At 39.2% G+C, this 282,196-nt stretch overlaps 1 protein-coding gene across 4 annotated transcripts; it reads right to left on the bottom strand.

Annotated features, from left to right (window-relative positions):
* Positions 1–67,747: 67,747 nt before the first annotated feature.
* Positions 67,748–258,456, bottom strand: THSD4 (thrombospondin type 1 domain containing 4). 4 transcript variants are annotated; one of them, XM_030955315.1, is made up of 14 exons: positions 257,874–258,456; positions 238,379–238,481; positions 196,608–196,744; positions 124,607–124,811; positions 97,538–97,713; positions 93,674–93,770; positions 92,563–92,805; positions 90,206–90,335; positions 89,255–89,459; positions 88,798–88,971; positions 78,828–79,001; positions 76,470–76,649; positions 74,452–74,596; positions 67,748–73,634 (listed from the first exon to the last, which is right to left on the bottom strand). In XM_030955315.1, the coding sequence occupies exons 1-14, from the start codon at positions 258,327–258,329 to the stop codon at positions 73,492–73,494; spliced, it is 2,568 nt and encodes an 855-aa protein (XP_030811175.1). In that variant the 5' UTR covers positions 258,330–258,456; the 3' UTR covers positions 67,748–73,491. The 4 variants fall into 4 exon arrangements, with proteins under 4 accessions (XP_030811175.1, XP_030811177.1, XP_030811176.1 ...); XM_030955317.1 differs by lacking the exons at positions 196,608–196,744; positions 238,379–238,481; positions 257,874–258,456 and adding exons at positions 160,576–160,601; positions 160,703–161,915; XM_030955316.1 differs by lacking the exons at positions 196,608–196,744; positions 238,379–238,481; positions 257,874–258,456 and adding an exon at positions 160,576–161,919.
* Between the last annotated feature and the right edge of the window lie 23,740 nt (positions 258,457–282,196).

Genomic DNA, 282,196 nt, shown 5'->3' with positions numbered 1-282,196 from the left:
TCTCACCAGGAAAGGATGCAGGCTGGGGATATTTTGAAATACCTCAGTGTAAAAATACACATTTTCCTTAAAAAGAGAAATGGGATTTTACCATTTCCGTGTGGAATACCACATTGCATGTGAAAGAAACCTCATGAGGGTGGAACAATATGGCACAAGTGCACTGTTATTAACCTGAAAATGTCTGTGACTTGTGCATGTGAAATATTAGCATCAAGAAGACAGATAAGAGTTTTTTATCAAAATAGGAATTATTTATAGCATAGAATAAGTTGGTGTTATAGACATACAAATATAATTTGGACAGTAACAACTACTATTTTACTCCGTGTAAAATTCTGCCTGTACCTACAGCTGCATTCTTCATTTTTATGCTTCCCAGCTGCCAGCAGCCCTTGCTGTAGTGCCACATCTGTGCAGCACTCCCAGTGCTGACTCACTGGAAATGGCCCAGTCAGCTCCCAGCTCTCACAAAAGGATTGCACAACCAAACAGGCAGCACATAACAGGACATGCCTGGAGCTGCAGTTACCAAGGTGTGCCGAACTTATCAAGGAAGTTGGAAGAAAGACTGGGGAAGTACATAAATTTCAAATTAAATGACAGACTAAACACTACAGTACAACCAATCTGCTTTTGGAATTATCTTTTTCTTTATTTTATCACTGCAGGAATTTTCTTGTAACTTATCTGAGTTACACCTAGCCTTGTGCCTTCCAAGAAAGCATCAGGACCCCCTGCTGAAAAGAACAGTGAAAATTCAACTACAAAAGAGCTGTGGAGCAGGATTAAGATGCTATTATAGATCTTTAATAACCACAGGATGCCAAACATTAACACTGAGAGATACCAGCAGGTAAGAGACACAGTCTTCCTGCAGGAGTTGCCAAGCTTATTATGAAACCTTGACCCCAATCAACCGCTGCTCCCTCTCCTCCCACTCCAATAATTATCTCAAATCAACAAGACAGTGAACTTAATTTGTGAAGTTAACAGGTCTTCAAAAAAGCCACCCTTACTGTGCCTAACAGCCCTTCAGTTTGCTTCATTTCTGTCTTACTAAGTTTCCTGTTTTGGCAGTTACAGAGTTGGTTAAATGGTACCTATGTGACCTGGCAAATGAAAATCTATCATTGTTATGTTTTCCTCATGTAAGAGAAATAAAATTAACATTTATCAGACAGAAATTTCTATTCTATGAATAGAAATGTATCAATATAATTCTTCAGTTTAAAAAAGCAGTTTACATGATCCTGAACAAGCTTTATACGTTCTACAAACTTCTAACATACTCCTCATGTATCCATGCCTGTAGTATTTACTGCACAGCAGTGTCTGGATTATATAACCAGTGAAATGTGAAATTCTTCAGATGTTAAACTCTTTCCCTTCCAAAATTTGTATTTTCAAGTTCAAATGTATCCATTTGTAAGCCCCTGATACTTGAATTTTATCACAAATTTCCATCCTCAGGGTCCTTTAAATAATTTAGAGTTTATTCCAAAACTCAGTGAAAACATAGTATCTATCTATGGACTTAACTCCTTTAGATTTTCTGAAAAGTTCTGGTTCTGGAGCTTTCCAGGCAATTGGAAAAGAAGGGAAATATATCAAAAATGTCAGTTTAAAGCTGCCTTGACAGGAAAAGCCTGGAGGTAGTCTGCCCTGAGGAAAAGAAAAAGGAAGGTAGGGATTCAGGTTTTTAGTTTCTTTAAAACCGTTATTATTTTGGGCAAGAGGAAACAAGTTAGAAAATGTGTTCACTTCTTTGAAGAACCAATATTACACACTATTCTGTAAATTTGTAAATACAATTGTAAAAATGCATCCCATTTACTTTATAGCTTATATATTGACTGGCTATAGATCTATACATGTGCATTTTTCCATTAAAAAGTGTAATTTTATAATATTTTGAGTCTCACAGTATAACCACAGGAACTTTCAAGACAAAATAATTACCTTCTTTCAACCCCATGATTAGTACTGCAAGAAGTATAAAAGTAGTATTATCTTGAGACTTTTTTTGAAATTTATTTTTTAGCAAATGTTCTCTAAATCCACTCTGAAGCTTCTACTGCTAACCTCATTCTGTCTTCCAAAAGGGTATTTCCCTGGAAAATTGCATAATCCTAAATAACAGATGAAAAAAGCAAGGCAAGGAAAAATCTTTGGAGGGATTCAGTTCTTAAACTATTCTAATTAAAAATTTTGCAAGCAGCTTAAACAAAATGTACAGTGACTTTCAACTGACAGCCTCACTTTGGAGAAGCAAGTTAATTCCAAGATGAGGAATGGTAAAAGGATTAAAGGGCACAAGGCAGAATTTAAACTGCAGTAGGTTTATTAAATTGACTATGTGCTTGAGATTATACTTTCTAAAGCCATTAATGCTGACAACTCCCACTGAGTCTAATGGAGGTTGGATCCATCTCTTCCTGAAAAAAGGCAACTTCCTCAACAACTTCATTCTGAGGAAGTGCAAAGGTTCCAACCACTGGAGCCATCTGAAAAAAGGCAGAAGTTGGCCCATAATGTCTGTCCCTGCAGCAGGCTGTGGAGAACATGTAAGCACATGGTGACCTGATCAGTTTTTTAAGTTTGGTGGGCAGGAAAAAATATTAATTTGCTGGCACATGTACTGTGGAGATCCTGTAAACAGCCAAACACAGGCCTAGAGCCTTGTGGTGCCACCCTCCTGTTGGGCATGTGGCAGATCCCGGGTGATCTCTTTCCTTTCCCCAGTATTTCTCCTTCTGCCATTCTTTCAAGCAGAATTCATACTCCTAAAACATTCCTGGAAGGCCCTACCAAGGAGTACCATATTTAGAGCTGATTTCTACAGAAGGAAACATGAGCAAGAGCGAGAATAGCAAAAAGTACACAGGAGAGTGACATCCTACTGAAACTGTGGGATTTGAATTCTGCAGACCTACAGAAATCTTAATCAGGCTGAACATATCCTACTGAATGAATGAAAGGGTGGATCCAAGTAGTAACTTCACTAACCTATCTGTACCTATCATGCCTTCAGGAAAATAACCTTTAAATACATGTTCAGGATGACATTTAATAGAATATTAAAAACAGACAAAACCACCACAGCTATAGCTAATCATGAGAAAAATTAAAGATATTGGTCTCCTAATCTATATGGTTTTACATTATTCTCAACTCATCTAAAGCTCATATAGTGTTTATCAGATATAATAAACTAATCATCATCTGCAGATACAGATTTTTTTCATTAGGGAAATACAGATTAGTGATGATGTAACACCACCTTAATTTTATAGTTATTCCATGACCCCTGGAAGCTTTGGAAGGTTAACTACTTATGAAATTATTATACTTATCCATAATATGTGGGGGTTTTTGTTTTTGTCAGACAGCTTCACATGAGGACATTTCCTTGGGCAGAACTAGATAAGGAGCCTATCTGTGCCTGCTGTTTCCTCCTGGTGTATTTATTGGCTTGCAGATCTAAACACATAAATGGAGCGTGGAAAGCAGCCAGCTGGAGACTTGGCACCACACTGTTTGCTATTGGGTTTTCTGGTGTTCTCCTTCATATACCAGCAATGTGGACAGGTCATGAAGAGCCAGACTCCACACTCCAAATGAAGGAAAGACTTCTTTAGATCCTAAATGTAGACTATATTACAGACACTCATATTTTAGTACATGTATTAAAGATATTCAAAAGACTGAGAAAAAATACCAAGAATAATTACATGCTTTAAATGACAACATCCTTTTGTTTGAATTAACAAAGCAAGATCAGGGATAATCAAAAAGACACCACACTAACAGGCTCTGCTCCCATCTTTGTATGCCTGTTGACCATGGAAAACATCTGACAGCTCCCAAGTTTCAGATCCAGCTGTCTATATCTAGACAGGAAGCATGATAAGCCAATGCTTTCAAGTTCCTACTCATCCATGAATGATGGAATACTATCATTAAGTCTGTTTTGAGACCACTGAGGGCAGGGTGAAGGCCAGCTGTATTATGGAGATACACTGAGGTGCAAACTCCTAAGTGTGCATGTGCTGTAAACCACACACCTTTTTTCCACTGCTTCTTTCCTGAAGGACTGATCCTTGTATCAGCACTACAAAAGCAAGGAAGCATCACAAGTGGTTCAAGAGTTAACTGGGTATTAAACTCTGCATCTTAGTGCCTCATTCCAACAGCACATTCCATACTCAGGACTTTCTTTTTCACAGACCACTGCTACAGAGCTGTTACTGATACTTTTTATTGTACTATGCTACCTTTTTTGAAGTGCCTGCAGTAATAAAATCAGAGCAATCTCTTGCATGACTACTTCTTACTACGGAAAGGAAAACTTGCATTTTATAGCTATGGAATAATTTTCAGGAAAGGGCTCTTCTCAGTTACTTAAATATTTAACAGACTCTAGCTCCTCTTTCCAGCAGTTGTTCAGTAAGCTGTAATTTTCTCATAATTAAGATAAAGCTATGGCTGAAATGTATGGATTTGCAAACAAGTTTGCTGGCACGTCCCTTTTCAAGATAGGTAAGAGAATGATATTTAGGAAGACTTAGCTTTTCTTTTTTTAAATTTTTTAAAATACACATTATTCATATCAAGTATGCTAAAAACACGACTCAATACTATACCAGCAGTACCAGAGTGAAAGGCTCCAAGTCACAGTGTTTAAGGCCATAAATGTCACCCAAGCACACAGCCTTACCCTCTGTATGTCACAGCCCATTAACACTTTTGTTACTGCCTTTTTTTTTGCTTCTTTCTCTTTTCCCCTGAAGGAGATTTGTCACTGATATTCTAAGGCTGAAATTTTGGTTTTAGCTGCTCAGGTTAGAAATGCATTTCATTTTTGCAGTGTTGTAAACCAATTTTTCTATCAACTTAAAAGAATTAGGTGTTTCTCTGCTACTGAAGGTCGATGAACTTTTGATGTCTTGCTTACTTAAATACACTATTCACAGTGCAGAATAATAAAGACTCTGCTCTTGTTCGGATCATCGTCTTCAAGTCTGAGTGCAAGTTTCCTTGAAGGAAGGAAGCTCTGCCAGGACACAGCACTGCAGACTGGGTTAATTCAAGCACTAGGAGTGAGTTTGCATCCATCACAAGTGCCAGCTGGATTATCCACCTGTTTATTCAATGGCTATCAACACTCACTGTAGTAACCACTCCTCCCTCAGCCCCACTGCTGTGTGCACAAGAACACCAGAGAATCTCCTTCAAGAACAGATTGAGCTCATTAGAAAATACTGATGACTCCAATTAATTTCTGATTTCCTGCGCTGCACTTGCTTTTCCAGATAAAGATCCCTATACACTAACCAGAAATATTTCTATAGGTAAAACAGTTACATTGACCTTCAGGATTAGTTTTTGGGAAACTCATCAAGGAATGAGAAATGGATTTAAATCAAGTCTAATTAATTGCAACAGAAGGCAAATACCAAACTATTGGTATTCCTGCCTCCCTAATATCCCTTACGAGAGACGGGGGGAAAAATACCCTGCCAGACCTGTCTTCCCTGTAATGAACCACCTGTTTTAGATCAGCAGAGTAAGGTCTCATCTACTGTAGGGGTAATTATGATAACACAGGAAAAATGAAATGTGACAAATTAGATCTCATGGTTCAGAAGGTAAAAATCACTGAAGAAATCAATAAAAGAATGCCCCTACAATGCTACTCCCACCCACAGCATCGGGCTGCATTTATTTCTTTTGGGTAATACTGAAATTGATTGTAACTGAGTGTAGGATGCACTCATGAGAATAAAATATTTGTAAACAGAAGATTTTTATTTTATTATAGAGCTGTTAGACCTGGAACACTGGACAGATTCCAATCTACATAATTACATTCAGTCTTTCTAAATTCTCTCTGCAGCCTTAATTGGAAATGATGTTTCTCTTCATTTCCTCTCCTGCATTATGGTTCCACCACAGAAGTGTCTGCACTTGAACAAAATTAATTTTTATGGTCAGCAAAAAGGACAGCTTGCACAGCAAGGATAGAAAAGACTTGCTACAAATGTAGAAGTGACAGAAGACACTTGAACAGGTCCTTAAAGACTCCTCTCTGATGAAGAAAACCAGGAAGAAGTGCACTTCTCTCACTGTGTCTGAAGGTAGATAAGATTCTCCTCATTTTCTAAATCAATCATGGAGTACCTCCAAAAATCTTACTCCTTCTCTTGTTGAGTGCTAAAGCAACTACAGCTGCCTCCCACACTAATAATGGAGAATTCAAATTTACTTCATTCTTAATGATCTCTGTATTGTGTGTGATGATTAATTATATCAAAGTCAAAAACTGCATGCAAACCCGAACTAATCTCATTCTTAACAAGTAATGTACAACTTCCTAAAGATTTATATTTATGTAAAACTAGCAATAAAATACTGTTACACTGAATTAGCTAAGTATCTTTCCCTTCTCAGGCCCTTCAATCTGAAGCAGATATCCAAGCACATGTTTAATTTTCAGAAGTCATGCAAGGAGACTGCAGAGTGTTCCCACTCACCAGTAATACAGATTTTCAATAACTTTTTTTTCTCCATTTTAAAAGAAAATACAGAAAAGAAAAGTTGAGGTGTTCTTCATTTCCTGTTGAGAGGTCGCAGGAATATATTCACATATGCAATCCCTGATACGCCAGACTCCTTCTAAGTCAGAAGTTCAGAAAGAAAAATTGCTCAACAAGTTCCTGTAACAACATGTATCTCTTTACAGCACTTGATAGTGTCACTTATAAACAATTCACTCATTTAATACAAAGCTGCCAACAGAAAAGCAACAGATCTTCCACAAATCATGAGGCTGAATGTTCTAAATGTCTTATGCTATTGATATATTTGTGTATGTGCACATAAATATAATGAAATATGAATATATAAAAACTTGTAATTGTTTAGTAGCCATATAAACCAGGATATATGTAACTAAAGTGTTAAGCTTAAACATAGGAGTCTTGTAATTCATCTGATTTAACCTTTGTGCTACAATGTAATTAAAAAGAAAAAAGATTGAAGCTTTCCACACTTAGCATTCAAATATCTTCATAATACAGTATGATACATTTTCATCCTTTAATTATGCTACAGATCTGATGCATGAGCAAGGTCTGGCATTTCATCTTCCAAGGTCATTTAAATGTTATGTGATTCTCACTGAGACTATACAGACAACATGAGTACAAGGACTTTTTTGTTTACAGACAGAAAGAACTTGATCTGACTACAAGCAACTGCAAAATCTTCCCCTGGTTACTTTCCCAATGGAGGAAAATCCCACATCTTTCCCAATGGAGGATAGAAGAAAATATAAAAGAAAACTAAGAAAAAGCAATATAGGATGAAAGAGGAAAAGTAAAACACTTTAAACTTCAGCTTCACACTGATTTGTTGCCTTTAAAAAAAATCAAATGCAAAAAGTTCAGCAAGTGCAGAACTTCAAGAACAACTTGACCACACATCAAATACAAAATCTCAACATTTTCTTGTCTGATTCATGACCATATGTATTCCGATATATCCCCAATCTCTGAAAACGTCAGAAAAAAAAACCTAAAAATGAAACTGTAAATATCAATGTTTAACATTTTTGGTTTTCACTACCACAGGATGGTAATGCCCCACAAACAATGAATGGATTCATCCTCAAAACATCCCCTAAATGCTCTCACATCTCATAAGCACATCACTAAACTCCTGGGAATTTCACTGTAGCATCAAAGAACCAGTGACTCACAATGCCTGCTATCAGCCATTACAGCTACAGGATCGGAGGCACGGTGGATGATCCTTCTTTTTTGCCAGAATTTATGAGGATGAAGCTGGCCTTAATCAAGATGATTAACAGCTCTCTCTAGATTGGTGGGAAAAGGCAGCAGACATGGCATGAGGTTCTCTTCAGTCTATTTGGCTAGAAAGAATATGATTAGGACACAGGGACCCAAGGAAGAAATTTGCAGTAAGTTAATACAGGGGAGAAAGAAAAGCCTAAGGAGATCCAGGATCCAGTGAAGACAGCAGGAGACAGCAGGGTGCAGACAGCAGCTCCTCGTCCTAATCTGACAAGACTGATGAGACAGATGGCAACTGTAAATAAAGTATTAAAGAACTCTAAGAGAGAAAGAAATTCCATTGCAGCTGGAATCATGTTTACAAAAAAGCAGCATGGGGACCAAAGGGACAGTGGAAGCTACTGTACTCATGAGGAAAAACAATGACCTTTCTTGCAGTGAGCTCTTCAGCACCTCAACCCAGCTTGTTCTATTTTCAGCCTCCTTCAAAAATTTTGACTCTTTGGCATTAATTCTGTAGGGGGAGTGGCCTCCTATTTACCCTACTAAATTTAAAATACTCAAAGAATAAATAACAGAAAGCACCAGAAAATATGCTATGTTTAAAATTGACAGTGAAGGATATAAACACCAGACTTAAATTATGCAGCACAGTGAACAAATTCAGATCAGTGCTGCCTTCAGTAGTGCAATACTAATGTAGTGCTGCTTTAGACAGAGCCACTGCAGGTGCTTTAAGAGTCCCACAACTGCTGGAAGTACCTGCTCAGAACAACTACATTTCACAAAATACAAAGCCAGTATATCCAAAGAGGAGAGTACTTGCTCCTAGGATGGATTCCCATAAGAGAAGAGAAAGCACTGATAGAAGGGAGTTCCTTTGCTTTCAAATACCAAGTGGGTGTTACAGTCTTTACAGGATTCCAGAAGTCTGTGTTTTTATGGAGACCTCCAAATCTGAATTACATTAAAAGGCTCATAACTATCATCAATCATAACATCAGTCCTTTTACTCAAAGCCCCTCACAGCTAGCTGAAGATTCAGCTCTCCATAATTTTCATGTTTTCCTACTTAATCTTTAATCTGTCAATATCAGAAGTACAGGATTAAAATGAATCCAAACCTACATTTACAATACAGCTTCATCAGAATAAGCAGCTGAAGTTCAAGTACAAATTACAATTATGTAATCTGTAATTACTATTTCTGCCCTTAATCAGAAATATTCTGAGACCAAGGTCAGTATAACTACACTGACAATTAATAAGACTAGGAGTTAGAACATCCAAGAGAGTTAATTCTGATTCCAGATGTCCTGGCTCTCAGCTGTGTAGCCGGGCAGCCCTGCAGCACCAGCTCACAGGGAGTGATGGGCTCACTGTGGGTGTAGAGCTGCTCATGCTGAAACAGTGCAAACTCCCCACCTTCCTCTATCAATGAGAGACCAGTTCCACCCTACCCACCCCAAAAGAAGTTCAACATAATCACTAGCTATGATTTAAAAAATCCATATGGGCACTCCAGCAGAAACCGCCTCTAAAACATTCTCCAGTGCTGCCAGCGGCTTGCTAAGGGGTTTTCAATGCATTACTGCAGGCCCCAGGTGTTCCCAGCCTTGGTCTTCCATGGTTCCACCCTACATGCTGCACCCCAGGTGTTGTGCTTTAATATGAGCTTTCTCAGACACCAATTTCACTAGCACCAGCATCACTAGGTGCTGTCATCACACAATTAAATCAGGGAGAATACAATGCACTGAAAGTTGTGTGCTTTTACCAGGGCTGTGAAGGTCTTAATATTCCACAAAGCCACCTGAGTGAGCTGACATTTAATTCAGTCTGGTTCAGTAGCTCTTACAGACGCAAAGATTACTTTAAGGAATACTTGGAAATAGATGGGTTAATGCACAGTATCAATACTTGGAACATTTGAGTCATAGAGCTCTCTTTGATCTTACATTCTGTTTGCTATTGAAAAAGCAACCATCTCACCCTATGCAAGATAAAAAATGAAACAGAATTTGACATCATGTTAGAAAGATTCTATTCATTAGTATGATTTGGCATCAGAACTGCAAGCCATGATCTACAAAGTTGCAAATGGGGAAACTCATTTTAAAGTTTCTTCATTTGCAACAGATTTCAAGCTGTCAGGCCCTCCAAGACAGCGTCCTGCTTATTAGAAATTAAACTGGAGATGTGGATCCAGGGTTATGATGCTCTTTTAATGACCCAAACTCACCAAATATTAAAGATTACAGAGAGCAACACAAGCCACTGCAGTAATAAACGACCAGACCATTCCATTTTGCTCAGCATGGGGTCCCATGTAATTATCAAGGAGCTTAGCCTTGTTTACTGTATTACCTTAATATAAAATACAACTTTTCAGCTGCATTGTCCCTGAAACACTGCAGTGCCACATTTCCCCCCCTGCCCACAAAATTAATTTATCAATTCCCAAATTCTGTATCTAAAAATAGAAGGATAATTAACATTGCTGCTTACAGTGCCTGTTACATCTCTGCATCACCTTTTCCCTGTGCACTGAGGATCAGCAGCCCCTCTCCCCTTGTTAGATCGGGCTACAGAAGGGCCCATTCCATCCTGAGCAGCAGAGCACGGGGTCAGAAGGACAGCAGGAACATCTTACCCATGGGACTGCTGGCTGCCTTCTGGCTGCAGGGTCACTGCTGCCTGGGAGGGTGGGCAAGGCAGACAGAACTCTGTATTTACCTCTAACAGCTACTCTAAATAATTTTATTTCAAACACTGAAAATTGTTCTGGTGTTTAATGAGGTGCAAAGGAATTTTGATATCTCATTTTAATAAATAAAAAACTTTCAAAGCATACCTGTGTTTAGAGATTTGATAGAAAACATTTTGGGTCTGAATTTACTGATTGTTGAATATGTGTCATTAATAAGACAATAAACCCCTTTGATCCTGATTTGATTTAAATTATGTAAATTGAAGTTCCTCTCCAGTGATGAGCATTTATATACCATCAATTTCTGAGTAACACAGAAGCATTCAGCAATTGCTACAATATAAAAAATATTTTAGGTCTTTTTATATCTATACAATTTTACTCTGTATCTATAATGTTCTCATACAAAGTGCACTTATTAACGAATTCATAGAACTAATTCAGATTATTATTTCTGAATTAAAGTTCAGATCCATTTTCACCATTCTAGAATGCATATACTTATCTACCATTTAATATAAAGTTTGATCCTCTCCCAGAGGAAGCCTGGACAATCTTGCATGATATTTCAAAATGCCAACAGAGAAGACCTATTCCTCACTATTACTTTGAAAACCAAGTACCTAATCTGCATTTCTGCCAGATAATTCTAAAATTGGCTGTTTGTGAACAGCAGATAATTCTTAATTAACTCCCAATACTGCATAAAGATGAATTCTTCACTGTTTGTGCATTTCTAAATCGGTCTGCATTATGGCCTCAAAACCAAGAAGTGTGAACAGAAATCTGGTATCGGTTCCTTAAAGAGAACAAACTACTTAATATTCTGGTGCTCCTGCAGTTTGATCTAATACTCAGTGAATTGTAGGAATGACATAATATTAATTATGGACATATTTTGCTTCATTATTTATGCTTCATCCAAAAGTTAATGTTTAAGAAACAAACCCCTTATCCTTAATTCTCTTTCAACTTTTTGCTAATTATCGCACCAGGAGGAATGCACATTTAAACCAAGCCAGATGACTCCTACTGTTTGCAGCCTCTCAAGCATGTGTTCTGTTTGTAAGCTGTACTTAAAGCAGGCTAAAAGGTCATGTTTGTATTAATTCAGGCTTCTAACCCCAAATTATTTTATTAATTTTCATTTTGAATGGCATTCTCTCATCTGGATTTAACTTCATTATAAATGAAGAATGCACCTCCTCTCCATAGAGAACTCTTCTAACATCCTTCCCTGTGGAAGTACCTAACCAGAGTATCCTGCTCTGGATGGAATTGATGAGTCCATAGGCACATACTCACTCCCCAGCCAGTGCAGCTCCTCACATTGAGCTTTCCCTTTCTTCTCCAGGGAAAGGTCAATACTGAGGGCAGACTCATCAAGCTCCTTGGAAACGCCCTGTGGAGGAGTCTCTCTCTCCAGTTTCTTTGGGAGGCTCTGGGATCAGCTTCACAACTCCAGTGAGTGAAGTACCCTCAATCTATTCCTGGTTTTACACATTGCTCTGTCTGTAAATTGCTTATACCTGAGCACAAGGGCTCTGTGCCCTGCTGGAACCATCCATCAGGTGAATGTAGTTATTGATTTAGACTTGAAGGTTATAAATCTGACTGGAAACAGAGGCAAGAATTCATACAGACACCAGGGACATGGATATAATCCTTTTCCTAGCAATCATTAAGCTACTTACATCAAACCTTCCCCCTCTATTTTAAGAGCCAAATTAATAGGCCATGATTTTAGAGATGAACAAGGGCACACTATGGCATAATTCATCCCATATTAACTCCTTTCTTTAGGGAACAAGAATGCATCAAAGCAGTGACCTAGTGATAGACCAGAAACATGAGCAGCACCACATCATTTTCGCACAACTGCAGTACCTCTTAATTGGTCACTGGCTCATGGCTGAAACATCAATGGTTTTGTTTCCCCACTAGTGTAAAATGTAATAAACCAGGATTTTGTTACTTTTCTTCCCTCTTATAAATATTATCTCTGCTTTTGGAATCAAACAATTGATCTAATGATATCTCTTCAGAGACATTATGCGAAAAAGTCTGTTTCATTCACAGCTATCTGAAAAGACAAATAAGGACCAAACATTTACATTTTTCCCCCCTTTGGTCAAGTTAAAACAATTTTTCCTACAATTTTGAACAGTTACCTTTTTATGCTAAACTGCTTTCAAATAGTTGGCAGAGACGTCTCCAAATAATGCACTTGGTTACTAAAGTGTAATGGTTGATTGCAATGGCTGCATCTAACACAAGGACAATCAGTTGCAGAAGCGGCTGTGCTGACTCTGCATCCTTTCCAAAGAAGTGTCAGAAAGAATTCTTGGCTAATGTTTTCAAGAAACTTCCCAACTAAGCTGGGCTACACCTCAGAGCTCAAGACAGAGTTTGTGAAGTCTTTTCCCAAAGTTCAGCAAGTAGCAGCGTTAAACAGAAACCCCACACTACTTTTTGCTGAGAGCATCTAGCTGTGAAGACAGAGATGAAGACTAAAACAAATCCCTTCTAAACAATTAAGCACAAAGAAACCCCATGACATAGTCAGCCCAGCTGAGTGACAGTTCTGCAATACCACCAAAGTGTTTTGCAACTATTCCCATTGAAGTCTGTGTACTAAATCTTTGGCTGATAGTGACGCATGAGCATCATTTATAAATTTCTTCTGAAAATATAGGAGAATTCCTATATAGGAGAATTCCATCAGCTGTTTAAGAAACATATTCTGGGGCTTTAATTTAACACTTTGACAGCAAAGAACAAATTTGTACATCCACATTTATATGCGAGTATATATATTTATGCATGCATATACATAGATATATACACTATATAAACACACATATAAAAAATAATATATTCAAAAACACGCACTGGACCTTAAATGGTCCTTGTCTCTCTGTCTGCATCTAAATATATTTCTCTTGAAGCTTGTATCCAAGCCTCTTACTGTAAGTGTTCATTTTATGAAAGAAACTACAGACTTGCAGAGGTATATTAATATTGATAAGCCCCTCAAGCTGCTGTTCTTTGTAAGCAACCAGCACAAACAGGCACACACAGAACATCTCATCATTATGCTACAGATGTGCATTAGGGGAACACAAGAAAAGTCAAAAGCAGTATTTTCTTCTCCCACATAAATTATCAGTGTATCCCAATATTCTGGAAATTTATGCTAACCCCAGGATGCACCAAATAATCTTCATCTGTCCTAGTTAATAATTTGCAACTCTGAACACATCAGCACCAAGAATAGCAGCATTATTATTAACTATGCAGGGAGAAAAAATTGCCATGTATTTATTTTAATTCAATCCTTTTGCTTATATTCAAATCTTTCCATTTGAGCACAAGAAAGCCACTTTCTAAACTCTGTGCCTTCATAGGTAGTAGAATGGACCTGGGCAAAGACCAGTGTCTCTCCTAATGTACAGACAGGAAAAATGTAATATTTTTGCCCTATTCTTCCTAATAGAACATTCCTAGTACTATGTCTCATGCACACAGAATCTGGCAGATTTCCTTTTGGAGTTACAGCTACTCAGTGCTGCCTTGCACATCTCTTGTGTTTGGTTTGGAAACAAACCGAACTTTAGCCTGCCTGGCTTGGAAAAACCAATGGAAGCTACTGGGTTTTGTTCTGGATGGTCACCACAGAGACAAGATTCCCATCAAAAGACAGCATTCAGTGGCTGTAAAAATGCCTGTTGCTGCTGAAGCGTAGCACAAGATCCACATCTCCACAGATTTTGTTGTCAATAGCCAATATCCAAAGATGATGCTACAGGTGGTATGGCTTGGCTCCACTCCCCTAGTTCAGTCACAGGGATTTCACAGTGGTTTAAAATTACCTGGTCTTCAAGCATGGAATTTATGGAAACAAGGGTTTTAGTCCCAACAATCTCCCCATCAGTAGAACATGAACTATGACACAAGATCTTTCTTAATCTGTCCTAGTGAGGTGTTGGGAACTGTGCTGATGGCTCAGGATTATGGAGCACAATGGCTCCCTTTGGAGGGCAGGGCTGCAGGCACTGAGCTTTGAAAAGGGGAAAACCAGATGCAATTGCTACATCACATGTATGTATCAAACAGCAGCTCTCAGTCCAGGGCTACCCTCATTAAATTGGGTCACCCTACTCATGTCATCTGTGCCCACCCCATCCTGATTCTTACAGCAAGTCTGTCACTGCTTTCTTTCCTTCTTAGCCCAAGCAGAAGCAGGAAGAAAAGCTCTGGAGACAATTCCCTTCACGTGTAAGACATGAACACTCTACATGATTTGGGAACACTTTCGCTTGTGGTATCATTCACTTTTTCTAGGGAGTTCCACTAAGTGAAATCAGCTTCAAACACTCCATAGATATTTGCTGTAAAAAGCTCCCAGTCACTCACATTTATGCTTATTCTCTGTTGTTACTCTGAATGCATAATCACAAAGCACATACCCCCCAATATATGTTCCATTTCATCCTCTGCAGAACATGGTTATAAAGGTTACACAAACATGGTTATATGTGCTTAAATATGGTTATAGAAATAGGTTATAATTATCCATTATAAATCAGCAGACAGTACTGCACAGTGGAAAAAACACTAAACTATCACAGGGGATGCATACTTATTTTACACTTGAGTAATTACTACCATTTAAGCCATGAATAACATAAGCAGAAGTTGTTTAGTGAAACATGGAAACTGGTTTTACAGCTCAGTGGCAAACAGAACACCATTTGAGGCAAACAAAAGAGGATCATTGTGGTTTGCAGACAATAAAAAAAATAGGGAAAAATGACATCGGTAATAAAATCCATGTAATTGCCACAGTCTGATGCAGCTAAAAGTGACACCACACCCAAGCAGGTTTAAAATAAATAAAAAAGTAGTAGAAGTCATTCATTGCCTATTCCATCAGCATCATCACTCAAAGCCTCACTTATTAGGAGTTAGGAACAAAGCCAAAGAAAGCAATAAGCTATGAGATATTAATTGAGGCTTCATTATAAAAGTGACAGAAGCTATAAACTAAAGCAAGCTTTAATTTCTTTTTTTTAGCTATATTAATAATTGTTTCAAGCTATTTCTTTTTTTGAATGAATAGTCTAAAAAAGAAATGTCAGACATTGGCAAAATGAGACTGGGAAATAGAGTCTTGTTTGTTTACCAAGACAAAATATAAATCACCTTTAATTACTATCAAAATAGAATTAGCAATAAAAAATGCATAGTTGCAAGAGCATGGTCATGTTAATTATTAATCCAATAAACACTAAGTGATCATCGCTACTTTGGAAAGCTGGTGCATTGCTAAAGCTCCCTCAGATCCACTTTTAGCTGGAGCAGGTCAGGGCTCATTTGAGCAGCTGAGCTGACAGATCTGACAAGCAGCAAATATCTGGGAGAGGGAGAAGTGGGGACAAACACTGCAGTCAGAAGTGAATTTATGAGCAAGTTGTGAATGAAATGAAACAGAGAAAATAGAGCATGTTACCATTTTAAGTTAAAATTTTACCATGACAAAAAAGGACACTGGTTTTCAATGCTGCTTACTGCTGCACTGACACCCAAAAATGGAGTGGTCACTCTAAAGAAATTTTAACTGTTTAGGATCTGGGAATCAGATAACCCTGATATGGGGAACCAGAGCTCTCTGCCAGGATGGCAGTGCCTGTCTGGGAGGGGGGGAGCCTCTGTGGCCAGGCTCTTTTCAGCATCATTTACATCTGGAATGTGAGTGACTACCCAGACAATACTTCTGCTCAAATGTCACAATCCAGCTGGCCCATGACCCCACATAACCACTTCAGCACATCGATTGCCTTTATCTTAACTATATTTGACCATTTCACACCTACAGTTTCTATAGACTATATACAAATATCTTCCCTATATTTAATTTGCCCTCTTCTGCAGCAGAAACACTCTAGGACACTCCATCAGGGCAATAATTTAAGCTTATAAATTAGACTAGACACAGCAGGAGCTGGCAGGAGAATCTTGAGAGCCCACTAAAATTCCCACCTGGAAAGATTCTGAAGTCACCAGTGAAACAACTCCCTGCAAAGGTGACTGGGAGGGCTGTCCATCACCCAGGTGCAAACTACTCCATTCTCTTCTCTCTGCAGCTCCTGCATCCCCCCTGGGTAAGCATTGAGTGACTCCCAAGCACTGAGCACAGGCACAGGCTGTTAGCAGCTGCAACACTGTTAGAATTATGAACAAACCCTATTTTCCCACACCTCTTGCCACACTTGCTGCCTCCAGCTCCTACTGAGTCCAGTCAGTGGAATGTAATTGTCTGAAAGCCTCAGAGAGAGATCATTCAATACATTCTTGTTTGAAAAACAACTGTAAGCAGCAACCAATCTCTCAAGCGACATGGTAACATAAGATGCATATGCTTGCCACACTGTCAAAGAGCCTGAATCTTTACTAGAAACCAAAGTAAAGCACTTTAGAGAAGTAATTGGTGTTCCCTCAGCCATAGAATAAAAGTGGCTAATGCTAAGGAGATTATTTTGCTGGTACTCAGACCAAATTTGCATTTTAAAACCCAAAGTTTAGCAGAGAGAAGTTAACAATAGTGGTAATGAAATGCGGGTGGATCTGTGAGTAAAGATCACCTTCCTCTCTTCCTCCCAAATAGAATAATATAGGAAGAGTAATGCTCTCAAGAAAAAAAAGATTCAGCTTCTCAAAGAAGTCCATATATAAAATCCAAAGAGCACAAAATGGTTCTTTCCAAAACTTTAAATTTAAAAAAAAAGAGAGGTGTTTAATGGCATAGCTATGCATTAACACACCTCTCAAACTCACTGGACCATTGAAGATAAAATCATCTCATAAAACTGATTTTTTTTAGCTCTCTAGGTAAAGCAAACATGTGGTTGGAATATATTTCAATTCCTGAGGAAAAAAACTGCAGCTATCCTCAAGGGTTACAGGGTAACACACACGATATTTAATAGGAATGTTTGCAACCACACTCAGATTCAAAACACAAAATGTTTCTTCTGACTCTCAGATATTGTTAGAAGGCAAAAATACAAATGAGGGCCCTGATATTGATCTTCTTTATTTATCAAAACTACAAACCTCTTGACAGGAAAAGAATTAGTATGATTTATTTCAATATACAGAATAAAGAACATGGCCCCTAGAAGTTACTGAGCATTCACAGAGCACAAAGAATATCCAGAGTAGCTGGATGCAAAGAGCAGTACCCTCAAGGAGTCCTGATAACATTTAGATACAGACTAAGCCTTACATTTGCATTTTTTTGGTGTGTATTAGATTATATTACCAGCAGAATACAGCCTAATTACATTATACTGCATTTTTAATTAAAGATATACAAATGCAAATTTTAAATGAAATTAATAATTATATAATAATTGCTATTCATCAGGAAAATTTGCTACTCTATTTTGTTATCTCAAAAGTATTAAAAACGAAAAGCTATGAAGCCTTGCAGGGTAGAAATACCACAACTGCATTTTTAACTAATTCAGAGTTCTTATTCCTTAGCTCATGCAAAGAAAATCAAACACTGTTTTTTATAGTTAATAAACGATGTATATTCCTAATTTAGAGGGTTTAATACCAATTTATTATTCAGATCCCAAGACCCTTTGCAACATATTCATCTTAAATGAAGGCTCTCCAGAGTACAGGACCATCATGGAAATACTTCCATGGCATCATCAACAAAGGACAGTCACCAGTGACCAAAGGCCACATGCTAAACTCCAATATGTTCAGTTCTCTGCAATTTTATCACTAAGTGGAATTCAGACCAGCTGTATATTCAAAGGGATATTTCTTGAAAAAAGAAATCAGAAAACGACTATTTTTAAATACAATCAGCATGTAGTCTGTAATAACTCTGTAAATAGATCCCTTTCTGAGTGAGAAAGCACATCATGTGTATATTTGAGTATTTTCAAGAGGATGTAGCACACTAAATTAAATAGGAAGATGCCATGTAATCAGTAAATGAACATGTAAGACTAATTTTTACAGAGGATATACACGAAGAGGATAATTAGCAATGTCAGTGATTCCCAGTGCAGCTAAGACACCTGTTTATTCAAAAATTTTTAAATTGTATGCTGAGTAATGAATATTTATAATGAAACCACTTCCTTATTTACATTGTCCCTGGATTCCAGTGAGATATTGTGTGTGAAGGCAAAATGTGGCCCTTAACACGCATCCTGACAGCAAGGAAATTCCCTGAGGATGAAATAGCTGGCTCTCCACTGCACCTCTGGACTTTCTCAATAGTAGTGAACAGTTAATGAATTTTTTCATACTTCAGAAAGCAAATACATGACAAAATACAAAAGAGAAAAAATCAGCATGCAGTTTTCAGCTTTCTAATCTTTCCTGTAACTCCCTTAAAAGACAGGAGCACACCTTTGGTGCATGTTACAGAACAGAGTGGAGGAGACAGTGGCCCATCAGCTCCTGACACAGCTCCTGACTCTGCTGTGGTAGTTACAGCAACAGCTTTATGATTAGGAAGTCTCTTTTTCACTTGCATAAATCCTCTTCTATGCTTGATTTAATGCTTCAGCGATACTTATAATTTGTCCCTTCCCTGCTTGTGTGAGGCTGCAGCTGGATCTACAGCCCATTCTCAGTGATGCAGAGTTTAGCATGAGCCAAAGACTAGAACTGGTCTTTCCTTTGCTTCCCTCCCTGCTCCAGTCACACAAGGGAAGCCACTTGCATCAGGTTCTGTTCTGCTTTCTGATGTTTAAAGCAGCCCACACCTACTCTCTACAGAAAACTGCTTAAAGGCTTTTCAAAAATGAACTTACTGAAGATATAAGCCTAATTTGCATACAATTTGTACTACACTGAATTTCTCTCCCATTACCTTGGATAACTCAGAGATGACTAAGTAGTTCTACTGACAAGTGTATTAAATGTTTTGAACTTTTGCTATAAATAGGGTTCCTTTGCACTGTGAAAACAAAAAGGCTAAAATGCCTTTTGTAATGCTTTGGTTTGATGGGTAGCACTTTCCTTGAACAATCCTCCCCATCTACAATCTCCAACAAATAGATAAGTCACAAGAGAAAGCTGGTATTTAGATTTAACACCTTTCCTAATAATCCACTATATATTATGGGCATAGTTTACAAAGAAGCACATAACTATTCAGCTGGAAAATGTGTTGTACTATGGATATATGGAAAATTCCAAATAGCAAGGATTAACCTGATGGTGTGAGCAAAGTCGTGACACCTCAAATATTATACTCCATGTTTTACATACAGTGTGTCTTGTCAGGGAAAAGACATAACCTATGCTTCTTTTACAATTTATACCAAGTTATCACCATTAAAGAATGAAAGAAAAATAGTTAGATTCTCATACAGCCCTAAAAGTTTCAAAATACTTGAGGACACAGGGTTGCATAAGGGCCATAGCTGCCATCTATTCAGAAGGCTAAAGCCCTCTGGATAGAAATGCAAGAAAGAGTGGGAAGTGAAACTCAAAATCAGTGGGGTAACTCATAGTAAGTTAGTAGCCCATGCTGTTTGTTCCTTTTGCTACTACTTCCAGGAACACTGTAGAGCACTTGAGGCTATCACAATGAAATATAAAGTTACTATTGAACAAAGATTGATGAACAGATTTTTAGAAAGTTAAATCATAACACCTAGTCTTGAGTAAAGTGTACTTGAGAGACCAAATGGATAAAGTATCTGTCTGTGCTGGTTATTTTGAGCAAGAATAGCATGAAGATGTAAAAAAGAAGCAAGTTAGACATCGAAAATACTTTAATTGAAGATTAAGTTGCTTGGAGTACTTGGTCCATTTAGGAGTGCAAACAAATCTACTTCTGAAATATTACTTACCTCACAGCATAATGAGCAACACAATATTATGGGACAGATGTAATGACCAAACCTTTTCTTACCGTTTATGCACAGTCAATATCACCATATTTCTACTGTTCAGATGAATCAGGCATTTATAATTTTATCAAAAAATAAGGCTTGCCCTTACACTTTTAAATCTGCATAACACATTCTGTATTATACTCTAGTGAAAGTTCAGATCCTTGTTTTGGAAATCAAACCCATGCAAATTAAAGTGCAAGCAAATTCTTCATGTTCATTTGCAATCCATTACCCCTAGTGGGTAAACACTGATGTCCTTGGTCACACTGACCCAGTCCATACAACACCCAGCTCCCAACCTGATAATCAGGGATCAGGCTACCAACCAGAATTAATTTGTCAGACTCATTTCAACTTACAGAATACTGTGGCAGTAAATGAACAATACTTCTACAGCAGCAATAACCAATGTAACAGCAATAGTTATACACAGGAGAACATGCATAAGAACACACCAGGACACTTGCAGCTACAGGATATTAAATAAACCTTCCCAAATTACTGAGAGTGTGGTGGTGGCAGAAATAAAAAAGAAGGAAAAGCCTTACACCTACCTCCATGTTTGCTGGGACACAGATTCTTATGCTCCCAAAGAACTGGCCAATGTTACAATATTCTGGGATGAGGTGGTGTTCTCATGAGCTCAGGTGAACTGGAACATTAATAAAACAGTTCAAGGTTAGATTTTTATGTGCCAAATTTCAAACTGCTGAATTATTCTTTGCATGAAACATCCAACTTTGAAGATATTGGTATTTTAGATAGTGCCTCTTCAAATTTCCATGGCTTTGAAGTAAAAAAATGTTTTTTTAAAAAACACTACACCTACACAAAAAATGTTGGGGCTTTTTTTGTTTTTTTTAATCTGTGTAATTCTTCTGAAATAACTGTTGGCCTGAGGAGTATTCAAACAGCTTTTTCTGCATTTTAATTACATTAACATTTTCAAAGAAAACCTAATTGTAAAGGCTGGATGTTTTTCAGTATTAAAAGGAATCGATTCTGTGTTTTAAAGCAAATTACTGGTATGCCTGTTTACCATTTACACAGCTATAAGCTAACAAGTATTATACATACAGTGTGACATTGGTTAGATATGGACAGTAACTGTACCCAGGAAAGCAAAAGCTTCAACATTCAATCAACCCAAGCCAATAAAACTTATAATCATAGATTCTAGGAAAAGCAGCTCAGTGTGTTTTATTACAGAAAGAATATACCAAGCCCTTGGAACTCTATTTCCTTTTTTTAAATAAGGAAACATAACAGAGTCCTGGTGGGCTGAGTAGTGGAAACCACTGAACATTTAAAGGAAACCAGAAAATCTGTAAACAAACAAGCAGATGCTCTTAGCATAGCTTGGCAAGACTGCCCAACTTGCATGAACTAGAAAGCCACTGTTGAAATACAATTAATTTTTTCCACTACAAATAAGACACAAGGAAACTTCCTTGCACAAAAAAATTAATGAAAACATCAGCATAATTGACATAATTTCTGTCGAAGGGGAGACCTTTGATTGATTTAAACAACAGATCACAACTTTTGTGAGGAAACCTATGTAAAGATCTGGAAAAGATTTCAAATCTGATTTACAAAATCCTTCGAACAATTTCGTTAATGTCTTACTTCACCGCCTCAGCAATATTAACAATGTCATGAATTGAAAAAAGTAACTGAAGTTTATATTTATATTCCAAGGTGAATGGCACTTAGGCAGACTTTGTGTAAACATGTGGCAGTTTAAGCAAGCCCCAAATCCGTGTTAAGGAGACAGCGCCATTAGATGCTGTGCCCACACAGCCTGCTGCCAGTACAGTGGGAGCGACCTTGAAGACCATCAGCACTCACCAGAACAGCAGAGACAGCCCCTGCTGCAGAACTACACTGGAGCTATAAACAAATGGGTATAAAAAGACTCTGCTTTTAGAGAAGGAAAGGAGTCTGGGGGTTGAGGCTCTGGGTTACCTCTGCACTGAAAGCAGTCTGCATGTGAGTAGAGATGTGCTGCACAAAGAAGCTTTACTTATGCTTTCACTTAGCTGGTAGGAGCTGTAATTTGCAACTGTTCTTAACTAGGGGGAAGAATATGGGGAAGAGAGATGATCTCTTATCAGAAGGCAATTCTGATCCTGTAACCAGCTTACATAATACTACAGCAAGTACCTGGGAAGCTCTGGAGAACAGCTGATTAATGATATAATGAAAATCCTAAAAGAACAAATACTGACATGATTCATACTGAAAGACATATTGATTGCACAGAATGCAAATCAATAAATTTGAGCCAAAGGTGAAGGGAATAAAATTAGATTCTAACAATCTAGAATAGAATTGTATGAAATTAGGAGCAGCTGGAGGTTGCTGTAATTGATTCTCAAGTTGACACAACTGCTAGGGAGGTGTCTTTACTTTTCAAAGAATAACTTGAAGGGTGTGTAAACCCTCTTTCTGTAGCATCACAGTCCATGTAGTGCTACTCTTACTATTAGCAGCTCCGTAAACTGTAGTAAAGATTTTTCTGTAGGGAAGACCACGCGAGACTGTAGCCCACTAAAAGGCTCAGCTTAAACTTATAAGTACTATAATCAAGAATCAGGGAGCTGAAATTTAGGTTCTCTTGACATATCAATTACTCTGGTTTCACTTTTAAAACTTTTATCAGACACTTATATCCAATAAGAACTTTTGCTAGAATAAGGCCATGTATTCTTTGTCAAATACCAATATTATGAATGCCCTCATTATATTTTCTTCAAAGAATTTTACAAAGCAGTGCATTATCTAAACAGCTAATTGACAGAGAGAAGGTAGAGAACATTAAAGGATCTAAAGAGCAAAGCCAACATAAATTTGTACAGTAATAAAAAACCAATGGTGAAACAGTGACTTAATGTGACACAGAGATGAAAAGAAATCTTGTAATCTCAAACATCTCTCTGAAAAATGCAAAACATTCTGCCATTTTCCAGAACACAAAGAAGTATGTATCAGTTTCTAGAGCAGTTTATGAATCATGGCAAAAATTGCATGTGAAGTGCAAGATGGTTACAGGAATCACAGGAGTAAAGTGCTAATAGAAAATGTAACTCATTTGTATCACTAACTATGCAAGTATATGACAAATTATCATATTTACTAGGTCTCCTAGCATAAGCACATAGAATACTGATTGATGTGCTTGGTTTGTAGAGATTTATTAAGAGACTTCTGAGTGGTTGGACAGGGTATGTGAATTAGTTTGCAGTTTATACTTTCTTCACCTTCTCATGACTTTTTTGTTGCCCAGATTAATTTTGTTTCATTTGTGAATCCATCTCATGCATACTTTATACTGAACTGATACACCAGAATTGCTTTACTGACTTATGGTGCCATTTCATTAACAGCTACATTCTGTTGATGATCTCACAGCTCACATTCATTCTGCCTTAAGACAGACTATATTTTACCAATTGTTAAAATAAACATACTTTCTATAGATCATTTGAAAAGATACTTCAGGAACATAAAGCATCTCTCTTTCAAAAGACTGTTAGCCTGTTCTTAATTAAATATAATTGTTCCATTATATCAATTTCCAGATTAACTGTTGAAAAAAAATTGGAAAAAATGTTCTAATGACAAGCTTTTGGACAACAATAACTGAAACTAGAACTCCAGCTGAGTCAAAGACATAGGGAAAGCCATTATGAGGTGTGTGCATATGGTGATACAACACTGCAAATCCAGCTGGTCACAGAACTGACCCCTTTCACACTGCACAGCTTTAGAAGGGAGCACCTCATGCTGTCTCTGAGCCCCTGAACCTTAGCCCAAACACTTCAGCAAAATCTGGACAAGGTATCATGCCTTATCACAACTGAATGCAACTTCCTTGTGCTATACTCTCAGAGCTCTCCACATTCAGACATACAACAGAGCAAATTCTGTCAAGTGCAGCTGTGGCAAGACTCACCCTTTTATTTTTGAATTCAAAGATGGGACAGAATAATAATCTTACTTTGCATATTGAAATCTCCGCATTATCAGGTAAAGTAATGACTGAAAATTAAAATTTAAAGTCACAATAAGGTTGACTTTAAGAAAAAACATGGTTTTCAAAATTAGAGAAGTAGTTCTCTATTTTTAAAGACAGATGAGGAGCTATATCAAAGAGACAGCTGGAAATCCTTGAGTCCAGTGTGCTTATGCTTGTGCCAATAAATAGATCCAAGGCTAGGAGATACAGCCCTGTGTGCTCAGAGCCTTCAGGATGCTGTGCTGAGATTTATTGAACAATTTAAGGACAGGACTGCCCTGGGTGATGAATTGGAAAGAACAAGAGAAGATAATGAGCTGCTTTTGCTTGTTTCAGCAAAGCCATATTGATGTGTCCAAGCAAAATCAATGAAGGAGTGACTGAGTGTTCTTGTCAGCAAAAGACAAATGCATACCTGTGGGGGTAAAATGATTTCAATTAAATAATATGTAAAACCCACTTAATTCAACAATTTACTTTTATCCTTCATCAGTGCCAATCAAAAGGGATTTTCAGAAAAACTACGGTCTTCCCTCCACTGTTGCCACACAACAACATAACCCATGTTTCACTTATTAGCATATATTAATTTGTTTTCTGTAAGCTTAAGGATTCATTAATAGAATTCACTGGTAGAAACACATTATTTAGTGCAAGGGAAGTGTACTTGTCTAAAAAAGTAACAGTCATTGATTTCAACACTTCTCCAAAATACATTTGATAAAATATATTTTAAAACATTATTAACAGCTTACAAAAGGGTACTTCACTGCATATCAAAGGGCAAGATTAGAATATTTTTAACTGTTTTCTTTATAGCACAAGGAAAGTTAATAAAAAAGAAACTAACACCACATTTGTAGCACACAGCTATGATTGAGAACATTGTTTTGCTGACAAGGGTCCTGTATCTCAAGGAAAATAGGAGTGCTAACCACAGAAATGTTGATTATGTAAGAAATACCTTGCCAAAATGTGCAGACAATTTATTTGATTTTAGTAATTCACATGGCTGCTAACTCCTTCTCCTTTTTTTCATCTGATTTCAGTCACTAGCATGAAACAGCAACTCAGCAGTGCTGCCTTCCTTCTCTTGAGAAAAGTGTGCTCTTGATAAGTAGTGCAGTCAGCTCCAGAGATAAGGGATGGGGGTCAACACTGGACATGAAGAGTTCAGCACTCAGTGTGAGAAAGTGCAGTTAGAAACCCAATAGCCCATAAAAGAGTGGAGATAACTGAACAAATGCCCTACCATTTGTTCTGGATCCAGAAGAGAGATTCATTTAGGGTCAAGACTTCCACTCCTATCTCAGGGGAGGTGTGCCCTACTGTGAGAAATCATGTCAGGGTTGACTAATGGACTAAATCAGGGACATCTCCTGTAGTAATATAATACTGTTACTCTCAAATAAGCACTCACAGCTGTAACAGATTTTTTTTCTTTTTAAAATGAAATCCTAGTTTTTGCATTATAGTCAACCAGGTGTGTTACTAAGAAAGATGTCTCTGGAGGGGCAGCTGTATGACTACAGTGCTGATGCACACTTCAAGAGGCAGCAAAACAAACAAAAAAGGAAAAAACCCAAGCCTGCGGAAAAGCAGAAGTCACTCATTGTTAAGAGCACAACTTCTATTCATTAAGGTGGGATCCTGCATTTCTTATAGATGCAATATTTCCAATGTGCTCTTACTAATGAGCCATTCCTAATGATTCTTAATCAATCTGAATTTTTCTTGTGGAAAGCTGAGAAAATAGACTAAGCACAAGAAAAACTGCTCACTCTTCAATCAAAATGCATGCACCAATTTCATAAGAATTTCTTCCTCATTCAGAATTCCATCAGACCCTTCAAACTTTATTCTGAATGAGTCACTGCTCATTCTGTTACACAGAGGTGCCCCGAAGCCTCTTCATGCCTTCCAGACTACGTAGGCATCTTCTGCTGCTCTTAGCAAATGCTCTGTGACTGCATTTCTATTCTTTTGAAAACCTCCAGCTCTATCCTTGACTGACTGGTAGCTGTTTCTTTTGCACAGCTCCATAACCCAGTACAGCAGAAACTTTGCTGGTCTTGCATTTCTTTATTCCCACTGGCAAGTCTGCAGATCAGGACAAAGTGCAGGGATCCCATTCATTCCTCACTTATGCATGAGTGCTAACTTGACAAACACTGGCACAAACACATCTGGTAATGATGGAGGAAGACAGGCAGTATTTAATCCATCATTCATATCCTTCTTCAATGAGGTGACACATAAAACTCATTAATTAGGCAGAAGTGTTCCAATTCATTCAGCCACATTTTTGCTCTAAGACACGAAAGGGCAAAATCGCATTTTGAATGATGAATTTAAACATTCTAAATCCAGTTAGTGTTCAACAGTGCATGCAGATTGCATATACATGAAATATGAAACTAATCCCTGGCAGGACACCGTGCTGGACGTGTGGAACACAAGTCCCAACACTGTGCCAGTTTTACCACAGAGCCTGTTCAGGGTCATGGAATGCCACAGACCACCCTGCTGAAGTTCCTTTGCTCCCAGCCAGGAGGAGTGCACAGAGCAGTGGGAAAACAACAGGGCACAGCAGCACAGAACACACTAAGTCTTTCTATTTCTGTTTTATCACCCAATGATCATATTATATAACAAGAGATTGTATCAACAAAAGATTTGATAGATGTAAAATGCTACTGTAATTACTGATGCTTTAAACCTTACAGATGATTGTTTCATCCTTAAATTTCAAAGCAGTGAAAGTAAAGCCAGATAAGAGGAAAGACTTCTTTCCTTCTATCAGCTTTTTAAAAGATGAGTCAAATCTTAGATTGAATTTGAAGGTTCTTGTTTTTTCACAGCATATAAATCCTATTAAATTTTGATAGTGCAACTTTGTAGGACGGAAGGACTGTAAGACAGCAATTTATAGCTGCATATTAGAAACCTCTGCTTCACAACAGAAGCCTATTTTGGTACAAAACTGCAAAGTAATTTATTAATGCTTTCCACGCATACCAAAATTACACATTTGAATTCTAAATCCTTTAGTACCCAAATCTTTCAGAAATGGCAGTTATAGGACTGTGTTGCTTGAGGTACAACAGCCTATTTCTTCTGCAGAGTTTTGAGTCTGAAAAGACTTTTCCACAAAAAGAAAGTAACAACATAAAAGGTATCACTACAAAAGGGAATTGCTGCCCATAAATTTCTTCTCCCTCCTTCTCCTCCCCCAGCCTTAGTAAGACTCTTTAGGCAGGAAATTTTTACCTCACGATAGCAACTCAGTTAAAATAATTTCCTATGGAGAGCTGCATTATTTTTTACCTAAAACACTGAGTAAGGAAGAATCCTTTCTTTGCTTACTTGAAGCTGCAGTAAATACATAGGGACAACCCCGCTGAGTGCTCATTTTTGGGCAGTGTTTTGCATGCTATGGATCAATCTCCTGGTGCATTCCTGGCTTTTGAATATTGCTGCTATGCACCCAGCAATGCAGGGCACATTCCCATGGAAGCAGGATGGATATGCATGGGAAAGAACATATCAAAAGGAGCACCCTCTGATAAGGATGTTAAAGGTTTGTGATTTGGCTGTATGAAGCCAAGTCCATTTTAATTTAGCAATGACATGATTGCTGCACATCAGAAAAACAAACATGCCAGGCCACTACATTCCATAACGTGAATTGCTCACAAATAATGAAAATTGATGCAGCTTAAATCTCAAGAATGTCTGTTTAGGGACGTCACTATTATGACTTTATTCTACTTACTATTCAGGTTGCAAAGCACATAAATCCAGCCAGCAAAAATCCTGTTCGGTCATATTATTTGTGAATTACACTGAGCCAGATCACCAACTCTACGTTTCTCTTAAGCATTAAATGTTTCTTAAGTTTACAAGTATGTTTCTATATATTGCTATTAGTACAGGTTTGCAAAGGCAAGTTGACATCTTGAGATTAAATCAGAACATGCAAACGCACTGATAGAGAACATTCCAAGCAGCATCAGAAGTGAATAATGAAAAGGATGTAGAAATAAATCATCTCAAAGAGCAAGATATCATCTGAAACAAGATGTCTAAAATACAGAGGAATTCTTTCTCTGTCAGCTTCTTACATCATGGATGAATTTTGGGGGGGGGCGGGGGGGGCGGGGGGCGGGGGGGGGGGGGGGGGGGGGGGCGGGGTGGTGCGGGGGGGGGGGGGGGGGGGGGGCCGGGGGGGGGGGGGGGGGGGGGTGCCGGCGGGGGGGGGGGGGGGGGGCGGGGGCCGTCGGGCGGGCGGGGCGGGGGGGGGTGGGGGCCGGGCCGTGGGGGGGGGGGGGGGGGGGGGGGGGGGGCCCCGGCGCGGGCGGGGGGGGGGGGGGTTCGCCGGCCGGGGCCGGGGGTGGGGTTGTTTTTGTTTTTGTTTTTTGAGGGGAGGGGGGGGGGGTGCGCGGTTTTTTTCGGTTGTTTTTTTTTTTTTTTTTTTCCCGGGGGGGGGGTCGGCCCCCTTAAAAGAATGCAATTTCACATCAGAGGGAAACAAAATATCATAGCAGAGTTCTCTCCTAAACAGTGACACCAAGGTCAATATTGTGTGTTTGACAAATTAGCCTTCTTAGGGAAAATAACAAATTAATACCTTAAGCTCATTAGGTGCACAGGGTGCCTGTATTTCTGATGAACGAGACATAAAATCCTCAAACAAGGCAGAAATCAATGACAACTTGGTAGAGATTTACACCCATACAGATCCCATAAGGACACATGGGCTGAATCTGGATGATTCTTCTAAAGATTTGCTAAGGCTATTATATAATATTCTAAGGAGCTTCTACTATTCCAGTGATTAGAAACTCATGCATCTATTAAAAAGCCACTGAACATGTCATACCCTTAAGTATGTTTAGTCTCACACTGTATTCTGTTCCCCCCCTTTTACAAATGGAAAGCTGCAGTACACAGTAACTCTGCAGTGGAGATTTGGTCCTCAGCCTAAGAAGTTTATTGTAAGCCTTGCCATACATATTCTCTGCTAAGATACTTTGGATATGTAAAATATGCAGGAAACTTGAATTGATTTGAACATGGGCAACCCAAAATACACAGTTTTTTCAGTCTGAATACCAGATGTATTCAGACACATTTTTGTTGCATTTGAGTCTTATACACTTAATAGTGATGAAGCACTGAATCCCAAAGTAGGCTCTAACTACTGAACTAGGCTTTTATTTGATTGTATCAAACCCATTTATTTATTCACTTTCTCTTCATGCACTTGAAAGAAGCATATGTGAGTACACAAATTTTTGAAATGTTTTGATGGCAGCCATGTAAATGTTCAATGAAGTTTCTGTTCTTCCTTTTGTCAATTCTCACCCTTGCTGCCCCAAAGGAGCACCAGGCCCATTGGATTTGGTTGATAAAGGAAGTTATACCCTGAAGAAGAACTACCTAAAATTCTCTTGGCCAGGCTTTCTCCACGAGACACCTCTAATAAGGGCAATCTCCTGGAGTGCATCAGTTCTACAAGATTACAGAACTGTGAGCTGGGCAGAAAGGTGGGAGTGCCCCTGGCCATGACATTTGTCATTAGCTGCTGCAGGAGATTGTGATGTGGGCACAATTCATCAGATGCTCAGCTCTACTTCAACTGTGAAAACGGCAAACAAAATCAGTAACAGCAGAACATACTGTTATAGCAAAACTCCACTGCTAAATTAGGGACGACTGATTAGTCAGATTGTACTCGGCCTGGTGAGGCATGTGTTACAGAACTATACAGAAAGCTTTTATACAACTCTCATAACAGCTCTTACCCTGAAATGCAACAAGCTACAATTAAAAAAAAATTTGCTCGTTTATTCTTGTCACAGCAACACTGCAGCCTGTCTTTGCTGAAGACAGACTGCCAGTAATTATTTTACAAAACTTCCATACATGCCATCTGTCAATAACTCTCCAGAGACTCTCATTTATTTCCAAGATTTCCAGCTATATCTGAGTCATTAATTAAAACGAGGTATTAGAGAAAACCATTGAAGGAACACTTGCCTTTAATATTGCCTGCCTGGGAACAGATGAACTTCAATATTTCCAAGTTTTATTACATTTTCCCACATGAAAGCTCCAGATGTAGTCTTAAGCCCTAAGTATGAAAATATGCAAGGTCTAACTTCTTGTTTATTTCAGCCTTCCAAAGGATGAATGACAGAAGTTGTATGGGTAGTACTTCAACAGCCTCTAAGTGAAACAACCTAACAATGGCGCATGTAATTAAACAAGCTGACTATGAAGGCTACAAATGGACTGAGTGCCAGATTGATCTGCTACCCCACAGATGTGCCACTGGTTGTGCCAAGGGTCAGCTACCAATGCCTTCACTGCTGCAGCATTTGTTTCCACCTGCATTATTGAAAATCTGTGTAAAAGAGACCCAAACTCACCATGCCAGCCTCTGCATGAACAGCAAGGCAGACATCCATTGCATTGCAGAAACCACAGAGCTTTACAAGTTATATAAACAGCTATGAAGGCAAAGATAACAAACTGAAATCTCAGTCTCTGCAGATAGACATTTTCAGCAGCTTCACTGTAGCACTCATAAAAAATCAAGAGAGAGTCACACAGCAGCTCACCTGCAGAGCTCCAGGAAGGGCCCAGGGCTGTTCAGTCTCTGCCCAGTGCATTGCCACAAGACCATGTCCCTTATGTAGGACACCCAGCTCATTATCAGCAGAAAGGCTCTAACACCAACAGCTACAGTACAGCACAAACACCACAGGTGTGCTGGACTGAGGGATCAGGCTCTTAGAATACATTATTCTGAGATGTAAAAATATTTTATCCATAACTTTGCATATACATTTTCCTTGAGATGTTTAACCAACTTGAGTCTGTGAGCAGTAATAACCATTTTAAACAATTTCCTGAATTTGGATATTTTATTTCTAATAGTTTAAGACTCACTAACTGGTAGGTTAACACCTGAAAATACCTAATAATTTCTTACTGCAGAAAACAGATGACAGACCCAGGAAGGGACACAGACAGCAAATTATACCACTAATAATTGACATAATTAAATTTTTGTTTGCCTGCAATTTCAATGTTAATTTAAAAGGACTGAGGGATCTTATCAGACCACATCAAAAGACAAAAAGTCATTATGTTATGGAAGAAGAGTACCTAATTCAAGATAATTGCACTGTAGCAGCCTTTTGGCAGTTTTTATTCTCTGGGAAAATTGTCTTCCTTTCAAGATGTTGTAGGGCCCATCTGCTAATATTGCTCATTTGCATTTTAATTTTTTGAGGAATGCCTTCCTAAACCAAGCACCAAAATTCCTCTTCTTGCAACAGGAATGAAAGGCCTTAATGTCAGAAGACATAAATGATACTGATGCCTCATTTATGTAAACTACAGGAATTCAGCAGAAGTGTTGAGCAGCACTGCATGTGGGGATATGGAGGAATGACACAAGCAGAACAGATTCTCGGGTATATTTTTACTGCATGGTGCAATATTGAAGCAAGAACATCATGGTTTACATGTGTGTAGGAGAAATTCTGCCCATCAGTTTCCTCTCCTGCTGAAAATGAGGACACACACTACACTTCCCCAGAGATTAATCTGTAAGGATTAGGACTGGTTATCTATCCTACTGCATGCTTCCCATGTCTAACCATTTTGTTCTCTGGAACTATTCTAAACTCATACTCTATTTACAAACACACACACACTACCCTGTTCCCTGCTGACTGGCACAGGCCCCCAGAGTCTCTCATTCTGGACTCTCCAAGACTTGCTGCCACGTTTTTGTGAAACAGCAGCAGCTACCCATATTTTTCTCTGCACATAACACTTGCATAAAACAGAGGATAATTTCATGTTTCCTTATTCATATTTAACATATGACTGATATTCTTCTTGGCATCTTTATGATGCTGCTGAAGCAGGTTTTATACCCAGCTTTTATCAAATATTCTCATCTAACTGTAAATGCCTGCATGAGTCATGTAGCTGGCTATAGATGTTGTCAGTGAGTCCCAGTCCCTGCCAAGTCCCTTTGTGCCAGGGTTGGACAGCACACATTTGCAGCCACAGCCACATTCACAGTGGCACCTGTGTGACTTGTGGAGCTGAGCTGCAGCTTCTGCATTCTCTGGTCATTTCAGATGCTATGCTGCATGTTCTCTAGCACTGAGCTCTTTTTTCAGACTCTACCAGTGTGGGTTTCTTTTGTGGCCAGCACTGCACCATGCTACTTGTTGTATATTCTGAACAACTGACTTTTAAATTATAAATACATTAGGAAATTTCTACTTTAGAAATAGAAAGGTCTATGGTAAGTTACAGAAGCTTGGCATGTCTGCCTCCATTCATGAGGTCTGAGTTGGTATTATTTTACCCCTAATAAAACAGTTCTGAAGAAACAACTTCAAATCATCTTCTCCTCTCCCTCCTCTTCTAAACTGCTCTCCCAGGTCACAGATTATATTTTCATTTCAATGTGCTACCAGAATGACTGAATTTTTCCAGCAATAAAAGTAGGAAAGCTGTTTCAAAAGTTTACATAACTGTGCAGATTCTAATCTAGTAATAACTCCTTCAAGGCAAAATAAACTCCCTCTGTTCTACAAACAAGTGCTTTTTAACCTCTTCCAAACACATGAACAACAAGGACAAAGCATTTATCTCTTCAATAATTGGAGTTCATCATCTGTATCTCAAGGAACTGTTTGCAAAAGATAATTTATGTGCAAGTGTTTAACCCAGATTGATTACATTGCCGAGTAGTATGTCAACTATTTGAGAAATGTAATTTACAGTCTCGCAATAGATACTTTACTAAATTTTTCATTCATCTGTCACAGCTGTGTTCAATGATTTGACCCTGATTAAAATTCAGGCAGTTTCTTTCTGTGGCAATTCTTTTTGATATTTCATTCATCTCCACAATTTCAATAAAATTGGGAATAAAATAGGAACATTCTGGCCTCTATTTACTGTATATATTAGCAGCTGTCTGCAGATCCTTACAGTAACAGTACAGCACAAGGGGCTGACTTTGTTAGATCCTACTCCTGAGTCTTTCAGGTATGTGACAAAGAAATCAGCAATATCTCCCTCTTCCCCTTGCAAGACCACATGGAGTGTTACAGACAAAAGAAATCAAAAGCTTTAAGATCCCATCACATGGAAAGTAATCTTCTAACCACACTGTGAGCCAAGACTGAGGAATGACTCATAAAGTAGTCTAGAATAACTAGAAAGTTGTTTCCACAACCCATGTAAGCAGTGATGTTCTGACTGAATCACAAGGAAAATAGGAATGTAAGGATGTTCCCATGTAACCAGGCATGCTGGAGTTGCTGACTGGATCCTGCACCAGCTGCCTTTGGTTTGTTTGCTCAGGAAAACCATGACCCTTCTGATCACAACCACCTGGGAAACTGAAGTAGGAAGAAGGTTGAACGAACCTTTCCCCTCTGACATGAGAGCTCACAGCATATGCTGAATTGCTACACGAGTTTATTTCAGTGACTGAATGGTGTAAGGGAGAAACACAGAGGAATAGGAGGAAAACCTTTGGCAATTGTCAGACTGCATAGAAAAATTAAGAAATTATTCTTTAAATCAATGGTTGAGTATGGGAAAATTAATAAACAAACCAACCAACTCTGAGTAAAGAACTGAGAGCAACTGGAAACTGGCCTTGAGAGAGGGTATTAGATTGAGTTCTGCTGCCAAAGGCCAACCTTGTTAGGCACAGAGGCTTCCTCATGTAAGAAACAAATCCAGCATGGGTTCTTTAGTAAAAAGAAAAGATAGCAAAGACATCTGCCCTCGATGATGAGACAAGCTTTATGTTGAAAAAAAAGGGAAATTTATGCAGAAACGTGTATTTGACTAAAATTCCTCCACAATCAAGCTGTAAATATGCCTCTATTTGCTGTCAGTATAACAAACTGAAAGCATGAGAAAACCATTCAAACGGTGGCAAACACAAGCAATAAGGCCCCAGGCCAGAAGGCCTCAGATATTTTTCAAGTGCAATGTGATAAATGAATGCCAGTTTAAGAATTTCCATGTCTGTAAATGCCCTTCCAGACTCTTAGGCAAAGGATATGACAGACACCCTCACAGAGAAATTTTATTGTCATTTAACAAGATTCTCAGTTGCTGCATTTTGCCATCACAGCAGAAATATTAGTGGAGCCCAACTAAGGTACAAATAACAGTGGTACCAAGGAAACACATGGCATATGCTGATGTTTGGATGAAAAATCCAGCTAGATTTATATTGGAGTATTGTCAGCTTAAACACTTCCATGTCATGACAAATTATTATAGTAACTGTAGAAAATGTTTAGATCAGAAGCTATGGCCTCAAAATGATTCTTCTTCTTACAAAGTAACATTTGAATCTTTAAAAACATAACATTATTCTATAACATTATTCTATTATAGTTTCACTTAGGGAAAATTGGTTTTAAAAATACCAAAAACATTTCAGTAACTCAGGGAGTCTTTTTTCAATTTTTATATTCTCTTTGAATGCAGAGAAACAGGGATACTGATTTTGGGTACAGCCAGCCATATGGCATCCATACATACTTTAACTTGAGATTGGTCTTCCTTTTTTGCAAGTGCACCATACAGCACTGAATGTTATACAAACTGTGTGGCAACCAACCCTAAATGTTATAGAAACTGTGTGGCAACCAAAATGTTCAGCACAGCTCACAGTCAATAATCACCCACCAGCTGCTAGCTGAAGTAAAAGGCATTCATGTGAATCTAGAGACAGCTCACTGAGGAAAAGTTAGCCATCATTCCCTGGGAGCTTTGTTGTTTTTTTAAGATTAAAAACAACACAATGTTTTATAATGAAATTGAAAGAAAATGAAAAATTTTTCAGTGAAAGAAAATGAAAAATTTTTCAGTGAAAGAAAATGAAAAATTTTTCAGTGAAAGAAAATGAAAAATTTTTCAGTGAAAGAAAATGAAAAATTTTTCAGTGAAGTGGTTTCCTTTTGTAATTCTGCTCAATGCCTGACAAAGACTAGTGACAGTAATGCAAATAAAACTCTGATCCCTGGAACAAATTAAGCGCATACTGATGGGATGTCAAGGAAAAAAGGGTTTCAGACCTACAGCACTGGCCTCTGTCTTCCTCCTTGAAAAAGCATTTAGGCCACTAACAGCTCCCAGATAACTCCTGTCTGTAGCTCTATTTTTGGGCTAGAACAGACAAATCTAGAGAGATTAGCCTAGAAAGACATGCAGAGGAGTGAAGGAGAATTCTTGCCAAATGCAAGAACAGAATCTAAGATCAGAACAATTCCCTCTAGGTATTGGCAGGTGCATTCTCCCAAAGCTTACTTCTCATTTTCAGTGTTTTTTCCAGTTACAGCCAAGAAAAAATGTCTCCACATGAAAACCGAAGGAATCAGGACTGCCCACTTCTGGAGATAACCCTTGAGATTTCCTTCAATGTGCCTCCTTGAAGAGCAGAGTGACTCAGCAATAATGAGATGGCATTTAACAGGATATATTAAGAATTATGAATTCTGTACAATTCCTTTTTCCTTTCTCACCCGAAACACGAGAAATAGTTCAGTACTACCTTTCAACATTTCTCAGGTTTCCTGTATGTTAGTCTGGGGTATACAACACCTGAAGATCAGGCTGTACTTTGCAGATCCAAGCCACTTTTCCATTACAGCCAAACAACAGCTTTATGAAAAGTAATTGCTCATCTTGGGTTCAAATGCATGTGTATGAGTCAGAAACAAGATGACAACAGATTTAGGACACTAGTCTACTTACCTAGAGTACAAAATGTCGCAGTCAAAACAGAAAAGTGGTTTTGTTTTCCTACAACTGAGTTTCTTTTCAGTAAAATAATGATACTGAAACAATCCTTAATATAAATGAAGCATAAAATCTGAAGAGTTTCATTCTCATTTGAGTAAACTGTATATAGTCATCATTTATCAATATTCATTTTTTTTTCCAGTTTATCACTCTGCATAACAAGCTTTTACTCCATTATTTCAGGACTCATTTTCAATAAATAAAACAGTAACAAAATACTCAAATAACTCAAAGTCAAAGAAATGAAAAGACAATCTGAGCAAATTAGTTTTCCTTTTCCTTTCATGTAATTACTTAGGATCAGATGCTGATATTTCACCTCCTTGAGAATGAATATGAATTTCCTAGCAATGTCAACTGCACTGTAAACAGCAAATTCATGCATTTCAAAGCCTTTGTTAAAGACAGAGAGCAATGGCCAAGAACGCAGCTGTAACATTGCCCTGACAAAATGACTATCAAAAGGAAACAGAATTGCAGTGAAGACCATGAGCTCACTTTTCTCTTCTGAATTTGTTCCAGTACTTGAATTCAGATCAATTAGCTTCAATCAGTTACTGAAGATCAGAGCAAGTTACAGAAGGCAACTAGAATGACAAAAAGATAAATAACAAAATTCTCCACCTGAACAGATGTTAAAAAAACAGGGTAAGTAAAAAAAAGGTAGGTTGCTTTAGTCTAATAGTAACCCCAGATAAATATACCAAATTAACCTGCCCATGCACCTCCTGGACAAACTTGTGGCTATATTCTACAGCAACTCATCTAGGGAAAGCTCAACACTATACATAATTTCCAAATCCATTAGAGCTGAGGATCAAAACATTTCCAGCTCCTGTTGTTTTCCTTTTACTAAGGTGGTATTCCAAATCACAAAGTGCTGATTTTGGCAGCAGTTCCAGAACACAGAAGATATTTGCAGTGAAGATTTACCAGCTGTAGATCTGTTATAGCACCAGAAGAAGGATTTGGTCACTTGGGTATTTCAAGTCTTTTGAGCTTGCACAGCTTCCACTTTTGAGCCCTTACATCCTACCTCATTGGAAATAAAGTATACAACATTCAACACACAGTTTACTCATGGGATTCAAATATACAAAATGCAGGATGCATTCTCAGAAAAACTAAAATAATTGCACCAAGCGTGCAGTTAACAGTCCTAACAACAGATTTCAGATTATATGTTACTGACCACTGCAGAGAAGTGGAGAGCTCCAAGGTAAGGACAGAAAGTGAACCTGCACCAGCAATCACCAGAGGCATGACAAGCAGTGAAGGCTGAGTATTGCATGCAGGAATTCTCTGCTTTGTGTCTCCCCACCACTCACCCATGACACAGCTCCATTCCAGAACCCAGGTCAGGCTGCCTTGTGACTTGGTGTTCTCTAAAATCATCACCATGAATCCACTGACACCCCACTGATGTAAGCTTGATTTGCCCTGATCAATAAGCTAGTAAGTTACCACTGCCCATTTTTGCCTTCTGCACTTCCCCAGTGAGAACACAGCATTGTCATAACCTGTTCAGTGGGGATTCAGCAAAATTCATCTCAAAGGCACCCAACTACCCCTGCTGCCAAAAGCATCCGTCAAGTGTGACTTTGACACATCCTGCCATCTTCCCTTCTTATTACTAACTGCAGTGCTTGACAGGCAAAGGAAGGCTGGGATAATCTAAAAGATAAGCATCTTTACTGAAAGGTTTGACAAAGTTTAGTGATCTTGATATCATAATCAGTGCTCCCAAAATTCTTTTATGGATAAAACATTCATCAGCATATGAACTGGTTTCAGAATTTATTAGACAGGAGGAAAACTTCCATTACAAAGCTGCCAGAAGATTCAAATCTTGCACAATATGTATAGGAACATCAAAAAAAAAAAGACAAAAAAGAAAAGGACAGAAAGAGTTCAACAAAAAAATCAAGCCTTCATCTTCTGAATAAACTAGGGAAATAAAGTAGGGGAAAACTGCATCTAATTAAACTGCAAAACTGAAACACACTCTTATTTTTTAAAAAAGATATAAACTTGAAAATAATCTGAAGAAAAAAGTGAATTTTTGGCTGCATCCCTTAGTTATTTATAGTTCTTGCTGACAGTTGCAAATTTAATTCTGCAGCTACTTTTAAACAAAAATGTAGGTAGAGGTAACTCATGGAATAATTTGTAGAAAAGGACAGCTCTGGTACCTGCCACTCCTTTTGTGCTCCTACTTCTAAACAGGTAAAAGTCAGGTAAAAAACTGCACTGCCACCTTCAAAAGCTGTTTCTGAAGGAAAGCTCTTCATCACTCCAGGAAGCTCAGCTCAGAATCTCTGCAGTGTAACCTAGTTTCCACCAGAATTTCAGCTAGGAAAATACCCTTCTCTTTCATATTCCAATTAAAGCTTTTCTCTGAACCAGCTGAGTAGAACCACAGCTTAAAGCAGTTGAAAAGTTTTCTCACTGGAACATAATGGAAAGATAAACCATCTCAAAAAACCCACCTCCCATATATTACCTTGGCCCAGAACAAAGGCATTCTTGAATAAAAAACTGAGCAGAGAATGCAAGTTATAGCAAATAAAACAAGGATAGGCTCCCTACTACAAATACTTACAAACAACTCTCTTCTTGTGACAATACTTGCAAATACTTTAGGGAAGCAAAATTTTAAAGACAGAAATATCATCTCAACATGTAATTCACTCTGATAAAGTCCAGATATTAAAGTAGACATAAAATCCCTGAGTCAGATGGCTAAATAGCACTTGAATACTCAGATACTCTTCATGGAGCAGGCTCCAGCTTTCCACTTGCTCCTAATGAAAATTAAGAGTCAAGAGACCCCTCAGCTTTCAAACATCTCTCCCGTATATTCATTCTGCCATTTGTGGGCTGGAGCAAGGCAGATAGCCTCATAAACATTTATCTTCAAAGGATAAGTGATCCACAACAGGGTCTCAAATGGCCTTATAAGACTATATGGTCTTTTCTGAAATGATAGGACACACTCAGAACTAGAAGATTTGTAGATGAGAATAAAGCACATTTATCCTTTCCTTCTTATATCAGAGGCAGTCCTGACATACCATTTGCTTTTGCTATTTATGAACTACTTATATGAACCACAGAGGAATAAATGAGATTACACCATTTGTTAATTCTGTTGACTCATCCAGAAGGGGAAGGTTATTACATTAATTTGGATTTACATCAACTAATACCAGTTTGCCCCAGCCCACTTTCATCAGTATACCAAATGATAATAACTGGTTTTAAGGCACACAAATACACTCTATTTTCAGTTTAATTCTATTATACTGAAACTAATGGCAGTAGCAGGTCTAAACTCACTCTTGTTGCAGATTTTCTATGGTTTGTCAAACTCTGATTACATTTTGGAGAAAGACAAAGCATCAGCATCCTCCCTCACACATCATACTTGTGCTTATTTGCTTACCTACTCCCACTATCAAAAAAACCACCAAAACCCAATTGCCCTCAGAATTGCATTCACAAAGAGAAAAAAAATTACTTTGACAGCAACAGTTCTATTAGGCACCCTTGGACAAACAGGACAAGCAGCAGTGAAGTCCCAGGGTTCTGTTCTTAAGGAAGGCAGCATTCCCAGAGAGTGACTCTCCAGGGGCACGGCCTGTGCTACACAAGCCTGGCCCAGCTTAGTGCAGTGTGCACAGCACACGCAGCTTGCAAAGCTTCTGCAGCAGGACTTCAAACAGCAGCCTGTAAGTGCCAGTTTCTTCCTGCCTAAGGAAAACCCCCACAATATTTCAGCTAACTGCTTTACAAACCTAATCATCTACATTTATGGAATCAGTAGAAGTCTAATAAAAAATGCATGTGCATGTGCACACACATAGATGCAAAGCCCCACCCACACCAAATTCATACATATTCCTGGACAGACACCATGCTGGAAGCAGCTTTGAGGCCAACAGCTTCTTTATTGATCAGTGTCTCTGACATAATCTGACATACAGCCAAAAGGCATTTTACTGAAGAGGAGTATGTACAAGTAGATACTTAATATGCACATCAAAGGTTTTGCCACCTCTCTGGACTTGTTGATTTTTAAATAATTTTCCCCCCTTTTTGCATAGTAGCCTTCAGTTGCAGAGATGAAGGAATTAACCATCCTTTAAAAAGAAGGGAGTAGTTTTAAGAACTGTGTTTATCACTCAGATAATTTCTCTGAACATGCAGTTGTGAGGTTTCATAACAACCACTTCTCAGTATTTGTAGCGACGTTTGTTCAATTTACAGTAACACCTATTTTCTTCAGCTGTCATGAAGACTCCTAAAGTCAAGCCACACTGCTCCCTTCTCGCGCACTATCAAATGCAATAAAGAGTTACAGATCAAATTATGATCTCTGTAACATCGCTGCAGTTCATTATCAATGACGAACTTGCACCAGTGTAACAGAGTAGGAGTGTAAAAACTCCCTCACTGATAAAGCCATATTTAAACTCAGCTGTACTGGCTTTTTTTGACCAAAAAGAGTATGAAGATATATTAGGAAAAAATTAAACAAAATCTTGGAACTCACCAAGAAATATTCCTTGTGCTCAGCATGATAAAAAGGGTCATGGAGGGATTACACAGAACTGGACACAAAGGAGTCAGTGCAGAGACAGTTCAAGCAAAGAGCAGCATGGCAAACCAAAAGAGGAAAATAGGGGAAGCCCCAACAGGAGTCAGTAACTACTTCTGCACAGTGGTGTATCACCCCTTTGTGTTCCAGTCCTTCATCCAGTCATAGGTGACTCTGTAACCTCAGTCTAGGATCCAGATTTTATGTTGACTCCTTGCATGGTGTTCACTGACACCTTGGGATGCATCTGGAGGAGGTATTAAGTCGTCTCTGCATGTGACAGATGTGCATCTTTATATTTCCAAATATTTGTAGAAAAAGTACCTTAATGCAATTCTAGATCAACTTTACAAAGTCAATCACATTTCATAATTTCCATATCTGCAAAGTGGTAGAGTTGATTTGGAAGTTTCTGAGGACCACTGGGATTAGTTACCTTAATTTAAAGGCTGTTTATCTCTTTATTCTTAATTATGTTTTATTTACACACAATTAAGCACAACATCTATGCTTGGAAATTGAATTTTGTTTACAACAAAACACTCTGTAGATGTTAGGAACTGGGACTGATTTTAAGATGCAAATGCTGAAGCCAACTCATTGATCCCAGCACCACATAGATATTTTAATAACATCTGTAAAGGAAGCCAATTAATCTGTTCAACTGCTTAGCAATGTTAAACGACAGCAATTGACTTGTAGGAAAAGATAATTTACAAAGATACCAATAGAAACAAATTTTTCTTCATGAAGATAAACTCAAATTAAAAAAATTCCTGAAAGCAGCTCAGAGATTACTTGGGGATATCTAGTCAGAATCCAGAATCTGTCTCCTAGATTCTATTTATGCCATAGTACTTCTACTGATATGATGTTTTGCTTTTACTTATTCCAATAATGAACAGAAAAGCAAATCTATTGTAACAGCAATGTATTATAAAATGTGTCAAGACACTGCTCAGAAAAAAGAATTTTACTATAATTATTCCTATAGAATTTATGCAAAGTAAGCAGAAAGGGCATTCTCTAGTAAAATGAAAGGGTATTATCTAGTAAAATATCAGTTCACATGAAGGAAGTGTAACAGGATTACATCTCGCCAAATTTCCAGCTTCAGAGAATAGAAGGCTTATATTCATTGCTTCCCTTGGGATTAACTGATGTTGCAACATTCATGTGCCTAATATTAAAATGATGACATTGTTAAAATACTATACATTATTTTTGCAAAATTCACTGTGTTATTTGAAAATCAGGTCTACTTTAGTACAAAATGAATGTAAACTATTCTTATTTATCCATGGTATGATACAGGTGCAAAATCATCATGTACATATATAGGTGTGCCTGACAGATCCTTATAATAACCCTCTTTCCTGGTTGTACAAAAGTAGACCTGATTTTCAAATAACACAGTGAATTTTGCAAAAATACCCACCATGAAACCTGCATAAATGTACAGTTCAATCCTTTCATAGTGTTAAATAGTCCTCACCATTGGTGATGTTACACAAAATTTTCTATGCTTAATTCTTGTCTCTTAAATCATCACAGCTTACGCTAACTTCATTGTGCGCCTCATGCATCATCTGGGCACAGCAGAATTAATGAGGAAATGCCTTCCTAGGAAACCAGGCTCTGAGTTACAGCACCATCTAGGGGCATCAGCTCCTGAAGTGACATTTAGCCATAAACGTACATGGCTATTTTTACAGCTCTATCTTCATGACATTATCAGGATGCAGTCTGGGGAACTTGGATTTCTTTCTCAAAGCTTGTCTTGCTATCCTGTTCAGAGTGTTGACAGGCTGGAGTTTAAGTTTTCATTACTCTGTTGTAAACCCCACAAGATAATGTCTCACTGAATCAAACTGACAGAAGGAATTTAAACCCACAACTAAACAATCACAACTATATCTGAGATTGTATTGCAATATGACAAAATTGTGCAAATAATTTGGAAATTACTTATTTCTGAAATTTAAATGATGCAATAAAGAGAACCAGACTACATGTTTGAGCTGTTTCTGGTGAAATTACTGTACCTCTTCACTTATGGCAACAGAATGTTCCACAGCAAAGGCACTATTTCAATGTACAAAATCAGCTTAATCTGCTTTTTCAGATTTTCAAGCTTGGAAATATCAAGCAAAGCACATGTCTACAATAGGAAGGAAGCTGGATAACTTGCCTCAAGAAATTAAAGGAACGTGCAGAGCCAAACAACAAAACCCCATCTCTATCGTGGAATGACAAGGCATTTAGAAAAACAGCTTTGGGAAAGAAAACCTTAGCACTTAGCACACAACCTTTAGTGACTTTCCCCTCAGGGTCTCATGACATCTGAGCACTGAGGTATCCTAAATCCAAGGAAGGGCTTCACTGAGGTAATTTTGTTTAATGTTCAGCTCCTGTTCCCCATGCAGTCACAGGAGCACTTCTTCCCGGCTTTGAGAAGGGAGCTGCAAAACAGAGAGCACTGAAACCCCTTCGGCCCCAGCCCACACAGAGCTCAGGCTAACCAGCAAACTGCACCTTACTGTTTTTGTGACACTTTCCAAAACCTGTGTGATAATCTCCACGATGATAACAAGAGAAGCAGGAAAGAGCAATTTGGTTAGTTTATCCCTTATCTTCCAAATACTATCAAATAATTTTCAAGTTGATTGGAAAAGGACATAGTGCATTTCAAAGTTTTAAAGTTTTAAACTTGCCAAGTTCATTGTAGAACTAACAGAAAATGGTAGGTAACAAAATCTAAAGGGGGAGAAGAGGACAAAACAGCAATTACTTTCTCAATTCCTAACTTTATAATTAAAAAAAATCCCCCAACACCACCCAGGCTTACAAAACTGCTCACCACTAGAGACAGCAATTGGGTAATTTGTGACTCCACATTTGGCAGGCCATAGGTGAAGCTTCCAACCTGCCACATTGAAGCTTTGTTCCAGTAGTTTGAGCGCAGAGCAGCTGATCTGTGATTAGAAGCTCCAGTGCACACCAACCCATACACAACTCTGCTAAAACCAGTAACCAGTGTTATTTTTGAACACAGGCCAGGCCTACAGAGCAGAAACCTCAGGCCACAGTTGGAGGGGTCCTCTCTAGCCAGTTGTCAATGTGCAGTAGTCTCACACATCAGGACACAGTGCATGGATATAAGACTAGATTGAAGTCCCTTGCAGTTATTTTTACAGTCTTTGACATTTACAGGCACATTTGCACAATGATTTCTTGTCTTGCTGATGGTATGTGACCTTTTCTAATGGTATGCTTGAGGTAGAGGGGCAATACACAATGAAAGACTATTAACAAAAGACTTTGTCATTTAGTAGCATTTGCTTTTTAAAAGGTCTAGTCTACTCTAATTCCATTCAACAATTTAATTGCTGTTCCAGAAAGAGAGCAACATCTTAAATGGTGTAGAACCCGCAGCAAAAATCCAAAGTATTTGCAATCTAAAGCTTCTGCAAAAACAAACACAAGTCTCTCAACTTTTGACTCACCAGACCACAACTGTGCAAATCCAGAAAATGTAGCAGTGACAAGTACAGAAATAGCTAGAAAATATTTTACATTGCTATCATCACAAGTCAGAGTGCCCACACTATAAATTGTGATTCTAAGTCTAACAGGTTGTTAGATTTAATCGCTATGAGCAGCAAAAATTGGTTGCTCCAAGTCATAGGTATATTAGGCATTCTAAAATTACTTAATTTTCTAGGAGCATTCCTTTTTACTACAGGAGGAGATCCATTATTACTGCAGTGACTGCTCTTAGCTATACTGATTTTTAGAAGATTGCTAACAGCTGTTTGTAATTGCAAAAGAAAAGGAAACAATCCCCCACTCATTTATATTTTTAGTTAATGAGAATTCTTTTATGCCTGAGGATTTTTCTTGCTTTCAACATCTCCTGCAGTCTTCATCTATTTTACACTTTCCTTGGACTAATCTCATCTTTTGGAAATCAAACCACCTCCTGTGTAACTCAAAGACAAACCTTACACAAGTTTTTCAGAGTATAATGTCAACATATATAGATTTGTACTGGTCATTAAACTACTACTAAACTATCAAATGCCCCACAGGTAGATTTGTACTGAGTGTTAAAGTGGGCTTTTTTCTCTTTGTTTACATTATAAAATTGTCTAACTTTGGTCAATCCACAGTATAGCCTCTTTTAATCCCCCTTTTTTTTAATTAATAATTTGCAGTAACTTTCCAATGCCAGCTGTGCCAAAAGTATCCTGAAATACTTGCAAGACAAACTTGTAAATAAGCACACATAGGTAATGAACCTGAGATGTCAAGAAATTTTTCTTCTATGATCCCAAACCATCAGCTACTGTACTTTACTATGAATATCTTAAACATTCAGCACTGATGATACCAGAAAACTGAAAATGATAAAATGCTCTGAACCTTGTAAACACTTCTAGGCATTTGGAATACTAGCATTTTTTTTGAAAGAACATTACTGTTTCTTAATAAAATTTTACTTTTTATTCTGATTATAGTCATTAAAATCTAGTATAGTGATAAAGTTCTGTACTGTCAAGGTATTACCATTTTGATAAAGAAAATCTCAGATCTACTAAGGTACATAAAAACAAATTATGAGAAAGCTCATGTGACAGGTCACACAGGGGTAGACAGTGTCACCTGCTTTTTCTCTTACCAGAATAAAAAAATATTTCATCAAGCACTTAACACTAGAATTACAGGACCTCTGGCTTATGGTCCAAAAAGTATTCAGGGGAAGAAAACTCCCTATTGTCTAAGTTGATCCTTCACCAAGCACTGCTGTAGCTATTGCCAGCGTCCAGCACAATTTTTGAGGACTGCTATTCCCAGGTGGTAAAACAATTATTTTGCAATTCTGTACTGTTTGGAGAGCTCCTTCTTACCCCGGATGTTCCCTTCACTAGGGGCAGAAATTCACTTGATCCATACAAAGCCCATGTTATTGCAATCTAGACAGACAAACTGGAAAGGTATTACACAAAGATAAAGCCATTTAGGTAAGTGGAAAGACTGAGGACAATGAACACTTCCACATTGTGGCAAATACTGCTGAGGTCCAAGGCAGACCAGATGGCATTGACTTTGCAAGGTCTCAGCCAACACATCTGTCACAAGAGACTGCAAAAAAAACCCCTTAATTTAGCAGCCAAGAGATGGAGGTTTGAATCGTCCTTTCTGTGGCTTCAATCTAAAGCTCCAGAAAGACTTTATATTTCAAAGTCGGTGTTCAGATAGCAAAGGCATCAGTTCTTACTATTGCTGTCATTGAAACCAATAATTTTGTGAGAGTCACAACATTTTTATGGCAGCAAAATAATTCTGTAGTAACGAAAGGAGCTCTGTAAAACCAAAACTTACACAACATTTATGCTCTTTTATAGTATTTGAAAAATTCCCTAAAATGAGCTTTGCTCCTAAAAAGTAAATGAAAACTGAACCCCCATATAAGGATGTATATATTTATATGAGAAAGGAACTGTTGTCATCTTATGGCAGGGGTTCCATACTGTTGTCTCCTTATTGCAAAAGTTTCATACCTTCTTGGTGTTTTCTCATGGGCAGCTCCGCAGAGCACTGACTCTTCTTCTTCACAAAGCAGCCAGCTGACCCCAGTTCCCTTCTCACCCAGCCACCCCACTCTTTTATAGCACTCTGCTTCTCATTGGTTACAGCTGTGGCCTGGTAATTCAGGTCTATTCCCAATCTTTGATAATTGGCCCAGCTGCAACTCCTTAGGGGTAAGATTACTTTCTACACTGTCTTTATTTTCTTATATTCTATCCCCCTACAAAGAACTGCCTTCTCTAGTACTGCTGCATCATAAATGCCCATCACTCTTTATCCTGAAACATTAAAAGCTCCTGTTGGTGACTACTAACACAAGTGGAAAGTGAAGACATACAGTCACACATATCTCATTGCACTATCTCAAAATGGTAAAAGCATTATAAATTGCAGTACCTTCCCTTACTGAAGTGCTGTACTTCTGATAAACTTGAAAATATTGCTAACATACCACGTTCCTCATTAAATTTGCAGTTTATTGACTGAAGCAAAAAACTGAAAGCTGTTTTTCTCCCAGAAGGGAGTAGACGCTGAAACCCAGCATTGGGTAGGTAAACAAAATAATGCCCTATTGTCTTCTGATGTAGCTTAATCTCACTTTGCTAGAGGAAAAAATGGCATGCTTTTATTGACAAAAAAAAAAAAAAAAAAAAGGGTTAAATTATCTAATCAGAGTTAACAGTAAGAAGAGGAATGCAGGAAAAATTAATGCAAAAAGCTGCAGGGTAACAAGTTCAGTTAAGCAACTCAGTAGCTAAACAGTAAGTATTCCAAATTATGGAGCATAAACCCTGATTCATCAGTGCCTACAAGATATCTTTGCAGCTTCATTATCATGTTAATTCAGGAAAGCTGCAGGAAGTAAGCTCCCTGAACATAAAAAGTTATCACCAGAGGCCCATCATATATCATATCTTATCTATCAGTGGAATATATTTAATAACTGGAAAATTATGCCCTCATCTTTTTATATTATTCTATTCAACTATTCTGTGGAACTAATTAATTACAAAATACCTTAAGCTGGGAAAGGGAACAGCATTTGTAAACTGTCATAATCACCACTGAGAAAGAAAAGCATAATCTTCTAAGGTTGCCTTGTACTGACAGATGTGATGGAGTCAAACAGCACTGAGAAGTGACAAGGAGGGGGCTGGTTTGCCATTGGAAAACATGCAGTTTGCATCAAAAATTGGACTGTTTGCTTGCAATTTTGTTTTGTGCATTTTAATCACTTTGGTTTTCATTGAAACTTCAAGTTAATAAATCTCTAATATAATAATAGTTTATCCAAAAATAGAAAAAATTCAAATGATTCTGTGGAAAAATGGGCCTGTCTTGTTTCAGTACATGGTCTGGACTCCTACTGACAAAAGCTTTTTGTTGCATATAGGTAAAGCCTTAAAAAATAAGGGCCTTGTTCCCCTTGTAAAATAATGGCTCAGGCCTGTTACTTTGACTAAGTAGAAAAGGGAAAGTGACTCAGCTGAAGTAGAGGTAGAGAAACAAGTTATATAAACAGTACAGGTTCACATCATGGTTTATGGTGCTTGGTTGAATTACACTTGTGCTTAAATGGAATGTAACTGATAAAGGCCTAACTGCTCAAAAAGGCCTGGTTTGTGCAATAAAGGGCTCTCTCTGGAACCTGCCTGGGGACTCTGTGTCACTCTGCTTCATAACAGCATTTCCCTATCCTGTTACCTCAGCACTGAAACCTTCATAAGCCCCCACCCTCTGCTCACTGCCCTCCCCGTCATGTTTGAACTTATATTTCTGTAAAAACCACCAAATAGAACAAAAGGGCACAGTTTTTATACAAGGTTTTCCTCAACATGAGGACCAAGATAGCGACAACAGAACATCAAAGGCTGATTTGTTTGCAACTTTTCTTCCCCATTAGAATCCATCAGAAAAATAAGCAGGCCCTGCAGCTAGAATCCTTTCTCTGCTTCATCAGGAAACAGACTTGAATTTTTACACTGATCACATTTATGGCCACTAGTCAGGGGATAAGAAAAATCTTCTCTAATAGCATCTGTAATCTACTGAGGCTCTCCAGTAATCTGTGGCAAACTTGTGGCCACAAAGGCCACAGTAATTTACTTGGTGCCATCCAGTGCCTTTCCCTGCTGGCAGCTGCTGCTTGTATTGAAGAACTCTTGCCTGTGACCACTACTCTTAATTATTGCCTTTGACACATTTTAATTACATAAAGGTCTCATAACATTGCCAATTTCTCTCTGTTCCTCAGATATTATTTTCCTCCTGCAAAAGCATCTTATCTTCAAAACCATGCATAGATCTGAGCCAATACCAGGGCTGTGAGTGTGCTAACAGCCTTAGGAGCACCGCCCAGCCTCACAGGGACACTCCCCAGACAGCCCTTGCAGAGAGAGCAGGGGGCTCCATTCCAGCTTGAGCCTTTAGCCCTGCCTGAGCTCCCACTGTTATCCCTACTAAAGTGTTTTTCATGAAATTGTAAATGGACATAATCTCTGTTTCACATTATAAATAAAACAGAGACAGGTGAAGATATTTCTCAAGGCTCTGTATTGTCTGCCACCATCAAAGCTGACTCAGTGTGGCATTCCTCCTAAAAACCAGGGCTATTATAACTGTGTGTGAGGCAGCTTGGGCAAAGACGCAGAAAAAAGTCCAAAACCCTACAGCACTGTGAAAGATTAGGAAGGTCATAGATAAAATGCTTCCAAGGTCTAGGTACGAAAAATGAGAACCACATGCTTGCTAATAGTTGTAAATGCTTTGATGGAAGTCAAAGTTATCTAATATCACAGTTCTAAAGAAGTGTGAAATGCACAACTTGACTTCATAATAATAGCAACGTGAAGTCATTATTTTATCATTTCTTTGATCATCTGATTTTCTGTTTCATTGGATCATGTTCCACAAGTATTTATAATAATAGTAAGAATTAATAAGTGCTTTCAACAGAAACGAATTCATTTCAATTTCAAGCCATGTAACTGCTACTCAGGTTCTTAATGAGACAAAAAATCCTACATTGCAGCCAATATGAAATATTTGTCTTTTTATGCTCAAAGTTGATTCAACATGGGCAAAAGATTATTGTGCTGAAGCAATTTCTTTTTGGAAGTTTCCAATACATGTAGATAAATCAACAGAAAACAGAGTGCCAAAGGAGAGTTGATGATTCTGCCTGATGCTGAGTTGAGAGACTCTGATGCTGAGTATCTGCCTTCAGAATTATAAAGGATTTCTTTCCTCTGTGGCACTGAAGATGCTGAATAAGGTACAAACCAGTTTAGAAAGATGCATCACAGACAGAAAAACAATGTTCACTGAAGGAAGCTCATGCATATTTTTACATTACAATTTATGCTTGCTAGCAAGAAGGGCATATATTACTTCTGAAACACATGAAATATCCATCTTGTATAATTTGTATTTATTTTCTGAATGTGAAAGATCTTTCTATTTTAGTCACATTCTGCATAGCTATTAAGTGGCATCCATCATTACTTGCTCACCAAGGAATTATGCACAGGAGACAAGAACATTTAAAATTCTTTAAACCAAACTTGCCAAGACCCTTAATGGCTTCCCAGTGTAACTTCCAATAGATCTCCTGCTTGTTAAAAAAAAAAAAAAATAAAAGAAGCCACTATGGCTAAAGCAGTCTTGCACATTATTGATTTAGATAACTGGCTTCAAGACAACAATTTTTAAGCTACAGCGGAGAGCAGAAATAAGGGAAAAGTCTCCCTTGAATCTCTGTTCATGCTTTTACCACAGTTGTAGCACTTATCTTGCTGAGAAGAAACTGCACAATTCCAATCATGTCATAACTATAACAGAACTTCTACCAGCTGTTAAATTTCTGTTACGTTAAGTTGTGCACCTTTAGAATTTTCACTAAAACTAAAGAAATCTTTGTGACTGACCTAGTACCATTCACATGAATAGCACTTGATAAATTATTTGGATTTGCATTTACTATTAGTATACATGTGCCTTGCAAGGAACTTCAGACACATGCCAAGATCATGAAGTGCGAGGAATCAAAAAAAAATGGAAAAAGTATCTCTCTACAACTGATTCTATGAACTACAAGAAAAGCAAGTAGCAAAAGAGGGCAAACCAGAAGGGCATTGCTCCAGTTTTCATACACTGAAATAACACTGTCGGTTGATCACAGAAAAGCTCATCATTCAAAAACCTCAAAGAAATTAAAGGTTTACTTAATTTAAAAAAGGACCATTTTACACACTCCATATAAATACAGTGATGTAGATGAGAGGAGTCACTTTGATCTAATTTTTACACATCACTGAGAAGTAATACCATGTATTTTAACTACTACCACATCATTTAAAGAGTAACTAGAACTTCATGTCAATTCTGAAAGGATTCTTAGGCCTGAGGGCCTAGAAGGTTGATAATCTTCAGCTATCTTGAACGCTGCTTCTGAAAACAGAATCACAGCTCACCCACAGTTTAGGTCTTGTGCCATTTCCTACTAGAACTTGTTTTATTTCAAAACACTTCTGTCACTGTCTGGGACTTCACCTACACTTAAGGAAGGACTCTTCAAACACCATGTGGACAGCAAAAGACTACAAAAAGCAGAGGGAAGATCTGATATTTCCCCTCCATTTCCACCACTGCAGTTTCTAGAACAAGAATAGAAATAGTACTAAGAAATTAGGTAATAGAAGAAGACTGAAGACAAACCTCCCTAGTTTCACTGTAGTACCTCATTCAGACAGAAATCTTTCATCTTCTTACCCACATAGAAATACTGGCTCAAACAGGTCCTCAGCCATTGTCTTCTGCAAACTTGAAGGCTATACCAGATAAAGGACTGTCCAGCCATTTGCTTTCTTCTATTGTAAGAACACATTACTCCAAACAGGCAAATTTGACTCTCTATACAGCAAAAATCCTACACTGAGTCAACAGCTGCTACATTAAATAAGGGCTACATTGAATCATCAGAATTGGTTTGCTTTATTCTAGTTCAAAAATCTGCTCTTGCTGACAAAATTCTGATATTATTTTCTGTTCAAGGATTAAGCTTGAAGCTAATTACTGGTATAGGCCTGCTCACAAGTCTGAAAAGAATTAAAAAACCAACAGCATATTTTTCTTTTGGACTAATATAGAAGAGTTACCCCAATTTGCACCATTAATCTCTACAAATGAAAGGACAGGATTTTTCAGCATGGGTAGACTCCTGACAATGGAAATCACCTACAGCACCTTCTCAAATGCTCTCCTCCAGAGGTTTGAGAAGCTTTTGTGCTCTATCTGAACAAACATGGCTTAAAGGCAACACGTGATCCAGGATTTATGTAAATTTTCATTAAATTTAGGGCTGAATATTCAATGTAATGCTTTCCAATCACCACCTATTACAAAAGACAGTACAGTCACCTAATTTACCCTTCCAGCCCTGGAGATTGAGTGCTTAGTATTCTAGTCTTATGCTTCCCAAATGCAAGACTGCTACTCACTTTGGTATGCAAATTTTAGGAGCCAGGAGACAAAATTTCCCAAATTAACAAAAATGAAGTGACTATGTTTCCTATTTATAGACTTCAGAAAAAAATAAATTCAAATGTGTGTTTCTGTAATTGCTAAAGCAACAAAGTTTATTTTCCAACTTCTGTTTGCTTGCAAAGCTGACTACTGCCTCCTTATATACCTTCAGAGATGCCACTTCAAATTGTAAAGTCTGGTTGTGTCTTATAATTTAAAAGAAAAACACTGTCACGTGAAGTGACTCTCAGATTGGCTCCTTTCAGGTAGGTTAAGCCCTGCAGTATGCAGATTAACACATGGCTGTTTTTTGAAGATTGACTTATATTGATGTGACCAACAAAACAGGTCATCCTTTGACACCCAAGCTCTTCACTCTTAGGACTCCATTTTCATTGCTTGGGCTTGAATTATGAGGACTCCTGCAACAGACTTCCAGGCAAAAGGGAGAAAGAAAACCCCACAAAATCAGATGGCAAAGACATGCACTAGACAGGAAACAAGAAGTCCAGCTGCAGTTAGGCTGTGTTATCAGACTGCAGCTGGAGGCGTGTAACTAACCCGAGCATAGGCACTGTTCGTACAGGATATCTGATGCTTTCCCTTAATTTCTGATAGAGAAACTATAACACTTATTTTGATACTTTTTTTTGTATGTCACAAGGACCTTTAGGTAAATGAGTTTGTCACTATAAATGCATTTTTCAGCCTCTCAAGCTTTTGTTTATTTTCTTAAATCACAACAGATTTTCTTCAAACAGGATTTTATGGCAAAATATGAGGAAATAAAGTATAGCAAATAAGATAGAACTGAAAGAACAATTCCTGTCATCTATAATGCATTAAAAATACAATACATGCCAAGATAAATATATTTAATCTCTGCACATTGCAGACAATCTAACTGAACACAAAAAAAGGGAAAAATTATCCAAGGAATATACAGAATTCCAGCCTGTTTAGATCCCTGCAATATGGGCTAATACCTTCCCCAAAATCCATATGGCACCTAAGTCTTTATTTTACTCATAGAAGTTCAGATGATTGGATGGACACACATCACCCTCCAGAGAAGTGAAACCCACACCTGGAATGTATGGTAGGACAAGGCAGCAGCTGCTACCATCAGCAAACTTCACCTTTTCTCAGTTATTAAAAGTGATTGAAGATTATCATTGGCACATCATCTTTAGTGAATCCCCCCTCTCCTTTCCCCTGCCACACACAGCTTACAGCCATGAGGCAGTTTCCAAAACTATCTAGGCTCAGCAGTTCTGAACACAAACGTGTTCTGCATCTCAGATTACATTCTTAAGTGCCTGAACACAAGTATAGCAGCTTTCATCAACTGTTGATAGCTTCATTACACAGCTAAGATTAAATGATTTCAAACTGTAAAATTTCCCAAGCAGCACTTGCAATATGCTCTGAACTGAAGTGTGTATGTGCTGTTGGAATCTGCTGTCAAACCAGTCTGTATCAAATTTTGATTTTTTTTTTAGTATTTCTAATGTAGTTGTCTCCTAACCCAATCAAAACAAAAATAATATATTTCCCATCAGATTATTTTGCAGACACAGAAGGACACAGTATGTTTCTCTCCTTAAAAATCTTCCTACTGTATGTGGAGTTAGCCATGCAGAGACTAGGGAAGTGCAAGAATCTTATCTAATCACAGCTCCATATTGAATTATTTCAGACAACACAGAGAAGCACAGTACAAGGGTAAAGCACAAAACAGCCACAGCTTTTACGTACACATAGGCTGAGCATCAGCAGAACTAATGCAGGGTAGAAATCACCTCCCTAGACTGCAATAACAATTCAATCTTCAAGTTACTAAAAGGAAACACACAAAGGCTGCAAACACCAGGAACTCTATTAGATCTGATACAATTACTTGGTACAATTATCTGATAGTGTATCATCCAGAACAGGTGCACCAAACTATTCAATTCAGCATCACGGCCCCTAAAAACTGATTGACTTTCTTCAATTTCCTTTCTAAAGATAGGAACATGAACAGTAACTACTGTATCCTATAAGAGGAGAACAGTTAAATTCCCAAGTGAAGATGAGTAAGATTCAATTTAAAATCACATTATAGTACAATAATCAGCTGAAAGAGATTATGGATTATTTTATGGTACAGTATCTATCAGTCATTCAGCACTTTCAATATTACAACAACAGAAAGTAAAACTGACTTATTCTGCATGAAAGCAACTCCCAAAGTACTGTCAGTAGGAAGCCTCAGTAAGATTTGAATCTTTTTTTAATGATTCTGCTCAATGCATTCTGAACAGGATGTTTCATTGTCTACATGTAAAATTAGTCAAAAGTAATAGACAAAGCCCAAAAGGATACTATTAATTGCAATTCCATCTCTGAAAAAAGATGGTTTGCTTTGCCCTCCAAAAGCTTTCCAAGATGACCTCGGAAGGGCTCTTGCTGTGGAACCAATGACAATGGTAATCAAATTGAGACAAAGTCAAGTCCAGCAGTTGAAGAGATACTGGCACTGGTTTTTGACAGAAACCCATTTTATTATAATCTAGGTTCAGGTTCAAAAAATAAAGGCCACATTCTTACTTGCACCCCTGCAAATGACAGATTTAATGGTACCAGAAGAGACCTAACATTTTGCTAAAAAAAGGTTAAAAAATCGCCAGTTGCAATTCTTTCTAGAGAGAAATTGACATATAACTTGATGTCATCTGAAAAAACTGCACAGGATTTCTAATAGGTTCCCATTAAAAATAAGGGGGGGGGAGAAAATGAAAAAAGCTGCAAATTTTTAAGACTTTTTTTTTTGTCATTTACCCAGGAATGGCATTTGGAATTGATTATATTCTCAGTAGGGATTTGTCTGTCAGGCAAGGCCACTGACTCATCTAAAAATGAATAAAAATTGTTCATCTGAAAAACAATAAAAAATACAGGAACCTATAAATATAAACTTTCCAAAGAATGGGATGAATTTTTACAAAACCACATTTTTTTAAACTAATAAATGTTCAGTGAGAAAAACCAGGTCAATTAAGAACTCCCCAAACAGTGACCTCAAAGCCTGCAGCAGACTGCTGCACAGCCCAGCTCTGTCACCAACAAACTGAAGCTATGGCCTCTCCATAATCAAATAATGTCCAGTCTTTTGAACCAGAAGTCATAACAAACACCTAAATCTTGGCCAAGTGTCAAAGGAAAAACAAGTTATACTTTAAATACCTGGCTTCTGTTAAAATAGAATCACGCTGCTGATAAAATAAAAAGGGTACAACACAATGCAGGTGGTAATTCTTTCTGCAAAATGTTTTGTTTACCCTAGAAAAAGTTATTATTTGAGCTCTTTGGTAAATACTAAGACAGGACGTTGTTCCTTCAGTAACGACAGTTAGAGCTGTGATCACACAGATAAAACTGACAGTAGTCAGAACACATTTATACTTGAAAAAGAGAGAAACTAGTCTTCAAAACTAACATAAAACCACACGAAATCTTCCTTTTGTAATAAGTTCTTGGGTTCACTGATCAGTCAGCACACACATTTTATACTTACTCTTTCTTCCCCATCATTTTCTGGACCACTTCAGCAGCTGCCTGCAGGGGAACAGAGCCTTTGCAATAGCTACTGTAATAATGGTAAAAAGGATTCTTGTGGCTGCTTCTGAGTGCTGAGGAGAAAGGCTATGAAGAGCAGCTCTTCCTCCAGCATCTGTACTGCACCAGGCTCTAGAGCTAGGAAACATCCCATAAACATCCTAGAACCCTTCACAAATGGAAGCTCATGTCCTGACCAACTCACAAACCACTTTCTTGACTCTGCAAGTCACCTTCACCCACATGAAGCGCAAAATTGTATCACTCCTAATGACTTTCCTGTGGCTATAAAAGACATTTCTTTATGCAGCAGTTTGGATTTTGTTATATGTGCACTGCACTGTGCTTCTGCCTAGCTGAACACAAGACACTCCTATACACATGTGAAATTAATTAGTTAATACTACTCCACAGTTCCCACTGCAAGAGAAAAAGCAGAAGAAAAAGATAGCATACACAGTACTCAGCTTGAACATAATGCTTTTCAACTTTGCTTTCTGGGGAAATTGCCACAAAGCTCACTAATCCCACAGCCATTCCCTGTTTCCCTTCTTTCACGGTGCTCCAGCATAATCAGATAATTAGATTTCCTAGCACAGACATTACAAAGTTGATTGATGCTGTTCCCTGACTCCTCTCATCAATTCCCCTTTTGCTGCTGGCAAGTTTGAGCAGAATCTGGACATAGATAAGCAACTGCATTTCAGATCCTCTCAAACAAAATAAGATAGCTGTGGAAGGTTTTTTTAAAAATTTTTTTGCTCTTACTAGAAAAATAAAACATTAACTCTTGAAGAGTTAGTGGTCAGCTCATGGATCATTGCTTCATATGCAACACTAGGATTTCCCCATCCATGTGGATGACTTAAAACTCAATGCAGCTCAAAATAATCTCATATTTTAGTATCCAGTTTCTGGGACTCTTCAGCCTTTAAAAGTGTAAGCTATTTAGGATTGACAGCACTTCTGGTTAAACTTGCACTCCTTTTCTTAGCCTCTTACAAAAATAGTGTGTTCCCCAACTACAGGCTTTGAGTTAATTTATTAACGTATTTTCTGAATTCTACAAGACAAACTGTACTTCCCTATGAGCCTATGTCAATATTCACAGAACTGCTCAGTCCCAAGGGCTCATCTGAGCTTAATGCTGTAGCTGATTCAAGGATTAGAGCAAACTCACTAAAGACAAAATAAAGCAATTAAAGGATGAGATATTGGATTTAACTCCTATGAGTCCCATAGAAATTAAGAATGCTGGTAGATAAGTCACATTTGGCACAGTGTACTGGGATATTTTTTCACAAAAATTAAACTCACAAAGAAAAAAAATCTAAGCTAAGAAATACTCAAGTATGACTGATGAAATACAGTGGTCTGGTTTTTTTACCCCGTTAAGGTTTCTGTCTGGTACACCAAGTTCTACTCTGTTTGACACAATCTTATGCTGCACAGTTTGGATGGCTGAAAATATTTGTGTCATGAAAAACAACACTATATCAACAGTAGGCAATTACATTTCAGTTTGTGAAGTTTCATGGGTTTTTACGCCTTTTTTATACCACTTTGCCAAGTATCAAACATAATGCTTACAAAGAATTGATTTAATATCTAATAATCTAACATCACACAGTGTACTGAGATGAAAGCCAAGCTTTTTATGGAAGTACAGAACTCTAGGATGCCATTTATAGCCTCAACCTCCAACTGAGGTATCCACAGAGCTTCTGGAGAAGAACCTAGACTAAAGGTTTGGGGACAAAATGCTGATTTGAAGGATTTCTCATTTTTCCAAATAGTCCATAAAGCAGTAGCATTTTTGACAAAATATTAATGCTGTTTAGATGAAGTAATCACAAGTCTGAATGGTTAACATACACATAAAAGCTAAAGGAGAAGGCAAAAAGGAGCAAAGAACCTTCTCATTCTTCCTCCTCCCAGACAGATAACAGCACATTCCATTTTCTTTTGCCCTTCTCTCACAACACACTTTCCTTTTCCCTTGTTTTCTCACAGTACTATAATGGTTCCCATAGTCATTGTGACATTTAGCTACTGAACCAAGCCCACGTCAGATGCTTTTCAGTGTTGTAAAAAAATTGTGTCTTTAGCCTCAGTCATACCTTCTTCTCTTGAAGCAAGGCACTTGAATATGATAATTTTGCTGAGAACTTTCTGCCCTAGTTCTACCCAGCTAAAACTCCAAAGGAGTGTTTAAAATGGCTGTAGATTGATGCAAGAAAACACACAGAAGTGATTTACAGTTAAAAATTCAGAAGGAATAATGACTACCAATTTCAGCTGGGTTCAGTTGGGTTAGGCTGCAGTGTAAACCAGGGGGTTCCAGAATGAAACCTGAGTCCTCTCCAGCAGCTGGCACTCAATGTTTAGTTAATGAAGCGTAATTGCAACTATCAATCTATCAGTTGTTTAACTGCAACTGTCATTTCTTTCTGCTTTCCATGGCACATAAGGGATTAGATTTTATTACAAATGCTAAACCCCTTGCATCAAACCTGCAAGCCTTTACTGGCAAGCTACACAATGAACAATAGGTATTTTACTCATTTAAAGTCCTAAAGGTATTACGTTGGCTTTTTTTTTTTCAAATTACCATCAGTGTCAAGGTTTATTATAATGATTGTTCTTCATTTACAAAGAAAGACCACAACGATACACTTTTGACTCTCCAGACAGTAACACAGCTGCAACTTATAGCAGTTTGTAAACTCATCACCAGTAGGTAGCATGTTGGAATGAATAAGTAATTAGTTTGAGATAGTACTTCAGGAATATCATTGTGAGTTCATTCAGATACTTGCCAGCAAGTGCAGCTGCCTTTTAAAATCTAATAAAAACATCGGGGAAAAAAATCTTGTTTTTAAAAAATAAAAAATTAAAATTTCTTGACTAGGACTTCTCCAGAACAACCTAGAGAAAAAAACATGTTAATTCATTAAAACACTGGCATGCATCCATCTGCTGTACCTGACATGCCATGAATTGCATTTCCAAACTGTGTAGTTGCCTCAAATGAAGTCAGCATACACACTGTAAACATAAAGAAGGAAATATTTTTTTTCCTGGACAACGTTCAGGGCCCACTAGTTTCTCTTGCCATTTTACCACAGCCACCTGCAATGGAAACAGGTCTTGCACTAACAAGCTCCAAGCTCCCTCAAGAGTAGTCTCAGCAAAGTTCTCCATGAAATTACAAAAATGCTATGGATCCCAAAGCATGAACTTGTAACTGTAATTTTAAGATGTCTTTGTAGAAGCTTTCTGAATTTAGCAGTATGATCACAATATTAAGAGTTTTTGGAATATTGCAGTACCACAGTTAAGAAATAACCAGAAATTACCTATGAGAAGAAGGGAACACTGAAACTTGCACTAATATTCCCCAGAAGCACAAAGATGCCGTGGCAACACAGACACAATATCTGCCAGGATCAAGTACTTGATGAAACTTGATTCTGGATAAAGCAGCTGTATCTTAGCATCCCTTATTTATAAATATATATTTCAGCTACTTAATACTTGAAAGTTGTCACAGCACAGTTATTCTGTTACATACGATCCCTTAAATAGAGCTTTTCTCAGTTCTGATTTATGACCATTAACTATATTTCACTTTCAAAATCATCCAATAGACAAATTAGCATTTTCCCAATACAGTTTCTTCAGACAAGAAGTGCTAAAACTTGCATTGGGAAATCTGCAAATAAATCTATATCTCCTTTGTTCAAAAAGTTTTGTTGAGCCACAGTCCTTTGTACTCTAAGGTAAAGAAGACACTGGTCAGAAAAGTGCTGCATGGCAATGCAATACCCTTGGTATAAATGTTAGAGGTATCGGCCACAGCCTGCTTTTAATACATTGTTATGACAATGGAAAAGAACAAGCAACACCAAGAGGCAACGCTTTCCTACAGATGCTGCTAAAATAATCTGACAGCTTAAAAGTTCAAACAAAAGCCAACAAAAATCAAATACAGCTCTCCAAGGGCTACTTAAATGCACACTGGCTACAGAACCATCTCTACTTCAGAACTGAGAAAATGTTTGGCAAGGAATCCACAGAAAAGGACAGAAACCTCTGCAGTTGGAAATTACACTATTTATAGAAGCTGCTCTTTGGATCATTTGCTGTGTGGAAAGACACTTGCATGCAAAGACCCAGCCCTCAAGTCTTCAGCAGCTTTCCCTGGGCTCTGTGTGTGTAGGGCTAATGGCAAGAGTTTTCCTTTGTACAGTCTGGAAACCAAGTTAAGCTCCCACAAAGCATTTATACTGTGCAGCACACTGAGCCACAAAAGTGGGTATGTGACTGAAATACAGGTGTTTAAATAAAAGGTCCCATGATACTAAATTTATCTAGATGAAAATACTGACAATACTTACCAAGATCCTTCAAGTCACTTTCAAATGAGTGACAGATTTTAGTTTCCAATAAATATTAATAAGCTTAAACTGAAAAGTAAAACTGTTCTATTTTGGTAAAAAGTGACTTTACATCTCCTGCAGAATACTATGAGGCTGTAGAGCCAGACTGAAAGAAGTAAACTAAGTGATAACTACTTTCAAATATATGATTGCGATCTTACTCTGAGTGATAAAAAGGAAGATGAAAGTGCTGTATCATGTGCAGCTATGCTGGCATTATTATCAATAAATCCAAGAGGCCTCATACTGGATTACACAGTGTCTTTCCAGCACAGCACTGAAGAGATGCTAAATGTGCTGACATTGTTTTAGTGTGGAGAAACTACAACTTTACAGCTGGAAGCAGAGGGTGGGAAGACAGTCATTCTCTCTGCACTTCTAAAAGAAAAATTACCAGTTTTCAGCAGCAGAAAAGGAATGGCAGAAGGGGCAACTGAGCTTTGTAGCACTCTTGGTCTGATCAGTCATTGCTCATGTGGACAGTCAAGTGCTTCAACCTTCTTGCTAAAAACATTCATCATCACAGTGGAAAAGTGACAAATCAGAAACCAACAAGACTATGCAAAAGTGTTCTGATAGTGCAGAAAACTCACAATAAAAGAAATCTGTATCTTTGCATAAACACTGCAGAAATTCCCACCCAAAGAATGGCATATCCTAGCAGTTTGTAAAGGACAGTTAATTAGGTGAAACAGCTTTGATATAAATTTATCTTGCTCTTTAAGACCTAAGGACTGCAAACAGCCTGAAAAAGATAGAAAATGCATGCAAGGAATTCGGAATCAGGTATGCAAGCAAGATCCTAGAACAAATGAGTGGAGAAGAGTAGTTTAAAGCAATACAGATTTTGGGTGAAAAACTCAACACATCCAAAGGAAATTTCAGCCTGTGGTTTCCCAGGCCAGACATCCAAGTTCAACTCCAGCATAACAAGATCTTGTTCCTAACAAGGAACAGAGTTCTCTAGAAGAGAGAGAGCCAGAGGATTGACCTTTCATAACTAGAATGCACTTCCTATGCAGGCACATTTAAAAATACATATTAATAGGGGAAAAAAAAGAGAACCACCAGAAAAAATAATATTCCTGATGTGGAATACAAGTCTAGCTAAATGACAATTAAACTACTTGGCTCTTTAGCAAGACACAAGTTTTCCATTCAGAGCTCATTAAAATCAGAAGAAATTGGATGCTCTTAGCAAAAGGAGGTTGTAAATAAATTTTATCTACTTGCCCATTCCTGCCAGGTCTGCAATCAAAACAAGAGTCTTTTCTGAGAGCATCCCCCCACTCTGAATATGCCTATTTCCCAAAATTAAGCGCAGCTTATTCCCTATTTCATGGGACACAAACACCCAAGAAAAACAGAATCACTTGATTGTGCTTATCATTGTTGCTGTACTGTACATTAAAGAAGAAGTTTTAAAAGACTGATTAGTCCATCTCCCTGTCCTGAAGCAAGATTCAAAAATAGATGCCCATCTAAAGTATCTTTATACTGCATCAATTGCATCATATTCCTCTAGTCAGAAAATAATTCTGTTATTTACACATAGTAAGTGCCATCTTTTTTCTTGGAACTTCAGGTGCTTTTTCCCCCCCTTATCAATCAGTAGCCTCCTAATGACCAAAATAATTAAATCCAAAAACTTAACACACTGTGGACTGTTAAATCTATAGCCAGTCTGTACCTTCTAGAGTAAACAAACATAATTAGTTTAAACATCACTCATGATGGAAAGAGAAAAATATATTTATTTTAATTTCCCTTTTTCAGTCTCCTTTCAGATCTCCCACAATATTTTCCATATGACATGCAATTTCAGCATAGATATTGTCAATACTATTGAGAGGGAAATCACTATCCTTGCATGAACTCATGTTGGTAAGAAAAAAACACTGCTGGAAGTGTTACCTGTAATTAGTTATTCAGTTTTATTTTTTTTGCAATTCTGCAGTTTACATTTAATAATTAGATTTTGCATTCCAAGTGCAGTATTTCATAATGCAACCTTTCTTTCTCTATTTAACTGTTGCAGCACACGTCACATCCCAGGCAGCCATGATACAAAGAGCACCCCCATGCAATTTCAGCAGGCTTTAAGCACTCACCTATGCACAGGAACACCTCACCTCATCAGAAGGCTTCAGGAGTCTGCCCATACAGAAGAACACCACTTCAGAAGGCCAGAAGTACCTGCTCTTTCTTGTTCTTTAGCCCAACCTTTTACACCCCTCATGTTGATGCACTGCATCTGTGTGCCCTCTGCTCCCTTTGGTGTTGGTCAGTGCCCCTGGGCACTCCATGGCTCACTGCTGGCAATGCTGCTCACCTGCTGCTCACAGCTGTAGCTCATTTCCAATCACCACAAACTGTACCTACATTTAATTTCATTTTATTGATTTCAGATTACATTTGCAGTTCACACTTGGGCTTTCTAATCTTGTCCTTAAAAGTGCTTGCATAAAACATAGAGATGAAATTTGTATTCATATAATTACACATTAGCAAGAATGAGGAAGTTAAGAATATGATCCATTGTCCACATGTCTTCCACACACATATGATCTGTTGCACTCATGCTTATTAAATAAAGAAATATATTGTGCTTGGCATTAAAGACACATAGGTTGAAATTACCAATGGGATACAACAGCATAACTTACCATTTTACATCAAGAAAAGATTGGGATTTTTAGGATTTTTTTTTTGAATGCAAAGGAAGATTATGCACAATAAAAAACCAAAACATGGAGGTGGGAGGGAACCCATTTATTACAGTTTAGTGTAAAAAACAACTGTTTTCAAGAAAAACAGTAGCTCCTACATGGGACACATTTTAAATTAAAAGAACGATGTGTAAAATTGCTACAGCAAGAACATGATTTAAAATGGACAGTGTTTTTTACTGTTAATTTATCTTTCCTTTTTTTGGAAGCAATTGTTCAAATAAACACCTTTTCTCAAGGTTATCTGCTAACAACCATAAAAAAGTTGGTAGAACATTTGCACATTTTCCCTTGTTCTCTCCTTCACTACTTTGTTGTTAAAACAGCATAAAGATTTAGTGCTGCTACAGGCTCCCAATGCTTCACATTTTTGAGTTAAAATATATCAAAAATCTCACTGCCTCACACATTTTAATAGCCAAGAGTATCCCTTGCCAATCTCTAGGTTGAAACCAGAAAAAATTCCTACATTTTATTCTCCACTGTCAGCCAAAGTTCAGTGCTGAGCAAGTTGCTTTGGTTACAAGCAAAAATAATTTTCAGTCAGGTGCTGCTTTATAATTAAGCTGGACTGGATTTCACAAATTCTCATTTTCCTTTATTCTGTGGCAGCCAAAGAGCACCCACTCATCTTTAAAAGCCCACCTGACCTAGTGCATTAATGTTAATCTTTTTGAGCAGGCCACATTCTGGCTATTTCTTAATTCTACATCCATACCCTACTCTCACATTCTAGGGCAATAGCAATCATTTCCAAGAAAAGTTAGCCCTGAACAGTAAAAAACCAGGAAGCATTCACTCCACAGAACAAATTAAAGAGTGGCTTTTCCAAACAGCAGGAAATCTTTTCCAAAGAGAACATACTACTGCTGGAAATAGAGCTTCTGAACAGCTTGAAAAACCCAATTAGCCCATACGAGGAGTAGCATGCTAAATGCTTCTTGGAGAAACAGTAAGATGCTACTTTTTCTGTTACCTGTTATTTTATTTTAACTAAGTAGGCCTTCTGAAATAGCTTCTGCAGTCTGACACCACCTGGCTGAATTAGAACTAGCAGCAGCAGCTTTTCCAATGCTGAGACCAGCAGCAGTAGCTGAGAGCAGTGAAGGATGGAACTTAAAAAACTTTAAAGTCCTGAAGATATAATAAAGGGACCAATCCTTAAGAAAAAAACAATAGAGGATACCTTTGACTTATTCCAAAGTAGTACCTTCAGCTCCAGTGACATTTTCTTCCACTGGCATGTCTCTTCTATTTTGCTCTAAGTCAGAATGTCCATCCCTTCTGATGCCTAGGCAAATCTGAAGCAACAGCTAGCTTTGTTCTAAGGGAGAGAAAACAAGTTTACTGAATTTCCCAGGACAACACACTTTTAATTCAGTTTTGATATTCTCTTGCAGGTAAAAATAGATCCATTCAAAATATGGAAATGCTTTATTTCTTTTTTTTTATTTAGCACAGACTGCCTGTATACACCAGGTATAGCAGCCTGCAGTAGATCTCTTCATTTCAGTGGAATTTTATGATTTACTCTCCAACCATCAGATTCATGGTTCTGTTTTCCAGAGTAAGGAAGGGTTTCTTCCCAAAGTTCAGCAACAACACAATTCCAAATCAGTTGTTACTCCTTGGCAAACCTTGGGCTTTCTTTCAGCCTCACACCTCAGGGACGGGTGATGATGCAAAAGCCAGCTGGCAATTGAATTGGGAAGTAGGAACTGCCTGCATGTGCTCACTGTTGCAAAGTCAGGGCAACACAGACAACAGCAGCTACCTCTTCTTAATGAGGGCTGACTCTTGTTCATGTGCCTTAATATAAAACAAAAATAATTAAAAATGGAGACAGTTCTCTATCCCAAAAGGTTAATATACCACTGCTATCTGCTGCTATTTCGGTCATTTGACTTAAGATTCTGGAGCTGGAACCAGAGATACTAAGACTGAAGTAGTTATAATCCACACAATTGCACAGGATACCTTCACTAATGACCAGAGTGACTTTTAAAATATATTTGGGGTTTTTTCCTTGTTTAATATATTTGGTTTTAAGAAAACTAAATTGCAATGCTGGAAAATATATTATTTACATTTATTTATCACAAGAATCCACAAAGCTACAGCTCCTTGATAAAATGTTCAGATTGCAGCTTATCTGCCACTCTGGAGAAAGATGGCCTGTGTTGTAAATAGCTGTTTGTGCTGGCTGTGGCTGGGATAGTGCTAATTCCCTCCACAGAAGCTAGTATGGTAATATGTCTGGGATTTGTGCTGGAAACAGCATGGATGACACAGGGATGTTTCCATCGCTGCTAAGCAGTGCTTAAGCAGAGCCAAGGCCTTTTCTGCTCCTCACACGACCCTACCAGAGAGAGGCACAAGAAGCTGGCAGAGGACACAGCCCTGGGATGGCTGAACACTTCTCTGCCCGTAGGAAGGGGTGAATGAATTGCTTGCTTTGTTTGTGCGTGTGGTTTTTGCTTTATTGAGCGGTCTCTATCACAGCCCGGGAGGTTTCCGACTTTCACTCCGCCGGCTCCGCCCCCGTGGCAGCGGCAGGGACTGAGCCAGCGGCTGGGCAGGGCTCCGTTGGCGCCTGGGGTCAAACCGCACACAGGCGGTCGGGTACAAACTGAACTCACGGTTTTACAGTGGGACACCAATTGCTTTGATAGCACACAATGTGATTTTCTTCACAATTACTGGTAGGCTTCTTTGATTCATTTGTGTGCATATGTCCTAATAATTCCAATTTCAGTACAGGTGCATTACATTAAGTTCAGATTATGTGCACTTTAAATATGTACCTTCCTATGCCTTGCTCAAAATTATACAATGAATAAGTAGGAATGAAGTATGAAAGTTATTTTAATATTAGAGCAAATTTACTTTTGGTTCCTGATCTACCCTATTGGATTTTTCCTCCTTTGAAAGATGGAGTCTTCTTCAAATATTCACTTTTCCTTCAAAACACCCCAACCAAAAATGAGTAACAGAGAATAAACAAAACAAAACAGCCCAGAGTAACAAAGGAAATGCAACAGAAATTATTTACTGTGCCCAAGCTGTACCAGACATTTATATGCACTCATTTCCTTTCATCCACTCAATAATTGCTCCAACTCAATACTAAAATCTATGCTTTGGATTCCAAGACTGGACCTAAAATCTTCTCAGGCATTTCAACTGTAGAAGTCACCTGGCAGAAGACAACACAATGACAACACAACGACAACACAACATTCCAGCATTAACAGTCTTCATAGTTCAGAGAGGGAAACTACCAGGAATGGAGGCAATGGAGCCAGGTGCTTCTCAGGGGTGTGCAGTGACAGGACTACAAAGAGGCAAAGGGCACAAACTGAACAACAAACAGGAAATTCCATCCTTGGGATGACATTGAAAGCTTGACTGCACACAGATCTGGGCAATTTGCTGTAGGTGACACTGCTATGAGTAGAGAGGTTGAAGTAGTTGGTCTCTCTGGATGCCTTCCAAGCTTACCTAGTCTGTCAGGAGCTTCACACTTTTCTGTGGACTTGTGTTATACTACATTCACTCTGTTTATGTACCTCAAAAAATCCCCACCAAAGCCAACCAGATTGAAGGCAGCAGCTAATTCTTAATCAGCAATCAGGTCAGCCTAGCTACACCAGAAAATAGGACAGGAGATCAGTGCTGCCTTTTCTATATTTGTTCCTTATTGGAACTTGCATCAGCGGAGAACCAAAATCAAGTTTTTGGGTTCATTTAAGAGCAATTATTTGAATTTTACCTCACCAATAAAATCTCTGTAATAGTTTCCATTTCCTTTTAAGACTGTGGCTAGCAATAACTATGTAAAATGGTTTGTGTAAGAACCATTTCTGAACCAACAAATTAAAACTTAACATGGAAATAGGGTATGGAGACAGGCATTAAAGACGAGCATTTGCACTGACCTACAACTGCTTAGTGCAGGGTTGCACACAACTCTTTCAACTTTGCCTACAGCCTCTGTACTTACCTTAGAGGTCAACTCTGCAGGTATCAGAGAAAGCAAGGACCCTGAAAGCAGCATCACCTGGTGATGTGGAATCCTCAGGACCGTCAGGCTTGAGGGCTCGGACAAATCACCACAGGGAAGTACTGCAGCTGCTACAGGGCTCCTAATTTTACACTGAAGCTTTATTTTAAATGTAAAGAACAGCTGGAGGAAGAGCAAGGCATTTATTATTGTATAATTTTGTAATTGTATAGCTTAATACCTCAAGTTCTACTTTAAAAACCAAAACACCAACAATACCCAAGCAACACCGCTCTTCCCCCCCCCCCCCCGGCCTCTGTGTCCCCACAGAGGGACACGGGCTCTGCTTCCCCACACACGGTGCCCTTGAGGAGCAGAATGCGGCTCGGGCCAGGCCCGCGTTCGCTGATCTGCTCCCGAACGAGGGGACATCGTGAGGATACAGCGAGGACACCGCGGGGACACCGTGAGACACAGCGAGGATAGCACGCTGCCAGCCCGGCCCGGGTCGGCCCAGGTGCGGTCAGTCCCGTCCCCTCAGAGCCCGGCGGGAAGGCGCCCCCCTCACGGCTCTCCCCTCGTGGCTCCCCCTCACGGCTCTCTCCTCACGGCTCTCCCCTCGTGGCTCCCCCTCACGGCGCCCCCCTCACGGCTCTCCCCTCACGGCTCTCTCCTCACGGCTCTCCCCTCGTGGCTCCCCCTCACGGCGCCCCCCTCACGGCGCCCCCCTCACGGCTCCTCCTCACGGCGCCCCCTGGCGGCCGTGCGCGCACTGCTGCCCCTGCCGCTCCTCGGGAACAGCGCAGGCGCTGGAAGCTGCCGAGATCAAAGAAGTCATTCTCACCAAACTCAAGTTCAAATCAACCAAAAAACCCAAACATGTCACGTAAATTCATCTTGAGTTATTTTATTTTCCACAATAATAAAAAATAAATTAGTCATAAACAAAAATAGTTAACATTTTTTCATCAAAGAGAAAATGTATACAATATGAAAAGGATGCTGTACAGTTCTGGTTCAGGTACATTGCCACGGATATATATTCCTGAACGAGTCAGAAAGCAATTTGCTTATGCTCTCCCCCTTTAATTCACTCAAGGAACTGGCTAATCAGAAAGTTTAGAAATTTGTATTATGGATTTACAGTATGACATATATACAAAAATATATATGTAATACCTGTGCTATAAAATTCCCTAAAAAGATGGGTTAGTATAATGAAAAATATGGACAAAATTTGAATGGTATATGTAAATAAATACATATTAGGTCCCTTTTAATAAAAAAATCTGCCTATTCTAAATATTTGAAACATTTTGGTGCAGTGGCTTGTTCCATAGACACAGCTCAGAATTACATATTTCCCATAGACATCTTGTATTTACAAATAACAACAAAATAAGTTATAATAAAGTATATCCTTCTGCCAATATCAATTATGAGGGTCAAATAGACAATTTTATACATATTAAAAAAAAGTTAGGGTTTCTTTTGTCTCCTGTCCTTCCTGATCCTCTCTGTAGATCCTGAGTGACTATGATGGGACTTCACAAGCTCGTATGTACCCAACCCTGCCAAGGCCGCTGGTCTCAAGAGACCCAAACACAGTGTGGAAAAACAGGTCAGCAGCAATGATGTGCTGAAAGGTCAATGATCCATCAGAATTAAGCTCCCCTCCTCTCCAGGTATGATGGTACTTACTGTATCCAACTACAGTACATGGGATATAGAAAACTGGGGACTCTTGCTCCTCAGAACTCCTGGTTATTAAAAGGTGAGAAGTAAAGAACCAAATTCAGGTCTGCTATGAATTGTCTGAAATGAAATTTTCTCGCTTTACCCAGTCTAAATTTTGCCCACAGTGAAACATCATAGTGATTACAAGTTTGCTTTAAAATATATTGAAAATGTCGAGTGGATGATTTTTCATTTCTGATATAGAAGTAATTATTTTACTCTGTTTTCTAAACAATGCCCAACTTAATCTCCCACAAACATTCTGTAAGTTTAGAAATAAATGAAGTTTACTTTCATGTTCAAAATTTCATGGTTTTTGTTCCAATTCCAGGCATGCACATGAATTATCTGCCCAATACACAGAACAGCTCTGAGGAAGTCAGAGACACTAAGTCTCAAGAAAACCAGGTAAACACATGGCTTTTCCTTGGTGAGGACTCTAACTATTTCTGTGCAATAGATATTACCTATGAGAATAAAGGGCCACCACAGACTTCAACAGCTGTGCAACCACAGGTTCGCTGCACAGGAATTAATTCAGAATGTCCTTTACTACTATGCATTTTAAACTAGCCAACATGGCTATGCACAGACACAAAAATCCAGGGGCTGGCAAAAATCCAGCTCTCTTAACAGCTGGGCTTATTTCTAACACAGATTCTTATAAACCAAAGGCCAGTCCTGGATATTCAGTAATTTAATATTGTCATCCAAAGGACAAAGGGATGAAAGTGAGATAAGAAGGAGAGGAGAAGCATTGGTGTTGGTGTAAAATGGAGATAGGTCAGGACGAGGATGGGAAAAAACAAAGCCCTAAAAGGCACATTTTACTACTTACACTGGTACATGTTATAAAGAGAGGAGGCCAAGCCTCCTGTACAAGCCCTATGAGCCATAGGCTGTTTGAGCACCTCCCTCCTTCCTCCCTCAGTGATGACCACTGGCACTGGCCAGGACTACAGACTGTATGACTGACACAAGACTGCACCACATTGCCATAACACTGGGATCCAAGCAACAACACTAAACACTGCTTGACTCATACACAAAGTTCTCCATTTGCTGAAGTACTGGGAAAAAGTAGGATGTTTATGTGTGTAATGAGGAAGACAGTAGTTCCCCTGTGCAGGGACTCTGAGGTGGTCCTGCAGTGAGCCTGTGGCCATCCAGCAGGGGTGGGCTGCAAGGCTGGCACGCCTGCAGCACAGCCAGGGGCACTTCCCAGCCCTGCTCTGCCTCCTGACCAGCCCAGCCCTGCCTCCTGACCAGCCCTGCCTCCTAACCAGCCCTGCCCTGCTCAGAGCCCTGGGCCTGAAGGTCACAGACACCAAAGCAAACACTGACTGTCTCACAGCTGGCCACAGGTCATATCCACAGGGTCATTCCCACAGAAGCAACCCTCACACTTTTACACCACCCTCTGGGAGAGGAAGGGAGGACTCCATGAATTCAGTCTCTCACATTTGGTGGGCTTTTGGTGTACACAAGGAATTCCACCTCCATATGCTTGAAGATGACATTGCACAGGAACTAGCAAACCCTGACAAGCCCTTGGTAAGTTGATAAACAACTGCACCAGGAATCCTCCATTCCAAATGGAAAGTGCTTTGAGACACAGGGCCTGCTCTGGATGAAGGTGATTTTGGCCAGCTGCATGTGTGTAAGACATGGAAGTTCAATGCAGATTTTACCCCATAAGCAGCTGGACTCTTTCAATGAAGTATCTAACTTACTCTGGTCTTCCTGGATTGCATAAAGCATCTTGAAGGCAAGGAAGCATTTTTTTCCACCATTCTGCATTTTTTTGACTGTTAAATTGTCAGAAAAAGAAATTGAAACATTAAAAATCAGAAGTGTGCATAAATGATATTTGCAATTGATAACATGCATAATTTCTTACTTGTTTCACATCTACTCTGTGTCTACTACATTCATTAAGGCCACCTTTGACTTAGAGAAAATAAAGTCAAATCCTCTGCAGGCATCATCCTAAGTTGGGGCACTGCTCTATTAGAACAAACACTTGCTATAGGCACAATTTCAAAATCATGCTTTGTGAGATGGGGAAATCTTAGCATGGCACTTGTACAGACAATGTTAGTATATCAAAGTGCTGATGAGAAGGGCTCATTAGTTCATTTTGCAGGAACAACTATTTTAATAATGCTGACACATGAGAAGAGAGATAAATGATTAGGTTCAGCAGCATTCTGGTACTTTTCTTCCCATTAATATTTACTTACCATTAGATATTTAATTAAGTAAAACTGTTTTTTCTTTTTAATCTGATACATCTGAAAAATGTCTCTTTACTTAAAAATAAAGTACAGTTTGCATAATCATAGCTCACTGCATTCAATTCACAAAGCTGCATACTTTAGATGTAATACAGGGCTATACTGCTATGTGTATGTATATATTCCTTGACAGCTCTCACAAACACTGTTTCCATTAGTGGCAGCTTAACAGAGCCTACAAGATGATCATCTTTGTAAAATAATCTAATGGCCATATGTTCCAGAGCAAAAGAACAGATTTTATAAAATAGGGGAGTCTATCTATGTGCTGAGTCACTGATGGTCTCACAGCCAAAGCATGTGTAAGAAGAATTTGTTCTGTGACTGCAAACCAGATTCCCTCTGCATCTCATTTGCCTTGGGGTTTCCAGGAAGCCTTTTTATGGAACAGGTATTTCCCTCAAGCTGACAGGAAACAGTTCCTTGGGATGAAAGAGATAATAGCAAAAATTATATAATGTATGTCAAGATTTGCTGCAATGAGATACAGAGATGAAAATCTGTATTCAGAAGTAATGGATTCCAGAGCTGTTTACACTGCACTTCATCCACATCATTCTTTGGTCAAGAATCTAAGGAACATAATATGATAACAAATCTTTAAGTTATCTTTGTGGATAAATCTTTGTAATACAAGGAAACAGGAGGGCTGTGAAAGATTCATGAACTTGAAGTTTCCTAATTAGAATTTCTAACAACTTTATGTCTATTATTTACAGTGAAAAAGCCCAAGTCAAAGTGTACAGAAACAGCCAATGACATTTTTGGCTGACATACAACAATTTATAGTCACAAAGAGTACCTCCAAATTTTAGGGGAAACACTTCTTCATTTCATGTAGCCAAACAGTAGTAGTTCATCATGTCAAAAATATATTTTTCAAGAGTGACCAAATCAAAACATTCAGAAGTCAATCTCAATGCAAGGCAGCTTTTAGACTACAGGAATTCCACCTTCCTGTGGCTCCCAGCACATAAACTGATGTGCCTGCTTTCACACCCACCAACCTTTGCCTCCCAGAGTTCCTCTCCACCAAAGCAGCAAGAACAAAAGGATACACAATGAGGCTCAAACATGGCTCTGCATCAGTGGCAGGATACCTTAACCACACCTCTGGGATTGACTGAACATAGATTATTACAGCTGCTTTGCAACTCAGACATCAGGCACTTCAGGAACAGATGCATAGATGGGCATCACTAATTTACAAGCAATATGCTGTAATAAACAGCTGAATAAGCAGAGGTGTTTATTTTTTCCCCATAGCCTTATTTACACATTTGAAAGACCTCTCAAATAAAGGCTAGAGAACAAGCAGATAATGCAAAACCTCATCTGCACTGCATAGTATACTATTTGCCTTTAGCAAGTCTCAAGGCTTAGGACAGTAATTGCAGAAATGAAAAATCACCACTTAAAATCAGCTCTAAGTCTGCAGCCATTCTTAAGTAACAGAAAATGAGTGGTATGAATAGATCTGCACAATGAAGCACTGAGCAAAGAAAGACAAGTATGTTGTAATAACTGATCAAAACCTGAAAATGCCAATAGCTAAGATCCCCTCTGTACAGATACTCAGCTATCAGACCCATACTGCTGCCTGATACCAGGAGTAACAGACTGCTCTAAGGCACACAGGCCTCTCTCCTTTGGTGGCTGTTTCAGAAACTGGTGACATCTCCAGACTAGGTCTGAACAAAGTACTTTGGTTTGGCAGTTGTTAAACAATAGTGCAGAGACAAGAATTAGGCAAGATCCCAGTTCTGAAATAAGTCCCCTACAGAAAAGAGACCTCACCAATGGAAACAATAACTTTTTATACCAGCAAAGGCTCTTCACCTTTCTGGTTAACCTGACTCACTGACAGCTGCAGCTGTTAAAGAGTTAGACACTAGTGTCACTCTGGTAGGGAATGGATTTTAAAATCCATACAAAATTATAAAAAGTGTGTCTTCACGAGTTTATGAATTAAATATAAAGGCACCTTCTGGCAGTCAAGTGTGTATATATTTGCTGCCTAAGGACAGGACATCACTTAAAAGGACAACTGAGAGACCTTAACAGTGACTCTGATTTATTATGAATGGACTGAAGTAGTTAAAAATAAATGTTAGAGTGCTAGGAAACTGATGATAAATGCTTTTCAAGAGTCTGGTTCTTTGGGAAGTCATTTTTTCTCATGCATGTTTCATTGATTTAGTCCTCTAACTTAAGGCAGTCCAAAATACCAAGTAAGCACTCAGGAAATAATGGAGCAGCTGCATGCATACTGGTCAATTATCTCCAGTAATTGCCTGCAATTGATTTTAGTTCTCATTAATTTCACAATCTTAAGGCCAGTATGTTCCTTAAATAAGTATCTGATGAGCAGGTGCAAATAATAGTATCATTAAAAATGAATGCTTTAAAAAAAATCATGATTTTACAACAAACATCCTAAAAAAGATAACTGCACAATAACTGAAAGGGTGTGAGATTTAACCAAAGTCTCGATGCACTCAGCAATATAAACCCCATCTCTAAGAAGCTCCAAGTGCTGCAGTCTAAGCAGCAGCACTGCCCAGGCTCCATGTGCAGAGTGCCAGAGGCGCAGTGAGCAGGGCAGGGTGTGTTATCTGCGGCCCAGGAAGCCTGGCTGTCTGTTTGCCACGCGGCTGCAGGAGGCACAGCAGGCTGATTTGTAGTAGGTGTACACACAGAGCCGGGCCTGAACCACCACGTTGCAGTTGTAGTATTTATCCTTGCAGTTCTCATCTGTGCAGAGAAAGGAAGAGAGAAACTAAAGAAAACTGTACTAGAGCAACAAATAATCAGTTCTCTTCCTTTTACCATGTAAAACCTGTATTTAAACGTTCATTGTCAGGTTAAAACAGGTTATCTAAGCAAATAAATCAGATTATTTAGGATTTCATATAAAGATACATAAAGCATAGAAGAAATATAGCTATCCCCATTTTCCCGGGTTTTTAATGTTGTTACCTTAAAGTATGTTGAATAATTCTCAACTGAAAGTTGTTGGAGAACATTCAGAGCTAAAACTGTCTCTAAATTCTTGCATCTTTCTCTTCCTAGCCGTTCTCATTACTATAAAATTCAAATCTGTATGAGATGAATTACTAATTCCAATGCAAATTAAGTGCATCCCTGTATTTACTATATACAAAAGGAAATTGCTTCATTGCATTTAATACCTAAGTTCAATTTTGTTGGTTCATATAGAACCTGTTTCCAAAAGCAGTATATAATGATCCTTTTCTTTGTTTGTTTTAAATACTCTTCCAAGAGAAACCTTGGAGAATGCAAGGAGGCTGCAGAAAAATACCCTGTATGTACCATTTTCACAGAAGCAGATCTCTCACATTCTCAGCAACTTCAAGAATAAGCCAGTTTCTTACACATTACAAGGAAAACATTTTCATTGGAAATCTACTTTTAAATCACAGAAAAGAGCTGTATTTTGTGTAAAAATAAAACCCTGAACTCAATAAAGAAAATATACTATTAAACTCTATAAAATAACTTCTCCACTAGATGGAGTTCCACAGTTATACAGAAGTTTCCTCTGCCTTACCTATTTCAGGGACACAATCCTGTGTGTTACAGGGTTCCTTCTCTTCAGGTTTGAGCTGTGGGTCACACTGAGAACTGGCTGCCATGTCATCCGACAGGCACCGCACCTCGCGCAGCCGAAACCCTCCTTCGCAGGACTTGGAACACTGAAACAATTAAACTGAAGCTCATGAAGGCCATAGGAGATGTGTCACTACAGAAAGTAAACAAGGGAACCCTGATGCCAGAGCCAGGTATCACTGCAGCCTTTTATCAACTTCACCCTACTGGTTTTTATTTTCTACCTAGGAAGCCCTTAATATGCAGGTAAAGTGTCTTTCAAGATTCCCCAACATTTTTGACCACAGGAGCAACAAGCAGACAAATAAACATAATGGATGCTGTGCCACTGAAATCAAGCTAGAACAGTTCCCTTTCTGAATTTATTACTTAGCATCTGCTTCTTTAATTAGCCTGGTTGCTCTCTGCTAATTTATATGTATCTCCCAAATCTCCTCTTTCCATAGTGCTCACATTTCCTGCTTTAAGAACTTAACTGTACTGAACTTTTTTACTTGACTGCCCTGCCCTCCACCTCTCCCTTTTGCCATTTACATACAAGCAAGAATAATTTTAATTACCTTTTTTTCCTAGCACTCAATTATTTTTCACTTCTGCAGCACAATGATTTTACTAACCATTGTAAGTTTCTTTGAATTTCTAAAGGAAATATTTCTGTGCTCCTTCAGGGTCTGTTATGAAGCCAGAGACTTTTGTACTTGCTTGTTATGGTACTTTTAAAGCCAATTATTACACATTTCTGCCCATACTGAAGTAAATCCCCACTGGCCAAGGATTTTGCCTGAGTGAGGTCTTTGAGATTTGGCTCACTGTCCAGTTTGACCTAATGCTCAAAAACTTAATTAAACTTGGGTCATTTATGATTAAAACCTTAATAGCCCAAAACTAGTAAGAATGTTTACTTTCTGACTTTTTTGGCATAATTATTTCTTTTCCTAACACTGCATAAACAACTTATCATGATCATAAAGTCATATATTGTAAAAAACTAACCAAAGTAGTCTCAATATTATATTTTTAAGTGTTTTTTCATCTTTAAGTACAATCTTTACCCACATTTGAAAGGGCAGCCATGTGCAATAGTAACAGAACATGGATTTTTCTAGAGTTACTCCTGTTACATGCCTGTATAGAACACTGAAATTATTCCACATCCAGCCATAAGGACTTCAGGTCTGCAGAGATCTTAAGCACTTAGAATGGAACGAAGACTCACTTCACACTTCACACAAACCATTCTGAGCTGCATCCACATTGCAGAGCTGCCAGTGGCAATCTGAGCTATGGCTCAACAAAGGTCCAAGTTACTGCATTCAATATGGTGTCATCTCATTCTAAGATGACAATGGACTCCCTGATTTTCATTTAGGACAAAAATGTTGGGTTTTTTTGGGGGTAGAAAGCCAATAAACTATGTCAGATATAGGAAATTACAGATGAAATTGAAGTGTTTTGTGGCAAGTGGTGAATGTAGCTGGTCCACTTCCAGGGGAAACTGAAGATACAACACATTTTCTCCCAGTGAAGTTCTAAGTATTACAGTGAAGAGTTTACAGTAAAATATTACGGTAAAACTGACTCTAAGAAATGAATACATCCCTCATTCTTTTTTAAATACTCCTTAATTTTAATGAAACTAGAGATCTAAAAGGAACTTCTAAGGATACCACACTGTCTCACTGTAAGGGCCAAACCAACTTTATAACACAGGAAGATTCTATGAAGAAGACATCAATGATAGAAAGACAACTGTGCAGTGTCTCTTTCTGGTCAAGATACTTCCTGAATTTTCTATGTTCCACCAGGCAAAGAGTATGCTTTCTTTTTATTTACCATTCCTGTGCAAAGTTAAATCAATTTCATGATGGGTGGTTGTATGCAAATAGTGTTCTCTTTCAATATAAACAGAAAAAGATGTGTCAAACAAAGTACAGATACAGGAAAACATGACAGACTTACTGTGCTCCATTCTGTATGAAACCACTTAGATCCACATGGTTTGAGGTAGCAGGACTGCTGGCTGGGAGGTTTTTCCAAATATGAACATTCATAGGGGTTCAAAACTTCAAAATTACCTTCAGTTTTCCTAACACAAATTACTTCTCTCTGCTGAGTTCCACTACCACATTCAGTAGAGCACTGTATCAGGGAACAAAAACAAGTGGGACAATCTGTTATGCTCCTCATGTCCTTCAACTTATCTATAGAGTAACATTTCTCTACATCACATGCTACCATGGACTCAAAACATTTCTAATTATCTTCATGAAGAAGACATATGACTCTAAGTGTAGTTCTGGAAAAATCTCAAAGTGTAGTTTTACCTGTAGCTATTGAAGAAACTGGTATTTATTTTCCCAATCAACAGAGAAGCATAACTCACTTTCTCCATAAGCAGAGTTACTGTTTCTTGCTGAAGCAGGATCCTATGTGCTGCATTGAACTTTGGAGGGTTATAAGGTTAAAGCACAGTTTTGCAGCTTTACAAAGCCTCACATTCTGTGCTGTTTTTAGAAAATGCCTTGATCTGCCAGGGTGTTATTTTCATGTTTGCAAGTATCTATGTGATGTAGTGTTGGTTCCAGTTCTGAAAAGTGAATTTGACTCACTTGGATTCCTACTGCCCATTTAAAGGTTAAGTACACACACAATACTGTTTCTGGCACTTGTAAAAAGGTTTTTAGAAGATTATTACAGCAACATACTGGTTTCTAGGTTGCATAAAGGACTACGATTTTCAGAAGGCTTTTTCCAGCCTAAATCAATTAAACATTCCTAACATTGGGGATTTTCTTTATATTTTAGGTAGAATTTACAATCCCTTTACCAGATTTCCACAAAACTCTTGAGCTGAATGAATAACCTTAAGATAAATGCATCTGAATAAATTCTACAGGAAGTAGAGTAACTGCACGTTCTTTAACACAAAACATCTCATTCCATGGTTCCTCCTAAAGGCACCACCTGAACACCCCACCTTAGCTCTGGCAGGGGAAGGCCAGCCCTCAGTGCTCCTCACTGCTCTGCCCTACTGACTGCTCTCATGTTGCTATTAAAAACCAGATAGACCAGCCAGGACTTGGCCACTAGAATTGATGTTGTCAGACACAGTCTTCAGATCAGTAAAGACTTTGATTGTGTGCATCAAATAATTCAATTCCATGCAAAGAAAAAAGGTGAATTAAAAGAATAGTCAGGATGCTCTGAACTGAACACCTTTCCAGCACAGCAAAAATGGGTACAGAGTTCCTGTTCACTGTCTGGAGCAGTCTGAGTAACAAGTCCTGGATTTCATCTGTTATTAGAACTGCAGATAAAGATTTTTTAAATCTGAATTTGTTATTATTGTTATACATATTCTTATACACGATAATTATTACTTGCACTTGAAAGCATTAGCATAGCAGTAGCCCTGTAATCTCCCCCTCAGCTGTACCAATTTAACTTCCAGCTCTTTATCTCCTGGAAGGACTGTGGGATGTACAGTGCAATGAGTTAACCAAGCAGTCCCAAAGGCTCTCCAGGCAATGCCAGAGCCCACACAAAGGGACACAAATGCCTGGGCATGAGTTAACAGCTTCTGAAATGCCTTTGTACCTGGCAGAAGAAATGTTCATTTGGAACAAGGGCTGCTACATGTGGATGAAGGGAAGAATTTACTTTGAGGACAGAGTATCATCAGTATAGAGGCCACTAACCAAAATTTGTTCTTTTGGCCATTGTAATGACTTTCAGTACAACAATACCAAAGCTAACTTTTGGATTTAGCCATTGCTTTCTGCCTTCTTTATCTTTTGGAAATGTCATATGCATCCATATGTATAGGTATGTATCTCCCTGCATTTATGCATGATCACAAAGGCTGTACTGTAAGAACTTCAAATCCATTGCTTTAGTGTTTACCTGAACATGCTGTGCAGAATTCTGTCACCATTCTTTTCATAAATACACTGGGTCAGTAGGTGAAAAACAAAAAATGAAGATAGAGAGGAGAAGAAAAACAATTTTTTTTCTTTTCATCGAAGTAAAAAAACTCAGCAGATGCCGAAAAGTATTGAACATCAACTCAGTAAAATACAGGGAAAAATACCAAATAATACTGTAGAGAAAAACACTCTAGATACCAAATAGATATATTTGATATATATAGACATATTTGGTATCTAGAGTATTTAGATACTGTAAAATACAAAAAAATACTCTGGAGAGATGAAGAAATACCTTATGGCACATATCTTTATTGCATTGAAATACAAGTTTAGAAGTGAAATACCAGCAGAAAAGCAACAGAAATGTTAGATTTGGTGCCTGGCTTACCTGTGTCCAGCCCCCAGCAAACCACTCCACCTTGCCAGCGCAGGGCCCGTTGTTACAGGGCGTTGTTTCCGCGGGTCTGTTGTTGCCGCAGCCCTCCAGGGGCAGGCTGCTGACGTGGTTGGTCATGCAGAGCACGGAGCGTGTGCGGATCCCGTCCCCGCACTCTGCCGAGCACTGCGAGAGACACAACAGGGGCACTGTGAGCCCTCAGACTGCAGTGTTGGGAAGGATGGAAGTTTGACAAGAAAGTCTCACAGATATGTGTGCTTAGCAAAAAGATTCTTAACTGTAGAATCTGAAGAGGGAATAGAGATGGAAGCAAATTTTGATGTAGAAGAAAATAATTGCTGAGCCAGTCTTACTGGCTAACCAAGGAGGCAAAGGGTAGAAGGGTTAGTTAGAAGGGTTTTTATGGCTTAGAGCAAAGGATAAACCCACCTCAAACAAGGAGATGTTTTTACCAAGCAGAAAGATAGCACAGGCAAACAAGTCAGCAAATGTTGCAAGTAGAAAAAAGGTCTCAGAATTTTCCACTGCAAGAAAACTGAAAAACCTCTTCTAGCTTAAATTGTGATGTACTAACTTTTAGTGATTGGAGAACAGTAACATGAATATGGTAATTATAGTTGTTATGATGGGCTATAGATAAAAGTTAAGGTATAGATTGGTTCTACTGTATTAAGATGCTCAGTGAAGAAAAGTATAAAATGCATTGTAACCAAAACCAAAGGGTCTCCAGGCCTGCCTGCAGCTGGAGTTGACAGCTGTAGACACAGGCTCTGTCACCCACCACCCTGGACTGCTGTAATGTCTTGGATGTAATAAACTGCATTTTGAAGAGCTGCCTGGAGTTCCACATCCCTCATTTAGGCTCTTACAGCACAGGAAATGACAATGACAGTCATGGAAGTTCATTCATTCATTTATTCAAAGTCAATTATTTTTACTTGTAATCCAGCTGTAGCAAATTGTCTTAGTTTCATACTTCTGAAAACACTACAAGTAGTACCTGTCTTTACAGTCAAAAATGAAAGGATTAGCTAAGAAAGAAATCTCTTGGTTTACAGCTTTTTGTTAGCTTTCTCACTTTCCTTTCTTCTTCCTGTCCATAAATTCTTCCAGTTTTCATTTTATTCATCTTTTTTCACACTAATTAGTAGCTCTGAGAATGGGTGATTTCAATAAAAATAGGACAGCAGTCCTATTTCAGCCTTTGTTTTGCTCTCCGGGTTTCTCCTCCAAGCAGTCAAGCTGTCAGCCAGGTGGATCTTACACTGGCTGAAAGGACAAGGCCAGGAAAACTCTGAGGGCTGTGGCACTGGGAATAAAGTGACTGCACAGCACATCCTGGAACTCTTCCATATAACAAACTGACAGAGTGTGACAGCACAGTGAAGTAGAAGAATAGAAATTACTTTGACAGGTCATTTCAAAAGATTCAGGTAAGTCCTCAGTAAATAACTGTAACTACCAAAAGTTATTGCCCAGCCTGTTTCAACTGAAAGTTTTAAATTTGTTTTAGGAGAGGTAGCCATAGAAGCTTATGCCCATTCAATGTTGCTTTTTAATGATATGACTTTCCAGTAACTAATGCTCACTATTCTGAAAGTTACACTGCTAAATTCCAAAAGTTCTTACTAAATAGTGATATACTGATTTTTATGTCACTTATTCAGAGACAGTATGCATGTCATTCACAAATCACAGGATAAATTCCATTTATGCCCTTAGAGTTTGTTCTTTCATCTACTGAAGCAGGAAAGTATCTGGTATTTCACTGTCCTAAGCAGCATCAAACTACTGACATTTAAAAAACAGAAACATGCCAAGGAAATAAAGTCTCGTGTTGGACCATTCCTTTGTTGCTTAATTATTCTTGATCTTCCCTTTTGTTTTCTCTTTAAATGCATTTAGCATTCTGTGCATAGACCATTAACAAAGAAGAAAAACCTATGTGCAGCTTACTGAAAGATATGTATACAATGGAATTTAAACAAGCAATTATATTTCACATGCAAAGAAACCCACAAATAAATATGTCATGTATGACTGAAAAAGATGCATTTGATTGCTACTTCAGATTTTATTTTTAACATACAATGTAATTAGGAGAAACTGTGTATTACTTCCACAACGAGCACCACATTACTTGTGAATGAATATAAATCTGCATTAGAACATTTAAAAAATTTTACTGACTGAGTCAAAAAACTGATAATGAGACACAAAGTTGACCATTAACTTGATTTAGCTGCCATTTGTAACAGTGTCAGGGTTCACTTCCAATAGTTCACCCACAGAACAGCAGATGCCATGACAACACCACTATTACCAACAGGACCAACCAACACAGTCACTCATCTTCCTGAGAGAGCCCAGGGACTGAAAATGCCACTGGTAGCAAACTGCTCTTTGCTCACTTGCAGGGAGGAACACTGGTTACTTGTGTGAAATATGTAATCATGTTACACTTATGTCAACTGATACAGAATAGAAAACCACTTTTCCTATCAGCAAGTTGATTTCTTCCACAAGATGTTCAAATAGAATAGCAAAGCTTTACTGAAATGGAATACCTAGAGAACTGAAGAAGTGATTCATTCTTTAGAAGCAATTTTTCTAACAAAGTACAATTTTTGAGAGACTAGAAATTCAGGTTTCTTCCTCCATCTGCAACATCAAGTAAATAAGCATCTCTTAATGATGCCTAGAAGTAACATAATGAACCTTTTCTGTTGGTGGTGCACACAAAATTTTCCACCTTCAAGCAGATATGTAAAACAGATTCACCTCCTCAGCAAACCAATGTCATGGCTAAGGAGGCCTTTACCTTACCAGGTAAACGGGTAATTTCTTCAAACTACAAGAATAATGTAAATTGTGCCAGCAGTGAACATTTTCCTGTTCACACAAACTACAACTAAACTACACCCATTTCAGACAGGCCACTCACAGGTGAGCTGAGCCCCACACCCTGGCTCCCACTCAAACCTACAGAAATCAGTTCTGTGGCTGTTCCCATTCCAAGTGTGTCCAATTACATTAAGCAGAGAGAACTTATGCATATACTCTGCAAATACTTTTCTTATTGATAACTAATTTTCATTTGACAATCTAGTTTGTTTTTCTGCTTTTCAAACGAGAGCTGGGAACAAATTTAGTCTGTAAAGTCATCCAGAAAATCTCCCTAGTCTTCTGTTTTAAATGATTATGTTATGAACTAGGCTTGCATATCAAATAACAGAGGAAATACCAAATGGGAAGGTATAGGGTTGTTCCACTCTCTGCTGCAAGATTTTACTACAGATTAACTACCCTCTAAGGATTTACAAAGCAAACTTAAACCTGAATGTTTCACATTATGCATTTGTTTTTTCATGTTTTTATCTCCTTTTCAGCAAAAAATCTTCTCTGTGAAAATCATGGATTTCTAAGGTCCAAGGCAGGGTGTAGGGAGTAGGATAATGAATCTTTTCCCTTGTTTTTCACAACTGACACACCCATTACTTTCAGTTCGGTGCCATTGATTTGTTGCATTAATACACAGTAACTGCCATAACCTAACATTGTGAAACATGAGGAACTTTCACAAGCTGCAACTTTATTCTGGTTCTATTATTAAAGATATTTTGTTTCACAGTCTTGTTGTAATTGGCACAAATTCCTCAGAAACCTCCGTCTGTGTTTTAAGGAGTCTGCCATTTTTCCTCTTCCTGAGGTCCTTCCCTCATGAGTTCAATTTCAGAAGCTTTCCATACCCATTAAAAACTAAAAATAAAACCCCTCATTCAGGGCTCTGATACTTGTCGGAAAGCAACTGAGCAGCAGTCCAGGAAAATAAGGCAAATTCCTGCAAACTTGGAAAATTGTGAGTGGAAGCCTAAATTTCTGTCACAGCTACAAGACAAGGGTAGAGCAAGAAAATCCCTTTTAGCAGTGCCAGTTCCCCTTCACTAACGTGCCAGCCCTACTCACTGCACTCACATGGGGCAGCAGAGCACAGGAGTGGCAGCAGGAATTCTCCTGGGCCTCCCGAGAGCTTTCACACAGGCCTCAGCACCGCTGCTAGCCTTAATTAAAGTCTTAAATAACAACCAACTGAGTTTGAGTAAAACACCCCCATTTGTGCAGGATTTCTGTTTACCACACTTTTAACCTTCATCACCTTAATTATCTCCCACAAGATAGCACAGGCTTTTACAGTCATCTGCCTGATGTTACTGCAGAAAAATAAAGATCTATGCTTCAAATACATTTACAAAACTCCTTAGCATTATTTGACCTACTCTGAGAAAATCCATTTCAGAAGGGGTTTTAGACAGATTATATAACCTTTGTTTTTCCAATAATACACCCAGAATTGTATTTCAGAAGATCACTTCTGCCACAGCAGACTGGGACAGATTTTCAAAGGACATAAACCTGCTGAGAGCTGCCTTGATTTCTTACCAAACAAACAAACAAACAAAAAAAAAAAAAAAAGAAAGGGAGCAAAGGGAGAAACATCTTTATGCACTGTCAAAACATTTTCTGATAGCCAGATTGGAATTGTTTCCCTTCAGAGTGCACCTACCTATGCACGCAGCAGGTGCTGGATCAGCACAGCAGCTCCATGGCACCCTCCAAGCCCAGCACCAACGTCCCCTCAGTGATCAGCAGCACCACGTCCCCTCAGTGATCAGCACCAACGTCCCCTCAGTGATCAGCACCAATGTCCCCTCAGTGATCAAACATCTAGTGATCAGACCATCCCTCAGTGATCAGAAAGTCCCCTCATGTCAGCACCAATGTCCCCTCAGTGATCAGCAGCACCAATGTCCCCTCAGTGATCCCAAACCAATGTCCCCTCAGTGATCAGCAGCAGGGAAGGCACCTCTGTGCTCTAGCTCACACCATGCCCCTCCCTGCAGAGCTGCCAGCACTACCAGGGCCCGAGTGCACCAGCACACTGAAGGGGCCCTGCCCAGCCTCACCTGGCCCCAGGCACACCCTGCCCAAGGCCCAGCACTCCCTTTAACCCCTGCTCCATCAGTCCTTGCCCAAGTTTCCTCAGAGAGGTGCCTTTACCCAGCTACAGCCTGCCCTTCCATGGTCCCTCCCGCTGGGACTCCCACCAGCCTGAGCCTGGCCCTGCCCCTGGGCTCTGCCCCATTGCCACAGACCTGCCCCAGGGTGGCTGGGCTGAGTCTGACCCTGGGCTCTGCCCCTGCTCTGACACTGAGCTTGACCTTGCCCCTGCCTCATCACTGATCTTGCCTGACAGCCTGGACCCTGCCTGCCACCCTCCTTGTGACACTGGGCCACAGGTACAGCCAGGCAGGCTTCAGGGGCTGAACTGGGGCAAAGCAAGGCAGGTCACAAGGAAACACAAATCTCTGTAGACCTTGGCCTGCCTTCTATCAAACCCTCCTGGCTGTATGTTTCATTGCAAATATCAAGTGAATTACATATTCATATATAAAGAACGCAAACCTTCTATTTCCATATAAATCATACATGAAATCAATGAAAACAGGTATTTTATCTTGTTTTTATTTTATACTAAAACAAATAAAGAGTAATAATAAAAAATAATTAACTCTTGCACAAGCTTAATAGTGGTTTTTCTTTTTTTTCCCATGATTCAGATTTTTAAGTGAAGCATCCAGATTTAAATAAAAAGCAGTGAAAGAAGAGTGTAAGCTACAATACTCATTGGTAGTTCCAGATTTGACTGGTCAACAAACACACTTGAACCTTTTAGGCAATGTTGGGAATTGAGAGGAATAACGCATTGATTTTTATGAAGTTCTCCTTTTACTACAGTTCTCTTGCAGGACAATATTACAGAAGCATTGCTGTTACTCCTTTTAATGAAGAGTGAAATCCAGAGCATGTGTTTGGTTTGTTTTGATTATGTTCCCTGATGTGCAGCATTTTTCCTTTCTTCCCAAGATTTTATTTTGGCCGCAGAATCTCATTAACATCTAAGAATTGTTTGTATTTTGGCTTCCTTTCTAAGTAGGCTCTAAACATAAAATGAGAAACAAATGAACAGAGGAGATGGCAATGAGGAATAAACAAAAATGCAGGAGGGAAATGCTCCAGTTAGCTGGAAGGAAACATTGGTGAGTCTCCCATTGCTGTAAATCAGGAGAATGCTGTTTCCCGCTCCTGACCCATAGGAGAAATAAACTTTCCAGCAATTAGAGCTGTCAAAGAATCAGTCATGTGAAATGTTTGCAAGAATCTCATCTGCTCCCATCAATCCCATTTTGTTGCTAAGTTCAGTAAGGTTCACCAGATTTACTCTACTGATTAATGGACGCTGTTTGGTGGAACTCTGCTGCTTTAATGCAGGATGACATCTTTAGAGAATTATGAGACAGGAAGCAATCTTTCTACAAATGCACATAAAAATATCACAAAAGTTTGTCTAGACTCTCTATAGGCAAAAGAGGTTAAAGATCATATACAAGTCAAAGCCATGAAACTTAAGTTAATTATCTTATTTATGCTCAAGATAGAGCAATAAATGCAAAGAGGCACAGACAAAGTAAGACCTATCAGTCTCACTTTGCTACTACAGACTTTTAACCTGTAATCTTTTCCATTCAAGTGGGTAAAAATTTCTGTTTCTCTCAAGACTGAGCCTGGGAGTATCAATAGATGCTGTTTATACCTACTTCCCCTACAAGGAACAAGAGTATACACTTTTCAGAAAAGAAGTGCTTCTTTCCCAAAGATGAACTGCTTTTCCTCCCTTCCTTTCCAGAGCACACATGGTGGCCACACACCTTGTTTGTGTAACATACACTCAATGGACTCTGATACCTGTTTATCAAAATACCACAAATCAAGAACTGCATTGTCTTAGGAACATGAAGGGGTTTTTAATTACATATATAAAAATTCAGTGTGTGCAGAAACCAACACCAAGGAGGTCAACGCCATGGGGCGAAACAGGTGGCCCATAAAATACATAACTACATTGTGGGAAAACAAGCCTGGAGAACAGGGCAAGAAGGCAGCCAAGTGTTATTTACAGGGTAAAGCAACATACAGCCCACCCCTGGGAAGGAAACACAACTCCTACACACAAATTTGTATATGCTCTACAGATTTTTTAAGCGCATATATGTAATATTGCTGAAGTCACATTTAAAGAAAAGTAGTGATAGTTACTAGTTCAGAACCACAGAAACTATTAATGATAATATAGGTAACTAGAATGATTTCTGCATCAATTAAGACTTTGCATGGTCTCAGTAAAATAAGAAAAAAAAAATCTTTTCACCATTCCTAGATTAGACCATGTTCTTTTCTTAAAACAGTGTTAAAGAATACCCATGTCAAATTCTGCACAAATATCAAATCCTGAAATTGAACATCTGCTGCCAGCAAAGACAATGGCAATTTTTATGTTGCTGTGTTTTTTTCTTGACGTTTTGCTAGTTAACCAAGGCTATATTGTAATAGCCCATGCATCCCATCATTCCAGACAGGGAAGTCTGATCTATCCCTTGCTGAAAGAGGAAGTGTGTGCCTAACCAATCTCTGACAGGCTTCTGGAAATCTCTACTTGCTGCATGTGCAACTGTACACATGAAGTGTTTGCAAAGTGGGTTCAGAAAAGGCCTTCTCTTCCAGCTGTAACTAAGTTTGAACTCAACCATTTCAAAGTTCCAGAAGTTATGATAAGTTCTTTTACCTCTTATTTCTAGGCATGGCTGAAATGTCAAAATACAATGGGAAAGACTGTTCTGTGGTATTTCCAGCTGGGACTTGAAGTAGGCATGTAATAAATCTCACAAAGAAGGTCTGTTCTTGTGAGATTTCCACCACAGTTTTGCAGACTCAAGAGGTTTGAACAAGCTTTTTTAAAGCATTTGAACTTTTGGCTGCTTATCTGAACCATTTGTGGCTGCCCATCGCTGATCTATGCTTATTGCTGAAGTGTGGCTTGGCTTAGAGTACTTTTTAAGGAATTGTTTGGGGAAATGACACATGCAAAGCCCATACACCTGGGAATGACCACTTCTGCGCCATGACAGAATTCTTCTCTTGTTTTTCAACAGAAACACACTCCTCTACAGAGAAATTTCTGCTCCTAAACTACAGCCCTTTCAAGGCACAAGCACACAGCTAATAGCCAAGAGCCTGACCTTGCAAAGCTGCTCACTGCTGCTGGATTTCACTGCCTGCCCCTGAATGTCTCAACATCCCAGTTATGAGGTATGTGTGAATCTTAGGAGATCCTGCATGTTTCACCTCAAATCTACTTTTTTTTCCTGAAATAAGCTGTTTCTTACATCCTCTTTGTGAATCAAACTCCAAACCCACTCCTGGCAGAGGTGATGGTGAATAATGCCAACTACAGTAGCAAGCATTTGGAAGAAATTAATCTGTACACTTATATAAACTGAGAAGGTAACAAAATCCATTCTTTACTCTCCAGCCCTAAAAAGTCTGTGGTAAAAAAAAATATCTCCAACATTTTCCACATTACCTGCTTCACTTCTACATCTCATTTAACATGTATAAATAAGCATAATAACATTCTACAGTTATAACCTTCAGCTCCAAAGCTGCTTTTAATTCTGCAGAGGACTAAATATCAGTGCAAAATAATCAAGAGGATAGTGCTAGAGTTTTCACTGCAATGTCTGTGCTTTATGCAGTGGAACTGCACTGGATGGTAGCAGCTGGGCAAAATGATGTCTTTGAGGGTATAATGGATTTAACAGCACCGTAGAAAGAACAGATCTGTGAGGAAAAAAAAAGGCAGAAAAAAAAAACCACTGCCATTTCCCTATAGCAAAATCTCTGCCCTTCACACTAGTACCTCTGCTTCTCCTGGAATCGTTCTGTCCATACTATGCAGGAGCATACACTGAAAAAAACAGTTACAATGACACAGATTAAACAGTCTATATTTTTGCCTTCTTTATAAAATCTATTTGAGTCATCTGAGGGCGGAAAATTTTGCAGACCTTGTAACAAGAGTATGATCAGCCTTTTAAAGTTCTGTGATACAGCAGGTACCTGCCCTACTTGTGAAGTTCCTGCTCCATCTCAGCATCTAAACCACATGGAAAATCTTCTGAGTGTCCAAACTAATGCCCAGCCTGTGAGCCTGACATTCCTGGCTCTCAGAGGTACTATCACAAAGTGATCTAAAGAATGAAATCATGAAGTTATGAATGCAATCTTACAGCATCACTGATAAATTATGTTATCTGTCAAAGCAAAGACAGACTGAAGGCTGGACTTGCCTACAGATGAAACTGATATGCAAGCATCCACAAGAAGGACCAAAATATCAGGCTCTTCTTAGCCCATGTTTGTAAGCCTCTTAATGAAAGCATATAAATATCACCACTGAATAACAACTCTGAGCCCAATCACGAAACAAGCTAAATCATGAAAGCACTGGTTTTACTGCTTTCATGCAGAGAATCTGACTCATTGGAAGAAAATTAACCCAAACATCCACATTCACAAAATACAAGAGCCTGAATCAAGCCTGCTTGACTTTATGAAGTTGTTCCCCTCTTTTCACACCTATGAGATAATTGGTTTATGGATTGAACTTAAACCCAGACATCAGGCTTCAAATCGATATCCCTTAACAAAACAGTGGGGAAACTTTTAAGAGTCTGAATCTTGAGACTCAGCACTAAGCAAGAAGAATAATAAATCTCAGCTCACTCAATATTTTGGGAAGCTCAGACTCAGAGCCAATTCTAAGTCTGGACATTTGGCCATGTACCCACAGGCTTGCCCTTTCAATGCATTCTTGTATCTTAACAGAAACTCAAGAAGCCCTTGGGATCATTATTTTTTTGTTTGCTTTTGCCTGTTTAAAAGACCAAGAATAAACATGGAAAATAAGATTACTCCTTTTATGGCTATACAGATGTGTATTTTTAAAATTCTGATGGTCTTGTTTTAGAAGGTTTGGCAGGATAAAGATACTGAGAAGCCTTACCCTGTCACTCCATTCTGTAAGGAACCAGCTCTTGGCACAGGGGCCCATGTCGCAGTTCTCGATGTCATTTGGCCGCAGCTTCATGTTACATTCCTCATCATCAACAACGTCCCCAAGGTTGCTGACACACTTCACATCTCGAGTCCTCTGCCCCACTCCACAAGGCACTGAACACTGGGACAAAAGGGAGGTTGCATCAGGACTCTGTGCAAGGACTGCAGTGGCTTACCAGGGAGCTGGGACTAGTTCATTCATTCCTGCTAAGATCTTTCTGGTTAGGAAACTGATAGTCATAGTCAAGCGGGGATTTATTGACCTAGGATTTGCTTATTTCCAAGGTTTTTAATATTCCACTTTGTTTTAAACAAAACCAAATTGATGTTTGATTAGTGATCCCTGGAAGAAAATCTGTATTCTTTCTGAGGTGTTTTACCCCAAACGAATGGATCCTACTTACTGAGGTCCACTCAGTCCTGATCTGCCACTCGCTGCAGATCTTGAGCTGGCAGGTGCTGGTGGTGTCGGGCTTCTCCAGGTGCTGGCAGCGGTACTGCTGCACGGTCAGCGTGCGGTTGGCGTAGATCTGCCGGCACAGGATCTGCCGGTGCTGCATCCCCAGCCCACACGTCTTGCTGCACTCAGACCACTCCCCTATATCCCAGCTGAAGTGAAAAAAAAAAGGTTATCTTTGTTCCACAAAGAATTCTCTAACACTGATCTTAACAGAATTGAAATGACATGATTCTTATGCTGGTCCAGAATCCTATAAAATCCCACTTCTGTCTCTGTGTGTGCAGCGATCTCTTTGAGGCACCATCACACACTTGTTTACACAGCCTTCCTGCAAAGGCTGGGAATTATGAGCATGGATTCAGATTGCACAATTCATGGTCTCAAGACATATTGTAAATGTTACTCAAGCCTGTAACAGCTGCTTGGTTTTTAAAAGAATCTGTCTATAATATATATTACTGCTCTAATGACACTTCTGAAAATATTTAATATGTGCTGTATTTTTCTGCAGCAAAGGCTCTAAAAAAGACAACACAAAAATCACAAAATGCATCCACGCATTCATTCTTCAGTAAAACTGAAATAGAAAATGATAAGCAATGAACAAATAGATTTAACTTTAGAGACTGAAAAAATTTCTAGATAGATCCTTCTCATTCCAAAATTTCACTGTATTTATTCAGTCACCTTTGTATAAATATGTTATTTTCCATTTTTTCTTTACAAGCACAAAGACACGGACACACATTTAAAGGAAGTATCTAAATTGTTTACACATTTTATTTCAGAACTCTTGTGTTTAGAAACTCAAACTACTGTCCTACGTAGAACAGCCCCCTTGACATGCAAGATCCCAGTGATATTGGCTTATTTCACTTAAGTTATAGTATCTTACAAAGCAGGGCATGGGAAGAGGTTGCAGGCCTCCTCTTCTGGAATGGGTTTGGTGCTGCTGTCACAGTAACCCTCGGGTACCTCCTCGTGAGTGACTCTGTTGACGCAGTGGAAAATTGGGTACTGTGATCCTGAAATGAAACAGTCAATTAGGTAAAGAACTGCAATAACAGCAGCACCCAACATTGATGCAGAAAGGAAAAGCGTAAATTGACAACAGGAAATACAGACAAAGGTTTTATCCAAAATTTCCAAATATAAGAGCTGACAGGAGGTGGTAGCAGTTTCTACACTGTACAAATTCCAGCAGATCTATTTGCTCAGTCATCTTAAATGGAAATCTAGGACAAGAGATGGTGGCAGTTCTCATGGGAAGCATTTTCACTTTGTAAAAAAAAGATAATCAAGTCTTTTTCTAAGCCAGTTTTACAAATGTGCTTTGAAATCTCTCAGGTTTCCATCAAAACTCTTAATTTAGCCTCCCTTTTCTTTAGGTAGCACAAAAATAACTTATTTTTTCTTCTTGCAACTTGGAATTTCCTAAGGTCATTTAACTTTGGTGGATCTTAAAAAAACAATTAAAAACCATCATCTACATTTCTGCATGAAGAAATAAAGTAAAAGGAAATGGAAAACATAGAAGAAATAAAAAAGCAGAAAGTGTCCTATACTGAATGACGCAAAATGAAAACAAAGCCTTAAATAGTACAGATTTTTTTCCTGATTTTTCCACTCCTTTCTTTGTCAGCCTGTATAACCTAGTTTGGCCTGAAATGCCTTAGGGCCGTCAGAGAGTCAGGGGCATCTCACAGCAAGATCACAATAAATGTTCATACATTCTCAATAGTCTCAGGATTTGGCTCTCAAGGTCCAGTTTCTTTTGAATTTAACTTAATCAGAACATGCACACATTCTTCATATAATGGGAAAAGAGACACTTATTTCTCGCTCTCTGTTGCTAAATTTCATGGAGTAAATAGGAGGCTGAATTTAATTTTTTTATTTTCTCTTTTTTTTCTTAAGTCCTAGAGTTTTGCTGTCTTCATTTTGACTCAGATTTCATTAATACCACTGCCAAGAGTGACTAGATTTCTGCAGAAAGAACAAGAACCATATGCCAATGTTGATAAAGGCCACAGCATACACAACCAAGATTTCTAGAATGGAAAGGAAGAATACATTTACCCTGATGTGTTCCTGCAACTGCACCAAAAATTACCTGATTTGGATACTGAAATTCACCTTGAGTATGGGAACTCAGTCACTCAGTAGTTGATACAGACTGATTGCTGCTAGCCAATAATCAGACACAATTATGGATTCTGCCTAGATGACTTGTAGTAAAAGCACAGTGTGCTTAAATGCCAACTAAAATATTTTTCTCCACAAAAGGGCTGACTTAAGGAAGTCTGAATTTTACTGGTAGTATTTTAGCTCTAGTATTTCTGCAGTAATTTCTCCAAGGAGTTTTCTTTGTTTTTAACTGAGAAGCAATTTTGATTGCTATCAATATTGCTGGATTTTTTCAGCTGTCTGTAGCTATAACATGCACACCCATCTGGCCTTGGACCAAATTTACAAAGTGTCTTCTCAAACTAATTAGGAAGCAAATGTTCTACATGTAAATGAACTGGTGACAGTCAGCTGAGCTCCCACACTGGTACATGTTTATTTTAAACCTCTGCAGTTTTTTGGTATGGTGGTGGGTGGCTATGCACAGTACAAAAAATTTCACTTTTACCATCAAAAAAACTTATTCTTCCAAGTAATTGCTTCTGTTCTGCATTATTGAATCTGTGGTCACTGTGAATGTCTGGCAGCAAAGCTTAATCTCTGCAGTATATACAAGCAGTGTATGCACCACTTCCCAAAAGCTCACCAGGCCCTTTCCATCCCTTTTCCTTCCCACTTCTTCCCTGTTAAAACCTCAGGCTTCTGTAGTCATATCAGTGCTGCTCCAGCAACATCCAATGAGACAAGGATCTGTCTGATGAAATGCCTGTGAAACCTTCCCATGAAGGTCAGAAAACTGTTGACAAAGACAAAAACAGCACAGTGGGTGTATCTGATAAAGCTGGGGAGGCAAAAGGAATGGTAAAGAATGCCAAAGGATGTTGAGGAAAGTAGCTGTGCATCAAGGGCATGGGAGAGAGCAGCTTGCCATAAATGCTGAAATATTTCCTTTCAGAGACAAATGCCATATCTTTCCTTACAGTTTCCACACTTCCTATTTCTAATTTTGCTGGTTTTACTGATTTAAATACAAGCACAGGTAATAGTAGTGATGTGACCTTTGGTTGCACAGTGAACAGAAAACAGCAGGTCTAACAATGTTTTGTGCATACACAAAGCACTTACCTTTCCCACATGTAGTAGTGCACTCAGTTTTCCCAACCTGTTTCCAGTTGTATTCTCGGTTTTGTCTTGGTGGTTGCATAGCAGGCACCTGGTTTTCTGGCTGATGAGAAGGAAATCTTCCTGGCTGAATAACTGGAAAAGTTCCAGCTGACTGTCCAGTGAGAATGTCTGTCTCTCTATGCAAATCCTCAGACTCATGACTTGTACCTTCTGGCATTCCTAACTGACCATTCAATGGCTCCCCTGATGATGGACAATAATAGAAAAGTAAAACAATGAGCCTATTAGTCTTTGTTTTTATTCTCTAATAATTAGAACTGGAGAATCACTAAACTTGGAAGCAGCTTTAATCTGCTATGTAGAGACTGCCTAATAGTGACCTGCAAAGATTGTGTTGCTTTAAACTAAGATAACCAAATCTTAGCCAGCAAGTACATTGAAAACTAAAAACTGAAGAATCTCCAAAGACAACGTAGAGTTAAAGCACCCGGTGTCAAAATTTCCCAAAGCATTTTTGTTTTGTTCCATGCTCTGCATTCTGTGCCTCCCCATGTCACAGCACAGCTGCTCCTCATTATGAACATACCAAACACTCAGAAATCTGTCAAAGCAAGTCACGAACATTAAAGTGAGGACCAAATTCACTTGCAAAGTTTCTCCTGTCCTTCAGAACTTCCTAGGTGTGCACACAGCACATACTCACAGCTCAGGCAGGGGCTGCCCAGATTCTTGCTTGGGAAGAGAACACTGTTCTGTTTGATCCTCTCCAGTTGTAAGGGAAAAGGGGAACTGTGGAGGGTTGTTTTAAATTATCTCAGAAAGAAAAACACTGTGAAAATAAAGATCATGTTCTATTTCATTTCTGAGACATGGTTACAACACTCCTACTCAAAGTAGTAATCTTCCCAGCTAAAGCATAATAAACCCTGCCAGTTTTAATTCACTGAAGTTTTACCAAATCGATGGTGAGTTCTAATTTAACATGTAGGGTGAAATTCTGGGCCTCTCCCACATCAATGACAGCATTTACACTAATTTATCAGTATGACTTTCTCCATTAGCTTATTAAGTAACAAAAAGTGTTTGATAAAAGGAAATGGTGACATTTTACCTGGCCTCCTGTGAGCAAGCAACTGAGGACTAATGACATTGTCTCCTGGAATAATATATTCATAATGTATACCAGGGTTAGGCTGCTGATGAATCATCTAAAAAGAAAACCAGCATACATTGAGTTGTTCCACTTGTTATGCTACTAATACTTAAATATCAACTTGAACTGATCAGCTACATAATGTTATTTATCACTGGTTGGGATAGAAGCAATGGTTAATGACTGTCTCAAAAAAATGCAAAAATAAGAAAATACAAGTTACTGTTTGCAAAGAAAAAAATACAAGCTCCTCTGTTTGCAAATTGAGCTAGTTTTTGATGGCAGAGAAACTGTTTGTCTAAATCTTCTTTGAAAAACCTAAGACTGTCATGCTTGGGCCAAGGTGTGCTGTGGGCTGTGCCAGCCATGGCCTCCCTCCTCAGCAAGGGGAGCAGCAGAGGCTCACACCAGGCCTCAGCAGCAGAAGAGATGGTCCTAAGGTCATCAAAACACTCTCAGATAGCAGGGACTTGACAGACGCCTGAGGAAACAAAAGCAAAGAAGAAACAAAGCAGAAAAAACAAAACACCACAACCCCCAGCCCTACACATGCAGCCTACTGCACTTTTACAGGTTCCCCAGGGGCCCAAGGAGACCCCTGCAGACAGCACACACTCACTGCTCTGTGTCCCTGGCAAAGCTGCTGCTCCTTCCACACCTGCAGCTCCCTCAGCACCCATGGAGCCCCAACAACCCACCAGCTCAAACTGGGGCCATCCTGCTGCCCTCCCCAGGAGCACTGCCCAGCAAAGATCAGGGAACGGGTCCCAAAGGCCCATGGACCTGCTGCAGCAGCTGAAGATCGCCTGCAGCCCTCCTGCATCCTTCCAAATTCATCTTCAACTGAACCAAGATGTCTTACAGCAACCCACAATTCCATCAATGTGTTCTTTATGAAACACAGGCAGGAACCAGAAGGTTTTCTCCTTTAATTGTGAAAATGAAGCTCAGGGTTTTCAGAATGCTGCTGCACAAGCCCAGGTGAGCTGACAGGAGCATGACTCTGACAGTCACTGTTACACTGGGTGTGCTTGTTTAAGCAATTGGGCATAATAGGACCTGAGAAAGATACGACTTTAGGACAGCTTTTATAAACTGTTAGCAGCACACTCCATTCCCAACTGAATTCTGCTGCACTGCTGCTCTGAGCCTGAGCACACCCACACTACAAATGCAGGGGTGTCATGAGCTGATAGTTCCAATGCTTTAGCTCTGATTACTTCAGTACTGCTACTACTGACACTTATGAGTTCTAGCCTGAACTCTCTGTGGAGATTAGTCTGATAAAAGCCTCAGACTATACTCAAAGTACCATTTAAAACCAAACAAAATCAAATCAGAACAAAAACAAACAAAAACCCAAAACAACAAACCCACAAGCAAACACCAGAGCTGCCTCTGGTTCTTTGGTTCTCACCAATGAATCTCATGGTTTCATGGACCTAGAAGTAAAATGTCCTGCTATCCTAATGGCCCAGTGACCCAGCAGAGGACAACTAATGCTTCAAGGCTTCACCAAATTCACATCTATTAATACCAACTAGGGATTCAGACTTCTGTTTTAACTTATGTCAAAATCACTCTTTCCTTGCCAAATATAATAGTTGTTCCTCTAAATGCTGTGCCCCAGAGAGTATTCACTTTTCTGAGCCAGCTAATAATGCACTGCCTGCAGTAATTTTTTTTAAGGTTGGGTCCTTCCAATGTCACTTTCTTATCCAAAAAATACACCCTCTTTGTGGTCCTGAGAGAACCAAGAACTGTGAACTAACTTCAGCAGCAGAGTACACTTCCCCTTCCAGAGCCAGGACCTTGTTCTTTAGATGGTTCCAGGAACAACTTCCCAGTGGTTCCCATGTGATGGTTTTTCCATCATATTTCTCAAAACAACTGACAGGCATATTTTAGACAGAGCTTAACTGATGAAGTCCCTAATTAGCAAATTGTTCCAGCTTTCCTGCTGGAAAATACCTGAAATGATAGAACAGTTTTGCTTTGACTTAGTGGACCTAAGTCTTTGTAGCAGTGTATACTTCCCACTTGGACAGAACTTGCATCTCTTTTTCTTGTTACTTATAACCTCCTGTACATCAGAAAGCTTTTCACTTTATATTTCAGAGTGGAAGAAAGACAGCACGATCTCAGAACAGAAGCCATTTGGAGTTCCCATTTGCAAATCTCTTCATTTTTCTACACAGAATATAGACATCATGAGTATGGGTGAATAGAGAATTACATGACTCAGGCACTGTAAGATGAAGTCTGAAAAAAGACATCTGTATCTGCTTGGCTACACAATTTAAACCTGGGAGAGATGCTGTGCCATACTTAACATTGATTTTCTTGCATGTAGCACTATTCACCTTTATCATCCCACAGTATATTAAAAAAGGACTAAACTATCCTTTAAACTGAATTGTAGCATGCCTCCTGTCCACCAGAAACATCTCTGATGAGAGTCCTGTCAAATCAGAAGTGGCAATCCACAGCAGCAGCCACAGAGCAGAGCTGGCAAAGCTACGCCCACTATGGCAGCTTTCTTACACTCCCTAAGCCTAAACAAAAACATTACAATATCAAACATCAAAACAAACATCAAACAACATCAAAACTTAAGGCTTTTTTATGATACTACTTTGGAAATGTTTAATCCATTTCCTAACCCATTTCTCTCTGGGTCATTACGTACTAGGCATTAATTGGCTGAACATAAAAACTCAGGGCCAAACCTCAACTCACAAACCCTGCAACCTCACAAAAACACAAACATCTGAAAAACAGAGTCTGCATTGCACAGTTTAGGAGCCCAGTTGTTTATTTTTCCAGGCTTTTCCCAGTCATTCATTACAATCAATTGGAAGTTTGGATTAGTTGGACTTGATTATCTTAGAGGTCTTTTTCAACCTTAATGATTCTAGTGTTAGCATAATTATTAGATTGCTTTATTAGACACCATATAGCAGATGGGAAATAACTTTGCCAACATTTAACTTTTCCCAGCCTAGTAATCAGGGTAGTTACTATTAATTTTTCTATGGAATTATCCAGCACATTCACTTTTCTACCTTGCACTGCACTCAAGGACAAAATGCCTGTATGAAAGAATCATATATTCAGTTAATTTATTTTTTTCAAGAAATGAATTTTACTGTATGGGAGTGTATAATCTGAGAACACACCATTTATCTTGGAAGAAGTTGTAATCAATTCCAGTTATGTTTTTTATTTCAGTATGATGAACTAAGAACCCATCCCATCTGAAGTAAAAAGCTTTCTTAATATTTCTCCCTCTTAGACACAATTTGTCTTCTGTTTTCCTTTCTCAAATATCCATTATCTATAGTCTCCCATCACAGCTTCATATTAAAACTGCCCTGCTTCAAATCCTACATTCTATACGTTTATGGACTTGTTTCTTTTAAAGGAAACTGAGATGGTGAGAGGCCTTGTCTGGCTTAAGTATTTGCTTCTTCACTGTAGAATTAAACTATACCAAATTTGTTTCAAGAGGAAAGTATCCAGAAAAAATCCAGTTCACAAAAGAAAAGCCTTGAACATTTGTATGCCTTGTTTCTACTTTACTGAGCAAGTTTAATTGGTTTTACTGGATCAGTTAAGTCTGACAGCAAAAGGCTTGATGTAGATTTCCTATGATCTGGAGCAAAACAGATACCACAGCAAACAAGTGTTAAATATCAAAACAAACATTTCAAAATTGCAACAACAAAGTGTTGGTACTGAATACCACTTTAGTGTTGCGTGTTAACCACAAACTGAACAATTTCTTTTCCATCAGGAAGAATAATTTAAATACTAACTCACATAGACATCAAGGACTTCATTTGTTGGCCCATCAGCCAGAAAGGACTCCCCTGCAGTGCTGGAGATCTCATTGGGGCGTCTGTAGGTGAACATTGTGCCCCCTCCTTCGTACCTGCCCGGCCGGTCGATGGCCCAGTTGCCGTTGATGATGGAGCGTCCCGAGCGGCTGCGCAGGGCTGCAGGGACACAAACACAAGCACTTGTCACAGGAAAGCCCCTTCCCACATGCAGGGACACAAACACAACACTTGTCACAGGAAAGCCCCTTCCCAGTACACTGCTGACCAGTCAGCTCCCCAGAGCTGCATAGAACACTCTCAGCTATTCCTGACGCCAGGGAACAAAGCTGGTGAAAAGAACAGTTCTATTAGTAGTTGTAGGGAAAAAAACTCAACAAATCAAGCACAAACCAATCTTACAAAACTGTCTCAACACTTTGTATGTTTATGCTGTAGGAAAAGAAATAAAAATCCAAGACAGCTTGGAAACCTTTTTCAACAGTTTCTCCCAGGTGGCCACGTGACTCTCAGCCAGCCAGCAGCACACACAACACACATGGATGCCAAGGAAGTGGTTTTCCTGCACTTTCCTATTGCAGGGACTATTTTGGGATTTAGGCAGAACAAATCACAGAGTCAGATGCAGCAAACCAGTGCATTACACAATGTAGGAGGACCAAACAATGTAGAAGCACATGAGTACCCTGAGTTGCCAAATGTTCCTGTTATTCTTCATAATGCCCTTTGGCTGGTCCCTTCATTATTTTTTCACAAGATTTTTTTGTCAGAACATCTGCAGAGTCCTGACCTGCAGCACTGCTTGGAGTGCTGAGCATTCTGAAAAGGCCTGTAGGATCTCTTACATAAAGAAAGTGACTTCCAAACCAGATACTAGCCAGGGATTGATAAAATATGGATTCAATATCCCACTAGGCAGTGCCTTCCCTTTGTTATTATGGGCTAGTCACTGGTTTGGTGACATAGGAGCCTCTGCTCCTCCTCATTTCTACTTTCTTTATCTGTCTATGTGAATATAATTTTCAGTCCTTAAGGTCAGGAACTCCTGCCACATAGATGCATAATTTATGCAATATTACAGTTGCATTATTTTACATATGTAGATATATATAGATATATATAGATATATATATATATATAGGCTGAAACCCTATCAGACATTGCTGAAGTACACAGGAATGACACAACCCCTTCTTTAAAGGCTCTACTCACAGATTTTCAATTTTATTACAAAAGATTTTTCTTTTAAATAAAAACTTTAAAAGAGACAACAAAATACCCTTGGCTGTACCTTGCTTGGTAATTTACTTTTTAAAATCCAAATTCAAGGTACAAGCTTTGAACTTAAAAAAAAATTTAGGGTCAAGGACCCAGTTATTCCAGTTGCTTCTTCTTCACCCTGTCTCAACAACAGTGATACCCAGTTAAAATGCTCTCAACACTATACACAGCTATTTATGCTACTAGGAAAAACTTACATGCAAGGCCTAAATGATGGGAAATTAAATTTATGCTACTAATTCCAAAGTTACACACATTAGAGACAAAACTCTTATTTTTTCTACATATTCCACACATCTGAATTAACTTAACTAATCAATAGAAGTAGTCTTTGTGCTTTGCTGAAGGACTCAGAATGGAATGTCCCATGAGAAGGGACAGTGACACTCTTTGTCTTGTTAGGTTGTAAAATGCAAAACCTTTTGACTTGGAGGGGTTGCTGCTGACTACCCAACTATTTAAAATTTGCTTAATATTGACGAAATATTTTTATAAAAGTAAAAATGTCAATGAATTTAATGGCTTTGGATCAGACCCTGTAATTACACATTTTGAACTTTTATTTTGCTTAATGCTACATGCTTATTTTCCCAAGAGCTGCCATACATCCACTTGCTCCCTAGCTCTCATTTACTGACATGCCAACAAAACAATCTCTATACTGTGGACATTACTTGAAAAATATTTTATACAATAACAGCCATGGAAATAGCTTCATCATTCCTCATATTGTGCTGAGAGGAAAAATTACAGATCAAAAATACTGCACACAGGCTAAATAGGAAATCCAGTCACGTTATTTGCTATTTACACTTTTTTACTCTTTAATTCAAACAACTATGGATTAAAAACTTCTGCAAAATGTATTGGAGACTGATTTTACATTGGTTTATTAATGTGGAACACTTCCTTAACTTTATGATCTGAGTATTTTTTCTTAGATTGATGCTAAACAAATAAGATAAATGAATCATAAAGAGCTCAAGAAAAAAAAAGAGAGCTGGCTAAGATTGTTATTAATAATGAAGCTGTAGAAAGATGGCTGTCTGAAAAACTGAGCGCACATTAAACTTTCATTTCAAATCCATCATATGACACGTTTGAAAGAGGCCTCTCCATAAAAAGGGAAAATGTGCCTCTTTTATGTTTTGATCACTCTGCATCCACCACCTCAAGTCTGCCCCCTGAAGAATTTTTATGGTGCTAATATTTTTAGCCAAAGCATGAAAGATTATGAGAAGCTTTACCATTAAGTCCTCATGAGGAATTCCTCATACATGCTGTAGCTCATTTAATCTATCTTTCATCTTGGAAACAGCTCTTAACTAAAACTGTGTTGTTTACAGTGGCCTTCATTAATGTTTTGCACAAGTGATATGGAGTATTTCAGGATACAATTCTGATTAACTTCTCCATATTAGCAGTTTGATATATATTGTAAGTGTCTTGCTGAACGACTTCTATTTTTCTAACCATATCTGAAGAGAAATATTTTAGGTGTGGGTGTAGTACCTCACTATTTACAGTACATTTTCACCCAAAACAGGCACAGTACCAATAATGAAATGAAACTTCTTCAATCTGGCAACAGCACTAACAAGCAGAGCAATAGAGTATATTTTTCTGTCCTAAGGCTTTCCTGTCTGGGAGAACAGTGTCCTAAGTCCTACTTAATTGCTTTACAAGCCCTATTAAGGCTGCAGACAGACAGAATTCAAGTTCTTTCCCGTACACATGAAGTGTCTCCCATTTGTCCTGACCCACAGAGAGTGGAGCAGGGAGCACGAGCTCCCCTCTCTGGGAACAGCCTTGCACTGTGGCCAGTGGGAATCCAGGTCAGGGCCTGGCTGCTGGAGTCAACTGCAAATGTCCCACTGGTGATTTAACCCAGGGAACCTGCACAAGCTGCAGAGGCACTCAAGGTGCAAGTCAAAGACTGAAAAGACATCATAAAATGTTCTTTGATAAAGGTCCTCAACAAAGGTACCTCCAACAGGCGAGTGGGTGAGATGGATGGGGCTCTCTCTCTCTATGCATTTGCTTTGCAGCTGCCAATCAAAAACCAAAGCATCTTACAGGCAAAGTGCAGCAACTATCTTCTTATTTTTACACCACAAGCAAAATTTTTACTTGACATATCACATTTGAAGCATTTTCCTTGTATTTTATTTTAACAAGCTTTTAAAGATTTAATCCTGTTGCTGTTAAGTTGAATTAAAGTGCAAGAATGCCTTGGCCATACCAGCTTTCTACAGAAACACCACTTCCCCAGCACCTTTAAACAAAGTGCCCAAACACAGCTGCAGTAAATAATCAGACTACTTCTGAGTAACCACTGATGAAAGAAGTTAAAGAAACATACAACTTCTCCTGTTTATCTTTCCTGCACAAAAATACATTATATAGAGCTTTCAGAGACAAATCTAAAATATTCACATACTGCCTTATAAAAATCAGTGCAGGGTGGTGCATCTTGTACAACTCAGCCCCACAGACAGCTTTTGGTGACATCTCCTGGGACATAAGTCAGTTGGCTTCATGGTACTAACCATGAGGAATGCAACAAGAAGAGAAACTTGGAAGGGAAAGGCTTGTTGGAAAAGTGCAGCAAATGGAAAAGTCCAGAAAGTGGAAAAGTGCAGCAAATGCACTGAGCTGGCCTTTACTCTGAGCAGCCATACCCACAGCCTGCTGACCAGAGCAACTCCTACAACCAGTGGCTACTTCTGACTGCATTCCATCTTGCAAGACTGACAGACATGAAGGAAGATGTGTTTTGTGATACTGAATAATTTTTTGGAATTTTTTGAAGGGTTTTTAATGTCTGAAGTTGTCTTCAAGTCCTTCTGGAGAAGAGAATTTTGGTTGTCTGCCTTTCTATACAATTACACCATAATACAGACCCCTATTCTTACATATATTACTTATTTTTTACTACATATACTACTGTATTACTTATTTTTTTACCTAGAAGAAACTTCAAAATCTGCTTTTTAGAAATCCAACAACCATATTTGCTTACAGCTTTGAGTAGCTTGGACATATGCTTATTTTGTAATGGTATTGCTGAATTTATCTGTGAACTGAGTAGTTGTCATAACTTTGCAAATTAAATATGACATAAATAGAATTTATTGCTAGCATTAGCATTCAAGCAATTGCCTAAATATTTTTATAGTAGGCATTAGATAAAAGTACCAGATTGCCAACACTATTAAAAGGAAATGATAATTCAAGTATACTATTATTTCCAAGGAAAGGTTTGCACAGTTTTCTTTCTTATCTAAAATATTAACAGCAGAACTTCAGGTCAACAGCATAATCCTGCTCAATAAGTTATTCAGATATTCTCCTTAGGGAGCTATCACGTAAAGAAATCCTGCTTCAAAGGGGAATAAATTTGAAACAGTGAATTTTATTAAACCAATTTTGCCAAGTTTGTCCCCCTTTGGCAGGTTTTATCCCTCCACCATGACAGTGTCAAAAAAAGCAAGTACAAGAGACTCCTGTTGCCTTAGGTCTAATTTAGTGTTGCTTTAGTTTTGAGAAAGAAGACATCTTTTGGGTGCATTTCCCAATGATTAAGAGAGCAGCAAATACCACTATGACTTTTAAAATATTCCAGATTTTTTTTTTTACCTGCAAAAAGAAAGTACTATTTATTTGCTTAAACACAATTATTTTGCAGTTAATCACTGCAAACAGAAATGCTCCTTTTCTGCACTGCAGCAAACAGTCATTTTCCATTTTGGAGGATCCATTGAACTACTGCTTCCCCAATTTCCTCAGAGAGAAGCTCCCACTCCTCTCAGTTGTGCCTGTTCCTTTTTGTGCTTGACTCCAAAAGCCCTGTTGATGTATCAGCTCAAGGAAAATCCTGGGGCAGCAAAGCAGAACAGACAATTAACTACTGATGCAAATAAATATTATAGGCTTTGAGAAAAAAGTCAGATTTGCCCTTTAGCTGTACAGTCTGTTCAGGCCCAGACACTACAGCAGGTCTGAAGTCTCCATGGCTTCAGTAAAATCTCCAAAGGAAGAGCAGGGTCAATCTGCATGGTACCAAATCTTGAGCCTCTGTCAGGAGAGGATGCAGGATTTCTCCATGTTTTTTAGCAGTTTTCCCTGATAGGTATTAGTAACAGCCCATGGAACAAAACCACATTAGCTAGTCTAGGCTTCCTCTTCTTTTTGTTGAGATGAGAAGCAAAATATGAGAAACCCCTCTCTGACTGCAGCATGCTCACACTGTGACTGCTGGGACCTTGGCACACAAGGTACTGCAAAACACACATAGATACATGACCTGACATGTGCAAAATGTGATCATTTGGCATTTCTTGTGCTTCAGTGTCACTGCTGCTCTCCCACACATCATCCTCAATCCCAGTGGGAAGCAGTGTGCAACACAGACCTTTGAAAACCGATATAAACAGTAGTGTTACTCAGCAAGGGAATGTTCTGCATCCTGTATTCTGCTGCTGCACTGAGACTAAACCTGTGTCTGTGTACAGCCTGGAGCTCTGGAAATAGGGAGCTCATGAAGCAGATTTGATGATGCAAGTAAAAACATTCATCAAAGCAGAATTTCAGCATTTTGTTAATTCTTGCACTGCAAGGCATAAGCACTCCTTATGAATTCCATCTTGGGTTTAATTTTCAGTTTTCTTCCTATTACTGTTTCCCTTCTTTAAAATTGCTCTAATAAATGCCTTTTCCCATTTTCCAAGCAGGTGCTCTTGAGTGATTGATGACTTTTAATATTATTATTCCTAAGTACAAAACTAATAACACTTACATGATTTCAAGGCTTTCCATGGGGACTAACTTATGCCAAGGCAGTAATTCTGAATGTTCAGATATGGCTCTAAATAGCAGAGAATTAGGGAACACTAAAGAATATTCTTACCCAGATCATATAATTAGTTTCTAAAAGCATTTATTGGAAGCCATACTACTAACATTTACCAGGAAAGTAAATTAAGGAATAAGAGGAAACCACAGATATGAAGTCAATCTTTAGGCTAGTGCTATGTTTATGAGGTCTCTAGCACAAAAATGAACCTGCCTAGTCCTCTTTAGCATGACAGGCTTTATGAAAGTCAGGGAAGTGTGAAGGCATCAATGGTCTCTGCTGTTCATGACATATGCAAATATTGGCACTGCATCTCAATAACCACTACAACTAAATAGGCAACAACCCAGCTCTTCATCAAGGGTGCTTCAATTTCTACTTTGTATCAAAGTATGGACTACAATGGGTAAAGAACTCCTGAACAATTGTGCATTTTATGAGCCATCTATTACAGCCCCCTATACTGGGGGGAAGTGCAAGACAAGTTATCATAAGGCCAGCACAACATTTGTTGAAGTTAAGAATCATTCCAACAACATCTGAAAATGAGCAGATTCCATTATTCTGTGAATGACCTAACCTAAAAGGACTTACACAATTAATGTACACAATGACAGTACATGATAAGAATGATGAACTTCCCATTTATTTTTACCTAGTCATTTTCTATAATTATATATCTCAAATATATTTTATTAAGTACTATTAAAATAATCAATAAAAATCTCTCTCTCTTCTAACTTGAACAAAAATTTCCCTTGAGTTGAAGGGGTAGCAGTGGTTGACTAAATTCTCAACTTCACTAAAGTCTATGTAAATTTCCTTCTGTTTAGTTGTATGCAATTTTACTGTTGCCATAAAAATACTGAAGAGGAAGGACAGAAGGACAAAAATAGACTGAGAGGAATTAAATATTAAGAGAAGGACAACACTAAGCCCCAGAGAACTGGAGTGAGAATCATACATCTCTTGTATCTGTAACTATGTTAAATGTACAGCCCATTGCGTATCTACTATTTTGTTTTGGGAAATGCAGCACCTCAAAGGGAATGCCTACAGTTCAGAAGACTCTAGAAATTAATCAGTAGAGTCTAACTCAAAATTGTGGGGTTTTTTTGAATATAGAAATTCAAAACTCCTTTTCCCATTCTTACTTATACATTCTTAATTTCCTTCTGTAAAGAAGGCAGGACATAACTGAGGTTACAGTTTCTAAGTGGCAGTCTCAGAACATCAGCTCTTATAGGGCATAATTAGAATTTTTGTCTAAGCCCAGTAAAAAAGCAGGGCTTGAATTCTTAGCAATGTATTTCCTACCCTATGTCAGTAACATCAGGAAATACTCTCCACTGGCAATAGCTGTAAATCAAGGATTTAGAAATAACAAACAACATTCAGGACTGGTAGTCTCCAACAGGGATACATTTCCAATGTAGCATGCGATATTTTAGCCATGCAGCTCCTGCTGAACCTGCAGATGATAGGATTTGTCTTAGTTATATTATTTCAGTAAGAATCTGGTTCTTGTATTTCAGGAGTTGATTGGACTGGCTGCTAATGGCTCTGAACATGATAGCTGAGCCTTCTGGCACAGTTCAACTGCGTATTAGTGAACCCAGCACAGAAACTCAGCACACATTTGGCAAAAGTCCTTTGGGTAGATAAATGCAATTGAATTATCTTCTAATCTAGACACTACTTCAGTCAGAGGGGCCAGATTAGTGAAGTGCACATGTGTAAATACCCCACTTTTTTCTCCAGCTGGCATAACAAAAAGTGGTTTGTACCTCCTTGCACTCCTGTCAACTGCCAAGAATTGGAATAATTGTATGACAGCTAAACTAAACCAGCAGATTGTGACATCTCTGCAGAAAAGAGCACTCTATCTCACAAGAATTAAAAGCTGAAGTAGAAACTGCTTCTTTTGTTTGCTAAATAGCTTTTGTTCCTTGCTATGAAAAACTAGAGCTAATGAATACTCCTAAGCTGTTTTGAATTTCAAGTGGAATTCCTCAAGAATTCTGGATGCTCTGTGTGGTGATGTTAAACACTGTAACTCAAAGCACACAGACTGGGCTGCAGGGCACAGCTGGGTCCCCTGGCTCAGACACGAGCTGCTCTGGCCCAGTGTCTGATACTGCTGCTCTCTGGAGGCCTCTCAGACCTGGTTGGTTTCAGGCTGGGCTGACACAGACACTGAAGCCCCAGGTATACTCAGGTCTCAGTGAATGCTGACCCTGGCATGGAGAAGAATCTGAAATGGTTTTCCTGTCCTGGCAGCAGGGTGGAGCAGGAGCTCCCAGGGTGTGTCGGGCCAGGCAGCCACGGGCCCAGCAGGACAGGCAAACTTCGCGCCAGGGGAGATCAGGGCACGGAGACTCGAGAGCAAACAGAGACCAGACTACAGGGAGAGAAGATGGGCTTTGATTAATTTAGTGCCCTTTAGGGTAAGGATACAGGTACTTTGATTCATTCAGTGCCTATTACAGTAAGGATACAGGCCACAGACTAAAGCAGACAGACTGCCTATGCCCAGCCCAGAAAAAATCATCCAGCTCTTCACTTATTCTCTCTTCCAATAAAAGTTGACAACGGCATGTAAACCTTAGTCTTTCACTTAAAACAACAATCATTTATTACAGATCCTTGGGAGTATTTGGCTCCTAGAGAAGAAAAATGACACAGACATTTGTGAGAGGTTGTCTCCCTTTACCTGAGTACACTCTGCCAGAAGAGGAAATCTGGCACAATAAGCTGGGTGGTCAGAGGAAAGCTGGAAGTACAGCACTGGTATCACTTTCTCAGGCATTATCTTCTGGCTATAAAGGCCTGGAGCAGCATCACTCATGTTATTGTTTATGTCAGTTCACACATTTAAATATAAAAAAGATGTTCTGGGATGGAACTGATTTGATATTTATTTGACAAAGCCATCAAACCATGTGAAACACACAACTGATACCTGGAGGGAAGCCCAGAAATCTATAGACATGACAAAACCAGAAATCATCACATTTTATTGATGGCTTTTATAGCTCCAAAACCAACAAAAAATATGACTGAAATATTTTACAAAAAGTAGCACAGGATCATTCCAAATACAGAGAGCATTTCAGAGTATCACATCTCATTCTGTTGCTGTCCTTTATCCCCAAACTACCTACTAAGCTAATGAAAAAAAAAATTCTTGATCAAACTACTCACAGAAACACAGGAAAAAATCAAGGGTTTGCAAGGTGTGAGTCTAAGCTCAGATCATCAGATAACTCTGGCCAATTAATGGCAGCATTTTGTCTGCAGCACAGATGAAACAGTGCAGTCCTGATTCCAAAGAGACAACAGAAGAAAATGAGTTAAGTATAACTAGCACAATCTATGCAATTATTTTGCCATCAGGAACTGAATTTAAGTTTTTCCAAGCATATGTGGGAAAGAATATATTAATAAAAAGAAAGTTTCTCTCTTCTTTTAGCAAGAAATAAATTATTTTCTTCCCCCCTACAGTGTGCAAGCAGATCACTTGCAAACAGTTCTGCAGAGAGTTGCTCCTAATTCTCAAGTATGATCTTCTGCACCTCCTGCATCAGTCCCATAGGTCTCCTGGTCAATACACTGTACAGGGACTGTTATATACATTGGTCTCTAATTATAGAACCTGACTGAAATTAATTTATCATTCTGAACATTAAATAGTCAACATTTCAGAAGAAAGTTTCTAGTATCTCCTTAGAAAAAAAATCCTTGTCTATCTTTGATTAAGTCTTATTAAAATTTGATATGCTCTATCTTCTCCCTTTAATAGGATATTTCCAGTACCACCTTTTCAGAACCATAAAAAAAGTGATTAAATACAGCCTTAATTTTTGCATGAACCAAAATTCATACATTCCATAATCTATTTTTTCTGCATTTGAGACAGCATTTTTCACACTGTTTACATTAATAGTGAATTTAATTTTTTGTGAAAGTACATCCAGCACACGTAGTTTCATACTCAGCTGGGAACATTTTTTCCATGTTTGAGATAAATAAGCAAGTCTTTTTATGAATGCTGTCTATGAGTGAAGAGCCTTTTAAATATCCACCCTCCCCAAGCAATTTAAACTAGTTTCCTGTTATAAACAGAAACTAATCAATTACTGCAATGTAACACGTTACACATGTCTGGGAAATATCTGATGCTACTGAAAGATAGCACAGACTCTTAACCAATGGTACAAAGTCTTCGACTTTACATAACCTATTTTAATAAAGCTCAAGCAAAAGCAGGAGTTTGATCAGGGAGAGGGTAAACAGAAAGAAATCCACCTTTTTAATCCAGGTTTTTGTGGACTAGACCACAATGACTGTCATAAATTCAAGTGGTTACGCTCCCAGGCCACTGACGGGTCACAAATCAAAGCCCTGATGTTTCTGTGCTCATTTTATTCCAGGGACGGGACCTGAGAGAGCCTCTCCCAATGCCTAACACATGAACAGGGCAGGTTGCTCCTCCTTGGGGGGCTCAGCTGTTTATCTGCACACCCTGGGATCCTGGGGGAAAGGCCATGGCTTGGAGAAACTGCTTTGCTGCACTTTCTGTAATATCTGCTGAACAACTGTGCGTGGCCTTTGCTTAATTACAGCTGCTGCACTGGCAGCACACACTGCAGCCTCCACTTCACCTCCTACTCCTGACTAAGGAAACACTGAAATGGTCTCACTGCTGACCACAGAACCAAGAAAAGCTTTTGGAGACAAAAAAAAGCCAAAGAGAATCAACTGTACAAGCTTCAGAAAGGCTCTGGGATCCTTTAGAGGTTAGATATGTAGAATGCAACTGGTTTGTGCACAGCACAGTAGGCTGGGAGTAACTGCCAAGGCTTGCACAGCTTGGGTAGTAATTATATAATATAAAGCATTTGAACTGCAGATACAGTCACTCAATAAAGCTGCTGAGTCACCTACATTTTAAAAAATGCACAAGGTAAGTTTGAACAAATTAACTGAACCAAAAAGTCTGTATCAGAGACTATTATTACCAATCCAAGTAATCAGCAATCCCCAGATACTTCCTTGATGATTTTATATAGATATAAATCCAGGTTAAAATATTTACTAGCATTTTAAAAGATGTATTGGTAGAGTGAGTCTTTATTTGAATGAGTTTTGGTATTTCTCTTTACACTGCCTTCCACTTAGCATCTTCTTTCCTTTACTTCCTCCAACATTTTCTTTTCCATTTAACTTTTTTGTTTGTTTCTATACCAGCTGCCTAAAAAAAAAATCTAACCTAAAGCACAAATCCTGTCCGCCTCATCCAAAGCCATAAGCAGCTGATCCAACAATGTCTCTTCCATTCAAGCCAGTAAAATCATCACAGGAATCTGTACTGAGATTCTCTTCTGCTCAAAGAATCCACCAAAACACAACCCCAAAGTGACCCAAACGCCCAAAAATAAACAAAAAAGGCAATAAAAGGGTTCAATTCCTTTCTCAAATACAAATGTAAACACACTGTTTCTTTCCACTGCTAAAGTATCATGAAGAGAAAGACTGCAGGGCTTTGTAACACCGTTTTCAGTTATTACCTTCCTGAATGGATGGCTGCTGGTGCCACAGCAAACTGAGCTCAGTGTTAACACACAGGGACGAGGCTTCTTCATCACTCTCAGTCAGGAGCAGGGCAGGAAGCTCAGCACTTTATCAAGCAACTAATGCTGGAAACAGCTTAAGAGCTTCAAGGCACTGATCAATAATGGTTTCTAATGCTTACTTAAGCAGAGTACAAATAATAAAGCAGCAGAAAAAGGGGAGCTCATAATTGCATTGAAATTGTAAAGAATGAAGACCTTCTATACCTATTGCACAAAAGCAGGAGTTTTTAAATTGGTGTTTGTGGACACAAACAAACAGACCAAAGAGCAACCACCACATCCATATTAAAACCTGTCCAAACCCCAGGATTACTGCTGCACTCTGAGTGGTGCCCTCTGTCACCCTGGTTGCCAATGTCCAAAAAAGACAGCATGTTGCTGCAGGCTCACCTTTATGCAACATACCAAACTTAGCAGATCATGAATTTATCTAGAGCTCTTCTCCCATCTCTGAGGCTCATTTCTGCCTACACTAAATAGGAAGATGCTACAAACCTGACAGAGTGCAAGTAACACTGCTCATTTAAATTGGCAGATTGAAATGCTACACATAGTCTAACAGGGTGTTTATCAGTCTTCTAATCAATCACTGTTTCAATGTTTCCAAGTTCCCAACCCATTCAATTAACAACTATTTTACTTCCAAATTAAACATCATGCTTGTATTATCTTAAAGGATCATAAATTCTACGGAAAGTATCTGACCATAACTGACAATGTGAACTAGGTATTAAAGGTCTTTCTGGACAATACTGACATGTATTTATTCCAAGTCCAGTGAGTTTCAACACTGCACATTTTTTCATTTATAATCCTATCAAAAATCCGCACAGCAACTTGAGCGGTTAACAGCATTTCCTGATTAACTTCAGTGAAGACAGAAACAAACCGCACCCTAAATACCAAATTACAAAATGGCTCCCTTTACTTACTGTCAGATATTGTTTAGGATAATGGCCATTTGAGAGATAAAGGAATTTTCAGTAATTCAGTGGAGAGATAAAATATTTTCCACTTCCATACTAGGTTATGTCCACAAATACTGATAACTTTATTTTGTTTTGTTTTTCTTTTCAATTCATTTAATATGTCTTTCTCTTGACTCTCACACAAAATCTATTCCATCTGTTTCTGAGTGCATCTTCATTTTAGGTAGTACTCCCATTCTGATGACTAGGTTTTAAAGCTCTTTATTCACATCAGGTCTTACTCTACACTGCTTTGGTTCCCAAGCAAGGAGCCAGGCCCTTCAGCTGGCCTGTGGCAGCCCAGCCCCAAGGAAATCAATGGCACCATTGTAATTTGGGAGCTGCACAGGATCTGCCCCTGCTTGTTTAACAGCAGCTTTTTTACATCTGGAAGCACGAATGCACAGAAGCCTGCTCAAAGTTCAAAAGGAGTTTTAATTTTCGTGCCCTGCTTTTCAAACACTTTTAAAGTTATTTGGGCAGTTGAAAAAACAAAACAAAACCAAACAAAACAAAACACTTTTTCCAGCTAGGCTGCAGAAGTGTTCAGTACAGTAGGAGTGCTTGATGGGCATTTCCAGGCTGCTCCTTACCCTTCTCACAGGATCGTGAGGATCCAATTAATTAATGTCAGAAAAACACTTTGAAGATAAGAAGCACTTTCTGTGATGATTTTCTCAAAGAACCAAGGAGCTTTTGTTTCAAAAGCCAAATTCTGGATGGAGACATGAAATACAAACCCATACAGTGGTGGATTTCAGCAGAAAACACCACTGAGAGAAGGTGGAGGAGGGCAGCGTTGCACAGCAAGAAGTTTTGGTCATTGTTCCCACTTTCCCTCTGGAACTACTCAGCATGCTGAATGGATTTTAAGCCCTAAACAACTACACTGCTATTTATGATTAATTTTAAGAGGCAGTGTCTTGAAATACTTCTGGAATATCTTAATGATCTACTGAAGTCTGGGAGCCTTTCAAAAACCAGGAAACCTGGGCAGCTCTGCTTCTGCTCAGGGGCACTGTGAATGCTGAACCATGCAGGAGATGAAAGCTCTGGCCTGTTACTGCATTCCCTCAGAAGATCATTTCTGGTCCATGCATATGGACTCTGAAAGCTGGATCATCATGCCAGCCAGGAGGTTCTAAATAAACATTTAATTCCATTCCCTCATTTCTGCTGGTGATGCCAACAAACAGCACCTTTGGTTGCACCTCACTTTCATCTCTGATTTGAAACCCAGTGCTTTGTAAAAGATGACTGTAATTTATCAGATGTGGAAAATGCCAAAACAGAACCTGGACTTCACTAACTCAGACCAATTACACACATTACTATTAACATTAAACATTTGCTTGAAAAACCTGACTTATAGAGTGTGTTTTTAAGGCTTTAAGTTGTCAGAGTCAGCACCTACGCAGACCTAGTGAATTCCACTACTGCATTACTCTGCACAGTTAGTGAGAGAAGTTTTCCCCTTGCAAGGGGTGGCACTGAACTGCCTTAGAAGGAGAGCAAAACCAGAGGTAAGAACTGCAACTCAGAGATTAAAGGCTTTTTCATAGTTTTCAAGGGAAGAAAGTCACAGGATGGTTGTTTTATACTGGAGGAGGGAAGAAAAGCCCAAGTAGGTGGGGATGCAGAACAGATACCAGTTCCTGATAAAAACAAAATCCAACAGGAATTTGACTCCACATAAACAATGCTGTACCAATGTTAAGACCACAGCAACACATGACTCACATATAACCAGATGCCATAATCTGATCAAATAAATTCACAGCTGAGTGTTAACTCATTCTACCTCTAAGAAAAAATGAAAATTCAAACATATTGAATTAAAATGACACAATCCAACCAACTGGAAAGAAAACAGCATTAGTCCATCACAAATAACACTAAGTTTATCAGGAAAATCTCAGATGCATACACAAAATACACTAAGGAAACACTAAAAATTGTGTAACATCACTGTGTAATCAAGTCAATGTGCTTTGTCACAGTATTCCTGTGTTCCAACATGCAGCACTCTGAGGTTTAGATTTTCACACCTTACTCTCTGACAGACAGCTTATTAATACTTTCATACTAAGCAGAGTTGAGGGTCTCTACAGAGTACTCCCCAGCACCTAGAGAATCAAGGCCACTGGAGATGCATATAACTAATTTAAAAGGTTACCTGCATTCCAACATGCCTGATTTGGGTTAGACCTCATAGGTATCCTAACCATATTACCATTGTTTTCTGCTTAAAAGAGTGATGAAGCTAAAAGACCGAAAAAAGCCTTCATCAACTCACCTCCAGGAAAGTGTCACATTTGTATCGCTACATCTGCATTAGGGATGATACTGAAATCAAACAAAAATGCTAGCATCCCACTCCACACTCCCTGTCTCTTCCTCCTCAACCTTTAGATATATCCCAAGGCAGGAAAAAAATTATTCAGTTTGATTTCACCTTTGCTTCAATAATGTGTGCAGTGGAGATGCTAAAGACATAGCACGGATATTTGCCATAAAGGAACACTCCCAAGGGCCACTGTCAGGACAAGTTAATTCAGTGTTAACCTGAACACATTAATGAACTTTCCCGTGTTTATCTTTATAAATTATACTATCTATAAGGTTCATGGCAATGTACTAAATTACAAACATGTGACACTTCTTCACAAACAAACAGAGCAGAATAAAATTCTGTAATTTTCCTTTGTAGTTCTCCAAAATCTGCCCAACTGCTCAGAACTAAAGTCACACAAACAGGCATGGGGAAGCAATCCTCTGTTCATTCATAAAGCAGTGAACCTTTGCTTAAAGTAACTCACAAACTTTGAAGTTTCAATGCAAAATAACTCTCCCTCTAATAAAGCTAACTGCTGGCAGAACAATAAACTAGGTCTGGTGCTCATTAGGACTCTATGAACAGTTTCAAAACAATCCACAACAACTCTTCTGAACCAGAAACTCAAAAGCTTCAGGGATGAGCTATGATGAGCTATTTAGTGAGGCAAGGGTTAGAGGAAAAATTGATTTCTCACTGTGCCAATAGAGAAAGTCAGAAGAAAAGTCAGACATTCTTAAGACTATGTGCTTTTGTTTCAACAGACACGTGAGAGAATTTCCTTCACAAGTCTGCTTTGCTAAAATGCAAAAGAAAATTCTGATGCTGAAAAGTTACAACCTATTGACACAAATGCAGGACTGCATCATGCTTCACTGGTTTTATTTTCTTCTTTTAAATTGGCAAAAGACAACTGAAAAAAATGATTGTGTGTTCATAAATTTAAGCTCACACCAAACAAATTTCCATTACTTGGCATTCCCCTGCATTAATCAGGCTTGGGGAAGGAAAGAAAAAGTTTTTTGTAAGAACAATCAAAAAATCTGAGCAACTATCATTCTGAATATAGACCAACCTCTTCTAGTTTTGCCAGACACTTGAGAAAAATTAAATCCCCCCAGTCCTCTGCAATATAAACCTAAAAGAGAATGATGAAGTGTTATGATGGAAATTCAACAGTAAACTTTTAATTCCACTTACTGAAGGAATCTTAATTCTGCAGTCTGACTGAACATCAGCAGACACATCACACACTAAGGTGTTGTTGCCTTAGGTCCTTACAAGTAATTGCAATGGCCTCGTTTCATTTCACCAATAAATCACATCTCTTTTCCAAGTTTTTCAAAGCTCTGTTATGGCTTATCATTTCAATGTCCCCATGCCTGTTTAGAGTCCTCCTAACAGTTCTGCTCTTGCTCCTCCCTGAGGTTGACCTGCCGTGATTTCAATGGAACTCCTGCACAGAATCCTTATGTGAAGCTCAGTGCAGGTGGTGCTTGCTCAGGACCCACAGGAGGTTGTTCAGGCGCCACACACTCACCCTGAGTGACCATGTGCTGCCTCAGGGCCGTGCTCTTCTCTTCCACAGAAGAGCTGGAGCAGAGGAATGGACTGAAGGTGATGGACTAAGGAATAACCCAAACAACAGCAGCTGCAGCTGGGCTGTTACACCTTTAAAACCCTTCCCCTGGCACTTCATGGTTGTCAGTGCTCAGCAGATCCCCACTTGTTCAGTCCTGGGGTCCCTAAGCCATGTCTAAATTAGCCATGCAAGCTGGTAACCTTTGCCTGGTAGCTCATAAAAGCCAGCCCTCAATCTCACAGCAGACATTCACCTGACCCACATCTACCAACACACTCCCAGCATTTTCAGAATTGCAGAAATTTGGTATGCAAAAAATGGAGTTATGACCATGGGGTAACTACTGCTGCCATGGGTACAAATATGAAAGGGAGACTGGGTCTGTAGTGCCTCTAAGCACCCAAATTCTTCTGACACAAAGTGTTTGAAGTAATATTCAATAGAAAACAAAGACATTGGGCAAGCTAAGAAATAAAGGATAAAGTTTAATCTCCCTTGACTAACTTAATCATACAGTCTATAAATCAAGTTTTAAATCCCCATATATATTGTGTATTAGAAAGGACTTGGATTTCTTTTGGAATTTAATGCTGCAATATAAAAATATTCTCTGCAGATGAAATCTCTTTATTGGTTCCAACCATGAAGCCACTAATCATGTAGAATTTCTACTGGGTGATTATTTTACTAAAAGAGATTTTGAAAAGGGTAAAACCCAAAAATGTTGAAATTGAGCAGTTCAAAGGGAAATAAGAGAAGGAACAGCAAAAAAAAAAGAAAGTTTCTTTTACAGAATCAAAGATGTAAGAACACATTCTATCTGACTAGATCAAGGGATGCTTAAGGAACAAAGAAAGGTTTTTCTCAATCCAAAAGAGAATTTTGCTCAGAATAAAATAAGATTATGGAATCAAAGAATGCTGCACAGAAATATCTGTGACAATTGAAACCAGGTTCTCAAGCATTTTTTTCTTAAGTTTTGTTATGTAGCAGTTGGACAACTATTTAAATTAGTAACAACTTCTCCTCTTGGCACGAAAGGAAAGAATTGTGTCTTCATGAGATTTGGGAATTTGCCTATGGATACTTTATGAATTTGGACTGATTCTGATCATTCTTTATGCACAACTAAGTCACAACTAAGAATAAAATTAATTTTGAATTAAAATTTGTAAGAAAAGAGAACAGTATTGTATCAATGACTACACCTTACTAACAACTTTATAAAGTAGTGTTTATGTCAAGTAAAATACAATGGAGCAATAGATCACATGTGAAGGATTTTAATCAACTCCCAAAGCGAATAACTTCCAAAAAGTACATGACATTTCCAAGTCCTGTCTTGGCCTTTATAGGGACAAAGGAAGAGTGGAGTGAAAGCAGAGTCAGCTGCATTAGAGGAGAATTCATTTTACAGAGGATTGCCCAATGCCATGAAATGCACTCACCAAAAGGTGCCCCATTAGCACCCACTGTTCACAGAGCTTAGGTATTTTAAGAAGCCTTGAACAAACAATGTGTAGATATTCCAAACACTCTGCACCCTTCAAGGGAGTGTTTGCATGAAAACTGCTTGGTGGTTTGGTCATCAGCTAGAAGACAAAAATAATCTAAAGTTTGAGATCTAAAAAGGTCCCATTAATTGGGTTCAGATTAATAAAAACTGTTCAAACAGACCATCTCTTTCATGTTTTAATGCATCTTCTTTGAAATTTTTGCATTCAAGTTCCTTAGTTTTGTCCATAACTGGAAACAGAAGTCTAATCAAAACACTGTGAGAAAGGCTGAAATTAAAGATTTTGGGGTCTGACAAGAAGCAGGAAATACTGAAAATCTTGCAGAGTCAGTTCTCCAGAGGCTTCCATGCCAAGGGAGTTTGCAAAGTTATATAAGCAACCAGATTGCTGGGTGTTTTACAAGCCAAACTGAACAACCAGCCTGAGTTTCCTCTCACTATTTTGCATATTGTTCTTTATCCTTTCCCTGCCTTCCAAAGCAATCTTTCCCTATTTAATGAGAAGGAAAAAACCATTCCTTTAATACACAACTTTTGAAACCAACACCTCAGTGGGACTCATTGCTGCTGGCTGCTGTTCAGATGATGTATTTGCAGGGCAGATCATCAAAGCAACAGCAGATTTCAGCTGCTGCTCTGTTGTAGCAAGTGCTGTTTTTATAAGAACAATGCTTACAAACACATGGTAAAAGAATGCACCACCACCTCTGTCAGATGATGACACAACTAGGAAATGAAAAAGTGATTTTTATGGGTTCCAAAACTGGTCATGACCACTGCCACCAATGAGTAGGTATGAGCCAAAAAGTACAGCCAGCTGGAAAGAAACATCCATACTCTTCTTTAAGATGCAGAGGATAAAGGCCAAGAAGCCATTTAGCTGGAAAAACAGCAACATGGAGAATTCTCCTGGAGATTCAGACTAGGTGCAAAGTCATGAGCCTTCCAGGCAAGGCACCACTTGCTCAGCACTCCAGCTCAGGGCTATCCCTCAGACCTCCTGCCCTCAGCAAACAAAGAGAAGCTTATTTCAAAGATCCTGAGTGAAACACTGATGGCAAGTGACCTGCAGAGAACTGTTTTGTAAGACAGTGGTGGAAAGCTGGGGCACACAAGTTAACCCAGCCATCAAGGCTTAACCTGAGGCCAGAGGAAAGAGTATTTCCATCACCCAGAGGAGTAGCAAAGTCTGTCTTTTTGTAATGTTTCTTAAGATTGGCCATTTAATATATAAAAATAAATAAACTAGCTTTTAAGAAAGTATTTCTTTTGTATGATTTCAAAATGTGCCTGGAACCCTACAGACCACTATACAGAGTATTAGATACCAGCTGGCTATTTAATGAAGCCAGAAGGGAAAAGGTCACCTTGGAATTTACTATAATAAGATAACCCTGCCAGAAATTCTAAATTGTAATTATTTAAGCAACAGCAGTAGTTGAAAAAATATATGGTCAGCAAAGAATAATGTCCTGGATATATTCTGTTCCAGCTACAGGTCATTACACTAGGTAAGATGCTTGTGCAACTTGAATTCAGTGGAGTTGAATTCATTAGGGTTGAATTCCATCCAAAGTCTTAACAGCTTCAAGGGTTTTAGTAAGTGGTCATCCCAGCCAAGTAATACATGTTGGCTATAGCAAGATGAACATTTATTTAGTGAAAGCAACACTCCCTGCAGAAAATCAATTTGAAACCATTTTAAGGACAATAACTGAGAGGATACAGAAGTGTAAGTGTGTGTACAGGGAGAATTGGACATCCTCATAATGAACTACAGGTGAGAAATATTAGAAAGGGAGCAATTACACATCTCTGTTTGTCTTGATATACTGTCTCCTATTGGTTTATAACCCTTTTGCATTAGAAGCAAACTTGTGCTGGTCTCAATTCTCCCTCCCAGCTTATCTATACATACATTATCCACAGACACAGGAATATGACCACAAAGAGCAAGATCCAAGCTCAGGCTGATCCAAAACTTCTTGCCAGAATATGCTTCTAAGATTCCTGTCATCTCCAGGCATAAAGCAGAGACTCCTCATACCTCACCACCATTGCCTGGAACCCTTCACGCAGAACATGGGAGCCAGACTGGCTGTGGTGAAGGTAATTAACACTTCATGTCAGAGCAAGCTGTAGGCCCCACACACACTGAAACTGCAGTTTGCAGAAGACGACCATGAAATTATTAAAAATCACCATAAAAACCCATTTAGCCATAACCAACCAACCACAATACCACACTTTTCAGCTCAAGGAAATGTGACCTATTCAATTTCTCAGGCCAGTATACCCAGTTAAACATAAATCCTGAAGGAAATCTGTCAGCAATTAGTGTAATATTAAATCACAAGCACTGAACTGGGTAGCTGCTAAAAAATGCATGTTTTCTGATCAGCTCCTGGGCTTCTGTGCATGAAATAACAGCCATGGAAAAGCACTTTCCTGGACAGGTCAGCATTAGACACTTTTTTTTGAGGCTGTTTTTAAATCCCTGGTGAGAAAGATGAGTCTCTTAGGAGACCTGTGTTGCTTTTGAATTAAGACATAGCCACACAGAGAGCAATTAATTAAAATAATTATTAATTCAGAGAATCAATATATCTACAACTAGCAGCTAGCTAACTAAATTGAATTAACTGGAAAAAGTCAGAATCTTCTCTGCTCATCAGGTCTCTTCTGAAACTGACATTGAATTGAAATTTTTAAGATGCCCCAACATTTCTAAAGCAGCTATTAATGGCCAGTCTGGTAAAATCAGAAAATATGTGACCAAATATAGAATCTGAAGCACTGAAGGACAAGACTGAGTGGAAACAAAGAGATAAGGCAAAAGCCAATAACCAGGAGTCATCAACTTATATTGCCAGTTCCACTGCTGGAATGTGTTTATCAGAATGTTTGATTTGTAAACATTTAAAAAAAAAAACCAAGTTCTTCCTCTTCCTGTGTAGTATTTCCTGACTCTCCAGTTCAGTATTCAGGAAACAGGGACACAACAGTTTCACCAGGATACCTAAACATAAAAGCATTTCTTAGGAGCACAATTCAAAATGTGCTGCTTAAGTTACACACTGATTGTAATTGCCTCTTCAGACACTAAAAATTCACTCTGAAGTTTCCTTATGGTTTGAACTTGCTTTGTCTAACTTCAGTTTATTTAAGAAGTGTTTCCTTAAATCTTTTCTCCACATTTTGGAGCACATTGTTGGCTGTACTAAGAAATATCTTTGTTGTTTAACTCCAGCAGAGAACAGTCAAGAGTACAAAGGACAAAAGGTAAAAAAAATAGTTATTCTTATCCAGATATTGTAATTACATTTGGTTTTAAGTAATGCATTCAGGAAGCCACAGATGCAAGAGAGACACTCCAACTCTGATGTACTGACAGATACATGGATGCACTCAATCATTAATACAACGTTCAAGTCCTTGGGAAGGTCTCAAATCCATCACAATAAACAGACATAACAGCATAGCTTTGGGTTACAGCACTCCATAAACTCCAATGACAAACTGCAGGCTTTGGTTTTGAACAGAAATGTGAGAATTATCAATGGAACACTGGCAGGTCTCGTGCAGAGGGAGAGCCACTGAGCCCAAGGCACAGTGAAGCACTGGAACAGAAGTTTATTATAAGCAGATCCCTTGTATAAAGCTCATTCCAAGCCCTAAAAATTCCAATGTGCATCCTCTCCTCCATATTACTATATTCATTGCATCTTTTTTTGCACAGAAACATTTACTCTTGTGTAAAAAATAAAATTAAAAGAATCATTAACAGCAATTTAAAAAGTATATTTTGAAGTATATTAGTTGACTTAATAAGCACCACATGAAGGAAATCAGTGAGTATATACATTATAAAGCTCTTCACATGATCACAGCAGTGCCTCTTGCAATGTTTATCTTCTAAATTCCTGCCAGTGTTCTAATCTAATGCCTTTATTTGCTGTAATTTTGAATCTCTAAAGTGATTTCGAAATGTTATTTTAAGTTCAAGAGTTGCTAACAATCTTTCATCATGAGATGTATTGTTTTAATGTTATCTGCTACAGTGAATACTGAATAAAAATGGTTTTCAGAGCCCCATTTCTTTTCACAGCCCCATTAGTATCAGGCCCTGTTGTTTTCATACAACAAATTCCTTAAAATCATATTCCTGTTCAGGCACACCAATATTCACAATAGTGCTATTAACATCCCTTGGACTTTTGTTTAAAGAAAATATTAATCTGCAACTTTTATTTTAATCATAAATTGTGTATACTGGCATGTGCTAATAGAAGATGCTAGAAATAGCTGAGTATCATTTTGCAGAAAGCAAGGAAAATGGATTAGATGCAAAGATGTCTCTATCTCATTCAGTGGCTGAAGTGACTTAACTCCATGAAAAACAAAACTGAAATACACAAAATATTCCCTGAATGAACTGTAATGAGCTTTACAATTAGCAGTTAAATAATTTCACTGTGAAACAAACATCTTTGTAGAAAATAGCATTGAGGTAAGAAAGAAAATGTTAGGAGATTTGCCCACACAGGTAACGATCCACCCTCCCTCGGACAGAACCCCAGAACCCTGCAGGCCTGCAATGGCAGGCAGTGTCTGCTACCTTCTCCTGCACTCAACCCCACAGGACTCCACACTCAGACAACTGCCCCAGGAACAAACTCTTCCTTGAGTACAGACATTACCAGATTATCTCCATTAAAGTTCATTATGCAGTGTATTTCAAAACTAACACAATTTCAAGCACCGTATTGTTCAATTCTGTATGAAGCTAAATTTTAATTTGAACTGCTGACACCTCCTTCCCAACAGAGTGCCTTGCAGTTGAGGCTGTGGATATGGATAGCAACCAGCTTCTTTCAATTAGGTTCTGAAGACACAATATGCATAAAAGCACATTCCAAATAATCACTTCAGATCTGGGTTATCTGGCTTTAAATTCTGCTATTATCTCAAATCCCAATCCCAAAGATGCAGAAGTATTTCTACTCCAACCCACATGTTTTGCAGCACAAGTGCTGTAACATGCTGGTCCCACTGAAGGTATCATGGTCCTACTTAATTCAGTGGCAAGTTTCCCATGTCAGTGTAAGAGAACTGTCCAGATGATGATTACCAGTGGGATAAAAAGTATGTCTTTGTCTCTAGCATGTGACACAAGGGCTTTGCCAATGGAAAGGTCTGGCCAAGGTCAGCAGTTCTGTTACCAAAAGGTTCTGTTACACGTGAGCCAGTAAGAAAATACTGCTGAAAACAACTCTGAGAAGTCATTCTGACACAGCTCAGGGCTGTGCAGCCCATAGCCTTCTCTACACTTTACAGAGCTGGTAATACATAGCTTTTTCTCTCAACTGTAAAAAAATGTGAGAGTAAATATACAGCCTGATGAATACATCATTAATAGTTATGAATAGCTGTTATACAGCACTCCAAAACTGGACTGCTTTCTTTCCCAACAAACACACACTAGAAAACCAGCATGAGATGTTTCCTGGGGAATTTCAGATACACCTCGTGGCTCTATTAGAGTTAGTCTGTTTTGGCTCACTAAGACACACTAGTTAATGTTGCAGCTCATTCTCAACTTGACTGCTAAAATATTTTCCTTTATCACATCGACACTCTTCCTACAGTAAAGATCTACAAGAAATGGAAAGCCTAAAAGGAATTGGAATACTTGGGCAGGGGGAGAAGAAAATACTCTATTTGTGCTGCATGAAATTCAATTCATTCCAAACTGGGATTTTATGAAAAGTTAATTACAAAGTTCCCTGAACAACCAATTAGCCCATCTCCTTTAATCTGCATATTCTGACTACCCAAATAAAATTCTAGAAACACTTTAAAGCTTTATATACCACTGCCATGCCTTCTCTTTTTAACAGAAGTTTATTGTTTTCCAGTGGCAAGAAGTTAAAAATTTTATTCTGGAATCACTCCAGCTTGTGTGCAAAAGCCAAAAATGCAGTCCTCAAAATGGGAAAACTCAATAAGCTGAATCACATTCAGCAGAAACAACAGAACTGTGCTTTTTATGAGGGCTTTACAAAAATGAGCAATAGACTAATACAAAATAGTTCACAAAAGCAGTATGGAGAAGCTTTCAAACATTTGGACTACTTCTAGCTGAGTTTGCAACTCATATTCTTGCCTACTTTTTCCAGCACCTCCTGATTTTAAAGAAATACCTCCTTGTGAACACTCCTGATCACTTACTTGCTTAGTACTTTAGAGGAAAGTGTGGAGCTTGGTAAATCTGCTTAATGAAACCACATGGAACTCAAGACAATCTCCCAAACAGAGAAAAGCAGGGTAACTGATACCTAGGAACACCTGCCATCATCTCCTAAAAAAAAAATCTTAATGATCTTGAGCTGACTTCCAATTTTGCATTGAAGGAACTAAAATGTACAAAGTGAAAGGAAAACCAAAAGCAACCAACTTATGCTCTTTGGGAAAAAAAGGGAATGGTGCTTACAAGCAGCTCTGATAGCTACAACTGGATTATGACAGAATAAGGTATTGAAAATTCAGTTTTGCAAAGCACTCAATTACATCCTTAAAGGAATGGCTGCTGGGTTTTCTTGTTGCTGCAGTAGCATAAGGATAATTTAAATTTTTTTATTGTTATTTTTAAAGTTTGAGACTTCTGCTTATTACCATAAATATAGAGAAATCAGAAAATGCCTGATCTGAGTTTTCAAGTTTCCCAGATCTACCAGTGTTATGTGCACTATAAAAATGTCATAATTCTGAATGCTATTTTATCAGTGAGAAATTTGTGACCACCCATATGCCAAAACACCAACTGCATAATTACCATTTCACTTGTCCAATAAATTGTTTGATAAGCCTTTCTCTTAGTTTCAGCTTTCTGATCTGCTTGAACATGTTCATTTTTGTGCTGGTGTAACTCACCTGCCTCAATAAACCAAATTTATTGTGTAACAATGTAAGCAGAGTGACTGGAATCCTTCTAGGCTGGAATTACATCCTCAAGAATTCCTAACATGGGAGGGAGCTGGCAAATCTAGCAGACTAAATCAATACCAGCACTTTTAAATAAAACATATGAAATGGATAAAAACAAAGAAAGAAAGAAAGAAAGAAAGAAAGAAGAGATGATAGCATAAACCAAGAGCTCAGGGGATAAAGAGCAGCATGGGAAAGAAAAACTCTATCACTTTCCCAGACATACCAACAGCCTGGTTATTTTTGAACAAAAATGTTACTCTCTTTCTGTCCTGCCCATTACAAAAATGTTCAAGTGGCTCAGGACATTTAAATATAGTTAAGGGAGTTTTTCTGTCAGCTGTTTTCAGATGCTGGCACATAAATCTGACAGAAAAATTACATTCAACTCCATGATTTTATATATTAGTAATGTAACTACTTCCACTGTACTGCCAAGTCAGCTATGTTCTCACCCATTTTCTACCAAATGTACAAGTATCCATGGAAATTCTTTAGAAAGAATTATTGGTTTAGTTCATCATCAATTAAGTCCGTGTTGATGGATGCTATACAAACTGTTCTCATGAAAAAGCAAATGCTGGTGTATATTGGTATATAAGGTATCAAAACCTCATTTGGATGAAACCAAGACAAATAAGAACTGAGAAGACCACCCAGGCAATAGGTTCAGAACATTTGGCTTTCTTGGATTGAGGGTAGCTTATTCTATTTCTTCAAATTAGAAGTAAATTTTTGGTATAATTATAAAACATACTTTCCAGCTCAGACTGTTCCTCATAAGAAACTCCCATCTACAGGCAACATTTCTGTGGAGCTCATTCCAGCTTCAGCAGGAATTAAGGGGAAGAAAGTAGAAAAGAGAGTAAAAGTAATTCCATAATGAGCATCTTCCTTTTTTGTACCTGAGCAGCAGCTGAGATGCGTTACCCACCAGAAGGGAGATAAAGCAGCAGACCAACAAGAGGACTGGCATTTAGAACTTCTACTACAGCCGAACAGTTTCTAGCAATAACCACACCAAGCCAGCACAGAAGTTCTCAGATGGCTCCAATTTTACCATCTGCAATAGTAATTTTTAAGACGGATCTAAGGATGGTGAAGAGAAGACTGAAGAGTGAGGGGCAGGTTTTATAAATCATAAGTAACTCTTCTCTCTCCAGTCCACTCATCAGAATTGCCTACAAAACCTGCACAAATGTAGCCAAACTAAGGGCTTTGAAACCTGGGAACACAACAGGTTACAGTGGGGAATGCCACAGTTCATAAATGCACACAAGACTGATATAGATCTGGTATAAATTCCACATAATCTCTAATTTGCAACCCACTATACACATCTAGAAATATACATTAAGATGTTATGTTACTATAAATATTCCAGGATCCTCCATGGTTTCGAATGAGGGACCTGCTTCTGAATAAACAGCTGTACAAAGACCTTGGATTCTGTGAGTACCTCCTCAATATCAAATTATCTCAACTTTAAAAGAACTGAAACTTTTTGGCAACCAGAAGATGCTCTTTTCTCTTCAAGCAGCCTTTTATAAACACAAGCATCTGCTTGGCTGAATTCTTGACTGATCAGAGAAGGTTAATGATGTGAGAAAGGGAAACATCACAGCGGAACCGATTAAAAGGAGAAACTAAAGCCAAGTCAGACAGACAGGGAAATAGATTGTAATAGGTCTACAATGTTTGTCATGCAAGATCAATCTAGAATTAAAAACAGCCAGTTAGTTCTGATCAAAACACCTGTTTAATGATTTCTTTGCTTTCCTGTCTTCTTCTTGACATAGATTTCACACTGCTCAGAAGGCCTTTCCTGGCATAACCTCCACCCAGTTGCACGAGCACACAAAGCATTCTTCATTCACTGAGATGCAACTTACCCAAATAGTTGTTGCTCTTTGACATCTCAGTAATGTTGATTTTAGTAGCGCCTTCAGGAATTTCCACTATCTTGTGGTAGCCAAGATTTGTTAGCGTGTGTTTGAAAACTCCAGACACAACTTTGCAAGCAGTGTTGTCCCCTCCACATATTCCACACTTGTCAATCACCTTGTCAGAACCCAGATAGTCGTCACAGCCAATGCTCTGCAAAATAAAGTAAGATTTCTTTTTCCAGGATCTTACAACTGTAGACTTCGGACACAACAACTGAGAATAGCATGACTTTCAGAGAAGAATCAATTTCTGTATGGAAAAAAGCAATAAAACCCAAAGGGCTCTCAGACTCGGTGTTTACAAGGTAGCCAACAGGTTTTTACATCCTGCCGGGCAAAATCCAAGAACACACCACGAGCAGCAATGCATTGATCATGCTGACTGCATACTCCTCAGCTGAAAGAGAAGCTGAACAACAAAGTTCCCACAGCTGCTGCTCAGGAAAGAGGTGGAGAGCTTTGATTTTGTTATAATTCAAAATAGGCTTTCTGAAGAAGCAGAACTACCTCCTCTATAGTCTTGTCCTAATCTCTTCTAAAAGTGAGCACTCAGCCTATTCTCACCAAAAGAGATATGTGAGAAATCTTTATTCTGCATCTAGATAGAGATGAAACCCACCTGTTCATTGAGTAGGAAACCTTCAACCCACTCAGTAACACACACCTGGACAGGACAGTTTAAAACAAAATAATTTCCTGGAATCACAGAATGGTTTGAGTTGGAAGGGGACCTTGAAGATGATGCAGTTCCAACCCCTTTGCCACAGGCAGGGACATCTTCCTCTAAACCAGATTGTTCCAAGCCCCATCCAACTGATTTTGATTTGTACAATCCATAAAACAGCTTTAAAGATGAGATGCTAAAGGAATCCTGGATGACCAGGGATATAACTGTGGTTTTGCAAAAACAACACTGCTGGCCATTTTCTCTAACAGTTTAAAAAACAACTTATCTGAGATAAATCAGCTTCTGTTTTGTGACAACACAGAAAATACTTAAGCAGCAAGCCAAGGAAGAGATTTGATGTCCTGGAATTTTGATATTGGTTATGGCCTCAGTATAGCCCGGAGACAAGCAGGAATTTGTGAGTGGCTGACAGCTAAGCAGCATACAGACAAACCACATGGGATTTACTTCTGGAGTACAGGCTGAATTTGACTTGGCTAGTGAAGAAGCTCCAGATCCTTAGGAGACAGCTTTAAGATAAGCAGCAGATATTTAATGTGCCTCATGACAATACCTTTAAGTTATTATTGAGCAGAAAATCAGCTGCATATTATTAGAAATTCTGTATTCATCAGAATAAAATTTGGTTTTATTTGTGAAAAGGGTAGAAATGCCCAACTCAGGGGTTGCTGTTACAGGCATCACTGTACCTATGCTTTGGAGACATAGATATTCCCCAAACCCTTTAAAAACACAGCACAGCTGATCTACCCAGGGCCAGGATGTCCAACAAAGAAACCCCTGCAACCCACACACCCCCAAAAATCACCCAGGCTACTTGCTGACATCACATAAACCACTTCATCCAGCCACTTTCACACAAGGACATTGGGGGTCACAACATAAGGAGCCTGTCAGAACCCCAGACATCTGGGGTTTAACTCCCATGGTATTCCATTGATAGCTCACTCAGGAGAAACATCTGAGAGGGATCAACAGAGGAATTCCACCAAGAACTACAAATATCATGAGTAGTAGGACTTCACAGTGAAACAGGTATTGGCTTTATTTACAGCCATTGAAGCCAGCAGTAGTGTGTTCTTCCACCTCAGCACATCAATAGCAACACTGGAAAATCAATCAAAATCTCCCAAACCTCAAAGAAACCATAACTAATTTCTGTCACAGATTTTGAAACTAAATTTTATTATTCTACTTCACCACCGTGTCCTATAATGAGAGACAAGAATAGTGATGTCCACAAGATGGCACTTACAATCCTTGTGAAATCAAAATGTAGGTCTTTACAAAACAATAAAAAAATTAATTTCTTACACCTAAACACGAAGTTGATATTGCACTTCTTTTCAAATTAGCCTTTACCGCATGAGTAACAACTCCTGCTGCTTTGTTACCAGTAATGCATTATTTAAAATTTTTCAGTCAACCCAAGGATTTCTTTTGCTTTGGAATGAAATAAAATGTTCTACTAAACTGAAATTAAAAAGAAATCTCAAACTGTTTCTTCTTGTGTCATATGTTCTCCTTGTCTGGTGACCAGGTGGACTTCATTTATCAATCATAAATAAATATTTTAATCCAAATCCTCATGTCTTTTCTCCAAAGAAATCGTCACTGACTTCAAAGTTGACATCAACTGGAAATTTGCCAAGTCACAGAAGTCAGCCTCTTTATGGATTTGACAGGGCAGAATTCTATCAATTCCACGGTCTTCACAATGCAAAATTTACTAACAAATTTAAAAGACTTTTGGATTTAAGTGTGTCAAACAGAAGTATGTATGTTATTTTTCATTCACGTGAACTTTTGTGTAAAATTAAATCACTTCCACTGAATCTGGGAAAATGAGAAAGATCAAGTTAGGAATCACCTGAGGAAATTTTATGTGCACAAATCTTTGGGACCAGATGAGGTCATGGTGATTAGTGGTGATGCCTAAAAAGTAACTGCCACATCCATCTTCATTTAGAGCAAGAGGACCTGAGGCTCAGTTGCAGGTTGGTCACCCTAACAGCCCTTAGGAAGACTGCAGAGACAATTCTCATGGAAGTCATTTCCAAATGTAGGAAGGACAAAAACCAAACCAAACCAAACCAAAAAAAAAAACCACAAAACAAAAACACAAAACAAAACCAAAACAAACAAACCAAAAAAAAAAAACCAACCAAACCAACCAACCAACCAACAAACCACCACCAAAAAAGAAGACTGAGATAAACCATCATGGACAGACCAAGGTCAAGTTGTGTCTGGACTTGTGATTGACTGACAAGTTCAGCACATGAGTGGAGAGGAATGGATGTTCTGTGCCTTGACTTTAACAAGGCCTTCAGAGTCTCCCTCAGTATCCAACAGCCACACTGAAGAAATTCAGAGTGGGACAGCTGACAATAAGGTATTGACAGTAAGGTATCACAGACATGCTACTCATGTAATCCTTTCCCTCCAGGCAGGAGGGACAGCAGATTAGGAACAAGGAAGCACACACACTGCTTTGGCATCTGAAAGCTCTGGCTCCTCATCTTTCAGAACTACAGTTTGCATTAGTGGACTTAGATTCCTCTCCCAGACAGTCAGTTTCTGCTATTTTCACCCCAACTTTTATTTCTTGCCTTTGGTAAGTCTCTCCCCTCTCCACTAGGAAGGACACTAGTTTTTCTGAGTTTTTTCCAATGAAGTCTAAGCAAGTCTGCCTAGAGATTGGCTGGATGGCTCTCCCCTCCATGTGTGAAGAAGCTGAGCGTAATACTACTACTTTTCTTTGGCCACTGTTGAAATCTTTGACCTTCACATATGATCTTAACTCCTCCAATTAGATAAACATAATTCCTTTCATTTCTCTGTCTGTGAAGGGTAGTAAATGAGACCCCAATGAAGATGTTATGACTGCTGGAGAGTAACAGCCAGCATGTGCCATTTTACGAGCACAGCAGGGAAACGCCAGCCCAGCCTGTGTTTGAAGCATTTCCCTGTAGGAGGCACTGCCTGTGTACAGACCAGTGCAGGGTTTGGTGGTGCATGTTCTTCAGTGGAAATGAACTGAACAGGCTGTTCAGCAGCGAGGAGCCATGGCTGTACTTGAGCAAGAGGCAAACCTCATGCTTCGCAAAACCTCCCAAGGCAGAGCACAAGAAAGGCAGCAGAGCCTGCTTGTCTCACTTCAATGTCTCACACGTCTTCAAGGTCGCAGCCCAACCCTCATTTGCTTTATGAATCAAAGGAGCAATGCTGAGAATTTACATTCAACCACAGGATAACAAACAACATTCTAATGGCTCTCACTTGATTTGTGGTTAGCTATAACCATAATTTTTACCCAAACATTTGATCCTGCTTTTGGCTTTCAAATATTTCCTGCTGTCCACAGACCTAATGCTCACAAATCTTTGATGCTATTTACAGCCCCTCACTATTAGATTGTGGTCACATCCAGATGTGGTCCACTTAATTAATCACAGATTTTCTTACCTGCACAATAGCTGGTTTCATTACCTATCTGTGCTTTAAGCTGAACTTCACTTGGTCAGATAAATTTCAGACAGTAAGAAGAAGCAAGCTATTCATTTTTGACAACCTTAAGAATTCAAATTACATTTATAGTATGTGGATATGCACCAGTTTAGTGAAAAAAAGCTACTCACATGAAGACATATAAAGACTCTTTCACTAAGATATTCAATAGTTTCTTACTGGCTAGAAAATTACTTGAGAGAAAAAAGGTTTTATTCTTGTTACAATGGAAAAAGTAAAGCCATCCAGGAAAAGTAATCATGTGAAAAGATGGTCTTAGAGATATCAACTAATAACAGCTAATAAAAAGGATTAAAAAATCTAAAGTATGCATCTCACACTGATACCTCAGACAGGAAAACAACTTCTCTCCTGTTGTTCTAAGGAAAGATACTCTAAATGGAACTTGTAGCTCTCCCATACACAAACCCAATGTAAGGTCTATGAAATCTGCCTAAACCCCCAGCAATAAAGACCTGAAGTACAAACAGACCATGGCTACCTGTCACCTATAGAAGTCAGAGAGCTGTTCAGCTTGAGACCCCACTCTACAAAGAGCTTACTAAAGGAGTTTACTCAAGTGATTTGAAGTGGCTGTGTTAGCAGCATTTCAGAGTGAAGGAGATGAAGAAGCCTAATCCTAGCATGTGCATTCCTTTGGCAAATACAGCTCTAAAGGTGAGTGCAGGGCTTGGGGTGTGTCCCCATTTGATCCCATGCAGTTCAATCAGCAGCTCTCATTTCTGCCTTGGTGATTCTTCCTTTAGGAGGAATCTCTCATACCCCCTCCCAGGAGGCTCTGGCACTGAATCCAGCCACAGGCACATGTCCCCACACAGAAGGAGAGTAGTTTCCCCATGGCTTGACCCTGGGCCAGGCTGCTCCCATACATACTTGCTGCTGGAGCACTCACAAGCACATCCAGGGACCTGAGGCTTTGTACTTTCAAGCTAATCAGATTGCTCTCATTCACTAAGAATGGAAATACTCTGATAGAAAAAACCACCAGAAGTATCTCAAATTGAAAGGTTGACTTTTTTTTTTTTGCTATCTGAACATTAAATTTGCAACTAGAAGCTCCATACCCTGAAAGCTCTAATGCTCAAGAGGTACAACAGGTCCAAATAATATATGCACCTCTAAAATGCACTAATTGTTTTATCACGTCAGGAAATTTAAAACCACAAGGACATTAAAGCTGCTCTACTACAAAAGCAGACTAAATATAATCTGAAATAAATATTCCTAGATCACATATTAACAAAGCACTCATGTCTGCTTGAATATACTGATATGCTGCAAATATGCCAGATTACTTGATAGCCCAGATTCAGCAAGAGTAAGCAAACTCTATGCTTCTATTTAAACAACTCAACTGGAAAAGCAGAAAACCATTTCAATATCTAAGGTCAGATATCAATATAGTGCTTTAAGAATGGTATCTTCCTTCATAAAATTTGTATATAAAGCGTATATTTATGATATAGATCATAAGGCTAAAGCCTTCAAAACTGCAGACAAGGCTTGGATATACCGATGTTCTGAATTCAGTGTGCAGTTTGAAAATTCATGAAATGATTCTTCAAATTTAGCCTAAATTGACCTTGTTGGCAATGACAAGAAACAGTTAAACAAAATAATCCAATTCAAGTAGTTGATGTTAACTCTATGCCTTTTTAAAACACCTCTTATCTAAGTGGCTAAAGCTAATGCATGTCAGCACCACCCCGATCATATCTCAGTATTAGTGTTGGCAAGAAGTACTGTGCCATTGCAGGATTCAGTGAAAGGTCTCCACAATTCTCTTCAAAAGGGTGGTACTTCAGAGAAAAAGTGTGAAACCCCATATAACCTCACCAAAGTTAGAGCTGTATCCTCAATGCCTGACTCTCTGAAAACCCCAAAATGCTGCCTTTTCATTCTTTCTTGAGCTTTTACAATACCCACCATTATTATTTTCTGGTTCATGAACGTCATAAAGAGCATAAACAAACAGTAATAACATTTGAAGCCAACCTGAGGAAGAGAGTGAAGAACACAAATAATTTCAGTTATGAGTGGTGTTCAGAACAGCCCCTGAGCCACTTCCAGGCAAACACTCACCTCTCCCACACAGCAATGAGTCACTGCCTCTATGGCAACTATTTCATTGTTTCAAAGGAACTGCTTTGGCTTGGTGACCTTTTGATGCTGTTTTTGTCCTGCCCTTTAGGAACGAGGAGATGGAAAAGATGCCAGTCCATTTTGCTATTTGAATGATGCAAAAATACAATCTGTTTCTTCTGGAAAATGGCAGAAAAATTCAGAAGTGGCAGAGCAGTCACTCCACAATGCAGGAGACACCTTCAATAGCACAGCCTGGAGCGGAGGCCTCCATTCAATACAGTCCTGTTTTCTCCATCTTTGGTGCTAAACAGCTACACAGTATCACCCCAATTAACACCCATTTAAGCAGTATGGACCCAAATAAGCACAATTTATCTATTTACAGAAATACAAATGCTCTCTCTTCTCACGATATGCAGCTGTAACTGCATACTTACAAATACTTGCAAAGTCTTTCAAACTTACAGGTTCAAGTTTTCTACTTTGAAATGTTATTCTTGCAAAGCTCTATTTGAGCTTGCAGGACTGAAATACTAAAGTTCTACCTGTCCTATGAAAATAATACTCCTCAAAACATAAAGTTGGGGGCAGGGGAGAAGTGTTGTGCAAATGCCCTGGAAACCATGCAGAATCTCCATGTTCTGGACTTTTACATACTCCTGCTGACAGAATTTAGGAAAGGAGGCAGTGCACCCTAGCCCTGTTACATGAGTTAAGTACAAAGTCCACTTAACACTCCAGGCACCTGCATTTTTGTCTGTACATCAATGCTGCAGGGGGAGGAAATGTGCAAATCCGAGAGAGAGGAGACCACAAGAGCAGAAGATGTGATGGCACACAGACATTTGGACAAAGCTCCTTCCAAGTGTGTGACTGCATCACAAGTGGCAGAAATAGGAACAGCCATTTCCATTTCCTACAAACACAACAAATACCTGTGAACATTTCTTTGTGGAAGACTCCACACAGCTACAGATCACTTTTCTTTAGGATCTCATGTGGCCCTGAGCATTTATCAGACTTTTTAGATTTATCTTAAAAAGAGATGATCTTTTGCTCTTCAGCCAGCAAGGACTGGATTTAACTAGTGCCTGGTTCTGAACACAGTGCTGCTGGAAGGTTTGTGCCACAGCCCTATGCTGATTGTTCAGAAACATCCCTTCTGATTAAAAGAAAAAAATACATTTACTATCATGTGAAACAGTATTTCCAGGAGCTGCTCTGTTACCTGTTCAAGCTCTTCCTTGATAATCCTGCAACCAAGGTGTGCAGTAGATTCCCTTGGGCTCACATTCTCCATTCTGGTTTACTTGGATTAAAAGGAGTTTTGCCCAAACAAATCCTTGTCTATACAACACACTAAAACACTGTTCTAAATACATCTGGTTTGTATTGCAGTGGGAGGTTTTTCTACTATGTGATCTTCACCTACTTGTGAGAAATTACTTGCAGAGATGAGTTTCCTTTTTACAATGGGAGTTTGTGGTAAGAGACTTGGAACGAGAGAACACCAGCACCCCATCCTTACTTGTAGAGCTCGTGTGAAGGGGGGCAGAATAAAGTTCTGGGAAAACACTTAACTAAAATTATGCCTCTTTCTATAACAATGAGCATGATTCCTGTAAAGATAATTGTTACATAGAACAGTGTATTTTTAGACAAAAACAAACCCTCTTTTTCACTTGTTTTAATAGACTTCGTACATAGGGCAAACCAGTTCACATCATTTGTCATGCTCAAACACTACCAAATAACAGAATTTATGTTTGCAGCCAAAAAACAGGAAATTTGGTTCTTTATAGTTTGTCTATTCTCTTCTTTGATCAAGTCCAATTCTTAGGATGCTGATTTTCCTGTAACTCTGAATTGTAGACCAAAATACCTTTTACTAGGCTTCTAAACCTATTCAGACAAGAGTGAAGCAGTTTCTCACAGAAAACCACAGCTCAAGAATGGTCTTTCTCCAGAAAACACCACTGAATGCACCAAGCTCCTTCCTCAGTTACCTGTGTACAGGACTTCGTGGGGCTTCACAGGGGTTAGATTTAGCAGCTTGGATTACAAAAGAGGTATTCCTGAAACCTAAGGGTGTTTTAAAGCTGCTGTTAAACTAAGCTGTTTTAAACATCTCAAAGTAAACATGAAAAGGCAAGAAATACTAGAATTCACAGTGATTTGACCTGTCTATCACTAAAGATCTAAAATAAATTCCCTTTGTAAAATTTCAACATTTTTCTGTATTTTAGCAGCTTCTTAGTACTTGCCAGCTCAAGACATATGGTCAGGTATAAGCAATACTCTGTATTTAGTATCTTGACCTATTTCAAGGCTGCAGCCCTTTAAATATTTTTATTTCTGTTAATCAGAGAGAAGATGTGCAAACCATCAGTGACGAGGTCCCTGAGTAATGGAAAACTGCATGCATTTCTCTATTTTGATTGGCTGACAAATAAGGAAAAAAATGGGGCCTAATGCCCTCCTCAGAAGGAGAGTATGTCCAACTTCACCATTGTGTCAATAATGACTTCATCCTTATTTTGCACTAGAAGTTCCTGGCTCTTAGTATTTTCTAGCTAATGTGAAGATACTCAGGTTAGCAAAAAAAACCTCAAGTATGAAGAGCTTCAGAAGAATCTCAAGGCAGTGAATGATCAGGCCCTCTGAATGATTAGATTCAATCACCAAAACTCTCCCACCACATTACAGGAACACAGAAACATGAAGTCCTTGCAAGCCACATCAAAGTCTGTTAACCAAAGGCATCAATAATGGGAGCGTAAGAGTGATCCTAAGCTGGGAAAGATGTATGCTATTTTGTCAGAATATGTTTCCAGGCTGCATTTTTACTTTGAGGCACAAAGACTTCCTCAGACAAATATAATGTCTTTCTATCATTTAGTAGTCCTTTATTGAATATGCTTAGCTTCCTTCCTGAAATTTAGGAGGCCTAATTCCTATGTCAGTCAGTTCCACTACATGCCACATCATTTTCATTTGAGAATAGCACTGGGTAATTTCTGCCAGTGACTCAGAGATCTTGTACTGAGACAGACAATGACAATCATTTCCTCTTCACATTCTCCATGAACTCTCAGGTTTTATGGACTTCACTCAGTCATTGTCACCCAAGTTATTATTTTTCCAGACTGAAATGTTCAGCCTATGGAATCCTGCTCATGTTATTCCATTTCCTTGTCATCTTCATTGCCTTAACTGCACCTCCTGTGCTTCTGAACAGCCCCACCTGAGCTGGGGAGGGCACACATGGGAGATGCCACACATATGTTCATCCATCCATACACATTCATACCCAGAAACATATGCAGAGCAACCTGCTCTGCTTTGCACTGCTTTCTTCATTCCTAACTTCTTCATTTCTGAGCCATTATGTTCATTTCAACACTCATACTCTTCCTTTCCTAATCTAATTGTTTGAATATTACTTTAGTGCCTATGCAGGAGGCCCTTATGTCTAATAGTTTTAATAAAGTTAACTGGTTCTAAGATGTTTTTTAGGAATGCATATTTCTCAAAAGTTCAGTTCTGGTTTAAATATCATTACAGGCTCTGTGCAGACAGAGCCACAACCACATTCACAGTGTTTGCTCAGGATGGAACTCATTAAAGGTTTGGTTAATTTTGGCAGGCTAAGCAAAAATCTGATATGCTTGCAAACAAATGCAATTGTACCACTTTCACAACTGACCCAATCATTTCTGAGTTCAGCCTACTGCTATCCCTCACATTCTTACCATACTGTTTGCTCTAAGATGTTTAGTGACAGCAACTCCTTCTTTTACTACCTTTCTTCAAATCACTTAAGAGCTCTTCATCCAGCATCAAATACTGTTTCCCTGTCTCACTGCAATTGTGTAGATACTCCCTCACCTCCCCGGACTTAGAAATCAAGAGGTCTCAGTGAAGAATCATTTTATATAAATGAGGACAAAGGAAACTGGAAATTACTGACTGGTTTCAGACATTACTAGCTTTACAACTCTTGTGACCTGGTCTAACATACAGAAAATCCAAGTCTTAGAAGCAATTTTGTAGGAAAAATAAATGTGTGCCAACTTCTGCAGAATCCAATCCATAGTTAAGTACTACTGTATCCCAACACTGCTCCCCAGAATACACAAACCTTTCTAAGCCACACAGAATTCTCAGTTTTGTTCTATAACAGATTTACAAGTTTTACCTGCTTGCTATGTGTAAATAAATGTCCCTATGGGTACACCATAGTTAACAAATACTTTCATCTGTCACAATTTCAAAGTTAAAACAAATAAATATTTCATTTTTTCTGAAAAATAAGGGACAATATATAAAAATATCCCAGTGTAACACTCCTGTAAACTTCTGACTGTTCCATGCTGCTTAATATTACAGAAGTCAAGAATAGAGACTATGTGAGGGACCCTTGAGAGGGGAGAAATTAGATTCACTGTCTTTCTAATAATTCCCTATGTGAAAAGAACTCTAGCCCTTGCCAACAGACTAGTCCCAACTGGCTTTATGCTAGGGTTGTGTTTATTCAAGTGTTCTCCTTTATGAAGGAAAAACTTGGCTTTATTTCAAGGTAAAGAAAAAAAACCTCCAAGCAGCAAAATATTTTAAGGACAGATGTCTGATCTTGAAACAGCAGCTAACACAGCCAGAATATATCTGTGCAATAAATACTTACTCATTAGCCCTCTCTTTCAACTGCATGTATTTCTTTTTATCCATGATGTAGCTCACAAAAAAGGTAGCACAGAATACAGTGTTCTCTATTATCTCCTGGGACAACTTTAATTAATTTCTTTAATTCTAATAAATCTTAAATTCAATAACAAGTGTTTGGGGTTTTTTTTTTCCCCTCCAGGGGTTTAATTATGTGTTACACTTGGAACTGTGCTACCAAGAGCTGGTAGGTGCACGGCCCCAACAGCAGCAGCACCCAGGAACTTGATACCTCAGGAATCTCCTGTGAACCCCAGGACCACCATGACCTGTGTTTCATCCTGCTCTGCTCACTGACAGTTGCCTCGTGTCCTTCCTCTCCACCTTGGTGTACCCACCTTGGAGAATACCTGACCTGATACAATTTCATGCCCAAAGAAACAAAGAAATACAAGCAGAGCTAGTAACTATAGTAATGGCTAATATTTTCAAGTGCTTTCCAATAGTATCCCTGTTGCTTTTAGATTGTTATAGCTCTGCCAAAACTTAACAACCCACACTGAAAATTTCCTTGCCAGGGACTTGAAACAAGCTGAACATTTATTTTCAAAGAAAATAAACAGCAAAAATAATTTTGGTTTGTTTTTTTTTTTCCAAAACCTAGGATTAAATAAAATTGTGTGTTTTGCAAATATTTTTAAAAGAACTTATGACTGGTTTACTCAGAAACGCTTGTCCTTTTATTTTTAAGATTAGGGGCTCAAAATTGGCAAGGAGACTGAGACAATATCAAGGATGTGATCCTTTCCCTTCTTATGAAAAGATGCCCATGTTTAGTCAAGATTTAAAGCCCTGACTATCACCATGGCATCTGGTCAACACAACACACAAGTTAGGGGCTGGGCAGTACAACACTGAAAAAAACCTGGTCACACTGTGCACCCTCCAGAGTTTCAGGTAAGTTCCAGCCTCAGCCTACAAATTGTACTACAACTGGTAGTGCCATGGCAGAAGTGCAGGGAAGCAGTCCCTGAAGCAGCTCAGCAGGTGTGAGCTCTGCTGTGCACGACTGAGGAACCCAGTGTGTGCCAAGGACAGAGACACACTGGAGCACAGTGCACAGCAGATATGTTTGCCCAGCACAGAAGAGGACAAAAGAGGAGAGGATGAGTCATTTACAGCCAGAACAAGCAGAAACTGTACCAAGAATCCTAAGTCTTAACACTTCAGCTGTTCAGCAAACAGCTGATATCCAGTGGCTTTTTATCTAATGACTGCTGGCCTTCATGAGAGTCAAGGTGATTTCCTGATGAAAACCTCTTGGAGGAGCAGGAGTTTACAGCTTTCCTTCTCTAAAAACAAAGACAGCTTTTATGACTGTTCCAAATACCCAAAAATGACAATATTCAGCTGCACCTCTCAGGAAGCTCTCAAACTCTCTTTATCCTATCTCCCAAACTCTGTATGAATTTCCAAGGTCAGCCAGAGGTGCAGAGATGTATCCCAACAATGCATCCATAGTAAGGAGGTGGGATGGTACCAGCAGCAGGTAAGAAACATCCTTTCTTTGTAAGAAAATGCTACATACCTTATTGAAAGGTCTGGCTTGCCACTTGGTTAGGTGTTCCATAAATGCTCCTTAGGCCCAAGGCATGGTGAAGGGGAATAGGCAGTACCAAGTTCAGGCTGAAGAATCTGAGTTCCAAACGGGGCAAAGTGCAAGCAAGCAGAGCTCTGGTTCTTGACTGCTCATGCTCATTTTTACAGCAAGTTCTCATGGTCATCCCTGGACTGCTCCTGAGGCTGCACAGCCACACTGGTGTTCCACAACAGCACCAGGCCAAGGCCTGACAGAGGAGGTTCAGAGACACCTACTGTGGCCTGACCTCAGTCCTCCCCTGAAGAAACTTCCAGCTCTTTAAATACCAGAAAGTCATAAACAGCCCACGGGAGGAAGTGCGATCACCACAATTTCCACCTTCAGGTTGCCTATGTATATCCAACACCTCTGTCCTCTCTGTGGTTCAATTAAATCACAACCTGCAAAGTCATCCTAATACTCTGGAGCAAGGAACTGAATCCAATATTCTCCCTACCTGAACTGAAAGTGACACCCCCCAGACAAGACGCCCAGACAAGACGAAGTAAAAATTACCAGGTTTTGGCCTTGGGCAAAAAGAACATTTATGGAATGCCTAAACAAGTAACCCCTCTCTCCTTTGATGAAGGAATTACCAAGCACTGACATCCTGCAGCAACAAGAACTGAGTTGGTCTTTCAAGAAACTCATATCAACAATGGGAGGTAATTTTCTAGCTTGACTTCTACACTAAAAACTGGAAGTTAGTGTATTTATCATGCTAACAGCAAAGCACATGCATCTTTTTCCTAGCACTTCTGTTCTTAGAATGTACAATCCATCTGTTAGTAAATGAGCTCGGCCTCAGGGATTATGTAATATTCTCATTCACTCACTGTATGGCACCAATTACACACAATTTCAGTTTCAGTTGTACTTTAGACATTTCAAAATCTCTCACTCCAAAGTACCAGCAAACTCACTGATGTAATTTAATTATTACACATTATTTGTGCCAAGACATGACAGTTTGGATTAATCAGTCTGCCCATCCTTGATCCCCAGCAAAATCACAAAAACAACTCTTCTAGGGCTCTTACTCTTTTGGTTTATTCTTTCTACTCCAAGTCCCTGATAAAGTGCACTAGAGAAAGCCAAAGTACCATGGCATTTTTATTCAAGACACATTTAGGCTCTTGCTGGAAATAAATACAAATTTTCCTCTGGCTGTAAACTGAGGATTTTCTTCCATTTAATTCTGCCTTTTTAAAATTTATTACTCTGCCAGAGAGTGCTTTTCAAATAGAAAACTGTTCATTTCTTTCACTTAGTTCTACTGTACCTGCTGTGGCTTGCAGGCAAAAACATTACTTTGTGAGTGCTGTGAAGGATTTCAGTTCCATTCCTTTTGCAATCCTGCATGCTCTTCTCCAGTCTTTTCTCTCTATCACTCAAGTATCTGTTTTTTCATAGCAGGGGGTAGGGAGAGAGAAATGATGAATAGTGTTGTGCTTCGCCTCCTAAATACTTTATCTGGGCACTGAACTCAACAGTAATTCTGCTATTTCATTTCTTGGAAAAAATCCACATATTTTTCAATCAGGCAAATTTTGCGGAAAAAATGTAGCACTTTTCCAGAATATAATTCAGCAACAGCTAATGAGATGTGTGTCCCACCTACCTCCATTGCCCAGTGTCTCTGGAGTGGGATTTACTGAACTGGTCCTACACAACCAGCAGGCACTCTGACTAATATTTGTCTTGGTATAGCAATTTCAACTGTCCAATGCAAACACAAGTGCCCATCACAGTATGAACAGTGCAAATTCTTTGACAACCAGCCAGACACCCTGGACAACTGTCCTCCTGCCCAAGACTGTTCTGCTTGCTCTGTCTTCTAGAAGCCCACAGCCCAAAAACTCTGAAATAATTTTTATGCTATTCAACAAAATAGAATTAAAAAATCTATTTTGTGCACATTTACTCATCTAAGCTTTTATGGTACATACAGTTGATATGGTTTCTCTATCCTTATCAGATTCTAACTTGCCTAGGACTTCTTTCTGAATTTGAAATAGTATTCAATTCTTTAGAAATGCTATTTAATTGTGATTGTCCTAAAAATCTACTCGAGTGTGCATCGCCATACAATCACTGGCCAACTAAAGGGACACAATACTATCAGATATGAAGAACTTCAAGTTATGACTACAGTGGAGACTTACTCTGAATAAGGCCCTGAATGAGTCTTCAGGACTGAGCCTTAACTCAAGAGTGTGTCACAAATAAGCAGTTAAAATAGAAATGTCATAGAAGTGTGTACAGTAACAACAACAACTATACTACAACCCAGAAAAATATGCTGACATACACATTTCAGGGCTTACAAATGCAATTAGGTTACCCAAATGCATGTCTCAAGTTATCTAACACTGGTATTTCATAAATACCTTAATAATTAGTCATTGTGAAAACGAGACTAACTATAGCATGAATTTATACAACTGAGAAAAACCCCACATCTGAATGATTTCCTCATTCCAGTCCTGCAGTATGTCCAGACTCATTTCACACACACACAAACAGACACACAAACACAAAAAAGCAAAATAAACTCTCTCTTTTCCCTAGCACAAAGTAGTACAAAACAAGTAACTGTAAAAGCAGAGAAGTACAGTGTCAATAAAAGTTCTGGCAAACTTAGATTGTTCCAATTAGAGACACTGCCAAAAGCTATATGAAAAGAGCCAACAAAATACCAATGGCAAGCAAGGAAAGAGCCAGCCAAGCCAACACACTGTTTGGTTTCCCATCCGAGGAAGGAGAGAAGGAAGAGAGGTGAATTTCCACCTGGAACAAATACATTAAGTAGTCCAGAGCACAGAATTCTGGCAGCTGTATTTGCTGTTATACTGAAGCAATATCCTGATCAAATTTGGCAACACTCAGGCAAGCATCTGTTTTCTGCATTCACCCCTATGTAAATACCCAAGAAGCAGAGCTCCATCCTAGGCAATGGGGGAGTTTGTATGCACTGAGGAGGACAATTCTGCAGCCTCAGGGGAGCCATAACAGTGAGGGTTTTCCAGCAGCTCTCTGCAAGAGGAAGTGGAGGGAACCAAACTTTCTCTCAACATGTGAGCATCATGCACAGTGTGCATGCACAACTAACCACGTGCAGTTTCAGCAATTCTATTACACAGCAAACTGATCACAGTGCACAAAGCAGCTGGGACTGAAAAACGCAATGATACATGAAGCACATGTCATTTAAACATGTGTGCAATAATACAACAAAGAAACCTGCAACAAACTTGAGATTAAATACAAGCAAAGCAATAAAAAAGGGGGGAAATTAATTAATCAAATCATACTATTACACAAAGAAAGTAAAGAGATGTCCTTGAAATCAACTGAAAGTCAATAAAAAAAATTCCAACTCCTTCATGAGCCCTAAGATTGCCTTAAGTCAGGTAGATGGTTGTAAGGAGAAGTACTAAAATGCAAGTAATGCTTTCAAAACCATCAGAGTACAATTCTACACAACCTGGAACTTTACTTCTCCAAGATTCACATGAACAAAACAGTCCATCAGAACAGTTTCTAAGCAGTTTTATTTTATATAACTTTGGAACTGGAGAGTCACAGGATAATGCCCTCCCTAGTCTTTAAAATAATAAGGGAGCACTATCAAAATGTGCAATATCCCCTTCTGCCAAAATACCTGAAGGGCTATATAAATTGATGTCAACAAGGTGTTGTCAGTTTGCTGAAAACCAATGCTCTAATCAGCTATTTTATTGTACCAACATGTGTCTGCAGCCATGTTATACAGGCAACTTACTGCGTAAGAATAAATATATTCCCACATGAACATTCCAGACTGCATTTATATTGCTTACCATCTATATTTAACATCCATATCATTAGCAAATTAAATACAATACTTGAAAAAATTGTCTGATAATTCAATACAAATGAAAGTCCAGAGCTGAAACAAAAGACTGATAGTACAATGTTGTTTTAATAAAATTTACTGTAAATGGAAACTACTTAAAGTGCATAAAGGAAGGAAAATTATATTACATAATACTACCAAACTGTATTTTTAGTGACGACAGACTGGCTGTGAAATTATAGCAGATTGCAAAGACATCAGTGCTGGCTGAGGAAAAACAGTCTGAAGGTAAAGCAATCAATTGAAACTTTAGTAATCAGATTAACAGAGGATACAATGAGAGAATTTAACAAGCAAGCAGATTGCACAGACTAGTCTCCATTCTGATGCCAACTGATGGCTGACGAGTCATTCTATTCCTAGGAGGAATTTTGAACCATTTTTCATTAGTTAGATTACAGTTATGTCTAGAGAATACACTGTTTAAAAAAAAAGTTACAAAAGCATTTTATTGAAATATTCCAAGAGACAGTAAGACATGGAGCGTTGTCATAATATTTGCAGACATAAAGCCATAACACTGATGGACATCTTCAAAATTACACACAAGTCTATGCACAGAATTGGACCAAAAAATATTCATGTTGTTATGGATGAAAATATGTATGAGCTCCAGAACAAACAGCCAAGCAACAGTTAAAAAAAAAAAGGCCTGTGTTGCTAACAAAGGACACTGTTCATTACAATCCAACTGAGAAACATGATGTTGATGTCCAGATCAGACAGCCCAGAGCATCAGAGCTCTGCACTCTGGCAGGAGCAGGAGGGCTGGGTGTTACAGCAGCTCACCTTCACCCCAGGAGGGCTGGGTGTAACAGCTGCTCACCTTCACCCCAGGAGGTCTGGGTGTAACAGCAGTTCACCTTCACCCCAGGAGGGCTGGGTGTTACAGCAGCTCACCTTCACCCTCCTGCTCCAGTTCCTGCAACGGGCACAACAACCATTGCCATGAAGTTACCCTGAACAAGAAAAGGGGACAATGCCCTGCAGCTCTTCTTCGGATTTAGGGAGAGAGTTCATGGTCGAAAAGTCACTCCTAACTATCTAAAGGGTTAGACAAGATCTGCCAAAAACTCCAAGTCCTCCTGACGAAGCAAGAGCCAAGCCAGGAGACAGAGTGAGGACTGGAGAGGGCACTCCTTTTCCCCCACATTGCACAGAAGTGACCCCAGCCAAAGTACCTGGATAGATACATCTTGGTGTTTCAGAGAGGACGTGGGTGCGTCAGTGCCAGCGGCAAAATCAATGTGACCTGAGATTTAACTACAAAAACCACTGACAAAAGCCACAGTATAATTTTATCACCTTAATTTCCAGAGATAAATAGGCAAAGGTCCATAGTAAGCCATACTTTCTTAATTTTACCCTTACAAAACCTCTGATAAATTTGGAAAGCTTCTTTCTAGAATTCTAAAACTTTTCCTTATCTTTAATGAAGCTAAAAATCCACTATTACTCACAAGTTAGCCATCAGTTCTAAACCAAACCATCAATAGAAAACAGTTTTCCTGGGTCTGTTAAAAGCTGGTAATGGCTTGAAACTGTTAATTGGAAAGACACCATATTATTATAACACCAACTACAAACGTAATTTGTGATTTTTAGAAAAAATCACTAAATATATGGAAGACACATGGCAACCTGAAGTACAGACTATTTCTTAATGTCAGATTGAGAAAAGGGTTTGTGTTCAAGAACAATCTGTAAGTGTAAGCAAATGTAAATAATGGAACCATTTATATCAGGAATTAAACAAATTGCAATTTAAAATAATTAAATTAAGAACTAAAAAGCATTTACACCCTTAAGTATATTATTCTGGCATTAAATCAATCACCACTTCAGTCTTGCCAAAGTTTGACAAGACATCTCACCTACCCTCATTCTACTTGCTGCTCGTTTTAAAATGTGTTATCTCACATTTCTGAGTTTTGTCAGGACTATGGAAGAGTCCTGATTTTAAACCTGTGGATTAACAGATCATTTTTCAAGACCTGTTCCCTCAATTTGCAGAATTGACTGCACGTCTTATTTGTTTTGCCTGGCAAGCACTGCTGAGTATTAATCTTTGCTTCCTGAACAGTAAGGCCCATTGACTGAGAGATGTGGCCTGATATCCTCATTCTTTATGGAAATCTAATTTAGCTTTTAAAGTAGATTTCACTCTTTTGCTTCTCTTTATAACACAGTTTAAAAACAATGGGTGTGTTATGTAAAAATGACAACTCAAAGATAACACAATCACTACTAGTGGAGGTAATTACAAGAAACTTTCAGTTAAAATGTCTTTAGATTGTTTTGTCATTTCACACTGATAAAGCACAGCAATGCTTCTAGTAATGACAGTTACAATGTGAGGTACTTCTTCCTTGGAAAGTTCTGCCTGACAGCTTTAAAACTGCCAGACCTCTGCAGGCCAGGTCCAGATGAGTTTCTGCCAGCATTTCTCCTGCTCAAGAGGTGAGGGTGAGTGAGCTGTGTGGTAGTGGGGACCACTGTACCTGTCAGACTACCAAGATGGCATGCTAGGAAAAAAGATTCTGTGATCCAACACTGGTGCTGAATAAATTGCCTGAAGTGCAAACTAACATGAAGCAGAGCCAGAAGTTTCCACTCCTCAGTGCTCTGTACATGAAGCAGAGCCAAGAGTTTCCACCACTGTGTGCTCTGCAGCAGAAGACCAAATAGATATTCAAGTCCACAGCTAACAGGACAGGAGGAAAAGTAATTCTCTGCTCCTTCCCTACACTGAGCAGGATCAATGACCAGGAAATTCAAACAGCTTATGCAAGGAGCACAGACTTGCAAAATGTAGGCAGAGGAAACATTATAAAGACCACAGAATGAAGCCCATTATGTACTCATCATATTACATTTAAAATATTTTCTTTCTGAAGAATTTAGCCCAGATTGCATCTACCATTTCATATGAAGTTGTAAGAAAGTCACTACACAATGTTTCTTACTATATATTTGTTAAAAATTTCTAGATTAGAATTCAAAGAAATCATTATTTAAGTCAGTTGGTGCCTTTGTGATAATTAGCTTCCAAAAAAATTATTTCTATAATTCTAGATCCAGTGCATACAATCTCAGTATAAAAGAAAGTTATATCATAGTGAGCTTTAGAAACCTGATGCTAGAACTAAAAAAGAGCCTGAATATTCTACTTTATACCCTAGGGCAAAATTTGCAGCACTTTGAAGTTCTAACACAAAACTTTCAAAGCCTGCCTAACCTTAACCAAGAGTCTGGGTGATGTTCACTGTATAAAAGGAACAATGACATTTGTAGGGCTGAAGAAACTATCTGGGGTCTAGGATCCAGCCCTTCCATCCCCTCTCCACAGTCCTGGATGGCTCCAGACCTCCCTGGCAGACTTCCCTTCCTCCCAGCCTGGCCACAGATCCACCGCAGGGTTTGCAGCCAGAGGCAGCATTTCAGGATGCCAGGGTTCACAACATGAGGTTTCATCAAGGTTTCCCTGTTCCGTTTCCACATTCCTTTACTTTCTCCAGTGCTGTGGAGAACACCATAGATTAGAGCTACTGTGGTACCTCATCTAACCACCAAGGGAGCAGATAAAGTGATCCTAGAAAAGCAAACATGCCTGTGCAATTCCCATCAACCACCACCTTGGCCCACAGAAACATTTCAACAGGCCACGTTTATGACATGCTCAGCCTCTCTGAGCAGGAAAGCATAAAACGCAGATCCACAGGAAAAATTCCTCACATCCTGTTCAGTGCGGAATTCCTCAATCCCATTATACAATAACTAGGGAGGTGCTACTGCTCCATTTTTGTTATGTAAGTAGTCCAGGCTTGCTTCTCCAGTGTCTTTCATTTTGACTGGACATAAGCAGAAGGGAAAAGTGGGTGTAACACACTAAAATTCTTATTTGTCTGTATTTAGTACTTATTCTGTACTGTTGTGTACAAACTAGACACTCATCTGGGGATATGCCACCTGGGCAGAAACACTGTGATTGAAGCAAACTGTTCTAACTGCATTTTACTGGAGAGGATTTTAAAACCCGTTGTAAGCAGTTAATAATTTTAAGATGGACTTTTTGTATATTTATTGTATTGTATAAATAAAGTGAATTTTCCTGGACTTGGATCAAGGTTTTTGTATTTGTGATATTTGTTTTAAATTTAAAGCAAGAAAAAGCAAGTACGCTGCTATATTTCACAAGAACATCTATTCTGTTACCACATGACAAAAACACCAACCATACCAATAATTACTCTAATTCATTGAAGAGTATTTCTTTAAACTTGGCAGTGCAGTACAAAGAATTCCAAATGTAATTCTTAACATCCTCAGTACAAAATACTGCCAGAGTTTAGAAGTCAGGCTTTCTCAAAAGGAGTGTTTTTAACTTCAGCACTAACAGGGCTGAAATTATTGTAGAAAAAAGTGTATTTCCTTTTTCCTTCAAACACCCACTGCCTCCTGCGCAATTCAGCCCAAGGCTATAGAAAACTTTATGTTCTAAGTTTGGTGATCCAAATCCTTCAGTCTTTACTTGGGCAAAACTCCCACTGAAGTCACTGAAGTCAGTGGGAGTTCTGCCTGGGTAAGAACCACTGGGTTTGGCTCAGAACATCCATGGCTCTGTAAGCTGAGGAGAATGTGAGTGAAAGTCATGGCTGCATGTAAGTAGCTAATTTTTCCAGCCATAAAGATCATAAATTACTTTACAACACAAAAACATGGAATGGTTTGGGTTGGAAGGGACCTTGAAGATGATCCAGTTGCAACCCCCCTGCCATAAGCAGGGACACCTTCCACTATCCCCAGCCCCATCCAACCTGGTCTTGAGCACTTGCAGGAACAGGGCATCCACAGCTTCTCTGAGCAACTTGTGAGAGTGTTCACCCACCCTCACTGGGAAGAACTTCTTCCTTATATCTAATCTAAACTGACCTTAATATACCTGTGAGCACCCTAACAATTTCATATTGCTTATATTAGGTTGTAGAATGCATATGACAAAAGGAAGGGAGAAAGGCTTGTATTGGCCATTGATGGAGTTAAGTGGCCAGGGTGACACTAACTCTGTGTGAAGTCGCTGCTTTCCAGTACAACTTCTAACACAGCAATCACGAGGAAATATCTGGGACCTAAAATAAAAGCTTCTCTACAAAAAGGCAGGCAATGATTACTTGAACCTGCATCTCTGCTCAGAGCTGTGTATGTCATGAGTGCAAGCTCTGCTTAAAACCTCATCAATAGTTGTCCTATTGGCAACTCATGAGAATCATGACAACTTATGAGAATCCGTTCTTCAGTATGTCCCAAAGCCCCTCTAGAAAATTTAGGTTCAGAGAAATGCTTCACAGAAAATACAACACTTTGCTATTTTATAGACATAGTATCACAGCTGTGACATGTCCATTCTGGGTCTTCAAGGCATCTCAGCATGCTTGCACTGACCTGCAGAAGTATATTTTCTCTCACACATTGGTACATGCACTCTGTGTAAATCTGGTCTGTGTTCTCAGATTTGGACAGCCCTAAACATAATCAGAGAAAACAGATACGGGGGCACAGAGTGAAAACTAATGCATACAGAAGGGAAACAATTTAAATGAATTAAAATTAATTTACAATGAAGAATTATTTGATTAAACCCATCTAAGCCACTCTTTGACATTCCACAGAACTGCATTTTAAGTATTGTGCTTAATTTTTAAATTTTATGTTTTCCTTCCCTTTCCTTTTTAGCTTCTTTTAAGTTTAGATTCAAATTCATAAGTAGGTTTTCAACTTTTGATATATTAACTGAATACTTCTACTCAACTTGAGCTTAAGACCTTGATAAGACTGAATGACATACCACTATCAAAATAATCTAACACTTTAAGTTCTTTCATCAGTTTTTCCGTTCTGCACCTCTAAGAAACCAAGAAAAACCACTCTCAACAGTGTATCAATAACACACTTTATTTTCCAAAAGATTTATGTCAGGTTTACCTAAAAGAAGCCAACAAACACATCTGAGACAGAAGCCATGTGTGATAATTTGTTATGCCACTCTTGTACTTACCTTAAATGTGGGCAAAGGCAAGCAAAAATGGAATTTGTAAAGCCAATGATCCTGCAAATGGATTAGCAGGCACAGTTAGCAAACACAAAAGCAGCGAGGATGGAATTTATCTTGGAGATCAACACTGAGGTATCACCTTGTGCCACTTCACACAGCGTTGGTTTAAACCTCTGTGGCAATTTTCTCCTTTTCTTTTTGGCAAGAGTGCTGAACTATTCTGCAGCAGATATTCCCATCAATCGCATCTCCTGCTGTTTTAAAACCAGTAGAGGAACTAAACTCTCCCTGTTGTCGATGCAGATCAGTGCATTTCAGAAGTGACAGCGGATAACAACAGGAAACAAGTCAGAGGACAAATAAATATTGCTACTTAAGCCTTCTACATAACTGGAAAACACTAACTCTTCAAATAAAAAATACATGCTGTTCAACCAGGCTGCCATGATAGATCTTAGAAAGACATAGACAGTTTTATGGTCTTATAAGTGTTCTTTGCTGAAAGGGAAACTTGGAAGCAATAAAGCATTTTCTTACAACTGAAGCCTGACCACAACTGCTGCCAATTCAACAGTAAACTGACTTCAGCTATGTGGAGTCAGATGGTTTCAGCTTCACCACTACAGGGAAACCAACTCTTGTAGCCTGGCACAACCACTATCTGGAAATGTGCCATGACTGTGCATTGAGTTAAGCTCCAGACAGACTGTAAGGGCTGAACTTTAAACCATTTGTATTTTTAATGTACACAAATAAATTTATGGCTGCATAAAAACTGTCATGCTTCAGGGATTAACCTGTAATAACCTCTCCTGCTATGTTAACAAAGACATTTAAAATCTGCCTCTCCAAGTTACACAGGATTCAGGTTAATGAAGGCAATTCAAAAAGAAATTTTAGGGCCTCATTATATCTAATAAGGGATTAGTGACACCAGCAATTTTTAAGACCATTTGTGGACACTTTGATGCTGCCCTGTGGCTTGGGACTCCCTCATTTTACCTCAGGATTCCCAGATGAACCTCAGTTTGGCAAGGTGAATAGAACATCACAGAAGTGAACGGCATGGAGGACTTGAAAATGGAAATAACTTTCAGAGTGTCATGACATACAGTTTCCTTGTAGGCATTGTACCATCTAACAGTTTTGTGTATCCCTATTTAATAGATGAGAAAAGGTCTATTCTCATGAGGCAGAGTTTCCAAGGAAGAGTATCTACAGCTGAGCAGTGTTTTGTGATTCTACCATAGCTAAAAACCTGACCATAAGCTCCCTACTTACCAAGTTAAGCAAAGAAAAGACAAGAAACATATTGGCAGAACAGGAACTAGTCAGTGGGAAGTTTTAAGACCTGACCAGTTTCAAACACCCTGGAAACATAACTAGCTTTTCTAGGCATTTGAGACAGGCACCACAGTTTTTGAGAACAGGAGATAAAGTAGCAGAAAGGGATCCTATTAGAACTCCATCAGAACACCTGACAGCACAAGGCCATCTTACCTCTCTTAGAATATCCATAGAGAAACTGTTCTCAATGTCACAATGTTAGAAAAGCTTTACTGGAGGTATTTCATTAACCAGACAATAAAGGATCCCTATGGTACAAGGCAATACACGACAATGCTGCAAGGGTCAGCCTGTGCCATCAAAACTGAAGCAGCTGCAGAAATTAATGTATGTACAGAGGCAACTAAAGCTGGCAAAACAATTCTGATGACATTCCAAGTCAGAAAAAAAACCATCCCAAAATATCCGAAGGTTTCCTTTTCTCTTAGTTACTCCTGTAAACTTCATGATCTTACACATTTTCTGGGAAATTGTCAAATATTCAGACTATCCAACTTTTTCAGTTTTCTTTCCAAACAAGAAGTGTATTCGTAAATTTAACTACTTATCCCTGAACCCTCAAGGGTAGAAGGAAATATAATAGGAAGAAAAACTGAAATTGTCATAAGAAAGATCATAAGAGAAGGTGATCTGAAACAGGAACTTGGACTTTCTGACCCACAAGAACAATTCAAATATTATATTCCAATATGACTGTTAAAGCTTCTATTTTTTTTTCTGTCTAGACAAAACAGGAAAAATACCAGGAAGAAAATTAAATTACATTTTTTAGAGATTCAAGGACATGAAGTTTAGTTTGATTCCTGACAAGAAATGATAAGGTTTCCTCAGTTTCCATTTTATCTGAAGAGGTTCAACAAACCCATAGTAGAAACCAATCTAAAGGACAGATATAAAAGTATAAAAATAAAACCAAAATCCAAGAAAACTCCAGCCATCCAACTGGCAATCCAGACATGCATCTGATCATGTTGTACAAGTGCTGATGTGACCTCACAAACTGGGGTGTGTAGTTGGGCTTTTTGCAGCCGCCAGGGACACACACCAAGGCTGCAATCCACTACAAATGGTGTCTGCTTAACTGAGCAGCAATACTAGATTACAATTTCTATCCAGAAGATGCCATAAAATGCAGTTCAAATCGCAGTTCACGTTCACTTGTCTCAGGGACACAACGAATACTGCTATTGACACAATGTTATTGACACACTTTGTCAATAACAAGGCATAGAAAAATGAGCAAAAAACTTGATTCTTTGTCTGAGTCAGGAAGTATTTTTAAAATGGTATGTTGTGCTGAAAGGAAAGAGACCACAAAGAGACACAATGATTGCATTTATACGTACATGTGAATCCATTGGTAAGCATCACTGTGATCCTCTCAAGCAGCCCAGCAATGGTGTCTCAGAGGTAACTGTACGGTAATTACCTGTAATTATCCGGTAATTATCGTACAATTATTTCAGATTGGATAACAATTAACTCCCTCTTCATATCTCTAAGTTTGATAATTCAGTGAGTGAATAATGTATTAAAAGTGCTAAGTGATCTCTGAGACAAAGGCTTAATATTCTCATGGATTCAAAGCAAATAATGGCAGATATTATTTTAAAAAATTATCTTTAAAATGTAATTTGATAAATAAATGCATAAAAATCAGAAACTTATTAAGCTGCGGGACTTTTACAAATGAAAGAGGGACAGCATGTCTGCTGAATTTTAGCTCTATTGTAAAATCTAAAAGGGCTTGCACGGAATTTAGTAAGCTCTTACTATTTTTAGAAATGTCCTACACCAGATGTTTTTTTCATTCCTTATGTTGCAGGATACCACATTTATTTCCAGATCCTCTCAACCAATGCACTTACAACTCAGCCATTGTACAGATATTTGTACAATGCACATAGGGAAATTTGCATCCAATCAAGGCAGCAGGATTTGGCTAATGACATCTTTCCTAAATCTTCAGTCATTGAGATCAAAACTATAATAATGACAGTTTTAAATCAGTGACCATTTGGCTTTCAGAATCTTTATCTGAGCCAAGACTTCACCTTGACATTCCCAGTGCTGGTCCTCCACTTGCTTCCCTGCAATGTCTCCCTAATGAAGTCTCCAGTAGTTTCCACAAGGCTGACTGTTTTTCAGGTCATTTCCTTACTTTCCTTGGCCAAATCCTCCTAAAGCAAACAATGTTTTAACAGCATTCACTTCTTACTTTCTAAATTTTGCCAAACTACTTAAGATGAAGCAGAAATTTCCTTTTGACTTGAAGCAGAAGTAGGAGCATTTTCTAGCACCATTAGTTTGTTCTCCAAGAACTATCTTGTCCTCACAGGAAGATGTGAAGTTGTGTGAATTTTAACTTGCTCACCAGGCATTCCCAGCCTTCCCTTCAACACAGGGAAGAACCCAAAACGTGAAACTTGACTGAGAACAGTGCTATGGTACTACTGAAATTTGTGCTTGCAAGTTCTGTAGTGTTTATTCTTCACTAAAATACAACTTCACCAGCATCCTTAATCCTTATTTAGCAGCTAGAAACAGCTGCAGATGTTAACTTTTGATCTCATCTGCTCTCAATCAATTCTTAAAATGAATGACTGCATATATAGCCGGAGCTACACCAACTGCCATTCTTTCCAAGGACTAATGGACTTCTGTGCATCAATACTGCCTTCTGATAACATGGAAAAATGTATTATATTTCTTCAAGTAACTCCCACTTTTTCAGTGCCCTGAATGTCTTATAAACAGATATTTAGAGATTCTTCTATCCTAAAACTACCTTTGGGAAATTCATAAAAGAACTAGATGGCTCATTTGTCACAAGTAGAAATTACTGCAGGGACAATGACAAAATTGAAAGATGCCAAATGATTCAATGTATCCACTACTAAAGCAAAATTATGGACAGGAGAAGCCCACACTTAAGAAATAACATTTATTAACACCTTTAAAACAGTGTAACAGTTAGGTAATTTGTCAGGAGTGAGAACAAAGAAGAAACTGGAACTACTTAAGAGGTTCCTTCAAAGCCTCTCAGTATTGACACAGCGATGTAGAGGGAGATTAGTACCTCTAAAACTTTTTAATTTCTTCTGAACAAGTCATTATGACTTTTTACCTTAAACTGAATCCTAAGCATGGTTTTACTTAGTTATTAACCATTTATACATGGTTAGAAACCCATTTCCATATTACAAAATAAAGCATCATGGCATTAGTTGTCACTCCTAGTATTTCTCACTCTCATCTGAAAATCAGAAGTGGTGGTCATTCAGAAAGAAGAGGCAGGACACAATCCAGCCTCTGCTGATGTGGTCTAAGTGGAGATAATCCCCAATAGCCATACAGTGACAGCTGGGTGCATTAGGAGTTTTCTTTCATTACCCCAATGCTGCAGTCATTTTGCTTTGCTTTAGCTTTGTTCATTTCCTGAACCATAATAAAGCAGCTGAAAATATATTCGTATTTCTTGTGTTGATCCTTCCTAATTATTGGTTTCTTTGGTAATGCACTGTTCATCACCAATAGTCAAGCACCCCAACAAACATAACCCATTACAAGCATTGCTACAAGCATTGGTACATGCTCTGCCAGGGATCCTCAGGATAACACTGAACAGTTAACCTTGAAGTACTGAAGAATCACCTGAATACTCAAAATTTCCAAAAGGATGAGATGCAGTCACAGAGCAAATAACACTGTAACCACCTCATGTCACGAGCAGAGTACACGTGAGCAGTCCTCAATGGCATGGGCACCATGGACATATCACCTCTGTGTCACCTGACCTCTGTGTCACCTGGGCACCATGGACACATCACCTCTGTGTCACCTGGGCACCATGCACTCATCACCTCTGTGTCACCTGGGCACCATGAAGTTATCACCTCTGCCACCTGGGCACTATGTACCTATCACCTCCTCTCTTCAGTTCCTTCCACAGCATCAAGAGAATTTGTGCCTGACGTTCTCAGTATCAAAATATTTAAGTAAATGTAAATGTTTAAAGAATTTGTCTTCAATTTCTTTAATGCATTGGCTCTAACAAGATAATTCTGCCATTTCAGCAAGAATCTTCTATTTAATGAGGAAATAAGTTATTTATATAGTTAGTCTGTGTCCTTGTGCTTTTCTAGAGGATATTGGCTCACAGTTAACAACATCAAAACACTTGGTGCCCCTGGCTAGAATGCTTCACTATCACCTGCTCGTTCGAGCACTACATAAATCTCAGTTTTCAAGTACTTACAAGCAAGAGTCCAGCACGTGTTCCAGACATTCTGTTCATGGACAGATGTTAATACATCCTCCACACACCAAATGTTATCAAACGTGGCTTTGTTGTCTCTGCAGCAGTTACTTAAAGCTCATTTGAAATGTATAGTGAAATAACTACATTAATAGAAAGACCTTTCCTCAGAGGGGGTGATTTCTTATGGTAAATCTATTAACTGTTTGGGATCAAAATGCAGCATTTCCATGTGCTTTTACCATTGCTTCTGTCATTTCAATTTCCAAGGTGCAAGGAGGCAATTTTATATTAAATACCAAGCCTCCTACAACATTATCATCTACCTGTGATATTAGTCAGCACCTTTTCAAAAACCAGTTCAGTTTAAAAAAAAACCTTTTCATTTTGATTAAGAATTTGAATAACAAAAGGATTTGTCTTGAAGTCAAAAATGTTTGAGAATTTTTTCTCATCATCATGACATTTAGGGAAGAAATCTCATGAAATATGGAAGTAAACATTATGCTTCAGTCAAAAAGCAGTTATGGTTGGAGGATTAATTTATTGACTCCTAATTCACCTCATTCTCCTGTGACTGGCAAATAGGTAGGAGTGGAAATTTGTCAAAAACTTCTGTCTCTTGATAAAACCTCCCTCACAACCCACATGCTGGGAAGATAATACCTGTAACCCATGAAGAAACAGATCAACAGCTTCAGGCAATGACATACACAGGCAAACCTTTAATTTAATACTCTCTCATGCCTCACTTTCATGTGTCTCATTTAGCAGGGCTCTTTAAAGAGAAGCCATGTAGCTGCTGTCAGTGATATAATTGCTGTGTTGGTGCCCTTGGGTCCCTAGACAGCAGTGAAGGATGATTGATCCCTGCTGCTCTCGTTTTGGCAGCCATGAACAGCAAGTGATACTGAAGGAAAAATGGAGAAAGTTACAGATCAAGCAAGGACAGGGATCTGTGTCACATACCAGTCCCCTTCTGCCCATGGTCTTCCCACCATGCATTGAGTATTTGCTTTATGTTCCTGATGGCTGCACAAGTGCCCCCAGCTCTGGACTCAGAGGCTCTGAGCAGCAGCTCAGCGAGCAGTGCCAGTAACCCACCTCCAGCAGGGTGCCTCCAGGAAAGCTGGTAGCAAAATTCCATTCTGACATTTAGCAGCAAAGCATTTGTTTAGTTACTCAGCAGAGTCTCTTTTGTGTGCCAGGTCTCCCTTCCAGAAAGGCCAGGGAATTCTAATAATCAGCTTGTCTCCCTAAAATGGGTACATCATCCATAGGCAGAACCTAGCAGGGCTGTAACAAATGCAAGATAATCTCACAGGCTGGGGGCAGCGGGAAGTGTTTTAAGAAGTGATATCACTTAAAGGCAACCACCAGGAGTTTACAAGAATTTCCATTCTTTTAATTAAAGATTTTATGAGTCTTGGAACACATTCCTGTGCCCTATTATACATCAGAGCACTTAAAAATTCAGAGCCTTATAAATTGCCATAAAGAGATAGGAAAACTAAGGGAGTCTTTAGAAGAAAAACCTATTTATACAATGACTGTTATGATTTACAAAACAATTAGTGTGACTTATTCTACTTACTATATCTTTATTTCCTCCTTTTCTGTTGTTTGTAACTATCTTTCAATACATTCTAATATTAGCTACCTGCCTTCTAAATTCATTGCTCCATTTATATGCTCAGCATGTTTGGAACAAATATTAAAATCCTCAGAAAAAGAGCTAAATTCACTGTGCCAGAAGAAAAAGCATTTACATTACAGTGATAAAAACACATCCACTAGAATTCAATTTTAAGAGAATTATTACTTCAAAAAGCAAAGGTGAAAAAAATCAGGCAAATCAAAAGAATGGATACTGATAATGAAATATTATTAGTAAAGTATTTTGTAAACTATTAGTTTCTAGGGAAAAAAAGTATTTCCAGGTGTAAAATCCATGGTAAACTCATTTAAACATATGTCTATCTATTAAGCAATCCAACAAGTTTCTGGAACTGCTTTCAAGAAAATGGTCTATGAACCATGTCTCAGAAACAAATTAGCTCATCCATCACATGTAACCATTTCTTTGGTAATGACTTAATGAATTTAGCTTCACTATGCTAGGCCTGAGCATGATGCTGTAATTACTGTGGGAATTACTGCAGCCCTCAATCCATCTTTTAGATGTTTACGGCATGGAACAAGGAGCTCAGCACAGCCTGAACCAGAGCCCAAAGCCAAACGACTTTGGATCTAGAGAACTGCTAGGGAAGTACCCTTACAGACTTTGGGCAGTGCACACCACTCTGCTGGGACTGCAGTCCTGTCTGTCCCACAAGAATAGGAGGGAAACACCATACAGGAAGAACTAATGCCATACAGAAATCCTGAGAATAAAACTGGAAGAACATTTATTCCCCCTAATCACATAGGGTAAAAGGACACAGTTGGAGTCATTTGGCTAGAATGTCATTAACTCTAAACTGAACATTCTACTACACCAAGTTAACACCAGAGTTTTCAAAGCAAACCAGGGTTGTACTACTAATACTGCAGTTGAGACAGACAATAAAGCTGGGGAGAGTGAGGCAAGAATGTCAGAGGTCAAATAAACACATGCTGTGGCACTTACACCAATACATAGACCAGATTCTTATAATCTGTCCAAGGCTGTGGATATTTACTTGACAGGATTCCTTTTCAACTACTGTATGCTCACTTTCAGATGTTTTACTGGTGATGTCAGCTGTTACTGCCATATGTAAATTACTGCCTCTTTTTTCTAATCAGGTAATGTTAAAGTAAATCCAAATAACTTTCTTTTATGTATGCTAAATAAATAAATGGTTCAATCCCTCCTTAGTTACCAATCCACAAATATTCTCAAACATCCTCATGCTTCATGGACAGAACGGTTAAGGGTGATGTTTTATGGGAAAGTAGCAGTCAAGGTGATGTATCAATTTCTCAGGAGAATCAATGGAAACCCTATTAGCCTTGGCCTGCAGATGGAAACACTCAGGTACAGAGATGAGGAATTATTTTTGCCTGTATGTCAGTGGGAGAAATGATGTTTTCTTATATGCTGGCCCAGTGGAAGTCAGAGCTGGAAATGCTTGTTTTATTGGGCCCCATCATGAGCTCCCTGCCCATGACTGAAGGTGGGGGCATCAGCTCAACTCAGTCCTGGAGACTGAGCAGACACAACTTAACTAGTTCATCTCCTGGCCATACAGAGCTTCTTTGAGACAGTGATCAGATATAAAACCATTCATATGCTAGTAAGGCTGATTTTTCAAGCATATGTAAAAGTTGTTCTTACTGATAATGTTTTGAGCCTCCAAATTGTATTTTACCTATGTGGTCCAGGAATTTATAAGTAACAGCTGTATAACAGCACAACCTCACAGGACTACCATAAGGATAAAAAAATTGAAGATGACAAAATCCACAGATACAACAGTCGTTATGGCCAGTCCAGTATGGCTGGTAAGGTACAGCTGAATGCAACAAATGGAGACCACCAACAGTCACGCAGCACAAACACTGCCATGTTCATTCTCCATGCTGCCCTTTCACACAATTGGCCAAAATCACATCAGCTGCTGCAGATGTGACCTGCTGGGGAGCTCCCTGCCTCTCCACAAGTGCAGCAGCTCTGATGACAGAACACTAGAACATTCCACTGAGTAAGGTCAGAAATTTTACTGCAGTAAGCCTCAGGAAAGAGAGCTCCTCCTTGACAAGAGAACAGTCAGTCAAGAGTGTCAAAAGGACCATGACCTCAAGGTGTTTGGGGTCTTTCGTGGTTTGTTTTTTAGGGTTTTTTTGGTATTCTTCCTTCTTGCTTGAGCAAGATCAATAAGGGAGAGCTCCATTCATATTGTACCACACAGAAATAAGTAACAACACTGAGTTGTTCACTGGGATGAACACTGAGTTATTTCTTGCATTTGTGCAGTGGGGATTGTGACACCTGACCCTCTTCAGTGAATGATCTTTCAAAATGCTGCTAAGTTTGCTTTGCCTCCCTCTGTGGTTCCTGTGGACAAGCTACACACACTGCAGAGAGGCCAAGCAGTGTGGAGGTGCAAATGAACAGGAGAAATGGCAATAAGCTCCCTCTGCACTCCTGTCTGTTTATTCCTGGTCTTGCAACGTGGGACACTGTGTAGAACAACTGCTCCACTTGTTGGCCCACAAGGCACAGATGAGAAACAGCAGTGTCTGCAGCACACCAAGAATCTCAGAGTTGCTCAGGCTCCCTTTACTCATTTCAGAGGGTGGAGTGTGACTTTTTCACCCTCTTTATGCCCCAATTCCAAAGGGAAGCATTTCACATCTGTGAAATTTATTTATAATAAAAATATATTAAAACAACTCTTGAGGACACTGTTTAGGATCTTCTACACTTCATATTGAACTACTTTATTAAGAAAGCTGAACAGCATCTAGTATTCAATACTCTGAAGCTGAACAGTATCTACATATTTAAACAAAACTTTTGCTTCTATAAACAGCCTGATTAATGTGGCAAAACATGATGTTATCTGAACTACTACTACTCAAGGACTGAGAAGAATTAGGTATCTTAAAACCTGCTCCTGTTCACTTAAACATGCTGAAAGCTCTTTGTTAAGTCATATATTATGTATTTGGATGATTAGTCAGATTATGATTACGCATTATCACATTACAATAGAGATTAAATCAACACAGAAGTTATATGTGAGGCTTCCTTCCCATTATCCACATATTTTGTCAGCTAGAGCGATGTTTTTTTTAAAACTAACAGAAAACACTTCAAACCAAACTCAAAATGGTAGAATTTGGTTTTGCTTTATTGCTGAGAAGGCCAGGCTGGTGACTTTGGAACATTTGCACAGCTTCACTGACACCTGTACTGAGGCAGATAGGGCTGACAGTACTGATTTATGGTCCATTTGTATGGGATTAAAGAAGATACTAAAATGGGAAAATTCAGCTGAATCAACTAAAATCCCAAGACATTTGAAATTCTCAAATGCAAATATCTGACAAGTACTCTGAGGAAACAGTTTAAAAGGCTACCTGCTTTTGAGTGAAGAATAATGACAGACTTAGATATACCTGAAAATACAGGGATGGGCTATTCCTCAGGAAAACTCCCTGCTTGCTCAAAGATTTCTCAAGCCCAATGTATCTAGTCAAACCAACGACTTTCCTGCTAAGGCTGATTCCAAACCATCAGATGACAGAAGTGAGAAGGAGGAAAGCTTGATTAAGCATTGTTTTGCTAGGAGTTCAGTGTGTCCATTTGCACACACACACAAGCTCTGGGCTTGGCCATACAAATGTGGTGCAAGTTGCAAATCTATATAACCTTATTTCCTTCCTGGATGGAAAAGTGATGCAATGTAGTTTCACTGACTTCATGCCAAGTCATGCCTTAAATCAACAACAAATGAAAAGCAGAACATAATCATACACACATTAGAACAAGCGTTAGGGGTTCCTTAAGAATTATATGGGAAAAAACATACTACTTGAATGTTTGTGATTTTCTGTTTCTTGAACAGATAAAGTTCTGCAGCATTAAAATACAGACAAAACAAGCTGGCAAGAAAAGCAGCTTCCCATTGACTTCATAATCTATCAAAACCTGACATTTTTATGAGCAGAACTTTTAAAAATACATACCTCTAAATCAATTAAAATATTCAGAGAAGTATACAAACCAGTTCAAAGGAACACAAAACAACAATTCAGGTCCCTTTAAAAAATGGCTTCTCACTTATTTTCCCTGTCTTTAATTCACTGTCAACCACAGGAAAAATCTTTACTGAGTAATTTCCTAGAGAAATAATATTTATGTAGCCAAGGTTCTGCAGCTGGAGCAGGGAAATGCACAAGATTATCGGGTGGTCTCTTACAATACAGGACAAAGAAATATTATATTAATAACAGTAGACACAGTCTATTTTTATTATGAGATTTCCAAAATTAGGCATATGAACATAATAAAGGAGAAAATTTCTCACTACTTATGCTAAAATTTACAACCTAAAGTTCACTGATAAAGCAACAGCCCAATTTTTTATATTCTGCTGTATTAGCTGAAAAACTAAGAAAACCAGTCCAGTTTAAAGTACTTGGCATATGGATCACAGTGCTAAAACATTCCACATTGCACTTTTACAGCAGAAATTAATTTCCAGGTAAGAACACAGCATTGCTTTTATTTTACTTGCTAACGAGGATAATTGGCAGGCAGCACTGCTGCTGCTCTAGATTTGTTCTTTATATGGATCTCTGAAGACCACATGTGCATGCAGTGGTGACAGAAATATTTTCCATATGAGCCACCACAGATTTTAAGGTCCCTCAGTCTGAACAAGGTGACTCCATCTATCATTTTCTGTGCTCCATAACAATCAACCAGGAAGTTAAAAACTTCTGTGACAACTAGAGGGCAATGATCAGCTTCCAGTTGCTCTGATCATCAAGCCATTTAAATTTGTTGAGACAGTGCTGAAAACCTTTCCCTGCTTTAACTAGATCAAAGGCAGCACAAGATTTCACTAAGAGACATTTTCTTGAAACAAAGCTGTTACAGATTCTCTTATTAAAACACCCTGAAAGCAAAATAAAGTTTATTTCTAGACATGTAAGCCACAGAGAATGTCAACCACACAGCGCTGGACAAGGTGTTTTTTCCAGTTCACTTCCACCTTTACCAGGGAAAGTAATTGATCTGGACTTCATTAGGCTACTATTAAGTTATGACAGCACCAATAAAGCTTTAAAGCAGAATCACTGTTTTCAGAAGATTTAGTTAGGCAAGTCATATTTATGGAACAAAATTATCCAATGATTTGTTTAAAATGCACGCATCCCATTTCAGGTAGAGCGAGGGAGAATCAGTATCAAATGTGTTTTCTGCAAGTAATTTCATTAGACGGAATATTTTATATCAAATAGTACCACGCCTGCTAAGTTATTTCCTAAATGGCAAAAGAGTAGCAGAAAATTTCTGCTTTGGTATGAAATAAGTACTTGATGACAAACTGCTCTGATGGGGACAAAAATCTGGAAAATGGCTCTTCATAAATCAAGCAGCAACTTTTTAAAGCATATAAAGAGCTGTTCTATTCCACTGTTGAAGATTTAGGAATTAGGAATATTAGGAACACATAAAGTCCTTCTTTGATTATACAATACAGAGTTTTTAAAAATCAAATTCTTTCTGCCCTGCCCCAGACTAAACATTACATGTATTTGCACAAAAAGAATGTTATTAAAGTAATGAAGCCTGGAGCTTTTACATGCTCACATCCCCAAAATGTATCCTGTGCAAAAACTTTTTCACTAGCACACATTTTTGCAGAAAATATGAACAAAACAATACCATCTACTGCTGCAGAGTATCATATTTCTCTGTATGTTAGTAAAGAAAAATTCACAAATTAGTCATTTCTCATAGAAAGCATATTGTATATCAAATCCACAGAACCTAAGTTCCAAACTATTTTCCTATAGTACCTTTTGGCTTTTGCAAAGAAAAAAAAAAAAAAAAAGAAATCAAAAAAGCAAACAAAAATCCCCCAAACAAAACAAACCCCCAAAACTAAACCAAAGCAAAAGCTTTTTACACAACACAAACAACACAATTCTAAAATGTCTAACAGCATAAAAATCATTCACAGTCCATCTTAACAGATACGAAGAAAATGCAACTGTGACAAGACGATTTTTGACAAGACATTGTACTTTGCTTACCTCACCCCCAGGTCTTGCTACTATTGCTGTTTGAAAGCAGAGCAACGTTAGTATCAGGTAGCTGACAAACATTATTACCCAAAGTTAGAGCTACCCTGGAGGAGCAAACCCTGTGCCAAGTACTAACAGCTAGCAGATGCACTTGTGTCTCAGGATCACAGCCCTGAGCTCTCGGAGGTACGAGTCTGTCCCTCTCCCCCTTTCTCTCGCACTCACGGTCCGACCAGGAGCTTTGCTCTCAGCCACTGCTCTGAAGACAACTGGTAAGTTGATCTCTTCATGTAATGACTTCTCCCTGCTGGGGGAGGGGGCTCGGCCAGCACTGAGCTGGGGGGCTGCAGTCAGTACGAAGCGAAGAAGGGGAGGGACAGAAATGGTCACTGCCAAGTTCTGCATCTGCTGTGATTCATGGAACAAGCTAAACGGTAACCTTTAATGCACGAGGAGCTTTGGCAAAGCGTTATTGACTTAGGCAGGCATGATTGGAGAAACAGGCTAAAGCTGCTGCAGGAGATGCCTGTTGATGGTTAGACAGCATGTGCTACTTAAAGGTACAGCACCTCCTTTTATTAACAAGTTTATAATACATAGATCACAGCTTAAAACCAACCAGGAAGCAACGTACGGTTTTACAGTCAGCCCTACACCAACACAGTCCTGCAACCCGAAGGGCCTGATCCTGCCTCATCAGTCAGAACCTGCTGCCTCTCATCCCCGGCCCCAGGGCAACAGCCCAGGAGAACCCTGGTGCCCCAACTGCTGTCCCAACTGCTTCCTGAAATGGACTCCTTCCTTTAGAACAATCCTGGAGTAGGATATGGATGTTGTCTCTCTTTCATTTGTATATTACAGCTGAAGAAAAGAAATTTTGATTTATAACAATCCTACCCATCAAATAACCTGCTTTGACTAAGCAAGCAAAAGTGCAAGTCTTTCTTAAAGTTCCAACTCCTGAAGTCAAAAAACCACACTACATTCTCATCTTTCATGTAAATACATAGTTCTTATCCATATGGTTCCAGGGGATATCTCAAAATACGACCCAAGAATAACCTGGTCTCGTATGTCAGACAGTAAACCACATGAACTCACAATACAGGTACTTGAAAATATCTCAACATTTCAGGAGGCAGGAAGTAAAAATGTTGGTGAAATTGAGAAGAACACCATTACTAAGTATTATATTTCTTTTTGTAATTTGGTGAGCTTTGTATACACAGCTGAGTATGTCAGACTCCTCAGGCTATTTTTAAACTAGCTTTACCAATCTGCCTTTTCCTCTCCTATGAGAGGTGAAAGATAAAATAGTCTTCCTCAAAACTCTAATTAAATACCGTTTCACAGTATAGAAAATTAGCATTTGCACTGCTGCTGAAAGTCCAGCTTCTGTTCTATTTGCATTGGGATATCTGGTTCTCCAGCAAGGCAAAATCTGACCTATATTAATTAGACCTTATTGTCACTGTACATCTTCCCTCTCAGTTCTTTCCTTTTACAGACTGCCACTATTGCCCATAAAGATCCCACCTTCTCCTGCCTAACCTGTCTCGCAATGCTCTGTTTGTTCAGCACCTCCAGAAAAGCCTGCCCATTTTTGCCTCCCAAATCAGCAGACCTCTGATTCCCCTTTTGATCCACAGCCTTGCACTGCCGTGTATCAATACTTCTTTCACCTCCTCTTCCCGTTTTGATCCCCAGCCTTGCAGTGCTGTGCTCCAGGCAGCCCCACTGCAGTACCTGTGAGCATGGTGCCCAGTGAGGGCACGCAGGGAGGAGGGAGGCCCTGCAATGCTGGCCAGGACTGGGGGTCTCAGTGGCACAGGAACTCTCTTCAGGTGACACCCTCTGAGGGAGCAGTACGAGCTGCAGAACATTTAAGGACCAGAATGAGAGTTTCAGTATGGACCTCAAGAGTGGTTCTCCCAATTGCTCTGAATGATCACAGGCTGGGGACTCAAGAATGGTGACTGACAGCCCAAATCTGCAGCTTCTGAAAACTTGACACTGTAACCTTAATGGTACTTTCTGACAAAAATCATTGAGAACTCTATGTTGTTCTCACAAATATAACAGCTCCCTTCAAGACCTACAGTAAAGAAGTATTTTCTCCCCTTTTAAGGCAAGCTGAAGGTTTGCAGATTATACCATGGTGCTGACAGCTAAATGCAGAGCTGCCATTACAGGTATTTTGTACACTGGTTGCCTATGGCAAAGTCTTCAGACTAAAAATGTAAAGCCAAATAAACTTAAGGAAATTTTCCATCAAAACCCTGTCAGGAAGCCAATCTGTCCTTCCGTATTTTTTTGAAATATCTAAATGTACCACAAAAAGAAAAAGGATAGTGAGCAAACTGCCAACTAAACTGGAGTTCAAAACACTTCCAACAGAAGAGCTGCAACTATGATACTCTGAAAATAGATTTAGTGCTTGAAAAAGTTTTAAAAGAACACACCATTTCAGACTGCAGTCTGTAACAGAAGCTCCAGTGATGAAAGCTCCTTTATGCAGATTGACTACTGTTTTCATAAAATTAAACTCTGTCTTGTTTTGCTGTTCTTCACAAAGTGAACTGGTTTTTCTGAATAAATATATAGAACAGACACAGTATTGCCAATCTTCTTTCATGGCAGGCAGAAAAGCAAATGTAAGGAAATTAAGAGTATCTTGATTTTAGTCTCCTCTCTGCTGATCATTCCACAGAGCAGTGTATTTTCTGCAAATAATGAACAATCTTACTGAAGTCTAACTGAATATTACTAGGATGACTTTCTGAGCACAGAAAGCTGTACTACATTCCCATTTAATAACTCATACAACTAATTCTTTCCATATGCATTTAATTTTTCCTCTATGAAAATACAGGCAGAATTCCCTGAATTTCAGAAGCTGGTGCTCTGTTCTCCATGTTAAAACAAGAGATCTGTTCATACCTGCTGCTGTGCCTCCAAGCTTTATCCCAGTGAACTGGATGGAACTGTGCTGGTTCGTAGGCACGAGCACAGCCTTTCCCTGCAGCACACAGCAACGTGAAACTTAACACTGTGCCCAACTTGCACTGCTGCAACCATGAGCAGAACTTCTGTGCAAACCTCAACAACCACTGCACTGGAGATTACAAAAGTACTGGGGCAATAGAAAAATCAGTTTATGACTGATGAGCTATTTCAGATATGAAGTTGTGCAGTTTCAGATAGAGAAACCAAAATACCTCGCAACACTTAAATGAAAGAAATAAGATGTCAGTAATTTCAACATAAAAATGCCTTTGCTTTTACTTAGAAACATAACAAAAACAATAGCATAACTATTTTAGGTATATAATTGAGATAGAAACTCCAAAATTATAGTTTAAAAAAGAAAAACAAAAACCAAAACCAGAAAAAACCATCATGATGTTTTGGGAGAACGTTCCTATCTCTTATTCTTGGAAATAAAAACACACAAAACAAAAAAAGGACCTTTGGATAGTACAGTTCTTATTAAGAAAATACTGACATTCATCTGTGAAAAAATTAGCTGTCAAATTAGCTGTCAGTCTCAAAGGGCTTGTAAATATCAATTAGTTTATGAAGTTTGCTTACTACCTTCCTCCTGAGGCAATTGCACCTGAATTTCAAAGAGGACAAGTTTGTTAAACTTATCGAAAGTATCACAGCTACTGCTTTCTGCTAAATGTATATTAGTTTAGAAAGTTGACCAAATTTCTAATATAAAAGTAATAACAGACAAAACATGAGTCAAAACAAGCTTTTAAAGACTTCCTTTCTACTTCCTACAGCCTCAATGTTTGTAGAGTTTAACTCTCAAATTCTTAAAGCAAGATAACATGGAGGATGAGTACCTATTTCAGGCTGAGTTACTTTAGAACAAGACATTGACAATTTCTGTGCATTTTGCATACAAGTGAAAATAATTACTCTAATTCATGTTTTGTCCCTACAGGTGCAACATCAATGCCACAGAATCAGCTTAGTTGAAACACCTAAACCAAAGAACTATTTAAAAGTAAGATGAAGGCCAAAACAAATTTGCTGCTACAGCATAATCAACAGGTCCTTTAACTGTTTCTTAAAACAAGTATTTAAAATAACATTCATTTGCTTTGGACAGACACCGTCTTCCAGGAATCACTAACAGGAAAAGCAGTAGACACTGCATATTCTACTACTATTTAAGAAAAGGTGTTAGGTTTTTATTTCAGTGTTCCACGTAAAAATTTAACAGAGGAGGAAAAAGGCTGAATGTACAAGAAATTCAGTACAAATTACATGATCAAGTGGAAAATCTAGTGTGCTTTGGGCATTTTTTCCAATTGGTGATCTACAGGTTACTTTAAAAAAAGAAGGAAGGGAGAAAAATTTTATGTTGATGAAGTCATGTGTAAATATGGCTGCCATATTTATAGCTGTCAATAGGCATTTCCAATCATTACCTCATTTCATTTTTTCCAAGAAGCATTCCTTTCTGAATTAATTATTCAGATGTATTAAGGTTAAAATAAATTACCACTGTGCTTTAGCCTGAATTACTGAAAGACACTGGCCATAACATTTTACTCAAAATTCCTTCTACGAGGTTATTTTCTTTTATTTTTAAAATAATGTTTGTGTTAAGTTAAACACTTGAATTAAAGAAGTCTCTTGCCACATTATGTGTGCCTGAGCAGAAAGGTGATTTAGACTGCAGAAAGAATGCATTTTCCTTGAAAAAAAAACAGTGTACTTGAGAAGGATGGAGACAGAAAAATGCCTTTTCCTACCCTACCTTCTTGGATTCAGGAAATACTGCAGCTGAAGCACTGAGGGATTTCTTTACCCCTGTGAAGGCATATACATCCACTCCCCTGCTTTGTGCATTTCACTGGCAGAGAGGGGGATGAAAAAGGGCAAGAGATTCTCTCCTATCATCTGCCTTGTACAGCTAAAGCAGTTCTTGTTATCGCAGTCCTTTTGGAAGAGCCATGATCACAATGAATCTGGATTTCAGCAGAGGAAATCACAATAGGCACAAGAAGGACCAAGGAGTACTTGGACTTTTATAGATGCCATTGAACAGAACCAAACCCACACAGCCTGGGCAGGAAGACAAAGGGTGAGCTATGGCTGCAGCCTGAGGGTTAAGTACATGGAGCTCTGTGAAGGGAAGCCCAGACGTGGAGCACCTTGGAGGAGACAAATCCCAGAGCCTCACACATATTCCACTGCACCTCAGCATTCTTTCTTGGTTTTAACTCCATTTAGTATATGAAATACTAACACTTTCCCAAGTAACTCCCAGCTTTTATTTGTACCCTTTTGCTCAATTGTTTTGTTAGGGAAGCAGCTGACTCACACAATTTCTTGTACAAAGAAGCATTTAAGGGGATAGCTATGTCCCTACAACTGAAATATTGTTTGTTACCAGAATACTCCACTGCATGGAGCAGCATGTCTCCTGCTGCTACCTTACAGAATGAAGCTAGAGATTTACTTCTCAATCTGTATGTCTAATAATTTTTTTATCCCACTGTACAGTTATGGAAAAGACAAAGGGTTGCTGTGCAAAAAAGCTCTTTTAAAGAGTTTGTAATCAATTATTCCAAACAGTCACTTTGTGTCCTGCCTAATACTTTAGTTGGTTAACTACTGTCCAACTTAAGAGAAAAGAGAAAACTAACCAGGTAGGATTGTGAATGTAATAGTAATTTTCAGTTTTGTTAGGAAACATTCCTGAAATGCTTTCAGAGGAAGAAGCCCTGGTAGAACATGTTTTCTTGCATATACATTCCCTGACCTGTTCTTTTCTACATTGGTAAAAATCTCAAAGCACTAATGATATTCTCTGAGATGGAAGAAAACAGAACTTTGAAAATCACTGTAAGTCCTTCCCAGGAGCAGCACATGCTAGGCCAATATGCAGAGAGGAACTGTGTAAAAAAATTATGGTAAAATCTACTTTTGCAAGAAATGAGCATCATCTCGTGCCAACTAAAGACAAAGAGAAAGCTCTGCAAAAGCTGGTTGGTATTTTTCATGCTTAGTACTTTACTAAAACAATAAAACCTTCAAAAACTGTCAGGGAGTTGTGACAACAGTGACAAGGGCTACTTAAAGGGATGGGGAGTCAGGTGTCAAGCTCCAACAAGGGCAGCAAGGCAGGTGCTTTCCCTGCCAGGACTCTGTGCCGCTGCCACCACAAGTCACAGAAGGGCAGATCCAGGGGGGGCAGATCCAGGGTCAGACAAGTCTGTAGTGCCAGGGCAGGCCCAGGGCCAAGCCAAGCAGCCAGTCCTTGGAGCAGGGTGCAGATCAGCAGGGTCCTGGCCAGGGGCACACAGGGCTGAGGCTGAGCCTCCAAAGCAGCTCCAGCTAGGACTGGAGGCCCAGGGCTGAATTTCAGTGTGGCTAGTGAGCATGTGAGCACCAGGCTGAGGCTGGTCAGAGCTGTTCTATTCAGAGCCCTGAACATCTGTGATAGGCCAAAATTCACTTTTCTAACCACGTGTAGGGAGGGCCAGCAGTAGCAGAAATCTACCAAGCAAAAGGAAGAAGGTAGGAGATTGCATCTGGCAGCAGATAAGCAGTCTTGAAACAGAGGTAACTTCCTAAGGAGTCAGTACTGCATTTATCACACAGGCTAATTTTAGGGGACAGGACTAGAACAGCATTCCATGGAATGAAAGAAAGTCATCATCCCAGCAGGAGTCATACAGCTGGAGAACCAGAGCCAAGGACAATCCTACAGCACAGGCACCTCTGTTCTCTGATGTCACAGAGGTACTAAATCACAGATTAAGATCCAAAGGATGAATAGAAAGAATCTTGGAAGACTTGTATCATGATCCATCGTATTTTTTATAGTTTATAGGAATACCAAGCTTCCACCTGCTTCTGACAGGAAAAAATAGGGAAAATAGCTGTTTTGTTACCAAAGGAAATGTACATGTTTGACTGAAAACTTGGGATTTAACTGAAATGCTGGTCAAAATGCATTGGATGCACACTCATCCAGAATCCAAATACAGGAAGAAAGAGGAGGAAGGTTTCCAAAGTAATTTCATTGCACATCCCAAGTAACCTGAAGTGAGCAGAGAGAACTAATCTCATAGTACTGTAGCCTACACTTTGTACTGAACTCCTGAGTCAAAGATGCAGTTATTCCTTCCCAAAAATCTCTCCATGTTCTGTTTGATTCCATCTTCCCAGTTCGCCATCTTTTCCAACAGGACTGTCAGATCTCAGCATAGTGCCAGCCTCTAATGCATTGCAAATTAAAAGACTTAACACCAGCCTAGGTCAAAATCTACCCTGTTAGCAGACTAAAGGCTCATTTTTCATCACTGGGGGTCCAGGCCAGGTCAAAACCACACAGCACCAGCAGATCAGTTACACTGCTGGTGCAAATTAGGTACAAATTGGAAGCATAGCTGCAGTGCTAGAACAAGGCTTCTCTTTCTCTGCAGATATATAATGTATAAAAATGAACAAACTCTTTCTAAATAAGTAGAAACTGTGCATCTTTATTGCCTAAATAAAACAAAATTCTGGGGACTCTGATTGTTAATACAGTAGGTTTTTTTGATAGTTTATCTTATAAATGTGCTTGCTTTCAAAGTAATCCTATTAAACACATACTGCCCATCAGAACCAAGTGAACCTTCAGTGTATGTGGAGTCTTCCAGCTATCTGGACAGTGGTCCCACATGCTTAAAAGCTTGGGAAGCACACAGCTAGAGCAGACTTCATTCCATTTTTCTAGGTGTCTTTCAAATACACATATCATTTCTGAAAATGACCAATTCTGCATGGCTGATTTCTGCTGCACAGGAAATTGGAACCATATAGCTACAGATTACGTTTATTCTTGAGCTAAATGGCATGTGTATGAATTCTGAAAATTCATATGCAGCTCAAACTAGATAAGAAGCATCTTAAAATAATTATGCATCCTTGTGTCTCAAATATTTCATTTACTACTGGATTAGCAACTCACAAAACTGATAAATACTGGAAAAAGCAGCTGATGGGGCTCTGAGTACCCAGAGCACATCCAATATAATTTAACTTGAAATTTCCCTTCCTGAATCTACCAACTGAAACAAGTTCAGTACTGTCAAATTTCTCATGGGACAAAGAACTTGTCTAAATTCAGGCATTCACTTCTCTACTATATAAGGAGGAGAGTCAAGCCCAAAATGACTGCATGAAATTGTTTGGTACTCTGGAAACTTTTCTTAAGTCACTTAGCATGCCATTTTTTTTGTTAGCAGTTATATATAATTCTTAACCCTTGGTATATTAAAACCACTGTGTGTGTGTGTGTGTATATATATACACACACACACACACATATATATACACACACTAAAGACTTCATTTTTGATTTTACAATTTAAAATCTCTACACAATGGCACAAAATCTGAAAATACTGTTTCCAGGTAACAAGGTGTAAATAAATCTAAAAATAATTCTAGTAGGAACATAAAAGAAAAAAATTACTTCTTAAAAGGTCACCTAGAACAAAGGAAGTGAGGAAACATTCTCTATGCACATTTTGAAAGACACAAATGGTGCTGATTACTTTATCCCCATACTCAGACTGTCTACGTGGGTTAAAGCTAGCAATAATACCAGTTCTAATCTTAAAGGCCCATGGAGAGACATAAAACCAGACTGCTTAAGAAATCTGGTTGTAAAAGCACATCTGTGCAGCCAACACCATCACATGGCTGGAAAACAATCAGAATTCCAACAAGAATCAAGTGAATAAAACCCACAGAAAATTCCTTCATTGTGAAAGGAAGATTTTCTTTGGAAGATTTCCTACACAGTTCCAAATCTCTTCAATACAATAATTTCATACTTGTGTGGAGCATGTCTCAAACATAATTTTCCAACAATGTTTCAAGGAAGATTTCCTCACAATGAGCTACTTCTCAATTAATATATCAATTATTTTCAGGTACAAGTCCATGTGCTAGCTCATGTCCAATGCCATAGTACTCACCACGAACATACTTGTCTGGGATAACAGTGTTAGAGCCCTGCCAGTTCATTGGTGGCATAGCTGGTTTATATTTGATTTGCCTTTTTCACATGTATTTTGCAAACCACTTAAAACTGCTGGTTTAGATACACTGATTTGAGTGATCATCCAAAACAATGACAAAATTAAGAATACTGAAAAAAAAAATTAAAAATATATTTACCTCATCTTTACTTTTTTGTCCACTTGTAGTTTTTTGGATTTTCCCATAATGTTGGAAAGCTGCATGGAGAATGAAGGCACACTCACCTACACAGATTGCCCCAGTGAAAAATAATCAAACAAATCCAGCCACCATTTCCACAGTGGCATATTTGTCTATTTAAGTTTGCATATCTGTCATTACTTGTTTAAGAAGGAAGATAATAATTAAGAATGGTCATCGTATCCCTCTCCAAGAAAACACCAAATAAAGTGCAATGATAAGGTTTTCAGCGTCTGTACTGATCCTCAACTATCTGAATAACAGTGGAGGATGCCTCCCAGACTCAAGGTGGGACCAGTGCCAACTTGGGCTGGTTTGACAGTGCCAAGTGGCTCCTGCAAAGTGACACCAGGAACCTGGACTGGTGAGTTTTGTGTCCCAGGGAAAAGGGCCAGCCTTGGTGTTCAAGGGCCTGCGGCCCTGAGTGGGCGGCCACCTCCTGTGTCTATGATTTTATTTGTTTTCTCTCAAGCTTGCAAAGTAAGTAGCCGTTTTATAGTGCCTTAGTTAATTGATATTTAATCAGAAAAGGTGTGGTTGATTGGAAACCGTTTGCTTCTCTTTCAATCTCAGTAACCATTTCATTCATTTTTCTAATACGACACAGATTTTTATTTTATATTTACTGAAAAGAGCTGATATTCCTCTCTCTTATGAAAGATTTCAGAGTTAAAATTTACAGTGCAAAATTCTGCACAATATGCTAGACCAGAAGTTTAATTCATACAAAATACATAACATTTCAAATTCCTAAACACATTATGTGCAAGTGGATCGAGACAATACTTCAGTATCCAGGCTAAAATGTGGTGGTAAATGGCATTAAACAAATTCAGTCTGCCACGAAACCCTGATGACTACTTTTCCAAAGCCAAAATAGATAAAGAATTAAATCAAGCACTAGTCTTCAAATGAGAATATTTATTATGAAGTATTACCAGAGAATACTAGGCATTTATCTTAAAAAAAACTTTTCAAATCTCATTCTTAGGACATGTAATATATCACAACTTATCAAGATTTTTTTGCAACCTAGAGGCAGTAAAGAAAGTGTTTAGTAAACACTGGATTTCAAGTTGGTAAACTTTCTTTCTAGGAAAAAAGTTGACTTTTTCTTTTCCTCTTAAAAACTTTAACTGTGAAGGATTCAAAGTCAGATACTAAACTTAGTGTTAGTAAATATTCTCATATCCATATCTAGAAGAACAATATATTTAAGAAAAGAAAAGTTTTTTACAAATTCCTCTGCACAATCACCTATTCTATGTATTATTAGGCAGAGCAATATCACCTTCTGAGGGTATTTGAGGAGATTTCCAATTAGGCCCTTCAGTACAGCTGTCCTACCACCCCAACACTTTCAATTTGCGTAGGAGCCACAGACGATTCCGTTCATCGTGGAGAAAAATATAGGGCACATCCCTAATTCCCCATCCAGGCTTCATGCTATTCCCTTCCAAGGCGGTTTGGCAAGCAGGGAAGATATTTCAAAGGAAAACATATAGGGCCTCACTCAGCCATATTAATGCTCCTTCACATTCCTCTTGCAATAATATCCTGCCCATAAGGCTTATTTAAGTACAAGAACATCTTTGGCAAGCAGGGCTTTCAAAACAGAGACCCACGTGGAGAATCCAACAGCAGTACTTCGTTTTCACCTTCACACAATAGCCATGTTACAAAAACAGCTTGTACTTACATGGGAACACAAAGTGATGGATAGGTTTAGATTTGAAATCAAATATAGCTTCCCCAGCAAAGTTTAAAATTGAGAAAGTCTGCTGCTGTCACCTTGTCATTTTGCATAAAAATTAGAAGGAAAAAACCCAAAACCCTACAGAAATATACAAGCCAATATTCCACAGCAGCACCATAAAGGGTAACTCTAGACTAAAAAAACTATTTTTCTAATTGGACACAATAGTGGGAAGCAAAGACTGTCCGTTATATGGCTGACAAAAAACAACACACAGACACCCCTACCTTAACACATGTCTTCTCTAAACAACTTCATGTTATTAGTATTCTAACACAGTGTTTTAATTGGAAGAATATAGAATGTTTTAATCCAAAAGACATCCCCATTATGTTTAATTTAACATTCCTCTTCCAAACTGAAAACCAACAGGAAAGTTTGATCAATTACGGGATGGTGCATCTTACACTTGAAGGGACAAAGAAAATTCTCAGAAGTGTGATTCTGAAAAAAGTGCTGAAAGCAAAACCTTTTTCTTGCATTTAAGCAACAAAGAATTTGAAGTCAAACTCATCACTATAATTCCTAAAGCACAAGGAGAAAAGACAGCTAAGAGTTGCTCTGCAATAAGGACTGTTACTAGTTTATCAGATGTGCTCAGTTGACCATGGAGAAGTTTTGAATAATTATTTTAAGGTAGCTCTGTTTTGACGTGGGCTATAGTAAGACTATGGAGAACATTTTTGTAAGAGTCAAACCTTTGAGTGTACTGCATGCTACACCCATCTTGGTCATCATTGTACAGTATGTGTATCAACAACAGATCTGCAACAAGTTTCTGAGCTGGAAGTTTTTTTGAAATTACTTCCAAGTTCAGAAAAGTAGATTGAGAAATACAAACTTTAAATTTAATATGAAATTAAGTTCTAATGAATTTGCTCTAGAGCAATGCATGACAATTCTGTATCTAATTCTGCATTCTGCCATAAATTCCATCAGGCTTTAGCACACCCCAGTTTACCACCACTATTACTACTCACATCAATCACACAATGTTTACTCTAAACATACACTTGCTTAGTCTGTGGGGACATTGGAATACAGAAATTCCCAGGAATATATTGAGCATGTGAACCCCCCTATTCCACACAATTAAATCCAATACAACAGCAGCAGTATAAACACACTACTTCTGGAACAGACTGATTTCACTTTTTCTAATCCTCTGTAACATACCTTTTGAAGACACAATCTTGAGATTCTTAGATTAGCTCCCTATCATTTCATATAACAGGCTAGGAAATCTTAAAAATGTACCTGGTTCTGTCTTCATTTGGAAAAGAAACCACAGCAAAATCAAAATTTTTAAAAACATATTACAATACATCTTTGTAGATAATTTTTTTCTCTTACAACTAAAATTCCATTCAAGTCTGAGTTTGAACAGATATTCAGAAATATTTTTGAGAAAATAAAAATTCTACACTTCTATCTGTGATGAATTCTGCTTTCTTTTAATAATTGATATCAAGGTCCTCTGTCCAACTTATACACTCATCTGCTCTTTGAACCTACAGTGTTTTATAGCACACACTACACACAAAGCTCTCTTCTTTAACTGATTAAAACGTGCTTATTTCACCCATCAGCCATGGGAATGCTGAAGAAAAAAACTGAAATCATGATGATAAAAAGCTTATTTAAGCTTCAAAAGGGAAGCATACTCAGGGATGCCCCATTTAACATGTAAGCAGTAACAGATACAGCTACCAAAGCATCACAGGAATTGATATTCAGTCAGCAGAGGGGCCAAACTGTAACCATCACCTGTACAGAGATTCAGACTGGCTTTCATTTGGTTGGTGCTATTTCTGCTTTTTTTTTTCTTAGAGAACTGCAAATGTCCAGCACCTCTAGGTCTGTATCTTGTTCAACTCCAGCCTGCTGACACACTGATGAACAGCATCTGCCAATTCAAAGCAGCTCTGACCAGACTGATTTGATGCAATCTGGCAACCTTAATCATCTTAGGCTGTCCTCTGGAATACCTGTTCTGCATCTCAAAGTGCCTTTTCCATACAAGTCAAAATGGTTGGTGTAACTTTGTAGAAACTCACTGTTTTGTAACGCTGGGCAACATGTTCTACATCTGGATAGCATGGACAAATACACAAAACCCCCTTTTATTCTCCCAGGTTAACATTTCCTGGAAGAAAGGAGGGCATGATTTAGAGGAAGAGCTGAGGCCTGAACATATGGTTGCTGTAACCTGTGCAACATAAGCTGAGAGAAGGAGAGGGTAGCTCATCCAAGTTCTGTTCTGGAATACATCTAAGACACACCCATAAGCACTGTATAGACAAACCAAGGTATCACACACGTAACAGGCTTAAAGAAAAAATCAGAAATAAAAGGCCTTTTGCTAATTTTCTCGCTAGCAGCAAGGGTGATGTCTCCCTTTGGAAAGGGAGTTGGAGGCCAGTGGCAATAGGAGAACAAATTAGCTGTATGGCCTGGAAAGTTTATGATTAGCTTGGGAGGTCTGAAGCCTGCTGATCACTACAAAAATAACATTTCACTTTGATGCATGTCCATCGACTCTCACTATATTAAAATGTTTTCATTTCTAAATGTGGGTTTCAGCTGCTGTGTCTGGCCACCATGTGACATGAAAGTGAGGATCTTTATGTAACACTTTTTTTTCTAATCAGTATTTCATATAAGAGAAGTTAGTGAACACTGAAGATTCTGTGTCCTTGTGTGCCTGCAGTGATTTAAGAGTTCAAACTGAGAAAAAATACTCATTCCTGAAAACACATACTGGGATAAAATGCACAGATTCACCATTAGAACCAAAATATCTTACAGCAAATTGAGTGGACAATTCTGATATTTTAAAAATTAAGCTAGAGACCTGCATAAATCAAGATCAAAACTCCACAGTAAAAGCATATGAGCTACCAGGACATTGACCATATATCCTCTAGCAAACATTAGAAAGAATTCATTTGTGTGTTGGCAGAAGTACAGCCCCTTAAGCACTTGTGCAATAAAAACGTCGGACATGACAATCAGACAGTATGAAACTATTCCTCACAGGGGCTTTAATACTTGTTATGAGCTGCTGTATTAGACAAGTCCAATCTTTCTTTGCAGCTACCTTTAGTATTTTTTCAGCCAAAGGCAAATAACTTTACAAATGTGCCTCTTCCACCTCTGACTTGAGGATTTGGGATTGGTTTCCCTAAATGAGGCTTGTCTTAAATTAGCTTTACAATAAGAAAGAACTGCAGTTGTACAGAGAAGCAATTCTATTAAGCTTCATGTTCTGTTGCTACACAGCATATAAAGCTCCCTCTGTCCTCTCTTCATTGTACCATATGAGAAGGGCTAATGGGGATCTTGTGTTTATGGCAATGGTCAGGGACTCTGAAAAGTCAGGTTCCTACACCTCAGCACAAATGAAATGAGCTGTCTGTGCTCCTACATGGACAGCCATATACAAATATAATTCAAAATCAAGTTTGGATTTTAAGACCAGCATTGAATGAAGACCAAATTTCACAATTTTGGAGATATTAGTGAATTTAGAGAATTAGAAAACTTTAGAGAAATCTAACATCGATAGAAAACTAATAGGCTGTGATAGTTTGATTTGAAGATGCAGTTCCAATCATCACTTCCAAAGTTACAGCGGGTTTACATTCAACATTCCTTCTGGTCAATCCCTAAATGAAGAGAGAAATGAGAAGCAAAAGTTCTTGCAGTGCCCAGATCCCCCCCCCACAACGACAGCTTCCTTCTTTCACAGTCTTTGTGCAGTTGTTGCCAAGGAAATAACAGAAAAGCCTCCACAGGTCTTCACTACTCATGAGTCTATTTTCTTATTAGAGAGCCATGCAATGTCCTCGTGACTTTTGTACAATATTCTTTCAGCTCATGGAGGCTGCTTATTTCTACAAGAGTTTCTTCTAGCCCAACAGTTATTTGCAGGTAATTGCAATAATGACAGCTCTGCAAAGATTTTCAGAACAATATGAAAAAAATATATACCAATTCTCTAGAAAATTATTAGCAACTTCTTTACTAAAACAGTTTTGGTGAGCCCCAGTTCTCTTATGCAGGCACGTTTTGAATCCTACGCAGAAGTTAATACAGATTCCAAACATTTGATGCTGACAGTTTATATGTGCAGGATAATGTGTATTGTTGAGAGCATGTGCTATACAAACCAAGAAAACTGAAGAGATTAATTTAAAATTCACATTACACAGCTTGAGATAAGCTTCTGCATGAACCATCTGTCAAGGACAGCTACCATGATTCTGTGATCAAATAGCTGGTGACACTAGGGAAATTTTGTATATATATGCAAGTAAGCTGGAAATTATTTTAGACTGCTGTCACTATGCAAACAAACCAGAATGAAAGTTAAACAGAATGTTCTTTGTAATAGCTGAAAAAAGAAAGGGAACATTTCAGACAGATGTCACTGAAAGTCTATTGAATATTCTTCTAATATAGTATGAAAAATTATGCCAATTACTTTAATGAGTAATTAAGTGGTTGATGTGAATACATTAATAACTTCTTTTCCTTGGTAGTCTGATATTTGTGTTAATTTCATGTCTTGTGTTCTACATTATTTTATTCAACAAACAGAACGAAATCTGGCACAAACATCAAACTCTGATGAACTAAAGAGGCAAAACTAGGCAACCTTTGAACTGAAATCCACAGGATTACCCAGTATCACACAACACTGGGGCAGTTGTTGACTTAATGGAAGGAGCACAACACTGCACTTTTAAGATACTTCACTTCATGCAAGAATAAATTCAGTTGACTTATCAGGCAGCAAAGAGCTCAGCCATGGAGAGACTTAGAACATTGTGGACAGTTTAGCATCTGTTTAAATGTAAGAAATATACACTGATGACATTCATGTTGTCAGGCTGACAGAGGAATTGGCTAACTCAGGCACATGACTTTTGTTTGTTCTAACCTACACTGATTGGTCTACCACATACAAACTTTTTTATCAGCATTTTCCTCACCATGTTTTCAAAACTTGGACTTTTCACCACATTGTTTCTAAGCTGTGCACTAGCACTTATAAAATATAATCTCATACCAATCAGATTTCTACTTTTGGTTATACAGTTTTAACAGCTAACTATAGTTTCATTCATTTTCCAGCACAAGTCAGGATTAGTACAGAAAAAATAAGGGCAGGAGAGCAACTTATAATAGCAATTAATGTCATAAATTCAGGCTGACATCTGATGTCATTATTGCTTATTTAAGTACAATATGACTACAACAAATGATAGATATTTTAAAATATTTTTAATTGAACTCAAACATTGGGAAAGTTACTGTTTGTCTGAGCTGATGATAAGCTAGTAAAAATTTTGCATTTTAATTGGGTGTGATCTAATCACCTTTCACTGCTCCATCAAAAAAACCCAAATGCTTTAGACTTATCAAAGCCAGGCTAGCTTAAGATATTTTACAGACTATTCCCAATGTTGTTTTTGTATACAATAGGTAGCTGTCTATAGAGTGATAACTTTTTAACCAGTATTACTAGATAAAAACATGGTCATGAAGGTATCCACTACCCATCCCCTGACACAAGAGACCCTACACAGGAAACAGTGAATAAAGGGTTTCTTAGAACTGTGGAAAGACAAGAGGGCAGCGCAGTTGTATTGCAGGTTTGCAAATATGAACATTCCAGCTGAACCTAAGTGTGCACAGAAAAGGGCCATTAAAAACAGCAAAACAAAGGATTAGATTCTTTTTGCACTATGTTCTTATTCCCTGTGCAGATTTTTTTCTAGCTGTGTGGTCCCTTGGCTAAAATGAAAAACATTCCTGGAGGACTTTTGACATTGCAGTGATGAGGAGTAAGAAGAGGCCAGAGAACACCAACTGCAGCAGGGGTAACCCTTGTTAGGAACAAAAGCTCAGCCTCAGGAATGGAATGGAAGAAGCTACTAATGAAAAGATGGGAGTCAAGTGGGAGGAGAAGGACTCTGACTAATACTCATGATGAACTGAGAGGGGATACTGGAAGACAAGTGTGATGATGAAAAAAGGTGCAGGAACTAAATGGGTTAGAAGTAGACTCTCACTGCTTTAGTGTGAACTCACAGGTAAGTGCCTCTTCTCAGCATCCCGTGAAACAGGAATGTAACATCCATTTAGTTGCCTACTATGAGGACTTTGTGTCCAAGCAAAGTCATTAGGAGTAATACTTTTGAAGGGATTATCTCAGGATATATTGAGAAAGCTCATATAAAATTATTCAGGTCATGATTTAAAATGCTTGCCAAATGGTCAAAACAAAAAAATGGAAAATTAAAGAATGCTTTTAAGAACTACCCTTCATAAAACAATAAAAGTACGTACTTGCAAAACTCAACTGAACACCTTAACTTAGTTATTTAACAAATAAAAATGTCAAATACAAAATCTGTGCACCAGGCTGTAACACCTTTGTCATCTAGAAACAAACAAGGCCAGGTTCTCTCTACTGACAATTGTGAAAGAGGTTTTCTTTCTCTGTAAATGACACTATAACCATGATAAAGTACTATAACCATGATATTCCATTAACATTATAATCATGAAAGGCTTTGACCTGTAGTTTATCAAGTAATTAAAAATTATATTGCTTTTCCACTGTTTTCCTGAACTTTTAATCCTTTCCTAACAGAATCTGTGGGTGGCAATAACATTTTCCCTGTGCAGTAAGACACAGACTGCACAGATGTAATGGCTACAGAAAAAGACATTCCTAAACATACATCAACTTTCATATATATACCCTTCCTCTTTGGGGAGCAGAGGTGATCAGTGGCAGTGATCAGAATCAGGACATGCATTTCTGACCCACAGAGCTCTTAAGAATGGCTCCTTCACAACCCTCAAGGGATTACCACTGATATCAAAGATAAGGACAAGTAGAAAACTGGAGCTCACCCTGTGAGATTGGAGTTTCTTCAATTCACTAACAGATCTGCTCATGGAACAAGACACTGCTATAAAAGATTTCCAAAAGTAAAACTTCATCTAAAATTTCACATTAAAGTTTCAATAATTAATATTTAATTCTTAGCAAATCCAAAGAGAAGTTGATTAAATCCATTTGGTCAAGAACCCACCTTGCCCTTGGGGAAATTTTCAAAAGCACCTGAGTGCAAAAAACCCAGAGATCCTACTGCAAGTCAGCAAATCTGTTGTCTTCATCTTTCCCAGCGCTTTGAGAAAATCTCTTCCATAAAGCAACAAAAATGTAAAAAGATCTCTAAAAGCATCCTTTGGTCAAAAATTACTGTTCCCTGTATTCAGCATTAAATTTCTGATGTGCTTCTGAGAGTGCTACTCTTTGGAGAGTAAGCATCTCTTTATTTTGAGAATAAATAAAAAAATTTAAATTACAAATGTAAACTACTTTTACAGCAAGCAATTCAGCTCAGTATTTCAAAATCCCAACAAAGCATTCACGAGTAAGTACTTGGAACACTTTTTTTAAGCAAGGCACCAGGGACTTCAGGACCCCAATCTCCCAGGGTGCTGAAGGTCTTCACCAGCACATGCATTGCTGTGCAAGGCAGAGACACCCAGGGGACTGTTCAATGGATCTGCTCTGAGTACAGAACATAATTTAGCTGTGACAAGCTAAACCAGCAACTACTGGGTCAGGTCTGTGCTGGCAAGTGGCTTCCACCATTGTTCCAAAAGGAACATCTCCAAAAATCTCAGACTTTTTACCCATCTTATGCCCAGAGCTATTACAGCTGGCATAGCACTGAAAAACAAATAGGATAAAGAGAAAAGAGTTTGTGCAGGAAGACTGCAACTGTGTTCAAAATGAACTCCTGATGACATTTTACATTTTGTATGCAATTGAATTTTTATTCTTTCTTTGTCCGTGAAAAAGATCTTCAAAGGAAAAAAAAAAACAAACTGTCAAGAGTCCTCAACATAAAAAAGCATGCACCAAATGCTATGGGGTCGAAAGTTTGAAAAATATCTGGGTTTTTATTTCCAACATACCCACCCTACAAGCAGGCTGCATAGCTTTCCTTAACAGCACCCTCAGAACTGAGGAGAACACATGAGCCCATCTCCTCCTCCTCCTCCTCTCGGGTCTGTCAGCCCCTGGAGGCTCTGAGGCAGCCCTGCAAACAGCCATGTAGGTCAGTCCTGCTGAACTGCTTGAGCTGAGCTCTGTGCAGCTGTACCAGCCCTGGGAAACACAATCCTCCTGTGCCAGGAGTCAGGTTTCTCCACACAAGGTTCACTGGCAACCGCACCAAGGAATTAACCAGAGACTCAAGTCACTGGGGGGTTCATATGATTCCAAAAAAGCCAATCTGAACACAGTAAACTGTAAACTACTAACTAAGCCTTCTAAAACCTTATTATAGAAATTAATTACTCCTGAGTAGAAGGCTGGCATGCTAAAATGCTTTCAGAACCATAATATTCTCTAGATGACAGCCCTAGGCACAGCTGCTGAAATAATTGTCCACCATGTGAAAACTGAGGTTTACTGGTAAAAACTTCCACAAAAGATTTTCATAAATCAGTGCACCCACTCAACACAAACATCACTGAGCAACATCCAGAGATTCCTGCTTAGTTTTCCACTGAGCACTGCTGCCTTGCAGCCAAAGATGGTATACATTTTGCAATTTTTTCTATGCAGTTACTTCTCAAGAAATGCCTACATGATACTTTGCAGCAGGTGCAACTCCCTCTGTCCTCCTTCAAACTCACCAGATGCCAAATTTCCCTGTACAGAGCAAGGGTGAAAGGTGTAAAATTTAACAGCGGGACCACATGCCTTTCTGAGACAAAGTACCAGGCACACTCAGGATCAGCATCATGTGGCTACAAAGCTTCTGCATGGCAAGGAGCATGAGCCAAAAAACCTTGGATCTGCCTGCCAAAAAGCATGGCAAAAGATTACTTCAAAGCAAGCTAGCAGTAGATTATTTGAGCGCCTGAGGTTTTTGGCTGAAAATTTTTTGACTGGATGTCATATGCATACCTCAGGCTCAGGGGTGCGACTTTAACTATTATCTTACAAGAGGCTAAAACAAAAAAAGGAAAAAATAAAGTAAAAACACAGGAAAGAAAGCTTCTGAATTAAATCTCTCTGCAGAGACACCACATCACCTTCTGGATCAGGACATGGAAACAAACTCAATACTCACTGCATCAAAATCACAGTATAAGACTATGCTTAGTGTAAGAAAAATAATTCAACAAATGTGCATGCATCACTGACTTCTGGCTTTCATATCATCCATTAAGTTCTGGAGGTTTTTAGAGCAGAAGGTTATTATGAAGTTTACCACTCTTATAGTAATGTCAGTTCTCCCACTTTTTGCACCTCCAAATGTTTTTATAAAATGCCATTGCAGCCAGGCATGTCATCCTGTGGGTTCCACCACACCAGGTACCACCAACAGGCAAAAGACCCAACAGTGTTTCTGAACCCAGGCTCATTTCAACAAACAGACTGATCACAGGCTTCCTGGTTTTTCATCAAAACCATTAGGAATAATGCAGCATGAATCTTAAATATACCAGTCCATGAGAAAAGGCTGCAGTTATTAAATGTGATTTACTGAAAAGCTCAGAAGTCAGAATATTAAGACAGAAGACATTTATAAAGACCAAATAGCTACACTGACATCAAATTACTCAGCTACTGGGCCAAAACTATCAAGATAAATTATATTGTGCTAAAAATATTATCAGAAATACAACCCAAAATAGCAATTCTAAAAAAGTTCCAAGGAAGCAGAGCTTAAAATGAAAAAGAGTGGTTTACACATTCTAGTCTCAGACAAGTAAAAAAACCCCTACAGACGTAATTTTATCTGCTCTACTTGTTTTGCAGCAGAAGTACATGACACAAAGTACCTAGAAAAAAACAACTGGGTCTATCAGAACACTGAAACCTGATGTGACTTTTGCAGGTACATTTGCAAAATTCACTGGTTTAGATTAATCTCTGTCAGTATTCCACTGGGAGTATGAACAGATTAAAAATCTACCTATGCTCTTTTACTTACACCTCTAACACTCCACAAATACATAGAAGCACCATCTAAGAATTTGTAAAACAGGATTTATTCTTTGCTGTTCACAGAATTAATGTGATTCACTATTAAATCCCAAACTTAAATTTATGCATTTCCCTAAACTTCCCAAGTCCCCAAGTCAAACACATATGAAAAAGAGAAACCTTGTGATTTCAACACATCTTTGTTCTCAAAAGCCTTAGCAACAACCTAGTTATTCCCTAAAGGAATATTTATTTCCTAAAGGAAAAATTCAGTCAGAAACAGCAGCAAAGAGCAATTAAACAGTATCAAAACATTCAGCCAATTTTGGCTTGTTATTTGTTAGTTACAACTTTATGTTACAGCAGGAATAAAAAACTTGACAGTTTGGCATCTGAAAAGCATTCAATTACATAGTACCTGATACTGTGTACAGCAGATGGTCTCAAAGTAGGGGCCACTGCCCTCATGAGACCCATAAAGACCTTCTAGGGCTTTGCAAAGTTCCTTGATTTTGCTTGTAAACTTGTGCAGTTACTTAAATAGGCTTGTTAGAGGGGGGAAAGGGTCTCCAGAAAAACCAAGTCTTCAAAGATTAAGAAAAGATCATCTGGTTTCACAGTATGTGCACAAGCACAAACTGACGATTTAAAATGCTCATATGAGTTAAGACCTGAACAATATTTATTTTTATCATGCCATGGCAATAGAGAAAATTTGGGTATGGAAACATCTCTTATACCCCTGTCTGGGGAGTTATTTGAGCAACCTGGCTAGAATGGGTTCCTTCCTCACCTGCTCACAGCCTCCTTGTGGCCCGGTCAGTGCTCCTGCTTTATTCTTAGAGAGCAGCAGACAGCAGGGAGCTGCAGGAATAAAGCAGCTTTCCTTGTCCTGTCATGGCTTTTGGCCTTCCCCTCCCAGGCAGAGTCAGGGCTTTCCCTGCCACAAACACAATCAGAGCAATCAAGTGACACCATTTCAAAGGCAGCAGACAAAGGTGAGCTCCCACAGCTGGGAAGGCTGAGGGCTGACTGGCATGCAAGGCTTTGGTGCAGAAAAGATGCAAAGCATGGGTTTGACTGCAAATGAACACATTGATTACATCATCTCACTGTCATAGGATCTGCTGATCACTACACAGCTGTGAGATCTCTCTCAAAGGCTCCAGTTCAGAAACAGACTGATTTGCTTTATAGTTTCTATGAATTCTCTTTTTGCTGGAAAACAGTCACAGCATTGCTTTGTTTACCCAAATACAGATTTCTGCTTGGGAACCACTAAAAAGCCAGAGAAAATGTTACATTCAGAAGTAAGATCACAAGGAAATTGCTAGTTTGCAGAAAGCCAGTAAAAATACAGAGCCAAAAGCCCCATGTGAGTAATTGCCAGATTTTGGAATGATGCTGTTCAAGACTTGATAAACTACTGCCACCACAGCTCTCTGTGTTAGGTTGGCTGCAATTATTTCCCACTGAAATAAACAAAAAAGTGCTGCAGATGCTGTACTTCCTACTTCAGTGCAACAGCAGGGGGCACTATTCCTCAAGGATTTTGCATCATTAATTATTTTTTCATCTACTGTAACTTTTTCCCCTATTAAATATGTGTTTCTGATTGTATCCATGTGAGATACATTAGTAAAGCATTTTCATTAGTATATCTGTGCTTGGAAATGCTTTCTTGTGTTACAAGACTCAGTCAGTCAGTAAAGCTTCAATTCATCAAAGCACTTAAGCCTGCACCTAACTCCAAGTATGCACCTAATCCCATTGACTTTAATGGGACTGCTTACTTGCTTAGTTAGGCATGCATTTAAAAATCAAGGTCCATGTAAGCATAATTGTGCTCTTTGGCCTGGTCCCAAGCCCTTAAAAAGGGAAAAAAAACAGAATGGAGAACAAATGTTCAGTAGAGCTGTAAGAAGGCACAGCAGCTTTCTAGAAAATATGTACAACATAACAAATAATTTAACTATCCTTACAGAAAGTCCCAACAATCAGAGTTAGCTGGCAATCCAGTTATTGAATTCTACCAAGATATTTTCAAACCTAAATTGAGCACTTTTAGGAATATTCATTCAATGAAGTTGTTAGAAATCATAAGTAAAAGAAAAGCCATAAGCATTTTGTGTGTTTATGCTGTTTCTCATCCTTTTTCCAGTTACTAAGGAATACAATTCTCCAATGCTGCTAAGCACTGACACCTCCCTCACTTGTTATTGGGTTGAACTTTATAATAAATAGTTTTAGAACAATGTATGCAAAGTCTAAATTTGGAATAGAATTTCAACAAGGTGCACTTCTGTAATCAAGAATTCAGCCCTGCAGCTTAAACTTCTACAGCATGTTAGACAGAAAAACTTGAGGGCTGGGACACAATGGAAATGGTGAAACTGAGGACTTTCAACTTCCTCCCCTTTGCATCACAGATGTTCAAAAGAGAGTAGTGACAAAGGCAGCTGTAAGCTTCTAGTATATGAAGTGGCAATGGTTTCATTCAGATTATTAAGATGATTTAAACATACATGAGGAGTGAGATTTTTCCAAGACTGATGAGTCCTCCTCATCCTTCTTAATAATCAGGGTAGATAAAGATAATAAGGTTCTGAAAAAAAACCAAACCCAAAAGCTTTCTATTTCATAAAACCAGAATAATTATTTCTCTCTCAGAATGGCCATTTGAACTGTCATGTCTAAGTGCCAAAAACCTGGTAAGATTTTTATGTGGTTTTATAAAATGGTTACCAGAAAGTTTAACATTAGAAGAACAACTAAACTGAACACATTTTCTGAGGGATCAAGTTTCAGTTATACTTTACTCAGCAAAGCTGCCTTGCAGGAGAAAACAAATAAGATGAACCCATTTTTTAACAATGACTCATAGTGCAAAATAAGCCTGAAGCTTTTCTTAAGCACTGTTTTCACTAATATAACTACAAAAACACGAGACTTTAAACTCCTAATACATTAGATTCACAGAAAATACATCATAGTTTGCTGTAATGGCTCCTGAAAAGTAAAGAAATATCCAGTGCTTTAAGTATCTGGTACAATTGAAAGGTTAAGCAATAACAATTGGAAGCACACATTTTAAAAAGCCCTGCACAAGAAGTCAAGCATTTTACAGTCCAGCAAGATGCAGTTAGTTAACACTGCTGTTTATAATCTCCTTTTGGACTGGTTTAATTGGTTCTATCCAGTATCTGGTCTCCAGCAGCACAAACAGTAGCAGTAAAGCATCCATGATGTATGCCACAATGTACAAGTACTACTTGCAAAACAGTAACTTCAAAAAAAAATGTCTTGCTCTCCTAGAAAATAGAAATTTAAGCTTTATAAATGTACCAGATGGGGAAAGAACCCTACAAAAGCAATTCCAAGCTCCAGTCTAGCCTCAGTAGCTGTACAAATTCATTAGTGCCCATAACAGAGGTGAATGACCTTGGAGCAGTCTAGGAGCCCACTGCAAACATTGCAGAGTTCAGAAGTCATGTCCATCACACTGGGACTTTGTGTTGGCAAAGGGACTTGACAAACTTCAGGCACGTAAGATAAACTGCATCTGCCACATACAGCCAACTCTAAACAAACAAGTCTTGCAGTAATAAAATTTATTTGCTTTAATAAAATTCTATAGGCTGTAAAACAATATCCTCATGCAGGTAGGATTTCCACAGGTCAAAGACTTTTCAGTCATGCTCCATTTCTTGAAATATGAGCATAAACTGCAACAATCCCTTTAAAATGAAGCCTTGCCATGGTAGGAGATATATACAATTATGACTATTTTCTGGTCTTACAGAATACAGATATTTTAGGATGCTTCCATGCAGGTCACCATACCAACTAAGGTTCTAAAAGCCAGCTATTCAGACACTCATACTGTTTCAGTGCATAAGTACTTCCTCCATTCAGCACAGCACGAGATGACAATACCTTATAATACTCAATGGTTGGGCAAGGCCACCTGAATATATTTTAACAGTTGTTTCCTCCCTCTTAACAGACATTGAAATTAATATTTTAAGACCCCAGATTTAGGGACCAATTTGCCTGTGTTCACATGTCATTTAAATAAGCTTTAGGGAATGTCTATTCATTCATACCTCTTAATATTTCACATTCAGTCCTTCTACTATTTTACTACATAAAACTTTTCTTACATGCACTGTTTATGAGAATTTTAAATCATGAAATAACTGCATGCATGTGAGGACTTCTATTTTTAAAAATGTGGGAAAGGTTAGCCAAGTTCTTCTTCAGCTTTGGTCACATACACGAGTGTAACAAAATGAGATCTGGTCTATCAACACAAACTCCAAAGAGATCTTCTGCAATAGCTAAGGTAAATTCAGACACAGTGGTCTTTGCATTTAAGTACTGAAAATTATGGAAACCCAAACCCACATTTCTACTTCACATAAAGCACTACCTCTATGTATGCATAGTACATCTGGCTTGAACCCCCTGAAGAAAAAAATTCAGTAAGACAAAAATGTAGAACTTTTACCTCAAGACAATTCAAGTGTTGATCAAAATAGCTTAATGTAGTCTCTAAAATACAGAAATATATCTGAGCAATGTAGAATCACTGAAGTCAAATGGCACCAGAAGCAGGGGGAAGGTGAGGCACACCCAAAAACCTGCACGGCATCACATCCTTTTTGAAGTCATGTAATACATACTAGATAGTAATGCTCAGAAAAAATTCATGCATGTTTATTGCACCAAATTTCAAGGCATGAATAAAATTTATTCGTTTTTACAGAATTACTGGTAGCTCCAAGAACCTCATTGTTTCCCCCTATAATAATGTTCTCTTCAGCACAGACATTCATCACTCTAAAAATTTGCCTGCTCCAAGAACCTGCCAGAAAGGAAACAATTCACCATTAAATGCATCCCAAAAGGGGGGAAAAAAAGTAAAGAAACCAATCAAAACAAGATACTTTTCCAGTATTATCAATGTGTTGCCTGGAGTATTCTCACTGAAGTGACATTTTCCTCAGCAACAACAGAAAAGGTGTCCTGAATTCTGATGGACCAGATGAAGAAATCAGAGGTCCAAGATATCTTTCTGTTGTTCTTCCTAAGGTCACCATCTCAAGCCCCAGCACAATAGTTAATGGAACTAATTAATTTTAGCCTAAAATAGCTTTCAGCAGCAATGAGATTGCTAAAAATTCATCAGTTTGCTGCAGAATTTGTTGAGATGCAGGCCTGGCTTCTCTTCTAGTAAGTATGTTTACTCAATTTCCCCCTATCAGCTACCTCTCTTCCTCGAGGGAACAGTGTCACTGCCTCTTGTTCATATTATTTTGGATCATGAAAGTTCACGGAAAAATTAAGAGCTATTCTAAAAAGATGACCTTTTTCCAAAAGGCTGATTTCTTTTAGGAAACTTAATTTTTTAGTTTGAGTAAAATCAATATTCAAGCTACAGCTAGTTACTGCAATGAGGAACAGAACTACAGTAATTGTAAAACCTCTCACCCACAGCAAATGGAAGGCAAACCTATTATCTTGAGTCTCTAGCTGCAGCAATTCCAGGCTGCATTATTTCCTACTTGACATGAACAAGCTTCATAGTCACAGGTGGTTACTGTTTTCTGGGAATCTGCAATAGTGTCACATCCAGCCCCTAAGCACATTCTAACCTTAGCAAACAGCAGTTGATTTAAAACCATGTTTTCTTCAAGATATTTGCTGTACTGCACATACTGCACAGGTGTGTGAAACCAACATTTCCTTCTCACACTACCCAAGCTGTGTAAGACTCCGAAGTTCCCCATTATCTCCTCCACAGAAGGCTCTTTCTTACCTGTGTGACTGCAAATCCATGACAGAACTGTCTAGATTTGGTTCTGCTCTGAATATCATCAACAAAATCACCAAGTAAGGTACAACCAAAGAATTCCAATTCATCTTTTCATTGCACTTTGCACTCTACATAACTGGGTCAACCTGTGTGTGCTAAAGGGTACAAATCAGTCATTCAGGTATGATGGCAAACAGCCTTTTAGGAAAACAACACTACATTCATTTACTGGAATCTTATGTCAAGATGATGTTGAAGAAGAAGCATCTCTTTTGCAAGAACATGCATTTAACATCACAGCAGGAACTTAGCCCCCTTCAAAAATGTTTCTGCTAAGCAATTCTTCCACTTTGCATTTTGCAAGATACCACCAAGGCACACTTGAAACATCTAAAGAAATACATTACACTCGTGTGTAAAGTTCACATCCCTCGACAGCTTGGGCTACAGGGAATAAACACAGACAGGAAGGGAAGGAAAGTGCCTCTGTCACAGAAACATTTGGAACTAGAGGACTGCTTTTTGTCACAACTAGTTTCTTAAGTTGCCCACTAGAACTCTGCAGATATTTTTCATATTTGCACAGGAACCAAACTGATCTGCACATTCCCACCTCTGTCACCACAGTTCCTTGTGTGTTCATGACCTTGATAAGAATAAGGCAGACTACATATAAATAGCATCACCAACAGTCCAATATCAGTAACTAACAAGTCTGACATTTCTGATTTCTGCAAGGTCAACAGAGCAGTTACTACAATTATAGGCACAGCTCTAGTATGGAGAGAAAAAGGCAGTATCTGTAAAAACATTTTGTATTTTAAAAAAGAAAACACATTTTTGTTTCAAATTTATCTTTCCCTGCTATGACATACATATATATGTATGTTTCTGGTTTCCACTTCACAGGATTTGTAAAAATTACACACAAGGCAAATCACACTAAAGCACTCCCAGTGAACTATTAGGATCACTTGATTGCGGACACAACAACTTTAACCTTGGCCACATTTTCAATTCATGAAATCACCTAGGTGCCACATTAAGCTGCTTCAAACTAGAAGCCAACAATGTCACGTGGCAAACATAATTGACATGTTTAAATACACCATACTTGAAAAACAAAATTGATCGATTTTATTGCATGTGCTTGAGTAGGTTTTTACAGGAGGCTTTGAACAGATTAGGTGTCTGTGTTACAAAGAGGGAACAGGAAGTTATTCACAAGCATTTTGATGACTTCACTGAGCAAGGTGTAAATGCTCTTGTTCAAAGACACTGTACTGTCAGAACCCCAGAACACTGCATTGCTTCTTCATCAGCAAGAACGTGGTGTAGTCCTGTGACTGAGAGAAGCCTGTGGCCATAAAAAGGATTAAATATGTCAGTCTTATGTAATACCATCACATTTCTGTTTTGTTCAAGTTTTCATGTTATTGCTGCAAATAGGAAAAATCTATTGTTGCAATAATAAAATGTCTGAGATGTCAAAATAGGCCACGGGCTTGCAAACCAATAGAGTTTTTAAGAAGGTTTTGAGCTCATATCACTTGTTTTCTGAAGTATGAGCCATTAAGTGTGATTTTGTCAGTTTGTGATTTCTCTCAGCAAACATGGAATTACGGAAATTTGCATTACTTTAAATGAACAACTAAATTATTGTACATTCATGTAACTCCATTCTTTAGGACTTCAAAAGTCAGACACCCTGGCACTTGTGGGGAGAAAAAAGAGCTGTAGAGGCAGTTTCAGTGTGAAGCCATATAAAAATCTGGCTGATTTCAGGTTCTGTTAAAAATCCAATTTCACCAAGTTTGAACAAGCTCGTTTTGATCTAGCTGTACACCATTTTTCAATCTCCAATCTTATTAAATTTCACAGACTGAGGTGGTACCAGATGGCATCCAGGATATTTTTTTATTCTGAACTTTTGAAAAAAGCTCAAAACCCTAATGTGAAATTTAAACTGAAGGGAACTCTGCATAGATTTCTGTGAAACTAAATTGTATCTAAATTATAAACATGAACCTGCTGCACAAAAATTCAAACCCTGGTCTCAGCAAAGGGTTAAGACTCAGATTCTTGCCTTCCCTGAGAATATTCTCCCACCTTTGTTTAGCTGAAAGGCAAAGCACAACTTCCTGCAGACAAGTATGGTCAAAATATACATAAATTACACAAACCCAGCTTGTTACAGAGAACACAACACTCTGCTGTTAATTTGGCCTTAAGTACATTTCACTAGCATTAGGACAAACAAATCCCATTAATCCTATGAAGCAAAGATTTGCCCCATAACTCTCATTTTGAGGTGGAGAATCTGGACATTAAAAACACATTTGGGACAAAGATGTATCACATGGAAGAGATGAGAACCAGTTGCCAGCAAGCCACCCAAGGGAGGGCATAAAACTACTGGGCTCCACCTTGGTTAAAAAACTGGTTCTTAACAGGGCTACAACATCCAAAAAAAGCTTCTGGGCGCAGTTTGCACACTCGGCAGACACTCAGTGCCCTTGCACAAGCTGGACTAACAACAATCAGAGGGCAAATCAAATATCCAAGGTCCCACAGGAAATCCACTGCTGAGCAGCCTGGGTACTTTGGTTGGAATAAGGATCTGCATCCACAGCAGCTCTCTGAAACAAGCAAGCAGCCACTCTGCCCAGCCCAGGGACTCGGTCTCTCCATGAGACAGTCACACAGTGGTACCTGCCCAACCCAAGAGTTACAGTTTTCACAGTTTTGGTCTAACACAGTAAGTCAATACTTCCAGCATATTTTAAAACAAAGCAGCTCCTCAACTATTTGCTCTGGGTCATCTATATCTGCGCGCACAAGTGCCGCATAAAAAGAAAAATAGATACATACACACAACTAGAGCCTCTGTGGATGTTCTTCCCAAGGATTTATTTATTTCTGTGACAAGTTTGCCCATCTCAGTCTACCAAAATTGTAATCTTTGTTTTAACAGAAGTGCCTAAAAACATACTGGACCCTTTCCAGGCTCCAAAGTAATATTATAATGTAGTTAAATGAAAACAAAACCTAAATACTTAATTTCCTGTAGATTTCCAAGATTGCTGTTTCAGTTTCCTGACTAAATAATAGGTATTTTGGAATATTCTGTTACAGTTATTAGCATTTTCAATTTGCTCCTAGAAGTCATCAAAACAAAATTAAGCATTAACTTACTCTTTGGCTTCTTAGTAAAAATCAGCTTAGGTCAGACAACATTTTGCTGCACTGTCCTCGCTTTCTAAAAATTATTTTCACTAAAACTTCTGGGTACTGGCATCTAATAGTTTATTATAATTAACAAAGCAAAAGTCCTAGTGCCTAAATTCTGAAGTTCCTGAAATTACTGAATTGTAATAAATTTTTCATTTAATCAGTGATTTATCAGTGGTAACAGTAATTAAAATACTACCAATACTCACCTGTCATCACGTATAACAGTATTGCAAAAAAAAAAAGATGAACAAACCTTTAGCAGTAAATACACTTAAATACACTTCCATACTGTATTTCTAAGAACTCTGACTTTTAGATGAGGCCTGAAATATCACTAGTCAACACAGCTACCACTGCTAGCACAAGGGAGTACAACTGCAAACAAAGAAAAAAACCTGCTCTCCAGACCACAGATATCACAGGAGGCAGCATGGATTGAAAGTGACAGTGAAAGTACCAAAACAAATCAAATTAAAATGAATACTAATTCCATTTATTGTTTCAATTATTGTTTTAGCACTCAACCTCATAAATCCTCACACATGAAAGCCTTTATTTTCACCTCACAGATGTTCATAAATAGCCCCCCTTCTACTTCATGACCCCACCTGCCATGAGAACACATCAATCTGCTAATAAGCTGTCTGTAACATACATATGTCTTTTTTTTAATGTATAGTAATTTAAAGTTTTACTGCACATTCCAACTCTACTGCAGGTTAAATTCTAGTAACAGACATCATGCAAGCAAGCAGAGCGAAAGCACACAACCAAAGGAGAATTCTCATTAAATATGTGATACACAAGCTTGCTCTAATGCTGTACAATTCTTTTTTATTCCCCTTGCTCTTCTTATATTTATCATGATAAAATGATTTGTGACTGTTTACAGTGACAGTCTTCTAGTATGAACATTAGCAGACAACAATAAATTCAAGAACAGCTTCTTCATTTTTATTTTTGTGCATACATAACACAACACCCCCTACAGTGAGTGAGCTCCCCTTTCCAGAATTTTTCTGGGACAATGGTACAAAGCTGATGCTGCCCATTCAGAGGCTCTACTGCCACAGAACACAGGGTCAGTGAGCCAAATTCAGATGCTCCCATGTCACCACCTGTCTGAGGGGGTCTGCTGGCAATCTCTACTGTCAGGCAGCTAACCAAGGATCTTTCTAAGCATTCTGCAGAGAGGAATCTAAAAGCCCTTTTTGGGAGCCCCAAGCTAAGCATCACAATGAGATGCTGAAAGTCAAATGGCTTGAACATTTCCAGGATGAGAAACATAATTCAGCCAATTAACAGCAAAAGGTATCATTTATACTGCAGGAGTAATTGCTAAGTTTTCACCCCTCTTCTAAATAGGAGAACAAGAATGAATACTTATGCAGCCAGTCCCTTCTTAATAGCTTTCTCCCCACTGCTGGCTTGCCCAGGTGTTTAACAGATCCCTTAAATGTGAGTTTTAGAATGTTACTTCTGCTGCACCCCTCTTTGTTTACAATAAAATCTAAATTACTTTGTTTCCTTCTGCTATTTAACCTCAGAAGAGGGGTCCTGCACTAGCTACATGACTCTCTTTTACAACTGCTTTCCCAAACTTTCATTGAAATCAAATGTATTTCAACTGGTTGAAATTTCTTGGTTGTTTTTTTTTTTCTTTGAACTGCTGTAATGTAACACAAACCAGGTTTGGTTCTACTGGTTACCTAAAAGGCATAAACTACATCTTAGTCATTTCTGCATAAGAGACATGACATCAAACCCTTCACCTCCACCATGGTATGGAGTACACAGCTCTTTGTTGGTTTCCTCATTTGTGAAGGCAGGACTGCTGCAATCTACCCTCCTACGGGCTACCATAGCTGGTTTTGTTAGAGTGCATCCAGGAATACTTGGCAAGTGACTGAGAAAAAGGAATAGCTGAGACCACATTTATTTTCTGTTTTTATCCAAGCTCCTTTTTTCTTGTCTACACTTAATTTCTCCATCACAGAAAGCCAATATTTCAGAAACAAAAAACAGTGATCATGAGTTCAGGTTTTTTTATGAACAACCACGTGAAGGGACTGGTGTGTTACTGAATGTTTCTTCATGAACACTCCCAGCCTCCTTTTATACCACTGTCCCACAGGACTTTTCTTGTTTCTTTAAAACTAAGCTGGAGTGATCATTTGACTATTCCAACCGAGGGAATAATTAATTATTCATAAACACCTGACTTCACTTTGAACCTGATATACATCAAACTGTTTAATCAGAAAAAAACCAAGGCCCAACAACATGCAATATTTTATTTTCTACTCCACTGTATACCCAGCATTCATGAAAACTTCAGATTATTTTCAGATTTACTTTGGATTTACCATTTTCAACATCGATTTCAAACTAGTTCAAAGATAAGCATAACTCAAGGATAATAAAATTCCCTACTTGTGTCACTTAATCATTAGAGATAACAGTATTTGCTTTCAGAACAACTTCTCTAGTGATACAATTAAGCTCAAAGCTGGGATGTATTTTCTACTGTCAGCCAATCTATGAAGACAAAGGCATACTGCAGATAAGGATTATACTCTACCTTTTTATAAAGACAAACCGCACCTGAAAAATTATTTTTAAAATTGCAGAAATAAGAACAAAATAAAGGTACACAACACTCTATTACTTTGCTGTATCTCAAGCTGCTTCTGATAGCAGGTAAGACATTCCTGACCACATTTGACAGGAGAACAGAATGTGCAGCACAGAGGGAACCAGAATCTGGATTAGCCATTCTATGCTGCACTTCAGCACCTACTTTTGCTTCAAAGCGAAGCAAAACAAACCTTTTCCAAGACATGTGCTATGTATGTAGCACATACAAAAGCAGTTAAAAACCTTTTAGAATGAAGATATTTTGAAATACCATTTTGGTTGGTTTGAGTTTTTTGTTGGTTTGGTGTTTTTTCAAATGTTAAATGCCATTGTAAGCAACATCTGATCCTGATAAGGTCTGTTTTCCTGGGTCATTTATAGCAGAACTACAGATTCAGACAGCAGCTCCATGGAAGAGTAAGGAGCTCCATCCTTTAGACTGTGACGTCTTTTCCAGAACAAGAGGCTGCTGGACAATAGGAAAAGAACAAATATACAGATCCAGCGCTTAGTCATTTCATCTGAACTTGAATATTTGCTACTCCCAACCACCTGCCACCAGATTTCACACCAGTTCAAAGGAAACTTAAATCAATAATGTCATCTACAGTTATCTTACCTGGACATTAGCACACACCAGCACAGTTCCAAATAGGAGCTCCTTGCCTCATCCTGCTTTTCTGATGGAGATTTAGCATGGTTGGCTATGATTCCTATAGCTGACACAAGTTACCTCCCTAGAAAGTTTGCAAGGTTTTCAATAGCTGATGCACTCTTTGTTTTAGGCAAGTAAAATCTCTATTACCAATCCTTTTGTTACTTAAGTTACAGTGTGCATTTTAAAACTGCTTAGATATTTTTTATTAACGTCAGCAGTTAGCTGGAAGATGAAAACAAACTACATTGCAAGAGAAAATGCAATATAAAAATCAGGACACAAAAAATAGTTGTTTCACGCACCTTTGAGAAGTATCTACATTCCCACCCAAACAGAATTTTGGGCAAAATGCTAAATGATCCTTTGTAAAGCGCGCCCCCGCGTGGTAACCATCATCTCTGCCAAAGCAATTTTCTTCACAGCTCCCAGGTGAGGTTTCTGTCTCCAAAACCACCTCGAGTCGGTGCTCACACCTGCCCAGGTACTGGGACGGCTTCTCCTACTGGGAGAGTCCCAGGCACATGCAACGACACATGCAACATTCTGCCCTAGAGGCACTTTCTCAATCTATGGGCAAGGTCAGAATTATTAAGAACATTCTTTTCTCTTAGCTTGTTTATTAAAGTCTTCTCTGTCTTCTCTCTGCATTTTTCTCACAAGATTAAAAGTTACTGAGTAGGACTAACCCACTGTCTCCAGAAGAAATGTAAGGATACACACACTTCACACAAAAGAAGATAAAAAATCTTGAAGGAAGAAAACAGACACTTGTGACTAAATAGCAAGTTGCAGGAAGTCCCATTGGCAGTCACTCTTTAATTTAATAGCACTGTCAAAATGTAGAGTTAGAAGAGGAGTAGCAAATGTATTTACAAAAACAACATCTACTCACTAATACCGAAACATATTCCAAGCATGTGTATTAGGAATACCCAGCTGTGGCACCAAATAAAGACTATAAAAAAACAGAAGTGCAACTCAATAGGACTGTCAAGGAAAACGTGTTCACTTAAAAAATGCATCAGAAATAATATTGTTCAAGTGTGCAGAAAACCAAACTTACACAGAAATAATGCAGCTGATTATCAAGATCATTGTTCTACTTCTTTCTTCTGCATAGGCAGAATATCACCCCATTCTTCCTGCTTTGTCTGGTTTTACTTTTGAGGTATTTAATTAATTTAAGTAGTTTTAATTTCATTAGGATTCAGGGAATACACAATAATTTCAATGAAAAGTGAGCTTTTTTTGCAGCATTTGGGTTAGTATTTGTGCCAGTTATGACAGTGTCACAGACAGACAATATGTTCTTATAATGAAATACTCTAAATCAGTTGGGCTTTTTCACTTCAAGTTTTTTTAAGAACTATTTCATCTCATACATCATATTCTTTACTATCTTTCTAAATAACTTTTATTATTTCAGCATTTTCCATCTTTTTTTCCTCTTAAGGTAAGCTGAAAATACTAACCAAAAACAATGGTCCTAGGAACAAAATAGATAATGGTTTGTGACACAGGGATATTATTGTTCTGGTAATGTAAAAGAATGTCCAACAGAGGGTGATAGAGACCATACGTTTGTAAGATACAACTCAATTATCAGTTTTCTGAGTCATAGATCAGAAATGCAATTAAAACAAGTTTCTGGCCCTTTCTGAATTAGTTTTAGATCAAGGAAAGCTTTAAAGCACAACCAACTTCACCCAGATCTATCCTGTACAAAGGAAATTCAAAGCCATGGCTTTGCTTGTACTAAGAAACAGAACAGAGACAAACATGGCATTGTCCAGATGTGCACAAGTAAGAAGAATTGGTACATGCAGAGGACAAGGCTGTATTCATCAGTGATTTCCCCTGGCAAACCAACTATTTAAACTGAACTTGACCTTTCACTATTTGAGTTCATGAGTCACATCTGAGCCACTTCTGCAGCTTTTGCCAACACATATAGGAAACATCAGTCAAGCGTCAAATGCCCCTCACTAGGAATTTATTTCTTTCACTAAGCTCACTTGAAAGATTACAATTCTTTTTCTAAACACTGTAACATTTTGTTTAAAATTGCTACCATCTTGCAAAAACTGTATTTATTCATTGCAAATGGAATTTACACAGCAGATGGCAGAAAGTCAACACAGCAGCTCCTTCTGAACCCATGAAATGTAACCACTCAATTGTTTTCTAAGAGAACATCACTGCTGAGTAAAAGGAGAGCTAGTAAGACCTGAGGCAAACATGGCCCAATCAGAAAAGTTTGACTACAAGCAGCTATAAAGCAATCAAAAGAAACCATTCTGTTGCAGACTCTGAAAAATATCTCCACTCTAAAACTGAATCAGAAAAAGATATTGTATTTCGTTCTTATTTAAGCTTTCAATTTTTTTGCTCTGGTTCTTTCAAAAAACCTCTTCTGTAGAAAGTAAAATATGTTGAAAAAGCTCACTGGCAGACACCTTAATTGGGGCTAAAATCCTAAATCCATCCCGTCAGCACTCCTTAGTTTGTTCTCAGTAAACACAGATGTTAGTTAAGAAATCCCTCAACCTGCAATAATAAAAGCTAATGTTTTTCACATCTACTTTAATACAAATAAAATTTTTTAAAAATGTGCAAGTTTAAGGCAGCATTGCTGAGTTCGAGCAGCTGAGGCAGCCTGCCTTACCTTGCACTGCCCCGCCACGCAGATGGCCGTCCCGTTGGGCTCGCAGGGGGTGCCGTCGATCACGGTCTCCGCCTGGCGCACGTAGAAGCGGTAGCCGATGGCCCGGCAGTTCAGCTCACACTTCTGACTCCCCTTCACTGTGGACACAACGCAAAGCCCCGTTACCAAGAGCACAGCAGTAGATTGGGAAAGGAAAAGCTCCTTAAACGAGCAGTAAGGTCCGAGGGGAAGAAACAAATATGCAAACAATGCATTGTAAGTGACCACATCAAATGAACGGTGATTAAGAAACCAACTCCCAGGTAAGCATTCCAACACACCTTATCACACAGTGTAAACAGTACCTCCATTGTTAACGACTGACACTTCCCTAAATGACCAAGAGTACTTTTAGTTCCTTAAAAACACTGCTGGTTCATCTTCTTAAGGCATAGTGACGTGTTATGGCATTTAGTAACTCCTGAGTGTCAGAAAAATTACACCATCATCAGAAGGGTGTGCATCAAATCAGGCCCACTTACAGTCCCCTGTCTGTTCAGATCCATCAGGCATACAAACATCCAGCACTGAGAAACATTTTAAACAAGACAGATGCACATTTGTAAAAATTCTATTGTTTGTTATCTTAGTTTTTACAACTCAACTCTTACAAGTCAACTCAACTCTTCTATTCCACTAAATTTCATTTTCAAAAATGTATCAAATGCATTATCATTCAAAACCCTGTGATTTCTGCTGACATGCAAGAAGCAATAGGAAATCAGTCCACTGAACTCAGGGTGAGAGGAACACAGAAGACAAGAAGCAAGACATGTTAGCTTCCCCTGTGAAAATCTGTTCCTTGAGCAAATACAGTCTAACACTCCCCACATCTTACGCTATCAGGTTTGTTAACACGTTTGTGTAGCCTTTCTGTTGCAAGTCATCTGTCAGGTCAGAGTTGCTCTCAGCTTATTACCCACTTGCTAACTGACATAACAGTATCTTCAGCTTCTTTCCAACCCAGAGTAGTGCTGATAGTCAGTGGCAGCAAGGTCCAAACGGAAATCTTTTTTTATGACAATGCTTTCATTGCTGCCACAATAATGAACTAAAATTCCTTCATAAAGCTTCAGCTCATCCCCTATACTGAATCTGAAACCTCCTATTTAATCTAGGTGGCAAAGGAGATGCTATGTGCCCTCATTTAATGCTAAAACATGCTGTTCACAAGATTTTCTCCTTGACTTCAGGGTATTTTTGAATCTTCAGCTAAGAAATAACAAAAAGCCAAAATAAATAAAAGCAATCACTTCAAATATATATTAAACAACTGTTTGCTGTACTAAAATTTCAGCTCAACTTCAGTTACCCCCTGTGCAGATACAGGATTAATGCAGACCAATTCTGTATCTTACATTTTCCCTCATACAGCCGAACTTATTTAACTGCCACTCATATACACCATGTATTGTGTCTGGCATTCTTCTGATAAAACCCACAAAAACATCTACTCATTTTAAGACAGGTCAAAGATCTGTTTACTGAGTTTGGGTTTTTTGAAGAAACCATGCCATGTTCAACTAGGTCATCCATCCACTGGCTACCTTTTCTTTAGATTCACTAGCTTCTGATTCCAATAACTTCACTTAGTTATTAAAAAAAAGCAATCCAACCCCCCCACCCCCTCAAAACCAAAACCAAGTCAAAACAAAACAAAACAAAAAAACCAAACAAAACCAAACTGAGGTATTTCCTGCAGTTCTATCTCCAAGTGTAACAGTCAGGTCTAATGATAAACTGAGCTTTATTCTTAGCAGCTTCATCACTTCACACATAACTATATTCAGAATTCTCAAATAAATATAACACCGTTTCAGTGATTCATTACAATTTAAGTCAACTTGTCCTTTTCTCAGTCTGAAAGTGTCCCATTTTCATAACATGCACGGCTAGCAATCAAGCAGCACCTCTGGAGAGTACATTTTCTTATCTTTCCATTCTCTAAAATCAAGTCAAACAAACCATTTAGGGTTTCTGAAATGTCCTTATCTTCTGTGTTTGTTCCCTTAAGTTCAGTATCCTGAAGCCTCACATTGCCATATTCTTCCTCTCACCATCTCCCCCATAGTTTTGATACTTTAAAATACTTTTTCTTTAAATTATTAGCTGGCCTTCTAGTTCCCAGTGAAAGTTTTGTGCTACTTGGAGATGAAAAAATTACCCGCTGCAGCATGGTATTTTTTCCTGATCTGTCTAATCCCTCATTTCTGCTGTGATAGGTCAGGCTACTGCATTGCTAATGCAGCACAGTAACAACCCCAAGCAGGCTGAGATTACTTACTGTGTAAAAATATAATTCCTATTTTATTATTTCTGTGTTTCATTCTTGCTCACCAGGAACTATTCCCACTCATACAAAAAGAAGTATTAGAACAGTCTCTGTCTCTGACCACAAAAAAACAAATCAGGCTTTAACAACAAACATACTCTATAACCCTCTGGCCCTCAATATTCAGATTCTTTCGATAAGTACATGTAAGGTACTGCCTTGGTAAGGCATACACCAACCACGCCACCTAAAGACAACATTCTCAAATGTGAACAATCTGAAAAAAACTTGTCTACAAAGAGCAAAATCTGTTAACTGAATTGCCCCTGCTGAATGACAGGCATTTCCCATAAGGATTTTATGTAAGCATTATGTATTATTGTGTAAGATGCAGAGAAATTACAGCAGAACAAACATTTTAGAATTCCCATGTAGAACAAGACACCACACTAGTAAAAAAACCTCCCTTACCCTGTGTTCTGCCACAACTCTTGAGGTTTTACAGTTTAGGTGGTAGGTCAAGCTGCACTACTGGCTTGGCAATTGGACATAAAATGTCAATTAAACAAAGAGCTGTGAGGCAATTGATTCCACACAGGCCAAATTTTTTACTCCCAAGTCAGCTGATCCCACACTCCACAAAAGGATCTATCTTCCCAACTCGTTGGCAGCAAGACACATTTCCACAAAAAAAACCTCAACTCTTTTGAAGTGTGGCACAGTTTCTAGGACAGTTAATTATGCAGGTACTGTTTAACATGTCCTCCTAGTGCATTTGTTTTTTATTCCCAAGCTCACCTTAGCATAACCAAGTCTTTGTGCAAAGTCTCACCTTATCCCCCCTTTATTAAATAGTGAACTTGGGTGAAATTTAATGTTTCCACACAGGTTCTGCCAGACATATTCCTTATTGATTTAACTGAAGGAGGTGCCTTTAGTGAACAATCTTGGTAACATGCAATGTTTGGTTTTCATTTTACAGACTGAAAAAGTATATAAATTTTAAAAAACAGTACTTTCCTTAAAACATCCTTACCAAACTAGCTTAAAGCACCTCAGGGACATCCTGGTCTTCTCCAAACGGCAAGACACGGGAGTTGGTTTTTTTCCAAGTCCTCTGTTGAAACTTACCTTCTACCTTTCCCTATGAGGAATACAAGCCAGGCATGCTAAAGCAGGACCACAGCACATTTCTACTGCCTTCCATGTCCCCAATAAGAACACCAAGACCTCACATGTTACAAAGTGCACATCACACAGCACACATTGCAGCGAAAACTTTCCACCATTCTCCTAAGATCCATTTTACTGATCAAACTGAAACTACAAATATCAACACATTTCATTGCAGATTTCAGTGCAGTAGAAGTTTGAGAAGAAAAATTCAACTGTCAAACATATCTACACATTTTTAGACGGCAAAAGAGTAATTTATGTGTCATCACACTACAGCCAGCGGCTGGAGTTCAAAGCGTGTCTCCAGCAGCATTTCCGGCTGAGGCCTTTCCTCGGGCCCTGCACAGGGGACGGCAGCCGCATGCCCGCTGAGAAGCACGAGTGAGCAAGGGAGAAGTGTCTTTCACCGGGATTCACAGGCTAACAGCCAAAGATCAAGCCTGATCTTTTAATCCCACTACAGGGAAAGCAAGCACTGGCGTATCCGAGCCCACAACGCGCTCCCGGCCCGAGACGGTGTCCCCGCGATGAGGCGAGGCCGGCCCGGCCCGGGCACCCCAGGGCGAGAGCAGCGCCGGGCACGGACCAAATGCGGCGTGGCCCGGGAGCGAGAAAAGAAACTAAATCTCTCCCCAGCTGAACACGCTCGTTCTTCTCTTGTTCTCGCCCCGGGCCCAGCCGCTCCCCGGGACCGCAGCCGGCTCCCAGCAGGTTCAGCCCTGAGGGAGCCGATGGCCGTAATGGACGCAGCAAGGGCTGGGCACGGCCGGCAGCGATGGCGCTGCCCTGCCTCGGCTGCTGCCCTCCCTCGGCCGCGGCCTGGCGCGCCAGGCGAACCAGCCCCTCTGCGAAATTTCACCCTCATCCCACGCCCTTTCGTTACATGAAAGTGTAAGAAATTAAAGTCCTCACAAAACATCCTGCCCAAATCTAGAAACCGTGCACGGTAAAACAAGGCAAGGAAGTCACCCCTTCAAAAATATCCCTACTTGCAGGAGTTTGTGAATAGACCTGTTTGCATTTCATCAAGAAAGAGCATTTCAAATCTTAGCACTGAGCTGAGGGGTATTCCATGCTGAGGGGCCCTGCTCCAGCCAGCTTCCCAGGGCTGGACAGGGCTGGCATAGCCCACAGACAGTCACCACGGCCCATCACCACAGCTGGACACCATGGCCACCACCCAGTGTGGTGACCTTGAACCTTGGCGTGCTCCACCTTCCACACAACCTGAATCCCTCAGCATTGCACAGCCCCCGTGTCCCACTCTCCAGCCAGGCCTTCTGCCTCTGACCCTCCACCTGCACACCACAGCGTGTGTGGGAGTGCATTTGTACTTCATGTCAGCTCTTCCCCTCCTTCAGCTTCCTCTTCCAACATGTTCTGCCACCCTCGGCAAGCCCCTGCCCAAGGAAAGGCTGTGGGGAGGCACATGGGCATGGTGGATGAGGAGGCCAGGCTGTGATTGAGCTGCTCCACAGCGAGCTCGAAGAGATACAGAGAGAGCTCAGCAGGCAGCTTGCCAGTGCACGGAACTGCAATCTAATGATATTCTTAGGGAAAAAATGTCAGAAGAAAAAGCATTCCAACCACAATACCTTTGATAAATAATGTATTCAGTTGTTCAAAGGGAAATTTAAAATAGCCACAGACCAAAAAAAACCCCAGGAAATAATACCCAAATCAAATAAGAATGGAGCGATCAGCAAACTAAATGACACTGTACACTGACTGTCCTTAAAGTATGTACCAAGTTCTTCCTTTCTGTCTCAGCTCTGAAGACTTGAAGCTGCTTGGAGCACGTACTGCCTCTCACAGCACGCACATTAAATCTGCCACAGATAACGCTGGCTGTAGGTGCAATCAGAATAAATGATACCATATAGGAATTTCACATTCCTCATGCCATGAGGTAGGGACTGGAATATACAAAACCTCCTCGATGGTTCTTTAGTCCAAATCTTAATTTAATGTGAGATCCAGGCTCCCTGTTGTTATCTACATAGCAGTTCTAGTTCTCCACAAAACATTACAGAATGCTTTTACCATTTGTCAGTTTTTGTAAGTTTGCCTAAACATCTAAAAATAGTTAATAACAAGCTGTGCAATTTGAGAAACGTGCCTCAAGGGTGCCCACACAGAAGTGGCATGCACACTCTTGGCAAGCAAATATCACAATCATGTTAATACTACATTATGGGATTAAGCAAATTTAAATTAGGCTTCATTCTGTGTGCAAACTGCCTTGTAAAGTCAACTTCAGTGCTTCTCCATAACAAGCCAAGATACACTCATCCATGATGTGTCAGAAGCAATTGTTCCAGGAACAAGTTGTCTCTGCATAGCTCAGTTATTTTCAGGGCCCAGCTTGCCATGGGCTGTAATTCAGTATTTACTCATGATAAAAGCAATGAATCTGCTAAACAGGAAGTGTAATGAAGCATAGCAGACACTGGAAAAACTTTTAAGAGATGTGCTAATATCAATCCATGTAACATCTCCTTTAGCTAAAGCTAATCAATGCTGAGATTGGGTGGGATTTCAGCAATAGATGCGCAGGTGACCAGCATTGTCACTGTGAGGGTGGTGACCCCCTGGCACAGGCTGCCCAGAGAAGCTGAGGATGCCCCATTCCTGGAAGTGCTAAAAGTCAGGCTGGATGGGGCTCTGAACAACCTGGTCTAGTGAAAGGAGACCCTGCCCACAGCAGGGGAGTGCAACTACACGATCTTTAAGGCCCCTTGAAGATTTTCTTTTCATACAGGAAGTGCTTCAAGACACATGCACAAGCAGAGAAACAAAGACAGGTCCAGCACATGACAGCAGAACTCTGGTTCTTTTACACTCTGCTGTGGCTGTAAGCTGGCAGCTCCACTGTAGAGTCCACACCAGGCCAGGAACAGCTAAATGTGACAATTCCACACTGATCCAGCAGTGATCCCCTGTGGAGCTTGGGGTAGATGGCAAGTGTTGGTTTACTACTAAACACAGGCAACCCAGTTTACACAGCTTCCTATACAAAGAAGGAAAATGCATATGAAACACACCACATCCTCTACAAAAGCCTTCAAGAAAGAAGAGCTACTTTACTTAAGGTTTCCCTGTTTAGGCTAGTAGACTATGAGGGCTTAGTTATCAGACTGGAGCATGAGCTCAGGCTTTGCACTTTAGGAGACTAGAAGGTCCGTGAGAAAAAACTGATCCCAAATTAGGCTGGTTTTCCACTGATGGACAGTTACAAGTTTTTGAGGTGGTCAGAGGAATAATGCTTTTTACAGCAGTTATCATATGCCAGATTTCTAAATAACAATATGCAAACATTTTCCAGGAAATAATTATCATGTAACTACGTTTGGGCTCTCTAAAAGAAACAGTAATGTGATGTGGTCTGCTTTATTTGAGTCTCTTTTGATACTTTGTCCTTATTAGGCTAGGGAACATCTCTTGACAATAACCAGAAAGGGTCGTGTTTATTTTTTTTCTTTGTCCCTTTCAGTTTTGTTAACTTCTTATAAAACTTTATTACTCTGCTTCAGATTTTTTTTCTAAAAACATTTTCCATTCTTCATTCCAGTGACGGAAGAACATTGCCCTTCTTTTTTTCCTACTTCCACTTTTCATTTTCTCATGTAATAAAGATGTTTATTACTTCACCTTGTCTCAACAATTTAATATATATTTGAAATACTGTCTGCACTGAGGTTTTGATATTAAGTGAAAAAAAACCCTAACTTTTATAATGAACCTGCTTATACATTTTAACAAGCATGGAGCCCAAAAGGAAAATACCATCCCAAGAAATTCCTCACTTTTACCTGAATGAACCACTTTTTTTTTCTACTCTTCAATGAACAGAATATTTCTAAAGGCCACAATGTTCCATGAACTTGTCTTCATAATTAATGTTTAAGGCAATAAGAAATTTGCAAATGTTGTCCTTTACTTCAATTTCCCTGGTATCTCCATTCCTCCCAAACCCCTCTGTCATTAAAAAACTATTAATAATATCTTACAGATTTACTGTCATGCATTAAAAATAACTGGAAAGTTGATTATTATTCAATGAAATTAAACCAACTAGAAACAAGTAATTCATAAAACCACATGCATATAAGTCTCTCTTGCTCAACTGGATGTGTGAAAATCAGCAAAGATTTAAGTTTGATGTGCTTCTATGAAATTGCAGTGCAGCAGAGCCCTCAGCTGAATGGCTCACATGGGCACCTGACCAGTAAGTACTGCTGGCTTCAGTACAGCTGCCACAAGTGAAATGTTTAACAGAGGCTCCTGGCCAGCACCCCTTTAAATGACATAACCAGGTAATGTAGTTTCTTCCACAGACCGCAGTTTTTACTGTGTTACATCTGGAACTCCTTTCTGAATTTAAAGGGGAAAAAAAACCCCAACTCCTAAAGATGTCTTTTTCACATCAGCCTTTCATGTGTCTGTAGTCACAATCCAGAGACAACCACTTGTCAGCCAGTGGCCACTGGATGTCTCCACTGGCCTGTGCAAACAGATCAAAGCTCTCCATCAGTGAAAGCTCTTTTAAAAGGCATTTATCTGGTTTACAAGCCACCACTTACACTTTCCAGAGTGCACAGCAGCCACACAGAGCTGCCCTCTCTGGCCCTCAGCACAGGCAGGGCATGGCAGCTTCACGTGCACTGCACTTCTGGTGAGGTTTCTCAGAGCAGCCCCCAGAGTTTAAATCAGAATTATTAAGATGTGGCTAGGTAAGTAGAAGAAAACCAAATAGCAATTGCTTGGGCTCAAAACTTTTTGTTTCTGTTTATATCCAGTGACAGCTAAAACTGTATCAATAAAACTCTCATAAGACAATATCACAAGATAAACTATTGACATTTCATGAAAGATGCCTTTTCTTGCAATGATATTATACAGAATTTATTTAAAATAAAACTAAAATATTTAGGAAACATACTATTATAGACAAAACCAAAGAGGACAAATAATACAACTAGTCTAAACAAATTCAATTTCTGGCCAGATTTATATATTGATTTATATGGGCACTAATCAGAGAAGTAAACCTGCTACATGCAGTGCAACTTCTCATCTGAAAGAATACCAAAACGAGCTCCATCCCCCGAAGTGCTGACCACTTCCTGAGGGACACTGAGAGCTATCATTCCCAACTGCTCTTAGCTTGGGATGTTCTGGAAGGAACTTGATACTGCTTTCTGTCTGCCTTACAGTTGGAAAGAACTGACTATTTCTGTTTGTCTGTCTTAGAATCTTACTGGCCTCTGGAATCTCAGCTTGCATCCAGATCTGTAATTTGGAATGTGATTTTATCTCCATCAGCACACTAGTAGCCCCAAAAACTTGGAACATCAAATAATGTTAAATTATATAAATCAGTGCTTTGGCAACTTTAGTGAATACACCTTCAAATCCTGCCTTCAGACCTCCCACAGCCAGCTTGGTCAGTTTTATTCAAATCTGTTCTAGCTGGAGGACTTCATGTCACACTTCAGAATAATAAGTGCCAAAGGTAGATGGGAAGAAAGAAGATTCAAGTTTAGGCCTGTGATTCCCCCAGCAGCATTCCAGACAAAAGCTTTCAGCCATCTCTTAAGGAAGCATATTTAAAGTTAAATGTCTCAGAAGTCTCTCTCCTATTAAAACATGAACCCTGCACATGAACACTAAAAACTCCCAAAGTAATGCCTATCGTGAAAAGACCATAATACTGAAATCTCTAGCATTTAATAAAACTCCAAACAAGGCTGCACAGAAAGCCTTGCCTCGTGTCAATGGCTGGCACACTCTTCTCCATGCACTCCTCACTGAAGTGCACCCTAAGCTTTCTTTAACATGAGCATAAAGAAGGACCAAGCAGCAAAAAGTGACAGCAGGGGAAGGAGGCAACACAATGCTGCTGTTTCTCAATTTTCTTTCTTAAACAAAACTTGCTCTGAGATGTACAGTTTGTATTACAGTCTAAATGCTTTCTTATTTACAAGAAATGATAACACAACATATTTTAAATCATTGCATATAGAAATCAACTTTCATTTTACTTTAATTACACAATTCAGAGACAATAATAATAATGTTTTCAGTTATCTCAATCTGCATTTTTTTTAGTTTCTTTAAACAGACTGATTTTGCCAAAATTTCTTAGAGAAACACTTTTGGATGAACTCACAAAAATCCTTGTCATTCTCTGCCTCTTTTTCCTTGCTGTCTCCAGAGGAAGCAATCACTTAGAAATGCTTCCCTATCCCAAAAATCCAGTTCCTGGACTCATTTAATATCCCTCTGATTGACAGCCTCATCATTCACAGTCTTCTATGCTGACATGAACAGGGCCTGTGCTTATACTTGTTTTATACTTGATATACACAGGATACACATGGATCAATGTGAAAAGCAAGAAAAGAGACTAAACTGCTTTTCTTAAGTTTTTGCTTTTATTAAACTTCAATTAAGGTTTTTAATTGAAGATTCTTTGCTCTGGAACAACACCAAGAAATTACCACCTGAGGAGCCTCAGCAGAAAGAATGAAATGAGAAACAAGCAGCAGCTAAAGTCAGCCCCAGACTCACTGTCACTGCCCCTTGGGAAATACTTATCAGTAGGTTCTGACTGAGCCTTATACACTTACAGATTGCGTTAAGATTTAAAAAATACTATTGTGGGGTGAGGAGTGTTTCTGAAATAATAAAAAAGACTTGTACCCATTTCAATATTAATATAGCTATTATTTGGTCCAAAATGTCCTAACTAAGTTTCCATGGCCTCTTGCCACAGTCCTTTAATAGGCAAATAAATTCTTAAGAATTACTTAAAACATTCTGTGCTTTTATTTACATACTCAAAGATATTTATTTCCTTCACTCTCGTAAACATCAGTTTAAAACATGAATGTTCATTAGAGCAGTGTTTTCAGTAGGATGCCAGTGACCTGGAGCTCAGTCAGTAACTTGAAAGCTGCTTCCCTTCTGGAGCAGATAAAACCCTAAACATTCAGTGTTTCACATTACATTTCATTTTTAAGACTATTCTTATATAAAAAGCTGTAATGATCATTGATGAGACACCAGATTTCTTAGCAACTTTGCTTCTAATTTTTCTTCTGGGTTTTCAAACTTTGCATGCCTTGATTGTTGGATGTTAAGATTCCTGCAGAAACCTGAAGGGCACCAACTCAGCGATCTTTTCTCAGGGAAAATCTAACTGGATGGCAGTGGGAGGCAGCTTTGCTCCCTGATGCTGCCAGCTGGGCTCCACCAGTTCTGACTGCAGCACTTGGAGCCTCCATGCTCTTAGCAGCAGCATTTCAGAACAACAAAGCTAAAGTTGTCTCATCTCCCATATCTCTCTCAGCCAAGGGGCAAATGGGTGTCTGGTAAAAGACTATTTTCACATTGAGAATTCTATCCTGAAACTAGGATCTGCCTCTCCTGTACTCATCTGTGGCATCACCCTACATCCCACTCCTCCGAGCACAGCAGTAGAAACCAATATGGAGGTGTCAAGACAAAAATGTTGTCAAACCCTTTTAATTTCCTTCTACAAACAGGCTCTGCATGCAAGAGAAGCAGTGCTGTGATTCAGCTTGGCTTTTCAAAGGTGTTTGACACTTCTTCAGCGAAAAATGACATCTGGAAGTTACTATAAGGGATGTGCAAAGTTGTTTTGAAAACTATTACTCATTACTACTCAGTAATTCACTGGCTTGGTTTTGGTACCTACTGACTAAGAATCTGCAAGATCTTTCTCAAATAAAGCTCCAGCTCATGTGTTCATGCATGAGGTAGATGATGTGATAGCAAGAGAGATTCACAGGTAACAACGCCAAGTTGGGAAAGGCAGCAGTACTGGAGGGAAGGATTAGAGCTCAAAAAATATGCTGACAGCTTGGGGAAGAGTCTGAAAAGGCAGGATGAAATATAATAGGGATTGATATGATATCCTACACTTGTGACAGAACAACCACCTGCACAAACACAGACTGAAAAACTAACGAAGAAGCAGTAATTCTACAGGGAATCTGGAGCAGTGACAGTGCCATTTAATGTGAGGCACTGAAGGTGTGAACTTAACAAAGGAAAAGCAAACACTCTATGGGTCAGTATAAACCAGAAGGCAATGTGCAAATCACAGCAGAGACCAACACACAGTGCAGCACTGTCCATTCTGATGGGTCATGGGAAGACAATCCAGAGGAGAAAGTGAGTGACCACAGCTCTAGTAAACACAGCTAAAGGGGGGAGATTCAAATAATAGTGGGGAGTTTGGAAAAGCAGAAGAGATGACAGTGTCTAGGTAAAGATAAAACACAAAAGGGAATAGAAGCCTTCCTATGTGTACTGTGAACCAGACAGGAGGTAAGAGCCCAAAGCTGTACCATGGAAATCTATATTACACATTACAGAAGACTTCCACTGGAAGGAGTAACGAAGGAATAACGAAGCACCATTTGCTTTTGGAGACTGCAGCATCTCCACCACTGAAGACTGGCACTGGACAAACTGAACAAGCACAAACTGTGCTCTTCTAAAGGGCTCCATTTCCCAACCTCAGATCTTACAGAGCACACAAGCCTTTCTACGTTTATTTATTGACTTATTTTTCGTTCCATAGTGCCTAGTTATTATAGACACAGCAGTCACCTTGGTTCAAAATATATTTGCTGTCATGTAGTACCTGTTCAGATACTGTTGTTCTCCATCAAGGAAACTGTTACCATTCACACAAACAGTTTCTGCATGAACAAACCTCTCTCTGCAGCTTTTTCCCAAAGAAATGTCAATGTTCAAGTGCAGTCCAAATATTTCCAATTGGTTAGTTTTTTTCCTCTGGAAAGCAGTAAATTGTGCAAATTCACAGCCTTGCAAATTCTACCTCTCATTCTGGACTGCAGAAAGCATAATAAAAGTACATCGTTTTCTGTCCCCAAAGTTATACATGGAAAGTATCTACAGCCTGAGCAATGTACAGTAAAAGTAATGTAACACTTTAAAATCTTTGTAAAAATGTTATCACCTGTTCTCTTAAATATTACACCAAAAGCAACCCGCAAAGTAACTGCTACCTCAAATGCCTAGAAAACACCAAACCCATCTATGTGTGTTTCAGGCTGTTAATTTAAAGTTTCTGTAATGACATATGCTGCAACTGCTTCAAATTCTCTCACATACCCTGAAACACCTTAGTTTCTACCAACCTAAGATGTGCTCCTTAAACCACATCACTATAAATGTCTTAACAGGATGCTGGAGGTCAAACCATGAATCTCTAATAATGAAAATATCAGGATGATCACATAGTAGTTAAGTAGAGCCTTAAAAACTAGAAACTCCTTCTCTTGAAAGGTAGCAGACTTGTTACCATCAAAGGGGAGCAATGCAGAGCACATTGTCTAATGCTTCACTTTTTCCTTTCCATACCACAGTAACCAGCAGTCACCTCTGTGTGAAAGTACCAGAACCATTCCAAAGAGCTGAAACAATGAAGTTTCTCGCTTTTCTGAAAATTAACTTTAAGGTGTTAAATTTATAATCATCTTACAATGATGGTGTGAGGCACATTAGCCTCTAGCTTTGTGTCCGTGCAGCCAGGCTACTCCACACAAAACAATACTGAATTTTAGTGGAGACTGGGACAGAGCAAAAAAGTTTCTAAACCCTCAAGAAAGCTAAATTAATAAACCATGTCCAGCCTAGTTACATTCATTCTTCCCAAAGCAATTAGGGGGGAGAGGGAATGAATGTTTAATTGTGCGGGTGATTTTTAAATGTCTGTATCAATTAATGCTTGCACATAGCACAGAAAGAGGGACACACATCACTACATCTCCCTTAAAATTTGCTAAAGCTCTTCTTCCTGCCCCTATCTCAAGTTGGACTCAGTGCAACACAGTAATGCAGAAATCCTTTCAAGTCTGGCAGTAAGACTGCAGCCAAATATGTAAGCTATTCACAAATATTATCCAAAAACAGAGGGCAAGCACAGTTTGTGATTTAGGGTTCACCTGGTACAGACCTTTCAGAGGAAGAAACTGGGCTGGAACAGCAGAGGTAGACTTATTAACTAAAGAATCTGAGGGCCAAAGAGGGGAAACTTCAGCAAAACACTGTTGTGAAAAATAATGGATCACACTCACAGACTTTAAATATAAATTACCTCTCTTTTAGCCAAAAAGCAGCTGTACAAAAGCTGATGTTAACGATTATCCATTTTCCATTGAAACCATTCTGTACTGGCTCAAACACTATAAAACTATATATGCACACACAAGCTTTCAGCAGCTCACCCTCCCCCTCTCTGAAATACTGCCTGCTCCTCTGGTGAAAATAAGCTGGTTAAGTCCTGTAAGCAGCCTGCTCAATATGATGCCCAAACCATAGTGCATAATCATGGATTTGGGGGAAAATCCACTTCTTCTTTTAACAAGAAACACAAGAGGGTTTTGCACTGTGATTCAATACCCAGACTTGTAAAAGCAATTAAATATCCATCCTCACTCAATACTCTCTTTTATTTGGCATTTTCCTAAACTCCAAGATGCTTGGCAGGGAAACAGGAGCACAGACATGAACTGGCACTGCCCTGTCCCTGCAAGGGAACAGCCTCATTGTACCAGTGCAACCCCTGTGCCTTTAAAAGAAAACAGAGGAGAGTCAGAGGAAAACACAGGAGATCTCAAGCTGCATTAACTGCTATTCTTCTGGAATTAATAATTATGGAACAAGAGATGTTGCCAAGCAAATGACCTATTCAGATAGATTCTGAGAAGGAGATTACTGATGAAATAAATATTTTGAATTTTGTGGCTCTCTATTAGCCCACTGAGCTTCTGTTACAATACAGCCAAGGACACTGACCCTATCAAGCATTTTACTAAATAAACCTTACATACACTAACACTTCAGCCATTCCAAGTTTATTGCCTGTATATTGAGCAGCTTACACAAGACACAAATATGGAACAAAATCATATATTAAATTAACAGCATACTCTTGAGAACTCCAGTGAAGATGCAAGAGAATTCAAAACATATGGAGGTATTTTCCTATGAACTGTATTAAAGAGGAAGATGTATTAGTTATAACTGGGAATTACTGTAGACAGATACCAGCCACAGACACAGAGCAGCACATGATGTTTAACATTAGAACATCTCCAGTGCACATGAGAGCCTGATCCAGATATTTGCACTGCCTTGGGGTGCACAGATGCATCAAGAAAACTCTTTCTGTTCCTTTTTTCCTGACTGGAACACACTCCAAGCTTCAAGTTATGCCACTAAGTAAATAATGTGAAGTAGCACAGCTTGTTACATGGGATGGAAAACCTGCAATACACAGCCCTGGTGCTCTAGCTGGTATTTCTTACACCAGATCAGTCCTCTCAACAGCGAGTTTCAGTTTGGATTCCAATTCTTTCTCTCAATACTTCTACAGCACAGAAGACTCTTACCTCAGCTGTCTCTCCATTTCCAAAAACAGACTTTATACTAAAACAAGCTAGTTCACAGCAACTAAGGTCAATCATGTTGGTTTTAAACAACATGACAGAAATGCAGATAGAAGGACCTACAGACAGATATATCCATATAAACTTCAGGAGAAAAAAAAATGCAAATGTGTAGATAATAATTTGCATTTTACAATACATACAGTTATTTAAAGTGATTTATCTTCTAAATATTTTCCAAATCTGTTGTGTGTCCAGTCTGTGTGTGTTTGGTCAAATTCTTTAACTGATGCTTGATGTCCATTTCCATTTGCAAAGACCTCTGTGAGCACAAGGCCATGACTCCATTCTGCAGCAGGCAGCAAATACAGTCACAGAAAATTCCCCAAGAATCTCTTCAACAATGGCTGTGAGTCCCTCAAAAGACAGTATGGCTTATGGGAATGAAATGTATTTCAACTGAGCTAAGCATGCTAGAAGACAGCTGGAGTCAGAAAGCAAGTCTTGATCTAATATTTTATTTCCACTGCAAGACAATCCCTTCCATGAGGGTGGTGATTGTGGACGGAGTGCTGATGGTACTGACGTGTGGCTTGGCACAGCAGGACTAGGAATGGGAAGAAGGATGTCTGCTGGTTATATAGGATTCAATATGCTTCGCTTAGATCAACTAGCTAACAGCAAAGATGAGCAATTAACTGTATTTTTCTTCTGTATTTCCACTGGAAGCTGTCAGGCTGGTTTCAGGGAAATTCCCAAAATGCTTACAGCATTGCTAAGATAGAAGTTTTTCTCATCAGTTTTTCAACTGAAAACTCATTTATGATTGTAAGCATTAAATTAATCATGACATTTCTCCTTTCATGGCTTCAGGGATGATGGATAGAATAAACAGTAATTTAGGCAGAATGCTTCATATTAGATCCTACCATAACTAAGACTTGCTTTATTGCATTGGGCAAAATAGTAACCAGACATGTTCTATAAATTACAAACCACAAAATCAGGATAAAACTTCCTTTTTTTCCAGAAGTACTCCCATAATTTCTGTGATGCTCACTAAGTACTGTGACAAGCCAAATGAGTGCCCAGGCAGATGGAGTCTCCTGCTCCCTAACATTGATTAGCATCATATCCAACAATATATCACTGTGATTAAAGCAGATTTATGCCCAAACAGCACTCAGATTGAGAAAGCACAACAAAACTGGCATCTGGGTCTTCCTGCTTCTTAAAAGCAAGATTTCCTGACAAGCACTGCACACAATCTCCATCTTCGTGCAGCAGACACAGCATCAATTCTATCTGCAGCTGTTCCAGGCAAGAAAAGCAAACCCCATAGTTTGGATATTACTGCAAGTATAATCTGACTTCATTTTAAACTGGATTTTATCCAGTATTCCTGCAATAACCCCAAGGAGACTTGATCCACTGACAACTTCTAAACTGATTTTCACAGAACAGATCCAACATACTTCAAATATCTTCTTTAATTTCCCAGTGACTAATGTACGTTGTTTCCATCAACATAATGTTTTAATCTAGTAAAGAAAGCCAAAGCTTTTAATTTAGAAAGTTCACCTTCTTCCTGTATATGCTGCATCTTCTCTGTGTTCCCAGCTCCCACCCCAAATGAAAACAGAACTTGAGGCACAGAAGGGCTAAATGTGTCAACCCAGCCAACCAAAAGAACTTTCCATCTGGCCAAATGCAGATTTATGCAGCAAAAGCTGCTGTTCCCAGACAATAAGACCTTTGACATTTTTAAGCTAAACTTTCCAACTTAGCTATAATCACTTGAAAAACTTTAATTTTTTTTTAAATGAGGATGCTGCAAACATGCTGAGAAATCACTGAAAACAATTTTCTAGATAACTCTCACTGATTTTAACAGGAGCTACTTAAATGTCATTGTGATGGAAAATCACTTCAGCAAGCTAAAATGCATACATGAAAACAAATGTGTTGGTTTGGACCTACTCAGATTCACCCATACTTGCAGTATTTAAATATTGCTTTGCTGAATAGTAGCTAATGACCCTGTACAATACCTGAAAAAATTCTGTACTTTTTCATGGTTCCTTTTGCTTATGCTTTCCCTGTGCTCCTGCTCTGGAACAGGAACCCCATCCCAATGCATATCCCCTTGCATTGCCAAGACACTTCATTGAGCCACCACCCTCCACAAAGAAATCCCTTGGTTCTGCTCCCGAGTCCTGATCTAAACCTTCTTGCTTCCTATACAGGATGCAAATTGTGGCTCAGCACAGTTGCCTCCTCCTCTCTGCAACAGGAAAGGCAGAGACAGAGCACAGGCCACTCACCCCACCCCATTCCCCAAGGTGAGCAGCAGTAGCCAAAGGAACTCTGTAATTCCAGTTCCTGCCAGTCAGGACACTAAATAAATAAATAAATAAATACAGCAGAATGATCTTACTGAACACCCTCCAAATTTTAGTAGAGCAACAATCTCTTAATATTGTTTGAACACAAACCAGAGATTGAGTGTTCTGCAATAAAACCTCTGTCAGTGACGCTAAGAAAAATATTAAATTTCAGCAATATGCTGACTTTTTAAAAACAGACATCTGTTTGTATTTAGGTTCTTCATGTGACTATATTCAACAACAAGGAAAGGATGAGAGCATTCCTTCCTCCAAAACTGGTAGGTGACTATCAAGTTGATTAAATTGAGAAATTAGCACTGGAGGAAATCAAATCCAGCAAATCAATCACGTAGTCCTTGTTCAGGGGAGAGACACCTACTGAAAACAAATGGAAAAACCTGAACTTCAAGTCATTGAAATCATTTGAGGTAGGACTGCTGGATTTGGCACAAATCTGCAAGAGATCCTAGACTGTTCTCAAAGCCTCTCCATCCTCATCCTCACACACCTGCCTGGTTGGGACTTCACCAAGGAGACCATGTCCCATCGCAGTTTTGAAGCATGAAAAAGCAGAACCTTGTTAGGACTGAAAAAGCCTCAGTTCACAGACTTCCATGTGACTGACAAGAAATTTAAGCCCCAAGGATGAAAGCACTGAAGAACCTCTGTGCTCTGCTCCACTGCAGTCCAAGTAGCAGCTGCAGCTGAGGGATGAGCTGCCATCAAAGCTCCATCCCTGGTGCTGAGCTACAGCCAAACACACAGCCAGAGCAGCTGGGCAGCACTCCCACAGCACCTGTCCTCTGCAGGCTATTTCACTTTTGAAACTCTCACCAGCCCACCCTCAGTGAGCCTCACACCAAGGACAGCCAGAGTCCTCCAGCAGGATTGCTGCACTCCTGCCACAATCAGCACACTCCTGTTGCCCAGTCATTGTCAGCATTTGGACATCCAGAGCTGGCAAAGACAACTGGAAAGCCTCAGCCTTGGGGTGCTGGGATGTCACTGTTCTAACCCAGGTGACAGTATTTTTTTGTTCCAATGGAAAATGTCAAAGAAGCATTGGATGTCCCCAGGAGCAGCCAGGGCCAGTTTCCCTGCACAGCCCCAGCTCACACACAGAGCTGTTACAGGGACAGCCTGAACCAGGAAATGAGGCAGAGATGTGGAGGGACACAGAGCACTAGGTCTGCCTGGGAATAAATGCAGTGTAAACACTGCCTGCTATTCCCATTAAGAAATGGGTATTAGCCTCTGTATAGCTACTGACCTCATTTCTCACACTTATTTTTTGTGGAGATAAATACAGGACAGTAAATTTTCATCATAATCTATTACGTATTAGAATTGTATGTTTTCATAATTATCAATATAACAATTCTTGGTGAAAAAACTAAATTAACACAGAAAATTTGGTCTGAGTTACTCAAATAAACTACTTCTGGAAATAACTATGATTTTAATCCGCTTGAGAGTTCAGGAAATTGAGAAAACCACAATAAGATACAATTTTTTTTTTTTGCTGTGTTATGCAAGTATCTGAACATTTGAAGTGTTTGAACAAAGAAACTGTTTCCACAATTTCAAAGCAAGAGATATAAATAGATTACAGTTTGTAATCAACTCTATATATTAAATATATATCAGAGAATAAAAGGAAATTATGATGATGCAAAACTAGGTGCTTTTACCATAATTTTTCATTCACTGCTTTCCTAGATTACCATTTGAACAAGCTATATATAATCAAACTCCACAGAAATCTGTTCATACAATATGCATCTTCAAACCATATTTTCTTACAGAAGTGAAAAGTCAAATACCATTGTCTTCCTTGGTTATATCTGTACCAGGAGTGCACATTTCCAGTTACCTGGGTAATGCCCACTCACAACATGCTGTTAAAGCAGAGCTAGAATCCACTGTACTGCCACTTAGGTAATATCATCAACACTTCAATAATCCTATTTTCTGGGATTTATGTTAATGATCTGCCAGATTTTGCTGCTGGCTGGTAAACACTGTATAAAGTTAGCATATACACCCACACAAATGAACCACCAGCTCTCCCAGTCTGTGTTCTGTACAGGACCACAGCCTCATACAATTCTCTCTCTCAAAGATGAACAAATCTGAGCACCATAAAAAATAATCTTCCACCATCATATGAAAAAAGGTAGAATGACAAAATTCCCACTGACTACCATGAAGTCAGTAGTAGGACCAACCGTGCTGGTTTTTTGCAACCCCTGACTCCTATTATTTCATTTACTGAAGTTCAGAAAGTCTGCAGATCAAAAAGATCTTTCCAGTCACTCATTCAGCCAGCAAGCCTGTGGATATTTTCTGAGACATTTGACAAGAAGGGTGAGTCCCAGTTTGGGACTTCTGGTTTTTAATGGTAGCCTGTAGACCTCACATCTAGTTCCTGCGAGCAGTCAGCATGAAATCCTGAAGTAAGTACCACTGATTTATTTGCTGCTTCATTTTTAGACTTTGATTTTGGAATTGTATTTATGCATACATATTACTAGAATGTTAACAGTGCCTCATTTATTTGGAATATTTACTTGACTAAAGGGAAGTACAGAGAGGGGCAATGAAAAACATTTGAGTGGCACTTGGTTTTGTTGTTGGGATGCTGGAAGGCTCAGCTTTTTTCTCTTTTCTTTTTGGCAGATTACTGTAGAAATTGCAGAGAAGTGACCACAAGTGTTTGAGCTTGCTTTTTGCCTATTTCCATTTGCTGAAGCTCACAGAGATCAAGCTCATTGTCCAAGGTCACCCAGAAGCAAATGGCCCCAATAAGGATGGCAGGTCCTACTCCACTCATTCCTGTTCCTGCAGCTCTTTATGCTGAATCACATGGCAAAGTTAAATCTTCTTCCCCAAAATCTTGCTCAATTTCTCCCCACTCTTCTGTTTTACATCACTTCATTGCTCTTCTAGAGCTTGCAAACAATATGTGACTCAGTGACCTTTTTTCTTCTATTGTATTTCTCAATAAGAAGAATTACTGCATAATTAAACCACATTTTTGAGTATTTATTTTGTTTCTTTTCTTTAAGAGCTGCCTCTTTGTAATAGCCTTTGAAATTCTGTGAATGAACCACTTTTCTCTACCAGTCAATTTCTTTTGAAAAAACACAAATTTTTCCTGCACTGAATTTATTTTGTTTCTACATTTGTGAGTAGTTTAATCTGGACTTCATGATCTTAAGGATCTTTTTCAACCAAAATGATTCTGTGATTGTAGAAGACTTAGCTAGGATTAGCAACAAACTTCTACACCAAAAAGAACTGAGGCCCTAAACTATGCTTAAAATTTACCTATTTTATCTGGCCCTTGGAAAGACATCTACATTGAAAGACTTCAAGCACTCTGGGACAAGATCAGCACCCCACAAAATGCTTACTGCTCACAGCTCACATTCTCAGACTCTGAGCCCATCATCACTCATATGTAGGTCACTGTTTCACAGAAGTTTCCACTCCTCTGTATGAATTGACAGAAGGGTGCACATGGAAATGGGTGCAGGACCCCAAAAACAAACTACAGACAGCAGAGAGCAAACCTTGCAGACAGACAACAACTTACCATGAATATACAACAGTCTTAGAAATAAATGAATCCTGATCTGGCCTGAATACATGGGTAATCTGGCAATTCAGAAAGCATTTCCAGCCCACTCGAAATGTTTCCAAATTCAGAATAAGTGAGGCAACTCTTGGAAGAAGTAGCAAGGAGCAATTCACATCTTTCTATGAGGTAAACTCATCATTTCAAATGGTGATTTATTGGAAGTATTAAAGGCAAGCTATTAAAATCTCCACTCTCTGGATCTAAAACAAGATCATGTTCAGCAAATATTCCACATGCTCAAGAACTTAAACTTGTATAACCATCCATATATTATCAAAATTCCTGATAATTGTAACCATATCAACATGAAGTTAAGGGTTACAAAGATCCAGTGGGACAGCACATACATACACTATGACCTTTTTCTTTTTTATACTCTTGGGAAACAAAAAATACCACTCTCTCCCCATCCTTCAAGACATTGATAGCTCATATTTCTCTTACATCCAAAAGAATGGACAAGAGTTTCCTTGTCTTAAGAACCAGAGACAAAGGGAATAATTATATGTATGTTGGAGATCCTTAGTGGTGCTTCACAGAACAACTTGGAGAAATCACAGGTGCAAGGCTGACTGCACTGCTGAGCTCCCATTTCCCAAGGCTTCCCAGACTGAAAACAGAATAAGGGATAAATCATCATGAAATACAGAGCTAGGTGCAGTTCATACAGAACTTACACCAAGGGTCCTCCCACAAGGACCAGCTCAGGCTCTCAGAGAGATGCAGGACATTTCCTTCTCCCCAGAGCCCCTCTGGTTTATTTCCACAGGAATGCAATCCAGGGGTCTGCTAAACTGTACTGCAGCACTGGCAAGGTGAGCTGACCATGTGCCTCCCTCTGCTTTCACCAGTCGGCCCCCTAAAGTCAAGGCAACTTTTTGCAAAGCATATCTCTGAGATACATCCATGTTCTGCATGCAAGGTGGCAGTGAAAAGCATAATCAGCTTCCTCTGCTCCCTTTTCCCCCATGCTTGGCTCCTCTCTTTTTCTGCAGGGCCTCACCAGAAGCTGACCTACCAGCCCAACTGTGCAGCTGCAAGGTCCAGGAACACATTTCATTCCCTTTTTCCCATGAATTCCAAGGTATAAGAAAGCACAGTCCTACAAGCCTGCATCTGTGGGCAGTAGCACATTCTGCCCTCCTAAGGAAAAAGGCAGAGGGATCAATTATCAAGACATGACTGGGAGGGAGCCAAATTATTCCTACCTAAGCAGGAGTAAACCTACAGGGAGCCTCTTGATTCCTTTGGTAGACCACAGAGCAAGTCTCATGTCCAAGTAATAAATTAAGCTCTGCAGAAGAGGGGTTGCTTCAGACTCTGGGCGTGGTGTCAACTCCTCCTGGGTTAAGGAAAAGGGCCAAATGCCTCTGCCGGTCTCAGAAACCAGAAGTGCTAAATACTTTGATTTAAAAACACTAATAATGAAACATATAAACCTTTTGAAGCAAAAGCTCCAGGTCTTACTTGCTGACACAACACACTTTCTTCCAAATGCTTGAAACAGTTACCAATGCTTTTTGGAATTAACCCACTTATTTAAAAATAATAAATAAAAATCCTAATTTTCTTATTTCTAATGATAAGTTCCCTATGCCTTCACATATATGGAAATACTTAAATTATGTGGCACATCACCGCTTTCATTAATACACAGATTTTGTTAAACAGCTGGTATCAAACGTATTTTGGATGTACAAGCTGAAGAGCAGATTGTCACCCTTAAGACCTAGAGAAAATTATAAATTCCAGTCTATAAAATAATCAACTTGACATGGAAAATACTCAACATTCCAGTGACAAGGCAGGAGTTCTCTATAAAATGCCATATTCACTTTGAAAAGTTGTAACACCTGAAATCAGGGGATGCTAAAAAAACCCTCAAGAGTCTTCTTTTTTTCTGTAGTATTATTTTGCTGCAAATGACACCTTAGCCAGAATCACAGGGAGCTGAGGTCCCGTCAGCCAGGAAAAACAGGGAGCTGAGGTCCCTCAGCCAGCAATCACAGGGAGCTGGTGTCCCTCAGCCAGCAATCACAGGGAGCTGGTGTCCCTCAGGAAGCAGCAGAGCTCAGGTGGCACCAGGCTGAGGTGGCAGAGCCGCAGTGCCAGCAGGGCAGAGCGCTCACTCACCCCGCTCCCCGAGCCTGCTCAGGCAGAATAATGAAAATATTTCGTGTCAACAACGTGACTCTGTCAGACTCTCACAGAGCAAGGAATTCCCACTGGGAAGTGTGTGCAGAGAGACCTTCCCTGTTCTGCTGAAGCCACATGAACTCAGACCGTCAGCAATGTCTACAGCTTGCACATCCCCCATGTGTGGTTTATTAAGATATTGTGGCATCAGCCACAGCTCTGCACAGCACATAACCACATGCTAGATTATTTTGTAGTTAGCACTATTACATCTTTATTTACAATTAAATAGCTGCTTTAATTTCTGAGCTGGGATAAGGGTTTACTCCAGGGCATTTGTAATGACCAATTTCATTCTAGACAAAGGCAAATGATGCTTTTTAGATGTGAAACACTACCCAAATACTGCTGTGCCAAATAAGCTAAAAAGTCTCTGGAGAAAGAACAATGATAATTGTTATCTTGCTATTCTCTATCATGTGAATTAAGCTTTCTCACATTTGGTGCTTGGTCTTGATGAGTTTAAGTTCCAACAGCATGACAATAGGCACGAGTCCAATCTGAACAGTAAAGGATTCTGTTACTGTGCTTTGATTTTTACTTTTTACAAGGCTGATCCTGATGCTATTTCATTCATTATTATGAGTTTTACACTTTGATGGAAGCAGTTGGATTGTAAGTGAGTTTATGCAGGAAACAGAAGATCCTTTTATGACTGAAAAAGATGTATAATAATGTATACATTGTAAAAATGTGTAACATCTAGCAAATACTAGCGGGTTGTAGGGGGGCCTAGAAGGAGAGATCAGCCCCTTTCCAGCTGACTGAAAGGGTAACAAAGTGTTTCTACTTCCTTTGTTTTCCAGCAAATAGGGGGTGTTTTCAAGTTTTTTGGGACATACTGTCAGAGGTTTTTCACAGCTGTGTGATTGGTTGGGGACGGCCTCAGCTTTGCACAGGGGAAAGAGGAGGAACCTCCTAATGGAAACCCGGCCTGGTTAAGGACTCACCCTTTAAGTTAGGGGAGATTCTAACTCACTCAGGTCCTTATTACTGAAAGACCTTTCCTCCCTTGTGTCTGACACCTGACTGCTCCTGCATTAACCTTCTGGACATAAGAAAGTTTTAGGAGTAGCCCTTGACAAAGATGAATGAAAGCTTTGCTACTGGATTCAAGGCTGTATGAAACTATCTCAGCTTCACATTCTGGAAGAAGGACAAATCTTATTTTACACTAATTAAATAGATTAGCACATAGGACCACATCTAAAACCTCCAGCTGTCATATTTCAATTACTCCAGTAAGCATTACAAGCTCACCTTCTGGCTTTTGGTTTTGAACATACACAACCATTCCATCTAAAATTACAGTGGGTGCTAAAAAGCCACACAAATCTACAGTAAATCTAAAGGAAAATTTTCCTGATGTCCCTGAGACTGGAAACACCAACTTTCACATATGCTGCCTCTGGGAACTGCACAACTAAATCAATTGACCTCTCAAAGTTCTCTTTAAAACATACTGAGGCTTTGAATGGGCAGTCTGGAGCCCCACTGGACCTCTAAATGGCTGGGCAATAGCTGTAAAATATGCATTTGCCCAATGGAGTTATTAAGGTGCATAGTGGTAATACATTTTTGCTACTCAGGCATGCACTACTAGAAAAGTTTCTAATGAAAACATCTTTAATAAGTAATTTTGTTGTTAGGGTACAGGAGCCACTTCTCAAGCACTCAGCTACATCAGCTTTATTTGCAAAGTATCAGCATTAACAGTTTATGCATCTCTCTTGTTCAAAATAAGCTGTGGTTTTGATTCTAGAGTATGCAACAGATCTGTTATTACATGGGTCTGTAATTTGGAACCCAACTGGACAGGGTCTCAAAGATCTGCTGAAGGCGACCCCAAATGAACTGGGGAACTGATCCAGAAAATCTCCAGAGGTCCCTTCTGATGTCAGCTGTTCTGTGACTTACAACTGCAGCTCATGTTTTCTCTCAGATGAGAGAAATGAGCAGGAGAAGCTTTGTATCCAAAAACCACCACCTTGCCCTGAGATCTTGCCAAAACCCCTCATGTATATTGCACTTCAGCATAAATACACATAACAATTACATTTTCATACCACAGGATCTCAGCAATTTGTCATCATTCCATGCAATGTACCACAGAATACCAAACAACAAAACAGTTCAACTTCCATTTTTAGTTTAAGTGCCTCCAATTAGGCAATAAAATTAATTCTAAAGTTTCTGAAACCACACAAGACTGGCTGATGGAACTTCACTCCCAGTTCATCCAGACAGTAAGTCAGAACCATCTCTGCTGGCTATCAGGTATGTTCTAACTCCTATGGGTTTTACCACCAGTGCTTTTCTGTACCAAAACCAGCCAGCACTGCTTTCCCAGCTGTTTGGACTTCATCTTAAACATCACAATATCTGGTATTTTTCTTTAAAGTACAGACAAAAATAGAACAACCTCTAAGTCCATTTTTTAAAGACTTCTTGATTTTCACATGTACAATGTTTTTAAAAAGTAACTCCATTAAAGGACAAAATTTAGTAAGTGAACAAAATTCTCTCTCCAAAATAAAACCTTTGAGGCTTCACCACTTCAGTGCAGTGTTCATGTTTTTCAGGGTTTTAGTTTGACTATGTATAAAACAATTAACTACATGGTAGAAGGTGGTGTAAAAGAAGCCTGAAGAAAAAATTGTCCCTGGAAAAAGGAAAGAAACACAGTTTTTGTTCTGACAAGAAATTCTCTCCTTTCCTTTGCTGTGGTACACAGAGCAGGATCTACAGGACATGCATGGACACATACCCTAAATACTTGGCATGCCTTCCCCACCCTCCCAGCAGGAAGGCAGCTCTCCAGCTCAGGAGCTCATGCACAGCCCCACAGCTCTAATTCCTAATGCACTCTGGACAAGGAGCAGAGCACAGCTCAGGATGCTGAATTTCCCTTTGCATCTGCACAGCTGCACATCCAGGCTACAGGGGCTCACATAGACACATCTCCATCCTGTTCCTGAAGCTTTCTACCCAGCAGTTCACCTGAGATTATTTCCATGGACTCTTATTAATTGTATTCAATTTATATCCTACTTGATTCTGTGAAAGTTGAAGACCTAAAACCTTTGCATCCTAAGGATAAATATTTTCTATGCCACAGAAATCTTGATCTATGAAGTTAAAAGAATATTAGCATTTTTATTTTTTTAATTACTTCCTATGACCCAAAACATCTTGCTAACCTGGCTCTTCAGTGCCTGCTTATTTGCACCAGCCCTGGGCTGGGATGTCTAACATTTGGGAAGGTCACCCCACTGCAGAACAGCTTCCTGTGTTATGGACTGATTAAAGACACAGACTGTGTTACATGAGCTGTGGCCAAAGCCCAGTAAGGTACACTAATGCAATTACTGCTTTTACTGAGGTCTCACTATGTGGGATATAAGTGCAGAGGCCTCTTGGGAGGCAGACTTCCACAGAAAAGATTACCATGAATAATCCTAGAAAAAGGTGTTTCAGGAAACAACAAATTACTTATTTGTCCTTGTGCCAACTCTGTCTCAAAAACTGACAAGAGGCAATAGTCTCAGAAGCAACGGGCCTGATTGCAATTCACAGAAAAAGAAACACAGAAGAATGAGTTCACAGCCAAACAGGAACATTAATAAAGTATCCCTTTGATAATTGCAGGACATGCCTATAATACCCATGTTTTCACAACCACTTGAATCTTATCTCAAGAGATCCAATATCCCAGGCAGTAGAAAAATCCTTTTGAAACTCGGATTTGTTCTTAACAACACAGTCTTTTCTTCTTTGAAAACTTAACACCTGCTCTCCAATGTGTATTTGTAATTCAGGCCCCTGTCCTGGTGGTTCTGCTGTAACAGAGAGCAGAGGGATCGCCTCTGGCATGTACAAGAATATCAATCTTGCTAATATGATTAGAAGCAGCTGTGAAGACAAATGTATACAGATTTTAAGCAGTCTGTGGTGTAGGTGCATGTACCAGTTGCCAACATACACAAATCCTCAGGCCATCATCTTTTCCCTGCAGTTGATGCCCGTGCTAACTGGATATAGAACATGTGCTGCTTTCACTTGGCCTCCCAAATTCAATATCCAGCACTAACTGTGACCAATAGCCAATATAAACAGGTGGTCTGATCAGCAAAATTTCCACTTTCATGTGAATGCAATAAATATTTCAAAAAGCAATAAGTATTTATTGAAATGTCAGGCCAAATTATTGCAAATTGCAATAATTTAGTGAATTATTCAATAAATGCTGCAATAAACACCTTAATATGTATTGCAGTATAGTTTCATAAATCATAAACGGACCAACATCTAGAATATATTATATGTGCTACACAAACATGCAGCACCTCCTTCATATACAAACACTACACAAGTTTGCATACACATAATTCCTCAATTAAATGGTGGGGAGGGATTTACCAGTGCATAAATAAGACTAACTGCTTAGGTTTAGACACATGGTTTTAAAATCTGTTTGTGCACATTTCAGTGAACTGAAAAACATATTTCAGTTCTAACTACTGGTAACTGTTTGTCTCTTTGTAAACATTCCTGTCATGAAAAAGAATCTCAAATAAAAAGATTTATTAGAGGCACACTTCATCAGAAATAGTATCAACATGTAAGAACAAAAGGAAAAATTAATTTGTGTGAACAGTTTTGTCTGCATGCATTAGGCAGCATCCATAGAACTTGACAAGTCAGATAGCCTGATTTTGAATTTCAAAATATTTAAGGCCTTGACCATACTTTTATGATTTGAATTTTGCAGGTCTTCACTGTCAACCCATCACTCCTATTATTTCATTTGGAATGCAACATATGTTATCCTCAAGTACTGAAGTAATTTTCATGGCAGCAGCAGCAAAACTACAGAATTACTGCTACTATTGGATAAGCCAGAGCTGACTTCACAGAACAGTGTGTATCAGAAAAAGGGCCAAAAGCAATCCTGTATTAAAAGACCATTCCTATCCCCAAAATTTCCTGCAGAACAATGCTAAATGTGAGCTGGAGATTGAGATCTTGCCCCGGGCTGAGCAGTGAGGGCAAGCATAGCTTCACGTACAGCACCAGGATCCCATTTCCTCTGTCTCTGCCTGCAGGGCTGCTGCCAAGCATCTTTACTGATGAATTCCCCACGCTCTGCAGCAGGCTGCACATGAACAAGATTTTCAACCTAAACACAACCCACTAATACTTTATTACAGCTGAGGTTTGTTCTCCTCATAGAATGCTCTAAGAAATGTTATGTTTTGCTGTAATTGTAAACCAGGTAAGGGTGAAATGCACTTGGGCTGGGCTGTACAAACATGCAGGAAGCTGAGCCTGCCCAATTTACCTGTGGGAATGAGCAACACGCTGCACATTAGCTCCAGGATTGCCTTTGGATTTGAAACAGGGAGGACTAAGGGATTGTCCATATAAAAGAAAGATAAATCACAGAGAACAGGGAAGGAAGAAATTCAACATACCAAGCAAAAAATAATCCTTATTGCTCTGCAGTATCACATCTAACCATGGTGCTAGAAAACCAACATTCACCAAAAAAAAGCTTATAAACAGTCACTAGAGAAAGACAGATTTTTTTAAAGTCTCAGACTCAGTCTTTTCATAAACGATGAAAGAAATAACTAGACTTTTCTTCCAATTATTTTTAAGCTAAACATATATGGTATAAGTGACAGTCATGCATAAACATCTGAAAATACTGTAACTATCCAATAAAGGATTAAGAATGTTCAGTAAAGCTGATATGGGTTTTGGATTAAGATCAAAATAAAACCCTCAAAACGAAGCCCAGAACCTAACTAATTAAAAGAAAAAGCAAACACTTGACAGCAAGATTGCTGAATAATTGAAAACCCTCTCAAGGAGAATTAAGACCTTTTAAACTCAGAATCCCAAGTTCTAAATACATAATGAAACTAAAGCTAGACAAATTAGGCTAATCAGCATGTCTTTTTTTACTCTTTTCCCTACTAATGTCCTGTATGTTCATTGAGATAAAATCACTGGGTTTTATTTTCTCTGTGTTTGGCTGCTGAGATTCAGGTTTGATTAATGGACAAACACTGGAGTCATGTTCTCTCTCATGCTCTTGGAAACACATGGCACCAGCTGCTCCTGGGGTGAGAAACAGCAGCCCTGTGGCAAGAGCTCAGGGAGCAGAGCTTCTCAAACAGGCTGGGCTTGGGCTAAGGGGAAGCAGGGCTTAAAAAGGATCCTCTTTAGGATCCAGCTTTAACTGCCAGCCAGTCCCAGCTGGAGCTGGCCCAGTAAAGCCAGGCACCTTCCTGAATCAAACTCCATCATCTACATCACAACTGAATTTGTCAGTCTGAGTGCAGACAGATGTAACCATGCTGTATAAAACCCAAGGAATAGGAAACTGGCTGGTATTTCTGCTTTCCCCTGACAGTTTGTGTTCAGAATCAGGCTTTTCTTCTATTCAAATGACTTGGCCATGTGCAAGAATCTCTTTGATATCTTGTATTTCATATATTGTATTTTCAGCATATTTTTCAATCTAGTTACAAACATAGTGGAATCATTCAACTGATATTTTTCCCATTTTTTCAAAATTTTTTATTTTGTGAAAACTGAAATATTTCCTCACAATATGTTTGTTTTGCTGAAAATTAAGACAGGGATGTCAAAATAATTTTCACTTTCTTGTTTCACCTCAATGCTGAAACACCTTATAACACTGAAAATTAAAATACTTTTACATCCTAATAATATTACAATTATATATATATCTAAACTTGACAATACTGATCCCAAATAATTTGGTACTTAAAAATGTTTTGTATTCCTGGAACATTTTCCCATTTTCAGTTTTTGTTCAAAGTTGGAATGAACACAAGTAGTCAAACGTTAACACTGTAACAACACAATAAGATCCTCTCCCTAAGACACGCAGAGCAGACAAACAATAAGTTACATTACAACTCATGCCAATTTTTACATAATCAATGACCTGTTGTTTGTTTTAGGATGCTTTGGCTCTTGTCAGTAATGTTAAAGCACCTGATTTGCATTACAGAAAACCCATGAAACACAGAGGGCATTTGAAACTGAATTTCACACAGAAAGATTAACTAACTTTCTCACTGCTAGATAGGAAACCTGTGCAAGCCTGAAATGCAGTTCTGCACCCCGCCCTGCCTTCCCTGGGGATCCCAGTGTCTAGTGCCACACTCCCACCAGTCCCACTCCCAGCTCAGGGCCAGCAGCACTGTCTGCCTTTCACCAGATCCGCATTTGGTGCATTATCTATAATTTCACTACTTCAGTTGATCAAAGTAATAGACTAGATGTTGACTTTTCAGATGTTTTGGCAGCATAGTTGGAGGAACTTGAAATTATTAAGCAGATGTTCTGCGCCATAACTGGGGGCTTGTTTTGCTCTAATGAGATGCAGTATTTGTTACAATGAAGGAAATTGCTTGTGGATTTGCTATAATGCATTTTACATACACGGGGTTACATTTATACTGGAGCAATGAAAATAAAATACAGTAAAAGTCTACATTACTTTTCAGATCTGATGATGTCACCAGACTCATATTATTACATCTGAAAAAAGATCAAGCCCGACTTTTTGAGGTCTGTTTCTGTTTTTATACTTGATATTCACCTCAGTGGTGAAATGGGTCCAAACAGTTAGCTCTTTGTGATCTCCCTCCAGAGGAATCACTGTACTATTGCAGCAGAACCAACCAGAGTAGGCTGCACCTCAGTGTTTTTAGGCCTCTGACCAAAATTATGCAGAAGCAGATCTCCTCCCTTTGTAGATATATGAGCAAATTTAATGCACAGTTTCTCTGGCTCCTTCAAATTCAATTTTAAATTTGTAGTGTTTGGATTTAAATTCAGAGTTACATAGTGCAATATGGAAAGTAAATTAACAAATTCACAAGTTGACTAGGTGGACAAATGCCAGAGATTTGTATCAATCTGGGTGTAAGAGTGAGGACTGATCCAGAAAAACATTAACAAGAATTGTCTGTCCTTTGTAAAAGACCTCAAACTGTGGCTTAGATATTTATTATGCACCATGCTTATAAAACTTCCAAGATGTCTAATGGAAACAGAGCACAATAGAAGCCAGTTCTGCTTTTCATTTTATATACTACCACTGGGAATCTCTTTCTTCTGATGTTCATCCATATTATAAGTTTTTTGTTCACAGTGGGTAAGAGTTTCCTTGCTTTGAAAATGGCAATTCATCATAGCAAGAAGGAATATTGAGCATATATAAATGCCAGGCCAACTACTTATACTGTCTAAATTGGCAAAATCTTTTTAATTCCCTTCATAACACTCAGCACTACCAAGTACCTCCATCAAAACACTACCAGAACACTCCAGAGACACAGAAATGCCAATATTTAATTAATAAGGTGCAACAGGCACCCACATTCATACTAATACGTAGCCTCATTTTTCTAGCAAACAGTAACACCAGTGAGAGCTCTGAACTCTGCTCCCTTGAAAGTCTGTGAGATGAAGTTGGAAATTGTCAATCTGAGGGCTCTTAAAGGAATGCCACATTAAAAAATACACTGTAATCCTTAATCTTTTTGAACCCTCTGTAGCAGTTTATCTTTACAACATCTCATCCCTTCCCCCTCTTAACATCCTGCACAGTGACTTCAAACTAAGCCTGGCTCAGTGAGTCTCAGCCCTGAGCTGCAGCCACAGGCACTAAGCTTGGCTTTCCTACCCACAAACCATCAAATCTTCTCCTACAGCCCACAGACAGTGGATTTATCAGAACAGGAGCAGCTTAAGCAAACAACTTTACCTTGTGTTTGTCCCAGGCCAGAGCAGGGACAGCAGCAGCTGCACATTTCAGGAGCTGCAGGCAGGGCTGAGCCTGCAGCAGTGGGTGGGTGCTGGGACAGCCCCTCAACAACAGCCTGCAAATGGCTGCACCTGTGATCAGGGCCCCACCTGAGGCAGCCTGCATCTCTCCCTTGGGGCAAAATCTGCTCATGATTTAAGTGCCCTACACCATGCTTCAATGTCAAATACCACTAAGGCACCAAGGAGGAAAACACAGCAGCGGCAGCCTGGCCAGATCTGAAACCTACCCAACTCTGGACTCCAGCAGGCTCCCTAAAACTTGCAACCAGCCACAACTTCTGACCTGTGACCACACACCACACTGCTGCTGGTAACTATGACCAAAGGCTTTAGCCACACTTTAGACTAACCCAAAACTTAATTTCAAAACTGAGAAGTATTTAGAATGCTAAACAGGTAAAATCCACAAATTTTAGTGGAGCCAGAACTATATATCTACCCTATTATATATCTACCCTTTCAGAATATGTAGGTGTTAATTTCTGAAACCCATATTATGCCACAGAAATTACATTAAGAAAATAGAATTTTACACCTAAATCTTCTGGAAAGTGTAACTTCTAGTACTGAGAGCATGCATAATGAATTTTTGAGTATACAAATGGAAACTGTGAACATAAATGTTTAGATTCACATTTGAGTCTCTCTGAAGTTATTGCTTTCTTTCATATTAGCTGAGATTGGAACGGGCTCAAAATGAACAAACTGTAAGTGAAAAGTATCTTAATATGTAATTCTTTCAATATAATGTAACATACTCAGAAGAAATCAGTCCCCCAAAGTAGATGGGAAAGTCTCTGTTTACTAAGACCCTTTTATAGTTCATTTCTCCATTTCTCCATTACTTCAGTGCTTGAAGCTTTTTAGAACTAGAAATTCTACACACTAGAAATACACGTACTATTTTCCCTTCTTAGGACCATTGACAGTACTTTAAAAGTTCAGTAGAATAAATGTTTCATTTCTAGACACCATTTTAATTACTCAGGAACACAGACTGCAAAACAAAAGACAGACACATTTTGGGGAGGGGTAAAGAAGGAAAAGACTTTGGTCTCTGAGATGATCCTAAAGCCCTTCTTTGTGCACCTGTAACTTGTTGACAGAATGAAAGAAGAGTGTGAATCCCATGTTTATGTCACTTTTTTCTGAGTCCCTGCTCATACACCCACCCAACAGAGCCATGCCCAACTCAGCTCCCTGAACCTTTGAGCAGAGTAGAGGCTGCAGGTGCACTCTTTGAACTCATCATTTTTCAAAGAAACTGAAAATTTCTAGCGAGTTCCTGAGCCTCCATGGAATTATGTGCATACCAATTCTCTGAAAACAAAGAAATCTGGATATTATCAGCATGCAACAAAGTTTTTCAGGATCAGACTTCAGTTCTGTTCACTTTTTTAGTTACATGTGGAATTTTCTTCTAAATTACCTCATCCAAAAGCCATTGAAGTGAATGGGAAAAACTCATGCTGACCTGAACAATTCTTATACCATTAGGACCTATAAAAAGTTATATTTATATTGCTTTTCTTTAACTTCAGCAGCAACCTGACTGGGAGCTCTGCAGCCTGCTACACACACAGCACCACATTAGGACAATTGCTCTTGGCTGGAATAGATAACTGTGAAAGTTTTTCTGAAATCAAACACTGGAAAATACTATGAAACTATTGAAAACCTTTTGAAATGCATAATTGAATCAACAAAAACCATTTCCACACATTAACTGTGGCAAAGATAGCGTATTCACTTGATTTTTAAAACAGCAAATTGTAAAAGAAATGTGCTAAATTATACAAGGAATGTGTTGAATAAATATTTCATGCATTTAACAACAAAAATGGAACATGTCTTGATAATCATTTGCTTAACTGCTGCCCTGTTTATTCAATACTACCCAAAGTTAATGCATAACATGTTAAAATGATTACACAGTTTTGACCTGGCAGCTCCATTTTACTCTCCAGACTATTTCATAAATTTGGGAGATAGGGCAGGATCGCTGGGGTTCATGCAAGCAGAGCACACCTGCAGAACACTGTGACCCCCAAGTTTCCCCCCATTCTTGTCATCATATTATAAGAAATGGTTGTGCAGATCTGCATGACAAGGACTCCTAGGACTACAGACATGGAACTCATACAAAATAATTTCCTTGTGAAGCTGTAAAATACATCTGCTCAGAGCATCTGATCCTGCATGGCTCTGCTACAAAAGGAATCTATGACCAAACAGAACAGATTTAGGAGAATTCAGACTAAGACTCATTTTTTGTATCCCCAGAAGTGCAGGAATAAGGACAGGATGCCTTCTTTTCATTGGTGTTTTGCTATAAAGAATTCAAAGTTAAAATGTTGATTCAACAACAAAGGCAAACTTTTTGAGTGAAATTTTGTCTCTGAAGCTTAATGGAGGACTTTTCCCATGGACAGTAGGAGTCAATAGAAAATACCAGCAAACAAGAATAAAGCACCCCAAAGCTCAGCACTCCTTATGCAGTAACAGTTACTGGGACACAGTAACCATCCACTGCACAGTGGGAGAAATAACACAGCCAACATCTTCATTTGTCCCCATTCTCTCCCTTATCTTGGCAAACACAGCATACAAAAGACTGGGTGCTACAAAATGAAATGGAGATTCCAAAAGAGGTTTTTAATCCTTCCAGTGAGTGGGACTGCAGGTTGCCACATAACCTTTGGGAGAATTGAGAGAAAAGAGATAATGCTGATTATCTTTATTTCTTATTCATATGTGGCAGAGGTTTTGCTGCTGAGAAAGCTGTGCTTGATCCAAAACAGAGGGCTCAGAAAAGATGGAGACAAGCCCCCTGGAACTGCCAAGGCAGGTTAAATTAAATTCTCAGTGTATGTTAATTTAAAATAACCTTGCTCAATGCCAATTTTCACTCCTGGATAATCACATCCATAACCATCCCCTAGTAGGCCTCTGTTTCCAGGGTATTCTCTTGCCCACCTTTACACCACTCAGACTGCTCCCCAGATCAAAGGGATCCAAATCCTCAGCTGTCCACTTGCAGCAAGTTTTAGGCTGCTCTGCACAGCCACTGGACACAATGAATCTATGTAAGAAGCACAGACAGATAAGGACTGGTACAGAATGATTACATGAGCTCATATATTGTTGACTCACGTAGCCCCACTTACTACAGACTTTGCCTGACAACCAAGTCAGACACTGACAAAGTTGTGCTAAAGCTACTAAGTACCTAATACCAATAGCTTGTGTTTTGTGGATCAAAGCATTCCACTGATTCCATTTTATGGGGTGGAGGTCTTTGGTTTTAATTCATTTCTGAATATTGGATGCCTGCATCTTGTTTCAAGGGACACTAATAGATAAAACAGACAAATTTTATCAAAGTATCTGTACCACTCACTGCTACACTTTGCAAATAACAAATCTTCCTTCTACATTCTGTTCTAGCCCAAGAATCTTCAGTACCACACAATCTGGATGTAATTTTGTTGCTACATCTGATCCCGAAAAGCCACAACATCTGTCCTTACTTTCTGCTCCAGCCAAAAGAACTAAAAAGTGTGCTTTGAAATGAGGGCATCATTCCTCCTGGAACATTTCTCCAACTCACAATTAATGCAACTGGACAGGTCAGATACCTAAAATACACCAGTAAATATTGGTCACCTGGACACAGAGGGCAGCATCTCTCTCACAGCAAACCCAGGCTACATTTATCTAAGGCCTGTAAGAATAGGACAGATATGACTTGTCTGCTTTCTCTCACTTTCCTGTCTAACAAATACATTCTGTTCAGATGGTTTATCTTCCATTGCACTTCAGAGTGTCTTGAATTTACAGCTGAATGACAACATTTGATGGATGTAATTTCCCATTTTCCTAAAGGCACTAACAACCATTTCCAATTCTTGAGGCTCATCCAGGTGTCCATCTATAAACACTCACTTCTTGCTCTCACCACTCTTTAACCCACTTTCCCCTCCAAACAGCAAGTAGAAAAGTGAGGAAATTAGAGTATGCACAATGAATTAAAACATTACATGTGGTGCATGTGATCTATTACAGGAAAATGGCTCACTTCAGTCACCAGAGTATGGTGGGCCCTGCTTAAAATAGTACACTTTAAAAATACATATGCATTATTAATTATTGTAAAAAACCACAGAATCAAAGGTAAAAGCCAGGCTCTACTATCACTAAGCTTCTTACAAATGCAAATCAAAATATGTATATTAATAAAATGATACAGAAAGAATAACTATAAAAGGTAAGTTGCCATGTGGAAACACTAGGTTTCCATATACATAAATATCTCAGCAATTTTTTTTATTAAAGGTTTCTATAGAAGTAGTTACATATTTCAGTAATACACAGGATATTTACAATTTCCAGGTCAAGCTCAACACAACAGATGTTCAGGAAGCAGATTTATAGATGAAGTCAAAGAAATGCCTCAGATACTTTACCACAACCATACTTATAAAAATGCAAACTTCCATGTGCTTTCTCTTGTGATCCATTCACAAACCAGCAATAAATAAAGGGGAAAACAGGGACCTAGCATAAGTGAACTTCTTGTTCTGCATTTGAATGAATTCTAGTCTCATAAGTGAGCAATATTTCAAAAACATTTCAGTTAAAAGTGAAATAGGATGTTCAGTAATGTGTGGAAAATGGGTATTTCACTGCCTCACAAAGGATTTCCACCGAGTCTGAAGGAAATCAGAGATCATATTCCACCAGAATTCAAGAAGGATTTTATGCCTATAGTGCCTAAGCTCTTATCAGTAATTACAGATATGTGCTTCAGGATCTCTTGTATCTACCATTATGGAAGCAGGCACTATTTAAGCTGTAACTAATCAATAAAAATAAACACTATCTACTCATTACATTTCAAGTCTCCCAAAACTGTCTGATGCCTCATTGATGAATCTGTCTGCCTACAGCATGTCACATAAAACAGGAAAAGAAAAACCAAATTGTGTTAGAAAATACAGTGCATGCAATTAAAGGACATGCACTGTAAAGAACAACTAGCCACAGACTGGAATAGAAGCAAACAAGAAATTTCTAACAGGTGGAGGCAAAAGAGAAGCAGAGAAGTATGGTCTGCTGCAATGAGAAATGAAGACTTCAAGCAGTTGCCTCATTGAATATAATAACTTGCAGCTGGGTGAACTGCAGCACAGCTGGATTATTTCTAGAGATACTGTGTATAGATTCCCAGTATATATGCGTATATACGTATATAGTTGCAAGATATATGTATATCTGTATGTTCACTAACTAGAAGTAAGTTACTTGAGAAAGTATAAATATAACAGTAAGATGACTTCTTGTCCTCTGGGTGAAAACATTAGGCTGTCCAAGAATTGCACACAAAACTGGGAGAATGTAGCTCAGCACAGCCTCTCCTGAGCCCCAAAGAGCTGGCAGTCACAAATCAGGGAAGGCCAAGCATTCATAAACTGGGACTCCATTATCTTTGGGTCTCAAGGACTGCACTGCCAAGGATCACAGGCACTCAGGAAACACACACCAGGACCCACCTTCCTGACCATACACAACAATCAATTCTCTGAGTACTCTAAACTGACTTTCCACTTTCAGTTAACATAAACAGATGACACAAATGTTAGATTTCTCCATATATATCAACCTACACAGTGTGTCTAGAATGGTTTTGTACCAAGATGTAATGAACTCCAGCAATGGACACTGAACTAATAATGTGCATATAAACAATATATATCCATAATTTGTTTATAAACATATCTCATAATTCTAAGAGAAGAAAAAAACCCCACACTAAACCACCAAATACAAGCATAATATATTCAGGCTTCGCCTTGGAACAGCTTTCTGCTGTTCCATGGCTGAATGGAAAATACTCCACAAACATCTTATTCTGATGAGACTTTAGAAGTGAATAAACGCTCTCCTCTCAAGCCCTTATACCCTTATGGTCTGCACAAAGCCCAGGCCACTGAGCCACAACCTCCCAAGCCTGAAACACCAGCACAGCAGCTCTGTGCCTACAGCTGACTGTCCAGGATCCACCAGCAGCTTCTGCATTGACCTGGGAACTGCACTCCCTGTACCAGCCCTCTCTGACTCCTGGCTACTCCGAGTGCTTGGTGCTACGTGCACCTCGCAGCACCTGAGCAAGATTTTACAGAGATCTTAAGCTTTTCTTCCATTTTATAATTACTTAAATCATATTAATCAGACCTCATTCAGTGTCTTCAGTGTCATCAATTGCCAGCAGACTTGAGAAGTTCCTTAGCAACTTTAACATCTTGAGTTGGGTCACTACATTTTGATCTGTTAGAAGAAGCTATTTTGCCATTCAAAATGACTGACAACTGTTAAAAATCCAACAAGAAAAAAACACAAATCAATAAATGCTGCAGCTTGACATTACTCTTCAGTCTCCATCTTAATACCCAAACTGATTCATACTAAATCTTGAATACCTCTTATCTGACACAAAGTACTGAAGTTGCAGAATTTACTAGACATTTGTGGAAGCTATAAGTTTCATTTTCTTCAGAGCTTATATTGATCCCAGCTGTAGCAGGCAGACATCTCTAGCTAGAAGTCAGGTTAGGAGAAGGTATTTTAAGACAAAAGTGAACTGATAAATGATTTTACAGCTTGTACAGATTTACCTGTACAGTGAGTTCTCCTCTGAACACAGCACAGTCTTCAGGACGGAGTATTGACCTGAGTGTCATTTTAGAGAAAAGAGTACCATTGAAGTTCAGCATGAAAAACCACACTGACCAAATATCCCTCCATTCATTCAATGCTTGGATTCTGATACATTTCAAGCAAAGAGAAGACAGCTGAAACTGCCTCCTGGCCTGTCACAAGGCTGGGGGCTGATTCCTGGCCCTGTCAGCCTCTTTTGTCCCAGCTGATTTTCAATCACTCTTTGTGGCGCCCATCAGTAGTCAGGTCTGGCAACAACAACAACACTGGGGGACACTGGGGACACATTTTTCCCCCCACAGAAAATGCAGCAGTGACATCAGTGCCATTTGACACACCCTGCTTTCAGCTACAGGAATTCTCATTCCAGCTGAAACTCAGCCTGACTCCCACTCCGCTCCTAGGACCAGCACGGTGTTACAGGCTCAGTAACAGCCCCTGTCTCCCAGCACCAAGCACAACAGGGAGGTAACAGCAGCAAGCCAGGCCTGGCACTCAGGAGGGATGGAAGAAAGGCTGCCAGGCCTAGCAGGGCTCCTGCTGCCTGCCAGAGCCAGCTGTGCCCGGAGCAGGTGAAGGCGCAGCCCCCGGAGCACCCAGCGGGAAGTGACGGGGCCGCGCCGCCCTCCAGGCCCGGCTGCTAGCAGCAGCTCTTCAGCTGCTCCCGAGATCTGAGCGTGGCTCTGCTCCTAGAAACTCGGCTGGCCTCGTGCAGCACTTGGAGCCAAAGACATCTTGACTCTACCAAGTGGAACTGAATCAAGTGTACAGACAGCGCTGGGATGATCCCTGAGCCACGTCCCCGCTCCTGCTATTGCCTCCAGAGCCAACACGCCGCCAGCCCCAACACAAGCCACAGCTGCACATGTCAAATCACACACACATTGGAACAGCCAGCATCCTGGGGAGTAAATGGCCTGCACTGCAAACAAGTGCAGTCACCTGAAAGCTCTGAAACTAGAGCTGATTTATTTACAACAATAAGCAACATTTGGAGGCTATGCTTGGTCAAGTATGCATTTTAGAAAACTTTCCATTAAAAATTCACTGTAAAATAACAAAACAAATTAAAAAATTAACATAATTATTTCCATTTACACTTAACATTTCCTTTACTTTGAGGGAAGAGCCTCAATATCTGTTAGGGGTAAATCATGTCTGACTTTCAGTAGACCAAGCTCTGATTTGCAAAAACTGTTTTTCTCTAAGAAAATTCAATTCCTCAAGCTTTGCAGTATTTCTCTTCTTGTAATTTCCTTGCCTTAGAAGGAAGAACAAAGCCAGGTCCCCAAAGAATTTTTAGCTCTTTCAAGTTTCTGGTGTGGGGCAGCCCTGACTGGGCACCATTCTGAAGAGCACCTGGGCCAGTAAAGCCCAATGTCCTTGCAGAGAGCAGAGCTCACGGTGCCAGCGCCTGCACAGGTGTAACTCTACCAGCTGGAAAGAAACCCAGGGCTGGCTGGGACTGCTGCTTAAAAGGCTGTTTATTACTCATACCTGGCTGACATTTTCAAACAGAAGTCAAAGCAAGAGGGTCTGCAGCTGACCAGGATTTTCTGCAGTTGTTGATTTGAAAATACTGCATTTGATGATGAATTCTGGATTTACGAGACTATCCAGGTATCCTCCTGAAGACAAAGTATCAGGCACAGGTTCTCTTGGAGAGGACTTTATTGCATATTTAACCTTATAGAGAATTTCTGACAAAAAAGTCTGCAACTGTCTCCCTCCTTTCAACAAATGCAGCCATTTTTCACTAAGAGAGATTCCTGTGGCCAGATCCCCAGAGTCACCCTTTTCAATCCACCAACAGGTTCTCTCTTTTCAACAGATTCTTTTATCCAGCCATCAAAAGGTTATGAATTTTTCATCACAATTAAAAATGAAAGTTAACTTAAGATTTCAAATTAAAGAGTTCAATTATAAGTATGATTAAAACATTAATTATTTCTTTAGAATAAACTTCCTTACAGGTGTTATGGTTACATCACTGTGATGTTTTCCCTCTGCCACAACTGGATCCTTCTTCTCAAATCCTGCCCTTAAAGTCATCATGTGCTATTGGTTCTCACACACAAACTAGGTTTTTTCATTAAATACTCTACATTCATAGGGTTTATAGTCCTTCTAATATGACATTTTAATAAAGACAAAAGTTTCTGTTGGAGCAGCAGCGGATAAAACGGGTTAGAAATGCAGCTGCACCAATCTGAACAAGGGAGAAATAAAAATATGTGTATTTTTTAAAAACAACAATAATCACACTTAACTCACCAGCAAGACAGTGCTGTGAATTACAGTTTAACTGCCCTTCTTGATCCAGTATAAACATTAGGAGCAAGCTGTGCTAGGCAGGGGAGGGAAAAAGAAATGATCATGGCATGTTCTAGATCCCCTGATTCATCCTTCCTGGCAAAAGATGGAGTGAGTCAAAGCTGCTGTATAGGAAGCAAGGAGAGGGAGGTGGGCTGAGCTGCCTCAGCACTGGCTGGGACTTCTTAGCTGGGGTTTGAAAAGGGCTGCATCAAAGCTAATACATCATAACCCTTCAGGGCCACCTTGCCAAAGCAGTGCTGCCTGCAGAATTGTGCCTTCAGCCGTGGGCTTGCTGGGGTACCTGGCTCCCTGCTCTGCCTGAATGCATGGTACAGAGTGCCAGAGTTGTACAGCTCTGAAACTTCCTTCTCACAAAGCCAAACGTGGCTTTAACTAGAAACAGCATACACTGAATGTTCATAACTGAAGATAAGGAGGTGCAGCTCTGCCACTCCTCACTCCGCCCACAGTAGGTAAGAGCAGGACTGAGACATGGCTAATTTGAAACAACCGTTATCAGATCTACCTGGGTGTCAGATATAAACCTACCTTCATCTGCACTGACTCATGTTCAGCTGTAAAAATAGGTAACATCAGCTGTGGATCAAGGCTGCCTGATGGCTCCCACTAAGTAAAAATCACATCTGCCTTTCCAAAACACAGTCCGTATAATAATGCAAAACCAAGTTGTTTTCCCTTACCTTCTGCAAAAGGTTCCCATTCATAAAATCGACCCATAAATGGCTTGTTATTGTATGATGCACACTGTACCTCTCTAATATTCCTGCTGCTTTCAGGACACATCTGTTTAGATTAAAAATAAAAAAAAAAGTAGCATTATAATCAACAGCAAAGTTATTTTTGCCTTCCTATTTATGAACTTTAAAAGGTTAGTGAAGGCAATGCAAAATTCTAATCCAGATGAATGATATAAACATCAGGAGACCTCTTAAAAACAGGTAACAAGCTGTGCTGTTAAGTAACAATATCAAAAGTGCCTGTTGAAGAAAATTAATTGGTGAAGTTAATGGAGCAACAGTTCTATTTAAAAAAAAAGGTTCTATTGAGCTGTCATTTCCTCAGCAACAGCACAACACTTCAAGATAAATTCAATATTAGATTAGAATTACTTCCTTTTCACAACAGCTTCACATTTTTCATTATTAACTTTTTGGGCTCACATTCAACAGAGTTGAAACACTCAACGTGCATGCTTCCATAACTTATTAAAAGTTGACCACAGCAGCTTCTTATTCTCATCCTATGCTTCTATACCATATTTCCACTTTTCCTTTTGTATTTCTACATGCTGCTATTACAGTCACCGCATGACTTTCCATTTCAAGTCAGATCCTGAGCTCTTGAAACTAAGGAGTTGCTATAGGAGTTTTGCAAACAAAGAGCTGCTTCTGTGCAAGCACGTGTGCACACACAGGTATTGAGGCAGAGCAGGTGTTACAGGTGGAAGTGGCATCCTTCCTTAGGTCACCTGCAATGCACACCTTTGGCAGACCAGCCTTGTTTGCATGTGAAGTAGATTCCAAAAGCAAATACAAGTTAAATATTTTATGACTTTGTTCTGCCTGAATCCTCACTGCAGTTCCAGCAGAAGTTTACTCTGTGTGTGGGCACATACAAAGGGGAGAAAGGCCTCTAGCAAATGCAGGGGGTTAATTAGAACAATTTCTATGCCTGGACAAAATAGACAAGCTTTGGGCACAGATGCATTTTTTTGCGTAGCCTTTAGATAATAGAAATTACTACTAAAAATACTATTCAAAACCAGTAGAATTCACATTAAGTACTTGACTAGAACAGCAGAATATTTTTTTCTAGATGACAGATTTCAAGGGAAAGCTAGAGATAACATTATATGAAAACAGCATGGCTAAATAACTGCGTTTTCAAAGGGAACAGAAGAGAATCACTAAGAACAACTCTTGTTGCAACTGTAAGTCAGTTCTCTTATGCCTGTATAGTAGGAAAGACTGGTTGTCTGCTGGGGAAGTCAGGCACATCAGAGGTCCCAAAGGAGTTCTTGCTTTGTATCCACCATCTCCCTAAGAAGATGCTCGTAACTGGATCAAAGAGATGTCACAGCCAAGAGTTTTCAAGTGAGCTATAAACTGTACCAAAGACATGCCCAGGGGAAGGTTCATGGACTACTTTATCTTCTACTAAAATCATGGTAACAAATCTTCTAGAATAAGCACTGTTTCTGGCCAAGCAACCATCTGTGCTGCTTCGCCCACCCTTCTGAGATCTCCAAGTACATGCAAATACTGCTTTCCTCAACAAACCCTCTAATAAAAATTAAAAAAAAACCAAAAACACAAAACCCAAAAAAACCCAAAAACAAACAAACAAAAAGCCTTCCCTGAAAATAGGACCATGAACCACCACACTGGAAGGGTGGGACCAAAAGCCTTTCTCATGCCAAATGTAGAAAGCAAAGCTCTATTCCCACAGCTGAAGCACAGTTCCTTCTGTGTGTGGCACAGCAATGCAGAACGCTTATTCACCACAACCACCATCCCAGGCAAGGAAATGTATTTTTCATGGAAACCAATTATTGCACATATCCTAAAGGTGAAGGGACAGAACCTGAGCTGGCATAAATTAAGGTCACTACACTAAATTACAGCAGAACAAACATCAGTTTGTACCAGCCAAGAAGGCAGCCTGAAGGGTTTCTTTCTGGAATGCTTTTCCCTTTTTTTTGGCACACATTTTCTACCAGCCTATTGTGAAGCTTAGTTGCTTCTTGTTTTTCCTTTTCTGACCCTTGAGCTCATGCTCTCGTGTACCAGTATTTCTGGCTCATAAACAATTTCCTGTACACCCTGCTCATACCAACTGCAGGCAACGTATGAGTAAAAATATCAAAATATTCACTGCTGTTGCCAACAAATAGTGACACCATCCCTTCTAAGATCCTTTTCATACAGCTACAAATTCTGTTTTTAAACTTATTGCCCACAAGACAGAGACCTCAGTGCTTTAAAGCAGGACCAAGGACAGACAAATACACTGAACTCTGTGTGGCTCAAGCAAAAATCAGAAGAACTGGCTAACTCAGAACATCCCTGCTACTTTAGAAGCCCCAACTCAGCTGCCCTTCCTTCATTTCATACATCAACATTTAATTACAATATAAAATTTTGAGGAAAAATTTGAGCAATCTTATCTGCAAAACACTTTGTTTTGTTCTTGATACAGATTATATTCATTTATATTTTTAATGTCTTCTAAAATATTCTTTAGCTATGAAGTACAAGCAGGCAAAATTACTATAGTCCATGAATCACCAAGGCTTAAGAGTTACATTACACTGTATGTATATCCTAGTTAACATCTATGCACCATTTACTAGCCCCACCTAAATTGTTAATGCACAGCTGAATGCAGTGACAGTTTTATGCTGCCTACAGTTCAGCCTCCCTGAAAATGAAATCCTTGAGCCTTTCTCAGAAGACCTAAGAGTGCCAGGCACTGTCTCTTGGCCTCTCTGGCTTCTTAGCACTTTTGTAGGCAGAAAACCACTAAAATAAAAAGTATTACCTTGTACAATAAAAAGTGAAGCTTCAGTATAGGGGCTCCTGTAGATCCTCGTGTTTAATTTATTCCCTGAGAGTACAAGCCATTTTTACACTTCAATTTAATTACTATTTCTGTCATATCTAGACTAAAACTCCGAAAATACAGCAACAAGCATCTGTGACGAGAAGATGACAAGCCCAAAGGCAGCTCCTATTTCCAGTGTCTAACAGTTATCCCTTCCAGGATTCACCACGTGCTTCCCAGCATCCACAGGAGAACTGGGACAGCCAGGACACAGCCCTGGAGCTGCTGGTGCTTCCCAGCATCCACAGGAGAACTGGGACAGCCAGGACACAGCCCTGGGGCTGCTGGTGCTTCCCAGCTCCCACAGGAGAACTGGGACAGCCAGGACACAGCCCTGGGGCTGCTGGTGCTTCCCAGCTCCCACAGGAGAACTGGGACAGCCAGGACACAGCCCTGGGGCTGCAGCACCAGCCCACAGCTCTGCCGGCCAAGGGCAGTGTACTGGAAGCAGCAGGCACATTGGCATGGCTGCAGGTGAAGAATGTTCTCTGGCTAAGCCAGACTGCTAGGATTTAAACAGCCAAGATCTCTTTCCAAAAATTTCCCAGAGACTTTTGGAATGAACTTTGCTGTAATATTTAACTTACTGTGTGATTCTCCCTCAGTTTCCCCTCAGTGATATCAAGACATTAAAATCACACTGCCTGCTGGAGACTTGAAAACAGTGTTTTGGTAAACAAAATGTTGACTTTGATTCAGGGTTTTGTTAGTGATAGATCTGGAATTTCATTTTTTTTCCCCTCAAAAACTTTGTCCTGTGATTACTAAGGGAGTTATTAAGGGAGCCCTTTTTAAACCAGATCTGGGGAGGCCAAAGCAGCAAAAAATACACTTTGCATCTACTAAGATAAATCTCAGATTCCTTTGTGTAGAGGCAGATATAAATTATCTAGAAATACATACTCTCTGCTGGGAGAGAGATTTTTAATTATTGTTCTTTCAGCTGCGCACTGTAAAATTAGATACAGCATCTAGAAGGCATAATTTTGTATGTTTTTAGATGATCTTTCTCCTATCTAAAATCTATGCTGCTAGAACAACACAATGACATAAATTTAGCATGTGGGGCTGCACTCAGCAAGGTGCCTTCAAAGTGCTGGATATTGGCATTTCCACACAGGGTGTCTCAGAGCTGCCCCTGCTGCATTTGCACTGTTGAGCTGTTTTCACCTCAGCTTTTCTTGCTGTGCCTTCAGAGCATGAGGAAATCACCAGCAGCAGCACAGCACTGCCCTGATGAGGCAGCAGCACTCAAGGGTCAATTTTAGAAGTATCTCTTTGTCTTGTCGGACCTCAGGCCAAACTTCTTGAAATGCACTGTGCCTGCTGCTGATACAAACTTTGTACTAAAGCCACAAACAGTGGCTTTATTTATGCCTGAGTTTCTTCTGAAATATGCAGGTATGAAAGTAGTGCAAGACACAGTATTCTCTTTGCATGTACCATTGGAGTTTTCTTAGAATGACCTGCTAGTACAGTTAAGACTATAAAACAAAGAAACCACCATGCTAGCTTTTTAGCTTTTGGTTAACATTTGAAAAGCACACTTTTGAACAAATCCTTGACACTTGGTTTAATTAAAGAAGTGCTGGCAAAACACCAGAAAATTATCAGTCTGCCAGATGTGGGCTCACATCTGCCATTAGCAAAGCTGTGCTGAGATAACACTTCTGGAAATGTGTAAAGGGCTGATGTGGTCCTGAAACCACCTCTACAGGCAATTAAAACATTGACTAAGATTTCTGGCAATGTTTCATTCTTATGACCTACAGTAACTAGCAAATGCTTTTTCCAAGGCCCCATATCCCTTCTTGATTCTCCAGGTTCAGACATAATTCATAATTAGTATTTTCTCTCTGTGCGATACTACATGCTCAATTAAGTCCAAATAATCTAGTTGTACTCTTTTCATTTTTGTAGTGGTTCTATGGAATCCCATTCATCCTTTGGAATCCCAAAGGAAAAACACATCTCCAAAGAAAAATAATTTAAATACTTGTTTCTGAAACAGTAATCTGGAAATTGTTCTTTCCTTTGCAGAGCTTACTCTTAAATGTATTGTGTCCTTCAATAGGCATAGTCTATAAATTCCAGCTCTTTACACAACAAGCCACCACATCTGCAGTGAACTTTGAATTTCTGCTCTGAATTGCTGGTGTCTTGTTTCTCCTGAAACCTACAGAAGTTCCAAGTCCAGTAAGAGAGTGGAATGCATGGTCCTTCAAATGTTAATTTTCCAGCTAAGCTGTTTCTCTTCGATAGCCAAGGACCGTGCTTCCCCCACAGGTAGTACCTCAAATCAAGGCAACCTAGTTTTGTCCAGCTGAACACACACTGAAAGAGAGAAAGGATCCATTTAAAATCCCGGAGACATTTATTTCCCCAAAACTTCTAGTTTTATAAAATGGTAAGAGAATGTAAAGACAACCATCTGCCAACCAAAAAAAAAAAGGATATAATGCCTATTAAATATGTCTAGATATCTGTGGCACAAAATACCAGACGCAATTCAAAGGGAACTGATGCTCCTGAAAAACCAAAATGTGCAAGAAAGTTTAAAATGCTTGTGAAGACCAGCTCAGCAGTAAAAATAGTGCTAGCCAGCTCTGGTTACAGTGCACAGCCACAGACAGTACTCTGAAAATGTCTGGCCTGACATACAATGAGAATTTCCATCTGGGAATGCAGTGGTATCTGCAAGAGTTTATGAGGAAGGAGCACCTGTACTGGCAGACTCTGCGCTGCCTCAAGCCATGAATTTACACCTCCGTGTCTGCTGCAATGCAGACATGCAGAGTAATGACAGTCCCTGTAAACTCCAGCGTGCTCCACTAAGCACAGCCTCCAAGCCATGCAGAACCCATGGCAGCTCCAGGGCACTGCAGCCTTCCTGTTCCCCCTCACTCCTTTCAAGGGCTGGTGAAGACTTTAGGTGTGTGCACAATACAAAATCAATGTACTTCTACCCAGATCCCATGCAGGGAGCAATGAGCTGGTGTTTGGATCAAGGAAGATGGGCCCTGGCAGAGCCATGGGTGCCTGCCACTGCCATGGGCCAGGGAACTGCTGCCCTCTCACCTGCAACTTGAGAATGCCTTTTTCCATTAATATTTCAGCTTTGCAACAAGAAGGTCCTCTGAATTTAACAAAAGTCTTTCAAGTGCTACCCAAACCTGATCTTTATTAACTGCAATCTATCAGACACATAAGGCATTAATGCATAATGTGGCAAGTGCATCTATTACTGTTTTACGTTTTTTCCATTCTGTAGCACTTTACATCTGAAAATGCAGTCTGTCTAATAATGGGGAAGAAAGCTCAACCAAACAGATGGAAAAAGAAGTATTTCTGCTTAACTTCACAGGTTTGTGGCTTTTTTCTTTTTAAATTCTCACTGACAGATTCATCTGATTAAACTGAAATAACTTATTTTATTTCAGATTTACAGCAACTTGTAAAAGATTCAAGTCCAGCTTTGGTTTTAAAGAAAATCTTAGTCACTCATCCATCCCACACAAAGCATCTCCAATGATCTAATGTGCACAACTGGAAAAGTTTGGAACTACTACCTTAGGAGGGGCTAATCAAGGAGCTATAATAGGAAAATTAACAGTACATTTCCTCAGCAATACCAAAAATGTGTCAAGAAAATACTCCAGTTATGTTTAATGCTAAAATTTTACAAATACTATTCCAAAAAAAACTAAGCAACCAACCAACCAAAAAATTCTGAGAAGCAGTAATTGGTTTCTATGAGATGGAAGTCGAGCAGTTAGAAAATGGAAGGCAAATGCTGGAAACAGACCATGCTGGAACAGAGCATTATCTGCTATAAAGCAATACACAAGTACATCCTGAAAGTCAGGCCTATGTCAACTCACACCTGCACACTGAAGACTGTTGCTAGTCTTTTTTGATCCAGCAAAAGACCAGATGACTGGTCTTTTTAAAGTTGGGGTTTTTTTTAAATATAGTTACTACTCTACAGTCCCAAATTTCTTTTAGTACCCAGGCCCCTGAGCAAAGAGCTACTTCAGTATGGAGACTGGAGTTTAAACAGAATAATCCTTCCATGCTGCCAAGCAAGCATCAAAAGCTTGCCATTTGCAGCAGAAATCATAAGTGCTTTGTACAGCTGCTGTTCCCACTCTCAGCACTGCTATCATTTCTCTACATAAATATGCTGCATTAAAAAATCCCACAGTTACAATAATCCCTCCAATTAAATACCTGTTTATAGAAACACTACACAGTGCTCAGGGTGCCTAAACTGCAAGCTATTGCCTCATTTAATGGGAAATCAATGAAAAGCTACTTCCATTTCACACAATCTGGTTCAAATGAAGAATGCCTTAACATGGAAGCTTTCAGCTCCATCATCTTGTACTGCCTCATCTGTCTACATTATTCAAATACACCTGCAAAATGGAACATGTTTTATTAGTCCTTCTCAGAAGTCAGGAGATTTACGTACTAAGAATAGTTGCTTTCCTATACTAGCAACTATTTTTTATACTAGAAATATCAGCCACTCCAAAGCCCTCTCTGAAAGGCACCACCAATATCAGCTATGAAAGATCCTGAGACAAACTCATGCTTGATCCATCTTTAGTAAAGTTTACAGACTTTAAGCAAAGTTGATGTATCTAGTCCTCATAGTTTGTGGAAAATTATGCCACTGTGCTAAAACATCTACTCTAGGGTTTCCAGCAGTATTCTATTACATTTTTATAGAGTATTGTTCTTGGAGCTGCCTCATCTTTCTGGGGAGCAGTTTTTATGTGACTCTCATTCTACCAGCTTCAGCAGTGGGCAGGAGTAATCCTCCAGCAGTTTTCTCTATGAAAACCCAATCAACTTCAATGGAAACTCAATTTCATGCATTCCATTTAAATGACTGCTCTTTGTGTGGGAGGAGGCACCACCTGAATGGTTCCGGCAGAAGGACTAAAAGGTTAAGGAAGTTTCTGATTGGTATTACCACGATAATCTACTTTTTAATTAAAAATTCATACTGCAGCAGTAATCACAATATTTTTAGAGAACGAGCTCTAGTCTAAGTAACGACCAGACAACAGAAATGTCAATGTGGTGCTACATGAGACAGAAACATACAGGCAAATGTAAGCTGTTACTACAACCAGGGGGAATCTGAAATAAGTCTGTTGGGACAATTTATTTTGTTCCTTTTTGTTAGGAAAAAAAATAAAATCTAGGATGTGGAACAATTTATTTTCCACAAAAAGTGAACACCTTTAGAGCAATGTAAATGCAACTTAAAAACAACTTTGAGCTTGCAGGAACCCAGTCTGGAAACAGAAATTGCAGCATTATTCAGATTTTAGAGTTCATGTTTCCATCAAAAATGAGTTTCTGATACAACACACACTTAAACTGTTTCTGTGATATATTCTTTCCTCCTAGGTCATATACTTCAAAGAAAAAGAAAAAAGGCACTTCAAACCAACTGGCAGATACATTTGTCTTATTTTAGAATGGTTTAATATAGCTGCAGCTGGTAGCACTGTCCACTTGCTGATGAGTTTGTCCAACTTTACCCTCTCAGACTAAAACTTTCCACTCCTGTTATCTGTTATAGTCACTTTTTCTTTTTTTGACTGAAGCATTTCATCCCAGAATGAGCCCGGAGGAAAACAAAAGGAAAAAGTGTCTTATTTTTTCCCATGCTGCCAGTGTTCTGACTTTTTTTTCCCTAATGTAACTGCCTATTCTATTTTAATGAGTGAAATTATGTCAGCCAGGAAAATGGGTTTTTTGTCAAGAATACACCCTCTGCTTTTTCTATGGAAATCCACTCAAGTATAGTCAGGCCACAAGAATTTTAAAAATAATGCTGATAACATACTTTGTACACTTCCAATCAAAACTTGTTAAAGCTCTGCATCTAACCTGGAGGAACAATCTGTTCACAAGTGTGCTCCATACCTGAGGCTCAAAGAGGCTGAGAAGCTTTCCAGCTGTTATTGGAAAGTGCTCCTGAGGTCTGCAATAGGGCAAGGACTGAAAATGAAAACCTATCTCTGCTGCTCTTAATAACCACTTGAGCCTGTTCCTAAAGTACATGGAATAGTTTGGAAAAACAGATAAATCTGGGGACTGACATTCAAGAGATGAGCAAGTCAGCTGAAGAAGGTACTGATAAGAAGAAAGTGAAACTGGAAGAAACTGCAGAGAAGCAGGGAACTAAGTAGAAAAAGGAGAGACTGGAGGCAGAAGAGATGGGGAGAGAAGATGAAAAATATGAGACAAGGTACTAAGGAAGTGAGAAGTGTGACTGAGGAGAAAATGCAGTGGGACAGCTCCAGGCAGAGGGAAGGAGCAGACAGGCTGTCTGTGCAGAAAGGGCAGGAACACCTGTGGTGAGGAAGACCCAAGCACACCCCAGGGAACGTTTCACTGCCCTGTGGTACTCAGGAGGGCAAACTCCCTGTGCCAGTGCCTCAGCTGCAATGATCTGATGAGTTCTGTGAATGCTGGTGTATCTCATGATGGCATTCTGCTTTCGAAGGCTTTTTTTGTTTGTTTAAATACTATAAAGTAAGTCACAGGGCCTTAAAAGAATGTTTAATCTCAAATTGGAAGAGACTGTCCATGCAATTACTGTATCACTCGGCTCTTCCTGCCTGTGAGGTCCTGCTCTCAATTCCAGGATTGCATACCATTTCCCCCATATGACCTCTGACTCACTCAGTGTGCAGAATGGACTCACTCGGGGGAATGTTTAGCTGGAAGGGTTATTTACATGATCTCTGTCTCATTCACTGTAAAACCTGGTAGGTATAAATGGACATGCAGAATAAGGAACATGAAGGACAGTCTGCAGTTTCTGGAACAGCTACTCTACCAGTTTTGATAGGAAAAAAGTCACCTATGGTGCAATTACTTAATCCAATCCTTTCTCAATTTGTGAACTATGTACTTTCTGGTTTGGGGGTCTGACTGAAAACCTCTGGACCTGTTTTGCAGATGAGCTGCCAAATCATAATTACAGTTTTGGCAATGCAAATTTTGCTTTGACTATTGCCAAGTGATAAATATGATACTAAACCTGGGGAAAAAATTCAATTCAAACTACTTGACAAGCAGCACTAATTATGGAACACTTCTTTTAAACCTCATTCTTCCACAGGGCAGCTCCATTTCTTACAACATATGAGGTCTTGCTGTCACACAGCAGCTTTGTGAATTTTAAAGCAAACACTGCAGTAATAGTATCAACAACTAGTCCTTAGAGAAGCCTTTTTTGTCACCTTCTGCAAGGAGCATTTTTAAGGCAGGGAGCCAAAAGCTGAATAAAAGGAGAATAACATTGAGTGCATCAGTCATAACTAAGCACTTGATCTATGCAGGGACCCTGGGGTAAAAAATTATATTATCAGGTAATTAAATAGTTTTCTTGACACAAGAATTACCAGAGGATTGCTCAAAAAACTCCAGTTCTGACAGCTCTAAACCTCTGCAGGTTTGACTTTATCCTTCTAATGGCATTTTGCTGCTCAAACTAAAGCATCACATCATCCAAAAAAACTGTCCTCAGAAAGTGACCCAAACTGAGGTCTCAAAAAAGCCATCAGGAAAAGCAGTATGTGGGTTGGCTGGCAACTTACCGAATGCTGCAGCCAAAAGCCAAAGCTGGTTTGCAGAATGTGGCAGGGGATGTTTCCTTGGCCTCTTCCCCCTACAGATCACCCAGTGCCTCCAACGCTGCTTGGCAGATCGAACCAACACAGGATTGGTTTTTCCACCAATGTAAGTCAAGAGTTTGAAGATAAACAGCCACCAACTTATCACTAGAAAGAAGCTCTGTTTCACTAATTACACTTGTATGTCTCTACATGTGCAATATGCCGTCCATGTTAGGTCTGGACAGACACCACAAATGATGAAACACATGAGACAGAGCACACCAGACTGGTTTGGGGTTTGTAGTTATTTTTTAATCTCACCACAATTTCAATTATTTCTGGGGTTTGCATTGTTCTGTAGGCACATGGCTCTTAATGTATCATATGCAAAGGTTTGTTTACCTGCTCTGGCCACTGCAGGGCTTGCAGTGCCAGGCTTCTTTCAGATCACTTCTGGGGGAGAGGCTTTGGACTTCATCCCTAGTCTGCGGTTAGGCAAAGCAACACATGCTTGCTAGACATAATTTGACATTTATGTTTCCTAACTTTCTACACAAATTTTGGCAATTTCTCTTTCCAAGCCCTGCTTAAAAACTCTAAAATTAGATACCAAAAAAATCCAAAACAAACAAACACCAACCAAACAAAAAACCAAACCAAAATAAAACAAAACAAAAAAATAACCAGCACTCCCCCTTTCCCAAAACTAAAACTAAAAATTTGACAGCACTACTAACAGACAGCTTTTTCAGTATCTATAGCTTAACTTTGGCATCTTCTCCTGCACTTCCTTCTTCCTCTACTCACCTTGGTCAGTACAACAGAGGACTGGGAATGTACTGGTGGTAGTTTCACTGCAAGTTCCTGTATTGATGTAGTGTATGTTCTTTTCCTGCTATCTGGCTTGAAAATGTCTTAAACTTATGCACTGATATCAACAATATCTGAACTAATCTCTTAAAAATACCAGGAAAAAGCTACTCCTTTCATGTGCCAAAGCAGACACTGACATCTGACAGACCATGTTTTTTATACCTGTAATTAATGGGAATAGTTAACAAATATTCATCAAAACCGCATTAAAAAGTTTTTTGTAAATTAATCATGACATCTGCAGCCTCCTCTGCTTTGAAAACCTGGATACAATTAAACTGACATATGAATAAAAAGCACATTTCTTGTTCAAATTATGTGAGTGTTGAAAAATTCCACACCGGAATTTCAGACAAACACGTTTGTCAATATGAATTGACAAGAAGAAACAAAGACAAGCTGGAATGCTTTCAAATCTCTCCCACAACACTTGACGATATTGATAAATGACACTACTCAAATTTACAATGCACTATTAAACAAAACTACAGATGTATCAGGAATGCAACCATCTGGTTACAACTCAGAAGTCCCAATTTTCATTGATGAGCTTCCTCTTTAAAACTTGGCACAGAAGTTACATCTGAATGATAACCAAGCAACCTAAATCACCCTGAGTCCTATTTTACTGCAGAACAAAAACCCCTATTCCATTTCAACAAGCATCCCAATGAAGTTTCCAAATCACTCCACAGGATTTTAAGTGCTAATGCTGCTATTCATAACTGATGAAGTGATGGAATAACTGTGGATCTTTTTCCTCTTTCCTCTTCTCCAAGACACATGTATTCCATTTATTCCAAGAATTAGCAAGGTAACTTCTCAGACAATTCCAACTGCTACATGAAACCTCCCATTCAAAGTTCACCAGGAAGTTAGGAAAGAAGAGCTTTGGGCAACTGATTTGTATTTTGATTTTGAGGCACTTAGATGAATTTTTAACATTCTTATGTCGCTGCTGTCACACAAAAATGAGAGCCTGAATCTTCAGCTATTCACAGACAGAAATTCACTCCACTTGAGGCAGACTTCTCCAGCTACATCAGGAAACCCATGCAACAAGCTCAGAACTTCAAAATAAACCTCACAGAAGAAAAAGGCAGCTCAATCCTTCCTGCAGTACCATAAAATACTGAAGTACTACTGTTAACCATAGCTTCTGAAGTACTCTTATGCATTAAAAATCAAGAAAATACATATTGGGAAGCTGACAAGAGTCCCTGGAAAATTCAGAGTGTTCAAGCTAAACCCCAAACATATCAATAATACTGAATGTTTGAACTGGCTAACTCTAACACATTTAGTAGATTTTTTTTATCACTGATAGATACTCTCAACCTTTGTTTTCCAGGGGAATATTTCTTGTTTATGGCTTTAAAATGCTTATTTTATCCTAGGTTCTACTGTATTTTCTTTATATCTCACTGCCTTTGAATAAAGTCAAAAATTTCCTCCACAAGAATGTTACAGATCCCACTGATCACTCCTCCCTGACCTGGCTATAGCCATGTATACATTGCCAAATTTTAACCTGCACCTTTTCCTTTTGGTCTGTGCTTTTACAGTTCTTGTCACAACAGGGCATGACTCCTGGACTTCTAGATGCTTAAAGTGGCTTAGATTTATTGATCAAACCAAGTAACTCAATTTTCAATTAAAACCAACAAGCCTTTAGACATCAAGGTTTTCTGAATTGCGTGATTTTGGACTTATCATGAACATTTTACTACACTAGTAAGTAATTAACCTAATAATAATGAGTTTATGTAAAACAGCTAACTCTGTGTTACTGCCACAAGTACAGAGCACACTTGCACAATAAAACCCTTGGAGAGAGCTTTAAAAGTCACCCTGACATACTCTTCCTGATGACTTATGGCAAAAAGTTTCCCGGAATTATTTAAGCTCTAATAAGAATGTCATCATGCAAAATACTTTCTAATACAGGGTTCTCAGATGTTGAAGGGGATGTCACATAACCACAGCGCAGAGATACAGAGGGAACAAGTGTGGTCCAAGAGCTTCATCAAAGATGTGTCCCTGTGACTTTTGTACACAAATGACAACTGATCAAACCACATGAGGCCCTTTACAAGCAATATCTCTGTGCCAGCCTCTGGTAAGTTCAGCCTGTACTGGTGACAAATCATTCTGAATTAATATTTACACACCTCTGCTGCAAACAGCAAAACATTCAAAAACAAGGACAGTACAGCCCAAAGTAATGCAAGCTTTCAATAAGTTTCCTATATACCCACAGAATGTCAGACTACCAAACCTACACACAATCCCACAGTGTTTGCATGGAAAATTCCTCACATAAAGTCAAGTTTAAATTTCCTCAGGAAAAGATATGTCATCTTAACCCCACTTTGCCACTTATGTCAAACACCTACTCTATACAAATCTCAAAAGGAGAATAAATAAACCCTACAGTAACTCCTTGGGAATAACAAGGGGCTTTTCAGTCTAAAAAAAAAAGTTCATCCATGAAATACATAGGCTTTTGTTAGTCTTCACCTCAGTGTGTGAGCATCCCAACTACATTAAAGAGTGCACACTTGCAGCACCCCATATCAATTCTGAAAAGGCCTGTCTGGGAATTATATTTTCCATTCCATACAAAATCAAACATTTCCATTTCTACCTTAGCTAAAACTTGAAGTACTGGAAATGTTTCAGTTTCTATAGAGTGGAAAATTTTCAAAACTGCTTGGGCATAACACCAGTGAGATGGTGGATGGTCCAAGAGGACCCTGCCAATGCCTACCTATATCCTTAGGTGACAGAAAAGCATATCACTGTTCAATGGACTCAACACATTCCTGCAGAACATTGTAATTCTATTTAATTAGGGTTCTGCATCCAAAAAAAGCCTTTCAGTGGCACAGTTGTAACTCAGCATCAGTATCATCAATAAGACTCTTTGGAAATCAAATATTCTAATTTGTCCCATCTTGATAGAGCTGAGGCTTGATCTTGAGTCTTTTACCTCACCTCATCTCTACTACTGTAAAACCTCTTTCCATTTCCAAAATTGTCTTTTCAGGTATTTCCCATTCCCTGCTCAGGTGCCATTCTCAAAAGCTCTGCATACAGGAGCACAGATCCAACAGAGGACTCTCACTCGGAACCAAAAGGCAGCTTTTCCATAGCTGTGCTACCACATTAATAGCAGGCATAGCTGGAGAGGCAGGCCAAGAAAGGAAAAGCAGTCATTGTCTTCTGATGCTATCTAGACACTGCTCCACAACACAACTGGCTTCTTGCTAAACACCAGTTACATAAAACACTGAGAAAAACAACACAGTGCAACTGGAGACATGACAGTAACCCCCATGAACCAGTGGCAAACTAGCAACTGGGAATGGAACTGGACCTGCTCAGCAAAGCTTCATCCATAAATATTTCACTGAGCCCTCAGGAGTTACTCTTTCATACATTTTACCTTGACTGTTCCAAAGTCCCATATGAATTTGGTCAAAAATTCACACCTCGAGCCATAGCTAATGAAAATTCAGATTTTACATCAATTCAGTATCACTTCACGCAGAAACTGTGAGAGAACAGATTGGGTGAGCCTCATCCCTAATGGGGTCAGCTGTGTAAGGCAGGTGACCAGCACTGAAGGAGAAGAAGCCTGGAATGCTGACGGGTGCTGAACAACCACAAAAGAGTAAAAGGGCACACAGGTGTTATGCATCTGAGAAAAAATGCACAAAAAGTTGTACTGGGAACTAATAAAGGGCTGATGCTTGCCACCATTTTTGGCATCAGTCATTTGCCCACTGTCATGAAACTCCCTTAAGCAACCTGGAATATCCAGAAGCCTGAAAGCTTCCTTGTGTTCAGTGTCTAAGAGACCTGCAGCCTGGAGTTGGTTTACAAATATATTCTCACACATTCAGGCACTCATGAAGAGCTAGTGACTTGGCAATGCTCGAGACAATTAATTACAGAAAGTGCTCAGTAAACAAATGTTCCATTTGAGTTGCTTCCTTTGTTCTGGTGACAAACCACACAAAGGTTGAATTCAAATTCTACTTCAACCACACATGCATATAATTCCTTCTCCTTTAATGCAGGGGGAAATAAGGGAGATTTACTCACCACTTCCCTATTTCTGAAGGAATTGAGACCACATTGGAAGAATCCTGTTGTATTGCAGGTGGCTTATGGTTTCAGTTAGATCAGTCAGAGCTGTTTGTGAGGCAAGGAGAGATGTTTGCTGCCTGTTTCCTGCCAAAGAGGGTGACAGGCAGCTGTGTGTTCTGAGGTGAGCTTGTATGCAAGGTGCTGAACAGGGGAAGCCACTTCTATAATAAGAAAATAGGTTTAACGACCTGCAGGAACACTTGAACAAATACAAGCACTTCCCAGGCTCTCCCTAACCAAACCTCACAAGTTTACCTTTAATGAATCAATCTGTCAGTCATGTGAAATGAGTTCAGCTATCAATGAAAAAACAATAAATGTACAATAATGAGGAAATGACCTAATGGACCAAGGCAGATTAACTTAATTTGTTATTAATTAGTTGCCCTCAGGAGAAACTGTAGAGGGAGTGGCCAAACACCAGGATAAGGGTTAACAGAATACTTCCAATAAATGAGATTTTCAGTTTTGGTATGCTGCAGGAAGAATCAAAGGAAAGAAAGAAATAAAAATATACTGTTCTCTGCTTGCTGGCAAGACCACTGGTACATGTCGCTGCTGATAAATTAAATTAAAGCCCGCGTGCAGAAGCATTTAATCAGGAAGAACAAGCAAACAAAGTGAAACACTATCAGCCTTGTTTTGTTCTCATCCTGGCCTTATACTAAAACTGTTCTTAGCAACTTCTTTTTTATAATTACATTAATTACCACATTCTAGGGAGAAAAATAACTCTAAATAGCAATTACAGCCTTTCCAAGGGTAACAGAAACATTACTAAATAAAGAATATCATTATGTAGAGTTCCATGCCTAGGAGAAGCTACTTCAGCTACAATTTCTCTTTGCTGTTCAATCTCCTGTAGTTTCTTTATAACAGATTTCTTTATAACTGTATTTATACAAGCAACAATGGCAAAGAGGCAGTAGCAGTGTGCTTATCTACGTTTCCTCTTCATCTGTTGAATTCTTCTGTTTAAACAGCAGATTCTAAAACTAACATAAAAATACTTTCACTCCTGCTCTCTTCTATCAAAAGAAATCTGCCAATGCCCAAACCACTCACCACGCTGACCTGCATATCAACCACTGTCCAATTCATAACTTCACTGCCCTCTACTCTCCAGCCCATTTGCCATTCTCAACAAACACTTTCTTACAAACCTTCCTTCTCCAAACCTTGGCAATCTCAGATTGCTTCTTTCTTCCATCTCATTTCTAACTTCCTCATCTCTCACCCCTTGCCCTCCTAAAAGACCTTTTCCTGGAAACAATTTTGTCACATTAAGTCAGGCAGAATACTGTCCAACTTCGTGCACTGATGTGTGAGGGATGAAATAAAGACTGGGACATTTGTGTATTGCTTGGACACAGTGAGCAAATTTAGCTCAGAAAACTTTCCAAATTAATGCCCATGCACTAAGGTCATTTCCCATTTCCTTCAAAAAACAGAAAGTGTTTTTTGAAAGAGGAATTTGTCCCAGAGACTATTCTCAGAGGCTCAAATTAGCCGTTCATGTTTTCCATTCCAGACAAATACACTAAAGCTTTCTTGACATTAGGTCTTTTCGATCAACTGCTCCAGTCTCAATCAATGGACTTTATTCATAAATAAAGCAAGAGTCATAACTAAGAAGCAAAAAGGAACTCATCTGATTTGTTTAGGTTGTGTTTTTGTTATCCTGTGTTCCATTGTTACATATTCCATATGCATGTTCCACTAAACAAACCAGGATTTCTAGGAAGCAGAAGAATCAAATGTTCACCCATACAAAAAAATACGGCCTGTCATGTCAACTTATCCAGATCTCCCCTGAATATTCTGCTTCTAATGTCCAAATACAGACTTCTTCATCTTTGCAACACTAAGTTAGATTAGCAGGACAAATAAGAAAAATGTATTAGGAAGACATACTTTGGGAAATACTAAAAGGGCACAGGCAGAAACTGGAAATTTTAGCAGGATGAAAATCACTGATGGGGAAAAAGAACAAAACCTCAATTGCCTCCCACATACAATGGGAGACTGCCCGGAGCATGGAGCTACACCCAGAAAAACATTCTGAACAAAATAATAACAGATTAAGTTTTAAATAAAAAATTAACACAGAACAGATTTTCACTCCAATAAATTAAGAAGTCAAAATCAAAGCACATAGAACTGAATGCTGGTAAAAGTATCATCTGAAACAGAATGCACAGAGCACCACAGAAAGTACTGGAGTGGTCCAGGCTACTGGGAGCTGTCTCTAAATGCTGTTTAGAGCATGACTAGCACTCACAAAGGGATAACCTCATCTTACAGGACTGAGAAGTAGACAGCCTTCCTAACATGGCCTATCCAAACTCCATTTTTCAGCTTCTTTCATGGAAAAACATTAGGCTTGTCAGTGACATTAAGCTTGTGGTGGCTTCACCCTGGCTGGGTGACAGGTACCCACTAAAGCCACTCTATCACTCCCTGACACAACTGAACAGGGAATGGAAAATATAACAAAGGGTTAATGGGTTGAATGAGGATCAGGAGAGATTACACACCCATTACTGTCATGGGCAGAACAAACCTGACTTGGGGAAATCAACTGAATTTATTACCAATCAAAATCAGAGCATGAAGTAAAACAAGTCTTAAAAACACTCTCCCCCTAGCCCTCCCTTCTTCCCAGCTCTACCTCTTCCCCTCAGTGGTGTAGGGAGACAAAATGGGGTTATGGTCAGCTCAGCACAGGTTGATTCTGCTGCTGCTCAAGGATGAGTCCTTCCCCTGCTGCAGCACAGGGTCCCTCCCATGTGACACAGTTCTCCACAAACTCCTCCATGGGCTACAGCTCTTCATTAACTGTTCCAGTGTGGGTCCCCACAGGGTCACAAGTCCTGCCACCAAACCTGCTCCAGTGTGGGCCCCTCTCTGTCCATGGAGCTGCAGGTCCCTGCCAGGACCTGCCCCAGCACGGCCGTTCCACGGGGTGACAGCCTCCTCAGAGCACCACCTGCTCCAAGGCCCTCCATGGGCTGCAGGGCCAGGGCAGCTGCACCCTGGGCTGCCCCACAGGCTGCAGGGGAATCTCAGCTCCAGGGCCTGGAGCACCTCCTGCCCCTCCTTCTCCACTGACCTTGGCCTCTGCAGGGCTGTTCCTCTCACACATTCTCACTCTGCTGTCCTCTGGCTACATCACACCTGCACAACAGCTTTTTCCCTTCAGAAGTACAATATTACAGGGATGGTACTGCCATCCCTGATGGCCTTGGCCAGCAGTGACTCCATCCTAGAGCTGGCTGGCATTGACTTCCCTGTCAGACACGGGGGAAGCTTCTGGCAGCTTCTCATGGAAGCCACACCTGCAGTCCCCCCACCCCTCCCCTCTACCAAAACCTGGCCATGCAAACCCAACACATTCCACTCCTCACCACTGTGAATCACATACTTAAGAATCACCATTAAAATCCACATTCATCACACAAAATCCAAAATAACATCACAACACTGAATGAGAGTGGAAAATTTACAGTAATTCATTCCCTTTGTCCCTTCACCACAATTACAACTAAAATTTTCCACCATTATTGCATTCTCTGACATTGTTCAGCCCATGTTTGTCCCTCTCTCAATTACTATTCTTATCTCAAATTCCTTCATGCTCCTGGGTTTCATCAAATTAGAACTGTACATATTGGTAGATGAAGTGACTGATTAAAGCCCTTGAAGGTACAGTATTAGGCAAATGTAATATTATGGCTCTACTTTCAGTATTCCCAAGACACTCTAAAATAAGTTCACAAAAATAATCATTAATTTTTTTTAAAAAATTCAATTTAACTTGATGATTAGGTGAACATTTTGCATACTAGGGAAAACCAACAGCTGTCCAACATATGAAACACAGGAAAAGCAGACTTACATTTGTGTTGCAGAGTTTGTATTGCTTGTAGGCACCAATGCACACGATGGCTGCAGCCCTCTGGGGCTGGGGCTGGCCCTGCAGGGCCTGAGGGCTGGAGTCACCGCCGTGGAACAGGCTCTGAGACACAGGGAACGAAGGGGACTGATAAACCGAGGGCCCCAGGACTTGGTGTCCTGCCTGAGGCCCCCCTGGCTCTTGGTAGAGGTTGCCATGCTGCAGGGAGGGAGCAGCAGCCTGGCTGTAGGGGCTCAGGAGGCTCGGGCTCTGCTGGAACAGGTGGCTCCTGGACGATTGGCGCTGCCGCCGCAGCTTCTGGGGCTGCTGGCCGGTGTCAGTCTGTAAAGGTAAAATGTATGGCACCTTCCCATAGCCATACTTCCCTGGACCAATAGGATTTCTGTTTCTGCTTCTAAAAACAGAGAGAGAGAGAGAGAAAACAGTTACTGACTCCATAAGCAAAGGAGCAGTTAGGTATTTACAGGACTTATAATAAATATGAACAAGATCTAGTCTAGCTTGATGTATTAGGAATCTCAGAAGGCCTTGATCCTAACACTGCAGTCTGACAAGTAAGTCGGCAAAAACCATTTCTTCCAGTTCAGAGCAATGAGTGAATACAGCTACTCTGGGTGACATTTGCAGCTCAGGAAGGGAGACACCATTAAAGAAAAATTATTTTCTTTCTGTATAGAAAATGCATTTATGTTTTTAATATATATGCAAAACAGATTTGAACTCCAGTGAAAGCCAGAGACTATAAATTGACATACTCATTTTCCAGAAACAGAAGTGCTACAGATGTCTGACAGCACCCAGATCAAAGGGACCTTTCTTTGGGTTTGTTTTCATTTGGGTTTGTTTTCTTCCCAAGTCTTATATTCTCCCAGGACTCTTGCTAGCTGGGAACCCTGAAAGTCATTTACCTCCCATTCCAGCCTTGTGGCCACGTGGGGCTTTTAATCAATCTTCCTGGCTCAAGATGTGTGAACCAGAGTGCTGATTTGCCCTAGCAGATAAGCAACCAGCACTCTTGAAGTGTTTATCCCTGTTAATCTGCTCTGTGACCATGACAGTCATTGTTGAGGGAAGCTTTTGGTAGTTACAGCACAGAGAGCAGTATAATGGGGTTTGGTATTAAGGGAGGGAAAGAAAAGCTTCCCATAACTATACAGGAGAGGAAAGAACCCCTAAGCCTTGTCCTACTTAGCCAAACCTAAACAAGACTGAGACCACACAGAATTAGTTTTTCTGTTGCTCCCTAGGCTGAAGAAGAGCAAGACAGAATAAGAGGAAAGCAAGTACTCAACAATATTTCCAGTCAACTAGAACAAAAAGGGGGGAAAATGCCACCAAGAGTGGAGTTACCATCTAAAGGTAAATTACTGCCTAACAGAAAAATGTTTGTAGAAAAGCATTACGTAATTCATGTCAGCCCACAGCCAGCAGACATCTCTGATCTACTGTGCTCATCTCCAGCAGAGGCATAACAGCTGTTTAATGCAGACCTGACAATCTCCTTTCTTTGGGCATAATTCTCATATACACACACACCTCTTTGATTGCTCAGACAAATCTCTTTAGCACTTTGATAACAAAAATGATGGGCCCCTTTAAACTTAAGCCAACCTAAATATATTCTTTATTTCAAATAATACATTTGCCCAGACAAGTAAGAAAATCAGGTTTTGTGCTGTGAATGTAAGAGTTGTAGCAAACATGATGATGATGATGATGTAGCATTCTTACTGTTCTAACTTTTAACAATTTCTCTCATGCTGAGAATATGTCAGCTGTGAATAATAGAAACTGGCCCCTCTTAGCACACTTGCAGTGTCAAAAAGGAATTTGGTTGTTGTAGCTTTTTCTAATTTTAGCCATAAGCAAACGTGTGCCTTGGCAAACCAGTGCATTATCACTGCCTCACAGACTTCATGCTAAGAACGGTGCTTTGAACCTCAAGTGGTCTTCAAGACTGAAGCACTTTCAGAGCTGGTGGGCTGGTTATTTATATTGAATAGAAACCGTCTTTGAACTAAGGATATACAGTGTCTTTAAAACATACAGGTAAGATTACAAATTTCCTGGGCCTCCACCAACCACTAATGTGGAACTTTCTACAAAGGCAATGATGTAAGAGGACAGGTTGATTTCCAACCAACCCAAAATGCTGCTGGAGTTAACTCTTATATTACCACTCTTAACCTAGTCCCCACATCACCACTTTAACATGACCCACTCAGTCCTACATTCAGAGAAATCTCAATAAGAGATGCGATAAATTGTTGGTCTGGAGTTCAGTGCCCCTCAGTCCATACTCACCATTGAGCAGCACAAGGCAAGTGGAAGAAAAAACCCCAAAGGCAGAGATTCCTTCTCATGAAGGAAGCTAGGAAGGACTAGGAAGGGCAGGTTCTCACCACAAGGAGAGTTAACTCCTCAAGCCAAATATTTTAAACATCCTGACCTTGTGATTGGAAAGGTAGCAGCACAGCCAGGAAGTTACAATCACCCATCCCCATCTCCAAGGCTTACCCACCTTGGAGTAGATAGTCACAATTTCTCAGTGTTTTGCACTGAGCAAAGTACTCAAACTTGCAGTTTTTCTTTTGTTTCTCTTGAACAACTAGTTGAATCACAAGTTTTTAAGCAGGTTCCCAATACCTAATTCTCACAGTTATTAATATGCAGAACAACCTTTTAAATGAGCATCCTTTAAGTAGTTTATTAATACTCTGAACAAGTTTTGTACCAACAAGCACACACATGCATAAATTCAGCTGGGAGACAACAAAAGGCACTGTCCACAAACATGTTTGCCATACCTCTCCAGCCCTATTCTAGTGCAGCTACCTCAAAATGAGCTTTGGAAAGCCAGCCTCGTCTGTCTGTCACTTCTCCCCCTTCACAGCACGAGAACCTGAACCATAACTTCCATTAATAATTTTGCTTCAAACATGATTGTATAACAGCTCAAGGTTACCATCTGGGTAACACACTGTGTCTCTCATCACAGGCCCCATGCTGTGGTGACTGAGCTGTGCCCCAGTGTGCCAGGGAGCACACTCTCCTTCCTCATCCTCATCCTGCAGACAGCCCAGGCTGCTTTGCAGACGTGCCTTGAACACAGCATTACAATGCAACAAGCAAGCTAGCACAGGGTTTGTGCTGCTGCTGCTGGGTAATAGTCACTTGTGGTCTACATAATCTGAAACATTTCCCCCCTCTGAGGTTGCTCTCACACTTTCATCACCAACCACAGAAAAACTGCATTTAATTATAACTTCAGATTAATAAAAAGCATCTGCATTAGTGTGATATGTTACCCATTTCTCCCATGTCATTTGAAAACAGGAGCAGATGTCTCTGTATTTAATGTCTATTTTCCTGTGCATACTCCATTTGGCATGGGCCTTTAAAATCCAATAGCCTGTACAACCTAATACTGCATAATGTCAAACTTAGAACATGCAGCAAGGTCCTTCTGGCTGCTACATTTGCTTCCATGTCCAATAACAGAACCACTGGCTCACACTTTGACCAGCTAAACAAGCTATTCTTCAGTTTGTGATTTTTCCAGTGAATATTCACTGCCCACACTTACACTAATGCATTAATGTGCTCTACCTCAGATATAAAATGGTAATGACTACACACAGAGACACTCTTCTGGTCTGAACTCAGTCTGCAGTAAAATTTTCTTATTGTAAAACTAACAGTCCTTTGTTATCAGACTTGTTTGGACTATTTAATCATTTGTACAATGGTTCAGTACACCTGGTTTTTTTAATGCCAAAGACATTCATGCAGGCAACAACTAAAAACTATAACCTGCAAGCAATTCAAGTTCTCACTAACATAAGAAATGTACCATTTTGCAGAAATAGAAACTGAATAGTGAAAAGTGTCAACCTGCTACAGATACAGACAGAACCTTCCAGCTGCCAAACTTCATTGCAGCAAGAATTGGTTCAGATAAAATGATGTTTCATATGACTGAAGGCCATGTAAAGTAATTTCACACACCTAATGTTCATAATGAAAGAGTTGTAAACACAGCACAAGAAGGTTTAATCCAGCTAGTTAAGGAAAAACATAAAAATAAAACTTTAAAAAGGAACATTATAATGTCTTATACTGCTAGACAAATTCATCAATACTGCTTAGTTGTAAGATAACAATATTTTGAGGTGAGAATTTTCAGTAGCAAATCAGGTTATGAACTTGTATTTTCTTACTTTTCTTACTGATTTCTTACTTTGAGTAAGATATGGGCTACAGATGGATCTTCAGAGGAGGGATGTGATTGATGGCATAATCTACTCAGTGAATTCTATTATGAAAGACTGAATAAACTGAAATGCTTAGTTTAGGGAAGGAAAAACAGATCATAAAATAATGACACTTCCAAACAGTTTACATAAATAAATACAGAGATCTGTTACTTTTCTCTTTGCAGCAAACTGTTCTTGTTTATAGCCAACACATGAATAACCATTCGGATTTAAATTTAATCAAAGGTGATCCCAATTAAAGGAGGAAAACTACTTAGAGAGAAGGCAAACAAAGGCCAGGAACAAACTGCCTGAGGAGATCCCGGCAGCACTGAGACCAATCCTAAACCTCAACCAGGAAAACGAGGTGTCACTGACCCTTCCCCAGGGCAGAGGAGCTGAATTACAGCACTCACAGGCTGGTTCCCCTCCTTTGATCCTGTGAGTTCCAGGTAACTTAGTAGCCAAGAAGAAATTCTGCCACAGCTCTGTGATATAGCCAAGAAATTACAGCTGAAATTACAGGAAGCTGAAGTATTTCAGAACATCTCAGACACATTCAGAGATCTCTGACATTAGGTCCCTCCTTCTCTTGTTAAGAACTCTCCATTAAAAGCACGCTTTCTGAAAGGAAAGAGTCTGAGCCTGCACTGGGGAATAAGTGAAATGCAAACTGAACTTTTCTTGCCAAATTAAGTCATGAGAGTAAATTCTTTAAGAGAATCACATAGCCCATAGATAGAGATCAACCAACCCATTTAATCTACTTTCCCATAGTTCATGAGTGATTCCTTCTCTGGGTGACCTAGACTCATTCTAACCATAAGCGCACCACCAAGATTTTTATTTCCTGCAATTTAATCACAACCAAATATTTTACTCTACAAACTCAATTTCTTTTCCCTTTTTCCCCTTTAATTTCCCCCTTTCTTTCTTTCCTACACATTTTTCAGTTATTTTATTCCAAGGCTTGGAATTGGACACAATACTGTTCACTCCATGCAGCTGTACAATAAACAATGTAAAGAAAAGTCAGACAGGTTTTCAGGTGTGCAAGTGCTTGCAATTTCTACAACTGCACCAACTCCTATTAATCTATCAAAGATTCCTTAAATGAGACATTTTCTTCATAATGACTGTTACATACCAAATATCTTCCAACCTGCCACCTTTTGACCAGTGAGTGGCAAATGGAATTGAGGCTGGATTTTCAGAAGGGTACTTTCAGGGTCACCCTTTCCTTTACTCACCAGTACCCTGCATCCTTTTCTGTTCTCTTTCCCCAGTTTTCTTGTATTTTGTCCCTTTTGTACACAGGAGTGCACTACATATGGGTTTTCTTCTAAAAGAGTTTGTTGGGGTTTTTCTCCTAAAATCATTTGGAATTAAATATACTACCAGCAGGCTAACAGAGATGACATTTTAAATAGAAAAATAGTTTATCTTTAATTCATGTAATTCACCAATCACTCTGATCCTGAGTCAAAAATTCAGCAGAAAGTAGGAATACACAAGGTATAGAAATTCAATGCCAATTTCTAGTACTGCCTCTGTCAGAATTTAGAAATAAGATCCACATCTCAGGATTTCAGCAGCAGTTGTTGAACCTGTGCTATGCAAGAATGTCCCTGAAGAGGAAACGTCACTTGAACTGAAAGCCACAACTATTTAAAATGTAACTTCTTGTGCAGGAAGACAATGGCAGACAATGCTCTACTGATCTGACAAACCCTAATTTTACATACTGTAGGACACTTCATCCTGTTAAAATATAGCTTAAATACAAATTAACTGCTCAGTAAAGCGGGGGGGAAAGGCTTAGATCAGAGGCCCATTTCACTCAGTACTGTATTTCTGACTGAGTGGAAGAAGCAAAACTTTAGGAAACAGTGTAAGAACCCGGACATATTCCAAGTTATCCAGGGACCTTCTGCTTACAGCTAATCAGTAATTTAAGGGCCTCCTTCACCTAAGCACCATATTGCCATTGTTTTTCATAATCACTACTGGACTTACTCTCCATGAATGCAATTAATGAATTTTTAGCATATTTTTAATCTTGCCTTCCAAAAGATTGTACATTTACATTGAAAAAGTGTTTCTCTGTGCTCTGGTCATACATGCAGCCTGACCATTTCACTATGTCTCCCAGATTTTTCTTAGTGAGAAATGAAGAATGATCATTCTGCATTCTCCTTCACCATGCTATGATGTCTGATTTGCAAATCCTAACACAATCCAGTTCCAGGACCTCTTTCTGAAATTCAGCAGTCCTAATCTGTTCAGTTTCTTTTTGTAAGGAATTCCTCATTCTCAGCACCTTTTCCACTCCTACATTCTTGCACGGGTGTGCAGTGCTGCATACCATACTCCAAATATGAATTAATGATGGAATTTCACAGTAATAATGATTATAATGCTTGGTGACAGTATATACCTTTTAGCCAACTACATAATTAAGCTGTTGTAGCTGTAGCCAGTGTTACTAAGTATTCTGTAAATATTAAGCATGCTATAGCAATCCCAATTCATAACTGAAAATATATACAAGACAATGGCAAGCTTTAAACCTGGAAATGTCCAAACCAAGTCAGACATTGCTGGTATTTCTTACTATTTCAGTTTAGATACAATCATGTTATTAGATTTCATAGATTTAATTTTTAACATATTATCCAGTAATTCTTTTTTCTGGGTAAATGCCCAGAATGGAAATGGACTCATGAACAAGTTAGCTACATCATATTCCTTAAATATACATCTGAAAGGGATATATCAGGCATAAATATATATTTCTCAAAGCTTTATGGTATTACTTTCACCCAAAGGCAAAGAAATTGTATCCAGAAGAACATTTTATCACTTGCTCATTAAAATGCTACCAGTGGTATTCACTGAGTTAACCCATATTCATACACTGGATGCAAAGTGGAATTGACAGAAGCCAGCATACTTTCAGCTGCTACTACCCTCTTTGTCCTGTGCTTTCCAGAGCAAAGAGCCCCTGTAAATTCTGTTCATATTCCCCAAAACCCTTCAGGCTTTAGATGTTTGCTCACTGTCTCTTCCCTGGTCCTTCTTCTCATTACCCCACACAGGATAACTGTCCCCACTGTCAGTAAAGGAGTATCAAGGCACTTGGAAAACATGACTTCTTATTGATTCCATGATTGCAGGGTTGCACTTTCTTTGCCTTACAGTTCTGATTAATTAAATGTTTCACTAGGGCACAGCCTGTCACAAAGGGTATGCGTGCAGCTTTTACACAGCCAGGCTCAGACTGACTGAGGATTCAAAACACCAGTAAAACAGTGTACAGATACCCTTCAAATGCATAGGTCATACTTGGGATGAGATGCACACAGCATTCTTCATGAACACCCACCTTCGTGAACATAATTGATCAATAATCAAACCACACAGTAAGAGCTGGACTTTGCCTTCTTAAAACTTGAAGAGTACAAAAACAAAACCAGTCAGATTCCCAGAAATGAGACCTGAATTGCTGCTCAGGGCAGAGCATGCCAAATTTTGAATGGGCTGAGGAAATGTTAGTTTCGTTTTAGAACCTGTTCAAGTGTTACATTATTGTGTTTCCCTGCTAGTGTGGTAAACACATCTATGGAACTCTAATTCTTTCACCAACCTAAGCATCTTAAAGGAATATTCTTCCAGCATTAGCTCAGCTGATTTCTAATAAAGTCCACACCTATATAGCTATGACAATTTCCCAGCAGCAAGTCCATGTTATATATGCTTACAGTCCATGTTACATATGTTCATTTGCAACAACTGTATTTTTTATCCCTCCTACAAGAAACATGTGGGACATTGGTGGTTTGATAAAAAACAATTTACCAAGCACCCCCCCCCTCAAAACTTGCAGATAACTTCTCTCAAGGCTAGGGGAAAAATGGAGCAGAGGCCAACCAAAACATCATGACACAATGTGTACATGTCTGCCTGCTTCGTGTGCTCAGCCATTTTAATCCTTCAGTGCATTTTGGAAGCCTTTAATCAGAGAAGTAGTAAACCATTTGTATTTTACAGTATGTGGTAAGTGTAAATATTACCAGCTTAAACGATTTGGGTTTCCGTCCTTTGTATAAAATCTCTGTCTGAACATCTGTGCCTGTGAAGATTAAAGGGCTGAAAAGTCTGGAAATAGAAGACCTTTGTGTGCACAAATCACTGAAGGGAGTTACAATGCCTGGACAGCTTAACTGCCCCTTCAACCAACTCTGACCACATCTGAAGAGACCTTAACATTATTTGAATAGTCTAGAAAGTAAACAGCTCTGAAAAAGGTTCAGAATAGGTTTTGTGCCAACAAAGCTTGAAGCTTCCCCCAAGTTTGGCTAATATTTTCACACCAAGACCACCTCCGTTGCACTCTGGGAGATTAGTGTTTAAAGGAAAAGGTTTCTTTCCACTCTTCTGTGACACCATTAAGTGCTTTCAAGTAACAGACAGCTGAGTCCTGACCTCACTTCTACACAACCATTCCTTATCCGTGGTAGGATTGCTTCTCATTTACAGTAAGATAAAGATGATAGCAATCAGGCCCTCACTTTATCACAAATTAGGTTTCTTTATTTTTAAAAGTATTCCCTCACCATTTGTGGCCTAGGTCACTGAGCTTATACTATCCTTGGCCTCCTCCAGGTCAGCCATCTACAGCTGGGACAAAGTTTAGCCATTCTATTTATTTCTACACTTGGAAAAATTCTTTGGGATCCACATGTGGTAGAAATACACATTTTATTTGTTCTGTAAGTGCTGTAACACCTCTCCAGATCTCTTGGTTAGTCATCCATCCATCATTCCAGAAGCAGAGAGGACAAACTGTCACAGAATAGAAAGCAACATTCCCTTACAGAATAACTCATCTATGAATCCAAAAAGCTTGTCATCTTTATCACCGCTCTTACCCAAAGCTTGGACAGAACTAGCATGCAGAACTGCTCTGAAAGAAGATTAGAAACTTATCTATGACTCTGTAAGCTCACCTGCACTGGAATCTAACTTGAACTGTGATATTTTCATATTTTCTTCCAGGAAAACACAGAACTCTTTCTCTGAGCTTAAAGAAGTCAGTATTTTTAAATTTAAATATAAAAAAAACAGTTCAGAGGTCCATGATAAAGCAGGTTAAAAACAACAGAAATATTGGCCTTGATTTTTCAAAGAGTATATTCACATAAAATAATGTATCCTTATCCTGTCTCCTTTCCCCAAACAAAGATGAATTTTATTTCCTAACCACTTTAATCCACAACATCAAGGACAGGGAATTAGTAACAACACTGAGATAGTAAGAAAATTCTTTCAGCTGTTGTTCTAAATATTCTCTTGTACTAACAGACTAATTTTAAAGGAAAAGTCCTGTCATGGTCTAAATCACATCTCCTGTTTCCTAAGGATTACTGCAATTAGAATGGTAACATCATTGGCTGGAAAGACTCTAATTTACCAAAGGTTATGAAAGGAGCAGATGTTTATCTGTACAGTTAAAGGCAAGCAGATATACTGACCAGTGAATAACTGCCAGAGAAGTATGGACACCCTTGCAGCTGGAAGTGTTTCACACGAGTGATGTGGATGAAAATACAAATAATGGACAGCAGTTATCCTATAAACAAAAACATCACCAGAGAAGAAGTGGTGACACCTGTAAGCATTTGCTGCAAAGGAGCAGCAGCTGTGCAGATGCACAGGGACTCAGCCTCTCCAGTGCACTCCAGTTCAGCTGCTCAGCCCAGCCAAACCGACCCCAGTGCCTTTGCTGGCGCTCTGTCAGCACAAGCTGAGTTCCAGCTCAGCAAATCCTGACAAGTTACACACCTGGTCACACTTGGGTCACTGCTGGCCGTGGGGCAGAGCTTCACCCTGCCTGGACTGCAGGGAAGAGCACAGCTCTCCCTCCCAAGCCTCTCCTTTGGAGCTTATTTAAAGGCAAGGTGGTGGCCCAGCTGTGGTGGAGATCCCAGGGTGCTCCGTACAGCTGTTGGGCTTTAGTCCTGGTGCCTGGCCAAAAGCCAGGCTTAGGTATCCACTACTTTGTCTTACTCCAGTTTCCTCCAAGGAAGGACAGAGCAGACTTGCTTCATGCTGCACATTGCCCTCTCTTACAGTGTGTCCAAGTAGCTGAACTGCTCAAACTGCTCACCAAGACCAAGTGAGCCATCTTGGCCACCTCCACCTTTTCCTTCCCCCAGTTCCATTCTTTTCCCTCAGTTCCTGTTTCTGATCCTGGATGCTGTTTCTTATTCCTCTTGACTTAGCAGTGATGACCCCTCCACAAGGGAATTTGAATCCAACACAAGAGAGAGGGGAAAAAACAGCCAAAAAAAAAACGAAGCCAACAAACCCCAACACACATCCCAAAGCACATTAATCTCAATGTCTGTGAGGAGTATAGTCACATTCACTTGATAAATGGTTGCTTTTCATAGAAACATTGTGTGTCTGACAGAGATAATATCAAGCTTTTCTTCTTTAATTTTGAGCCAGCAGAAAGAAATTACACTGAGCCCAAAGAAGCTCAAAATTCTTTAACAGTACTGTACTGCCCCAATGAAATCTTGTAAAAATAAATTCTGATACTGCTTCCATACAATAAAAATCAGTTTGTTAAGACACTGAACTCAATACTCATCTACAACTGAGTGACAAAAAGGATATGCATAAATTCAAAGCAATTTCTGTTGCTTCAACACTCGTATTTAGTGCCATAACAGAAGCAAGATGTAAAATCAAAGCAATATTCATGTCAGAAATTTTATTTGGACAGACTTTGATACTATTTCCATTACCAGTTTTGCTAAAATGAATGAGGCATAATTACAACTACAGCTTACTCCCCTAACACAGAAACATATGATTAGTCAAAAACCCACCCAGGAGTGACTTCTGGAAAATTGGGAATACAGACTTCAATGGTTGTCTAGGAGAAAGACTGTTTATAGTTTAACCTTCAGTTCACCACCGTATGACTCTTATCAGATAAGGTTAAATTTCAATAAAAGAAGTACAGGGAAAGAGAACTGAGAGCTTGACTGCATCATGAGCAGCAGCAGGGCTGTTCACATGTCCAGTACTGAGGGTAAGGGAAGTAAATTCTTCAAATGATAAGAAAGATTTCAGCTTATCCAGCTGCAGAGACCTTGGCTGATTTTAAAAGGCAAGTGGCAATTATTTTGTTTCACATAAGGTTTCCCCCTTTTATCCTGTTATTGATGAGTATTTTGGCCTTACAGTGTACACTTGATATTGGAAATTAAATACTATGCATGAGGAATAAATAAGTTTGATTATTAAAAAAAGCTCCAAGAGACTTCCAGCCAACACTGCAACTCCTGTCTTCAGCAAAAAAACCCCATAAAAGTCTTTTGCATAAGAATTTTTATTTCTGTCTAATGAACATACCACATTAAATGTATTTACATTACTGTACAAACCTGTGCCATTTACAGAGATAGGAGTAACAGAGTAGTGACCTAAAAAGCTGGGTTTTGCTTTCAGTTTTTGTGCACTTCTGACAGCAGAGACAGTGTTGATTAAAGAAGCTCAAAAGCTACATCTATATAAAACTCAGGTAGCCATGCATTTCTGGAACTAGAAAGCCCGTATTGGTCAACTCTGACTTTATATGTCTGACAAGCTTCCAAGACTTTTACTCAGAAATAATAAAGTCTAAAAGCAGAAAACATTGCCCAATCAAACCTTCTCCCACAACTTTGCCATTTGGTTTTGTCATTTCCCCAAGTCTTAATTCCAATATGTGCAGTTCTGTGCTATGGAAGTAATTTGGCTCATTCTTCCAGCTATCAGTCTCATGCTGTTATGCCAGAAACAGATTTTTGTGTGTGCATCTGAGGAAGCAACCTGCTAAATCATGCTTAGCTTAATGCAAAATAAACACACAGTAAGAATTGGGATATGGTCTAATGTAACATTAGACATCAGCTCTAGTTATTTGATTCCCCATACTGTACCCTTTGAGTGTGTATATAAAAGTCAGCAAACACCGCTTTCATTATTCACTATTTTGTTAAAATTGTTCATCAGATCCCTCATCCTCCTCCTCTCCCTTTATTTCTGCACAACTGACCTTCTCTCACACAGAACGAACCCTGCCAAACAGCAGAGACATCTGCCCAGAAACACACAGGGGATGTCAGCAAATATATGTTGGGGTTACTGCAGGAAGGAATACAAAGAACCCCCAGAGCTACAAAGCTGAGAACCCATGTCTGACTTGGCCTTCAGAGTTACTAACAGCCCCTCTTGCATGGAGCTATAGGTAGGGCAGAAGGTTTGTGAAAAGCGTCATAAATACAAAGTTGCAGCCTAAACACAGTTTGGCATGAATAGAATCCTCTCCCTTAGGGTAAGAGCTGAGAATGACAGCCAGCCTTGGGGCCCGTGTGGGATTGTCACTAGGAAACTTGTGCCTTGTTCTCAGTAAAAGGGACATCTCCAAGGTGGTTACCATGCCCTTAAGTCCCTTTAACTAGGATAGAACACACTCCAGACCCGTGGCATTTCTCATTCAATTGAAAACAAAGAATCTGATTTTATCTAAATTAATTCCGGGGCTTCCCAGAATGAAGCAATTGTTTCTCTGAGTTACTCCATTTTAGTTAGTAGATTTATTCCCCCTAAGGCCATTTGGAAGCTGGACTGAAGCATCTCTCCACTGTCAGTGTTACAAAAGAATGCCTAATCAGACAGAGTACTGAAACCAGAGCAGCAGCTGGGACCATCTCAACTGCACAACAAAAGAGATGTAAGATAGGCAAAAACACTAAATTGTCCTGCAGTTTAGAACAGAGCCCTTGGACAGCTGGTGCAGACTGGACTGGGCCAGTTTCACACCCATGTTACTGACCTCACTTAACTTGTCTTAAAACAGGCTGCACAAGGAGTTAACAGGACTTCTGTGTTCTTCTGGAACTCCAACAATCAGACAGCTTCAGGTTTCTAGCCCATACCTATGAGGCTATTGTCCAAATAACTTTTTACCCTAAAGACAGTGGCACATGCACGTAAAAGAAAGCAAACCCTGCAAACTTGCCTTTTATCTCCTTTTAACAGTAGAGTTTTCAAAAAAATACACATCTCAGATTATTATTTAAAAATCTACAGTAAAAAGCAAACTTGTTTTTAAACAGGTTATTTGATTCCTTCAATAATTAATTGGTTGTGTTTGAATACCAAGAGTTATGAGATACCCATTGATATTAAGATATGAGGACAACTTTGATATGAAGTGAATGTGGTGAGAGTGGGAAGAGACAGAACAGCATTCAAGGGGTCTTGCCTCAGGTCTGTGGCAGAATGAGCAACACCTGCACATTGTTCCTGATAAACGTTTGTCCAACACATTACTTACATCATGGAAATTCTAAATATTATTCAATCAATATAATCTTCTTTATATCCTTAGTATGACAAGTGTTTTCTAATGTCAAACCTAAGATTCCTTTGCCTCAGATTAAATCTGCTCCACCAAACAGAAAAAAACAGCCTTCTTTTAGTACTCAAAAGTATTTGAAGATTATATCTTCCTCCAGCATCAGTCTTCCAATCTTTAGAATAAACAATATGAATTTGTTCAAATTTCCCTCAGAGGTAAGACTTTTAAATCTCTTAAGGATAATCCCTGCTGCTTTCTGCTTCTCTCCAAATTGTTCACTACTTTCCTGAAAAGCAGTGCAAAAACCCAAGGACTCCAGCCAAGATCTCCCTAATGCTGAGCAGGATGGAAAGTGTGCAGGCTACAAGCCTTCCTAGAGATGCCAATGTCTAGGATGAGTGAACCATCCACAAGAGCACAACAGGAAATTCCAGCAGTTTCCAGCTCCAATCTCTAGCAATGTGAATAGCAACAGAGTGGTTTGGGTCCAGCTTCTGTTTCAGACATTTCTATCTCTGCAAGAGAAAGAGCTGCCTGTGAGCAGCTGGGTGGTTCTCTACTCACTCCACGTCTGCTCTCACTCACAGGAACTCTTTTTTCCATGTCTTGCATGATGAAAATGCTCCAAAGCTTTAGTAACTATTTGTGACCTATAATACTCCATACAACTACTCAGCTAAGTAACCATGATGAGCCTCTTTCAACCACATATATAATTATTTAAAAAAGAAACCAAAAAATCCCCATATGCACAAACAGAAGCCATTTATTCCCAGAACATTATTCAGATTGCATTGCTTTAGACTTCTTACTCTACTGTTTTCACATTTACTTTTCAGTGTAGACAGAGTCTGAATGTTTCTAATGCTTACCTTTCTGTGTTCAATTGAAGGCTGTGGGATGACAAGCTGAAATCCCAGCACTGCTAGGGAACTGAGAAGTCTGAAAAGGCAAACAGTGAAACAGAACAGATAATTACCACTAATACAAACCACACATCTACAACATCTTACAGGGCTTCACACTGCAAGAAAGCATTTAAACACTTGAATACCATTGCTAACCAAAGCAGATTCACTAAACTGTATGAAATGTTCTTATAAGATTCTGTTCACAGCAGGCTCATACCTGAATGTATGAACCAGGTTCATACATAGATTTGTCCACCTATAAAGCAAAAGTGAACCAAATAGAATCCATTGATAGTATTTCATATAACTTCATGTTTAAATTAAAATATGCACTGCCAGGAATTTTTAAACACCTCAGCATTCAGTGTGAAACTGACATATGCTTTGCAAGGTTTCTAAAGTGCTAAGTAAGAATTCACCCAGCTGTGGACCACATCTGCTTCTAGCTCTGGCTCCTCATTTCACAGATGAACACTCCACTTTCAGCACACAGGAAACAGAAAATAGGTTCTTCCCCAGCTGCCTAACACTTGTGAAAATTGAATAACCTAATGGGCACAGAGGATGGAAAGTAGTGAACACAGCCCACCAGAGACTGAGGATAAGCAGCCAAGCATCACCCCAGTCCCCACATCTTCAGTCTGAAAGGAGTCATAATGGGAACCAAGCCCAAACAAACTGTTCTGTCAAGCCTCACCACTTTAGTGACTCCTAGGAGCCTGTTACAACTTAGGCACAGTTGGCTCAGTCTTTTGTTTGCTATAATTTGCAACAGAAACTGGTTTGTCTCCTTCTAACCAAGCCCATTCACCAGAAAACACGGTCAGGTATGGCAAATCAGATCAAGGTATCTTTATTTGTACCAGGAGCTTGACTTTTCAGTCTACAAAGAGTATGTTTCAGACCCACTGTAAGGGGGAAAGCTGCTAATGATTTTCTGAATTTCAATGCAGAAGTAAAACTGATGGATTTGGATATAAAATACATCTGCAAACTAATGGACCAGACAAAATCCAGCTGCATTTCCTATTCACAGCTCCTTTGCTCCCTACCCAGTAACCCTTTAAACATTTCTTATTGTTTCAGGTATTTTCTGAGGCAGACCTCCTAAAGAGAAAGGGGTTTTATCAATTCTAAGCATTTAATTATCACCAATACAAATATTCTTCTGCTAGGGAGAATGTTTATCTTGTGTTTTCTGTGTTTGTTCTTGCTAATATCCTGCAAAAGGAACCATTAGTTAAGTACTGATTGCACATGGCCTATCATCACCTCACCATCTATGCCCCTCTCCATCAAAGCATAAACCAGTGAAAGGCCAGAAAAAGTCATTACTGCTTTACTGCCACGTTTAGGGGGGAAAAAGAAGCCCTTTAAAAACTGTGTTAGAAGGAAGTCAGGTTATTTCACAAAGCTATCATTTGTGATAAAACAAAATACAGAGGAGGTGGCTGAAATCAAAGCCAGCGTAAGACACTGTAAGAAATCACAGCAGGAGTCAAAACATGCAGTTCAGAGCAGGGCCCAATCACACAGTGGTACATGGAAGCCAAAGGCACAAGTGAATAAACTGATTTGCAAATCTCAGCTGAAATCAAAGGCAGAAATAGAACTCAGACCTCCAAACTGCAAAATTACAGCATCAAGTGTGTCTTCAGCTCACCTGTCTCTTTTCTAAGTGTTTAAGTGATCTCCCAACTCTTGTCAATGAAGAATGACAAGCATCTAAGTAGGTGGAGTGCAGTGGCTGATAGGCCCAGCCTCCATCCTCTGCAATTTATATTTAACTTCCATCAGCCTCCATCCTCTGCAATTTATATTTAACCCACCCCTGCTCCCTTATGGCTTCTGCTCCCTATAATCCCTCAGAGCATGTGAAAGAAAGTTCACATTTTCCATAAGGAAATGAATGCTTTCATCCTCAACAGGACAGGATTTTTCTGATCAGTCTGACAGTCTACAGATTTCCATGTGGAAATTCTTCTGAAATCATGCGCAAGGTTGTGAGTTCTGAGCTGAATGAGAACTGTCATCTTCAAAGCAAATTACTTGCCAGATTAAAGTTCTCAGTTCTAAACAGCAAACTTTGAGTGTGTGTATGATTACTCTGTGCCAGGCTTTTCCTGACCATTCTTTAAGGAGGTTGTACTGCAATCACCATCTCTGTGTACATGGCTCCAGGACAATAAAGATAGATTTTAAATTTGCTTTGTATCTGCAAATGGATCTGTCAGAAACAATGGTATCAAGCCACTACTTCAAACACACAGGAAATCTGCCAGGAATACTTAAGCTATCCCGAGGTAAGCCCCTAGCTTCAAATCAGTGTGTGGCAATTTAATTTTTTTCATGTTATTTCCCTCAGCAGTTTGCTCTGGCTAAGTTCTCTGGACTAGGCTCTTTTATTTGTCATGCATGACTAACTTGAAGCCTCCCAAGCTACAAAAAAGGCTTCTCCAATTTCAGTGGATTTGCTTCAGGTATCCTCACAGTGCAGAAAAGCCAAAAAGAACAAGTGCTTCTCAAAATAAGGCATAACTTTTCAAGTATAGCTGACCAGGTGAGGTACCAATTGCAGCTGATGGGTGGCTGTAGAACTCAGGCCTCTGGTACAGAACCTTGCTGGTACAGCCCCTGTTCTCACAGCTGAGGCTCTGTTTGGAGCCAAGCACCCAGTCTGAAGCAAAGTCAGACTTTAAACTCTCTCACTTTCTTTTACTGGCAACACCAATTGCCATTAATATAAAAACATTAAATAGAAACTTAAATATAAGCATACATACACACAACTGGGAAAGACTGGGAGGCACAAGCACAAAGCAAAATTAGGTCTATTGTAGGAGTAGCATGAAAAAATTTTCAATTTAACACCTCATTTAGGAACACCTCTCAGAGTTCTTCCTACTCAGTGCAGTGAGTGTTAGCCCTGCATGAATGAAGCTAGAGGGTACCAAAGCAGATCTCTCACATATTGCTGTCCCTTAGTAGCTGCATTTTATGGAGGAATATCCTGGCCAAGTGTGGATTGTCCAAACACAGGTGATCAGTACTGACTAGTGCAGTGTGGCTCTTGTCTCAAATTCCCAACTTCCTCCCAAATCTGCTGAACAACCCAAGTCTGGGACAGCCTGGAGGGAGCTATGCAGGTCACCTTTCAGCTGGAAAGATAACACTGGTGCTGTCAGTAATGTGTAACAGATCCATTTTGATAGAAAATCTGCCCTGGCATATTAGGAGGGTGCCAAAATTGCAATTTAAATATTGATGTCTCAAAGTCAGGAGAAGCAAGGTTGGAGCAGAGGTTTCACAGTAACTCCATCCCAAAGACAGAGCACTCAGCTGTCATTCCCTGCAGGAGGGCAGCTTGTGTTTGTGTGGCTGTCTGCTCTGAATCTGCTCGCCCAAGGACAGGGCAGAACCGGACAGACCAGCTTAGGAACAGCTGAATGTTTCCTTTGTTAGAAAAGCTCTTTGAAAGGTCTTTCCTATGTTTGCCCACTGGCAAACTGTTTCAGGAATGCATAAGACAAATCCATGAATGAATTGCAGCACAGGTACTAAAACATGTAAATCAGCAATTTAAGCCCAGTGACTGTGACTGTACAGCCTCATCAAAAAACACAGGAACTTTCCAGTAATACAGACCATGACATTGGCACACACCAACAGATGCTCTAAGCATGAACAAACACTGAAAACTTTCTTTTCTCACTATCACCAAAGAATGCTATGTCTGGTATGCATATACTACAGTATTTGGTCTTGGGACAAGATTTCTATTTACCCTCCTATGACACAGACACTTCACAGCAGAGCAAGAGACCACCAAATTGAAATTTACTGCAGTGTGTTAGGAGCAGAGTAAATAAGATTTTAAAAGTTTTATTGCATCACTTACCTCAATGAAACTATTAAACTGTCTACCATGATCTTTTAATGCAAGGTATCTTGAAGTGAAAAATACCTCTTCACTGTGGTACAGCACAATGACAATCACACGCAAATCCTAAAGAAGAAAGGAGAAAAACAATTAACACTGATTATCCAGTATTTCCCAGGATATGTATAAAACTTCATACAGACCTACATTAGTCATCTGTACTTCAATTCTTGGGACTCTACAGCAATTCAAACTGAATATCCAGTGTATGTTACAGAAATAAACCGTACACACACCATTTTTGGCAACAGGATTTCAATATTACCAACGTGCTCTGCAGAAATACTGTAGGATGCAAAATCTTGGTTTTATTCCAAAGAAGGCAAATCTGATGTTAGACTTACTTGCCTTTTTAATTTGCATTCCTGGTATGTCACTTGAATAACAATAAAGCAAACAATTTCATTTAAAGTCTTGTGTTAATAAAATTCATAGAATGAAACTGTGTTTATAACTTCTAATGTACCTAATATTATTAATACACTCTGCATTTTGTGAGCAATGCAAGGATGAGACTGTGAGTGCTTATACAGTTTGCAGAAAAAACCTGAAGAGCAGCACTGTTTCCTCTACTACAGATGGAAAACCTACCCACAATGAAGAGAGATGTCTTGCCCACAGTCAAGGAGGAAATCTGGAGTTAAACAGCATTTAGAAATGTAACTGATCCTTCTTTCTCATCACAACTTCTGTGAACACACAGAAACCCTCCCAGCCCTTGGGAGGATTACCCAAACACACTTTCATTCGTTTGTAAATAATCTCAAATGTTCAGACATCTGGGAAGTTCTTATTTTACTAAATTTGAAATCATATCTTGGTCATCTAAAATGTACCAGAATTTTCAGGCTGGAAAGAGATCCTTGCAGTAAGGAAATACAGCATAAATCAGAAGGGCTGGTGGGAGAGGGGCAAGGAGGGAGGGAAAGAGGAAATAAAACTATTAGAACATAAATCATACATTTCAAAACTTGGTCAACCACTGTCTGTATCTTTCCCTTTACAAGTGGTTACATGCTGAAACGCAGTGAAGAGAAACAAGAGAACATTGCTGTTCACAGATAAAGAGCTCTCAATTTCTGTCAGACAGCCAGATAATTGAAAACTGCCTAGAATGGGACAGGACTGGCAAGAACCTAAGAAATGTGCAGTTAGACAAAGTACAGATCCTGCTGCCAGGAAAATGCAGATTGGTTGCAGCTAACGGGACAGGTTAAATATTCCCCACCCTCTCCTAAAAATCAAACAACAAATTTGGTTTAGGAAATCCCAAAATATTTGTAACATCTTCAAAAGAGAATTACACAATTGATTAATGATTGGATTGTTTCATTTTTTCAATGGAAGGCATTAAAAGTTGAGTGCTTGGGAAAGTATCACAACAAAAGTTCTGTATGTAACAGGTTTGAGATAGCCCTGAAGAAGAAATCATTAAGGCCTGAGCTAAACTTCATCCTCTCCTGCAGCTTCACAGTTGTCAGTAGATCTCAGAGGTTTTCTCAAACTTCTTCACCGTTTTCACTACTTAACACTGTAAAATTGGCTTGTTATAAGATGGGAAGCACTTCTGAGAACAGATTTTTAGTCTGGATCTCCTGCAACAGTTCACACCATTTGAGATTTTAGCACATTCAGTAAAAGCTGCATTCCTTTAAACATTAGGCAAGTCCACACATCCAGCACCACCACCAGGCATTTAGACAGATCCCCTAACACAGGATTTATTAATTCTGAACTGAGAAGGAAATAAATGTCTCTCTGCCTACAACCTGACTCTTAATTACCAGGCATACTGAGGCGCAATAGTTGTTTATATCACTTATTGAAGATAGAGAACCTGTCTGTGACATGGATCGTAACCAACATGGTTTCAAGTTCTTATCATCTTGGGTTTTTTCCAGATGTACTCTCTTTCAGATTTTTCACTCCACAATAATCTTTTCATCCAACAACCTTGTATGGAGTGACACAGTCTCAAAAGAACACTGCTCCAGGACACAAAAACACTGAAAAAGCAATGTACACTCCACTAATCCCTTCTATAAACTGCACCTCGTTTGAAAAACAGGAAAGATAATATGATAGATCTAGTTTTGCAAAGTAACAAGAGAAGGATCAGAGAGTTTCTGGGACTGCTCTTAAAAGCAGTGCCTAAAGACCATGCATATGTTTTCAGTTTTTTTCAGTTCATTTGTATTTTCATTGTCAATGGCAGGCTGCATTACTAACTCTACTTTCAGCTGCATTTCAATGCCTTTTGCAAAACACCTCTTACCACAACTCATAGATGCATTTCTTTTGAAATATCATTTGTAGCACTTAGTGTAAAAACTGCTAAATATTTAAGTGACTTTAAGAGCTTGTTTTCCAGATTGTTTAAGAGCCTAGGTGCTTACAGCCTACTGAAAGGCATGTCATTTTGGCAGTGGTGTCTTTGATATGAAAATGTGCAAACGTGACAATTATTTTCCCTCCAGAAGATCCAGGGCAAAATGAATACCTGAAATGGCTACACAGTTAACACTGGGATTGAATAACATGAATTTGGCAGAGAGACTTTCAAAAGGCTGATGAAGTGTACTTGTTTTCAATAAGTCTTGCATTGTAAAAGTCAAATTGCCTTCCCAGAAGGGGCTGAAAAGCACTATAGACCTTTCTAGCAAAAAACCCTTTAGTAACCCTGCATAAAGCAGAATATATATTAATTTCTTAACTGGAACAACCCACGTTCTTCTACTTCACAGAGTCAGCAAGACTTTCTCCACTGCATTAAAACATTTGACTTTTCAGCAGTGTTCTCTATTTCACTTCCAAGCTGGATGAGAACAAGATTGATCTGTGAAACTGGGTGGAGGAAAAAAAACCAACAAAAAACACACCCTCCCAGAAAATCAATCAACTAAACCAACCAACCCACCTCACAGGATGAGGGAATATAATACAAAGCTCTCCAGAACCATGGGTGACAATGACAGGGAGAAGTGTTTCATTGCATGTAATGAAATGTGCATTGGGTCACAGAAATGATGAAAGGACCCTGTTTAAATCTCCTCCCCTTTCACAGGGCAGGTGAGTGGCTGTAACACCTCCCACCTGCTGCTGCTGTCTCAGCAGTTACCCCACCAAGCAGTGAGCCCATCACAACCGTCCCTTAACTTGATATTTACCGACATTTGTCCAGACTCTTTCTCACAACATTAGAAAATAAAAATACTAATTTGTAATGGAGATTTCAAAGGGGTGCGGATGGAAAAGGGCAGTAAAAAACCTAATCTAACTGACGCATAGGCAATCACAGAAATTTGCTGATAAGGACAAGAAAGATTTCTTGAAGAGTTAAATGACAATACACAGAATTATCTGGATAGACACCACAGATACAGAAAGTTCAGAAAAGAGGAAGAAATTTCTCCTGAGAAGTCAAAGATAAGAGTTACCCTTTGGCTAATTAACTTCAAGAAACATCTTCCTACTAAGAGGTTTGAAATTTTGCAGAAAGCCAATGTTATCCTAACCTCTTAATTATCATGGGACTACTCACATGTGGCTTTTCATGTGACTGTGCCCTTTGTGTATTGTGAGTGGATGGTATTTCATTTCCATGAATTCCTGTGTCATTTTAACATCAATCTGTACTTCTTGTAAGTCTTGTCAACACACATACATCTGCATCTGTGTATTAACAGAAATTCCTGAACATGTGCTTGTGTACAGGACCTACTTAAAGAATCCAGGCCCCTCTATTTTAACTCACAACAGGAACAGGAGATTCATCTTATAGAAACATATGCTAGCTCAACCAAGCTCAGAAATGCTCTGAGCTTTTAGCCTCTTCTGCCTTGGTGATCAACATATATATGAAGCCAACTTCAATTCCCTTCAATGTTGTTTTTTTGCTCAGATTATGTATTTGCCAGCTACTGACAATGGCAACTTGAGGCAAGTATGAAAGTTGAGCATTGTTCCAAAGTCATGTTTTCACTGATAGGAAAAGTTCTTACTTTATTGTTTGTTTGGTTTTGGTTTTTTAGGCTTTTTTTGCTTGTTTGTTTGGTTTTTGGGGGGTAGTGGGGAGGTAATCATAAATAAAGAATATCTAGAATATCACACCCTTTAAGACTGCCTTTGAATCTGTTGCCTCACACATTTGTAAAGTATAGTGTATCTGTTGGTTTAGTTGTTCAAATCTATTAAATCATGTTCAGTGCAAGTCCTTTGGATTGCATCCAAAATTCACTACATTCACAAGACTTTGATAAAGCACTCACAGTTTGCCAGGTTTATCTAGCTACATAATTTGTGCATACATCCAACAGCTTGAACTGCAGCTGTTGACACCTACCACCAGAGTTCTAATCTCTTCAAATATTCATTAACTACATTAAAACATACACTTGTCTCTGAAAGCTGCATAAAAGAGAAATCTAGCATTAGATCTGATGAAAGTTCTGATACTTACATGGAGAAAACATTTTATTTAAACAAAAACGGCAAGTTGCTCCACCTAACCCTGCAGGTACCTTTCTTTTTCATTTGAAATGCTTTGAGAACTTTCAGGTTCTCCTTCTGGGTGTGCCCAGAACTCCTGCAGTCCAAGAAAGCTCAGTGCCTGTCTCCAGTGTAAGCTTGATCAAGATCCAGTTTTCATTGAGTGAAAGACACCAATCACTTGTTTTTAAAATTTTAAAAGTTTTATAGTAATAAAATGGCTATAAAAATAGTAATATAATTAGAGTAATAATAATTTGGACAATTTGAATTAGGACAATATGAGACAATAGAAACAAAGAGTTATGGATGTCCGGGTACCTTTTTCCGGGCCATAACCTGTTGCATATTCATACATCTCATACATGATGCATAAATTACATTCAAACAAAGGATTCTGTCTGGTCAGTGTCAACTTTTTCCTCTTAATTCTAATGGTGTCGTCCCGCCTGAGCGAGGCAGGAACAATCTCCTTTCTCCTGATAATGGGGCGATAAATTCTTTCTCTGAAAGACTTGGGTGTCCTGTGGTTGCTATCTCGCTGCGAGTCCTTTAAAAAAAAAAAAGTATCTTACATAGCATAGTTTCTATTTCAACATTTTGTTATAACCTAAAACTATATTTAACGCACTACTTAACGCACTACAGCATTACTTTCTAACACAACACACATAATATCCATTTTAATATTTGCGAAAAGCCAATCATAAAATCCGCATTGCCCGAACTCTCACACGCAGGGAGTACAGTAAGAGTGCTCCACCAACAACATCACACCCGGAGCAGTTGTGTCCGAGCCCTGGCTCGGGGCTCGCTGAGTCACCCCCGGCCCGGGGCGCGCCCCGCCCGCGGCACCGCCCGCCCGGGCAGCGGGAGCGCCGCTCTCCCGGGACACCGGACTGCTGCACCCAAACAAACCGGGCCGCCGCTGCACGGGTACCAAACAAACCGGGCCGCCGCTGCACGGGTACCAAACAAACCGGGCCCGCTGCTGCACCCAAACAAACCGGGCCGCCGCTGCACGGGTACCAAACAAACCGGGCCGCCGCTGCACGGGTACCAAACAAACCGGGCCGCTGCTGCACCCAAACAAACCGGGCCGCCGCTGCACGGGTACCAAACAAACCGGGCCCGCTGCTGCACGGGTACCAAACAAACCGGGCCCGCTGCTGCACGGGTACCAAACAAACCGGGCTGCCGCTGCACGGGTACCAAACAAACCGGGCCGCCGCTGCACGGGTACCAAACAAACCGGGCCGCCGCTGCACGGGTACCAAACAAACCGGGCC

The sequence above is a fragment of the Camarhynchus parvulus genome, chromosome 10 (assembly GCF_901933205.1).
Source record: "Camarhynchus parvulus chromosome 10, STF_HiC, whole genome shotgun sequence".
NCBI classification, from domain to species: Eukaryota; Metazoa; Chordata; class Aves; order Passeriformes; family Thraupidae; genus Camarhynchus; species Camarhynchus parvulus.
Note: the sequence above shows the minus strand (reverse complement) of the source record. Positions and strands in the feature narration are given on the sequence as shown.

Bases quoted from the DNA above. Each gene is read 5' to 3' on its own strand.
- THSD4 (XM_030955315.1), bottom strand. From the start codon at position 258,329: ATGGAGTCAGTAACTGTTTTCTCTCTCTCTCTCTCTGTTTTTAGAAGC. The intron at 97,714-124,606 runs GTAAGTTGCATC...GTGTCCCTGCAG, and splicing joins AAAGAGCAACAACTATTTGG to CCCTGCGCAGCCGCTCGGGA. The intron at 76,650-78,827 runs GTAAGCCAGGCA...TCCCTGATACAG, and splicing joins TTGCTGGGGGCTGGACACAG to TGCTCTACTGAATGTGGTAG.